At 43.4% G+C, this 288,358-nt stretch overlaps 2 protein-coding genes across 3 annotated transcripts in view; one reads left to right on the plus strand and one right to left on the minus strand.

Annotated features, from left to right (window-relative positions):
- Positions 1 to 990: 990 nt before the first annotated feature.
- On the plus strand, positions 991 to 161,447 carry LOC141128607 (synaptotagmin-2-like). Of its 2 annotated transcripts, none has more exons than XM_073615993.1 (9): positions 991 to 1,147; positions 42,633 to 42,821; positions 75,435 to 75,607; positions 92,587 to 92,712; positions 93,416 to 93,583; positions 96,641 to 96,808; positions 142,505 to 142,622; positions 154,814 to 154,947; positions 158,758 to 161,447. In XM_073615993.1, the coding sequence occupies exons 2-9, from the start codon at positions 42,638 to 42,640 to the stop codon at positions 158,962 to 158,964; spliced, it is 1,278 nt and encodes a 425-aa protein (XP_073472094.1). In that variant the 5' UTR covers positions 991 to 1,147; positions 42,633 to 42,637; the 3' UTR covers positions 158,965 to 161,447. The 2 variants fall into 2 exon arrangements, with proteins under 2 accessions (XP_073472094.1, XP_073472096.1); XM_073615995.1 differs by having other exon boundaries at positions 1,127 to 1,262.
- A 61,967-nt stretch (positions 161,448 to 223,414) lies between these two features.
- LOC141128608 (protein phosphatase 1 regulatory subunit 12B-like) overlaps positions 223,415 to 288,358 on the minus strand; it is a 103,066-nt gene continuing 38,122 nt past the window's right edge. The window contains exons 3-8 of the mRNA XM_073615996.1: positions 258,982 to 258,998; positions 243,309 to 243,459; positions 235,624 to 235,728; positions 231,466 to 231,516; positions 231,341 to 231,391; positions 223,415 to 224,986 (exon numbers count right to left, since the gene is read on the minus strand). Coding sequence (XP_073472097.1) covers positions 224,900 to 224,986; positions 231,341 to 231,391; positions 231,466 to 231,516; positions 235,624 to 235,728; positions 243,309 to 243,459; positions 258,982 to 258,998 — 462 coding nt within the window. The 3' untranslated portion in view covers positions 223,415 to 224,899. The remainder of the gene's footprint in view (positions 224,987 to 231,340; positions 231,392 to 231,465; positions 231,517 to 235,623; positions 235,729 to 243,308; positions 243,460 to 258,981; positions 258,999 to 288,358) is intronic.

Raw genomic sequence — 288,358 nt, forward strand, 5'->3', positions numbered from 1 at the left:
ACTACGGAAAGGTGAGTGTGGGGACCGTGGAGAGGTTAGTGTGGGGACCACGGAGAGGCGAGTGTGGGGAATGTGCTGTGGAGAGGCGAGTGTGGGGAATGTGCCGTGGAGAGGCGAGTGTGGGGACCGTGGAGAGGCGAGTGTGGGGAATGTGCCGCGGAGAGGCGAGTGTGGGGACCGTGGAGAGACGAGTGTGGGGACCGTTGAGAGACAAGTGTGGGAACCATGGAGAGGCAAGTGTGGGGACCGTGCTGTGGAGAGGCGAGTGTGGGGACCGTGTCGTGGAGAGGCGAGTGTGGGGACCGTGTTGTGGAGAGGCGAGTGTGGGGACCGTGTCGCGGAGAGGCGAGTGTGGGGACCGTGTCGCGGAGAGGCGAGTGTGGGGACCGTGTCGCGGAGAGGCGAGTGTGGGGACCGTGTCGCGGAGAGGCGAGTGTGCGGACCGTGCCGTGGAGAGGCGAGTGCCGACCTGGGGGGGGGGGGGGGGCATATTTGTTTGCTGTTCCCCACAAATAGTTTAGCACCAGCCGCCACTGGTCCTGTGCATCTTTGGTTCCGATTCAGGAGCAAATTCAGGCAAAAATTTGGACCCAATTTCCACCTGAATGCTGTGAGCCGCGGCATGTATGACCCCAGCCTAAAACAGGAATTGGCTGTTGCAGGAAGCACACTAAACCATATGAAAATGGAATACAGACTCGATTTTTCGTTGGATTTTCTATTCATGTATGGCCAGCTTTAGAGGATGTGTCATTTTTCTGTCCATCACTTAGTATGTATTACCTGCATGACCTCATAAGCAGCACTGGCAGTGTATCATTGATAGAAGAGACACCGAGAACTGGCAGCTTTGTAGCATCCACTTGTAGTCAGTAGAAGACAATAATAATTGGTAAAGGTGAATGATTTCCTTGTGTACCATCTGGGTCAGTGCTGATCCCAGGGGAACTAGTTTAGCATATTAGGATCCCTGGACTGACCAATAGGAAGCGGGATGCAGGGAGACGTGGGAGGAATAGGAATTAGGAGAAGGGGAGAGAGGGAGGGGAGAGGAAGGAGCACGCGTGTCTCTGTACTACTGCAGACAGAGTTGCAGATAACCGGGAGAGAGGAGAGACACGGGCAGGACAGGAAACTCCACACACAGGTAAAGGCGGCCATGAGACGGATGGCGGAGCGCTGTGCTAGGGACATGTATGTATGATGACAGCCCGGTCTACCTGAGCACCGTGTGCCCGGCTCTATCTTCCCTCCATGTCTGGGTAGGCTTTGAAGGTGTTCATGTCGGGCGGTGGGGGGGCCGTACTGCAGATCTTTGGCGCTGACACGGTTAATCAGACTGGGCGTGTCCTGGCTCTGCGGTTTGCCCTCCCTTTTAACATCTCCGGTAGTTTTTTTTTGCTCTCCACGAATTCTGCAGCATCAGCATCGCCCTGTACTTCCCCTTCCCCCATCCATTGTCAGCACAGCACTCCATGTCCTAAAACTTGGGGGATTCCACCTCCCTAATACTTGGATTAGTGTGATATCATAGAGAATGGGATCTGGTCTGATCTGCACACTGCAGGCTCTGCATTCCCCATCCTCATCCTCCTTCTCATCCTCATCCTCCTTCTCATCCTCATCCTCCTTCTCATCCTCATCCTTCTTCTCATCCTCCTTCTCCTCCTCATCCTCCTTCTCCTCCTCATCCTCCTTCTCCTCCTCATCCTCCTCCTCCTCCTCATCCTCCTTCTCCTCCTCATCCTCATCCTCCTTCTCATCCTCCTTCTCATCCTCATCCTCCTTCTCATCCTCATCCTCCTCATCCTCCTTCTCATCCTCATCCTCCTTCTCATCCTCATCCTCCTTCTCATCCTCATCCTCCTTCTCATCCACATCCTCCCTTCTCATCCCCCCTTCTCATCCTCATCCTATTTCTCATCCTCCTTCTCATCCTCCTTCTCACCCCCCTTCTCATCCTCCTTCTCATCCCCCCCCTTCTCATCCTCTTCCTCCCTTCTCATCCTCCTTCTCACCCCCCCCCTTCTCATCCTCATCCTCCCTTCTCATCCTCATCCTTCCTTCTCATCCTCATCCTTCCTTCTCATCCTCATCCTCCTTCACATCCTCATCCTCCTTCACATCCTCATCCTCCTTCACATCCTCATCCTCCTTCACATCCTCATCCTCCTTCACATCCTCCTTCTCATCCCCCCCTTCTCATCCTCCTTCTCATCCTCATCCCCCCCTTCTCATCCTCATCCCCCCCTTCTCATCCTCATCCCCCCCTTCTCATCCTCATCCCCCCCTTCTCATCCTCATCCCCCCCTTCTCATCCCCCCCTTCTCATCCTCATCCCCCCCTTCTCATCCTCATCCCCCCCTTCTCATCCTCATCCCCCCCTTCTCATCCCCCCCTTCTCATCCCCCCCTTCTCATCCTCATCCCCCCCTTCTCATCCTCATCCCCCCCTTCTCATCCTCATCCCCCCCTTCTCATCCTCATCCCCCCCTTCTCATCCTCATCCCCCTTCTCATCCTCATCCCCCTTCTCATCCCCTTTCTCATCCTCATCCCCCTTCTCATCCCCTTTCTCATCCTCATCCCCCTTCTCATCCTCATCCCCCTTCTCATCCCCCTTCTCATCCTCATCCCCCTTCTCATCCTCATCCCCCTTCCCATCACCCTTCTCATCCTCCTTCTCATCCTCCTTCTCATCCTCCTTCTCATCCTCCTTCTCATCCTCCTTCTCATCCTCCTTCTCATCCTCATCCTTCTTCTCATCCTCACCCCCCTTCTCATCCCCCTTCTCATCCTCATTCTCATCCCCCCTTCTCATCCTCATCCCCCCTTCTCGTCCTCATCCCCCTTCTCGTCCTCATCCCCCTTCTCGTCCCCATCCCCCCTTCTCGTCCCCATCCCCCCTTCTCATCCCCATCCCCCCTTCTCATCCCCATCCCCCCTTCTCATCCCCATCCCCCCTTCTCATCCTCATCCCCCCTTCTCATCCTCATCCCCCTTCTCATCCTCATCCCCCCTTCTCATCCTCATCCCCCCTTCTCATCCTCATCCCCCCTTCTCATCCTCATCCCCCCTTCTCATCCTCATCCCCCCTTCTCATCCCCCCTTCTCATCCTCATCCCCCCTTCTCATCCTCATCCCCCCTTCTCATCCTCATCCCCATCCCCATCCCCCCTTCTCATCCTCATCCCCCCTTCTCATCCTCATCCCCCCTTCTCATCCTCATCCCCCCTTCTCATCCTCATCCCCCCTTCTCATCCTCATCCCCATCCCCCCTTCTCATCCCCATCCCCCCTTCTCATCCTCATCCCCCCTTCTCATCCTCATCCCCCCTTCTCATCCTCATCCCCCCTTCTCATCCTCATCCCCCCTTCTCATCCTCATCCCCCCTTCTCATCCTCATCCCCATCCCCCCTTCTCATCCTCATCCCCATCCCCCCTTCTCATCCTCATCCCCATCCCCATCCCCCCTTCTCATCCTCATCCCCATCCCCATCCCCCCTTCTCATCCTCATCCCCATCTCCCCTTCTCATCCTCATCCCCATCTCCCCTTCTCATCCTCATCCCCATCTCCCCTTCTCATCCTCATCCCCCCTTCTCATCCTCATCCCCCCTTCTCATCCTCCTGAGGATGGATATCTCTCAGCAATCTGACTATTCCTCCAGGCAGGACAGCCCACACCTGTCTCCATGGAGGGGATCACACTCTGCCGCAGTGTTCTGCTCAGGCTCCACTTCTCTCTATACATCCCTATGGGCTGTGAACCACACATTCCTCCTTTTGACTTTGAAAAGTCCAGTTTGATTAGTGACTCCACTGCTCTCCCCCCTCCTGTGACAGGCAGACAGTGCCGCATAGACTGAAGTTTAGAGGTGCACTGCCAACGTTTGTGTATCTCACACAACGAGATTATCGGACAAATGATCGTTCGCGTTATTGTTATTGTTTTTTTTGTTTTTTTGTTTTTTGCATGCTAGTCTCCTATCGAAAATTAAAAGTTGCAAAAATTCTTGTTGGACAGAAAAAAAAAATCGGAAGTGATGTAACGTGTTGTAGTGTATCTGGATTGTATTTTCAGACGGCAACTGTACTGATTAAATGAGAAATTTTCATGCTTGTCCCATTGGATAATATCAGATGAACTGACATGATTGGCTCTCGAAAGCTGTGTACTAACGATCAGATTATCGTACAATCACTGCGAAGTCTGTATTTTTAATCTGATATTCTGATCGTGTGTGCGGGCCATGGGTATAATGTGGAAGTAACGCATAGAAGCACACTGGGGTGTATACTCAGTGCTTCAATTAAACATTAATGCACAAAGCATTAGCACTACATTATTGCACAATTTCCACATAGAGGATGAAAGCCTGTTTATCTACTGTATATAACATGGCTCATTTCCTTCATAGATTACTTTAGGGAAATCCCTTAACATTTTATCTACTACTGTTATTGGTACACCTTTTCTAAGATGCTTTACAGATATTCTGTTTGTTTTATTATGATTACAGGCTGTTCTACTGGCTTGGTTTGGTACCCTGAACATTTCAATGAGTATGGGGGACCCTTTGTCCACTTTTTGCTGTGCATTAGATTACACTAGGTCACGCTGGGGCTCATTTAATAACCTGGAGTGTGCAAAATCTAGTGCAACTATGCATAAAAACCAGTCAGCTCCCAGGTTTTTCTGTCAAAGCTAAATTGAACAAGCTGATACTAAAAATGGATTGGCTACCATGTAGAGCCGCATCAGATTTTGCACTTCCCAGCATTAGTACCGGTAAATCAAGCCCACATTGTCTTCTTACACTGGTTTGTGGACCCGGTTGGGCTGCTTTGTTTCAGCTCTTCAAAAGGTATACTCATATCATTTATACTCCACTGGATTTCTAATAGCTTTTTGTTATTTAGCCATATGTTTATAAACACATTTTTATTTATGTTTTGAGTATGATTACACACAGATTTTTATTTATGTTTTAGTGTGATTATATATTTTTATTTATCTTTTAAGTGGGATTACACTTAAAGGGGCAGCTTCATTATTTTTATATCTGTTATTAGTTATATGTTTAATTTTTGTTCACATTTTTAATTTACACATTTGCAAGTAATCCTAGGTCCGACACAAAGTAGGCACCTGCTATATTTTTTTTTTTTTTTTTTAACCATGTGTTTATGTAATTAAAAAAAAAAAGAATGTCATTGCTGTGCAGGTTTTTTTTTTTTGCTACTTCATAGTATTCTATTTTAAGACACAAGGGGGGTTATTTAGTAAAGGCAAATCCACTTTGCACTGCAAGTGCACTTGGAAGTAAAGTCGCTGTAGATCTGAGGGGGACATGCAAGGAAAATAAAAAAACAACATTTTAGCTTGCACACGATTGGGTGATAAAATCAGCAGAGCTTCCACTCATTTCAGATCTACCCCTTAGATTTAGAGCAACTGCACTTCAAAGTGCACTTGCAGTGCAATGTGGATTTGCCTTTCGTAAATAACCCCCAAGGATGCAGTTGATCATTTTTGAGGAAGGGCTTTAAAGGGATATTAGAGTCTTGTCTTTTTTTTTTTTTTCTTTAAAATAACAAACATGTTATAATTACCTGCTCTGTGCAATGGTTTTGCACAGAGCAGCCCGGATCCTCCTCTTTTAGGGTCCCACCCTCCTGATGGGTGCCCCCACAGCAAGTAGCTTGCTGTGGGGGCACCCAAGCAGGCACGCTCCAGAGCTGCTACTCAGCCCTGCCCCTTCTGTCTCCTGATTGGCTCGCTGGCTGTGATTGACAACAGTGAGAGCCAATGACTCCTGCTTCCAAAAGCCAATCATGAGTGCGAATCCCTGGAGAGACAAGGCTCTTGTGGACATCGCTGGGTCAAGAGGGGACTTGGGAAAGTATTAGAGGGTCAGGGGAGGTTGCTGCACACAGAAACCTTGTGCCTTTACAACCACTTTAAAGTCTGCAGCACACACAATTTGGTTAGTCATTTTGTCTGAAATTAGTTAGACCTCTTTCACACTGGGGTGGTTTTCAGGCACTTTAGCACTAGAAATGGCTTCTGCTTAGCGCCTGAAAACCGCCTCCCGTTCACTGCAGTGTGACTTTTCACACTTGGCCGGTGCGTTTGCAGGACGTTACCAAAAGTCCTGTAAGCAGCATCTTTGGGGCAGGTTGGGAGCGCTGTATTAATCGCTCCCAAAACGCTCTGCCCATTGCAATGAACCAAAGCACCTTTTAAAAGCAATTTGAAAGCACTGCAAAACGGGGGTTTTTCTAACACTTTTTGGAGGGTTAAAACTGCCCCGTTAGCAGCCGAAAAGCGCCACTAAAGCGCCGCTAAAATGAGCAGATCTTTTGCGCTATTGGCAGGCGCTGTCAGTGTGAAAGGGGTCTTAGTTGTACTGAGTTCGATTTGTTTTAAAATATGCAGGAGTGGGTGTTTTACTTCATAAGCTGTCTACACACTATACGATTTCTATACAAGTGTCTTGTACAATTTTCCTTTGGATTTACCAAAACCATATAATATGAGGTCAAACCTAAACACTTTACAACTGTATGCAATCAGGCAGGCCCTTGCACTACATAGTTGAAGGTAAATCTAAAGGAAATTTAACAACAAACATTGTATAATGTGTAGCCAGCTACAGAACAAGCAAAATGACATTCTGTAACAAAATGTAAAAAATGTAAACATAATGCAATTTCTCTTCTACCTGAATGAATTGCCTGTATAATAGTATAACTTTCCTGAAGAAAACCCTTTTTTGCCAGCCTGACCCTGTATGTGCATCAATTTTTGCTGTAAAGAATCTGTCCCTGGCCACCACTAGAGGTTGCTGCTTGGAGATGGGAAACCTGCTCTGCATCATGCTACATGATCAATGTCTCCCCTCCCAGGAACAGATTTTTCTTGGTATAGCAGGAAGTACTGACCAGGGGTTTGCAGGCTGTATTGCCATTAGCAGGACTAATGTTCAAAAATAGACAAATCCATGATATTGGCATTTTTCTGAGGCTGCTGGAGCAAGGACAAATGTATAATATTCAATTAAAGTGCAGCTGTAAAAGAGACCATCACAACACAGGTCTTTTTGAAATGCCACAATGACAGCTCACATATGAGTTGCCAAGGTGCTAAATCACCGGAACTAGTATTCTGCTCAGAATTCAGAAATAAATGATGGTTGCTGCTATAGGAGATTTCAGAGATAATTGTTTAGCTTTTGCACATGCTTCCTTTTAAAGGAGGGCTGTACTTGTGGAACAATGTGATTTGCTTTTGCTGAGCTCCTCTTCTGAAAATGCTAGCTGCCTGTTAGTGTAAATGCGAGCGACAAACACTATTGACAGATTGTTTGTACAGTAGGTAATGAAAAGAATTACCCCCTTTGAAATAAGACAAATGAAATGAAGACACACATTTTTTTTATTTTATCCAGCTTATACCATCCACCAACATGTCAGAAAAAATAAAAAAAATTCAAAATCAGAATCGCTGAGTTGGAAAAAGGATCACCCCCCTCCTAAAAATACCTGGTGAACTCAATCAGGTATAGCCAGTGGTGTATTTAGGTTTTGTGCTGCCCTAGGCCTGACTAAACTCCTGCACCCCTAATTTAAATACGACCCACCCTTCCTGTCAAGGCCACACCCCTTCCTATTTAAGACACGTCCTGTCATCTGTAAACCACACCCCTTCCTCTTTAGGCTCCACCCTTTCTTTTTAGAGCTCCACCTCTTCCTCTCTGTATTAGCACAAAAAAAAATCACACACCATTCACTCCATACTTGCATCAATCCTACACCGCATCGGTGTGAACCGGGACTTAAATTCACAATAGAAGCACTAAAATTGCAGTTCTGGCCAGCCTTCTAATGTAAACAGCTGTTAGAATCAACTGAAACCCAGCTTCAGTGTCTGTTGTGATCCTGAGCTCAGGTTCACACTGAGCTGCGGGAATGAAGCCATGTGAGTTCAGCTGAACTCGCACGATTTCACTCCAACATGTCAGTCCCGATTTCGGCAGCGATTTCACTGACATCTGTGCGGGTTTCTGCACAGATGTCAAGGGAAATCGCACCCCGAAATCGCAAAAAGTAGCACAGAAACTACTCTTTGAAATTGGTGCAGCGCCGCACTGATTAGGACGGTGCAAGTGCTGCCAATTTGACATGTCAAATCGCACCAGTTTCAACCAGGGCTCAAGCTGCTCCTCTTCACAGGCTGTGCGGCTGTCCTTCTCACCAATGTCATCATTTACAACGCAGGACCAGCATTCCTGAGCTGTACTTGAGGAAGCTGAAAACCCACCCACATTCCAGAACTGGATTGGAGGAGAGCATCAGCTGTAAGTCAGTATTCCACTCTGCTAACCCCCCTAACAGGCTATTAGAGATTTACTATGTGCCAACTCGAGTTCTTACTTGCCTGTTAAGACAATGTAAAAACAGAAATGTGCTGCTTAGTCCCTAGGGTAATCAAGGGCATCAGTGGCGGTGTGTCCATAAGGGTGCACGGGGGCCGCCCCCTCTCTCCTGCCACCCCCTCTAGCACCAATAGATAGATTCAAGCATTGCATGAATGGCCGCCACTGCCACCCCCTATTTAGGTGCCCGGCCCCTTTTCGGAGTGCCTGAATTACAGCGGGGGTGGGGGTGTTTTTGTAGCATCTGATTAGAGCCCTAGGCTCTAATAGGCGTCTAAAAAGTGACCTGCGAGCGCCATGCTGGGCGCTTGCAGGTCACTCAGCTGTGTTAGAAAAGCGAATGAATATTCGCTTTCCTAACACTAAACCACCTCTCCACCAATCAGGTGCTCGGATTTGTTACCCATCACCATCCAATCATAGCAGAGAACGGGAAGAGAGGACAGGAGAAGACATCAAGAAGCTGTCCCACCGAGACAGGTAAGTGCAGACGGCGGGGTGGCGGGGGGCACACTGGCAGCATTTGATATGGCATAGTGGCTGCGTTTAATGGGGCAAAGTGGGAGCATTTGATGGGGCACAGTGGCAGCATTTGATGGCACAGTGGCTGTGTTTGATGGCACAATGGCTGTGTTTTATGGGCATTTGATGGCACAGTGGTGGCAATTGATGGGCACAATGGGGGAAAATGATGGCACAGCGGCAGCAATTGATGGACACAGTGGCACCAATTGATGGGCACAGTGGCGGCGTTTGATGGCACAGTTGTAGCTATGGATGGTCACAGTGGCTGCGTTTGATGGGCACAATGGCAACAATTGATGGACACAGTGGCACCAATTGATGAGCACAGTGGGTGCGTTTGATGGCACAATTGTTGCAATTGATGGGCACAGTGGCTGCATTACTGAAAGGTGACTGGGTATACAAGATTTTAATCTGGACTGCTGACTCAATTCATTTATATATATATCAAGGACCTGGGGACCATTCACTGTCTCTCATCTTTACCTGAGCCGTTCCCGCCGCCGTCCTCCTCTCTCTCGCTCGCTCCTCCTCCTCTGGGCTCTGGCAGTGGTTACAGAGACCCATCCGTGTCCCTGAGAATGTGCAATGATGCCGTGGGTAGGCGGAGCATTAGCCTCCGCCTCGCCCTCTATCAGGCCAGTAGTAAGTGCAGGTTACCAGATATGGCCAGTGACTGAGTGACTGACGGTCACCCATAGTCCGTTGTATGGGGGGCGGCAGTCGCCCCCCCCCCCCCCCCCCCGCCAAGTACGCGCTGGCAAGTGCTGAGTTCAGTACAGTGCACATGACTTAGCAAGGCAAGCTGCGGGACGCTGTATCTGTCAGGGAGCCGGCCGCGGCGGTAGGCTGTATATGTGCGGGAGTCAGGACTGAGGAGTACGGGTCGGGGGGAGGTTTCGTGCAGGGGGGGCGGCAAGAAGCCGCCGCCCCCCCGCAAAGTGCCGCCCTAGGCCTAGGCCTTGTCGGCCTAGGCCAAGACACAGCTCTGGGTATAGCTGATCACCTTGACTTTCATTTGACTTTCAACTGTAATAATTTTGTTTAGCTCAGCTTGAAAAGAGCTTTCCTGGAGAATTTCAGTCCCTGGTAGTGCAACTGAAGCAAACAATTGACTATGGGTGGCAAGGCACTGTCAAACAATCTCTGGGATAAAGTTGTGGACAGGCACAAGTCAGGATATGGATACAAAAAAAAAATCAAAGGCTTTATCAATGCTTAGAAGCACAGTGAAGCCAATTTTTTTAGGAAGTAGAAGGAATTTGGTACAACACTGACCCTCCCTGGATCAGAACATCGCTCCAAACTGGATGAAAGAGCCAGGAGGAAACTGGTCTGAGAGGCTACCAAGAGGCCTACAGCAACTCTGAAGCAGTTGCAGAAATTTATGACAAAGAGTGGTCATTGTGTGCATGTGACAACAATATCACAAATTCTGCACAAATGTGGCATGTATGGGAGGGTTGGAAGAAAAAACCCACTCCTCGAGAAAGGCCACATACAGTCACAACTAAGCTTTGCCAAAACGCACCTTGAAGATTCTGAGGCCACATAGAAAAAGGTGTTATGGTCAGATGAGACTAAAATTGGATTATTTGGCCTCAACGCCAAACAAAATGCCTGGTGGAAATCCAATACAGCTCACCATCCAAATAACACCATGTCTAAAGTAAAACATGGAGGTGGTAATATCCTGTTATGGGGTGTTCTTTGCAGCAGGGACTGGAGCAATTGTCAGGATAGAAGAAAAATGGATGGGGGAAAATATCATCAATTGAGGAAAATCTGCTGCTCTCTGTCAGAAAGTTGTTGATGGAAAGAAGGTTTATCTTCCAACATGACAATGACTCAAAGCACACATCAAAAATGACCAGAAAGTGGTTGAAGGAGAAAAAGGTGATTGGCCTAGTCGGAGCCCAGACTTAAACCCCATTGAAAATATGTGGGATGACTTGAAGACTGCAGTCCACAAATGTCACCATCAAATTTAACTGAACTTGAGCAGTTCTGCAAAGAAGAGTGGGCAAATATTGCAAAGTTAGTAGAGACATATCCCAAAAAACTAAAGGCTGTAATTTAAAGCAAAAGGAGGTTCAACAAAATACTGACACAAGGGGGTGATACTTTTTCCAACTCAGTGATTTCTATTTTTGAATTTTTAGATTTTTTTTTTCTGACATTTTGGTGTTTATAGCTTTCACTTGGATGTTATAAAGTTGCCCTAGTAAATGCAGCTGGAAAAAAACAAAAACCGTGTCTGTCTTCATTTCAGGCTGCAAAGCAACATTATGTGATTATTTTTAAAGGGGTGATTCTTTTCTATACCCACTGTATGTATGTAAATAAATGCTTTGTGAGGGACATACTGTATGCGGAACCTTCTGATTTTTTTTATTTTGTTTTTTACCGCAAATTTTGAGTACGCAGACCACTAACATGCAAGCAGTCAAAGTTCCATTCATTGAAGTACATTTTACCCATCGTCTGAAGTAGGCCTAACCCATTAAATAAGAGCTTGAGTTGCTATTTTTGCTTGGGACACGTGAATGAAAGTGCACACACTCTATCATAATAATGTAAAGGCAGCCTGTGGCTTGCTCATGCTGGTTAAAGCAGTATGTTCACTGTAAAGTGGTTCTAAAGCTAAAACGTCTTTACCTCTATGTATTCCCTGCTAGTAGTAATGTAATGTTTAAGTAGTAATATCGCTCCTCTTACCATCACCTCCCCCTATTATACATAACTGAGCCCTCACTCCATCCAAAGCTGTGCCCATCTGTAGTGGCTCTCCCAGTTCTCACAGGCTTTACTGCTATCAGTCCTGTGACAAAGAAGTAGGCAGCGGGGCCATGCAACATGGTCTGTGTCATTGGACACTGGCAGGGCGACTCGGGATCAAGCATGCAGGTGTGCCATAATGGGAAGCGGAATCCTATGGTAGTACACCGAGAAGCCAGAAGCGCCGGTGGGGGACCCCAGAAGAGGAGGATCAGGGCCGCTCTGTGCAATGCTATTGCACAGAGCTAGTAAGTTTGTTATTTAAAAATAAATTACACTTTATAGTCACTTCAACCACCTCAATACTGGGCACTTTCACCTCCTTCTTGCCCAGACCAATTTTCAGCTTTCAGTGCTGTCACACTTGACAGTGACAATTGCGCGGTCATGTAATGCTGCACCCATTTTTAAAATCATTTTCTTCCCACAAATAGGGCTTTCAATTGGTGGTATTTTATTTTTTGCTAAAAAGACCAAAAATTCTGAAGAAAAATGTTTTTTTCTTAGTTTGTGAGATGTCATTTTTCTCCTTCACTGATGGGCACTGATGAGGAGGCACTAATATGCACCACTTATGGGCAATGATAGGTGGCACTGAAAGGCAGCACTGATTGGCCTCACTGATTGCCACAAACTGGCATCACTGATGGATACAGGTTGGCCTCACTGATGTGCACTGTCGGGGTTGCACTGTAATCGGGGCACTGATGATCAGTGCCCTGATTACCTATACATGTCTCCCCTGTGAGGAGATGCCGCCGATCAGCTCTCCTCACACTCTGTCAGTGTGACAAGAGGAGAGCAGATAAATGACATCTCCTTGTTTACATGTGATTGGCTGTGATTGGACACAGCTGATCACATGGATAAAGAGCTGCAGCCAGGGACACAGCGCCCCCGTGGCAAAACTGGGCGATGCAGTATGACGTCGGCCTAGAACGAGAGCCGCCCTGCTCCGCTGTCATTTTACTATACGGCAGGCGGGAGGCAGTTAGGGTAAAAAACCTTTTTTACAACTTGCTTACCTCAGTGGTCCAGCGCTTGCCCAGATGGCATCTTTTCTCTCCTCTCACCCTCTCTACTCACAGAGACTGAGGCAGCAGCAGGGGACATTGATTCCTGCAACTGTCAATCAAATGCTGTGAGGTGGGGGGCAAGGCCAAGCCAAGCTGTGTGTGTGTGTGTGACATACAGCCTGGCTCAGGATCAAACCCACGAGTCTGCCCCCATAGCAGGCGGTTTGCTATGGGGGCAGACACCGAAAACGAGGAGCATAAAGCGCCGGTGGGGGACCCCAGAAGAGGAGGTTCGTGGTAGCTTTGTGCAGTACCTTTGCAAAAGCAGGTAATTATAAGATATTTAAAAACATGCCTTTAGAAATGCTTTAATTCTGTCCCAGTGTTTGCTTATATTTACTTTTCCTTTGCTTTCTCGCTGCTCTGTTCCCCCACCCAGAAGCAAAGTAATGTATTCAGTACTTGCAGTTCTCCTACTGTGTGAAGGGGAGTGTGTACCTTTCCTCCAGTCAGCTCTCACAAGGTGACTGCAGTCTCTCCGCCCCCTTCTCTGTGATACTAACAGATGAAGAATGATTTCAACACTTTTTAGCCCTTTTGAAGTGGTGTAGGGAAGAGAAGACTGCAGATAAACAAGTAAAACCTAATGTGAGGATTTGTTCCATCTGTGTATCATCTGAGGTTGTTCACTTCACTGGGTATGTGTGAGGGTTTACATCCACTTTTAAGGACCAGTTCACACCACATGCAGTCCAGTGTGCTTTTTTACTGCATCAACAATGCATGGATAGTAGGTTATTAGATTTTTAATGGCATAGTTCACACCAATGCACTCTGTTTCAGTGCATTCCAGTTCCAGAAAAAAAGTAGAACATGCTGCATTTTTTTCTGCATTGAACTGTTCTGAAACGCAGTAAAATGCACCTAAACACACCAAAAATGCACTGAAACACATGTCCTTATTTAAGGGGGGAAATGCACCAAAAATGCTTAAAAACGCACCGGAACGCATCTAAAATGCGCATGTTGAAAAGCATCCGGAACGCATATGGACTGCGTTTCTGTGGTGTGAACTGGCTCTAAGGTAAAAAGTTTTAGAGTTTTCTTTTCTTCCCCCACCTCCCTAAACACTAATAGGGCATACACACGGTCGGACTTTGTTCAGACATTCCGACAACAAAATCCATGGATTTTTTCCGACGGATGTTGGCTCAAACATGTCTTGCATACACACGGTCACACAAAGTTGTCTGAAAATCCGATCGTTCTGAACGCGGTGACGTAAAACACATACTTCGGGACTATAAACGGGGCAGTGGCCAATAGCTTTCATCTCTTTATTTATTCTGAGCATGCGTGAAACTTTGTCCGTCGGATTTGTGTACACACGATCGGAATTTCCGACAACGGATTTTGTTGTCGGAAAATTTTATCTCCTGCTCTCCAACTTTGTGTGTCGGAAAATCCGATGGAAAATGTCCGATGGAGCCCACACACGGTCGGAATTTCCGACAACACGCGTCCGATCGGACATTTTCCATCGGAAAATCCGACCGTGTGTACGGGGCATTAGACCCCTTTCAGACTGTGCCACGGGCAATGTTAAAGCGGTAAAGCGCCGCTACTTTATCGCTGTTTTAGTGGCGCTAATCAGCTGCTAGTGGGGCACTTTTAACCCCCACTAGCAGGTTAAATGTACCCGTGTAGTGCCGCTGCTGAAGTGCTTTGCATTGATTTCCATGGGCAGGGGCGGTGTATATACTGCTCCTCCACCGCGCCTAAGATGCTGCTTGCAGGACTTTTTTAAGACCCCATTCACACTGGAGGTGTGTGAAAGCCGGAGTACTTGTACACTGGGGCACTGCGCTGGCAGGACATAAAAAAAAAAAAAAAATCAAAAAAAAAAAATCCTGCAAGCAGCTTCTTTGAGACGCTTTAGGAGCAGTGTATACACCGCTCCTAAAGCACCCCTGCCCATTGAAATCAATGGGCAGCGCCGCCAAAGTACCTTGGCAGCGGCAATTTGCACCCTTTAATCGGCTGCTAGCGGGGGCTAAAAGTGCCAAAAACTACGGTAAAGCACCGCTAAAACTAGCAGCGCTTTACCGCCAATGCCCCTGCGCTGGCAGTGTGAAAGGGCTCTTAACGTCCTGCCAGCACAGCGCCCCAGTGTGAAAGCACTCTGGCTTTCACATTGGGGTGGTAGGGGAGGTGTTTTCAGGCGCTTAATAGGCGCTATTTTTAGCCCTTTAGCGCCTGAAAAACGCTTCCAGTGTGAAAGGGGTCTTACCCAAGTCCTCAATCAATTCAGCGCTGTGCACGGTTAGATTCTTCTCTTCTCGCTGAATCCTATCTCTTCTCTCCTCTCCATCTTCACATAGAGATGGGGCAGCATTGACTACTGCTGCTGTCAATCAAATGCTGTGAGATAGAATCATGGGAGGGGCCAAGGTGTGCTGTGCGTGTCTATGGAGTGTGGCTGCATAGACACACAACACAGGAGTGAGCACGCACATGTGCCTTCATAGCAAGAAGCTTGCTATGGGGGCACACAGAGAAGAGGAGGAGCCAAGATGGCCTGCGGGGAACTCCAGAAGAGGACTGAGCAGGTGAGTATAACATGTTTATTATTTTAATTACATTTTTAAAATGACCTTTTTAGTAATACTTTAATATAAAAGTGAACCAGGTGGCTGTATAGCTGCCTGATCATTTTTACGGTACTCGTGGTGTACTCACATTAGCTGCATTAAAAAATACACTTCAATATGTTTTAATGAACACATATCCGCATTATTACAATGTTTTTATATCTGAAGTTCCGCTTTACCTCCTAAAATGAAAGCTTTTTTTAATGTCAAAATGTTGTGCCGCATCACATCACATCCCAAGCCAAAAGCAAAGAGACCATAACTTGAGTATTACTGCAAAAGATCCTTGCATCACTGAGCATGAATCATAGTGCACTCCTGACTAAATGCAATCTATTGATAGGAAAAACAATAAATATTGATGTGACACTGGAGCTGCCCTCAAAATGTAATCAATATAGCCACTCCTTTTGCATATGTGTATAGTATTCTCAGTTCAATGTGTCATGTAATGATAAACTGCGACTGCACTGCAAACAATTTTTCTACCTCTCCGTGTATTTATCTTACTTGGTACACTTAAAAATTAGTTCCTAAACAAGAAATAAAAATATAACATTGTAAAGAAAAGAATACTTAAACTAAATATTTTGTTGCAAATGTTCTGTACCGTAAACAGGTGTTTTTTTATGTATTTATTTTTTTAACCACCTCCTGCCCAGTCCTCCTGGTTGTGCGCCACATGTGCAACCTAGGGGCAGCGTGGCGGCACTATCTTTGACCCACTATGACCAGTGCAAACAGGGGAACAAAGATCATTGTACTGGGTACCATGTGATAGCTGTAGCCCATCACAGCTATCACAATAGTACACAATGGCACACGAATAGATGCCATTCACAAAATGAAATATAATTGCTTACACAGGGATCATCCTAAGCAATCATTGTGTGAAAAAAAAAAAAAAAAAGAAAAGATCCTGATCACCTCCTCAGAGCAGTACCGTGTCACTATGGTGACACGGTACTGCTCTGGTGAAAGTATGTAAAACAAAAAAAAAGTGGGGGGGAAAAAAAGCAAAATGTATTTAATTTCTTAATTTTCAAAAAAATTGTGACCAAAAATTACAGCTTTAAAAAACTTGCCATGCATATTACTAAATGGTTGTCTACTTTCCAAAAAAAGTTTTTTTTGGTGGGTATTTGTACTGTCCTGGCATTTTAGGGGCTCAAGAAATTAGATAGGCAATACAGCAGGATTGATTAATTTTCAAATATACAAGTGTGTGTGTGTAATAAAATAAATATATATATATATATATATATATATATATATATATATATATATATATATATATATATATATATATATATATATATATATATTATAGACAAAAGAATGCTACATCGTTTGATGGAGATGAAAATTATCAACGTAGCGAGGGTTGAATGTCTGAATTCAAAGACATCCCAAAAATCAAAGTGAAAAAAGGATGCAGCAGGCTAATCCATTTTGCTAAAATTTCATTGCAGCAACTCAGATTGGTACTCAGTAGTTTGTATGGCCCCCACGTGGTTGTATGCATGCCTGACAATGTCGGGACATGCTCCTAATGAGACGATGGATGATGTCCTGGGGTATTTCCTCCCAGATCTGGACCAGAGCATCACTGAGGTGCAACCTGGCGGCGTCGGATGTCCCAGAAGTGTTCTATTGGATTTAGGTCAGGCGAGCGTGAGGGCCATTCAATGGTATAAATTCCTTTATCCTACAGGAACTGGCTGCATTCTCTCGCCACATGATACAGGGCATTGTCGTGCACCAGGAGGAACCCAGGACCCACTGCACCAGCGTAGGGTCTGACAATGGGTCCACGGATTTCATCCCAATACCCAGTGGCAGTCAGGGTGGCATTCTCTAGCCTGAGTCTCCCCAGACTATCACTGACCCAGCACCGAACTGGTCATGCTGAACAATGTTACAGGCAGCATAACATTCCCCATGGCTTCTCCAGACCCTTTCATGTCTGTTACATGTGCTCAGGGTGAATCTGCTCTCATCTGTGAAAAGCAAAGGGCGCCAGTGGCGGACCCGCCAATTCTGCTGTTCAATGGCCAATGCCAATCAAGCTCCGCGGTACCGGGCAGTGTGCACAGGGCCCACTAGAGGACGTCGGGCCTTTAGGCCACCCTCATGAAGTCTGATTCTGATTGTTTGGTCCGAGACATTCACACCAGTGGCCTGTTGGAGGTCATTTTGTAGGGCTCTGGCAGTGCTCATCCCGTTCCTCCTTGCACAAAGGAGCAGATAGCAGTCCTGCTGATGGATTAAGCACCTTCTACAGAGCCCTGTCCAGCTCTCCCAGAGTAACTGCCTGTCTCCTGGAATCTCCTCCATGGTCTTGAGACTGTGCTGGAAGACACAGCAAACCTTCCGGCAATGGCATGTATTGATGTGCCATCTAGGAGGAATTGCACTGCCTGTGCAACCTCTATAGGATCCAGGTATCCCCTCATGCTACCAGTAGTGACACTGACCCTAGCCAAATGCAAAACTAGTAAAAAATAATCAGAAAAGATGAGTAGGGAAAAGTCGGTGGGCTCCACCTGTAAAACCATTCTTGTTTTGGAGGTCGTCTCATCGTTGCCCATCTAGTGCACCTGTTGTTAATTTCATTAACACCAAAGCAGCTGAAACTGGTTAACAACCCCCTCTGCTACTTAACTGACCAGATCAATATCCCAGGAGTTTAATTGATTTGATAACCTCTGATTAACATATGACCCGTTTTTTTTTTTTTTGAGCAGTGTGTGTGTGTGTGTATATATATATATATATATATATATATATATATATATATATATATATATATATTATATATACACACACATTATATATCTCGCTATCTCTCTATCTATATCTCTATCTATCTCAATATGTGTTATAGACTCTATAACGTTCATAGACTAGAACATTTACACTAATTTGGGATTTTTTTTTTTTTCTATACCAAAGAAATGTAGCAGAATACATTTTGGCCGTACGTTTTATGAAGAAACGTGTTTTTTTTTTTTTTGTTTTGTTTTAGTTTTTATGTTTGGTATTTTTTAATTTCTATAGCCAAAAATCAAACACTCGATGGTGATTAAATACAACCAAAAAAAAACTCTGTCTCAAACGTGCTAAAAATGTAATTTGATGACCCTGGGTGTGCGGTATGGTGGAGACATGTAGGCTGAGGCTGCTCCATATCGTTTATTCACCTGGGTTGGTTGAGAGTGGCAATCCTTTCCTCTTTATACTGGTATAAATTCACCCACTTAATCCAAAACTTAAAAGTTTTGGATAAACATACACCTGAACCTAACTTGAAACAGAAGAAAACGTACACAAAGATTAAGGTGAACCTATCTTATCTCTTTATGGGACTCCCATTTCTACCATATTTGGTCAGGATTTGAATTACTTTGATGTTGTTATATATTAGCTGGGTGTTTGCATGATGGCACCCACATGTATGATTTTACTAATGCAACAATTAATCAATTTTTATCAAACTGTCTGAAAAGTGAAGTACTGTATTTATTGTTCCCATCAACCATGCTTATTGTTTCTTTGTAATATATAGTAGAAGGAAGTATCTAATTGACTGCTATTGCCATCCGACAGTTCAGTAGACCTTTGCTGAAATAGGTCTTGTGCGAAAACACTAGTTTTGATGCAAATAGTTAATTTTGCTATAAATATTTGTAGCAGACATTTAACATAACTTTAACATACAGTCTGCATAATCTGTTTAGATATCAAAAAGGGAAACCATTGTTTCAAAGAAGGATTTTTTTTTTTTTTTAAGTGCTTGAAAATATGGACATTTAAAGTGTTACTGAACCCACAATTGTAAAATCAGTCTATATGCAGTAAAGCTTGTTATACTCCTTGTGGAACCTAAGGGGTTAACCCCCTGCATTTTGTAGAATGGCTGTTTGATCCTGTCTTCTCTGATCCTCCCCTGCTTTTACTGCTCTCAATCCATCTACTGATAGTATAGAGCCCTAGGAGGCATTCTGCAAATGCTCAATTTGGTGTGTATTGCTAGAGTTTTTTTTCTGGGAGAAAGCATGTGGTCAGTGCAGGGCCCATCAGCACTGTCCAGACAGAGGGTCAGGGGTCCTGCAGCCTCATAGGACAGTCAGAGGAGAATGAAAGCTTTAACCCGTGCTCGGCCAGACACTGATAGAAGTCACAAGACTGCTATATGCTACTGATGAGAAAAGGTATTTGGAAGTTTATACTTACTAAAATAATTGCATTTCCATGTTCTGTGTACTGCGAGAGACCAGATATAGTGAATGCAGGGTACTGGGTTTAGTAACACTTTAAAAGACCAAATACAAATAAAAAGCCATCCTTTTTATGCGTAGTCTTAACCACCTACGGACCGCCCGCCATAGTTTTACGTCGCTATTACGAAGAGGAATATCGTTGTTATGGCAGCAGCTAACTGCCATAATCCCGGTATCCTCTTCTTCAGCTGGCGGTCCATTTTCAGATGGTCTCTGCAGCGGATTCGCAGCAAGATCCCTTTTATCGGCGGCGGGAGAGGACAAAATGTCACTTTTGCCCATAGCTCTTAAAGGGACATTTATTTTTATTTTTTTCAAATTACATTTAATTTTTTTTTTTCATTTTTTATATTTTTTTCATTGCATTTTAGTGTAAAGATCTGAGGTCTTTTTGACCCCAGATCTCATATTTAAGAGGTCCTGTCATGCTTTTTTTCTATTAGGGGATGTTTACATTTTTTTTTATAAGAACAATGTAAAAATAAAAAGTAAAATAAATAATAAAAAACCCAATTTTTTTAAATGCGCCCCATCCCGCCAAGCTCGTGCGCAGAAGTGAACGCATACTTGAGTAGCGCCCGCATATGAAAACGGTGTTCAAATCACATGTGAGGTATTGCTGTGATCAGTAGAGTGAGAGCAGTAATTCTAGCCCTAGACCTCCTCTGTAACTCTACACAAGCAACCTGGAGAATTTTAAGGGTAAAAATGAAGGGTAAAAATTTTTCTTGGCTCGTCGTACGTGTTGTACGTCACCGCGTTCTTGACGTTCGGAATTTCCGACAACATTTGTGCAACCGTGTGTATGCAAGACAAGTTTGAGCCAACATCGTCGGAAAATAAATCCCAGGATTTTGTTGTCAGAATGTCTGATCGTGTGTATGCGGCATTACAGTAAAGAACCCTCTACATAGTTTAAGATTAAACCTCTTTTCTTCTAATTTTAATGAGTGGCCACGTTTCTTGTTAAACTCCCTTCCGCAAAAAAGTTTTTTCCCTATTGTGGGGTCAATAGTACGGTATTTGTAAATTGAAATCATATCCCCTCTCAAGCGTCTCTTCTCCAGAGAGAATAAGTTCAGTGCTCGCAACTTTTCCTCATAACTAATATCCTCCAGACCCTTTATTAGCTTTGTTGCCCCTCTTTGTGCTCCATTTCCAGTACATCCTTCCTGAGGACTGGTGCCCAGAACTGAACAGCATACTCTAGGTGCGGCCGGACCAGAGTCTGGTAGAGCGGGAGAATTATTGTTTTATCTCTGGAATTAATCCCCTTTTTAATGCATGCCAATATTCTGTTTGCTTTGTTAGCAGGGCCAGATAAATAAAGAGGGATGATTGGTAAATATTTCCTATGTATTCAATAATGTTTTATTGTCTATCTTTTTCTGTTTCAATAGTTTTTATTTGGTTTTAACCAATGGTGAACATGCAAAAGTTACACCCATGCAGTGGCTAGCATTGAAGTGGTAACTAGAGTTGGCTCACATTGAAGGCAAAAAAAAATAGGTGATACATGAACAGAATAAACCAGAGCTAACATAACAGCAATGAATAGGAGGTGTTCATGGGACCTTGAGGACCAAAGGATCCCGGAGAGGCTCCCCACAACTATGGGGTGTCCCCTGGGCCCTCCATAATCCAAAAGGTGGTGCATTATATAGCCTAGACAGATCTAAAAGGGAACGGAAATCAGAAGAAAGTTGGGCAGAAAGGTAAGGCTAGAGGGAAGGAGCTCACGCACCAACCGAATAGGGAGCTAGAAAAGAGAAGGCAGAATCTAGGAGGGGAGGGAAGCTAGAAGATTAGAGACCGGGAGAATTGTCTATCTTTTTAAACTTTTCTTAGGATTATTAATAAAATGGTGGAATTTTGTTCCTTTTTTAGTCTTTTTAAATGCTTGTATGTTTCCAAGCACCTTAGCCCTCATGCACACATCCGTACAGGGGCCATACAGCACGCAGGGCCTGATTAAACACTTTCCATGGACCCACAGCTGCTGCATACAGCCTCCCACTGAGACCAAATTGGAAGATGTGGCTGTATGCAATTATTTCCTGGGGGTTGCGTAAAGCACCCTCACAAATCTTTACTCCAAAGGCACTCTACCTGCGTTTGGTGCATAGGTCTATGTGAATGCTTTACACAACTTTTAAAGTGTAATGAACTGCTGCATCTTCTAATTCATCTCAGTGGGAGGCTGTACTCAGGATCTGTGGGTCCAGCGAAAGTGATTACTCATGCCCTGTATGCTTTAAATCAGTTGTAAACCGTGGATGCTCCAAAAAAACAAAAACAAACCTGCAAGGCAATGGTAACACTCACCTGTAATGTCACCGTTGAGAGGGGTGTCTTTCCCCCTGTCTTTCTTCTGGGTTTGCATGCTCCAGCTATGTGATTGGCCGGAGCCGCGATGACGTCACTCCCACGCATGCATGCAGGAGCCCTCGGTTCCTGCACAAAGCTCTAAAGTTCCGGCAAGGTATGCCAGACCTTCAGAGGGCATGCGCCAGTGATGTCACTGGCTGCCTGCAGGGTAAATATCTCCTAAACGGTGCACGTTTAGGAGCTATTCATTTTACCTACAGGTAAGCCTTATTGTAGGCTTACCTGTAGGTAAAAATGACCAAGCAGGCAATACAACCGCTTTAAAAATCCATTTTTAAAACAATTTATATATATTTTTTTCTTGACGTTTTGATTATTGAGATATAGTTCTGAGACTCATCCATCATCCCAACCCATGTTTGATATAATCTGACTAGATGCTATTCTGTTGAACTCAAGGAAAAACAAATCAATGCACTTGCGCAATAATTAAAAAGCATTAAAGTGAACATGGCTATAAAAAAAAAATTAGTCTACTGATGTGGCACTGTTTCCATGCTAGTTTTACTTTTTTGTAAGGTGCTTCAGGAACCCTGAAACTGAAAACCCTTTCATGTGATCCATATTTTTCACCCTTTCTGCCTCCTTTGCTACTGGTTGCCCTCTATGGTGATAGGGGCTCACTAATCAATAGTGAGGTGGTAGTTGGGGGGGGGGGGTATTGTACTGGTAACCAGAAAGTTTGTTTCATCTCATTGTGTTTTAATTTTCTCAGCTTTCAGATGCATTTTCTTGAAACCTGGGAGAACTCCTTAATTACTAGGGTTGTTATGCCAGAGTCTCCTGTGATGAAACACAATTATTTAGATTGCAGTAGCATTTTAGCTGCTGGCCTCAGATGTTCCAGTTCCTTGCACTAATAGATTGTGTATGCAATAATTTACATCCCAAAGCCTGTTCAGCCTGATGTCGTCTAGCATGCAGTCCAGGTCACCAAGAGCATTCTAACTTGAATTTGTAGCAGGGTGAATTTGATTTAAATCACAATTCAAATCACTTGATTTAAATCATTATTTTTAAAGCGCAACTGTCATTTCTGTCCCGCAGCAAATTCTCCTCTGACCCGCTGTTGACTCACCGACAGTCCAATTCCCTCCCATTCACTTTAATGGGGCGGCTGGTGATGTGGCAGTGACACAACAAGGTAAGGGACACAATGGCAGCAGGCGAGTGGATGTCCGCTAACAGGCACTGCCATGATGGATCTGAAATGACAGGTGCTCTTTAAATGTAAGGTCTTCTTATTGCTGGTAGTTAGGAAACCTTCATTTTGTTTGCAAATATTAAAGATTCTATTTAGAATAATAAGCTGTCAGGTTAGTAAAACGGCGATATCAGAACCGATTCAGTCATACAGTTTGTAGTGTACATAGATTTGCAAAACAATGGGATAAAGGAATAGTCCCCGAACTTTGGTTAATCTCATGGTTACTGTGAAAATTTGTGAATGCATTAATGCAGTGCATGTTATCTCAGCTGAGCTTGGATTCATTGAATGAGTTTACCAAAAATGTAAATATTGCAGAATATACAGCCTCATGCTACATAACGAAGCTCCATTTCTGAATAAAATAAACTAAATTATTTATCTTAATTAGAAAACTATATTTAGATTTTTACTCCAAAAGCATTTTATTAAAATAAATTTGATTAAAAATAAAAAAAAATCAGATTTATTTAAAAAAAAAAATTTTTTTTGATTTATATCCACCCTGATTTGCAGGCCTAATTTGGTTGATGGCGTAGACAGGACATGGTGCAATAATGTTCGCTCTGGTTGCTATCTACATATTATAGAGTCCTATGTTTTGGGGCAGCTTTGAAATATTCTGTAGATATCTGCAGCCAGTGGCCACTTTACCATTTTAGCTTAGCCCCACAAGTGACTAAGGACCCATGCTATCCTGTAACTCATCATATACAACCAAAAAAGAGCCTAAACCCTCTTTTAAATCTTTTAGCTGGAGCAGATATACTGCAGGTCTTGGGGGTAGGGGTTTGGAGCTTATGCCACCTGTGGGTACAGAAGGAGAAAACTGGTCTTAAGGTGGACCTGAAATCAAAAAGCGACATTTGTTACCTTTTTTTTAAATTCCTCCTGAAAACAGCAGTGCACTTCCTGGTATATGATTGTGCCTAGGCACTCCGTGTCCACAGCTTCATAGCTGTAGGAATCTGCAGTGTGATATCTAGGGCACTGTGTCTGACTGTTCTTCATGCTGGAGATTCTGACATGAGGAAGCAAAACCTTGCCTTTACCAAGATGGCTACCCCCACAAAGAGACACAGTGCAGAACAAGGAAGTAAGTCAGTAATTGAATTTTCGTGGGAACAGCTTCCAGAGTTCGATCCCTCTTTAAGACTCTATGAACTGTAAAGAACATTTTTATAACGAGGCAAGGGTTACTTTTTACTGGGCAATTTGAGAAATGTGTTATTATTGGAACACTTTTTTTTTTTTTTTTTAGGCGGAGACGTCTTTTAAAGTGCACTAATCTATTTATTGGGAAAACTCATCAATTACTAGGGTTGTTATGGCAGAGTCCCCTGTGATAAAACACAATTATTTAGAATGCAGTAGCATTTTAGCTGCTGGCCCCAGATGTTCCAGTTCATTGCACTAGTAGATTGTGTATGCAATAATTTACATCCCAAAGCCTGTTCAGCCTGATCTCATCTAGCATGCAGTTCACCAAGAGCATTCTAACGGCTACAGAATGCAACTCTTGTAGTGGCGTGACAGAGTCACTTGAATAGACAAGTTTTGGGAGATATGCCTCATGCACACTGGATGTTTTTAAACCTTGATGTTAGGGGCATCTCTAGTGGTGTTTTTTTTTTTTCCTCTAAATGCCCGCATCTGTCCATGCATACATAGGTGTTTAGAGCCAGAAAAAAACCCCACTATCGGCACATCCAGAAGCAGCAGTGTTTGGCAGAAAAATGCTTGACACGTGTAAATGCTAGGCGCATCTAGTGCTTAAACGTTTTCTTTTCAGTGGCCAGAATAAAATGTTATTCTGAAATGAATTAACACACAAATGTTTCATTGCGTCTAGACGCATTTATAAACATTTTTTCTGCCAAAATGCTGTTGTGAGGATGAAAGGTATCTAGGAGAGATGGACAAGTACCCTGTGTGCATGAGGCATTAATGTTGTTAGTTATAATTTAGAATGCTATATGCCAGAGACTATTTTCTGCAGTTTCTACTGAATGTAGTTTGATTTGCTGTCTACATTTTAATTCTGCCCATCTAGACAGATTGTGTTAAGCCCCATACACACAATAGGACTTTGTACAAACTTTCCCTAGGATTTTTGTAAAAAGGGCGTTGCCCAAAAGTTTGTATTGCATACAGACGACAGGACTTTTCCAGCCAACTTTCACCATATCACGTGGTTTTTCAGCTCTTTACCACCACCCTTTGGTCAACTTCTGTATTGTTGTCTGATATTGTGTGAATCTCGCCACTTTTATTGGCGAGATTGACACCTTGCGAGCCGGGTTCACACTGGTGCAGGGATCCTAGTTGGATCCTCGCCAATGCCAGGCACTGTGATTGGTATGAATCCTGAGGGGGAACCCCGCGCCAAATTTTAAATAAAAAAAACGGTATGGGTTCCCCTCCAGGGGCATACCAGGCCCTTAGGTCTGGTATGGATATTAAGGGGAACCCCCTACGCCGAAAAAACCGGCATGGGGGTCCCCCCAAATCCATACCAGACCCTTATCCGAGCACGCAGCCTGGCCAGTCAGGAAAGGGGGTGGGGACGAGCGAGCACCCCCCCTCCTGACCCATACCAGGCCGCATGCCCTCAACATGGGGGGTGGGTGCTTTGAGGGAGGGGGGGCGCCCTGCGGCCCCCCCACCCCAAAGCACCTTGTCCCCATGTTGATGAGGACAAGGGCCTCTTCCCGACAACCCTGGCCGTTGGTTATCGGAATTTAATAAACTCAGCGTACCTCTACCCATTCACCTAGGGTAAAAAAGTGTCCATAAATAAAACACACTACACAGGTTTTAAAATTAATTTATTAGGCAGCTCCGGGGTCGTCTTCTGACTTCGGGGGTCTTCTTCTGACTTTGGGGTTCTTCTCCCGATTTCGGGGGTCTCTCCGGCGTCTTCTCCCTTTCTCCGGTGTCGTCTCCGCGCTCTGGTGCCTTCTTCCTTCTGCCAGGCTCCTCCACTATCTTCTGCTCTTTTGCCGCTCTTTTGCCAGCAGAGGAGCCCGGACATCTGGATCGTCTTCTTCCCTCTTCTCTTCCAGAGATGTTGACACGACGCTCTCTCCGGCTGTAATGACATGACCATGCCCCCTTATGAGATCACAGTCCCAGCATGCCCCGGGACTCTGACCTCATAGGGGGCGGGGTCACCGCCTATATAAGTCCATCGCGGAGCGCTCAGAGACCATTCCAGCCGGAGAGTGCGTCGTGTCAACATCGGAAGAAGAGAAGAGGGGAGAAGATGATCCAGAGGTCCGGGCCACCGCTAGCAAAAGAGCGGGAGAAGATAGTGGTGGAGCTGGCAGAAGACGCCAGAGAGACCCCCAGAGTCGGAAGAAGACCCCGGAGCTGCCTAATAAATTTAATGTGTAGTGTGTTTTATTATTGACACTTTTTTCTCTAGGTGAATGGGTAGGGGTACGATGTACCCCATACTCATTCACAAAGGGTGGGGGGGCCGGGCTCTGGGGGCCCCCTTATTAAAGGGGGTTCCCGGATTCCAATAAGCCCCTCGCCGGCAGACCCCGACAACGGCTCAGGAGGGGGGGTGCCGATCGCTCGTCCCCACCCCCTTTCCTGACCGGCCAGGCTACGTGCTCGGATAAGGGTCTGGTATGGATTGGGGGGATCCCCACACCGTTTTTTTTTGGCGTAGGGGGTTCCCCTTAAAACCATACCAGACCAAAGGGCCTGGTATTCCCCCAGAGGGGAATTCCCTCTCGCGCTCGCCGCAGTAGGAAAATGTGTTTTTCTTATTGCAGCCATCGCGAGATGTACGGTACCCTGTCGCCGAGAACCAGCGATCGCCGAGAAGTCTGATCGTGTGTACGGCCCTTAAGACATCAACTTAAACAACTGTCGTGTTAAAGTACAACTAAAAGCAAAACCTTTTTATTTTTAGTTTTGGATAGAGTGGAAAGGGATTAGAACACCTGTCAGTCTCTCTATCATCTCTCTCTCTCTCTCTCTCTCTCTATCATCTCTATCTCTCATGAGCTGGGGGTCCCCAAGGGATTTGAAGAGATTTCCTATTTTGGCTGTGGGAGAGAAATCTCCTCTATGGAATACAGATGGCACAAAATACAACTTACAGGGGTTATAACCCTCCCTTACTCTATCAAAATTTAAAAAACGTTTTGCCTATAGCTCTTCTTTAAGAAATGGTGTTGATGGAAGGAAAGAGGTTCTGGCGTGTGTGTGTGTGTGTGTGTCTATTCTAATCCATCTCAATTTTTTTTTATTTAACAACTTAGTACAACAAAGCCTGCAGAAACAAAAATAAATCTTTCACTTTCCACTCTTAACATTAATCATTATTATTTTTTTTTTTTTTTACCCTCCTTTTCACTTTTATACTGCTTAGTTATGATTTTTTTCAGGAATCGGTATTATAGGGCTAGAGGAGCATATTAAGTGCCTTATTGATTTCTGTCCTATCAGATGTATGTGGGTAAACTGCTCCACTATTTAAATAATTAACCAAGTAGTGTATAGTTGTAACCTCCATTCCAAGATATCACACTCTGGACACCAGTTGGAAGCTAATTGGAAGCGTGTTTTCCCAACTCCATGTGCCCACACCCGCCACGAAGCTGACACACCAGGGGCTAATCACAGGCAGTGAGACATTTCCCGATCTACGGCTGCACAGATCGGGAAATATCTCACTACCTGTGATTAGCACTGCGGAGTGTCATCTTCCTGGCGGGCACAGGCACGTAGAGTTGCAAACGCACCTGAGCTCTTCCTTGGTGCTCAGAACAGTAAGGGTTCATTTACATTTGCAGTTTGGGGGGTGGTAAAACCCCATAGTTAAGACATGGTTTTATCACCCCCACCCTAACCGCACTCCCTTTAACTGCAGTGGTCAGGGGAGTACAAATGTCGCAGCCGTAGCAGGAGTTATACGCCCTGTCATGGTTGGTGGGTGTAGCACCTGCCAAGCATGACCTATTCAAGTGAATGTGGCCACTCTGCAAGTGCCCTGCAAGCTTGTTCAGTATAGCAAACACAGGGTTAAAGCAGGCAGCATTGTGTTGTTTTCTCACCACCTGCTTTAAACCCCTTGGACCAAGCTAAACCATGCAGTTGTGGGGCATTTTCAGAGTGGCCCCATTTGCTTGAATGAGTCTGGATTGGCAGGTGGAAGCACCCACCAAAAGCAACAGGCGGTTTAATTCCTGCTGTGGCATGTGTGCTCCTTTTGGCTGCTGCCTCAGCAGCTAAAGGGGGTAGAGATTGGGGGTTGGGAACTCAACTACAGGGTTTTACCACCCCTTAACTTTACGTGTGAACGAGCCCTAAGGGTGCTGCTGCTGAATGCAAATAAGGGCTCATTCACAAGTGCAGCAGGCACTGCTGCTCCTCTAAAAGCGATCTCACAGGTGATGAGGAGGTGATATGTTGCCTCCTCACTACCTGATTTAAACCCATGATTGCCTTGCAATGCACGCAATTGCGACGTGCTGGTACGGTAATTAGACTTTTAAATCAGGTGTGAGGAGGCGACACTGTGCCCGGTGATCTTTGACTTCTCCCATGTTGTTCAGGTAGATCTCCATCTCTATAGGGTTGCCTACCCTTGGTTTAATGTTTTTGTTTTTCTATATTTTAGGTATGGTGTCAGCTTTCTTTTCACATTTGTGAAGTCAATCTCAACAGATCTGAATTGATTAGGGGGTGTTTTGCGTACAGTATTTATTACCTTGTTTGTACAGTACAATGATCATGTAGTGTGAGGAGTTTGTGGACTGGATTTGTTTTAGGCCCCTTTCACACGATCCGACCGTTCAGGTCCACCTGTCAGTTTTGAGGGCGGACCTTAACGGGAGCTCCATGTTAGTCTATGGAGCGTCAGATCCGACCCCGTCCGATCCACTAAAAGCAGACGGGTGCCTCTACGTCCAGGTCCATCGCTATCGGATCGGGTGAGATCTGATGAAAACGGACATGCTGTCCGTTTTCATCCGATCCCTCCATAGGCGGCAGCGGCGGCGCCTGACAAGCCCCTCCCCGCTCAGTGAGCAGAGAGGGACCTGTCATCCGCCGGCTCAGCGGAGATCAACGGACAGATCTCCCGCTGAGCTGGCGGACAGAGGTGGGCTCCGTAGAAACGGAGTCCGCCTCGTGTGAAAGGAGCCTTATACATTATCACCACTTGTCCGTATTTTACTATACGACGAGGTAAGATACTTCTTTCTGATATACATCATTGCATATTAGTAGTCTCTTCACAACCTGCATCTCACATATAAATCAACCATGTTTACTATGGTAGAGTAGCCCGATTGATCAATGCATCAATCATGCCTTTTGCTTCTGATCGAGGCATGTTGCCATGAAACAGCTGAAATATCTTTGGTTTTTATTGTTAAAAAAAAAAGAAAAGAAAAGGAAACTATGGAGAATTGTATAATGGAGTCTAATTTTTACCAAATGATGGGGATTCTTGTATTTCATGAAACAAAGAAGAACCGGCCTGTTTTAATTCACTAATTGAGGACTTCTATGCATGAACATTTTTATGTAATTACCACTGACAATACAGCATGGTAAAATAAAATCAGTTGGTTTTATGCAGCACAGCTGTAGTCACAACTATTTTATTTTGTTTTTAATGTCCAGTGTTCTTTTTCCTTAAAGCAGAGTTCCAGGCTTTTTTTCGTTTAATAAAAGTCAGCAGCTACAAAAAATGTAGCTGCTGACTTTTAATAAACAGACACTCACCTGTCCTACGGTCCAGCGATGCGGCCGCACAGAGCCTCGCTCCTCTCCCCCTCCTCTCTGCGGCACCTCCATTGAAACTGTGGGCACCCGGCTGTGACAGCTTGCGGCTTCATGGTCGGGCGCGCACTGTGCATGCCTGAGTCGTGCTGTGCTCTCCGAGTGGACAGGCAATCTTCTGGGACCTGTGACGTGTCCCAGAAGATTGCCCTGACGGAGGGGCCGCCTAGGGGGAGAGGAGGAGTTGCCTAGGCGGCCCGTAGTCGGAAGCAGGAAGTGGGACAGGAAGTGGGACAGGAAGTCCCACTCAAAACTAGGCACACCCCCTCCCCAAAAAAATGACATGCCAAATGTGGCATGCAAGGGGGCGAGAAGTGCTTAAAGTGGAAGTTCCACTTTCGGGTGGAACTCTGCTAAGGAACTCCATACTGAAGTAGCTTCAGTGTTTATTGAATATGTACACCATTTTTTCTGTAGAGTGTAGTCACTAATGTTTAACAGAATGCTCAGATGGCCTTTTAAGATACTTTCAAAGCAGTGACAAGGGCAAAGTTGGTCCCGGAGCCAGGTGGCTAGCATCTCACTGGCAGAAACCTATCCAATCAACAAAGGCTATATACTGCAGCTGATGTCTCATGCCAGTTCATATCCATAGGTTTGTAACAGCTACTACAGATTTACCTACAGACATTGTTTGCATTTTTTCTGTAATGATAAGTGGGAGACACATTTGTTGACACTCTTTGCATGTCTATCTTGGGGTAGAAGACGAGAGCTGACAGTTGGTAAAAATCTGTCCTGGCTGTCTGGCCTTTTTGTCCAGTAAGGCTCGGACAGTGGTGTTCAAGAAGGCTTGCAAACATCCAAACATTCCTGATATGACTATAAAGAGCCAGGTGAACATTCTCTAACATGTACCTTTTTTGTTTTACAATGGAAAACAAGGGGATTGTAGAACATTTTCAGATAGATTTTCAGATTTCGATATATGCTGTGATCAGTAGTACCACATTCACAGCTCATTTTTAATTAAAAAAAAAAAAAATCTTCTCTGCTACATGAAGTGCATTTATTAATTTAGAGACCCATGCAGGAATTTAGAAACCTGGAGCTGCCATTGCTTGGAGCATATTTGTAAAATGCAGTTTGGGTCATTAATGTAAGAGGTTGCTTTGGGATCTTCTAGATTATAGGCATGCTGTGTTTTAATTAGATCTTGCTAATGAGATACCGCAAACATTGTAGTAGATGCAATTTTTTCATGTAGGTCTTGTTGGTAGTATAATAGTTAACATAGACATGTTCTAATTTGGTGTGGTCCAGGTTCACAGTAGATGGCGTGCAGGAGAGACACACTCTGAAAGAGGAAATTCTTGTTCTCTTAATGATTGAAAATAAAAAGATGACCCATTGACACGGAGAGGAGGAGCAGGCTGGAATGAGCTTTGGAAAGCAGACGACTCTGGGAAGGTGCATATGATGCACTAATATTGCTTGTAAATAAAGAAAATAGTGTTCGGTACTATGTTGTGGAAACAAAATCATTGAGAGTGTTACAAGATTTTCAGTTTTATATAGAAAGTACAACACTTATTGTGTATGAGATCAGCTTTGGTACAGGGATGAGTTATTCTGGAGGATTCTATGTGGATTTAAAAATTTAAAGTTATTCTCCAAAAAAAATAATAAATACATTTACTTGTAAGGTTGCTTTTAATGCTGTTCACATTGAGATCATACTTTACACCTTATACTACAAAGTAATGAAATACAGTGAACCGATTGAGTAAATACAAATTATCTATCTGCCATTTTACACAGGAGCGACTGCATATTGACTGCTGTTCTGCTGTGGAATACAAAGCATATACCGGCTGTCAAAAGAAATTTCCGGTAATATTGGCGACAGTGGAAAAGTTGCTGGGCATTAGAGACTAGCTCTAAAAACTTACTAGTAGTAATGTTACATTTTCGGTGTCACGATAGAAGTTTTTTTTTTTTTTTTTGCATATCTATACTCTTTTATTTTTATGCTTTTTCATACATATAAATACACCGCCTCTCAAGAGACTCTTAAAATTCAGAAACATTTTGTCAACCATATTTACATCACCTCATCAATTCTCAAAATTGGTTACCTATCTATACCTTATTGTAAGCCATTACTATTTGCTCAACCTCTTTCAAAAGATGGAGGGAGCGATTTATTATACAGCATATCAGGAAATGGTCCCCTAGAAAGGGATAATGAAGAATTTATGTGCTACCCTAATCATAATTCCATTCCCTCTGTTAGTACCGTTTCCCCTTTTTTTTCCCCTTTTTTTTTACCCCTCCCCCCATTATCTCCCCCCCCCCCCCCCACCCCCCAGTGCATTATAAGCCTTCCTCTCTATACACATTATTCATTATTTGTGATCATTAAGTATAGTGTGTTTTATTCCTTTCTTTCTCCCTCTCCTTTCCCCCCACCCCAGTTATTTTACTACATTTACATTGGACATTTTGTCCTGGCATGTTCCTTTCCTTTGGTGTGATTTATTTATTTTTTTTAACTCGGGCCAGTGCTTCTGAAACACCCAATGTTTTTTCACTAACCCCTGAAATAATTTTCAGGTCTTGGGGAACCGCTGCTAAAACCAATTAATTACAAGACAGTGGGGTTTATTTACTAAAGGCAAATCCACTTTGCACTGCAAGTGCACTTGGAAGTAAAGTCGCTGTAGATCCGAGGGGGATATGCAAGGAAAATAAAAAACAGCATTTTAGCTTGCACATGATTGGATGATAAAATCAGCAGAGCTTCCCCTCATTTCAGATCTACCCCTTAGATTTAGAGCGACTGCACTTCCAAGTGCACTTTCAGTGCAAAGTGGATTTACCTTTCGTAAATAACCCCCATTGGGAAGAATGCCCCCTGATATTGTAGTCAGAATGCTCCTTTGAAGATGGCTAAGAAGATCATTGGTGTCAAGCTGCTGATGTTACCACCTGTTGTTGTTCCTAGAACTATACTGGCACCATCAAATAGGAGGTCAGACAGCCACAGCTCAAGGATTCCCTATCAATCTCTAGATGAACTTTAGGTTTCCACAAAACTCTGCTTGAGAATGGCTGCATTAGAAAATTCTGAATTACAGTAATAAGGGGATTTTTATGCTCCCTTTCATACACACAAGCAACCGTAAAGGTAGCATTTCCACATTAAAATGGCTTTCCTTGGTCTTTTCCGTAGTCCCAATCTACTATGTTCCAGTCTTCCCTGCCCAGTATGAAACCCACCTGGTCCAAGGCTATAATTTAGGGGATGATTGGCAACAAGCAAGTGGCTAGGATTTAGGCATGGATTTCAAGAATTAGGGCATTTTCTTACTTTTGGAACACAGGGTGGTGGCGGGTGAGGGGGTCCAAAGAGTTTAGGACATGTGGTATAAGGCTCCATTCACACTAGCGCGTTTTGTGATGCATTTTGCATTTTGCAGAAATGCATGGGAATTTTTTAACATGGGTTCCTATGGAACATGTTCACATCAATGCTTTTTTGTATCTCTGCGTTTTTGGAAAGGGTCGGGGACTTTTTTTCATGCAAAAAGCAGCGTTTTGCATGTAATGGATTTCAATGGACAAGCATCAAAAACGCAAGTGCACCGTTTTTGCAGCGTTTTTGGTGCGTTTTTGCCGTTTTTTTTATTTTTATTTTTTTATTTTTTTTTTTTGTAATTTTTTTTTAAGACTGTAAAAAAAAATGAAAAAAAAAAAAAAAAAACGCAAAACACAAATCGCGGCAAAAACGCCGCAAAAATGCTGCTCAAAAACGTGCCAAGCATGAAAAAAAAACCTCCAAAAACGCTCAAAAGCAACATGCATAGGTGTGAATCGAGCCTAAGAGCCTGTTGAAAGGTTTTATAGTAATGAAAAGTAAGGGCCATCTGGGCCTGGACTTTTTCAAGGTTTCATTTGGACGATTGCCTTGTGTATTTTCTCTGGTTGAATGGGAAATTCTAGTTTATTCACAAAATCATTGGGACAATCATTTGAGACTGTACTGTGGCAAGAATGTCTCAATCTTGGTTGTACTGTGGGTTGAGGCTGAGGGACTAAGTGGGGTGTTGGACAAGTTGTGTAAAGATTCATAGTATTTTGCTAAATTGTATGTCTTTTGACTGTCAATTTTCAAGTAAACCACGTCCTTCGCATCACGGAGATTATCGATGTTGTGCGTTTCTGTCTTTCATTTCAAGTGCTCTAACAAGCAACTTATCACTTTTTTGTTCCTATGTTTGTAGAAGACTCAATCATCAAGGCATAGGTTCACAGTATTTTCACATTGATGAGTTCTAGAATTTCCTTAAGTGTTTTTGTGAGTTCGAGTAGATGTTTTTAGGAGGAATTTTTTATGTAGTGCCTCAAGAGTTGCTATTCTGTAAGTGAGACTGACCACTTGTTTTTGGGCTTCTACCTTCATTTGTGCTTGTAACTTCAGGATCTCCCATGTGATCAAGTTCTTGTGAGTTGTGAGTTGTCATGCAATATTTTCTCAGCAGTTTATCAAACTCCTATTTTCAGGAAAAAATAAACACAAGTGAAGTTTAATGCATACAAACACAATATAATACCAATTTTTTGGTAAAATATAAAGGATGTGGTTGCATCAAGTAAATAGATACCAAACAAGGTGAAAAACTACAGTGCCTAAACATTTTTCATAGGTGATGCTTTAAAAGGCTTCACAAGTTATCAATTTAGAGTTACTGTGAATTAAACCACCCACCCAAAATGCTGGGATTGCATTTACTGAATAGCCGATCTCCAGCTGTAAAAAAAAAAAAAAAAAAAAAAAAAAAAGACACTAAGCTTATGGCTGTCATTGGCTTGTTTTACCCATATGAAATCCAGGAAATTTTAAAAGCAGCCTACGTACATCAAGAGGTTAATAAGCAATCACAGTCTGAGTAGACACGCCTGTGTCCTGCTCAGTCTGCTGTAGAGAAGGACCCTTGCTCTGCGTAGAAACCATGAACTCTTCTGCAGAGCGAGAGTAAGGCTCGATTCACACCTATGCATGTTGCTTTTGAGCATTTTTGGAGGTTTTTTTTTCATGCTTGCCACGTTTTTGAGCAGCTTTATTGCGGCGTTTTTGCCGCAATTTGCGTTTTGCGTTTTTTTTTACTGTTTTTTTTTTTACAGTCTTAAAAAAAAGAAAAAAAAAAAAAAGAAGCAAAAACGCACCAAAAACGCTGCAAAAACGGTGCACTTGCGTTTTTGATGCTTGTCCATTGAATTCTATTACATGCAAAACGCTGCATTTTGCATGAAAAAAAGTCCCTGACCCTTTCCAAAAATGCAGAGAAACAAAAAGGCATTGATGTGAACATGTTCCATAGGAACCCATGTTAAAAAATTCCCGTGCATTTCTGCAAAATGCAAAATGCATCAAAAAACGCGCTAGTGTGAATGGAGCCTAAGGCTCGGTTCACACTAGGACGACCTAGGTCGCCTGACAAGTCGCCTCCCGTTCTGTACAATGGAACCGTTCTAAGGGGAGCGACGCAAGTCGCTCCGACTTAGAAAAAGGTTCCTGTACGACTTTGGGGGCGACTTGGGGGACTTGCATAGACTTCTATACAGAAGTCGTTTTGCAAGTCGCCCGGGCAGTCGTGTGCAGGTCGCCTCGGTGAGGCGACCTGCAAGTCGTGCCGCCTCTGCTGTGAACCGAGGCTTAGTGTTCTACGATCAGCAGGGATCGTGTCCTTTGCAGATTTAGTAAAGCTCTGATTAAGCATTGGGGTGTGTCAGACCTCTGCAGAGAAATTGCTGCTTCTACCCAGAGAGCAAGGATTCTTTTTCATAGCATTCTGGCAGGGGAGAGGCTTTTTTACGCTTTTTTACGCTTTTTTTACGCAGGTTCTGCATTTTTAAAGAAAACTCTCACAGATGTTTTAGTGCACATGGAATTTATTTGTCTGACTTGCAAGCTAAGACCCCTTGCACACGGGCACAGTCAGTTTAGCCAGGCTGAAAACATATCAGTTCTTATCCGTTGCTTCATATGTCATAACTTTCATTAATCTCCGTTTACATCTGTCTTCTGTTCCGTTAACATCCGTTTACATTCGTTTTTACATCCGTTTACAGCATTTTCTGTGGCTTTGATGACATTACTCAGAAAGCATTGCTTCATCCATGCTGCATTGCAGTTTTCAGTGAGTGACTTGTCCTTGCTTTGTCCTTGTCCTTGTGTGTGCTATCTGCGCTGTGCAATGGATTTCAACAGTTTTTGGGACAGCATGACATTGTCATATTTGCCTGTATGTGGAGAATGAGCAAGAAAAAGCAGATTGTGGCTAGGAGACGTCATCGATTTTGGACCCATCCCATGCTACTGAAGCGGCCTGAGGTTGAGTTCACATATAAACAAAAAAACTTAATTTATTCCAAACAGATCTTAACTGAGCGGATGTCGATGGACATTGTCTGTTAACATCAGTTAATATCCGTTTTCGCGGATCTCGACGTACCCTTGTACGTCCAAAAAAAACAGATACCATCGGTTCATCTCCGCTTCCGATCTTAACGGATGGTCACCCATTTGTCCATAGGAATGCATTGTCTGTTGACGGATGGATAAAAAACGGATAGACGATTCGATCGCGTGAAAGGGGCATAAAAGTTCAGTTGGGCTTTAGGAACAAACAGTTAATTTCTACTAATGAAGGTGCTGAAAAACATTTATTAAGCAAATTGGCAACAATTTTAGATGCAAATCAGGGTGTATGTCAATTAGAAAAGTCTATACTTTAGAGCCGCCTGATCGCTTTTAAAGGGCTCCAAAGGTGCCGCCCTCCAATGCAGCTAATCTCTGCTTGGGGAAGCCTGGTTTAAAAAAAAAAATAAACATTAAAAGCAGCCCCCTCCCATACACCGCAATGTAAACATGCAGTGTGGGGCGTGCACATGAATACAAGCATACATTGTGCGACACGTCTGCGGTACTCTAGACTGTCAGAGGGAGAGCATTATATCTAGGTTTATAATTCAAGGTCAACTCTAAACTGATGACCTGAAAAGACTTTTTAAAATGTCATCGTTTTTCATGGACGCACAAAATTTTAAGGCTTGACATGTTTGGTTTCTATTTACTTGACGCAACCCCATCTTTTATATTTTACCAAAACAATTGCAATGAGCAATTATGTGTTAATAGACAGGCTGAAGTATGTACTTTGATTTGCTGAAGTCACTGCTCAGGACTGCTCATGTGATCAAGCGCCACAGCATTAGTGATATTGAAGCGGTTTGTAAACCTCCACAAAAAAAAAAAAGACCCTGCAAGACAAAGGCATAATGAGCTAGTATGCGTACTAGCTCATTATGAAATACTTACCTTAGAATGAAGCTGTTGCAGAGGTACCAGCACACCGCTGTCACGGCCGACATCTTTCCCAGAGCTTCTTCTGGGTTTGCGGGCTCCGGAGAGCTTCCTAGCTGTGTCTAAATGTCTTCCTGTAAGGCTACATTCACACAGGCAATTAAGACTGGTCATACACTATACAATTTTCTTATTCAATTTTCTTTAGATCTACCTTCAACTATGTAGTGCAAGGGCCTGCCTGACTGCATACATATTGAAAGTGTTTAGGCTTGACCTAATATTTATATGGTTTGGTAAAATTGAATAAGAACATTGTATAATGTATGGCCAGCCTAAGGGAATATGTGTCTGTGGCAAGAATCAGCAGATTCTTTCTTTCAGCTGGGATCACAAATGTAAGCTAACGGCTGTGACTGGAAAGTATGTACAAAGCAATGACAGGCTGACAGGAGCCGCCGCTGTTTGCATGTATCCACACATTTAGCATTTTACCTGCGGTTAGGGACAGATGTCTGACTCTTTCTTCATACAGGGTTGCTCATCCGTGGGCAAAGCACACAGGCACAAAGCATTTTTCAGAGGGACAGACATCAATTGGACATGCATGGATAAGCTGAAACTCGAAGGTTTTTTTTTTTTTAATACATGCAGGTTCTGGTTGTTGGTTATGTATGGCTGCTAAATTTGGTGTGGGCACCAAGTTATTTCAGGTAAAGAATTGACTGGATTATGTTTTTTTTAGACTTGACTGATTTCATCTTTTTATATGTGGGACTTTTTCATGAAGGATACAACGCCACATGCATTTATTTATAACACGTAGATTTCTGGTATGAACCCAGCCTAAATACAATCCGCTGCCAGTGCCTGCTTTGCTTGTAGACATTTGTCCTGATCTTTTCAGCTTTGACCTTATGTCTGTTGCCAAGTTTTAACATGTATTCCTACTTTTGCAGTCAAATTTGAGAAAACCCTTCTGTTTGTTATGCCAATTATTTTTATTATTATTATTATTTTTTGTTTTAATATCTTACCTTTTAGGCGTTTCTCAGTAGAAGCTGTCATGGCTGACTGCAAGGTATTTTTGAACAATAAGTGCCGGTTCACACAGGGGCGGCACGACTTGCAGGTCGCCTCAGCGAGGCGACCTGCAAACGACTTCTGAGGCGACTTGCAAAACGACTTCTGTATAGAAGTCTATGCAAGTCGCCCCAAGTCGCCCCCAAAGTAGTACAGGAACCTTTTTCTAAGTCGGAGCGACTTGCGTCGCTCCTATTAGAACGGTTCCGTAGCACAGAACGGGAGGCGACTTGTCAGGCGACTAGGTCGCCTGACAAGTCGCCCCTATGTGAACCGAGCCTAAGGGTGAGTCTGTCTTAAAGCAGTCCATAAATCACTCGACTTTCTGCACTTCCAGCACGGGTGGAAGGAAAGAAAATTGCTCTACTCCCCCATCGACACAGCCAGTGTTGATTGGGGAATGTCTCCGGCAGCAATACTTTGTTCTGCTAGTGGGGGGCGGCACGGGGAGCCTTCCCGCTGGTAGCCCACGATGATTACTACTAGAGGCTATAGCTGCTGGCGGTACTCTCATATAAAAAGAATCCATCAGGCTGGTTGCACCCAAGTCAATTGATTGATCGACTTTGGTACAATCAGCCTGCCCATAGATGGATGGAATTTCGGCTGGTCCCTGCTGAACTGGCAAAATTTCAATCTATGTATGGCCGGTGTCTTGCCGAATAAGTTCCCTCGGCGGATAAGTTCCCCCCTGTACTGCGCAGGCGCAGTGCCTGCTCAGTACGAACTCCTGACAGCCGCCCGAGATAGCCGAAGCTCAAGATCGACAATCAGCTGTACACGGCGCCTGCGCTCTGGGTCCAGGTTCCTTCCCTACCATCCAAGTGGACCTAGAGGGGGAATCTAAAAGAGCCGAGCGAAGCGAGGCCGTGCCCGAAGCGTGGCGAGCGAAGCGAGCCCGCGAGGGGCCCTCTTACAGCCGCCGTGTACAGCTGATTTTCAGCTATTCCACTTCGGCTATTTCCGCCGGATCCTACTGCGCAGGCGCAGCGCCTGCGCAGTAGAGGGGGGAACTTATCAGCCGAGCTGAACTTTCTCGGCAGAACACCGGCTTATGTCCTGGTTAACATACAATGCAAGAAGCCTAGCCTCTAAACATTTAACCCCTTGTTAGGACAAACGGTGATCAAACCTAGTTACAGTAGAAAATGATCTGCTTGCACAGCACAGACAGGGTTAATTATGTCAAACAAAGCTGCCCAGTCTTCATAAACAGAGAACTATGTAGGAATTTTTTCTTACTAGAGGGACCAGAATAGAGCGTCTAAAAAAAGTAAGCTAAAATGTTTACCTTTTTTTTTAGTTGTGCAATGGGGACATGTAACAAATATATAAAGTAGATGTTATCGCAGTTTGGCTACAAAAGTGGAAATGTGGTTTAAGGCTGCATGTTGCTGGACCACTCGTAGTGCAGAGCATACAGTTATAGGAAAGGTTCTTGCATTTTATGTTGATTGCAAAGTAAACAATTACGTAGAGTTTCTTGTGCTGTTTCCCCTCATGTCCTCCCCCCCTTTCCTCTTGTTTACTTAGTCAATATTCTGGCTTGATAGGATTTCACGCTCTAAAAAAATCAATATGCTCTCATTAAAGAAGAGCATGACTCTGTATTATGAAATAGATGGAGACAGTGGGTTGTGCCTTTTCAAATGTTTTTGAACTTCCTTTTAAATCTCCCCTTGGGTTGATTTTATTGCAGAAGTTAAAGTGGAACTATAGTTTCACTGTCACAAAAGGTGAGCAGGCAGGCTCTTTATTGATGGAGACCTCCAGTAAGATGCACCTACTGCATGCGCAGTAGTGATGTCATTCCTTGCTGGCCAATGAACATGGCTAAAGACTGGCAACCAGCAGAAGATGCCTGTGAGGGTCGGGACCGCTGAAGGGAAGGTATGTTTCGTTCCACTTTTAACCATCCTTGTTTTAAAAAAGAAAAAAAGTCAGCAAAAGGTACGGTACTTGACATTCAATGCAAAGTGTCCTTCGTGCTGCTGGCTGGTCCTCTGCCCCCCCCCCCCCCCCAGACCCTTGCATCTGTTATTTTCCAGTGTTGAGGGGATTAATACAATCAGCATTCGCCAAGAGTGCCAACTATGTCTGTCCTTTTCCTCCTATTCCATTAATAGAAGCTGCAATAAAGTTCCCATCAATAAAAAGCGATATATGAATGTCAGACCTACGCAATTCACGCATCTCTTTTAACTGATGGATGCTATAGCACAGCTTCTGTGATTGGAGGAAGGGGCGGAAAGGGTGGTTATAGCGGGTACTCTTGACAAGTGCCTGTGACAGGTCCAGCAACTGTGTTTTTCCCCACAGCACCAGAAAATTACAGTGGGGGTGGGGGGGAGGAGATAGACTAGCCAACAGCACAATGGAGACTTTGTATTGACTGGAAGAACCTTCTCTTTTGCTGATGATTTTACTTTATTTAATTTTTTTAACTAAACTTAACCTTAGGCTTTAGGGCTTGATAATCTAAATAGTACCATTCTCCATTTTTATGAGAGTCCTGATAGTGATACACCACTGAACAGATGTAGGAACGAAATATGTCATCTTAATTTTCAGCTGACTATGGAGGGAACTGCACACAATGCAGTTCTGGGAAATAAAATGCATTTGATGTATTCAACTTGGCAGCATACCTAAGAAAAGATTAGAAGTAATTTTAGTTTGAAGCTGCCAGATATACAGTTTGTGTGTATTTTGCGCACGGCTCAAGTCCAGCTGCTACTGATGATTGCTATGGCCCTCCTGCAGCTTGTGCTTTGTGAATAGAAGTATTGGGTGCAGGAAAACTGGAAAGTCATTGCCTTTTCTGGTGATTTCTTATCCCTGCTGTTTCATTCTGATGAGAAGGCTGCATTATGAAGCCTATCTGTCAAGTCGTGTGGCATGTCTATTTCAGGGTTGACATCATTTTTACTTTTTAATCAAGGCTTATTCTGGGGGAAGCTATTTGATGAAAATCTTTAAGAAATCTGAAATATGTATGTAACAATTAATACTATCTGTTTTAGAAATGCTATATAAACTCTACAGCTGATTTTGTTATCTTGAAGTATTGAGAGAACATGAAATTTAATGAAAACATGGAAACCATTGCAGTGATGAGACAACCTCAACAAAAAAGCATGTACTTGCTCCCAGGATGTAACTTTAATAGGTGTACAATGGAGACTTTGCACTAATGATAGGAATCCTTAATAGGGTTGCATGGTGTATTATGATTGTATCTGTTTATATGAGAGAGATAAAGTGCTTATTATGATCCCAATTGTTGTGTTTATGCATTCAAAAAAGGCACAAGTATAGACGTAAATGTACATTGATAAATACTTTCAGCCGTCATCCACAATATTGAACTGATACTGAGGCTAGAAATAATTCTATATCTCCAGTGATTAAAAAATGTTTAGGATAAAGCCAAACATCTTGTCCATGCTTATCGGAAATGAAGATGGCACATTATTTTATTTTCTTTACTATCATTTTCCATTATGTCTATTCTGCCTTTTACAGTATTTTTTTCATTTAGGAAAGTCATTAATGCATTGCTTATTACACCCACAAATAATAGTGTGCGTGTGTTCGTAGTGTCCTTTTAAACACATAGACACTTTGTTCTGGTTGAGAGGATTTGTGTATTAGTGACCTAAAGGAATCCATGGTTTTGTTATCATCAAGCTTTAATTTCATTAGAGGGTAATCTCAGGGCTAAAACCTCTTATGGAAGCAGCAGGCAAGAAATCTAGTTTAGTATAGGTCAAGCTTATCAATTGTTTGTGTCACAGCAGCCTATGAAGAGGTGCTTGATATTTTTTTTCTATTAAGAGGTGCTTGATATCTTTTTCTATGAACATCTACAGTGTTCATTTCTTGTAATCCTGTTGGTAAAAAGGGGTTGCCATGTACCGTAAATATAATTTATTTACAATGTTTGACATTGCTAAAGCCTTTGTAGATGCAGTAAGAACATTTTGGGTAGATCTTCATTTTAATGTAGGAATGTTGTGTTCCACAGGAAAAAGACTTTGATGGCAAGTATGCTTTTTATAGATTCTTATGAACCAATTAAAGTTACCCTAAGGGAAAAGCTAAAATGTGTATTGGTAACATGTAGCATTTGCTTTCTTTCTTGCAGCCACCATGCATTTCAGTCTGTTTAAGAAGAAGACAGAGCCTCCTGAAACCCACACGATGCAGCCTAGCACAGAGCCACCGATGGTCTCTCAGGAGAACTCAACCGCTGTGGCTGGCTCTGGAGACAAGAGTGCAGATACTTTTAGGAAGATTGAACAGGAACTTATGAACCAGTTCAAAAAGATTCCATGTGAGTACATACGATGTAAAAGCTGTTATGGATTGTTATAAAAAAATGATCCCTTATCCAGGGCCTAAGAAGGACACTGAACATCAATATCCAGTATTAAAAAAAATATTAAAATAAGACTGGCTTTTGGTTACATCTCAGTACACTAAATAATCCAATAGGCCTTATAAGAAGCATTGCTGTAGATATAGTGCCTACTATGGTGGTAGTTTACAAAGCAGACAATGACTGGCAAACACCGCAGCCACATCCAAAGGCACTGCAAACATTTGCAATTCTATTAATAATAGTTATAACGGAAGGTAAACACTAAACTAGGTGGACTTAAGGCCCATCTCCAGGTTCTTTGAGTTTGTATCTCTAAGTTACCTTTTCTAGATGTAGTCAGACCAGTAACTTGATGCGCAGGGTCCTCACTCTGTTTGAATCTTTTGCAGGTGTTGGGCTGCCCTTGATGAGAGAGAATGATAATATAGCTACTGTACAGGAGCAGACTGACCATTCGGCCACTCTGACACTGCCCTAGGGCCCAGGGCCAGTAGGAGGCCCGTGAGCTGGTACAGTCACACTTTCTAGGAAGGTGTCCCACTACAGCTCAATCCCAGGGTTTGTCAACAGCCGTGTCACTGTTTCTAAATATATACACCGCCCAGCGGTTTATTTCACCTTACACCCTTCACGGAATTCATCTCAATACACACCCAGAAAACCAAAAACTTTCTGGTACTTGGGGACTTCAAACTTTGGGCAAATTCAACCCTAGACCCTATCGCCACCACCTGCATTAGCCAACTGGAAGAACTAGGTCTCCAGCAACTGATAAATGCTCCTACACTTGGTTCAGGACATATTTTGGACCTCATCTTCAAACAAAATATGGACATCAACATATTCAACAACGTACCGCTACCCTGGACGGACCACCACACTATCAAATTTAAAATCGCCACCAACACCACCCTCCAAAAACGGAATCACGCAATAACAACACACTGGTCTAGACCTCAGAAGAAACTACACTCCGAACTCTTCAAAACCACATTATCATACAAAATAGCAACGCTAAATTTAAACCACTCAACTGAATAAACACTCAACTCCTTAAACAAGGGATTACTACAAACAGCAGACTCAGTGGCTCCAAAACATAGAACACTCATCCGCAAAAAAAACTCGGGATGGTTTACTGGCATCCTTACTCTACTGAAGCGTGAACGCAGAAGAGCTGAAAGAGCCTGGAGAAGAAATTCTACTAAGGAAAACTACAAAGTACTCACAGAGAAATATCACAAAGCAATCTTCAAAGCAAAAAAAGAACATTTCTCGAACACCATCTCAACAGCCTTAAACCGCCCTAGGGAACTTTTCAAAATAGTCGCCCAGACTATGAACCCAACCTGCCTAGAGCACCCAGCAAATGAAACTCAAAATTCTGCAATGAGTTATTGGACTTTTTCATCGACAAAATCGGCAACATCCGGAAAACAATTCAACAGAAAAAACAACCAACCTCATTCAACCAAAGCAAAAAGAGGAAATCGATACGAAAATCACACAAGCACCGAATTTTTCGCTAATCCCAATCACCACTGACATCACCAAAAACATCAGAAGCCTCAGAGACAGCACTTCACCAAACGACATCATTCCCACAAAACTCCTGAAAGAATGTTCTGACATCCTGGCTCCTACTATAACACATCTCATAAATCAGTCATTCAAAGAAGGGACTGTCCCAATCGCCCTCAAACAAGGCATCGTCAAACCCCTTCTAAAGAAACCCAACCTCGACCCTAAAGACCCCAACTACCGCAGACCGATAACAAGTCTTAACACCATCTCCAAGGTCATGGAGAAAGCAGTCGTACAACAGCTACAACTCCACCTGGACACACACAAACTCTTGGACCCTCTGCAATCAGGCTTCCGCCCAGGCCACAGCACAGAAACGGCACTTCTCAAAGTATGGGACGATGCCCTCGAAGCAGCAGATGATGGAGAATCAAGTCTCCTGGTACTGTTGGACCTCAGTGCAGCGTTCGATACAGTGGACCACAACACCCTACTCATCTGCTTCACAGAAGTAGCAGGAGTCACAGATTCGGAGCTACAATGGTTCGCATCCTTCTTAGAAAATCGCTCTCAGACATTGAAACTAGTAGCCTTCACCTCTGAAACCCACGCAATCTTGTATGGAGTCCCTCAAGGTTCACCTTTATCACCAGTGCTCTTCAACATTTACATCCTTCCTCTCCTCAAATTCATCAGAAAATCAGACTTCTGCTACCACTCGTACGCTGACGACACTCAACTCTACTTTTGCATCACCAGACAAAAAGACCATTATTAGCAACTGGAAAAATGCCTCACATTGATAGACGACTGGATGACCACTAGCTACCTCAAACTCAACGGATCCAAAACAGAGCTTCTTCTACTACACGCAAACCAAAATACAAAAAACAAGAACCCTTGGACACCGCCCGCTGTCTTTGGACAGACCATTGCCCCAAGCACCAGAGCCAAAAGTCTTGGAGTCATTTTTGACTCAGAAATGTATGAATCAGTAGTCAGCGGATCTCACCATGTTCTTTGCCTGCTACGCAGACTCATCCCCTTCATTCCAAAAGAGGACAAAGCAGCAGTAGTTGGAACTATCGTAAACTCCCGACTCGACTACGCAAACTCCCTCTACACCGGACTACCTAAATACCAGATTGCACGCCTACAACTCGTCCAAAACACCGCAGCAAGACTGATAACAGGAAAAAAACCCTGGGAATCCATTTCCCCATCCCTGAGGAGCCTACATTGGCTAACCGTAAAGGATCAGATCAAAATCAAACCCTCTGCCTCACCCACAAATGCCTACAAGGAAACGCTCCTCAATACCTATGCAAGAAAATAAAACGCTACATACCTAATCGCAGTCTTCGATCAACCGACCAAAACCTCCCCCACGTTCCCAAATCCCGCTACAAATCAAAGGGAGAGCGAAGATTTGCAGTCCAAGGACCACGGTTATGGAACACTCTACTGACCAACATCCGTATGGAAGAAAACCATCAGGCCTTCAGGAAAAAAATCAAGACCTACCTCTTCTAACAAGCTGGACCACACAGGACGGACCAAGCGCTTAGAAGCGATTCAGTTCGCATTTGCATCATTCATTCATTCATTCATGTCAAGAGGGAAGTGTTTATGGTATTATGTGAAGAGTTAAGGTGACTAGAAGTCAGCAGAGTTTACAGTCCCCCCCCCCCCCCCCCCCCAGCTGACAGAACTCTCCTAAGCAGGCATACATTGCATCACCATATACATAAACAATCCCCAGGCACTATGTATGTCCAGATAATCTGCAGTTAATTTATGACCTTTAAATTTAACCCTGTGTTATCCACATTCTGTACAATAAAAAGTGTAAACCCACCACATAAACTATGCACACTATATATAAAATAATAATCCCCAGTAAACATATCAGCACGATGTTCAAGGCTATATGCATGGTAGCCCAATTGTATGAACACTGATCATTTAGAGAATTATTTATGTTTATTGAGGATTGTTTTTTTGTAACTATGTACTCATAGTTAGGCTTGGTTCACACCTACAGGTGCGACCCCAAGCATGGGCATGTTTTTCACACACACACGCAACATGGAAAAGTCATGAAAAAGTTCAGTTTGGTGCACACATTTGCAGATGCATGGTGGTGCCCTTAACAATTAATAGAACTGCTATGCATCTGCTAAAGGACAGCACGTTTTTGTGCGTGTTGGGAAAGCATACAGTTATGCCTTCATTCCCCACATGCATACAGTGCATCTGGAAAATATTCAGAGATTCATTTCTTCCACATTTTGTTATGTTACAGCTTTATTCTAAAATGGATTAAATTCATTATTTTCCCTAATATTCTACAATATATATATATATATATATATATATATATATATATATATATATAATTCTACAATACAAAACAATACCCCATAATGACAATGTGAAAGAAGTTTGTTTGAAATCTTTGCAAATTTAATAAAAATGAAAAATGTGCATAAGTATTTACACTTAGGTGCATCCCTTTTCCACTGATCATCCTTGAGATGTTTCTACAACTTGATTGGCGTCCACCTGTGGTAAATTCAGTTGATTGAACATGATTTGGAAAGGCACACACCTGTCTATATAAGGTCCCACAGTTAACAGTGCATGTCAGAACATAACCCAAGCCATGAAGTCCAAGGAATTGTCTGTAGACCTCCGAGACAGGATTGTGTCCAGGTACAGATCTGTTGAAGGTGTCAGGGCTGGGCTTAGCCCTTCCTTCTCTGAGCTGGCCACTCAACTGTCAGCTAATTGGCAGCTCCTATCTCTCCACAGTTACTCAGCTGTTGATAATATCCTGCTCGTCAGTCCTGCCTACTTAAGCCGTCCAGTCCAGAGGATCTCTGCCTTCACCTTGGTCAACATCACAGAAACTATCTCCTGCGATCCTGGCAATTTTCCAGGAATTTAACGATGTCCTCCAAGATTTGTTGCAGTTATGTGTGGTGGTTTATCTCGATGACATCCTCTGTAGCGGTGTCCCTCTGGGTGGGACAGACTCCCAAGTCCGTGGACTGCAGTTTAATGTTTTCCTTACAGGTCTTGATTAGGACAGCTGGTCCTAGCTCTTGGAGTGTGTCTCCATGTGAGGAGGCAACTAGGAGCATGGCTGCTTGTTTTCCCTAAATTTGGATACAAAGTGTTTGCATTTGGAAGGACATTTACTACATAACCAAGGACTGGTCTGACTACGGACACGGTAAGGCTCGGTAGAGCAGAAATTTATTTTTGTTTGACGGCAAGATGCCTTTTTTCTTCTGTTTGGAAATCTCCTGTGCATTAAACATGGTGTTTTCCTAAAGGGACTGTGAGTTTGTCCCTGCCTTGAGTCTGATCCCCTACACCTCATATTTTCCAAGTCCCTGGAGAACCACCACACAGATGTCTGTCGTGTGCTTCAGAAACTAAGAGAGAACAATCTCTATCGTAAACTGGAGAAGTGCGAGTTCCATCGTGAACAGGTTAAATTCCTGGGCTATGTCATTTCCACTGCTGGTTTTTGGATGGACCCAGAGAAACTTTCGGTAGTCCTACAGTGGCCCCGACCCGTGAGTTTACATCCTCTGCAGCATTTCCTGGGCTTTGCCAACTATAATCGGAAGTGTATTCGTAACTTCTCATCTCTGGTCAAGCCCCTGACTGATATGACCAGAAAGGACGGTAACCCACAGAGTTGGTCTCCGGAGTCCATTAAGGCCTTCGAGAGTCTCAAGTCTGCCTTTTGTTTCTGCTCCTGTGCTGGCACATTCTGCTCCTACGTTGCCTTTTATCCTAGAAGTTGATGCTTCTGAGACTGGCGTTGACACCCTTCTGTCTCAACGTCCTAACTCTGAGAGCGCTATGCATCCGTGAGGCTACTTTTCCAAGAAATTGTCACCTGCAGATTGCAATTACGAGTTTGGTGACAGAGAACTGTTGGCGATCATTTTAGCCCTGAAAGAATGGAGAAATCTCCTTGAAGGTACCACTGTACTGACCATAAGAATCTCACATTCTTGTCTGAGGCTTAGCGCCTCTCTCCCAGAAGGGCACGATGGGCCCTTTTCTTGTCGAGTTTTAATTACATTGTCTCATTCTTACCCGGTACTAAGAATGTAAGGGCTGACACCTTGTCACGACAATTTTCCTCCACTTCCAAGTTGGAGTGGGTTCCGGTTCCTGTGATTCCTCCTGATTGTATTCTGGCTACGGTTCGCACCAATCTTACTTCTCCTTTTGGGTGACAAAATTCTTGCTGCTCATGTCCATGCTCCTCCTGAGAACCCTTGTGACCGTTGCTTTGTCCCAGAGAGTCTCCGTACTTCCATGCTCCAGACTTACCATTCTCCCAAGGCAGCTGGCCACCCTGGGAATAATCAACTCGTTTGGGCCATTTCCCAACAATTCTGGTGGCCTAGTCTACGGGCTGATGTAACTGCCTTCGTAGCTGCCTGTTCCGTGTGTGCCCAGAGTAAGACTCCACGACACCTTCCAGTGGGCCTAATACAACCCATACCCAATGGAGAGAGGCCCTGGACCCACCTGTCTATGGATTTCATTGTGGAGTTGCCCAACTCCCAAGTTGCCCACTTCTAAGGAACTGGCTTCCATTTTTGCTCGGGAGATCTTTCGCTTACATGGGCTACCCAAGGTGATTGTCTCGGACAGGGGTAGTCAGTTTGTGTCCCGGTTCTGGTGAGCCTTTTGTGCACAGTTGGGAATTCACCTTGCTTTCTCCTCTGGGTATCACCCACAGTCTAATGGGGCCGCAGAATGAGCCAATCAGTCCTTGGAGCAATTCCTACATTGCTATATTTCTGACCATCATAACAACTGGTCAGGCCTATCGCAGTGGGCAGAGTTTGCTCACAACAGTGCCTTGAATTTTGCTTTTCGATTGTCCCCGTTTATCGCGAATTATGGTTTCCAACCTTCCATGTTGCCTGACTCGTTTGTTCCACAGAGTATTCCTGCATTAGAGGAGCATCTCCCTGGTCTTCGTTCCACTTGGGCACAAGTCCAGGAGGCTTTGCGACATGCTAATGATGGGTACAGACTCCATGCTGACCGCAGACGCCTGCCTGCGCCTTCCTACCAGGTTGGGGACCGGGTCTGGCTGTCATCTTGCAACCTCTGACTTCGTGTTCCCTCACTGAAGTTTGCACCTCTTTCCGTATTCTTTGCAGGATTAACCCAGTTGCTTATGCATTAGACCTTCCTTCTGATATGCGTATTTTGAATGTATTTAATGTCTCCTTATTAAAACCTTTTGGTTTGCAACCGCTTTACCATCTCGGTGCCACGTCCTCACCCTGTACAGGTTGAGAACCATGAGGAGTATGAAGTACAGTCCATTGTTGGCTCCCATAGGTTCCATGGGCGCATACAGTACCTGGTGCATCGGAAAGGGTACGGTCCAGAGGAACACTCTTGGGTCTCGTCCTCGGATGTACATGCCCCTGTCGTCATCCTCCGTGATTTCCATAAACGTTTTCCCCTCAAGCCTGGTGGTCCTCCGAGGGGGAGGGGTCGTTGAGGAGGGGGTACTGTCAGGGCTGGGCTCAGCCCTTCCTTCTCTGAGCTGGTCGCTCAGCTGTCAGCTAATTGCCAGCTCCTATCTCTCCACAGTTACTCAGCTGTGGATGATATTCTGCTCGTCAGTCCTGCCTACTTAAAGTGGTGTTCCAGCAGTAATTTTATTTTTTTTTTTTTAAAGTCAATAGCTGCAAACACTGTAGCTGCTGACTTTTAATAAGGACACTTACCTGTCCAGGGAGCCCGCAATGTGGCCCCCCCCCCCAGGTCCATCCGTCCATTGGATCGGGTGCAGGCGCCGCTATTCCAACTAAGGGAAACTGGCAGTGGAGCCTTGCGGCTTCACTGCCGGTTTCCGACTGCGCATGCTTTGTGAATGGCCGGCTTGTCTTCTGGAACACACACATGTCCCATAAGACAATGGTGGCTCGCCGCAGAAGAGGATGTGACTTCCTCCCCACAGACCGGCTGGATCGGAAGTGATCTTAGTACTTCCAAAGTAAGTTAGAAAGTAAAAAATTCTTTTTTGAAATATCCAAAAATGAGGGATGGAGAGGTGGTCTTTCATTTTAAGACCACCTCTCAAAATTGGGTGGAACGCCGCTTTAAGCTGTCCTGTCCAGTGGATCTCTGCCTTTGCCTTGGCCAACATCACAGAAATTATCTCCTGCGATCCTGTTCAAGACTTGCTTTGCTGACATCCCTTCGGGCTCCAGATCCTGCTTGCTGTTCCACTACATTGATCCCTGACTTCTGGCTTGGCTGACTATCCTTTCCGGTTACTGAACTTTGGCTATGTTTTGACTACGTTTGTTCTTTTTACTTTTATTATTAAACAAGTGTGATTTAACTGTACTTCTGTCTCGGGCTGATTTCATAGTTTCTTACAGAAGGGTACAGAAAAATTTCTGCAGGATTGAAGGTCCCAGTGAGCACAGTGGCCAAACAGAGATCAGGGGAGAAGGGCCTTAGTCAGTGAGGTGACCAAAAACCCCATTGTCACTGTGACAGAGCTCCAGTGTTTCTCTGTGAAGAGAGCATAACCTTCCAGAAGAATAACCATCTCTGCAGCACTCCACAATCAGGCCTGTATGGTAGAGTGGCCAGATAGAAGCCACTCCTCCAGTAAAAGGCGCATGGCAGCCCGCCTGGTGTTTGCCAAAAGGCACCTGAAGAACTCTCATACCACGAGAAACAAAATTCTTTGGTCTGATGAAACAAAGATTGAACTTGGGTCTGAATGGCAAAAGCGTCATGTCTGGAGGAAACAGGCACCGCTCATCACCTGGCTAATACCATCCCTACAGTGATGCATGGTGGTGGCAGCATGCAGTGGGGTTGTTTTTCAGCAGCAGGAGCTGGGAGACTAGTCAGGATCGAAGGAAAAGATGAATGCAGCAATGTACAGAGACATCCCTGATGAAAGCCTGCTCCAGAGCTCTCTGGACCTCAGACTGGGTCAAAGGTTCATCTTCAAACAGGACAACAACCCTAAGCACACAGCCAAGATAACAAAGGAATGGCTATGGGACAACTCTGTGAAAGTCCTTGAGTGGCCCGACCAGAGCCCAGACTTGAACCCGATTTGAACACCTCTGTCGAGATCTGAAAATGGCTGTGCACCCACGCTCCCCATCCAACCTGATGGAGCTTGAGAGGTCCTGCAAAGAATGAGAGAACCTGCCCAAAAATAGGTGTGCCAAGCTTGTAGCATCATACTCCAAAAAGACTTGAGGCTGTAATAGGTGCTTCAACAAAGTATTGCGCATAGGTTGTGGATACTTATATATATTTTGTTTTTTATTTTAAAGGAGAAGTATGGGAATGCAAAAATAGGTAGTACATGCTAGCCTCATTCCTACATTGCATTTCTTTCTTTTCCCAGTCCCACAGTTTTTGCAGAATAGTCTTTTGAAGATCCCAGAATCGGCCTCTAACAGTTCATTCTCAGTTCAAAAGTTTCCAGGGGTGGAAACATCTCCACAATCCAGCCACGCCTTCTTTCCCTCCCTCTGGAGGACATGTGGGTGTGTTTGGTGAAGAGATGCACACCCAGGCTGCTATCTATAACGAGCACGTTCCTCACATGCCTCTGTTTCCATGGCAGCATGTCCCCAGCTAAAACCCAGAAATAGAGACAGTGTGATACAAACAGTGAAGTCCTCACCTTTCTCTGGCTGTTGTCTGCAAGCTCTCCTCTGAAAGACTCCAACACCTCTCCCCTGGGCTTTGATGTTCCTTCCTGTGTCCTCCGAATTCCCTCCCCTCACTCATTCAAAGTCTGTATCAGCGTCTCCTCCAGCCAATGGGGAGAGGAGATAGTCACTTCTCATGTCCAGAAATGAACACAGGTAATCTCCCTACACACAACATTGTGTTATATCAGAAGAGGACACCTGGTGAGGAGCATAGTGACCTGTGTCTGTTCTCTGAAATGTACACAGTGCTATGTGTAGAGAGAATACCTGTGTACAGTACATAGGAGAGGAGACTGACAACTCCGCCCACATCTAAAGTGATCACAGATTATGTCCACAGAGTCTCCTTTATTGTACATACAAATCATCCCTCTGTCACTGTACTCCTATACAATATGTAATGACACTGTATGGCATGCAATGACTGTAAGGCATGTGATGGCTCTGTACGGCATGTGATGGCTCTGTACAACATGTAATGATTCTGTACGTCATTTGATGGCACTGTACAACATGTGATGACACTGTACGGCATGTGTGGGTCTGTATGGCATGTGATCCTGTAATACTCCATTTACAATGAAGGGAACATTATTGCTATAGGGGTACTAGGTAATACACCAATTATGGGGGAGCAAAGCTCTATCCATGTCTGGGGAGCTCTGGGCTTCAGTATGAAAATGCAAGTAGATGTGAATGGAAAGTTTCATTGTCTCATATAAAAATCCAGATAGTCCATAAGAGGATTCATTCACAATGTTAGCTCTGATTTTATTTCATTTTACTATACCAGTAATGCATGGAATGTCTTTGTGCTGTCACATCCATATTTGTATTCTGCTTTACAAGTATATTGTTTTCACTCTGGTAGATAATGCTGTGTATGTAAATCTCCTCTACATATTACTATCAGTCAGTGGCGGCTGGTGCTCAAAATTTTTTTTGGGGGTGCAAACTGAAAAAAAAAAAAAACCCATCAATTGCAGACTCACTGTACCATCAAACTCAGCCACTGTGCCCATCAATTGCCGCCACTGTGCCCATAAAACGCAGCCATTGTGCTCATCGATTGCTCCCACTGTGCCCATCGAATGTTCCCACTGTGCCCATCGAATGCTCCCACTGTGCCCATGGAATGCTCCCACTATGCCCATCGAATGCTGCCCCCCCCCGCGTTCGCCCTCTGCCTGGCTCTTACCCAGTCTCGGTGGGGTAGCGGGTGACGGCAGTAAGCGGTTTCCTCCGTGTCCTTCTCCCGTCCACTCCTATGATTGGACGCCTGATAGGCATCCAATCACAGCGCCTGTAGTTTCAACCAATCAGGTGACAGGTAACAGACCCGAGCACCTGATTGGCGGAGAGGCGGTTCAGTGTTAGGAAAGCAAATGTTCATTCGCTTTTCTAACACAGCTATGTAAATCTCCTCTACATATTACTATCAGTCAGTGGCGGCTGGTGCTTAAAATTTTTTTTGGGGTGCAAACAAACTGAAAAAAAAAACCCATCAATTGCAGCCTCACTGTACCATCAAACTCAGCCACTGTGCCCATCAATTGCCGCCACTGTGCCCATCAAACGCAGCCATTGTGCTCATCAATTGCTCCCACTGTGCCCATCGAATGTTCCCACTGTGCCCATCGAATGCTCCCATTGTGCCCATGGAATGCTGCCCCCCGCGCCCGCCGTCTGCCTGGCTCTTACCCTGTCTCGGTGGAGTAGCGGGTGACGGCAGCAAGCGGTTTCCTCCATGTCCTTGATGTCTTCTCCCGTCCACTCCTATGATTGGACGCCTGATAGGCATCCAATCACAGCGCCTGTCGTTTCAGCCAATCAGGTGACAGGTAACAGACCTGAGCACCTGATTGGCAGAGAGGCGGTTCCGTGTTAGGAAAGCAAATGTTCATTCGCTTTTCTAACACAGCTGAGTGAATTGCGAGCGCCAAGTATGGCGCTCGCTGTTTACCTTTTTTGACACCTATTATATATAGCCTATGGCTCTAATCAGGTGCTTCAAAAAAATACCCCACTGCTGTAATTCAGGTGCCCGAAGAGGGGCCGGGTGCCTGAATAGGGGGTGGCAGCGGCGGCCATAGATCTATTGGTGATAGAGGGGTGGCTGGAGAGAGGGGGTTGCGCCCTTATGGACGCACCGCCACTGCTATCAGTGACTTATCTTACCTTAGTCACTGAATGAAGTGCTCTTATCTCTGCCGACTCTTCTGACCATTGAAAAATGCTGCGGGGGAGAAGGGAGAAGGGGGGGAGAGAGGGAGGAGAGAGAGAAGGGAGGGGGGGCAGACCATTGTCGGTATTACACTGTACGAAAGTCTGTAGCCCCTCCCACGGGTATTTATTTTTAACAGAATGGGGGCACTTCTGAGAGGGCTGGAAAGATTTTTAGATATCGGCAGCTCAAATAGAATAGATGTAAGAAAAAAAAGAAAAAAATAAGAAGACTTCTCTTTTAACTAAATTTGCAAAGATTTCAAACCAACTTCTTTCATGTTGTCATTATGGGGTATTGTTTGTAGAATTTTGAGGAAAATAATGAATTAAATCCATTTTGCCATAAGGCTGTAACATGAGAAAATGTGGAAAAAGTGATGTGTTGTGAATTCTTTTCGGTTGCACTGTAGATGTAAACTTAGCCATAGAGTGTTTTGGTTTATGTGCTGAGTTTACACTTTTGATTGTACAGAATATGGATAACACAGGGTTGTATTTATTGTTTCATCTATTAGTAGATGAGCCAGTAGTTTTTTTGATAATTTTGTAGACTTTGCTATCTGAGTACTTCTCAGCCCTTGACTCCCCCCAGCTGGCATCACCCCCAAGCCCCTTCATATGTACAATTGACAAATATCACTTTGAGCTACTTCCTACCCCCCAGCTGAGAGATCGAATTCAATGGTCACTTTTGTCACTTTCCATTCTCTATTTTTCCCAACATCGCCACAGACACTGCCAATGAAAGAAATCTGTCCCTGACTCATCCCCACAAACTGCCATCCCCCCACAACTGCCTCACACCCCCATCCCACTGGTGTATGGGGGGGCCCCTGCAGTTATGGCCCCCCTTCAACAGGGGGATGATACGTGGATAGAGCAAGTGATCACTGCGGAAGGTGGGGTAAATAACTGGAAGCAATCTTTTGTGGCTCTCGCTGCAGCAACCGAAAGCCAACATCTCCTGCTCCAGCTGCTGCAGTGAGATTCACAAAAGATTGGTTCCAGTTTTTTCCCCCACCTGCTGCACTGATCTAGATTTCTCTCACTGCCTAGACCCCCACCCTCTGCAGCACTGCCTGCTTCCCTCCTTTCCTCTCCCACCGGCAGCAGTTGCAGGCACACAGGGGAATCCTCAGGATGGAGAGTGGGAAAGTAGCCGGTAAATATATCATTTACCAGCTTCTTCCTTTTCTAAGGGAGCACAGTGAGTTATCAATGCCAATCGCTCACTGGTATTAATTTGCAACTGCACATAGTTAACTGTGTTTACTATGCTTCAGTTTATGAATGGACAGGAGCCTCTGTCTCCTGTTCATTCATCTGCAGTGCAGCTGAGGGTACAGGGAAAGGGACTGGGGAATCTGGGGACTGTCCTCAGTCCCTTTTTCTGTGTTAAAAATGAGACTGATATCCCACCAAAGCCTGTCAACAGTGTTGTGAAAAAAATTTAAAAAATTAAAAAAAAAAAATCATTTGAATTTCTAATCAGACTAAGAAGCCACACCCAATATGGGGCATTTAGCCACACCTGTGTGCCGCAGTGCTATGCGCGCCATAGGTCACCTTCTTCCTGGTAGGGGCTCCCAGTGCATTACTATGCCCATGGCCCTATGATGCTGTAAGGGAGCACTGCCCATGAGAGGCTCCTGGTACCTTTACTGGATCACCAGGTTTGAGTCTCATGCCACTGTGCATGTCGCAGAGCTAGGTGCCCCTCCACGCAGGCCTGCTGCATTAATTTTGCATCAGAAAGATGTCTGCTGGCCCTTTTAAGGGGTTTATTATGCCGGGAGGTGGGGCTTACGTTCACATGACCAGAAAGCTCTCACTTGCAAGCCACGAACGGGAGGTTTCAGTTAGCCACCAGTAACCATGCCAGGAGCATGCAGGGGATGTGTCCTGGGCACAGCTCGGCAGACGCTTTTGCACACAAATATGCTGCCGCTCGTTGCCCAGGCCTGGCTGCCATGAGGCCGCATATTTGCGTGTGCTTGGCGTCAAGGAGTTAAACCTGGAGGCCCCATGAACCCCTAGTGCCCAGGGACCCCATGAGTTGTCAGTCCGCTCCCTGCTACTGTATCAACGCTATAATACTGAAACAGTCAGGCCCTAGCAACAATGGATTATTTAATCTTTTCTGGCTAATAAAGGAAATTGGAATGGAGTTGGAATCCCTCCTGCCGAGCCATTGTCTTCTCCCGGCGGGGGAAGCTGTGCCCGCTTGGAGAAGACAGTGATTATTGCTAGCAGCTGCTAGCGATAATTGCAGGTAAAACCCGGCCTGCTGGTTGTACTCAAGTTGATCGATCAGTCAACTTGGTACATTCAGCATGCCCATACTTTTTTTTTTTAATTCTTTTTTTATTAGGTTTTTGCACACAATACAAAACAAAACCTAAAACAATCACTAACCTGGCAGGTAAAGTGCCACCTGGGTTGGCCACACAGGGCCATCAACAAGGAACTAGCATAGTTCAATCTATTCCTTTCCCATTCCCCCACCACCCCCTCACCCAACCAACCAATGACCATATTAAATATACACACACACATATGTGCACCTTAACACTATTACATAATAATACCATGCCTCCTTTTGGATAGATAGCTACTCAATCATGTAAGTGAGTATTTTGTCTGTCTCATGAGGGGAATCCTACCAGTTAGGATTCGCCTATTTTATTCAGATATCATAAGTTTCTAATGCAAACAAAATTTCACATTAAGCCTACTGTATTTGAGGAGTCCAGCCAAGCCTGCCATGTTTTTTTTAATTTCTTTTCACAGCCTCTGGATCTGTACGTTGCTTTGTATAGTGGTATTACAGAGTTAATCAGACCCTTCCAATACAATATAGAAGGTGCAGCTGTTTTTTCCATTTTAATGGGATGGCCTTTCTACCATAAAACAACGCAATATTTAACAAAGTGCGGTGTGCTCTGGATGAAACCACCTCTTCCACCAACCCTATTAGACAGCAGCCTGCCCATTCTTGATTTGAACCCTGTATGGCCTGCCTAAGGCCTTGTTTTTACTTGCAGGCCCTGCCCTGCAACCTGTCCATTGTGACCATATCTGACAGACTTTAGCTGTCTGGTCCAAGGACGTGTCTTGGGGTCCTGATTCTGTCCTCCCAACAACTGGAGCTCTTGGATATGCCCCTGTTCTGTTGACAGGCTAGGGAATATAATTCTTCAAATGTCCAGAATGGGCCTACTTTGAGTAGTCCTACAGAGGACCCTCTGGCTTAAATATTGATCTGTGGCCATTCAGTGCAAGAAGTGCACTTTTTGATTGGGGAAGCGCCTTTTTAATGAATTCCTGGACAAGCTTATCAAGGTTGCCATCGGGGGAGTACCTTTTTGCTCCAGAACAGAAAGGAAAACTTCCTTCTGGGAAACCCCTCTCCTTCCAAAAGAGCATTCCTTTTGTCTGTCCCAGGGCTCCAGGGCAAATCTTGGAACTCAGTTCTACTGTAAGGCCTGGACCCCCAAATCCTCCAGGTTTTTAAACAAGCACTCCTTTCAGTAAGATGACAATCCCGCTTTTCAAAGGGGGATGTCTGCTGGCTTTTAAAGCTGTCCGATCCCAGGGTCTTGGGGCCAGAGCATGGTATCCAGAAGCTACAAGCTTGAAATTCCATTATTTACCTCCACCCAATTTCATGTTGTTAAGCTTGCTAAAGTGGGGGTGTGTCCAAGATGGCGGAGTGACCGGACGTCTTTCCCAGAGCTCTGATGAAGTGATCCCCTGCATGTATCCTTCCCTGAGTTACTGCAGACTCCTATACTGGTGTACTGGCCGCGGGTGCCTTCTACATCCCCCAGCCGTGGGAAAGGGGGTAAGAAAATTTTGTTTTCCTCGGGACATAGTAGCTGCAGAAAGCCCAAAACGGCTGATACATGCCAATATGGCGCCTCAAACCGATTGCTCGGATGAGCCCCCCCAGGGATCCTGGTGGTCATGGCTGCAATAGCTTCATGTCAAGCTGCCCTTACCAGCAAAATTGAGGCAGTACAGATGGACATTGGCCTTATTTGTCAGGACATAGATAAGGTCCACTTCCGACTGTCTACTGCTGAGGTACGAGTGGGCTATGTGGAGGACACAGTTGCAGATCATGGTATGGTGCTCCACTCTCTGCAGTCTAAGGTGAAGGTGCTGGAATACCGAGCTGAAGACGCTGAAAACAGATGTAGAAGGAATAACATCTGTATCATCGGCTTAGCAGAGTGGACTGAAGGCAAATATCCCACTACTTTTGTTGAGGAGTTGCTTCGTTCCCTCTTGCCTGCTGCACAGCTATCTCCCTACTTCACTGTAGAGAGGGCCCATCGCATGCTGCCGCAACCCTGGCCACAAGGGACCCCCCCACTCACCTTTTGGCTCCTTAATTTAAGGGACCGAGATGAGATACCGAGGGCCGCTAGAGCTGCGGGTGAGCTTACATACCACAACAACAGTCTGATGATGTTCCCCAGATTATCCAGTGGAGACACAGAAACTTTGCCAGTCCTTTGATTCGGTCAAAGCTAGGGGGATAAATGACAGCATCCTTTTCCCAGCCAAGCTGCGGGTCGTGGATGAAGAAACAGTCCGTTTTTTTTTTTTACCTTTCCGAAGCATGTGGCAGACATGGTTGGAATCCTTACCTCCACAGGGTTGAAGAATTCGATGCATTGCATTTACCTAGCTGCTGCCTTAAGGATGTGACTCTCCCCTCATTACTGTAAATTCTCCCTGCTCTAATTTAGTCAGAAGATGGAACACCATCGGGCCTGTGACATGTGAGAGGGATTAGATCTCACCAGATTTTGTTTTGTTCCTTGTTTACCCTTTTCTTTCTTGTTGAATGTTTTCTGTTTTTTATGGTTCATTTTACCTTATTGCTGGTATGTTTCTTTTATGACATTGTCAGTTTGTGTATTTAAAAAATAGTCTCTGTAGAGCAGGCATGTGTTAAGAGCAAGAGTGTTTTTTTTTTTTTGTTTTTTTTTTTTTTACTGTGAAATGTTCCTCGTGGCTGATGCTCCCGGGAGGGCTTGAGTATGTGCCCCTTCATTCTACCCCTGTTTTAGTCATCTGCCTTTAGTAACATGGCTAAGGTTTCCATAGTCTCTTGGAATGTGCAAGGGCTTAATTCTGCAGTCAAGAGATCCCTAGGGTTTAATTGCCCTAAACGATTCACTCCTCGGATCTGTATACGGCAAGAAACTCGTCTTCTAGATTCCCAAGTTCTGGGCCTCAACCGGGCTTGGGTTGGTTCCTACTATCATGCAACCTACTCCAGTTATTCAACGGGAGTCAGTGTTCTGGTGCATAGATTGCTTCCTTTTCAGCTTCTGAGCATTAGGACAAACCCTGATGGGCGTTACATTGTTATGCATGTTTAATAGCAGATTACCCATTAATCCAAGTGGGCCTGCATCTACCGCCTCTGGTGGATGTTTCTTTACTTGCCACTGTTCTGCAAATTGTGCTTGATTATGATGTTAAAGCGGGGGTTCACCCACACCGCCAAAAAAAAAAACATATTAAAAGCCAGCACCTACAAATACTGCAGCTGCTGACTTTTAATACATGGCCACTTACCTGTCCCAGGGTCCAGCGATGTCGGCAGGGGACGCCGAGAACCCGCTCAGTTCTCGGCAGCTGCTGCCGCCATCCTAGGTGAGGGAATCAGGAAGTGAAGCATTGCTGCTTCACTTCCCGGTTCCCTACTGCGCATGCGCGAGTCGCGCTCTCTCCTGGGAGCTGTGTGTTCCCAGCAGACAGCGCGGTGGGGACGGGAAGAGGCATAGACTCTCATGGGAGTCTATGCCGGAAGTGGGTGCAAATACCTGTCTTAGACAGGTATCTGCACCCCCCTCCCCCCTGAAAGGTGCCAAATGTGACACCGGAGGGGGGGAGGGTTCCGAAAAGCGGAAGTTCCATTTTTGTGTGGAACTCCGCTTTAAGGATTTACTTCTCATGGGAGATTTCAATTTGACCCTCTCCGGATCTGGACAGACTGCATTCCTCCTGGTCTACAAGTTTTGTAGAGTTTTTACAAGTTTGACCTTGTAGACATTTGGCAACATTTTCACCCCACCCTCACAGTACACATGTCACTCAGTCTCCTATAAGACACTCTCGCGTATAGATCTGGCTTATACTGCCCGAGCCACACTGCAAAGGGTGTCGGTTTCTATCCTTCCCAGGGGTATCTCTGATCATGCCCCGCTGATGGTAACGTTATGGTTGGGTCCCCCTGGGGAGCGGCTGTGGAGGCTGTCTAGATACTAGATAGAGGATCATGCTGTCCAATAGGCCATACAGAAGGGGGTTTGTCATTATTGGTTAACTAATGCTGACTCCACTATTCCCCCTGTAGTGTGGGATGCTTTCAAGGCATGGGCCCATGGAGAATACATATCCCGTATTGCTGTCTCTGCTCAATCTCTCGACAAGTTGGAAAAGACGGTCTCCCTGAAGGAGGCGACCTATGTAGACAATCCAGACCCTAACACCTACGGGGCTTGGCAGTACGTTCTTGGAGAGGTATCCCTGCTCCAGGTGGAAATAACTCAGAAGTCCCTATTGAACACTGCGCAGAGTCTCTTTTTGAGCTTGGCAACAAAAACAGCAGGCTGTTGGCATGGTTGGCCAAAGGTCAGTTTGCGGTTACGCATATCAGTGGCATTAGAGACTCTGTAGGGGAATTATTAAGATCACCCAGAGACATTAACAACAGATTTCTTCAATATTCTAGACATTTATACTCCTCCTGTGTAACCTACACCGCTCCAGAATTGAATGCTTACCTAGATAGGTTTGACTTTCCTGCCCTTGACTGTCTGTTAATGTCGGAAGCGGTGGTGGTGTTGGTGCTCAAACCGGGCAATTTCCCTGATTTAATGTGGACGCCAAGATCTTGGCGAAGGTTTTGGCGAATCGTTTATCTAGGGTCTTTGAGGAGTTAATCCACATAGATCAAACTGGCTTTATGTCTGGGAAGGGTACCGACATCAACTTCTGACATCTCTTCCTAAATTTATCAATTTCCCATGCAAATAGTGGGCGACGGGTCATTGCCTTCCTTGATGCCGAGGAGGCGTTTGACTCAGAGTGGGTTTTTCTGTGGCAGGTAGATTTGGATTTATGCCGCGTACACACGGTCGGACTTTCCGGCATACTTGGTCCGGCGGACCAGAGTGTGCCGGACAATCCGCCCGTGTGTAGGCACCGGCGGACTTTTCCGGCGGACTTTTTCCCAAAAGCCCGCCGGACCTAGATTTGAAGAAAGTTCTAAATCTTTCCGCCGGACTCAGTTTCGGGCGGAAAGTCCGCTCGTGTGTGTGCTGGTCCGACGGAAAGCCCGCTCGTGTGTAGGCTGGTCCGACGGACCAGATACAACACGAGGGCAGGGTATTGCATCTCACGCTCGCTGCAATAGGAAAAACACATTTTCCTATTGCGGCGAGCGCGGGGCATACCAGGCCCTTAGGTCTGGTATGGATTATAAAGGGAAGCCCCTACGCCGAAAAAAACGGCGTGGGGTCCCCCCTAAAATCCATACCAGACCCCGATCCGAGCACGCAGCCTGGCCGGTCAGGAAAGGGGGTGGGGACGAGCGAGCGCCCCCCCCCCTCCTGAACCGTACCAGGCCGCATGCCCTCAACATGGGGGTGGGTGCTTTGGGGGAGGGGGGCGCCCTGCGCCCCCCCCCCCCAAAGCACCTTGTCCCCATGTTGATGAGGACAAGGGCCTCTTCCCGACAACCCTGGCCGTTGGTTGTCGGGGTCTGCGGGCGGGGGCTTATCGGAATCTGGGAGCCCCCTTTAATAAGGGGGCCCCCAGATCCCGGCCCCCCACCCTATGTAAATGAGTATGGGGTACATGGTACCCCTACCCATTTACCTAGGAAAAAAGTGTAAGTAATAAAACACACTACACAGGTTTTTAAAATATTTTATTAAACAGCTCCGGGGGGGGGATCTTCCTCCGGCTTCGGGGGTCTTCTTCCGGCTTCGGGGGTCCCTCCGCTTCATCTTCTCCCGGCGTCCGGTTGGTTCTTCTCCCGGTGTTCCAGTTCTTCGGCCGGCTCCTCTGCTGTCTTCAGGTAGCTCTCTTGCCAGCAGAGGTCCGGACTTCTGGGCTTCTGGGCTTCTGGGCTTCTGGGCTTCTTCTCTTCTCTTCTCCAGATGTTGACACGACGCTCTCTCCGGCTGGACTGCTCTCCGAGGGCTGCGTTGTGACTTATATAGGCGGAGACCCCGCCCCCTTTTGATGTCACAGTCCCTGGGCATGCTGGGACTGTGACGTTTTAGGGGGCGTGGTCAACATCACCCAGTGACCACGCCCCCTAAAACGTCACAGTCCCAGCATGCCCAGGGACTGTGACATCAAAAGGGGGCGGGGTCTCCGCCTATATAAGTCACAACGCAGCCCTCGGAGAGCAGTCCAGCCGGAGAGAGCGTCGTGTCAACATCTGGAGAAGAGAAGAGAAGAAGCCCAGAAGCCCAGAAGCCCAGAAGTCCGGACCTCTGCTGGCAAGAGAGCTACCTGAAGACAGCAGAGGAGCCGGCCGAAGAACTGGAACACCGGGAGAAGAACCAACCGGACGCCGGGAGAAGATGAAGCGGAGGGACCCCCGAAGCCGGAAGAAGACCCCCGAAGCCGGAGGAAGATCCCCCCCCCCCCCCCCGGAGCTGTTTAATAAAATATTTTAAAAACCTGTGTAGTGTGTTTTATTACTTACACTTTTTTCCTAGGTAAATGGGTAGGGGTACCATGTACCCCATACTCATTTACATAGGGTGGGGGGCCGGGATCTGGGGGCCCCCTTATTAAAGGGGGCTCCCAGATTCCGATAAGCCCCCGCCCGCAGACCCCGACAACCAACGGCCAGGGTTGTCGGGAAGAGGCCCTTGTCCTCATCAACATGGGGACAAGGTGCTTTGGGGGGGGGGGCGCAGGGCGCCCCCCTCCCCCAAAGCACCCACCCCCATGTTGAGGGCATGCGGCCTGGTACGGTTCAGGAGGGGGGGGGGCGCTCGCTCGTCCCCACCCCCTTTCCTGACCGGCCAGGCTGCGTGCTCGGATCGGGGTCTGGTATGGATTTTAGGGGGGACCCCACGCCGTTTTTTTCGGCGTAGGGGCTTCCCTTTATAATCCATACCAGACCTAAGGGCCTGGTATGCCCCGCGACGGGGCTAGTAAGGTGTCAATCTCGCCGATAAAAGCGGCAAGATTGACATCCTTTTCTAGTCCCGTCGCACCTGAGTCACGTTCAAAATGAACGGACTTGTCCGTGTGTGGGCAAGTCCGTTCATTCTGAAAGTCCGCCGGAACTCCGGCGAAAGTCCGTCGGAAAGACGGGCGGACTTAGCCCGCCGGAAAGTCCCGGCGTGTGTGGGCAAGTCCGTCCGTTTTAAAGTCCGGCGCACCTGGCGGACAAAGTCCGTCGGAAAGTGTGCCGGACCAAGTAGGATAGAAAGTCCGCTCGTGTGTACGCGGCATTAGGCCTATATTTCTTTAGTGGCTGGGAATGTTGTACAGTGCCCCTAGGGCATGGATCCGTACCAATGATAGGTTATCTTAGTTCTTTCCACTACAGAGAGGCACGCGTCCGGGCTGTCCCTTGTTCCCTTTGCCTTCGCGATGGAACCGCTGGTCGTTCTCATTCAGGATCCCGATCGTTTGCAGGGCTGAGGGTGGGTTCCCTAGTTGAAAAACTTTCGCTATAGGCCGATGATGCCCTCTAATATGTGCAGGATGAGGACTCCTCGCTTCGGGCAGCCCTTGCTATATTTAACGAATTTGGGCAATTCTCTGGAGTTCATATTAACTGGACCAAGTCCACTTTATTCCCTTTAGACCCCCAGGCAAAGGTGTATGTGGCAGGTTCCCAGTTATTGTGGGTAGACCAGTTCATGTACTTGGGTATCCAGATCTGGCGAGACTCTCAGTTTTTCTGATCTGAATTTAACCCCCTCACTATCCCAACTGCATGCAAAATGTGCATCTTGGGCATCATTGCCCTTGAACCTTCTGGGCCATATCGGCCTCCTTTAAAATTATATTTCTCCCCAAATTCCTCTATGTATTTTGTGATTGCCCTACCTGGATACCCAACTCCCTTTTTAGGGAAGTAGAACAATGCATGGGATCTTTCATTTGGGGGGAGCCACTCCCAGCCTGGCTAGATCGACCCTAGTTCTGCCTGCGCCGTGCAGAGGCCTGGCACTACCAGATCTCCTAGTATACTCCTGGGGGGCTGTTCTATTCCCTGCTCGATGATGGTTCATGCAATCTCGTGCTAATGCTGCAGTATGCCTTGAGGCTGCTACTTTGGGCTCCCTCCAGGAGTTGATATATCGGGGTATTCGGGCGTATCCTGTTTTGTCGCTTTCTTCAACTACACTCAGGGTTTGGGCTGTAGCAAGGAGGAGGTTCCTTAAGGTGAATACATGATCCCCCCCTATAGCCCACTGTGGGGTAATCCTCCTCTTCCCACATTTTTGCTCTTTTCCCAACCCCCAACTCTGTGCTAAATATGGATCAGAATTCTGAGAGAGATATTTTCACGGTGGGTACGCTGCTCTCCTTCTCTGACCTTTTAAAGCCAAATTTAACTTGCCGGGTTGGATGCACTTCCGGTATTTCAAATTGCGCCATGCCACTCGGGCCCAATTTCCTACTACCCTTACTCCGACCCTATTGAACTATTGGCTGAAGAATCCCTAGCCAAACCTTTTATCTGCCCTTTTATTTGAACTTTCTCCCTGTTAACTTTCCCAAGATGGACAAATTGTGGGACTTGTGGAAAACGGATTTACCTGACCTTGACAGAGAAGACTGGGAGGTTTGTCTTGAGGACAGTGTTAAAATATTAATCTCCTCGGGAGCTAAGTTAATTTTTTTTTTTTTTCTCTATATGTTAATATAGATAACATTTTTACATAGGGTTTATTACATGCCCCAGAGACCACATAGAATATTCCCCTTGGGGTCACCAGAATATACCCGCTCTGGAGAAGCAACAGGTACATATTTAAATATGTTCTGCGGAGAGGTGGTGGAACTTAAATCACTGCCTTCAGTTAACCCCCCGATCACTCCTGAGCTGTTGTTGCTGGGTATCCAGGATGACGAGCAGAGGCCTAGATGCACTAAGATATTTGTTTCTTATATATTTTATTATGCAAAAAGAGAAATTGGACTTAAGTGGAATATCTATTAACACTGCTTTTCCCGTGTATAAATTAACCTACATCAGCAGGAACTGTCGTAAAAAGTTTGAGAGGGTGTGGCAGCCATGGACTGCATAGGCGAGCAATGCTCCCTTTTATATATTTGTACACTTGGCTGGATGGCTGAGTCGAACTCCTCAATCCTTACATGGTTTTGCTGACGAACATTGTTGTGGACTTATTATTCTTTTGTGTCTGCGGGTACTCTGTTATGGGGAACATGCTTACTTCATTTTGCATTGTCAATGCGTATTACACTACTTTGCCTAATTCCATTGTATCACATGTATACCATGCCTTTGTTTCAATAAAGGAACATTCTGTTTTGTAAAAAAAAAAACTTGCCAAAGTGTCTACAGAGATTGGCTGACCTCCATGCTGCTTTGAAGCAAGTCCTCTCTCTATTTTGTCCCAGGGAAAATCGGATTCCAAGTTTTCACTTCCTACCTGTTCGATGTTCCCAAGGCAAAATAGGGTATCCGTCTTGTACTGGATCTGAAAGTTCTCAACACCTTCCTCCTGGATACAAAAGTTCTGCATGAAATCCCCCAGGTCAGTCATTGCTCCCTTCCATCCTGGAAACCTCCTGGCCTTTGTAGGTGCCTACCTGCATGTCCTCACCTTCCCAGTGTCGGCTCGCAACATTACCAATCTGTTGCCCTTCCCTTTTGGCCTGTCCACTACACCTTGGGTTTTCAACAAGGTGCTAGCCTCCGTCCTTGCCTTCTTTTGTCTTCATGGCACCCCTGTGGGGGCATAATTGGACAATCTTCTGCAGAGAGAACAGCCAGCCCAGACTCTGTCAGCCAACGTCCAGTGCCTGCAGATATTCTGGTGGATTCTGAATCTCCAAGAGCCAACTCTGGAACCATCTCATCGCCTAGAGTATCTGGACCTGATCCTGGATACCTGTCCAAGTTTTTTTCCTTCTTCAGGACAAATTCCAGGTCCTCCTTGCTCAACTCTGCAATCCAGGAGCCAAATAACCCTTCACATTTGCATGAGGGTTTCTTGCCTAATAGTGGCTTCTTTTGAGGCTGTTAAGTATGCCAAATTCCACTCCAGGCTGTTGCAACTCAGCATTTTGGCAGTGGGACAAGAAAGCTTAGTTTCTAGGCTGTCATTTGCTTGACTCGTAGGCTTGCTCTGGCATGGTGGGTCGCAAGTCCCAATGTAGAGTCAGGAAAGTCCTTTTGTTAACCTTTATATAAGATTTGTAGAAAAAAATAAGTAGTTGAATCCAAAAAAAACCTCCTACCTTGTGCGTGCACCGTCACTACAGGCAATATTGACTCTTACCACTTACTCTAGAGCCTGGACCCTTTATTATGAAGGGTCAAACAGGCATGATGTAACAATCTTTGCAGGGGTCATCATCTGGAGATGTGTTCTCAGATCAAACAGGGCATAAGCAGGATATTCAAACCAAGCTCCATCCACCCCACGATCAGAATGATCATAAATGAAAGACGCCAGATAGTGTAAAATCCCAAAAGGTTATTTTAATATAAAGTATTGCATCTACATTAATACAGGTAGAACCAACGTTGTGTACAATATAGGTGGCCGCCTTAAGATATCCAGGCACTGTGTAAACAAACGCGATAGCAGGAAACCTCTCCTAACCCGACCAGTTTCATCATAAAAGGACTTCTTCCGGGACACGAAGTCCTTTTGTGATGAGACCGGTCGGGTTAAGAGCTGTTTCCTGCTATCGCGTTTGTTTGCACAGTGCCTGGATATCTTAAAGGGGCTGTAAACCCTTGTGCTTTTTCACCTAATGCATCCTATGCATTAAGGTGAAAAAACTTCTGACACTGACCAGCCCCCCGTTTTACTCATCTGAGCCCATTCGTTCCCATGGTGGAGACACGCTCTACCTCTGCTTGTTGTCTCAGCTCTTGATTGGATAGATTGTTAGCAGCGCAGCCATTGGCTCCCGCTTCTGTCAATGAAATCCAATGACGCGGGCGCTGGGGGGCAGGGCCGAGACCCTCTTTCTGTGTGAATACATGCAGAAGCAGACTGCTTGAGTTTTACTCATTAGTGAAAACCTTTGTACAAGGAGCCACTCAAATGTTTCCTCCTGTGCATTTCCCTGTTGCTCGTGGAATCTCAGCCTGGTTCTGACATTACTTCAGACATTACTTCAGACACTGTCTCTGAACCAATTGGGATATTCCTTTTGTCTAGCCTTCCTTGCAAGGTTACACAAAGACCAGGTTTTTCTGAGGCTACAGACCTCATTTATTACCTTTTTATTATTATTTGTTTCTTCTTCCATCCTAATCCAGACATTGTCTTTTGTCTTGCTCTAAAGTATACTAATGAGATTTTCTTCCATTGTATGGATGTGGTATATGCTGTTCCAGTTTACTTCTCAGTTAGTTTCCTTAGGACAGTCTGTTATTCCTGAAAGTTGTAGTAGCAGACAATCTGCTTTCTATGAGTGCAAGGTGGATTCAACACTTTATCATTCAGACCTATTCTCTCGGGTACAGGGTTCCACTTTTTCCCGTTAGGGCACACTCCACTTGGTGCCTCTTGGACGTTCTAGTTTGCAAGCCTGCGACCTGGTCTTCTGTCTGTATCTTCAAGTTTTACTAGGTGGATGTCTAGGACTCGGGTAATGCTGACAATGGTTTTAAGGTTATACAGACAGTTTAATAATCTGTTTTTTTTTTTTTTTTTAAATCCCCTCTGTTAATCTTTTGGTTTTCATGGATTCCATCTCCATGTCTGAATGCTGCTGTAAGATTGCAAGAATTTGATATGTTTATGCTCCAAAAAAGTTTGATTTTTGAAATGTTGTTGATCAGCTGTTTTATATAACCATTTAACTGGGCATTAGGCTGACCATGGATCTCCCAATTTTTGTGTTAGACTAGTGTTGAGCATAGATGCTAGTTGTTAGATATAAGCACACTTGCCACTGAGCTGATCACCCCCCCCACCACCACCACCACCACCACCACCACCACCCACTTGCTGGTAAAATAAAATTTAAAAAACTGCATGAAGCCGCTCAGGAGGTCAGACGTAGTCAGCGTAAAAAGCATCCAAAACTAATCGCAAGGAGGCAGACTTTTCATCTGCCCATCCTCAATTCACAGAGTGCTTTTAATTCAATTCAGTACAGACTCTATGAATGGAAGAGGTAAGGGCTAGAAGGGCAGGTATAGTTGGGAGGGTCACAACTTTCCTTCTGCTGATTGACCTCTGTATTGTAGCTCTGATACTAAGTATAATAATGCAGATTCCTATGGTCTGTATGTTTTAACAATATACTGTAATTATGCCTGCTTTCCAAACCCATATTAAAAGGCCTGTGTAGGATGTAGCTACTTAGGGATGGGGAAAGGCACAGACCACTGCAGAGACCACTGTAAGCCAAATATGCTGTCCTTAGAGTCAAAGCAGACTGTTTTCTCAGGTGTCCTGTGAAAGGTAATTACTATATTTTTGTCAACCCATATTCATAACAGATTATAGAGGGGACATTTGTACTCCTCAAATGATCTTATCTAAACAACCTAAATCAATTAAACGCGACATTCTTTGCCATTTTCTGATGGCTGCTATAGCCATCATTCCCTGCCACTGGAGTTCCCTGCATGTATCTACTCTGGCCGAATGAGTGCTGGAAATGGACTCGCCTATGGACCTGGAGCACTTGCTGGTGTTGGAGCACAGCAGGTTGGATTAGCTAACCCAGATATGGGCAGCCTGGACCATATTCTGTAATTTTCAAGCCATGCTTTCCTCAGGTAGAGCATCTCAGGCCTGGCCCCAAGGAGTAGGGTGGAGAGCATTTCCCCCTGTCCCTTTCCCCCTATTTTCCCTCAGCCACTCCACCCCTTCTTCCTTTTTTTTACTTATTTATTCATATGAGACTTTTTGTCTTTGTTTTTTGTTACCACAAAGTGTTTGAGCTTCCTATTCCTTTGCCATACTTTACATTCCCATTTTGTCAGATATGCACTCCGTATGTGTGCATTATGAAACCCACACCATGAGCAGTATCTGTCTAATCAGCAGATACTCTAAATGCTTACTTACTGACTCACAGTAACGTTTTCATGGATCAGCTTATTTTATTGCATATGTTATGATGCCAATCTTTGGAACTCCCAAGTGCTGTAACCATATGATCATATCTCTGTTGTGTAGTGATGTAATCCTTTGTTGCAAGTTTCTTTTTTCTATGTTTGAAATCTAAAACCCAATAAAATAAGATTGAACTATAATAGATTAAAGGCTTGTTCACACCATGTCTGTTGAGCTGCGTTTTTCTTTATCATACATCATGGGACACAGAGCCTAAGTATTAACTTAATGGTTTATGGGCCCCCTTCAGGTGTTGACACTGGTATACCCATTCAAGGAAGTTCACTCCCTATATAACCCCTCCTCCTTCCAGAAGCACATCAGCACATCCACGCCACTGTGGCCCCAGGATGGTACCTGGGCCTCGCATAGAAGAACGAGATTTTGCCTGTAATGCTTCTCTTTTGAGGGCTAGACCCTAGGAACCAGGACTCTTTTTGGTCTTGCTACATTACCTAAAGTTGTCCTGAGGGGTGCTATACATGTCCAAAGGAGTGGAACCCCTTTTATAGGGACCCGGTCTTTGAAGGTTTAGTAACGCTGCCCGCCGTGATGGGTGAAGTTTGGATCTGTCTGTTTTCAGCAGTATCCTGCAGCGAGGATAAGGTAGGAGAAAAGCTTAGGATCTGCAAAGTCCACCTATGCCTTTTCTTCCATATGTAACATTGTAATGTCTTAAAGTCTCCTCTAGAGGGAGCAAGGATACACATACCCCTTTCAGCAGCTCTGTGTCCAGCTATAACAGCGTGGTGTGTAGCAGGAGGGGGTTCTTTATTATTCCTCTCCTCACAATTGGGGAAACTGAGGGGCTTGGGGGTACTTGTACAGTGTATTACATCCTATCTGTTGACTCAGTGAAAAACCCTATGCCTGCCCCCTCCCTTGAGGGGTGCGGGGCGGCTTTCTTCGATAAACATGTTTGTGTTTACTTGCCTTTTTAGGCTAATGCAAGGAAGCCAGCTCTTCTCATGTATGAGAAAAAGATCCCAAACGCTGCATGGCGGCTGCATTTGGGTCTGTGTCTCAGAACCGAATGCCGTGCCGTCCGCGCGCCGCCTGTGATTTTCTTTTTGAAAAAAGGAGGAGGGCGGGTTGATGGAGGGGGCGTGGCTAAGGCAATCGCGCCGTGTGCGGACTCAGCGTCCTTTGTAGAAGCACACAGTGCACAGGCAATCAGGCTTACACCTGAGCTTTTAAAAGGCTGACGCTCTTTTCACTAAATGCTACAGAGCAGCTGATTGAAAAGTCTGCCACAGGAGCGCTGGAGCACGTGAGGGGTGTATACAGGCATTTCCAGTACAGGAAAATACATTGTTGTTTAGCATCAGATTAATCTTTATGCTGCCATTGTTATTTCTTACTATTGCTCAGCAAATAGTACATTTTTGAGAGTGCCTCTGCTTTTGTGCTTAGCACTATGGCTTTCAAAGATACCACAAAGGCACCAAAAGTTCCACCCCCAGGTGCTGGGAACTCCAGTCATGCCTCCACACTGTCATCCTCTCTGGAGATACCAGATTTGGCAAACCAGGGTGAGTCTTTGGAACCGATTGGTGGTGCAACTGCTTCTCACACTTCAGCCCCTGTATACGTGACTGAAGATGTATTTTCCTCCGCCCTGCAGGGCTTGGAAGGAAGATTAGCGGCTTTAATCGCATCCTCCATCCAAGGGGATAGGAAGCATGCTAGATCCCCCTTCCCCCCCTCAAACCCTTTACCAAGGGAACCGTTGGCACAGAATGAGGTATTACCCTCAGGCGATCATGTAGAAAAACAAGCCGATTTTTCCTCCACTGAAGAAACAACAGTTGATGAACCTTATGCAACCTCGCAATCTGAGGGATTGATGGTACAAACTCTTACGGAGATGGTTCGTTCCACTTTCATGCTACCCCTAACAAGAGTCAGCTGAAAGTTCAGTCCCTTCCTTGGGTTCTTTAAAACCTTTTACAGCCTTTTCATGCGTTTCCGGTCCATGCATTACTATAAAAGCTTATTTATGCTGAATGGGATCATCCAAATAAGCATTTTTCTCCCTCCAAAGAGTTTGTCAGTTCTCTATCCCATGAAGAAGAAATTCACAAAAGATGTAAAGTACCAGCAGTAGACACTGCGATTTCCAGCATCAATAAAAATTTAATAGACAATGCACAAATGCTTAAGGATCCAACAGATAAAAAGTTGGAATTTTTATTAAAATCCACTTTTTCCTTGGCAGGTGCCTTTTCTCAGCCTACAGTCGCTGCAATAGGCATCTGTCAGTCCCTAAAGGACGAGTTCAAAGAGGCCCTTAGGGAGGTCCCTGCACAACAGGCCCGTGAGTTATCCGAACTACCAAAGCGCTATGTTTTGCCATACATGCCATGAAAGACTCTATGCACCAAGCGTCCCACCTTTCGCTTGTGCTAAAACACATACGAAGGACCCTGTGGTTAAAAAGTTGGTCAGCCGCATCTTGCAAAAAAAAGCTTCTAACTAGTTTTCCTTTTCATGGGGATTGACTATTTGGGGAGGATTTGGTCAAATACTTCCAAATGATTTTTAGTGGGAAAGGTACTCTTTTGCCCAAAAGAAGGTATAAAAGTCCTTTTATTTAAACAGACTCCTTCCCCTGTGCCAGGGACAGCTGTCTCTAGGCAGTAGCGACGGCCCCCACCGTCAGACTCTAGAGGAGAAAACATTCAGCCCCTGTACACATGATTGAAAATGCATTTTTCCTCCGCCCTGCAGGGCCTAGAAGGAAAATTAGCGACTTTAATCGCATCTGCTATCCGAAAGGATAGGAAGTGTGTTAGATATCCCTCCCCCCCACCTTAGACCCCTTATCTAGGGAACAGTGGGTAGAGGATGAGGGGTTACCCTCAGGTGATCAGGAAGAAAGGCAAACCGATTACTCCTCTGCGGAGGAGACAACTGGAGTTGAACCTTTTTTCAGCCTTGCAATCTGAGAGATTGCTGGCACAAATCTCTTACAGAGATGGTTCGTGCTTCTTTCAAGCTACCTCTAGTAGAGTCAGCTGATCTGTTTCTTCTAATGGCGCGTACACACGACCGCACTTTCCGGCAGAAAAGGTCCGTCGGAATAATTCCGTCGGACATTCCGATAGTGTGTGGGCTTCATCTGACTTTTTCTTTCTAAAATTCTGATGGACCTAGAAATAGAACATGTTTCAAATCTTTCCGACGGACTCCATCCCTATCGGGAAAACTGTTCGTCTCTATGCTAGTTCGACGGACCACAAATGACGCAAGGGCAGCTATTGGCTACTGGCTATTGAACTTCCTTTTTCTAGTCCCGTCATACGTCATAGCATTCTAAACGAACGGACTTTGGTGTGATCGTGTGTAGGCAAGTCCGTTTCAGCGGAACTCTGTCGGAACTCCATCAGAAAGACCGTCAGAGTCTACTCTGACGGAAAGTCTGGTCATGTGTACGCGGCATTAGGTTCCTTAAAACCTTCACTGCTTTTTTTCATGCGTTTCCTGTACATGTACAGATCCATGCAGAAATAGATCCATTCTAGATCTAAAAGAATCTAAATAATTTCCTGAAGATGCGCTCCTTTCTATGGAGTCGATCAGGTCAGTAGTTTCTATCCTCCAAGATGGAAAACTTCTGGCGTCTATTGGCATCAGGGATGCATATCTGCATGTCCATATATTTCCCGCTCACCAAAGGTTTCCTCGGTTCGAAGTAGAACAGCATTTCAGTTTGTAGCCTTGCCCTTCGGGCCAGCTACAGCACCCCGAGTCATAAAGGTGCTAGCACCACCTGTAACCAGGTTAAGGGCACAGGGCATAAACAGTCTTGGCATACCTAGACAATCTATTGCTAATAGACCTATTGGTGTTCGGAGTAAAGTGTACGCATTACAACCAGTTATCTGGAAAAGTTTGGGTTGCGTTCTCAACCTAGAGAAATCTCCCTTAAAACCGCTAAAAAATCTGGAGTATTTGGGTCTGATCATAGATACAGTCCAGAAAAAGGTGTTCTTGCCCAGGCAAAAAAACAACTCCATAAGAGAGTTGGTGCGGAGGCTTAGGTCAAAAGGAGATCCCTCCATTCACCTTTGCATGAGGTTGTTAGGAAAGATGGTGGCTTCATTCGAAGCAGTTCCCTATGCCCAGTTCCATTTGAAACTGTTTCAAAACAGTATTCTATCTGCTTGGAACAAAACGATCCAAGCTTTGGACTTGCCAATGTGGCTGTCACCAAGGGTGTCCCAAAACCTCAATTGGTGGTTACTAAAGAATCTGCTAAAAGGAAAATCCTTCAGACCAGTTATCTGGAAAGTGGTAATGACAGACATCAGCCTTTCAGGCTGAGGAGCAGTACTAGAGAAGACCACTGTCCAAGGACAGTGTTCAAGAATGAAAGAGCCTTGCCCATCAACATCCTAGAGATTTGGGCAGTGCGTCTGGCTCTGAGAGCCTGGACTTCCAGGTTAAGGGATTGTCCTGTCAGGATCCAATCCATCAATTTCCACGGCTGTGGCCTATATCAATCACCAAGGGGGCACCAGGAGTCTCTCAGTGCAGAGAGAGGTGAACCATATTCTAACTTGGGCAGAAAGAAATATTCCGTGCCTATCGGCAGTCTTCATTCCGGGAATAGAGAATTGGCAGGCGGACTGCTTGTGCCGCCAGCAGAACATTCCCAGGAGAATGGTTTCTTCATCCCGACATATTTTCAGGCTGTTTGGCAAAGATGGGGGACTCCGGACGTAGATCTCCTAGTGTCCAGTTCAACATAAAGTTAGTCAACTTTGTGTCCAGAACAAAGGATCCATTCGCATGTAGAACAGATCCGTTGGTGATACTGTGGGATCAGTTCTCACTGATCTATGCATTTTCCCCTATTCAATTGCTGCCTCGACTTCTTTGCAGGATCAAGCTGGAAAGAAAACTGGTAATTCTGGCAGCACCAGCATGGCCCAGAAGGTCATGGTTTCTTTGGCCGACCACTGCATCTACGGTCCTCAATGTTTCCCTTTCTTTGTGCTTCTTCAAAAGAGCTTGAACAGCACGTCTTGAAACCCCAGTATGCTTAGAAATCTTTGCCTGGGAGAGACCCTACTGATGCAGTATAACTACCTTTGTGTCTTGTTGCTGTGCTCACTCTTGCCATGGTGTATGATCTGTGACATGAAAAGGTTTTCCACAAGACCTTTAGTAGCAGAGTTTGGCTTTTCCTCACCCAGTTTTAAGCCTCCTACACTGCTGTTTCTGTTTCAGGTAATGACTGCGTTTCAAGCTACATATGAAATTGATGATCATTAGTACCTGCTTGGTACAATTTAATCCTACATCTGACTCTAATCCTACGAAATCCCTGACTTTTTTTTAAGTGTACAAAGTGTGCAAGAGTAAGAAATGATGCTGGTTTGAAGCAAAATGGTAGTCACATCAAATATTGGTTTGATTTCGATTTTTCTTCTGTTTGTTGACTTTGCATTTTGTAAATTGCTAAAAATAAAGTTAAAAAATATATTTTTGGAAGCATTCTTCACACCTGCCAAAAACTTTTGCACGGTACTGTATGTTGTGAACAAGGCGCAATTGTTTTCACTCCATACCTGTGCCGTGTTGTGTAGGAAAACACAACGGACGTGGTGTGAACATGTCCTAAAAGGGTACAATTTAAAGAAAATAGTGGAAAGTGAGCACAGGATGTATGATAATGTATTATTTGTATATAATTTCTTTGCCTCTTCTTGTAGTGCCTCCTTGGGCGATCATAGCCATTGCAGTGGTAGCAGGCTTGCTGATCATCACATGCTGCTTCTGTATTTGTAAGAAATGTTGCTGCAAAAAGAAGAAAGGAAAGAAAGAGAAAGGAAAGGGAATGAAAAATGCTCTCAACATGAAGGACATGAAAGGATCTGGAGGGCAGGTAAAAACACAATATACAAATGGGATAACCATGCAGAATATCAAGCACTCTTCCTAAACATACATTTTGCACAAACAGACTTGGATTAAAGCTCTCTTTTATGTGTATATACTCTGCTATTGTAAAACCACAGTATGCAATAGTTATTAGATTATTCGTTTTTTGTAAAAGGGTGGATTAAGCTCCTCTCTTTTATCTTCATGTGGATTGTTGGCAGAGCTTTGAAAAGGGCACTGTGTGTCCTACATGACCACAAATGATCGGCTGCTGTTCACTTAAACAGTTTACTTTTTTTTTCAGACAATAAATTACACTGCTTTTCTCAAACTCTTGCAATTCTGACATGCCAAATAAAAAAATCTTAGGCTATGCCTTATTAAATGGCTATAACATCTACAGAATCATAACAAACGACTCAAAGAACACTAATTGCACCTCCTTTTCCTCTCTTTTTCTTGCTTCCCTGTCTTTTTCTACTATCCTCAACTGATGTCTATATGTTCTTCTTGCTGCATCTTGATAACTGTCTGTGTTGGTAAGTGCATATGCATGACTGGAGTGTCAAAGGCAACCAATTTATTTTAATTTTTGGTTAATGAAAAGGATGAAAGCAATAATGTGGGTGTTTAAAGGGATGCAAAAGACAGTACTTTACTGTGCTTTAAACATCAACCGCACCCTGCTAGTAGATGTGATATTGTAAGGCAGGGAAAAGGGATTGTTACATTTTGTAAATGGCCTACACACCTTGTTTCCTAATGTTGGTGCAAGCTTTTGAAGAGACCACTACTTGTTATGCAGTTTTCCATTGTAGAAAAATGTAAATCTGTATGTATGACACTTGTTTAGTTTGCAGATAACTGTAAATGCCTGGAACTAGAGGTCACTTATGGCAAAAATAACATGCGATTGATGCCCTAAAAGCTTGCAAAAGCATACATTCATAAGCCTCATGGTCTACAAAGGTTATAATCTCCGTGCCCTGCCTTGAATATGACATTTGGACAATTATGGAGGGGGAGTTGCACTTTTATAGCATGCCTTTTTTTACATTTTCTTCATAGCATTTGTGCATAGCTTATTTAGCTTAATTTGCATATTCCAGCAGTGCATTAGTACCTTTTACTTAACACAACAATAATATATTTTCTGATCAAAGGTAAAGTGTGGTCAGAAATAGAGATTTGAGCTTTTTCTGGCAATCTATGACTGCACGTGCATGTAACTGTTTAAGGCAAATTGGTTTGAAGACCACCTGAACTGACATTTAGTAAACAACAAATATGTTGTTCCTGCAGAATATATGCATGCAGATCTCTCCAATCTGTGTAGAAATAAACCGTTTATGATTTGCAATTTAGGAGCCCAGTAAGATCTTTCACAGATCACAGATGCAAGCTAGATATTAAAGGGAATGAAAAACTGATAAATTTGTGATTCTTCCGATGTGGTTATCCCTGTTTACTTTTAACTTTTCAAGCTGTGGTAGCTATCAGAGGTTTGTATTGCTTTTGGGAACTTGGATATAGAGAGGAATACTTAAATACAGTATACAATTTACTTTATTGCTGTGATTAACTAATTTTTTTTTCATTAATTGTAACTAAATATAAAAATAAAATGAAGATGAAGGAACTTAGCCCAAAAAATGGGTAGTGGGGATAGCAAAGGTGCCTGAGAAGGAGGATATGTTTGATGTTTTCCTGTGTAAAGTTCTGGATCTTTATTGATCATATAACGCTGTCAATGCATTTTGTGGTTTATGCTGGACTCTATCAGGAAGTTGTTTGGAGACACTTTAGGTGCTGCTTAAAAGGGTGTGGATTTCTTATAAACCATATGTGTAGAAAAACTTTTTTTCGCATGACCACTTTTTCGTCCCAAACTCCTTCATCTACATATACACTGAGACCCTACCATCCTCAGTGCAGGATACTGTGGAAGAAGCCCAACAAACGTTGCATTCCAACTCCTGCTCGGTGACAGTAGTATTCTCTGCACGCTAAAATTACAGGTTGCCCGATCCCCCTGTTTTAGATGTAAATATTGACTTATCAATTAATATTCCGAACTAACCTGTCACAAAGATTGTTGTTGTACAGCACATCGTGGTTCGGATGGACAGATTGTTGGGTGGGCCTGGGGAGGACTCAGCAGTCATGGTGCACATTGGTACTAATAACAAAGTTAGAGGAAGATGTAACATCCTAAAAAATGATTTCAGGAACTTAGGGGTTATATTGAAGAAAAAGACCTCCAAGATGGTATTCTCAGAAATACCGCCTGCACCTCAAGCCACACCAGAGAGGCAGCAGGAGATTAGAGAACTTAACAAGTGGCTAAGGAACTGGTGTATGAAGGGGAGGGTTTTGGTTTCCTGGAGAACTGGGCTGACTTTTTGATTGTTTACCGGCTCTATAGCAGGGACGGAGTGCAGCTTTGTTGGGAGAAAGGGTGGTCAAAAGGTTAGAGGGACTTTTAAACTAGGTGGGGGGATCAGAGAAGGAGAGAGACATCAGTGATCAAAGTTCAGAGAGTGCTACTGAGGGAATTAAAGGATTCAGTTCAGTTTTTAGGGTAAAACATGTAATATGTTCCTACTGTTTCCCCCACTGAACCAGGGATCTTCTCCCTAAACTCGCTGTCACAATTAAGAAAATAAAAAAAAATGTGGCCATGTGGAGTCCTGTGAATGGGGGAACTACAAGTACCGACAGCCTTTGCTGCTGTCAGCTTGTAGTTCTCATTGAACTACCAGGGAGCTTTTGAGTGCTCTAGGTAGTTCATTGTTTCTTCCTGTCATTGTGTAACTGCCTGCTCATACGAGGTGCGAGCAGACAGCTTACACAGACAGTCTGCCGGAGTCCTGCATTGTACCTGCCGATCGTGGGGACAATGCCTAGCAGGCTCCTAGTAAAATAAAATAACTGCAAAAAGGTTCTATTATTATTTATCATGTATATATATAGTGTGTGTGTGTGTGTGTGTGTGTGTGTGTGTGTATGTATGTGTATATATATATATATATATATATATATATATATATATATATATATATATATATATAGTATCTCACTTTTCAAATTTGCTGTCCCCTCAAAATAACTCAACACACAGCCATTAATGACTAAACCGCTGGCAGCAGAAGTGAGTACACCCCAAAGTGCAAAAAGGTCCAAATTGGGCCCAATTAGCCATTTTCCCTCCCCAGTGTGTCCTGTGACTCGTTGGTGTTTCAAGGTCTCAGGTGTGAATGGGGAGCAGGTGTGTTACATTTGGTGTTATCGCTCTCACTCTCTCATACTGGTCACTGGAAGTTCAACATGGCACCTCATGGCAAAGAACTCTCTTAGGATCTGAAAAAAAAGAGTTGTTGCTCTATATAAAGAGGCTATAAAAAGATTGCCAAGACCCTGAAACTGAGCTCCAGCATATTGGCCAAGACCATACAGTGATTTAACAGGACAGGTTCCACTCAGAACAGGCCTCGTTATGGTCGACCAAAGAAGTTGAGTGCACATGCTCACTGTCATATCCAGAGGTTGTCTTTGGAAAATAGACATATGAGTGCTGCCAGCATTGCTGCAGAGTTTGAAGGGGTGGGGCTCAGCCTGTCAGTGCTCAGACCATAACCCGCACACTGCATAAAATTGGTCTGCATGGCTGTCGTCCCAGAAGGAAGCCTCTTCTAAGGATAATGCACAAGAAAGCCCTCAAACAGTTTGCTGAAGACAAGCAGACTAAAGACATGGATTACTGGAACCATTTCCTGTGGTCTGATGAGACCAAGATAAGCTTATTTGGTTCAGATGGTGTCAAGTGTGTGTGACGGCAACCAGGTGAGGAGTACAAAGACAAGTGTGTCTTGCCTACAGTTAAGCATGGTGGTGGAAGTGTCATGGTCTGGGGCTGCATGAGTGCTGCCGGCACTGGGGAGCTACAGTTCATTGAGGGAATCATGAATGCCAACATGTACTGTGACATACTGAAGCAGAGCATGATCCCCTCCCTTCAGAGACTGGGCCACAGGGCAGTATTCTAACATGATAACGACTCCAAACACACCTCCAAGATGACCACTGCCTTGCTAAAGAAGCTGAGGGTAAAGGTGCTGGACTGGCCAAGCATGTCTCCAGACCTAAACCCTATTGAGCATCTGTGGGGCATCCTCAAACGGGGTGGAGGAGCGCAAGGTCTCTAACATTCACCAGCTTTGTGATATCATCATGGAGGAGTGGAAGAGGACTCTAGTGGCAACCTGTGAAGCTCTTGTGAACTCCATGCCCAAGAGGGTTAAGGCAGCGCTGGAAAATAATGTTGGCCACACAAAATATTGACACTTTGGGCCCAATTTTAATATTTTCACTTAGGGGGTGTACTCATTTAGTTGCCAGTAGTTTAGACATTAATGGCTGTGTGTTGAGTTATTTTAAGGGGACAGCAAATTTACACTGTTATACAAGCTGTACACTCACTACTTTACATTGTAACAAAGTGTAATTTCTTCAGTGTTGTCACACGAAAAGGTATGATAAAACGTGAGGGGTGTACTCACTTTTATGAGATACAGTGTGTGTGTGTGTGTGTGTGTCTCTCTCTCTCTATTATATTATATTTTTTTTACAAAGGTGAACTTATCCTTTCATGGTAGGGTGACTATAATACCTAAACCAAAAGTAGGCTGGCAGAATTGCATCCTCAGAATGACTATTGAAGAAATAATACGTGCCTGTACAAAATCAAGAGGTGTGTACATAAATACCAGAAACCTAGCTAATAAAATGGAAGAACTGGAGCTGCTGATACACAAGGAGGAATATCTAAAACTTGGTTTGACAGCTCAAATGATTGGCTGGCAACTGTTTAGGGGTATTCCCTTGTATCAGATGGACAGGGCAGGTAGAAGAGGGGGAGGGGTTTGCCTGTATATCAAGAATGATCTACTAGTGAACATGAGGGATGACCTTTTTATAGGGGCAAGGGAAGAGGTGGAATTCCTGTGGCTGGAGCTCCAAAGGAAAGAAACAAATGGGAAATTAATAGTGGGTGTATGCTACAGGGCCCCCTAACCTGAAGGATGAGGAGTATGATCTCCTATCACAGTTAGGAATGGTGGCGAGGCAGGGCAATGTTATTTTATTGGGGTCTATAATTATCCAGATATTGACTGGGCAGAAGGAACTGCTTACTCCTCAAAAGCACGTCAGTTCTTTAGCGTCTTACAGGACAATTTTTCAATTTCTGGTTGGGGAATCCCCAACCAGAGATAATGCATTACTAGATCTCCTGATTATAATAATACAGACCTGATCGCAGATGTGGAAAAATGGGACAACTTGTGAAACAGGGACTATGAGGTAATAACATTCAGTATAAATCACAGAAGAAGGAAGGGTAGTACAAAAATAATTTTAAAAGAGCCATCTTCTCTAAACTGGTCTCTATACTGCAAGATATTAAATCAGATACAATCCTTGAAACAATGAACATTGTGGAAAAATGGGAATGGTTCAAGAACATATTAAATAAAGGTATTAGCTAGTGCATTCAAATGGACAACAAATATAAGAGTGAAGGTTAAACCTGGGTGGCTAGCCCAAATCTTCTGGGAGTGTCCTCAGATTTGTAGCTACTGGCAAGATGTGACCCAATTTATTTCTACATTCACTACTATGCATAGCCCTGTAAGGGTTGGTGTTTGTCTTCTGGGATTGGTTGAACCTTTGGCCGTTTCATAGGGCGATGTGCACTTTATTGGGACTCCTATTTATTTTATGCTAGGAAGGCAATAGTGCTTACATGGAAGATGGCTATGGCTCCCAACCTGCCCTTTTGGAAGAGTTTAATCAATAGGGTTGTACCTCTATACAAAGCTATTTGTCTCGAGGTTGCCCTAAAAAATGTGAGAAGTTCTGGCACCTGTGGATGGAATCAGACTACACTGCTGACGATCAAGAGCCCATAGTCTGAATCCACTTTCTCCTGATACGGCTTAACCTACGGTATATGTGGATTACTCCTCCTGCAGTGACTCATGCTACAGTTGCTTAGCTATGAATCCAATTGCGAGTTCCTGTTTTCCTGCCATATCATCCTGAAGGTTGAGAGGGAACAGGAATCTCCTTGTATTCCACTACTCCTGGTATTAAATTTATACAAGAATAACTGAGCGACGTGTATGGATTGTTGTGGTTTGTTTACTAGCTAAGATGATAGTACTGTTATGTTTTATGTGCTTGCAAGCCGGGGAATGCCCAAAGGCTTTGTTTTATACCTATATACTTTAAACTATATACCTATATACTTTAATAAAAATACATTTTTGAAAAAAAAAACCTGGGTGGCTAAACATTAACGTAAAAAAACATATAAAAGAGAAAAAAATTTAAATCCTTTAAAAAAATTAAGGCAGAGAGGTCCTTCTCTGCATTCCAGCACTACAAGAACTGCAACAAGAAGTGTATTGGGGCAGCTAAAATAGACTACGAGAGGCACATAGTGAAAGGAGAATAAAACAAACCCTTACATTAAAAAAAATCTATTAACCATAAGAAAGCAAGGTCAGAGCATATAGGCTCCATAAAAGGATGACCAGGGTAAGTTGGTTACAAACAACAACACATCACAGAATGTTCCCTTGTGGCTAACTGAAGCCAGGGTCAGAAAAAGACTTGGAAAACTTAACCCAAAACACCAGGACCTGATGGCTTGCACTTGAGAGTCCTTAAAAACGTAACCAGGTTATAGCCAGACCATTGTTCCTATTTTTTATGGAGAGCTTAATGACTGGAAGGTACCAGCTGTTTGGTAAAAAGCCAATGTGGTACCAATATTTTAAAAAGGGCAGGGATTTATATCTGGACACTACAGACCAGTCAGTCTAACATTGATAATATGTAAACTATTACAGGGGATGATAAAGGACTATATCCAAAAATTTGATGATGAAAACAGTATCGTTAGTATTAATCGGCATGGATTTATGAAAGATTGTACCTGCCAGACCAATCTGTTAGTATTCTATGAGAAAGTGAGCTGCCACCTAGCTGAGGGAAGGCCTGTGGATGTGGTGTACCTGGATTTTTCAAAGGATTTCAATACAGTTCCCCATTAAATGCTTAATTTATAAATTGGCATAGACCATAGGGTGTGTACCTGGATAGAAAACTGGTTACAGAGGCACATCCAAAGGGTGATGAGTAATGAGCATAGTCTGGAGTGGTAAGTGGGGTACCCCAAGGCTCTGTCTTGGGTCTAATTTTGTTTAGTTTATGTAAATGATGTTGAGGTTGGCATAAATAGTTCACTCTCAGTGTTTGCTGATGATACAAAATTAAGCAGGGTAATAACTTTACAGCAAGCTATAGAAACCTTACAAGAAGACCTTGATGAAATAAAGGGAGGGGCAACTACAATGCAAATTAAGTTTATTGTTGCAAAATGTAAAGTAATACATTTGGGGGCCAAAAATATGAACACAAGTTACTCGCTAGGGGGAAAACCACTGGGTGAATCCAGGATGGGAAAAGATCTGGGGGTCCTAGTAGATCACAGGCTCAGCAATGCTAAGCTGCAATTCTAGTACGCATTAAAAAGTGTACGAGAAAAAGGAAAGAAAAGGGCGCACCAGCCATGTGCATTATCCTTTAGATGTAAATTTATTAAAACCAATAGTAAAAAGGAACTACTCACAGTCTGCTGAGCTCTGAGGAAGAGGGGATGTTCCCTTTGAAACATGTCCGCTAGCAGTGATCCCTATGAGTTCCTCTGTGACCTCTGGAGGGCTCTGCTCATCCTAGACTGCATGCTGCTAGTCGATGACTATTTACGCTGTGAGATCTTCTACAACTGTTTGTGAGTAGTTCCTGTTTACTATTGGTTTTAATAAATTTACATCTAAAAGATAATGCACATAACTGGTGCGCCCTTTTCTTTCTTTTTTCTCGTTGACTATTAGCATTCCCCATCCTTGAGGGCAGCAGGGCCTGTAGCTTTACACTACTTGTCTGATTATCCACTTGTGCGCAGGAGCGTTTTTTTCCCTGCTAGCATTAAAAAGTGTATCTGCTCAAGAGATAAAACTATAATTCTACCACTTTACAAGACACTGGTTCAGCCACGTCTTGAGTATGCGTCCAGGTCTGTTCACCAGTCCTCCAGGAAGGATGTGTTTAAACTGAAGAGAGTCCAGAGAAGGGCACTGAAGCTAATAAGGGGATGATGGACGACTACAAGTATTAAACTTATTCTCCCTAGAGAAGAGACCTTTTAGAGAGTATGCGATGGCGATATATAAATACCTCAGTGGTGAATCTAGCATAAGGAAAAAACTATTCCATTTTGGGAGATTAAAAAAACACAATCGGCCACTCATTGAAATTAGAGGAGAAGCGGATTAACCTTAAACTGCATAGAGGGTTCTTTACTGTAATGCCCTGTACACACGGTCTGATTTTCTGATGGAAAATGTGTGATAGGACCTTGTTGTCGGAAATTCCGACCGTGTGTGGGCTCCATCACACATTTTCCATCGGATTTTCCGACACACAAAGTTTGAGAGCAGGCTATAAAATTTTCCGGCAACAAAATCCGTTGTCGGAAGTTCCAATCGTGTGTACACAAATCCGACGCACAAAGTGTTCAGAATAAATAAAGAGATGAAAGCTACTGGCTACTGCCCCGTTTATAGTCCCGACGTACGTGTTTTACGTCACCGCGTTCAGAATGATCGGATATTCCGACAACTTTGTGTGACCGTGTGTATGCAAGACAAGCTTGAGCCAACATCCGTCAGAAAAAATCCTAGGATTTTGTTGTCGGAATGTCGGATCAATGTCCGACTGTGTGTATGGGGCATAAGAGTGGTAAGGATGTGGAACTTCCTTCCACAATCGGTGGTGTCAGTGGGGAGTGTCGATAGTTTAAAAAAAAAGTTTAGATGGGCAACTTAGCGAACGCAATATACCGAGATATGGGAGTTATTGCTGGACAAAACACATGCATATACCCACACCCTCACAGGTTGAATTGGATGGACTGGTGTTTTTTAATTCATGATACACACAAAGTCAATAACACAAGAAAAAAGTGCAGTGCAAACCAGACACATATATGAGTAAAATGCACATAAAGTCCTCAGAAGCACTGTTTACAGTGCTTCTGAAACGCCCTGCTCATTGAAATGAATAGGCGGCACTTCCGAAGCTCCTGAAAGGGCTTCTAAACACAGGCATGATTAAAGACTTATGTAAACACTGACTTTTTCCTGCAAGAAGCTGGTAGAAAGAAGCAGCACGTACTAGTTCATAAAGTACTCCCATTTATTTGGATACAGCGTGCACAAGTAACATTTATTCTGGTGGCTAGAATAACCATTAATTCCAGCATACGCATGTGCGTGTATGTGCACACATTTGCGTGTGTGTTAGCATAAATTACACCAACCCTCCTGTGGTTTTTTTGTTTGCTTTTTTTTTTTTTTGCTTTTTTTATTATTCCCTTTCTCCCTGAACCTAAATGCCACCATGTGCATGAACACGACTGAATTAGAGCTATGTTCAAATGTGAAAAAAGGCATAGTCCTCTCCAAAGCGGCAGTTTTTTTTTGCACCAGTGTGTATGAGCTATTATAGGGAACAAGTAGAATCGTTAAAGTGCCTAAGCAGTACCCCCAATTTCTTTTTATTTTTTTCTCGAATTCCTCCTTGAAAATAGTAGTGTACCTCCTGTGCCTAGGTACTTTTGTGCCTACAGCCTCATATACATTATCTCACAAAAGTGAGTACACCCCTCACATTTTTGTAAATATTTTATTTTATCTTTTCATGTGACAACACAATTACACTTTGCTACAATGTACGGTAGTGAGTGTACAGCTTGTATAACAGTGTCAATTTGCTTTCCATTTAAAATAGCTCAACACACAGCCATTAATGTCTAAACTGCTGACAACAAAAGTAATTACACCCCAAAGTGTCAATATTTTGTGTGGCCACCATTATTTTCCAGCACTGCCTTAACCCTGGATGCCGCCACACACGCTTGACATCATCTGAACCAAATAAGTTTATCTTGGTCTCATGACCACAGGACATAATTCCAGTAATCAATGTCCTTATTCTGCTTGTCTTCAAACTGTTTGCAGACTTTCTTGTGCATCATCTTTAGAAGAGGCTTCCTCATGGGACGACAGCCATGCAGACCAATTTGATGCAGTGTGCAGCATATGGTCTAGGCACTGACAAGCTGACCCCCCACCCCTTCAACCTTTGCATCAATGCTGGCAGCAGTCATACGTCTATTTACCAAAGACAACCTCTGGGTATGACGCTGAGCGTGTGCACTCAACTTCTTTGGTTGACCATGGCAATGCCTGTTCTGTGTGGAACCTGTCCTGTTAAACCGCTGTATGGTCTTGGCCACCCTGCTGCAGCTCAGTTTCAGGGTCTTGGCAATCTTCTTATAGCCTAGGCCATCTTTATGTAGAGCAACAATTCTTTTTTTTCAGATCCTCAGAGCTCTTTGCCATAAGGTGCCATGTTGAAATTCCAGTGACCAGTATGAGAGAGTAAGAGCGATAACACCAAATTTACACTATTATACAAGCTGTACACTCACTACTTTACAATGTAGCAAAGTGTAATTTCTTCAGTGTTGTCACATGAAAAGATATAATAACTTATGTACAAAAATGTGAGGGGTGTACTCACTTTTGTGAGATACTGTATGTCTGTAATAGGAGATCAAATAAGGCACCGTTGTTTGTCACTGCTAATCTCACAAGATTGGTAGCAGGATTTTACTAATGTGCTGCTCACCGCCTGTTGCCAGAGAAGAGGTAAAATGATACCTGTGGTATATCTGCCGACAAGCATCTTCCTGCTTCTGCTTCATTTTGTAGATTGACTGCTCATTGATAATTTCCTGCACCAGCAGTCTTCAGACCACCATTCATAAGGGGGCACCTTTGACATGAGGAAACAGTGACCTATTCCAATACCAAGATGGCTACTTCCATACAGAGACACCGTGCAGAATAAGGCATGGTTAGTCAGTATCGGGGAAAAAGATAAGCTGCAGGGAACCCACAGGCAAAAGAGTTGATCAGTTTTTTGCCCACTGCATCATCTTGTGCACAGCTTTCATAGTTCAGGTTTAAAATTTTTTTTTTAAGATTGTAACAGACCAGTGAAAATGTACAAGATAACAAAGACAGCTAATCAGCTATCACCTTTTATCAATTCCAAAATTAGTTTTTTTTTTTTTTTTTTAATTGAAACTCGCACTTCTGTTGTAATGGATAGGAGTAAACATAATACCAATTGCCATACGCATGGCTAGCAGTTTAGAGGTTATCTATATACATAGAGGAGTGTATTGTTTAGAGCATGGCTTGTTTTCATTTAATCATAAAAGAAAATCATGTCATTAGTTTATGTCTCCAATGTTCATTTTGCTGATAATTATTACTGTATTGAGGCTGCCCCTAGCATGCATAAACCATGTCAATAAAATTGCTATAAGTACAAATCATTCCTAAAATAAATTGATTTTCAAGTCTAACTGAAAAAAAAGTATTAAGCTTAATTTCTGCCTGAAAATCCTTTAAAAGCTCTCATGTGAGATGCGGTCAGCGTCATTCTGAGTAAAATGACTGCCCCAGAATAAGTATGAAGATTGTAATTAGGAATTGAGGCTTACATCAGAGGCTTCACGTACAAGGTGTTAAGCTTTGATAACAGGTTTGCTTTAGGTTCTTCTTGCCTTTAGAGTTCAATAGTTGTCAGTTATCTTTGGCTGAGGTGAAATCTGATGCAATACCTGCAGTGCCGGTTAGTGCCTTTTAGTGGCAACCTCTAAAACCCATTTAGCACAGACCTCATCGAAATAATTAATGACCTGGTATTACAGGAACTTGACTATAAAGAGAAATGGTGATATCCCACTCTGTACTACCAATTAAAGGTCATCGAGTTTGGTCAAGAAGTTAACGGTCTGCCCATGTTTAGAAGAACTGGGTAAGTTGCCTCTAAGCTACAGGTTAGTGTACAGTTCAACAACAAAATAGTAATCCTTGTCAAGTTGCCATAAAATGGTTTATTATATAGGTTAGTTGTATATAGGACTTAGTACGTAAAACTAGGATGTTATCATCACAGGGTTCAGAACTGTGGGGAGGGTTTTAGTCAGACGCGATAATGTTTCTACTATATTTCCATTTGAGAAAAAAGACTGTTTCACAAAAATCCTCAATGTTTTGTGACACCCATGGGACATAATATATCTTTCAGATTCCTAATGCTGGGAACTATGTAAAAGCATTTCATTTTTCACTAGGTTAGGGATTGCTTTATCTGCAAAATCTATGCATTATTTCTATAGGTCAGTTTTTCTTGAATCCACAATATAATTTCAGACCCGTTTAAAAAAATATTTTTATTAAATTTAAGGCTGGCCATACATTATACAATTTTCTTGTATACATTTCCTTTAGATTGACCAAAACTATATAATATGAGGTCATACCTAAGCACTTTCAATTTGTATGCAACCAGGCAGGCCTCTGCACCTACATAGTTAAAGGTAAAGCTAAAGGAAATTCAACAAGAACATTGTATAATCTGTATGGCCAGACTAAGACAGCCTATATCCTCTGAAATCAAACAGTTCTTCGGGTGCCTTACTGTGAGAATCCTCAAGATGGTGTCCTAACATTGGAAATGAAAAAAAGCTTTATGTGCCAGCAGACAAGGTAGCTTGGTACTTCCCGATTAACAAACAATGGTAAATTCTTCATTAGAAGCAGATGGCACAAACAGCATAAAATTTGAGAATAGGAAATATGGAATCATTCATGAAAACTAAGCGGATGTATTTTATCACCTTTTGGCTAAGAATTATTTAGCTACAGTCCCTGCTATAATATTTGGCACATTTATGAGCAGAGATTCTATTTTGCCTGCTGTTTTGATCTTTACATCTTGCATGTAATGTACTCTGTAACGTTGGCTCCTTTTTACTAGTCATCTATTTAAAGCAGAACTCCGGGATTTGCAAAAAATCCTCCATTAATACACCCCCTACACAAAACACTAACACTTATTACATTTGTGAAAATCCTTACCATTGAAGAGAGAAGTCTGAATTTTCAGGACGTCAGATCTCTAATTCAAAAAATGCAACATGTATTCTGCCAAGGGGGAGCGGTTAGACAAGTGGTTACATCATATCCTCTCCCCTCTCTTACACTGTGATAAAACTATATTTCCCTTCATGCTTTACAAATTGCAATTAATGTGGGAGGGACATTAGGCCTGTACATGTAAATGTGAACAATCCCACTTCAACATAAATCACACCCCTCATTGTGCAGGCAGCCAGCCATACTACTCAGTGACACAGCAGGATAGGTAGGTTACAGCCTCATAAATGCAAAGCATGTTTGCCCTCCAACCACAACAGGATATTACATAAAGCAAGTAAGGGCAATATGTTTATCATTACTGAACTGTAGACACGTGCCCATAATATATTATACACACTGTACTCTGCTGTAATTCAGTATAAGAAATATTCCTCCTCCTGCTGTAGCTTTGAGATCTTTCTAACAGCAATCAGTGCTGGTATGGTATATATGAGAACATCCCTAGCCGCACCACAGAAAGAAAGAGCCGGGCCATGCTGCTTTACATCAGCCTGTAGCACAAGTAAATGGCGGCATGAAAAAAAAAACTCATCTGTGCCCACCAGTGCGGTCTCATCTGTGCCCACCAGTGCGGTCTCATCTGTGCCCACCAGTACGGTCTCATCTGTGCCCACCAGTGCGGTCTCATCTGTGCCCACCAGTGCGGTCTCATCTGTGCCCACCAGTGCGGTCTCATCTGTGCCCACCAGTGCTGTCTCATCTGTGCCCACCAGTACGGTCTCATCTGTGCCCACCAGTACGGTCTCATCTGTTACCACCAGTGCGGTCTCATCTGTGCCCACCAGTGCGGTCTCATCTGTGCCCACCAGTACGGTCTCATCTGTGCCCACCAGTGCTGTCTCATCTGTGCCCACAAGTGGGGTCTCATCTGTGCCCACCAGTACGGTATCATCTGTGCCCACCAGTGCAGTCTCATCTGTGTCCATAAGTGCAGCTTATTAGTGCCCACCAGTGCGGTCTCATCTGTGCCCACCAGTGCGGTCTCATCTATGCTCATCAGTGCGGTCGCACCTGTGCCCACCAGTGCAGCTTATCTGTGCCCATCAGTGCGGTCACACCAGTGCAGCTTATCAGTGTCCATTAGTGCAGAGCAGGGATCGCAGTAACGTCCCACCTCCCATACCAGCATTGTGATAGAGAGCGCACTGTTTCAATTGTATGGGAGGTGGGACATTACTGCAATTGGAGTTTTCACATACAGCACCTGTCTGCTTGATCTCCGCTCTGTCATGCGGGATGATCTCTGGTAACTCTCCCCGCTCTCTGCACTGAGAGAGATGGCGAGCTGTGGGGGGGACAGGGGTGGAGTGGGGGCGGTGCTGGCAGGAAACAGAAGAGGAGGGAGGAGGACACCACCTCTATAGGCGGCACAGACCGGGGGGCTGTGAGAGCCCCCCTTCACCCACTACAGCGAGCAGGGACTTGTAACTACTTGTGGGAAATGACAAGACCGCTGGCTGGGAGTACAGGAGGAATAGCAGCCAGCGGTCTTACAAACCACTGGAAATCACTGGAGATTAATGGCTTTTCTGCAATATCATCAAGCTGCTACAGAGGAACTATAGAGCTCAGAAAAAGATGGATGGTATAGTTGGTTATGTAGGAGATAGGCAACTCCGGGAAAAAAAAAATTTTCCCGGAGTTCTGCTTTAACTACGTTGCCAAGATAAAGTATATGTTTCAAGCAGATATATTATCTGGCTGCCTTTGCTGATAGGGCACCTGTATATGTTGTGTTTATCCTATGCAAGCGTGTGACGAGCACTTGGTTGTTGCTATAGAAAATGTCTTGGTACCTTTAATCATATATAATATATTGTTTATAAAAATATATTGTACTTGGACATCCTGTAATGGTGAATCATTTGGATAGTCTTTCTGATTTGTTACATTGGCCATTCTCTGATTGCTAACCTATATCATTTAATGGAATATAATATAACGTGTGAACTTCCCTAGATGGCTGTATGGTGTATAAATTGGCAGCATCTGCAGGTGTAACTAAACCCAGGCATAGGAGGGAGATTGACTTCTAGGATATCACCTGGTCTTCACCATAATATTGAATCTTATTATCTGGGATGGTGGGGTCTGCTTCTTTTGAAAATGGCATAACAGTAATTCTGAAATAGAAAGAAATATCCCAAGTGTAGGGCAAAAGCATAGGATGTCACAACCCTCTAATGTATTGGTATATTTAAATAAATTGGCTGAAATTTAGTCAGTCAGCATTTGGAAACCCCAACATACAGAAACCTGAATGAAAATTTCTGCTGCACATTTGAAAATAAAAAAAGGGAAAAGATTAAGTTCTTGGGATTTTCAAAGTGCCAATTATCAAAAGTCCATGATCTGTTAAAAATTAAAAATTTTAGTCAGTACTTTCATAAAAGCATTACAAATGAGTAAAAGAATGAACCACATGTCATCATTAAAGTGATGCATGAATTGTACATAAATGTTATCAGAAGTATGTTAAAAAGAGTATCTTGACATGTTTTGCCTTTTTGTGTGGCTTCTTCGGGAGTGTGTATAACAACATACAAGTTGCATCAAATTAATATCAAATAGTTGGTTGTAGTCACACAACAAATTAATAGAAATGGCAAATTGGTCCATACAGTTTATGTTGGACATATCCATTCCTAGAGGCGACCACAGAGGAAGCTTCAGAAAGGGCTCCAATTCCATAGATTTAAAAAAAATCTAATAAATGGGTAGATAAAAATAGTCTCCTCGACCTGCAGATAACTATTGTATTGTATTAATGCAGGTACTCTTGAATGGCTCACCCAACCATAGGAGGTTGTGTGCTTGGCAAGCAAATCCAGACTGCATGCTCCAACAGGGCATTTTTAACAGATCATGGACTTTTGAAAATTGTCACCTTAAAAATCCCAAGAACTTTATCTTTCCCTCTGTACATTACCGAGGGATGTGGTTCCTCTGGCTTCCTCTCTTGCCCAAATGCATTCATATGAAAATATTAATTAACCATCTTGCAATGTTTCTGCTTCCTTTGCAGTTATAAAGCCAACTGTTCTGAATGATTTATAAGATACAGTGCAGCTTCACTCTAAGTGATCTTGCTGCTTTAAAACTAGTACGCAGCTCATAACTCCAAACAATAGAAAATGTCATTTGCAGCTTTGCTGTTATTTTGCTTTGTGACAGATTCTAATGAAATACGGTATGTCTGTTTAAAGAAAGCACAGCAATTTGAAAGGATTAAGATTTTACTTCAACAAAGAATATTGCAAAGTTGGTTATTACTCTAAACACAAAAGGTTAATTCTGATAAATGATTTCATAAATGTGCACTTTTCTACATCCTGAATGTGCTTGTTTAAAGATCATATTGAGGGAACAAACTCATAAGAAAATTAATTGCGACCAATACATCATTTGATCACTCAAACTGGGCTGTCCTGACGTGAGCTGTAACCACCGATTGCAATAAAGTTCAGCAAATTGAGAACTGTTAAACAAATTGCAGGAATGGGAAAGCAGAGCAACAAAGCTCAAGTCTGAAAAGTGCTGTTTTACCTATGTAAAGGCCATGGTACAGAAAACAATACATTAAATTGGGTTTAGTTATGTTATGGCATTGGTATTGTGCTCTATAAATAATGTTAAGACCTTTTGGGATAGGATGTTAGTTTTGCATCTTCCTTTTATTTGTTGCAATTAAAATACAGTTTGACAACCATTTTTTTAGTGTCCATGAACTAAAAGGCAGAAAAGTAAGGTCTGTTTCTCTTGGCAGATTCTGTAGGATGACGATGATGATGATGCAGAAACTGGCCTAACAGAGGGAGAAGACAAAGAGGAGGAGGAAAAAGAAGAAGAGCAGCTTGGAAAGCTCCAGTTCTCCCTGGATTATGACTTTCAAAATAATCAGGTACCAAGGCATCTTCTGTTATCTAAAATGCTGTCCAACTGGCAGCTTTTAGGCAGCCCTCAGGATGACCACTTGCGACCTTTGTTTCAGGTTAGGCAGATATAAACATCCTTGCAAATGACATTTAAAAATACAACCTTTTTTAACAAGCTGATTGCACGGGAGACTTGAGTACTTAAAGGCTGCCTTTATTGCATCTAGTAGTACTGTGAATCATTTTTATTACATTATGTTTAAAGTACATCCACTGTTCAGTTACCTGCATTGGTGGTGTTTGGATGATCCTCACTTTTTGATGCAGTTAGACTGCAGTCTGCAATATCGATGTTCATATCCACAACGTTGCATCCCACATCTAACCCTAACCCGAATTCTGCCTGAAAACTTGTGAATGTTTTTAAATCATTGACCTTCATCCACTGGAATTGCTAATCATTTTTTTATTGTGGAAATTTATCAAGGGGTCCCTGATTAGCTACATAATGTCTTTGAATTGCCTCTCTTTTTCTCCTATTTGCTTTAACTTGTATTTTATGGAGTTAGATCCTGATTTAAAAGAAGATTAACAGTTCTGAAAATTACCACATAATCTAGGGTAATTTGTATAGCAGTCCTGTTGATAGTTCCTAAACCTATTTTGTCACTTGGAAATGAACACGCAAATTCAAAATGTTTATAATTTCTAGCCTTGTCTTACTTGCAGATGCAAGTTGGTGTTATACAAGCAACAGAATTACCTGCGTTGGACATGGGAGGAACATCAGATCCCTATGTGAAAATTTTCTTTTTACCAGACAAGAAAAAGAAGCATGAGACTAAAGTTCATCGGAAGACACTGAATCCCATCTTCAATGAGACATTTACTTTTAAGGTTTGGTAAACTTTTAGCTACTCTTAATGCAGGGGCAGATTGGATGTCCAGGGTGCCATTGCCACTGAGGGGATAGTATGAATCAGAACCTTTCAATTGTCCTGAATCCTGCAGAACTGTCCCACGGGATCCTGGAAAGCCTGCATAGTGGCACCTGGTGCCCTGTATGTGTCCGTGTCAGTATGGTAATGATTATGTTTTGGTTAAAAGGATAAGTTCACCTTTCATAACATGTTACTGTTGCACCAGGCCCTGCATCCCCCCCATCCCCCACAGTGACACAGCAAGCAGGGGATCTTTTCAAAACACTGGCCCACCCGACCGTGTCATTTGTTCTATGATTGTGAGTACTACAACTACCAACAGCCTTTGCGGCTGCCGGCTTGTAGTTCTAAATGAACTACCTAGGGCACTGTTTAACTCTCTAGGTGGTTCATTGATGCATCCTGTCAGTGTGTAACTGCCTATTTGTACAAGCAGAGAGCTTACACAATCTGCAGGAGTCCTGCATTGCAACCCATGATCTGCTGATATTTTTACCTGCAAAAAGATGTGCATTTATTTATTTTTTTACAAAGGTGAACTTATCCTTTAAACTTGTGTATGTTTAAGTATGAATTTGCTAATATAGTATTGTAAGACTTGGTATATTTAGTTATGTGCTCTTTGTGTGTGTGTGTGTGTGTGTGTGTGTAGGGGGGAGGCAACAAAAGGTAGCTGGCCTAGGAGATGGGGGGGGGGGGGGGGGGGGGAGGGTATTAACATGGCCATCAATATATGAAAAATACTTTTATGATTAACTGTTATATTTGGATGCTATCCATGTCTGTCAGGGGAACGTATGATCCCTAGTTGTCTGTACACCAGTGGCGGCTGGTGATCAAAAATGTTTTTTTTTTTGGGGGGGGGGGGGGGGGGGGCGCAAACTAACTGAAAAATTCTGAACAAAACTGAAACAAAAACATCAAATGCAGCCTCACTGTGCCAACATATGCAGCCATTGTGCCCATCATATGCAGCCAACTGTGCCCATCATATGCAGCCAACTGTGCCCATCATATGCAGCCACCTGTGCCCATTTATATGCAGCCACTGTGCCCATTTATATGCAGCCACTGTGCCCATTTATATGCAGCCACTGTGCCCATTTATATGCAGCCAACTGTGCCCAGCAAATGCAGCCCACTGTGCCCAGCAAATGCAGCCAACTGTGCCCAGCAAATGCAGCCAACTGTGCCCAGCAAATGCAGCCAACTGTGCCCAGCAAATGCAGCCAACTGTGCCCATCATATGCAGCCAACTGTGCCCATTATATGCAGCCAACTGTGCCCATTATATGCAGCCAACTGTGCCCATTATATGCAGCCAACTGTGCCCATTATATGCAGCCAACTGTGCCCATTATATGCAGCCAACTGTGCCCATTATATGCAGCCAACTGTGCCCATTATATGCAGCCAACTGTGCCCATCATATGCAGCCAACTGTGCCCATCATATATAGCCACTGTGCCCATCATATGCAGCCAACTAGTCATAGTGTTTAGTTTATGTGTTCAGTTTACACTTTTCATTGTACAGAGCTTGGACAACACATCGTTAAAAGGCATGGCCATAAATTAACTTCAGATTATCTGGATACACTGCATGCCTTGGGGATGCCTATGTGTGATGTGATGCCTTGAGAGATATCTGTAATCTGTGGGGGACTTGGCCAATTCCCCTATACACTCACTGTTTCTTACAAGATCAGCTCCACTCACCTCTATCCCTGCATGTTGGTGTCAACAGCGGCTGGCAGTGGTCCTGCTCTTATCTCTTTCAGCATTCCACTTGTGATCGGGAGGGGGGGAGGGTCAGAATGAAGAGGGCACAAAAAGAGCAGGCAGGGAGAAGGGAGACCTAAGACATAAGACATCCGGAGCTTATGCAGTACACATACATACAATACACAGGGATTACCAAGATAATATTCACTTCACTTCTGGTTTCTCACTGGCACAGAGAAACTGAAAGTGAGGCGCCGCTCCGAGGGAAAGCTCCGCCCATCTCTCACGTCAGTGCCAATCAAAAAAAGATAAGAATGAAGGAGTGTAGAGGCACACTGCATTGCGCCACAATGCAGCCAAAATCCCTGCAAATGGAGCGTCTCGTCTGCAATCAGGTGATTGCATTGACTTCACGCTTCCCAAAGTGCACTGTGTCTGGCGCCCAAACACAGTGCACTTAAAAGAACCTTTTTTTTTGCGACTAGCTTGGGGGGGGCGGTGCCTCTGCGCCCCCTATGGATGGGCTGCCACAGCTGTACACGCTAAACAGCATGAATGGAGGGATTTCACCTTCCAGCTTCTTGTATTCTGAAAGCCAATACCCATAAGAATATCCAAATACTACCTGCATCTCATTGTAATCCATGTTAACTTTTGTTGCAGAGTGAATTATGGCCAGATCAACAGGAATCAGACAAAGTTTGATCTGTGTATGGCCAGTTTTTGTCTTGAGCAAGCAGAAATCATTGGTGTCACATTTTCTCTTCCTGTAAATGCATGTCTCCAGAGGGCTGAGGCAGTAGTATAGCCATCCGGAGACATGCATTTACAGCAAGATATCTACTAAAACTAGTGCACACAGAATCTGGTGCAGCTGTGCATAGTAACCAATCAGCTTCTAGTTTTTATTGGCAAAGCTTAATTGTACGAGCTGAAGTTAGAAGCTTATTGGTTACTATGCAAAGCTGCACCAGATTCTGTGTGCACCAGTTTTAGTAACTCTCCCCCAGAGTATCAGTCCTACAAAGTTCTGCCACAAATGAAGTTGCACTTTAGGGGTATAGAAAAATTAAGTTGTATTTTTGCTTTATTGAAGGAATAAACTTTGTAACTTCAGTGCATGCATTAAAACTTAATTTTTAATGTGCTTCTGACATTTTCAAAGATCGATCAAACCATACACGAGTAAAACAATTAAATCATGCACTGTGTATTAGGAAGAAGTATCAGCATTCATTTCTAATCCTAGTAAAAATAAAGTTTCCCTAACATTTTGTATATTGTTATAGATTCCATATCAGGAGCTTGGTGGAAAAACCCTGGTTATGACCATATATGACTTTGATCGCTTCTCTAAACATGACATCATTGGAGAGGTGAAAGTCCCCATGAATACAGTAGACCTTGGTCAGCCAATTGAAGAATGGAGAGACCTGCAGAGTGCAGAAAAGGAAGAGGTGAGTTAAAGCAAATGGATCCCAAACTTTTTGGGGGAAATGTGTCTCTCATCAGCCTTTATGATATAAATTTTGTTTGGGTACAGTGTTGCCTGACTGTGCAATTGCCAGTTAAAATAGCACAGTTAATGTATATAAATAAACTGCACTGCTGAACTAAGTGATAATATATGTGTGCCTGTGATTAATTACACCATTAATATATTTCAAAACCATACATATAAATGATATAAACATTGTGGCTAATTTGTGAAGCCATGGGATATATCAAATAAGTAAAAGTGAAATAGTCCAGTAAGCAAAGTGACCATGCTGCTTGTGATCAAACAGCCATAAAGAAGTGCCCATGCTCCTATGGGCAAAAACATGTGCCAAGCTTCAATATCCAGATGTGCTCAAGGTGTCCCCACAGAGACTTGCACTCACCACAATGTTTTGACCTCCAAATGTTAGGTCAAACTGTGCCTTTTGTCTCAAATCCTGTTAGATTTGCACCAGCTGCACAGCCTGGAATTCAGTAATTCAAATCTTCCTAATCTCATATACACTGCCATGGAGAGAGTTTAATTGCACAAAGCAGCTGACTTTTATTGAACTACACATGGCATATGTTTTTTTTTGCACTCGCTTGTACAGCATTTGTACCTTAAACCAGCTCTAGGTGTAATCAATGCTGCTTGTGGAAGATGGCCACCACCGCTCCGTGAACCATAACGGCGCGCATTCCCACGACAGGATGTAGCGTCACCAGAAGTGACATAGCACTTGGGGATGCACCACCTCAATGTGTTTCATCCTGACTGGACATCCTTCAGGAAGCTTCCTACTGTATATTTTTACATTTTCTTTTTACGATTTGTTAACATTATTCTGTCCGTTGGTTCAGGGTAATTTATTATATTATACAGTAGCGTGGTGCTGGATAGCAAAAAATGCTCTCGTTATGAAGGGGGTTAAACTTTCCCGGAGGTTAAGTGGTTAAACTTCACTAAAACCTGGAGATCCCCTTTAAATCTTGTGAATAAAAAGTAACTGGTGGCCTTAAATTATAAAACGGGTATACCCTTAGCTGAGCAGTCCATTGAAGCAAGTGTTGGCAACAAATGCCACTGAAGACTTATAACACAGCTTATACCTTTAAGCGGAGTTCCACCCAAAAGTGAAACTTCCGCTCATTTGTCTCCTGTTCCCACTACCGTAATTCCTCGGCGCAGCCCATGACGTCACTGTGGGGCTCCCTCCTCCTCCCCCTGTCGCCGGGCCAGTAAGAGAGAGGAGTGGGGCCTCACGCATGAGCAGCAGGGTTCCCGGCGTGGGTTTCCTTAGCCGCAATGGCGGCGGCAACACCCGACAGCTGATGGAAACATCAGCTGCAGTGCCGACATCGCTGGACTTCAGGACAGGTAAGTGTCCTATTATTAAAAGCCAGCAGCTGCAGTAGCTACTGGCTTTTAATAATTTTTTTGGGCAGACCTCCGCTTTAAGGCTGGATTGCAGATTCATATTATTGTGTGCTGTGATGTGCTGCATTGGTAAAAATTTAGCATGCCCCCATTTCTCTTTCGTTCATCGACGGACACAGCGCCTCCTTAATCTTGAATCTTGTTTTATTGCCTCCGCAGGAGTAGGACTAGGCAGAACAAAAAACACTTGGCTACGCCCATGGGCTGTCCCCAGTCAGTATATAACCCCCTCCCTGCTCTAGGTATTCAGTTTATTTCTGTCTAGTCAGGACCTAGCTCCTTGCTGTGATCTTTTGGTCCTAGCAAATTTTACTTTTTCGCTTTGTCTTCCATGCATTTTCTCCTGGAAGATCTGCAATCAACTGCCGGGCTGGGCAATGGGCTGGATAATCTAGATCCACTGGTCTCCCCAGTCCAGTCAGCGAGCGTGTGCAGACCGCAGCTATGTGCTAGGTCAGCCGCGACATAGCCTCAACAGACAGAGCAGGTTAAACGTCTCGCAGGGTCGCATACGAACAGGCTCTGGTCCGAGTCGCAGCAGTCCCTTGGCTGACAGCCCCCCACTTCGGTGGTGAGAAGTTCTGTCTGGAGGGTCACCCACACCATGGATCGGTAAGTACAGTCCCCTCTTTTCCCCTTTGAGTGGTTTGGGGTGGACGCGGGTACCCTCCAAGGATGGTCGGACCTGCATGCTTGATCCCTCCTCCTATCCTAAAGTCCCTTGGTTAAACTGGATTCCCCCCCCCCCACGGATTGGTGGGCGTTCCAGGGCAGGCAGCAGAGACCCCTGTGGGTCTCCCCAGCCATTCCCCATCTGGGTGGTGTGTGTCCTGCCCTGGTGGTATGGGGGGTTCCAGTGCAGAGGGTAAAGCAAAGACCCCTAGGGGCATGCCCTGCTGTGTGTGAGGTAGTGTGCAGTTTGGGGGTCCAAGTGCAGAGAGCACAGCGGTGCAGAGTGCACAGTGGTGTCCTCTTAAATGATCACCCTGCCTGGTGGAGTACAGTACTTTTTTGGAAAGGGGTCCCCTTGCAGAGGATGCAGCGATGTTGAAGGCACAGAGAGGTTCCAGGCAGCATGCTTCAGCATGTCAAACGGCTGGCGGCTATGTTTGGGTGGTCCGAAGACATCACGGCGGCCATTTTCCCCTGGTCTGGCTGGTCTCTGGCCAGCGGCCATGTTTGTGTAGCTGATGATGGCACGGTGCCCATTTTTCGTTAGTCTAGTTAGACGCTAGAGATGGCCGGAACCTCATGGAGATGCCAGAGCTCCTCCTCTTCCTCCTCTATGCTTCTCTACCTGTCCCAGAATATATGAAATGGACGCCGACATTGGTGTTGCTGGGTCCCAATTGCGGCTCTCCTCCGTTTGGTAGGGTGAGTCTTTGGGGGTCCTTGTGTATCTCCCTCTCTGCTGATAGGTATCCTGGTCATTGGGGTGTCCCTTAGTGGTGTCAAAGTTCCTTTGTACTACAGGGTCCTCTTCCCTATGGAGCCTCAGGGTCACATCTCACCCACTGATCCCCTCATGGAGGTGGCAGGTCCCTCGGAACCCCAGTTTCTCATGGTTGCGCTGACGGCGGTTCTTGAGTCATTGGTATGCCAGGTGGAAGTAGCATGTGGGCAAAGACCCAGGAAGAAGCGTCCCCCGCCTTCCCCTGCTCAGTCTGTCTCATCTGATTCTGAGCCTGATGCCGCCGGAGATGTGGCCCGTCCAGGGGGGTTTAATATCTTGCCCTCTGGACTATCCGATAGTGAGGATGAGTCCTCTGCGGTCTCAGCAGCGAGTGAAAAAGCAATGGTGGATGCACTTGTTACTTTCTGTTTCAGCGGTGGTGTTTAGACGTGTGCTGTGGCTTAAGAATTGGTCGGCAGACCAAGTCTCTAAAAAAGCTCTCATTGAACTGCACTTTCAAGGCGACTGCCTGTTTGGGGCTACCCTGGATGACATCATTGAGGGTGTAACAGGGGGAAGGAGTACCTTCCTGCCTCAATCTAGGAAAGGGAAGGAGCCTCGTCGCAGACAGGTGGCCTTCCTTCTCAGCCCATAAGAAATTCGTCCAGGCTCCCAGGACTGCAGATAAAGGAAACAGATCCCTCAAGTCTTCCCCAGGAAGTTCCAAGCAATCTTGGTTTGGTAAGCCTAGAGCAGGCTTCTCCGTATCCACTAACCAGACTCCTTCAGCGTGAAGGTCTGCCCTCACCCATTGCTGGGGTGGGGGGACATCTTCACTGGTTTCCAGATTCATGGATCTCCTTTGTGAGCGTCAAGGGGGTCCACGAATTGAACCTTTCGGGGGTACCAAAGAAGGGGGATAGTATTTGTCCACTTGGGGGAGGGGGGGGGGCCCTGTGTCTCCTTGTGTGGGTATAATTCCTGTAAAGGTTTGGGTGATGTCCAAGCTACTCAAGGTCCCCTCTAGCCCTGTCCAGGAAATTAGGCTACCTGGGTCTAACTCTGGAGTGAATGCTGACCAGGTTAGTAGTTTTTGAGCACCATCAAGGGCCAGGTGTCTGCCTTAGCAGTCTTCTTTCAGCGACCCCTAGCCACTCATTCTTAAGTTTATCCCTTCATTCAAGGAGTCCGGCATGTGGCTTCATTTGAATGAGGACATTGTGTTGCCGTCCTTGTGTCCCAAGCTGGCTCATCCCAAGGAATTTGCTTTGCATACCTTGGATGTGGTTCGTGCGATTTGGGCGATTGGGGTGTATTTGGCAGCCACTGAGTCCTTCCGGAGGTCAGATGGATCAGACAGACTGTGACTCAGGCCTATTCCATTCTCTGTCATGGCGCATTCTACTCGGGCGCTTAGTACTTCTTGGGCCTTCCGTCATCAAGCGTCAATATCACAGGTTTTGTAAGGCAGCCACTTGGTTGTCAGTGCATACCTTCAACTAAAAAAGGTAGATATTTTTGCATCTGCGGATGCTTCTTTTGGCCGCAAGGTTTTGCAGGCTGCTGTTTAAGAGGGGGGTTCCCTCTTGAGGGGTGTTTTATTCTTTAAAAATGTTTTATTTCAGATGGGGCTCCTGTGACCCGGTTAAGGCTCTTGTGTCCTGGTTAGGGCTCTTGTGGTTAGCCTTGGGTTATTTTGTCAACCCCCTCATTTTTCTTTGGCACTGCCTTTGGACGTCCCAATGGTCAAGATTAAGGAGGCGCTGTGTCCGTCGATGAACTAAAGAGAACATTTTTGTACTCACCGTAAAATCCATTTCTCTGAGTTCATCGACGGACCTCACCCACACCTCTGTGGAGTTTTTGATACTTCTATTACTGCTTGCTACTAAACTGAATACCTAGACCAGGGAGGGGGTCTTACTGACTGGGCGTAGCCAGACGTTTTTAGCCAGACGCCTAATCCTACTCCTGCGGAGGCGATATAACCCAATGTTCAAGATTAAGGAGGCGCTGTGTCAGTCAAACTCAGAAAAATGGATTTTACAGCGAGTACAAAAATCACATTTTTTCGTGCTGGGCTGCCTTAATGCAACACACAGATATAAATGCACCCTCAAGGACATGGTAAGTTGGTTGAAAACATGCAGATGCGCAGTGGCTTTTTACCCTGATGTGACCCTGAGGTAGATCATTGAAGGAATTATTCTTTTGTCTATTAACATAATGAAATGTAATTTTTAATGTACACAGAATTTGGAAAAGGCTTCCCAAACAATACATTTTCTGAAAGCACATGCCCTAGAATGAGGGCTGCTGATTTTTTAGGCCCCGCAATAGTTCATCATGAACACAACATAAAAACCGTTCCTGCTAAATTACACATTTAGTACACATGGGGCATACTAAAGTGTGTGCCTGTTTTAACCCACACAGGATTGCCGTAGCTGTACGTCAGCCCCTTTTAATAGCTAAAGCAGGCGTGCGCGCGCCGTGTCGCCGGAGCGGATGCACGCGGCCGGCAGCCGTGATGTCCGCCAGACATCCGCGATCGCTCCACACAGAGCCAGAATGGGGATCTGTCAATGTAAACAAACAGATCCCTGTTCTGACAGCGGAGTAGAGAGAGATAATCTGTTCCTAGTGATCAGGAACAGCGATCTCTCTCCTCCTCCAGTCAGTACACCCCCCCCACCCCTCGTTAGAAACACCTCCCTAGGGAACACTTAACCCCTTGATCTCCCCCTAGTATTAACCCCTTCCCTGCCAGTGTCATTTATACAGTGTTCAGTGGCTATTTTTAGCTCTGATCAAAGTAATAATCTCACTGGTCCCAAAAAACTATCCAAAGGTGTCCGATTTGTCCACCGCAATGTCGCCATCCCACTGAAAGTCACTGATCACTAGTAAAAAAAATGTTATAATAAAAATGTCATATATTCCCTATTTTGTAGACGCTATAACTTTTGCGCAAACCGAACAATATAAGCTTATTGTGATTTTTTTTTTTTTACCAAAAATATGTAGAAGAATACATATTGGCCTAAAAATGTAAAAAGATGACACGCTATCTTGTATCACACATATACTGTAAGCTCTAACAAGCAGGGCCCTCTGATTCCTCCTGTTGTGAATTGTATTGTAAGTGTACTGTCTGCCCTCATGTTGTAAAGCGCTGCGCAAACTGTTGGCGCTATATAAATCCTGTATAATGATGATAATAATAATTACCTAGCAATATGAACAATTAGTGTACAACAGTGACCCCTAGTGGGAGTAGTAAATATGACACTTAGAACTTTATATAAAAACAGAACAAAGTCCATATGATAAGTGCAATCTTCTTATGATCAGGTGCAACTTGCAAGGTATCCAAACGTGAATAGATGGCAAGTAAGTGACAGATGGAAAAAAGTGACAAACACCAAGTGGACCCTCCACCACTCACACTATGCGCTTTTCTCCCAGAATGGCCCCCAATTAGGCCTGGTAGCACCTTCCCCTCTCGGGGTCACAATCCGAGATGTCTTTTTAAGCTCCCATCAATGGGCTCCTACAAGCGTGGTCTCTCATGGGTGATGGCAACATATGGGTAAAGAAGAAACTAACATAGTGTAGTACTGTAAATGTAGTTTAATAAAAAAACATACAATTGTTCCACACATTTAAAAATGCACTAGCCTTGGTACATACAGGTGATGAACTTAGACATATACAGATCAATCCCTGGGGTTACGGAAGCATCCGCAAGTCCTCGGCCCTGCTGCCCTCCTGGGTGATCGTATACTTCTTAGGACAATGCAATAACGTCACAAGCCCTGCCCTGACACTTTTCATCACCGCACATGTGACTTTATCAAAGTTCTAAGTGTCATATTTACTACACCCACTAGCGGTCACTGTTCTCTTATTGTTCCTATTGCTAGGTAATCATTAGTAAATGTGTGATATTATTTTTTCACTTTTCCTGCTAATAACAGTTGGTGTCTAGCAGCAACCGTAAATATTTTTTCATACATTTATTCATTATTAGTAGCGCAGAAGTTCATTCTATTTACATATTGGCCTAAACTGATGAAGAAATTTGTTTTTTACAATTTTTTTGGAAGGAGGAGGAGGGAATTCCGACCATTTTAGGTGAATAGCTCTGATCAGCAGATTGACATCCACTGATCAGAGCTATTGGTTTGTTCAGCAGAGTCTGCTGAACAGTTCTGTAAAAAGTTAATGGTCACGGAAGTGACCATGAGCTTATAGCAGAAGTAGGAATGCAGGTCTGTATACTGTACGGACCTGGCCAGCTTGAAGCAGTGCTGTAGGTCCATACGCTGTACAGACCTTGCAGCGAAAGATTTAAAGAATATGTTCCCACTGCTGCAGCGTCTTCCTGATTCATTGACTGTAGGGACAGTGAGCCGCATCATTCAAAGTTCTGTGAATGGAGAATTACAAGTACTGACAGCCTTTGCGGGTGTCGGCTTGTAGTTCTCATTGAACTTCCAGGTCGCTGTTGAGTGCTCTAGATAGTAAGTCCTCATGCACACGGACGTTTTTACAGCTGCTTTTTTGAGCTTTTTTTGCAGCTTAAAAAGGCCTGTCTATGTTAGTCTATGGCTTCATGCCCACCTAGGCGTTTTTGAGCTGCAAGTAGCATAGGCGTTTTTAAGCTGTAAAAAAAACCCAGGACCAGTGGGTTCTGAGAGACGTTTTTCAGCTGTAAAAACGCTCTAACGCTGAAAAACGCTCAAAAACGTCATTCACCAACGTTTTTTAGCGTTTTTGATCCATTGAAAAAAAAAAAAAAATATTTGAAAAAAAAAAAACGCTCAAAAACGCTAATGCGGAAAAATGCTCAAAAACGCTATTACAAAAACGCTGAAAAAAGTCACTGCTAAAATACTGGCGTTTTCATAACGTTTTTTTAACAGCCTGTGTGCATGAGGGCTTAATTGTTTCTTCCTGTCAGTATGTAACTGCCTGCTTGTACTAGGTACACAGACGTTCTACAAGAGTCCTGCATTGCAGGCTCCTAGTAAAGACAATTAATAAATGCACATTTTGTTACCTTTCAAAAATGCATTTATTTATTGAAAAAAAGGGTGAACTTCTCTTTTAAGGTCTTAGTTATTCCTTGCCATAGATTAACATTAAATCAAAGGGCCAAATGATTATTATAGGTAAACATCTTGAAGGGTAACTTTCAGGCTTAGAATGGTGGCAAGCATTCAGATTCAGATGGCTAACTGTTTTTAAAATGGAACTCTAGAGAATTGTGTGTGTGTGTGTGTGTGTGTGTGTGTGTGTGTGTGTGTGTGTGTATATATATATATATATATATATATATATATATATATATATATATATATATATATATACACACACACACATACAGTGGGGATGGAAAGTATTCAGACCCCCTTAAATTTTTCACTCTGTTATATTGCAGCTATTTGCTAAAATCATTCCTTTTTTTCCTCATTAATGTACACACAGCACCCCATATTGACAGAAAAACTCAGAATTGTTGACATTTTTTCAGATTTATTAAAAAAGAAAAACTGAAATATCACATGGTCCTAAGTATTCAGACCCTTTGCTCAGTATTTAGTAGAAGCACCCTTTTGATCTAATACAGCCATGAGTCTTTTTGGGAAAGATGCAACACGTTTTTCTCACCTGGATTTGGGGATCCTCTGCCATTCCTCCTTGCAGATCCTCTCCAGTTCTGTCAGGTTGGATGGTAAACGTTGGTGGACAGCCATTTTTAGGTCTCTCCAGAGATGCTCAATTGGGTTTAAGTCAGGGCTCTGGCTGGGCGATTCAAGAACAGTCACAACGTTGTTGTGAAGCCACTCCTTTGTTATTTTAGCTGTGTGCTTAGGGTTATTGTCTTGTTGGAAGGTAAACCTTTGGCCCAGTCCGAGGTCCTGAGCACTCTGGAGAAGGTTTTCGTCCAGGATATTCCTGTACTTGGCCCCATTCATCTTTCCCTCGATTGCAACCAGTCGTCCTGGCCCCCACAGCATGATGTTGCCACCACCATGCTTCACTGTTGGGACTGTATTGGACAGGTGATGAGCAGTGCCTGGTTTTCTCCACACATACCGCTTAGAATTAAGGCCAGAAAGTTCTATCTTGGTCTCGTATCACCATCTTGGAGTCCTTCAGATGTTTTTTTAGCAAACTCCATGCGGGCTTTCATGTGTCTTGCACTGAGGAGAGTCTTCCACTCTGCCATAAAGCCCCAACTGGTGGAGGGCTGCAGTGATGGTTGACTTTCTATAACTTTCTCCCATCTCCCGACTGCATCTCTGGAGCTCAGTCACAGTGATCTTTGGGTTCTTCTTTACCTCTCTCACCAAGGCTCTTCTCCCCCGATAGCTCAGTTTGGCCGGACGGCCAGCTCTAGGAAGGGTTCTGGTTGTCCCAAATGTCTTCCATTTAAGGATTATGGAAGCCACTGTGCTCTCAGGAACCTTAAGAGCAGCAGAAATTTTTTGCAACCTTGGCCAGATCTGTGCTTTGCCACAATTCTGTCTCTGAGCTCTTCAGGCAGACCTCATGATTCTCATTTGCTCTGACATGCACTGTGAGCTGTAAGGTCTTATATAGACAGGTGTGTGGCTTTCCTAATCAAGTTCAATTAGAATAATCAAACACAGCTGGACTCAAATGAAGGTGTAGAACCATCTCAAGGATGATCAGAAGAAATGGAAAGCACATGAGTTAAATATATGCGTGTCACAGCAAAGGGTATGAATACTTAGAACCATGTGATATTTCAGTTTTTCTTTTTTAATAAATCTGCAAAAATGTCAACAATTCTGTGTTTTTCTGTCAATATGTTGTGCTGTGTGTACATTAATAAGGAAAGAAAATGAACTTAAATGATTTTTAATGACTGCAATATAGCAGAGTGAAAAATGTAAGGGGGTCTGAATACTTTCTGTCCCCACTGTATATACATACATTATAGATAGATAGATATATATATATATATATCTATCTAATATTATACACACAGAAGTGAGTACACCCCTCATGTTTTTGTAAATATTTTATTATATCTTTTAATGTGACAACACTGAAGAAATTACACTTTGCCACAAATTTATTGTCCCCTCAAAATAACTCAACACACAGCCATTAATGTCTAAACCGCTGGCAACAAAAGTGAGTAGACCCCTAAGTGAAAATGTCCTACTTGGGCCCAAAGTGTTAATAATTTGTGTGGCCACCATTATTTTCCAGCACTGCCTTAACCCTCTCGGGCATGGAGTTCACCAGAGCTTCACAGGTTGCCACTGATGCTCAATAGTGTTTAGGTCTGGAGACATGCTTGGCCAGTCCATCACCTTTTACCCTCAACTTCTTTAGCAAGGCAATGGTCGTCTTGGAGGTGTGTTTTGGGGTCGTTATGTTGGAATATTGCCCTGTGGCCCAGTCTGTGAAGGGAGGGGGATCATGCTCTGCTTCAGTATGTCACAGTACATGTTGGCATTCGTGGTTCCCTCAATGAACTGTAGCTCCCCAGGGCCAGCAGCACTCATGCAACTCCAGACCATGACACTCCCACCACCATGCTTGGCTGTAGGCAAGACACACTTGTCTTTGTACTTCTCACCTGGTTGCCGCCACACATGCTTGACACCATCTGAACCAAATAAGTTTTATCTTGGTCTCATCAGACCACAGGACAGTTCCAGTAATCCATGTCCTTAGTCTACTTGTCTTCAGCAAACTGTGGGCATTCTTGTGCATCATCTTTAGAAGAGGCTTCCTTCTGGGACGACAGCCATGCAGATCAATTTGATGCAGTGTGCGGCGTATGGTCTGAGCACTGACAGGCTGACCCCCCACCCCTTCAACCTCTGCAGCAATGCTGGCAGCACTCATACGTCTATTTCCCAAAGACAACCTCTGGATATGACGCTGAGCATGTGCACTCAACTTCTTTGGTCAACCATGGCGAGGCCTGTTCTGAGTGAAACCTGTCCTATTAAACCACTGTATGGTCTTGGCCACCATGCTGCAGCTAGGTTTCAGGGTCTTGGCAATATTCATATAGCCTAGGCCATCTTTATGTAGAGCAACAGTTCTTTTTTTTTTTTAGATCCTCAGAGTTTTTTGCCATGAGGTGCCTGAGACCTTGTAACACTGAGTCGCATGACACCGGGGAGGGAAATGGCTAATTGGGCCCAATTGGGAGGGAAAATGACTAATTGGTCCCAATTTAGACATTTTTACTTAGCGGTGTACTCACTTTTGTTGCCAACGGTTTAGACATTAATGGCTGTGTGTTGAGTTATTTTGAGGGGACAGCACATTTACACTGTTATACAAGCTGTACACTCACTACTTTACATGTAGTGTAGTGTAATTTCTTCAGTGTTGTCACATGATAAGATAGAATAAAATATTTACAAAAATGTGAGTGGTGTACCCACGTGTGTTTATGTATGTGTATGTATATATATATATATATATATATATATATATATATATATATATATATATATATATATATATATATATATATATATATATATATATATATATATATATATATATATATATAATTTTGTGTATGTATGTGTGTGGAAAGAGATTGGTTACATTGCTGTACTTCCTGAAGCTTGTGGTATAACATTATATTTCTCTGCTTCCTGTAACACCAATTTTATTCATGCTTCCAAGGCAGGTTTAAATCTGGTGACTGTGTGAAACATCTTGGTACTGATTGACCTTTAATTATTACAGCTAGGTTTTATGTAGCTACCTCCAAGTGGTTGGACACTGGCAAAAACGGAAGACTGCAGGGACATGCCCTTAACCCCTCTCTCTCTCTCTCTGTCTGTCTGTCTCTCTCTCTCTCTCTCTGTCTCTCCCCCCTCTCTTCCTGTCCTGCATGGGTATTGGCCTCATCCAGAGAGGATTTTCACTCTTCCTAGTCACTTTGCTCAGCAGTATCCTAATGATGAAAGTTTCCTATGTAAATGGGCATTTCCTGTGGTAGATCCAGCCATTTCTTGTTTGAACAGACCCCCACATCCCCGTGGAGGATAATCCCATATTTACCACCCTACTAGACAAGAGTTTAGAGGCCCTCTTTGAAGCTATTTTCCTTGGTGCACCCCACCATGTAGCCTGCGCCTGCTTTTACAGTGGTTTACTAAACCATTATTGTCTTGAATAAATGCATGAGAGCCTAGTTCCATCCAAACAGAAGCCTCAGTCCATGCCCAGTTAGAACTTTCATCTACGACCTTAAGTTCCTGTTCTCCAGGATGAGTTCCCACTCAGGATTCTTTGGCTTAAATGCTGGCCGACTGAGATCCCTTGTAAGAAGGACCTTGAGTGGTTGAGATGCCTGGGACTACAAAGTTTTGCACTCTGCTTCTCCCTGCCTTATGTTTTCAAAACCTGTCTCATTCTGTCACAGTGGGTGGATCTGCTTGCTGTTCTCCAACTTTAAAGGTTTCTACTCTTAACCTTTTTACGGTTCCAAAAATGAATGAAGGAGTCCAGCCCATGGTGGATCTGAAGACTCTCAACTTGTTTCTATGAGTTCAAACGTTTTGAATGAAAACTGCCAGGTCACTCATTGCCTCCGTTCTTTCCAGGGCATTTCTGACTTCAATAGACATTCAGGATGCTTACTTGCACATTCTTATCTTTCTGCCTCATCAGCACTACCTGTGTTTTGCAGTGGACGATCAGTATTACTAGTTTGTTGCCCTTTCCAGTGGCCTGTCATCGGCCTCCTGGGTCTTGACCATGGTACTTCCCAAGGCACTACTCCACACTCAGATAATTAATTAATGTTGTGGGATACTTGGACAATCCCCTGTTAAAGAACTAGTCCTCTCTGCCTCTGTTAGCCACCATCCAACAGACACTGCAGAGCTTTGGTTGAATACTCAGTATGAGGAAGTCTTCTTTGGACCCATCTAACAGATTGGAGTACCTGGATTGGAGTGCCTCTCCAGAATCTTTCTGTATTATGGCCAATTTCTTTTCCTTTGCTCTCCTTCCCAGACACTTTGGGTCCAGTTGAAGCCTTTACTTTGTGCCTTTGCATGAGTATCTTAGGCCCAATTGTTACCTCCTTCAAGGCTGTGCCATACGGCTCCAGACCATTGTAACTCAACATTTTGGAAGCGTGGGACAAATTGCCCGATGCATCTGACCCTCAAGTCCAGACTGTCCAGAGTGTGGTGGATTTTCATCCCCTGCACTGGAATAAGAGAACCCCTTCAAAAATGTGAAAGGCTCTCTTAGCTAATGCCATCTTATCGGGCTACAAAGCAGTCCTGGATGCCCTCTCAGTGAAGGGTGCTTGGTCGTTGTAGGAAGCCTGTTTTACCATCAGCCTTTTCGAGCTGAGAGCCATTTTGTGTGGATATGCAAAGAGAATCAAATACATCAATCATTAAAAAGACACCAGAAATCCTATTACTCAAAGGCAAGCAGAGTTGATCTGCCGTTAGGCAGAACTGCACTTTCTGGTCCTGTCTGTCATCCACATAGCAGGTGAAAAATTGTCAAGCGGACTTTCTCCGTCATCAGCATCTGGGTATTGGACTTTACTAGAAGGTAATTCAGGCTCGTTGCCACAGAAAGGGGATGCCTGACATAGCTTTGTAGATTTTAAAACAAACTGGACAGGTTTGTCCCTTAGTCCAAGAACCCGTGTGCACTTGCAGTGGATCCTCTGGTGACGCCATGGAACCAGTTCAACATGATCTACTCCTTTCCATCCTTCCACATAAAAAAATAGTATGAACCTTACCTAATAAATAATATAAAGTGCAACCATATAATAAAGTGTCTTAATATGAAGCATTGAACCAATGATATAAACGTATCCAATAGTATGAAGTGCAACTGTGTCCTATGATGTGTTGTATAAAGCATAAACCTTATTCAATTGTTTATACAGTGCTAGCAACAAAGTATATAAGAAAAGCAAACATGACTCAGAATGCAAAACAAGAACACCCTTCCTGGCTCCCTTTGTATATAATAGCAGCACCATAACAAAGGCACATAAGCAATGGACAATTAAAACTGAGAAGACACTATGGTTATAGGGTACTTTTAGTAGTATTACCTGGAAATATGACACATCACACCGTGGGCATATCAGAAGCTGTAGAGGGCTCGGCCAGCCATTTTGACCATATCCTGTAATATTTTTTTGGGGTAGCCTCTGTTGACATAGATATCCTTGTAGAGTGGTAGACTGTTATTAACCAGTTGCTTCCAGAAGGGGAGAGATAAGGGGGTAGGTTTCTTCCGGAATAGGGCAATAGCTTTCCCAGCATAAAATAAGAGCAGGTTAATCCAGGTATGCCTGGCCACTGTAGGCAATAGATGATCAACCAGACACGACACACAGGTGGACATCTAGGGTTGCAAAGAGGTGGAACTAACCAGATTTATGACAGTACTTCTTCCCAAAACTTAGCAATCCCTGCGCAGGTCCAAAAAATGTGTAAAATCTCCAGGGACTCCCCCACATCTCCAACACTCGGGGGGGGGGGGGGGGGGGGAGCTGGTTTACTTTTTTATGCAATCTGTAAGGGGTGAAATATATATAAGGGGGGCCATTTTAAAATGATTTAAGCGATCACTTATAGACACTAGGATCAAAAGGGGAAGTCCCATATATCATCCCAATCATTATCGAGATCCAATTCCTCCCATAGCCATCTGGCCCTGAGGCCCTCCAGGGCTGGTAAAGATGTCATAACAAGGTGGGAGTAGAACCGGGAGGTGGGTTTGTCTGTGCACTCTGATAGTACACACTCTAGGGCAGATTATGAGAACTGACTGCGGAAGGCATGGGGGATTTGGAGATAACGGAAATGATAGGATGCTGGGATATTATAATTAGAGGAGAGTAGAGATAGGGGGAGGGGGGTCAGGGGTTGGTTTGTAACTACTTGTGATATTGTCTTGATATTAAATTTAGTCCAGGCGTGTGGTTCCAGTAACTGGTAAATACGATGCGAAGTAGGGTTTAGCCATAAGGGAGCCTTAGGGGAGACTGCCAACTTGGGGTAGCTCTCGCACTTAAGTCCAGCCCCCAAAGCGCGAAGGTTAGTAAGCATAGAAGGGATCAACGTGTATGGAGCGTGAGGGCCTCCTAAATAGGAGGAATTTTAGGGCCTACAAGGAGTTCACTACTGCAGCCTCTACTAAACTGGAGGGGTTGGTAGGCTCCAGTTTTCAACCACCAAGCAGCTGTGACCAGCTGGGTTGCTCTGTGGGCTCGTTCCACGACGAAGGTGGGCGGCATGCTGTCTAAAACGAATAAGTTGGTCAGGAGTTGTTCAGTGCCTTCAGCCCATTCTGGTAGACCCAGAATGTGGATGTTATTCCTCCAGAGATGGTTTTCTGTGTCTATGGCCCACTCCTGCAGTATCTTGATTCTCTGGAATCTGACCGGACAGTGTCCTCCACTGTGGAAACTTGATCCTCCATCTCAGAGACTTGGGACTGGAACTTGTCTAGGTCATGGCGGATTAGGCTGATGTCTGTTGCCAAGAAGTCAATCTTGGCAGTTAAAGTCTCCTAGCAGTTATAGCTGCCAGGATGTCCGTGCCAGGGGGTAAGTCCGCGGCTGCATGCTCTGTGGAGGTCTGTGTGCTAACAGACATGGCCACTGATGGAGAACGCCTGGTCAAGATGGCCACCGCGGGGAGCACCCAAGGTGAGAAGCACCCAGGTCGGACCGTGTGGACTTAGACGGAGCCATCAGAACGGGGAAAAGTGGTGGTGGAGGCTCCGGTGAGCTTGGGCACTGGCTAGCAGTCACAGCAGGAAACTGAAGGCTGGAAGAGGGGTTAAGGACAGATGCAGGATCGGAGCTCTAGTGCCACACGTTCTCTCCGTCTCGCATTCTGGTCAGGCCCCAAAACAGCAAATCCGCATATATCCAATATGTGTGGTGCCATCTCCTGGTGTTTTATCTCTCCCTGTGATAAAGATTATCATTTTCGTTAACTGACTCACTAATGAGATAAGATCTTCACTATCTTTGAGATGGAATGGATTTGTGATGACCACTGGCTGTACATATATAGCCAAGTATTCCCCTAAACCTGGTACACATTATGAGTTGTTTTTTTCATTTTTCGTTCGTATACTCCCAGTATATAGGAGTACCACTAGAAGGTTAGCATTTTGGTGAGCATATCAACAACACAAAAAAAAAGGTTTCGGAAACAGGGGGGTTGATTTGCTAAAGCTTGAGTTCAAAATCTGGTGCAGCTGTGAATGGTAGCCAATCGGCTTCTAACTTCAGCTTGTTCAATTAAGCTTTAAAAACTCTGACTCTGAAGTTGGCATGTAAGACTCATGTTGTATTTAGTGAGTGGAGGATGTAGCAACCAACAATACAGCTCTTTGATGACATCCTGGATTGACCCAGTAGGGCTGGGCTTTAGCTATTCACGTAACGTTCATTCAGTGGAACGCACGCTCACACCCTGTGTACAGCAGGTGGAGTTGTGTTTATAACAAATGTAAGACTGATCATTCTGGGTGCAGAGTAGGCACTTTTAAATGTGAGTGCAATGCTGTTTCATGCTTGTATGTATACCTTTAATAAACGATGAGCATTCTTCCTGCCTGTGTTTTCCCTTATGGAGAAAGTAGAAGAGTACCTCTAGAGAATTTTTTTGGAACTTATCAGCAAAATCACAAAGTGGACCCACTGATAATATACTTGGTTTCTGTAGGTGTGGAGAGGAGCAAGCAGATTGATACTGGGAATTGTGGAGGTTATCTCCCAAGCTCATATTAACCTACTTCTTTTTTATAAAAGATCATCTAAATCCAGTGTGTGTGCATTTGAATGGGGACAGGCACAAACCATCACTAGCTTAACAGAATAGTTTGCAACTTAGTATGCGGTGTATTTGTGGAACACGCTGGCACTTAATATACATGTAAATATTGATTTTGTGGACTAATATACACTAAGGACTGTTTTATTTTGGCAAAAAATGTTTATGGATACTTATTTTATTATTTTCATTATTCTGTATTAAAGTGATTGTAAGGCCTTGTTTTTTTCCCCTTTTTTAAATAACAAACATGTTACAGTCACCAATGGTTTTGCACAGAGCGGTCTAGATCCTCCTCTTCTGGGGTCCCTCACTGGCTCTCCTGGCTCCACCCCCTCTGCCGAGTGCCCCATAGCGAATGGCTTGCAATGGGGGTACTCGGCTCTGAAGCACACTCTGAACATCCATAGAACACACTGAGCAGGGCTTGGCTGCATCCCCCACTTGCTCTTCTCTGGTTTTGATTGACAGTAGTGGGAGCCAGTGGCTCCTGCTGCTGTATTTAAGCAAGGAGCAAGATACCCGGAAGAGCGGCGACTCTCATGCATATCGCTGGATCGAGATTGTGCTCTGGTGTGTATTTAGGGGGGCTGTGTGGGGAGCAGCAGGCAGAAGGTTTTTTACCTCCAAAGACATGCTGGCAGGTTAATTTGCTTCTGTCCAAAATTGGCCCTATTATATGAATGTGAGTTGGGGACCTTGGATTGTGGGCTCCTTGAGGGTAGGGACCAATGTGAGTGTGCGATGTATGTGTCGAGCGCTTCGTAAATTGACGGCACTATATTGGTACCTTAAATAAATAGGGATAATTGTAGACACGCACCCACACTCACTCAGGTTGAACTGGATGGACTGGTGTCTTTATTCAACCTTACTACCTATGTAACTATGTAACCTTACTGCATAGAATGCATTAAAGTAAAATGCCTTTTTGCCTTTACAAACACTTTAAGCACTCTGAGCTACGTTTACACTTTATAAATACTTTGTGGCTAGCACTTTATTTACAATTGGATGTGGTTTATGCTTTATACATGGTATTCATACTATTGAATAAGCTTATCAAATTGGTTCATGGTTCATATTAAGGCACTTTATTATATGGTTGCAGATTATACTAGAAAATTAATTTCCTGGATAAAATGAGTGGGAATGCTGATTAGCTGAATTGCTAAAGCTAACTGGATGAATAGCTTAAATCTGTAAGTAAAAGTTGAAGAAGTGAGAATAGTTGGAAAAGTAGTCAATGGTTTTAAAATAAACATGAATTTCATTAAAAAAGTTTTACACCACCACTAATGTATGAAAGATGTGGAATATTTAAAGGTTTTTTTGAAAAGCTTTTTGATCATTAATCCCCACACCTAATGAGTGAGAGACAGTGTGAGAGAACCCTTCAAACAAGCCTTAATAAATCCACAACAGTACATGCTATGGAAACAGCAACTTCACCGTTGGAGACACACGGCCTTTGTGAACGTATCAGTATAAAATTTATGTTGATAAACTTAAAAATGTGGGCATGTCAGCAATTTAAAAAAGAAGTTGGCTGTGCATTTCGCTGGGAAATGTGAAGAATTTTATACAGGACAGTCAATGGAAGAATGAATAAGGAGAATTATTCCCGCGCTATCTGTTATGGAAGAGGCTAGGGGTGGAAAAGCCGCATACACCGATAAGGTAAACACCTGACCTTTTAGATAAATGTATATGAGTGGGTGGTGCTGCGCTGATCCTTGGTGTGGAGACAGGTGAACATAAAATAATAAATGCGCTTGGTGAAAAAATGGTGAAATAACATAAAAGTGAAGGATATTGTGTATGACAAAGGTTAAAAAATTATAAATGTTCAATATCTTCAATAATGCATAGAGAATGGCATAAGTATATTAAAATAAAATATCACTTCAATCACCTAAAATAGAATCCACATAATTACAATACAAAAACGTGGTGGTAGGGCTGCCAAAGCACCAGTGACTAGCTCTGAGTTTAAGAAAGAATAAGGTGCATAATAAACGTACATCTATAATTAGACCAGCAAAGTGTATAGTGCGGACAAAAGGTGCTATGTGCAACTCAAGATTGGAGGAGTGGTAGCTTACTATTTCTATATAAGATGCATATTGTGCATGCTGACATCAAATAATGGAAGAAGGTAAAAAGTTTTTTAAAAATGAGAAAAAAATATTATTTTGCATAAAAAGCATAAGAAGAAAGTCCTTTTAATAAAATGTGACAGCAACGTGCTAACATGCACACGTTGCAATTAAAGTGCTGGAAAACGCATCCATATGATGCACAGGAACAGTCCTTGTGTATGGTTGTGACAGCAACGTCCTGGCATGCACACGTTGCAGTTAAAGTGCTGGGGTGAATCACATCAAGTGTTTTCTTCGTGTGCTAGACCACTTTGGTGGGTAATGGCCCCTTACCTTCAGGTAATAGGGCAAAAGCATGTAACAAGAGAGCTGTTTAGGACGTCCGCCTATGGGTTCCAGCGCGTCCCTCTCTATCCTGGATCCTGGGTTGGAGTTCCCTCAGGTGTGGTGCAGGGGGGTTGTATTCATAGGGGGTAATCGGCAGAAGAGAAGCCAATAGTGTAATCCAGTTTTGATTAAAAGTAACACTCTTTATTGTAAAATTACAGGTACTCACATAAAAATTGGGAAGCAGTGGTATCAATCCAACGAGCAGCGAGCTCGTGTGCCTCTGTTTGTGTTTGCAGCCTGTCTCGTCCCTACGCGTGACGTCACACCACGTGACTTCATCAGGGGATAGATACAGGCTAGAATCTCGTCCTTAAATAGTCTAATATGGATCACTATGGGGCGGCCATTTTCCCGGAGTCTAATTGGGCTGTATGCGGCGGCCATTTTCCAAGAGGTATTTCACCGCTAGTTCCGCTTGGTGTATCTGTACAGAGAAGTCGGCTGACTCGTGGAGCCAATCAGCACCTTCTAGCTTGATTAGCTTATGCGGTGCTGTCAGCAAAGGTGGTTGCCCTGTTTTTTAGTGTGCGGAAGCTAGCGGAGTAAAAAGCAACTAGATGGAGATATCACAGAATTCCTGAATAGAGCTGGTTAAACCATAATGTTAATGGGTTATAGCTGCATGCTGTAGCTCTAGACGGAGCATGTGTAGATATGGGCATTAAAGTGATCTACACTTAACCCGGGAGGGGGAGGGGAGGGGGGGGGGGAGGGAGAATACGAACGGGAAGAGAGAGGCAGCAGACACTAACAGTGCTCATACTAAACATAGTATAACTGATCCATCCAAATAAACCGATGGATCGACAGAGAATACATATACAAGTGCTCAAAAAACTAGTGTTGGACCTGTTGAAAAATAAATTGGTCCATAGCCGTATACATAATACTATAAATATTAATATTCTTATATTGAATAAAATCAATCATAAAATCAATCATAAAAATAAAGTAAAGTATATTAAAATTGACATTGTAAAAAAACAAAAAGGATCTGAAGACAATACGTAAAAATGTATGGTGGGAGCATGAGAGGACACCAAACTAACGTGTTATGTATGTTATTAAATATGAAAATATATATATCTAAAATTGTGTATTGCAGAGATAGCCAGAATATTCAGTTGGGGTGTCCTACTAGAGGGTATAGGCTGGTTATTCCGCTACTTGGTGACATATTGAGGGTTTGGTCACAGACCATAGTGTGTTTATAGCATAAGGTAGGACAGTGATGGTGCATATTCCCTAGGGGGTATATGTGGGAGTTTCAAGAATGGGGGGTAAAAATCCGTTACAATTAATGAAAGTTAAAAGTCGCTCAGGAAGCAGTTTAGGTCAAACTCGATATTTAGGCCTCGGGGCCAGAAGGTGTCCAAGGTGTAAATCCACTTGGATTCTAGTTTGCTTAGGGTTCTCACCTTGTGGCCCCCCCGCCAGTGTTTAATGTATGGGGTAATGCCCCAAAAGCTCAGGTGTGTAGGGTCTTTATTGTGGCAGGTTAAAAAATGTTTGGACACGCAGTGTTTGTCATAACCGCGGAGAATATTTTGGACATGCTCCTTAATGCGGACTCTCAGGGGTCTCTTTGTTCGGCCTACATATTGGAGGCCGCAACTGCATTCCAATGCGTAGACTGCCCCTTCGGTGTTGCAGCAAATAAAATCTTTAATCGCATATTTCTCCCCTGTACTGGTTGAGCTAAAATTAAATACTTTTTTGTTTGGGCGTTTCGTCCTAAGACAAGCGTAACACCTTTTGCAAGGGTAAAAGCCATTGCCAGTGAAAAAGGAAAACTGTTTTTTGGGGGGGATCTACTATATTTTTAACCACTATGTCCCTAATAGTGGGTGCATGCTTGTATATGAATTTTGTTTTTTTGGGAAGGGTATCTTTTAGTTGCTTGTCTGCCAATAGAATATGCCAATGGTCTTTGATTATTTTCTCAATTTGTTTATATTGTACATTGAAGTCCAGGATGAGGGGTGTTCCCTCAACTGTGTTTTTTCGTTGTATAGTTGTTTCTTTAATCAATTGGTTGCGATCAAGTGTGGAGACTTCTGCAATTTTGGCCTCGATGGATTTATGATCATAGCCTTTAGATTTGAATCTTTCGCCTAATTTTCCTGCTTGTTCGAAATATGTTTCGATTTTGGTACAGTTTCTTTTTATCCGCATTAGTTGTCCCTTTGGGATATTGAAAATCCAATTTTGGTGGTGACAGCTTGTGGTGGGGAGGTAGCTGTTCCTGTCAACTCCTTTAAAGTGCGTTTTAGTGCTGAATACTGATTCATCTAGTGAGATCTCCAAGTCTAGGAAGTTGATTTTTTTCTTGCTGATGTCCCAGGTGAGTGAGATGTTTCTATCATTACTATTGAGTTTTTCAAGGAATTTGGTTAGATCTTTTTCGTCTCCATCCCACAAAATAAAAATGTCATCTATATATCTTTTGTATATGATGAGCTGGCTGGGGCGGTCAACAAAAACAAAATATTCTTCCCATTGTGCCATAAATAAACCAGCTATGGTTGCGGCGAATTTTGCGCCCATGGCTACCCCGGTTTGCTGGTGGTAGTAGGATCTATCGTACCAAAAATAATTATTTCTGAGGCTAAATTCTAAGCATTTGATCAGGAATTTTCTTTGTGAGCATGGGAGTTTGGTGTATTTTCTTAAGCCCCATTTTGCTGCTTCACACGCCTTGTGGTGGGGGATGATTGTGTACAAGGCTGATACATCGGCTGTGGCCATGATCCATGTTTTATCTTCTCCTTGGATATTCTTAATCACTCGTAGCATCTCTTTACTGTCTTTTAGGTATGCTTCGGTTTTTTGAACTGCCGGCTGTAGGAAGACGTCTATGTACTGGCCCATCCTTGATGTTATCGACTCAATGCCATTGACAATTGGCCTAGGGGGTGGGTCAGTTCTATTTTTGTGTATTTTTGGTACTGAATAAATGATTGGCGTTCGGCAGGAGTCTGGTATAAGGTATCTGACTTCCTTCTTGTTCAAGATTCCCTTCTTTGCTCCCAAATGTACTACTTGTTCAAGCGCTTTTCGGCATCCAAAGACCGGATTCTTCAATAGTTTGGTGTAGGTATTGTTATCATTTAGCATAAGGGTCATTGTGTTATGATACTGTTCTTTAGAAAGGATTACAATCCCTCCTCCCTTATCAGCTGGTCGAATGACAATGTCCTGCCTCTTAATGAGCTGCACCTTCGAAACCTATCTTAAAGAAAACATTGTCCCCAGAAGATTAAGGTGGGATGTCCCCCCAAATGATGGCCTCTTAGATCAGGAATCAAACGACGAGTGGTACAAGTTCTTCAATGATAAAGGCCTAGAACTTATAGGCTTCCTGTTGGACAGGAAAAGGAGGAAAAACAAAAATAATAGACCAGAACATTGCGGATCTTAAAGAAGAATTAGAACAATACAAAGATACGACCGAATATAAAACTCTAATGACACAACTAAACAAGGATCTGGCCAAGAAAGATAAAGAGGTACAACAAAGAAAAAGCAAAAAACACACAAGAGACACCAACGATTATCACAATGATCACGTTTTTAAATGGCAAAGCCAATTAGGAAAAGCGGAACCCCCATCTACCTACTCCACACCTGAAAAGACAGTGAGAATGCACCCCCAGCCTCGTAATGAATCACCTAGGCCACCTATAGAGAATAGACGCCAACAGGATACTAGAGACGAAATTAGATACATGACTCCAAGAGAAAGAAAATGATGGAAGGTACTACGAATATCAAAACCACACCCCCTACCGGAACGAACGGAGACCCCAACAAAACAATCGTACACCACGAAACGGAGGAAGAAAACCCTACTATGGAAAGAACAACAGAAGACCCTACAACCGAAACAATTGGCACAGACCCCCATACGGTGAACGAGAATCAAGAGGCCCACCATACGGATATAGAGGCCAAAGGAGACCCGCACAAGAACACAGAGACAACAGAGACCCAGATTATTAGACATAGAGATAGAAGCCCTATACATGATTATAGACATGAAGACAGAAGAGGCCAACCAGAGAGGAACTATGAGCCAGATGAACGTAGCCCAATCCCGACCTATAATTATTATGCCCCCTTGGAAAACAGAGAAGGGGAAGAAAGAACAATCAGACCATACCCTCCACCGTATGGAGAACAGGAATCAGATAGACCTTTTTTAAACAGGAGCAGAGAGAACCATCCGGTGAGATACCAAGAGGACACACAAGATCCCAGAGGCAGTCCCGAAAGAAGAGAGGACGAAGATCCGGTAAGAGACAACAAAAGAAGAAGAGTATAAAGGGGGAGGGGATCTTCAACCTCAGTGGGAAAACACTCACACATGAAGAAATTGGAGTACTTGATAGAGGTCTGAAATACGCACCCACAAAAAATCTGATCAAATTTGAGACGTACATTGGGATTCAAAAATTTGTACGTAAGTTAAACATACAAAAATATATGGTAGGCAATCCCCCACTACCTAAAACAGTACAGCCATCAGATAATGGGATCCTACATAGCTCACTCAGGAACAAAACCGTTTTTAACCCACCAGCAAAAGACAATAAATACATTGATGTTTTTAAAAAAATTGTTTTAGAAGAAATAAAAGATGTACCAATCAAGAAAAAAGAAGAACCAAAGCATATTAAAAGCGGATTTGAAAGCTCACTAAGAGGCAGGACATTGTCATTCGACCAGCTGATAAGGGAGGAGGGATTGTAATCCTTTCTAAAGAACAGTATCATAACACAATGACCCTTATTCTAAATGATAACAATACCTACACCAAACTATTGAAGAATCCGGTCTTTGGATGCCGAAAAGCGCTTGAACAAGTAGTACATTTGGGAGCAAAGAAGGGAATCTTGAACAAGAAGGAAGTCAGATACCTTATACCAGACTCCTGCCGAACGCCAATCATTTATTCAGTACCAAAAATACACAAAAATAGAACTGACCCACCCCCTAGGCCAATTGTCAATGGCATTGAGTCGATAACATCAAGGATGGGCCAGTACATAGACGTCTTCCTACAGCCGGCAGTTCAAAAAACCGAAGCATACCTAAAAGACAGTAAAGAGATGCTACGAGTGATTAAGAATATCCAAGGAGAAGATAAAACATGGATCATGGCCACAGCCGATGTATCAGCCTTGTACACAATCATCCCCCACCACAAGGCGTGTGAAGCAGCAAAATGGGGCTTAAGAAAATACACCAAACTCCCATGCTCACAAAGAAAATTCCTGATCAAATGCTTAGAATTTAGCCTCAGAAATAATTATTTTTGGTACGATAGATCCTACTACCACCAGCAAACCGGGGTAGCCATGGGCGCAAAATTCGCCCCAAGCATAGCTGGTTTATTTATGGCACAATGGGAAGAATATTTTGTTTTTGGTGACTGCCCCAGCCAGCTCATCATATACAAAAGATATATAGATGACATTTTTATTTTGTGGGATGGAGACGAAAAAGATCTAACCAAATTCCTTGAAAAACTCAATAGTAATGATAGAAACATCTCACTCACCTGGGACATCAGCAAGAAAAAAATCAACTTCCTAGACTTGGAGATCTCACTAGATGAATCAGTATTCAGCACTAAAACGCACTTTAAAGGAGATGACAGGAACAGCTACCTCCCCACCACAAGCTGTCACCACCAAAATTGGATTTTCAATATCCCAAAGGGACAACTAATGCGGATAAAAAGAAACTGTACCAAAATCGAAACATATTTCGAACAAGCAGGAAAATTAGGTGAAAGATTCAAATCTAAAGGCTATGATCATAAATCCATCGAGGCCAAAATTGCAGAAGTCTCCACACTTGATCGCAACCAATTGATTAAAGAAACAACTATACAACGAAAAAACACAGTTGAGGGAACACCCCTCATCCTGGACTTCAATGTACAATATAAACAAATTGAGAAAATAATCAAAGACCATTGGCATATTCTATTGGCAGACAAGCAACTAAAAGATACCCTTCCCAAAAAACCAAAATTCATATACAAGCGAGCACCCACTATTAGGGACATAGTGGTTAAAAATATAGTAGATCCCCCCAAAAAACAGTTTTCCTTTTTCACTGGCAATGGCTTTTACCCTTGCAAAAGGTGTTACGCTTGTCTTAGGACGAAACGCCCAAACAAAAAAGTATTTAATTTTAGCTCAACCAGTACAGGGGAGAAATATGCGATTAAAGATTTTATTTGCTGCAACACCGAAGGGGCAGTCTACGCATTGGAATGCAGTTGCGGCCTCCAATATGTAGGCCGAACAAAGAGACCCCTGAGAGTCCGCATTAAGGAGCATGTCCAAAATATTCTCCGCGGTTATGACAAACACTGCGTGTCCAAACATTTTTTAACCTGCCACAATAAAGACCCTACACACCTGAGCTTTTGGGGCATTACCCCATACATTAAACACTGGCGGGGGGGCCACAAGGTGAGAACCCTAAGCAAACTAGAATCCAAGTGGATTTACACCTTGGACACCTTCTGGCCCCGAGGCCTAAATATCGAGTTTGACCTAAACTGCTTCCTGAGCGACTTTTAACTTTCATTAATTGTAACGGATTTTTACCCCCCATTCTTGAAACTCCCACATATACCCCCTAGGGAATATGCACCATCACTGTCCTACCTCATGCTATAAACACACTATGGTCTGTGACCAAACCCTCAATATGTCACCAAGTAGCGGAATAACCAGCCTATACCCTCTAGTAGGACACCCCAACTGAATATTCTGGCTATCTCTGCAATACACAATTTTAGATATATATATTTTCATATTTAATAACATACATAACACGTTAGTTTGGTGTCCTCTCATGCTCCCACCATACATTTTTACGTATTGTCTTCAGATCCTTTTTGTTTTTTTACAATGTCAATTTTAATATACTTTACTTTTATGATTGATTTTATGATTGATTTTATTCAATATAAGAATATTAATATTTATAGTATTATGTATACGGCTATGGACCAATTTATTTTTCAACAGGTCCAACACTAGTTTTTTGAGCACTTGTATATGTATTCTCTGTCGATCCATCGGTTTATTTGGATGGATCAGTTATACTATGTTTAGTATGAGCACTGTTAGTGTCTGCTGCCTCTCTCTTCCCGTTCGTATTCTCCCTCCCCCCCCCCTCCCCTCCCCCTCCCGGGTTAAGTGTAGATCACTTTAATGCCCATATCTACACATGCTCCGTCTAGAGCTACAGCATGCAGCTATAACCCATTAACATTATGGTTTAACCAGCTCTATTCAGGAATTCTGTGATATCTCCATCTAGTTGCTTTTTACTCCGCTAGCTTCCGCACACTAAAAAACAGGGCAACCACCTTTGCTGACAGCACCGCATAAGCTAATCAAGCTAGAAGGTGCTGATTGGCTCCACGAGTCAGCCGACTTCTCTGTACAGACAGATACACCAAGCGGAACTAGCGGTGAAATACCTCTTGGAAAATGGCCGCCGCATACAGCCCAATTAGACTCCGGGAAAATGGCCGCCCCATAGTGATCCATATTAGACTATTTAAGGACGAGATTCTAGCCTGTATCTATCCCCTGATGAAGTCACGTGGTGTGACGTCACGCGTAGGGACGAGACAGGCTGCAAACACAAACAGAGGCACACGAGCTCGCTGCTCGTTGGATTGATACCACTGCTTCCCAATTTTTATGTGAGTACCTGTAATTTTACAATAAAGAGTGTTACTTTTAATCAAAACTGGATTACACTATTGGCTTCTCTTCTGCCGATTACCCCCTATGAATACAACCCCCCTGCACCACACCTGAGGGAACTCCAACCCAGGATCCAGGATAGAGAGGGACGCGCTGGAACCCATAGGCGGACGTCCTAAACAGCTCTCTTGTTACATGCTTTTGCCCTATTACCTGAAGGTAAGGGGCCATTACCCACCAAAGTGGTCTAGCACACGAAGAAAACACTTGATGTGATTCACCCCAGCACTTTAACTGCAACGTGTGCATGCCAGGACGTTGCTGTCACAACCATACACAAGGACTGTTCCTGTGCATCATATGGATGCGTTTTCCAGCACTTTAATTGCAACGTGTGCATGTTAGCACGTTGCTGTCACATTTTATTAAAAGGACTTTCTTCTTATGCTTTTTATGCAAAATAATATTTTTTTCTCATTTTTAAAAAACTTTTTACCTTCTTCCATTATTTGATGTCAGCATGCACAATATGCACCTTATATAGAAATAGTAAGCTACCACTCCTCCAATCTTGAGTTGCACATAGCACCTTTTGTCCGCACTATACACTTTGCTGGTCTAATTATAGATGTAAGTCAATGGAAGAAAGTGTAGAACTCTTGTCATTTGGAAGCTCAACCGGCCAAAAGTAAAAGTCGTATCACAAAACTGAGCACATTGCCTAAAACTAGATAAAAATACCTACGTTTTGATGTATAAATTGTGTATGACAAGTAGATCTTGTGGGCGAGAGAGTAATTCATAGAGAAGGAACTAAGATAATTTTTGTAAGGCTCTGTGCTCTAGCTATGACATCATCTACTCTAAGCAGCCCAATACACACTGTTTAATCGATAAAATTTCCTGAAATGATCACTAAACTTAAACAGCTTTTTCACGAAAACTGTAAAAGATATCAAACTGAAAAGATATAGCCAGATAGCTAAATATTTTGTGAATATTTTCAAGTTTTTTTGGCATCTGTAGGTGAAAGTATGAAGGAGCTGAAGTGTTAAAAAGCTTAATATTTTAAAAAGTATAAATAGTAGAAAAAAAGTTGAAGTCCCATCATTAGCTGAAAGAGCTGAACATTTTAAAAGTTGAATGGTTTTAATAGCTGAAAGTATGCAGAAGTAACGCAGAGCCAAAAAATGTACAGAATAATAAAATTCAAATTAAAAATAAATAAAAATGAATAACAATAGTGGGATTGCTGAAGCATTTCCACTAATTATTTATTAGGTTCATGCTATTTGTTATAAGGCAGTAGGAGGTGGCACTAATTAACATTCATAATTTAATTCTCTTTAGAGAGCGCTGCACTATTTATATTGGAAATCTCACAGATGTATTGGGTGTACATCTGTAGGTATCAGCTCGGTATTAGTTGTTTACCATAGAGCGCAGATGCCTATACTATATGTATTACATTGTTTTATCCTGTTTCTTGGTTGCTGGCTTTAAGAGCGTGGCTGTTGAAGACCTGGCCATTAGCGATAGGGACCTATCAGACTGGGTTATGCCTTCCTTATTGATGGCTAGGAAATTGAATTCTCTAAAAATCTACTATCACACCTGAAAGGCCTATTTTGCTGGGTGATGGTCAAGGCACTTTCATCCTCAAAGTAGTTAATGGGAGATAAATGCTGTTGTTCTTCGTGTCTGGTCCAAATAAGCATTTGGCTGAGTGGTCTTAGTAGTTCTGTTCCATGAACCATTGGCCTCTTCCTCCTAATCGAAGGCCTTTGTTCTGGGTGTTTCACATATCTTTCCCCCTGTTCGTTTTCCTGCATCTCCTTGGGACCTTAATCTGGTTCTCTTGGGTCTTCAGATGCTGCCTTTCAAACCTATTTGGGATATTTTCTGTCTGACCTCAGTGCCACGGTGGCCTTTCTTCTATGCACAGAGGGTTTCTGAGTTAGCAGCCTTATCCTGTAAGGAGCCATTCTTAGTGTTGCACAAGGACAGGGTTGTCTTGAGGCCTAAAGCGGTATTCTTTCAACTTTAATTGAGACATAGTCTATCCTTCCTTCCATATGTCTGGCTCCCAAACATCAAAAGAAAATTTCTCTCCACTGTCTTGATGTGGTTTGCACTGTTGGGATTTACCTCTCAGCTATTCAATTCCCTTAATATACTACCTAACATTTCACACAGGGGTCTCCCTGCTTCTTGCTCCACAATTGCTAGATGGATCAGGCAGGTTATCATTGGCACCTGTGATTTGAAGGCTAAGGCTTCTCCCTTTCCTGTTAAGGCACACTCTTCTGAATCTGTTTGTCATGGGCTTTTCAGGCATCTGTTTCTCAAATGTGCAGGGCTACCACTTCTGTTAACACTTTTGTTAAAGCAAAACTAAACTCCCAGAAATAGTTACCTCTATTTTCCAGCGATGCAGCGGTTACATCCCTCACCGGCTTGTGGGGGAATAATATCATCTCACGCATGCGCAGGGGAGTCTGTCTTTATGACACAGCTGGGGTGGGGCGGGATTGCACGCTGAGCTGCGCATGTGCAGCTCAGTGTAGACTTTAATAGAAGACTGCAAGCAGGCATGTGAGAAAAGACATTAATAAATCATATCAATATTATTAATCCATGCCCACTTCTCACAGTTTTTTTTTTTTTTTTTTTTTTTGGGGTAGGTCAGCAATGAAACACACAACACACACTGTAGATGAAAAAGATTATAGTGTACAAAGAATTAAAGAGGAACTGCAGTCTGCTCAAATAATTTGTAATAAAAACAGCTTTGGCATTCTAAAGCTTCCCTCCAACCAATTTGCATATTATTTTATATATACTGTGATTCTGTACTTGCCAAATATGCTGCAGAAATCTCCCTCTACTAAGTCTGTCTGCAGCCATTTTAACTGTGTACAGCTGAAGCTGCTGCCTGTTAACTTTCTTGGATCTACACAGAAACGTAGAGACACACCCCTAGCTCTGCAGCCCTGCAGCTCTCATTGGCCCTCTTATGACATCCCCCCCCTCCATTCCTCTCAAACGCTCACAAGAGTGAGAGAGAGAGCTGTGTATGATGTCATAAGCCTAAGCTAATGACCAGATAAGAAACAGGAATTGGGCTGTATAAGGTATTTACGGGCAGAAAAAAGGTTTTACTATCTAAAGTTAAAACAACAAGGGCAGAAGATTTAATAGATGGAAAATTGAAAAAATTACTCGAGGTCTGCTTTAACTTGAACAGCATTGTCACAGACAAGGCAATCTTACTTAAAACAATATGTTGGAGGCATAAACATTACAGACACATTAACAGTAACACCTGATGCTAGCAAATAATACAACCTCTGCAAAGACCATATACTCCAGAAATAAAACCAAAGACCATATACTCCAGCAATAATAAACTGGAAAGATATCTGGCTAGCAGGCACCTCCAATATTACTACTCTCCATAATACGTCTCCAAGTCTCTCTCCCAATCTGGCTATTCAATCAGGGTCTCGCTAGGTACTCCTCAGTCAAGCTATCCCCATCCAGCTCCTTCCCAAGCTTCCGTTGGGGTCTCCCCCTGTTATCTCTGGTCTTCAATCAGGGTTTACCAGCTACTCCTCCAGCAAGCTCCCCCCAATGTCAGATCTTTTTTCTATTCTTATACTAGTTCTCTCCATTCGCTATAATTTCTTACAAGCAGGCAAATATTTATTATTGCAGAAGAGAAATAGTCTGTCGCTTCTGTATTATAAAGAGCTGCTTACTGTGACTAAAGTTGAGTTCCATGTGAAGTTCTACAGGTGGATGTTCTGGCCTCCTCTGATGCCATTCATGGCCATAAGGTGTTACAAGCTGCTTTTCGAATTTGTTGAGCTTTTCTTGGCCCCTTTGTTATGAGCCTGATGACATTGTTTGCTGTGTTGCCCATGCTTCAATTGAACTGCTTTGGGATGTCTTAGTCGAAATGATCAAAGACCCAGTGTCCCATACTGTATGACTAAATAAATATGGTTGTTTGCAGTACGGGACACAAGTCCCTCCCCTCTGTTATAATTTTCCTATTGCTTGCAACCAAACTGGGGTTAGCTGGGAGTGCGAATGGGAATACAGCCTTCTTTTTTGCCATCATCCAGCCACCTGAAGGAGCTGCAAATAGCCCAATCATAATGATTAGAGAGCCTGTGTCCCATGCCGTACTCCAAGAAACGAATTTTGCGATCATTCACCAATTCTGTTTTCTTAATTGTACATTACAAGACACAGGGGCAGTAATCAGGAACATAAGGACATCCAAACGCAGCGTGAGAGGGTAGGCAACACAGCAAACAAAGGATAACAGGCCCACAAAAAGCAACAGGTTAACAGAGGTGCTCAACAGAACCTCATAAAAGTATAAAAGTGAAGTACTAATGCGCTACTAGAAGTATAAACGATATGAGTAATTAAGTGCTTGATGCAAGAGGTAAATATAAAGCTGCTGAACTTCTATAGTTTTGCCAGCACCAATGAGTAAATGTAAAATGTAGTGAAGCAGCGCTAAATAACTCTAAAACAATCCTTAAATATAAAGTGCTAATAATGTTGCTCACTTCCCAATGTGCAAAATAGTGCAATATAATGACATCAAAAAAATTAAAGCCAACAAATCCAATACAAGAATAAGTGATCCAAAGTGTATCTAAAGGTACTATACAATAGTCTCTTTGGGAAGTGTATCCAAAGTATCTAAAAGGTACTATACAATAGTTTATTTGGGAATAAAAATATGTGCAAAAAAGTCAAACAAAAGGGAGAGGGAAAGGAAACAGTCCAATTGAAGGTAAAATGATAACTTGTAGATATCCTTCTCCAATCAACACCCTGTGTGTGCTAGCCTCTCACCTTAAAGATAGACCCCAAATGGGTCTAGTCGTGCATCAACAGACGTATATCACCAATGTTTTATTTTCCTCCTCCGTGGGTATATCATGGACTTATGATCACTGCATTATCAAGGCTTTTTCACCATATAATACAATTTCCCTGACCAGCTCCTTTAAAACATTATCAAACCAGCATGGCGGCAGCAAGCCATATGCTCACATCTTTGGCTTACAGATGTGAGCATATGGCTTGCTGCCGCCATGCTGGTTTGATAATGTTTTAAAGGAGCTGGTCGTGGAACTGCAATGATCATCTATCCAGGATATCTACAAGATATCATTTTACCTTCAATTGGACTCTGTTTCCTTTCCCTCTCCCTTTTTGTTTCACTTTTTTGCACATATTTTTATTCCCGAAGAGACTATTGTATAGTACCTTTAGATACTTTGGATACACTTTGGATCGCTTATCCTTGTATTGATTTGTTGTCTTGAATTTTTTTGATGTCATCATATTGCACTGTTTTGCACACTGGGAAGTGAGCAACATTATTAGCACTTTATTATTAGCACTTTATATTTAAGGATTGTTTTAGAGTTATTTAGCGCTGCTTCACTAAATTTTTACATTTACTCAACAGAACCTCACAACCAAGGTTGGCAGCAGCTGAAGCCTAGACATCCACCTGGTAAAACTTAAAATCTGTAGGCTTGCAAGTCAAAAATTTATTTTACAGGGTGCACACATGCCCAGCAGCTCAGCATGGATGCCTTCTGAAGCGCCTCAGCACATCCTGGACATACAAGCCTCCTCATTAGGCTTTCCGGCAGCGCATCTAATCGGGCAACTCTCGCACATGCTGGCAGCGAGACTGCATACACCGACACTCCCAAGGCTTGCAGAAAGCCGACAACTCCTTCAGCTCTATGCGCCCATCTAGACTTTGACAAGATAGCTCCCGGCACCTTGAGGCATGGCGCTTCTCCTAAAATTTCGGGAGACCCTGAGGACCGTCAGAATCGGTTTGTGAAGGAAACCACTGCTATCATCACCTCGGAATTCAAGCGGGAACTCTGGAAGATGGGCTACTGTACGGCGTTCCCTGGAGTGCAGGATAGACACCACCATGAGCAGGGCTTGGAGGAGGCACAGAAAGATTTGTCAATCCTCCAAGACATCAAAAAAAGGGCCTACAAGAGCAATATCCATATACGAGGCCTTCCTAAGACACTGGAGAACCCGACACTGGAGAACCTCTGGGGTGCTCTGGTGGCCCTGTGCCAAAAACTGGCCCTGGAGCTCCCCGTTGACCACCTTGAGATGGACAGGGTACATCGGGCCTTTAGGACCTCATCGCGACATCATGAAGCTGCACTTCTTCTGGACGAAAGAACAACTCCTGCAGGTAGCCCAGAATTCTTCTGCGCTCCATTTCCAAGGCCACAAGTATAGCCTGTACACAGATTTCTCTCGGCAGCCTTACCTACAGGCTCTTCATGCAGTGGGTATCTGCAACAAATGGGGCTACCCATTTTGGCTCGTCTTTACCCATGAGGGCAAGGAACAACAAGGCCTCCAGCTGCTACAGGAATTGCCTCCTCAGCACCTCCCCCCCCCCCCCCTTTTGATTAGAATAACCCTGAACTATGTGGGAGCCACGTGGGTCCTTAACGGACACTGGGACTATTTTGCAGTATTCTTATATTTTAAGTTTAAAGTTTTTTATTTTTTTGTGTTGCTCATATGTTGCTTTCTGATGACCCCAGGTGGGGGTCTCCTATGGCGCCTTGGAGGCACTTATCACTTTTTTCTGTTTCCTGGTTTCTGAAGGTTTCCGCCTGTGTGGGCCTTGCAAGCTGTGTCCTCCTTCCTCCTGTGGCTGACTAGGGCGAATTTTCACCCTTTCTAATGGTGCTTGGCTAAGGGGCTCCTGCTCTGCGCTTTTCTCTGCATTTAGATTACTCGCAAGCAGAGTGATCCCCTTCTCTCCCCTACGGCTGGGAAGCTGGGTCCATGGATGCCTATTTGGCTGGTTTGGTTGGGGTACACTTGCTTGAGTATCCAGTTTATTATACCCGTTTATGCCTCCAAGGTGGTTACATTTCTCCTCCGCAGGACACGCCACTCTGGTGGCCTAGTACACAATGTCACCTATTTTCCCTTCCCTTCCTCCTTTTTTCTTTTTCTCTTTCCCTCCCCATTTTTTCTTTTCCCCCTTCTTTCCCCCTTTACTCTTTTTCCCCTTCCCCTTCCCTTTTTTCTCTTTTTCTGCTTCCCTCCCCCTCCCCTTTTTTCTTTTTCCTCTTCCCTCCCCCTCACTTTTCTCCTTCTCCCTAGCTTTGCCCCCTATGCCTCTTCCCCTCTCCCTTCACCTCTTCCCCTCTCCCTTCGCCCCTCTCCCCCCCCTCCCTTCTCCTCTTCTCTCCTCCCTTCCTCCATTTCTCCCCTTCCCCACTCCCTTTCCTATTTCCCCCTCTCTTCCCCGGCCCCCCACGCTAAACTTGGAAATTCCTGGCCCCCATATAGACAGCTTCCTATCCAAACCACACCATGGCTCTCAAACTCTTGACTTTAAAGGTACAAGGCCTCAGTTCTCCAACTAAGCAGAGGATGGCCTTAAACTACCTGCAATTTCAAAAGATAGACGTAGCCTGCCTGAAGGAGACACACTTTTCTGCCAGCCTCATACCCAGGTACTTTCACACCTCCTTAACTTTGGTTTATACATCCTCAGCACCCACTAAGCACAGAGGAGTCTTGATAGCCTTCCACAGAAACCTTGCCTGCGCCAAGTAATTCTCCAACCCACAAGATGGGTATCTTCCTCTATAGGGCATCCTTCAGGGAGTGGAGGTGATCATTTTGAGGTCCTGCGCTTCTAACACTAACGGGGTTCCCTTTCTTACCCATATCATCGAGCTATTTAACATCCATGCCAAAGGCGCCATTTTTTTCTGTGGCGATTCAAATTTAACTACATACCCTCCCCTTGACAGAACATCCGACTCATCCCATCCACAGAACCAAGACCCTTAGCGCTTTCTTACTCTTTTCACAGGCCAGCTTTGTGGATGCCTGGAGGGAAATGCACCTTCTGATGAGGAATTTTACTTATTGTTCCTTTACCCATAATCTCTACACCGTGCCTTTCATCCAGAGCACACCAAGGCCACTATTCCGACGGTGTCCAGGTTGGTTCATGATCCAGTAGTGATTTCTTGCCATTCTATGTTACTGAAACTGAAACCGTCGTCCTGGATCTTAAATTACTTTTTACTCAACCTTTTCCTGGTCTTAGAAAAGTTACGCTCCATCACTGCTGAATTATTTCAGCAGAGCAAACAATCGGTCTCGTCCCCCCGCTATGCTGTGGGAAGCCTACAAGGCTGTTGCACAGGGGTCACTTGATACAAATCGCTTTGCAAAGACACTGTGAACGAGAGCAACGAGAATGATAACTGGAACAGGAATACACTCAGGCTTCTGAAACACATAAGCTTAACTACTCACCTGCCACAAAGTCCCATCTAAACAAAGCTAGAATGGAACTGTATTTGTCTAGTGGACTCCTCTAAGAAAAAGAAATGCGCTGGACTAATAAAAAATGTTATGCTCAAAGCAACAAGCCAGGAATGCTGTTAAGGAAGGGCTGCATCACTTTACTCCCCCCCCCCCCCCCCTGTAGTCCCTATTTCTTATGTATGCGACGATATCAGAGGTTTTGGATGACTTCCGGTATCACTTATCCCCAGGATCGGCTCCAGACAATTTTTTTTCAGGGTGCTGGTGTTGAAAGTATCAGGGGTGGTGCTAATGCGGCGCACTTAACACACCACCCTCTTCTGGTCTAAAAGTGGGTGTGGCCACGTGTGGGCATGACCACAAAGCGGGTGTTTTTTCATGGTCTCTCCCATTGTATAGACAAAATAGGGCCTTTGGGCACACAGAATTGATTGTAAAAAAAACCCAAATGGAGCCAGCGATGATAAACCCCAGCAAGTATAAAGGCCAGAAATGATAATCCATGGTATATGTTAGGGCCAGCCATAACACCCAGCACAGCATAACAGTGAGGGGACAGTGAGCAGCATACAGTGAGGAGACAGTGAGCAGTATGAAGTAGAGGTCAGTGAGCAGTACACAGTGGAGAGCAGTATACAGTGCATAAGTGACCCCTTAGAGTGCCCAGAGAAAGAGTTACCCCATAGAGTGCCCATTTTAGCGAGTCCTGAGCAGGAGAGTGAGAGTGCCCTATTTAGAGTGCTCCAAGCAGAAGACTGCTCCCTTTACAGTGCCCAGAGCGGGAGACTGCTCCCTTTACAGTGCCCAGAGCAGGAGACTGCTCCCTTTACAGTGCCCAGAGCAGGAGACTGCTCCCTTTACAGTGCCCAGAGCAGGAGACTGCGCCCTTTACAGTGCCCAGAGCAGGAGACTGCGCCCTTTACAGTGCCCAGAGCAGGAGACTGTGAACATATAAGTAGGCAATAAAACAAATAATCGAGTTAGTCCATAAGTCCAAAAAAGGTCAATACTCTTAACCACTTTAGCCCCGAAAGATTTTACCCCCTTCCTGACCAGAGCACTTTTTGCAATTCGGCACTGCAACGCTTTAACCACTTCAGCCCCGGAAGGATTTACCCCCTTCCTGACCAGAGCACTTTTTACAATTTGGCACTGCGTCGCTTTAACTGCTAATTGCGCGGTCATGCAATGCTGTACCCAAACGAAATTTGCGTCCTTTTCTTACCACAAATAGAGCTTTCTTTTGATGGTATTTGATCACCTCTGCCGTTTTTATTTTTTGCGCTATAAACGGAAAAAGACTGAAAATTTTGAAAAGAAAATGATATTTTCTACTTTTTGTTATAAAAAAAATCCAATAAACTCAATTTTAGTCATACATTTAGGCCAAAATGTATTCGGCCACATGTCTTTGGTAAAAAAAAATTCAATAAGTGTATATTTATTGGTTTGCGCAAAAGTTATAGCGTCTACAAGCTAGGGTACATTTTCTTGAATTTACACAGCTTTTAGTTTATGACTGCCTATGTAATTTCTTGAGGTGCTAAAATGGCAGGGCAGTACAAAACCCCCCCCCCCAAATGACCCCATTTTGGAAAGTAGACACCCCAAGGAAATTGCTGAGAGGCATGTTGAGCCCATTGAATATTAATTTTTTTGTCCCAAGTGATTGAATAATGACAAAAAAAAAAAAAAAATTACAAAAAGTTGTCACTAAATGATATATTGCTCACACAGGCCATGGGCATATGTGGAATTGCACCCCAAAATACATTCAGCTGCTTCTCCTGCCTGAGTATGGGGATACCACATGTGTGGGACTTTTTGGGAGCCTAGCCGCGTACGGGACCAATCACCGCCTTCAGGATTTCTAAGGGTGTAAATTTTTGATTTCACTCCTCACTACCTATCACAGTTTTGAAGGCCATAAAATGCCCAGATGGCACAACCCCCCCCCCCCCCCAAATCACCCCATTTTGGAAAGTATACACCCCAAGCTATTTGCTGTGAGGCATGTGGAGTCCATGGAATATTTTATATTTTGACACAAGTTGCGGGAAAGTGACAATTTTTTTTTTTTTTTTTTGCACAAAATTGTCACTAAATGATATATTGCTCACACAGGCCATGGGCATATGTGGAATTGCACCCCAAAGTATATTTAGCTACTTCTCCTGAGTATGGGGATACCACATGTGTGGGACTTTTTGGGAGCCTAGCCGCGTACGGGGCCCCGAAAACCAATCTCTGCCTTCAGGATTTCTAAGGGTGTAAATTTTTGATTTCACTCTACACTGCCTATCACAGTTTCGGAGGCTATGGAATGCCCAGGTGGCACAACCCTCCCCACCCCAAATAACCCCATTTTGGAAAGTAGACACCCCAAGCTATTTGCTGAGAGGCATGGTGAGTATTTTGCAGCTCTCATTTGTTTTTGAAAATGAGGAAAGGCAAGAAAAAACATTTTTTTTTTCTTTTTTCAAAACTTTGTGACAAAAAGTGAGGTTTGCAAAATACTCACTATACCTCTCAGCAAATAGCTTGGGGTGTCTACTTTCCAAAATAGGGTCATTTGGGGGGGGGGGGTGGGGGTTGTGCCACCTGGGCATTCCATTGCCTCCAAAACTGTGATAGGCAGTGAAGAGTGAAATAAAAAATTTACGCCCTTAGAAAGGCGGTGCTTGGTTTTCGGGGTCCTGTACGCGGCTAGGCTCCCGAAAAGTCTCACACATGTGGTATCCCCGTACTCAGGAGAAGCAACAGAATGTATTTTGGGGTGTAAATTCACATATTCCCATGGCATGTTTGAGAAATATATAATATATATAATTTAGTGACAACTTTGTGCAAAAAAAAAAAAAAAATTTGTCTCATTCCCGCAACTTGTGTCACAATATAAAATATTCCATGGACTCGACATGCCTCTCAGCAAATAGCTTGGGGTGTCTACTTTCCAAAATGGGGTCATTTGGAGGGGTTTTGAACTGTCCTGGCATTTTATGCACAACATTTAGAAGCTTATGTCACACATCACCCACTCTTCTAACCACTTGAAGACAAAGCCCTTTCTGACACTTTTTGCTTACATGAAAAAATTATTTTTTTTGCAAGAAAATTACTTTGAACCCCCAAACATTATATATATATTTTTTAAAGCAAATACCCTACAGATTAAAATGGTGGGTGTTTCATTTTTTTTTTTCCACACAGTATTTGCGCAGCGATTTTTCAAACGCATTTCTTGGGGAAAAAACACACTTTTTTAAATTTTAATGCACTAAAACACAACTATATTGCCCAAATGTTTGATGAAATAAAAAAGATGATCTTAGGCCGAGTACATAGATCCCAAACACATGCTTTAAAATTGCGCACAAACGTGCAGTGGAAACAAAATAAATACATTTTTAAAAGCTTTTAAAAGCCTTTACAGGTTACCACTTTAGATTTACAGAGGAGGTCTACTGCTAAAATTACTGCCCTCGATCTGACCTTGGCGGTGATACCTCTCATGCATGGTGCAATTGCTGTTTACATTTGACGCCAAACCAACACTTGCGTTCGCCTTAGCGCGAGAGCAGGGGGGGACAGGGTTGCTTTTTTTTTTTTTCTTTATTTTTTTTTGCTTTTTTATCTTATTTTTAAACAGTTCCTTCCTTTTTTTTTTTTTTTTTTTTTTTTTTTTTTTTTTTTTATCATTTTTATTGTTATCTCAGGGAATGTAAATATCCCCTATGATAGCAATAGGTAGTGACAGGTACTCTTTTTTGAAAAAATTGGGGTCTGTTAGACCTTAGAGCTCTCCTCTGCCCTCAAAGCATCTGACCACACCAAGATCGGTGTGATAAAATGCTTTCCCAATTTCCCAATGGCGCTGTTTACATCCGGCGAAATCTAAGTCATGAAATGCTCATAGCTTCCAGTTTCTTAGGCCATAGAGATGTTTGGAGCCTCTATGGTCAGCTGGCTGAATCACCGGCTGCATTATCAGGTTCCCTGTTGAGACAGGAGAGCCAGAGAAAAATACGGAAGACGGTTGGGAGGGGGGGCATTCCCTCCCACTGCTTGTAAAAGCAGTCTAGAGGCTAATTAGCCGCTAGGATTGCTTTTACATGAAAGCCGACCGCTGGCTGAAAAGAATGATACCAAGATGATACCTAAACCTGCAGGCATCATTCTGGTATAACCACTCAAAGTCGTGAATGGCGTACCTGAAGACAAAAAAATGGTTAACAATAAAACACAGTAAACGGTAAAGTATAAAAAATTGCATACCTGAAAAGCAAACATGATAAAACATAATAACAATAAAACATTGCAGAATAGAATACAGTAAAAAAAGAGCAGAACAATAGAAAGAGAATAGAGAGAGAGAGAACAATAAAACGACAACTATTTTTTTTTATTATATATATATATATATATATATATATATATATATATATATATATATATATATATATATATATATATATATATTTTTACACTTTTTTTTTGTAACTAACTTTTATAACTGTAACCGGTTCCAGGTTCGGGTCTCTCAAAATGCGATGGCATCTTGGGAGACCCTGTGAAAGTGTGCCTAGTTTGTGCAATGCTGTACCCTACGCTAATACTCAACTAATGAATGGTAGCGTTGAAAACATTCACCAATGCAAAGACCAGGATTGTCAGGACAGGAGGGACAATAATAGCGGGTGTCACGCCTATATCCGCGCTTGCTGCAGACACGACATTTTTTTGGGGGGGGGTTCGTTGGGTAGGGGTACCCAGGAGGACATAAAGAAAATGCCTCTCATGCAGCCGACTGTATTTGGTTGGGGGTGTGAATGGGGGAAGTACGGGCGCTGCAGAAGTGGTGGGTTCCCAATTATTAGGATTGGCGAATGCAGCAGGAAGGGCATTATGGGCACAACGGGCCTGTGTTTGTCTTCTTGGTGACAGCGGGACACTACTTGTGCTTGCCACCTCACCAGCTTGAACTGCACTTATGGGACTTGCCACGTCACCAAGTGTTACTGCAGTGCTGGTTTGACTACGACCGGGGTGTACTAGGCCGCTGGTGCTTACCAGTTCACCAAAACGCTACCAAAAAAACTGTTAGCGATCGCAGGGATCAGGCCTGACTCTGCGAACGCTGCAGTTATGTGTTTAGTGTTTTGTAAGTGACAGTGATCGATCGATACTGCACTTGGGTGGGCTGGGCCGGGCCGGGCGGAGGGGCAAAACGCAGGTGCTAGCAGGTATCTGGGCTGATCCCGCTAACACTGCGTTTTTGGGAACCCTAAACTGCTGGGGATGCTAGTATAGATCTGATTGGATCAGATATTGATCCGATCAGATACTATACCACTAAGGTAGGTGTACGGTGCGTGTGTGGGTGTTAGCGGTACTGGCGCTAACCTGGGGCTGGTGCTTGCCAGTTCACCAAACGCTACCAGAAAAACTGTTAGCGATCGCAGGGATCAGGCCTGACTCTGCGAACGCTGCAGTTATGCGTTTAATGTTTTGTAAGTGACAGTGATCGATCGATACTGCACTTGGGTGGGCTGGACTGGGCGGAGGGGCAAAACGCAGGTGCTAGCAGGTATCTGGGCTGATCCCCCTAACACTGCGTTTTTGGGAACCCTAAACTGCTGGGGACGCTAGTATAGATCTGATCGGATCAGATATTGATCCGTTCAGATACTATACCACTAAGGGAGGCGTATGCTGCGTGCATGGGTGTTAGCGGTACTGGCGCTAATCTGACCCTGCCTGGGGCGACGCATATCACCGCCGGGCGATCAGGGGGTTAAACCTTTATTTGGTAATAAACGGCAGGTTCCCTGACACTATAAGAAATAAACGAACTAACCAGCGTCACCCGTAACAGTTATACGGTGATCAGTGGTGAAAGGGTTAACTAGGGGGCAATCAAGGGGTTAAAACCTTTATTAGGTAGTATATGGGGGTCCCTGACGCTATAAAACGCTGACGGTGAACCTAAATATTTACCTCCCTAACTAGCGTCACCAGTGACACTAATACAGCAATCAGAAAAATGATCGCTTAGCGACACTGGTGACGGGGGGTGATCAAGGGGTTAATACTTTATTAGGGGGGGGTTAGGGGGTACCCTAGACCTAAAGGGGGCTAACCCTAACTGCCCTACCACACTAACTGTCACAAACTGACACCATGCATTAATTAGAAAAAAAAAAAAAAACTGCTTGGTGTCAGTGTGACGGGGGGGGGGGGGGGTGATTGGGGGGGATCGGGGGTGTAATGTGTGCTTGGCATGTTCTACTGTGATGTGTGTGTGTTGTGCACTCACATTACAGTCTTCTCTCCTCGGCGCTGGAACGGAAAATGCCGAGCTGAGGAGAGATGACATCATTTCCTCTGCCTCTGTGTACAATACAGAGGCAGGGAAATGATCCCATTGGCTGGGAGCGATCGCGAGGGGGGGGCCACGAATGGATGGCCTCCCCCTCACCTCCGATCGCCGGGGAAGATTTGCCGACCGCCGCAGGCACCGGGGGGGTCCAATAGGGCCCCCCCCCACCCGCGGGCAGGTAAGGACGTACCTGTAAGTCCTTTTGCCTGCCCGTGCCATTCTGCCGACGTACATCGTCGTGCGGCGGTCCGCAACTGGTTAACTGACAATTGCGTGGCCGTGCGATGTTACACCAAAACAAATTTTGGTGTCCCTTTTTTCCCACAAATAGAGCTTTCTTTTGACGGTATTTGATCACCTCCTGTGGTTTTTATTTTTTGCGCTATAAACAAAAAAAGAGCGACAATTTTGAAAAAAAACAATATTTTTTACTTTTTGCTATAATAAATATGCCCAAAAAATTTAAAAAAACATTTTTTTCCTCAGTTTGTCCGATATGTATTCTTCTACATATTTGTGGTAAAAAAAAAAAAAAAATCACAATAAGCGTATATTGATTGGTTTGGGCAAAAGTTATAGCGTCTACAAAATAGGGGATAGATTTGTCATTTTTATTATTAATTTTTTTTATTAGTAATGGCGGCGATCTGCAGTTTCTATTCTGACTGCGACATTATGGCGGACACTTTTGACACTATTTTGGGACCATTGTCATTTATACAGCGATTAGTGCTATAAAAATGTACTGATTACTGTGTAAATGACACTGGCAGGGAAGGGGTTAAACGCTAGGGGGCGATCAAGGGGTTAAGTGTGTCCTAGGGAGTGATTCTAACTGTGGGGGGATGGGCTACCACTGACATGTCACCGGGAGCAGTGATTGCTGTCGGGGAGCAGTAGATCCCTGTCATGTCACTAGGCAGAACAGGGAAATGCCTTGTTTACATAGGCATCTCCCCGTTCTGCCGCTCCGTGACATGATCACGGGACTCCGGCGGACATCGAGTCCGCCGGCCCAGCAGGCATGGTCACGCTGTGCGCGGCGGGCGCGCATGTCGCCGGCAGGGAGCATGCATGCCCACTAGCCCCGCAAATTAAAGAGTACATACAGGTAAGCCCATTTGCCCACCGCTGCCTTTGCACCGTCGTATATCGGCAAGTGGTTAAATGATCCCAACATTTATGATTTCTGTACAATACAGCCTGCAATATCCATCTCCAATCAGCCGTACCCCGTGGTACCAGTTCTCCAAATGCAGGAGATGATGGCAAAATATATACTGGCTGTACACTCCATAAATCCTAGTATTTCTTTAAGCACGTCTGTCACAAAATACACCACATCATTTTTCCCTTTTATGCGTGGTGGGCAAGATTTCTGCTGTGTATTTACGCCCATTCGGCCCTTCAGACACAAGAGGGATAATCTCTGCAACCGCCAACACCCCTTGGCTTATAGGTTGTTCAGCAGAGGCCTCTCCTGGCACAGCAGCCATAGTGTCCACTACACCTTTAGCCACAGAACTTTCTTCCAGCATTGCTATTAGTCTCTTGGCCAAATCATCCCAATAAGTTTTGCTCTGTTGCACTACTTCTGCCCAATGAGACCTAGACAGACCAAGAGGCTCAACAGCATCTGAAACACTGCTCTGGTCAGTAATACACTTCTCAACAACATTATCATGAACATTAGCAGTGTTGTCAGAAATGCATTTCTCATTATCATTCCTGACTTCCACAGTTGCTAGGGGAAATGGCACACTTCCCTTAGTGGTTCAACTGTCTTAGCTGACTGCAATGCCACACTTTCACCACTGTGCACTGACAATGCTTCATTAGCTCTATATGACCCTGCTGTTTCAGCAGGTCGCATTAACCCCTTATTTAACACAGTATTTTTACTCTAATCATTAAGCAACAGGTTATCAGCTTTAGATTTAACACTTGCCTAACCACTGAACAGGGCACTGCAGCAAGGCAAGTCCTTTTTAGCACAAACAGGGATCTCCCATTTGGGGTCACTTCCATAGTCTTTCTCACCCAGTCTGCAGACTTAACATCACAGCTGTTGCTATGGGCAACCGCTCTCCTCTTGAACTTCCGGTCAGCCAGTTTCTCTCTCCTGCTGTATTTCCCAATGCGGTCACAGTATGAAATGAAAGACTCTCGGGCTTCCCAGCCTGCTTTGTGGGAATAGTGAGCTACCTCTTCATAGCAGCCCCACCACCCAGACGATACTTCACTGGTTGCTATGGGAGACCGCACTCTCCCTGCAGAACTTCTCCAGCACTCTCCAACCGGCTATAATGGTTCCTCTTGAGCCCACCAGGCAAGACTCTAATCAGGATCATTCCACCATAGGTCTCACGATTGACCTTGGCTTTGTTGCTATGGGCAACAACATTAATTTTTGTAGTAAAAGAAACCGTTCCTTCAGATTTTTTTTTTTTTTGGCATACAGTCTCCTTAAGGCTGAGACACAGCACACATCACTCTGATTCACACAGCAACACACAGTCTCTTGACACTCACGATTTCCAGCATGCAAAGATTTGGACTAGCGCCATCAGCGCCCAATGCCAATTTCTCCACCAATTGTCAGGGGTTCACTCCAACTGTAGAGCTTTAAGGACACCGCCACTCCCTTTTCCTTTAAGGGCTGGTTTTGCCCATTTTTATTCAAAAGAAACAAAAAAGTTCAAACAAACCATAATCTTCCCTCGCAGGTGGTTGCACCATCACTGTATAAACACAAACTTCAGCCACCTGGCTTACTCACCCACTGTCAGCTTTGCACTGTTTGGTCGCGGGCCATGTCTGCCTGCTAAAGACGTACACACACAGGCTGCCACCTGCAGCCTTAGACTCCGAGACCTCCTGTCTCTTTCTCCTGGAGCCGTCTCCTACTGGGACCCTCCCGACTTCCTAGGCCAGACTTCCTGTCTCCAAGTCTGAGCCCTGTGTTCTCTTCCTGGGAGGATTATGAAGCCAGCCCACAGGTGTGCAATTAGCATGCCTGCCAAAATCAGGCATACAATTCTCATATGCACCTGTGACACGGGGTCGCATCTCCACAAGGTCTATATTATGCTCCATTTGGTACTTCATGCTAGTCTCACTCAAGATCCTTGGGAGAATCTCCGGCATAAACCCATCCCACATCCAGATAAATTTCAACAGGGTACGCATTCCTAGCGGCCAGGCAGACCTTGCCTAGGGCTGTGAGATGGCTGTCAATACCCTTTGCTGAAGTTAAACAACGTCTTCTTGGGACCATGATACATGAGAGACTAACTTCTATCCTCACCAATACCCATGCTTAGTACCTTAGGATTTGGGGCCCATGGCTGTACCATGTCGATCACCTGAGCATTGATGCTCCCTTCTCTCCCTATAACCACTTGCTATGGCTGGACAGGCGGCTGCCATCAATGGTCTTTCCTCTTACCCCTACCCTGAATTGTCCACCTCTTTCTTTCTCTTCTTTTTTTCTTTTTCTCTTTCAGCTAAACAAACCAATATTTTGTTCACACAACTTAACCTATTGAATACTCAGGTTGCCAAGTATCACCAATTGGACGGAGGACTCCTCATGGGCTTATCAATTCTGTGTCTTTATACCCAAAAGTGTAGTATGTGTCCTTTCCTGCAATGTTTACACAACGTTTGTACCCACCTCCTCTTTATTTTTTTGACTGTGCAGAGCTTTGCTTCTTTTGGTGTTATACGCTCTGATGTTCTTAGCCTGCATTGTATTCCATTTTGTATTTATGAAAAATCTATAAAACTTTTTGTAAAATAAAAATTTATACTCTCTCACAGCCGACCAAAAACAACTTTGTAAGCAACATAAAGGGTCAGCTTTCTAAATTGCCAGTATATTTTAAAATGCAACCATAATAAATATTGGTCCTGAGAATTTGGAGGGCAAAACAAGAAAACAACTGCAAATTAAAAATGTTTACCCTTGTTTCCACTTTTTCTTTCAGCCTGAGAAACTGGGTGATATCTGCATTTCCCTACGATATGTTCCAACAGCTGGGAAACTGACAGTCTGCATCTTGGAAGCCAAGAATCTCAAGAAGATGGATGTGGGTGGCCTGTCAGGTAAGCATTAGCTCAGAGTTTTCAATCTGATTCAAATCAGTAACTTTGTAGCAGCTACAGATCTCTTGGACTGCTTTCTGTAGAGTTTTGTTGCTTCTTTTAACTGGCTACAGTACTTCTCTATATAGCTACACATGGATTGCATGCAGCTGACAGAGATCCTTCACTGATTGCAATTCAGATTTCTTAGGTCCTTTCACATCTGTCCATTTTTTGATTCATCCATTGACAGATGAAAAATGGACAGCAATGCATTCCTATTGGTAAGTGGATGCAAATTGATGATTATCAGTTTACATCTGCATCCACTCAGGTTTGTTGTTTTAAACGGAACAAGTTTTATTCCGTTTAAAAAAGAAAGTAAACGGAAATTTTTTAATTTATTTTTTCATCCATTTTTGCGTTGGTTGTTAGGAGCCAGCAGCCGCCAGCGTCCTAATAACCAGTGACTCATCCCTGCTGTTAGCATAGCAGGGGGGTTCCATCCCTGCTGACAGCATAATATAAACAAAAGACAGAGAATGAAAGAGAAAAAAAAACGGAGGTCCCCGACCGCCCCCAACTCCCCTTTCCTGACTTGCCAGGCTGCATTCCCAGGTAAGGGTGTGGTATGGATTTTGGTGGGGACCTCATGCCAATTTTATTTTTGCCATACGTCCCCCCCAACCCCCCCCCCCCCCCCCCAAAATCCATACCAGACCCAAAGGCCTGTTGGGACAGGACTACATATTTCTTTTTTAGCATTTTTTAATGTTGTTTTTTTTGTTTACACTCTGCTGTTTGATGTGGATCCCCCACTGACAGCGGGGATGAGTCATGGTTTTTAAGGATGCCAGGCGGATGTAAAAAAACGGATGAAAAATGATGTAAACTGAACCAATTTTTTTCTTTGAAAATCATGACTGAACGGATGACACTCATGTGAAAGGGGCCTTAATTCAACATCACAGGACACAGGAGAATTATTTCTTAGACTATTGAATTATATCCCACCTCAAGGTGATTGGACACTGACAAATAGCCAAGCAATAAGCCCTCCCAGCATTGCCTCAGTTTTTATTGCTAGAATCTGTAGGTGATGGACCTGTCTTTCTCTGCTGAGAGAGGTATTTTGCTTTGATGAATGGAATTTTACTTGAATCCAGCACAGAAGAGCTCCTAGTGTAGTATTAAAATGCAACCATTTATTGAGAAAATGTGTGAAAATGCACTCTCAAAAGGGATGAAGGGGTGGGCGAGTATAGCAGTACAAAGACTGCTGGTGAGTCCAATCTGAGGCTCAGAAGTGTTGGAGAAAGCCAGGCAAGGCCAGACAAATGAGATGCTGCAGCTCTGGAAAGGGACCGCTTTGTCCGGGCATGCACTCCATACCGGTATCTACATCTCCTTGACGTATGACGTCACCTGGGGGGTTTGTTTGAACTGACAGCAGCTGGCTTCTATTCTGCTTCTCTCCTGCATGCCCCGACACAGCGGTGCCTTTCCAGGGTTGCAGCGTCTATTCCTTTCAGCTCGTCTGGGCTTTCCCCAGCACTTCTGAGCCTCAGAGTGGACTTAAGCTGGATACACACTATACAACTTTTGTTGTTTGATTTCCTTTACATTTACCAAAACCATGTAGTGCAAGGGCCTGCCTGATTGCATACAAATTGAAACTGTTAAGGTTTGACCTCCTATTATGTTTTTGGTAAATTTAAAGGAAAAAAATCTAAAGAAAATTGTATAGTGTGTATCCAGCTTTAGGTTTATCGGCGGCCTGTGTTTTGCCACACGTGCCCACCATCTCATCCCTTTTGTGCAATTTCACACATTTCCTTAAGGCCCCTTTCACATGAGGCGGACTCCGTTTCTACGGAGCCCGCCTCGGTCCGCCAGCTCAGTGGGAGATCTGTCCTTTGATCTCTGCTGAGCCGGCGGATGACAGGTCCCTCTCTGCTCACTGAGCGGGGAGGGGCTTGTCAGGTGCCGCTGCCGCCTATGGAGGGATCGGACGAAAACGGACAGCGTGTCCGTTTTCGTCAGATCTCCCCCGATCTGATCCGCCAGCGACGGACCTGGACGTAGTGCCATCCGTCTGCTCTTCAGCGGATCGGACCGGGTCGGATGTCAGCGGACATGTCTCCGCTGACATCCGACGCTCCATAGACTAACATGGAGCGCCCGTTCAGGTCCGCCGTCAAAACTGACAGGCGGACCTGAACGGTCCGATCGTGTGAAAGGGGCCTTAGTGTTCATGCAACAGTACCTGATGGGAAAACTATTTCCACAAAAAGTGAAACTGTCCCTGCTAATGGACCCTGTGGTGTCTTACTTAAATGAGACCTTTTACAGTACCAGTGCACAATATGCAGGTTTTCAAGGACCCTAAAGACAAACATTTTTATGCAGAAACAAACTTTTTTAACATTACCTATTTAAAACCCTCATGCTGCTAGCATTAGTAAGTAGACAGGATGGTATATCATATTTACTTGTACAGTTGCTTCCTGTTTCCTGGACTAGGCCAAAGTTATGTCATTTTTTTTTTTTGTTCTTTCATGTGGAGAAAGGGCTTTCTCAGCTAAACACACCCTCCTGACTGCATGCTTGTGTTAAAGCGGAGTTCCACGCAAAAGTGGAACTTCCGCTCATTTTTCTCCTCTCCCCCTCCGGTGCCACAATTGGCACCTTTCGGGGGAGGGGGGACAGGATACCGGTCTTAGACAGGAATCCTGTTCCCACTTCCGGAAGTCCGGGCCGCGGCCACGTGACATCACCGCGGGGCTCCCTCATCCTCCCTCCTCCTCTCCCTGTCGCTGGGCCAGTAGGAGAGAGAGACCGGGGTCTCACTGAGAGCCCTGGGCCCCGTTCTAACGTTCGGGACCCAGGACATCAGATTCCGGGTCACCTGATCGTTGTGATAGCCTCTGATTGGCTATCACAGTGATCAGTCACTGTGAAGCCACCCCTGTGTTTACTGTCTCTGTGAGTGGATGAGAGAGATACATTGTATCTTTCTCTGTCCTTGCAGAGAAAGGGGGAAAAAGTGTGTATAGAAAAAAAATAAAACAAAAATAATTAAAAAAAAAAAAAAACATAAAATGTTTTAAAAATACCTAGATGAAGGTTTGATCTAGGTTAGTGCCAGGGTTAGTGTGTGGTTCAAAGGTCAGGTTCTGTATTTTTTTGGACAGCATTTTTATTATTTTTATTGTTTAATTGTTTTTTTTTTATTTGTATTATTAGTATCAGTGTCAGTTAGTGTCAGTGTGTTTTAGGTAGGATAAAAAAACAAAAAAAACAAAATGCGCACTATTGTTTCTGGGGTATACTACAGGTACAAACCACAACTAACATACACATATGAGGTATCACTGCAATTGTCATGTGCAGGAGAACTTATTTTGGTTTGTGCTTTGGTGGTAGGTTATGGTAGTAACAAGAAATATACAGCTAAATTTAAAAATAAAAATTATTTTCTTTGATAATAAAATAAAAAAAATCAGGAGATATTCCTTACCAAATGAAAGCCCAATTTGTCTGGAAGTGTGGTATAATCCACCTGGATGCACAAAGTAATTGAGAGGATATGTACAGTTTTACTAACACATGGTAAAATTGGGCTTGAGCATTAATATTTATTTTACCCTTAAGCACAAAGGGGTTAAACATCAATTTAACAGTGTTTTCAGTTTGTGGTACTCAGTCTCAGACACAGTTTAGTTTCACTTTAAGTAACTTTTGAAAGTGTCCTCATTTGCTGGTATGGGCAAAGCGTATGGCAGCAGAAGCTGGAGCCTTTTACATAGTTATATAGTTCGTCAGGTTGAAAAAAGACACATGTCCATCTAGTGCAACCAAAAAAAATAAAAATACAATCCCATATTCACAATCCTTCACCCACAGTTGATCCAGAGGAAGGCAAAAAACCCCAGCAAAGCATGCTCCAATTTGCAGCAGCAGGGGAAAAAAATTCCTTCCTGATCCCCCGAGAGGCAAATGGATTTTCCCTGAATCTACTTTACCTATAAATGTTAGTACCCTATTATATTATGTACATTTAGGAATCCAAGAAAAAGAATCCAGGCCTTTTTTAAGGCAATCTACTGAGCTTGCCAGAACCACCCCTGAAGGGAGTTTGTTCCACATTTTCACAGCTCTTACTGTCAAGAAACCTTCCGTATGTGGAGATTACATCTTTTTTCCTCTAGATGTAAAGAGTGCCCCCTTGTCCTCTGTGATGACCTTTTAAAGTGAATAACTGAACACCAAGTTCACTTTATGGACCACTTATGTATTTGTACATGTTGATCATATCCCCCCTTAATCTCCTCTTCTCAAGAGGGAATAGATTCAGTTCCTCTAATCTTTCCTGATAACTGAGCTCCTCCATGCCTCTTATCAGTTTGGTTGCCCTCCTCTGCACTTTCTCCAGTTCCCCAATATCCTTTTTGAGAACTGGCACCCAAAACCAAACTGCTTATTCCAGATGAGGTCTTACTAATGATTTGTACAGGGACAAAATTATATCTCTCTCTCTGGAGTCCATACCTCTCTTAATACAAGAAAAGACTTTGCTCGCTCTGGAACTGCAGCTTGGCATTGCATGCCATTATTGAGCTTATGATTTACCAAAACCCCCAGATCCTTCTCCACCATTGATTCCCCCAGTTGTACTCCCCCAGTATGTATGATGCATGCATATTCTTAGCCCCCAAGTGCATAACTTTAAATTTATCAAAATTAAACCTCATTTGCCACTTAGTTGCCCAATTAGACAGTGCATTGAGGTTGGCTTGTAAATTGGAAACATCCTGTAAGGACTTTATTCCACTGCATAGCTTAGTGGCATCTGCCAAGACAGAAATGTTACTTTTAATCCCAAACCCTATATCATTTATAAAGATAATAAAAAGTAAGGGTCCTAGCACTGAACATTGGGGTTCACCACTAATAACCTTAGACCATTCAGAGTAAGAATCATTAACAACTACTCTCTGAATTCTGTCTTTAGCCAGTTTTCTATCCATTTACAAATTGATCTTTTAGTCTGGTTCGTCAGCCAAGAAGCACCTGGAGCTCTTCGCTGAAGTATTGACTTCTGCATAGATGAACTGGGAGAGTCTCTCCAGCAAGTCTTCATCTGGAACCAAGAAGGGTTCCCTTTTGTTCTTTTCTGAATTCTGGGGCCTATAGGCATTCTTTTAGCTTCCCTGTTCTCTCATATTTTCCTCTAAAAATTGGAGTATCCGCCTCTGCCATATTTCCTACAGTTACCTCCTTGCTCTTGGAATTAAGATTTTATTTGTGTTTTCTTGATGTCAGCATACCTTGCATTTTCTGTATCTCGCATTATACTACCATGCTTCTTTGGATTGTCTTTATTTTATCTGAGATATTGCACCTATTCTGTATTGTACTGCTCTGCTGGATGCTTTATTCCTTTTATATAAATAAAGACTTTGAAAAAAAAAAGCAGAACCAGAAAGGTTTCCCTATAATAATTCCAACCTGTTCAAGGTGCCCAAGCCAAATGTCAATGTTGTGAACCATTCTGCACCTATAGTGCTTGATCAAGTTTCTTATATGTTTATAAACTCTATATGGAATCTGTACAGTCAGCGGTTGCTTTCCTCCATCTTGGAGATTTCTAGGCCTGGCGTTCAAGCTCCTTGGCCTAGCCATGGCATCGCAGGTTTTCACAAATGTGCTGGCCCCCAGTTTTGTCTCTTTTATGAGCCAGGGGGGTCCCCATTTTGGGGTTTCTGGATGATCTCCTGCAGCAGCAATTAAGAGATGGCCTGAGGACCGATATGCAGCAGATGGTGCAGGTTGTCTTTGGAGCCATCAGATTGACTGGTGTATGTAGGCATTGCCCTGGACACTGCCCTGGCTGAATTTCTTCCCTGTAAAAAGCTTCAGTCCCTTTGCTCCAAGGTGCTAGTGCTGAGTTCCCTGGAACTCCATTTGCTTCTGCATTAGGGTGCTGCTGTTGATATTTGCCTCCTTCAAGGGAGACCCATATGCTCAGATTTATTCAAACTGTTGCAAATCACCATCCTGACAGTTTGGGGCAAAAGATTCTGCCCTTGGATCGTCCCCTGTCTCGGAATACCAAAACCAGGTTTTTCTTGGAATGGTGGCTGTCCAGCCTGGAGCTAAAGTTGGGGTAATTCTTCCTCCCTGTGGTCTTGAAATTTCTGACAATAGACATCAGTCTGTCAGGCTGGGGAGAAATATTGGACTCCCTGTGGGTCCAGGGGTAGTGGTAGTCAAGGGAAGCCCAGATGCCTATAAATGTCCTGGAGCTCAGGGCGATTCAGCTCCAGGGACTGCCAGTTGAGGTACAGTCTGGCATCAAACTGTCGGGAATGTTGCAAAAGTCAGGCCGCAAGCAAAGATCTCTTCTAACTTGGATGGAGCGGTTTCCGTTCTGACTGCAGTACACATCCCCAGCATTGATAATTGTCCAGGAGATTTCCTAAGCCTCCAATGGCTAGATCCCAGGGAGTGGTCTCTCCTGCTGGACGTGTTTTACCACCTTTGTCTTTGGTGGGGGACACCAGGCATATCTCTAATGGCATCCAGGCAGAACCACAAAATGGACAGGTTCATAGCCGAGTCCACGGATCTTTGGGCCTTTGGAGTAGATTAATCAAATACCTAAAATTGTGCAGTTCTAAACAGTGCAAAATAAATGAACTAATCCTGTGAAAAACACATCTCATGTACACTGGTTAGCTGCGTTTTACCACATTTGCATCTAGAAGGGTCTGCAGAGCAGAGAATGACATTTTGCGACCCAACTTTGGGGCCCCATATCTTGGGGCCCCTTGGTGATAGGACCCCAAATTTGGTGTGCTAGCACAGTGGAACTAGCACTACAACATATCCAAAATTTTCCGACCTGACTTTGGGGCCCCATATCTTGGGGCCGCTTGGTGCTAGGAACTCCAAATTTGGTTATGTTATAGTGTTAGTTCCACTGTGTTAGCACACCAAATTTAGATTCGGGTTGCAAAATGTCAAGCACTTTTCTGCAGCAGAGAATGACATTTTGTGACCCAATTTTGGGGCCCCATATCTCAAGGTCACTTGATGCTAGGAACCCCAAATCTAGATATGTTTATAGTGTTAGTCCCACTGTGTTAGCACACCAAATTGGGGGTTCCTAGCACCAAGTGGCCCCGAGATATTGGGCCCCAAAGTCGGGTCGCAAAATGTCAAGCACTTTTCTGCAGCAGAGAATGACATTTTGTGATCCGACTTTGGGGCCCCGTATTTTAGGGCCACTTAGTGCTAGGAACCCCAAATTTGGATATGTTGTAGTGCTAGTTCCACTGTGTTTGCACACCAAATTCAGGTCATAAAATGTTCCTTTAAAAAAACTTCTAAACGCAAACGTGGCTAAATGCGGTACCGGCGTTTGGTGTCTGAAACGTGGAAAACGTTTGCGTCTGAACCCATTTTTTTGCTTCTGGAAAAACAAGGTTAAACGCAACTGCCTAAAAACGCCAAAAAATGAGACTGTGTACATGGACACATAGGATAACATTGTATGGGTTCAGGGGCAGTTGAAAAAAGTGTCCAACTGCCTCTGAACATGCGTTTAACAGTGTCTCGTGTGCATGAGGCCTAAGAGTTTTTATCATTTTGTTTTGCCCAAAGCTCCTAAACTCAACTCCATAAAAGCCTATGTGTCCATGCACACTTTTATGCCCTGTACACACGGTTGGACTTTGTTCGGACATTCCGACAACAAAATCCTAGGATTTTTTCCGACGGATGTTGGCTCAAACTTGTCTTGCATACACACGGTCACACAAAGTTGTCGGAAAATCCAATCGTTCTAAACGCGGTGATGTAAAACACGTACGTCGGGACTATAAACGGGGCAGTGGCCAATAGCTTTCATCTCTTTATTTATTCTGAGCATGCGTGGCACTTTGTCCGTCGGATTTGTGTACACACGATCGGAATTTCCGACAACGGATTTTGTTGTCGGAAAATTTTATATCCTGCTCTCAAACTTTGTGTGTATGGAAAATGTGTGATGGAGCCTACATACGGTCGGAATTTCCGACAACAAGGTCCTATCACACATTTTCAGTCGGAAAATCCGACCGTGTGTACGGGGCATTAGGCTTTTAGCAGAGTTTAGGAGCTGCCGCGTTTTATGAGGTTAAACCTCCCTCTACTGAACCTTGCTGGCTCCATAATTCTCATTTTGCTGAAGGCTAGCAAACCCTCTTCTTGAAGGGTTTACCACCATGTGTGGAAAGCATACTTTGCTGGGTGCAAAAAGGAAAAGCTTAATTCCAGGAAATAGTCTCTGGCACAAGTGTTTTAGGCCTCTTTTACACAGGCGGCTGTACTGCTGCTGTTAATAGCATGTTTTGTTATTTTGAAATTCCAAGACTTCAGGCACAGTGATCACTTGCAGTTGTACATTCCGATTAGCAGCGATTATGTGCGTTTACATGCGGCCGCATTTAGCTGCAGTGGAAAATTCTTGCCATTTCTGATGTGCTTCCTGTTTTTCTTTCCTTGTTGCCGCTGCTATCCACAGGTGAAATATTACACTGCGATTACCTGCAGTTATGTACAAATTACTGAGATAAATCAGTTCTGGAAGCAGTCAAATTAATTTTTTCTAACTGCACAAAACCCCATGTAATGAAACCATCCCCAAATGCAGTGTGAATGGGGCTATAGGAAAGCATTGTTTGAGTTTAGGTGCGGTAGATAACTTCATCTATCCACAGCTAAAAGCTGAATTCTATCTGCCCGTGTGAAAGGTGCCTTATGCTTCCTTCAGTCAGGACTAGAAAAGCCCTGAGGACTATAAAAGGTCAGTTTTCTGCCTTGGCGGTGCTCTTTCAGAGATCAAGATCTTTCCACTGCTTGCTCAGAGCCTTTGTACAAGGGGTGACTCACATTGTTCCAACAGTACTCTCCACGCTAACTCTGTGGGGCCTCAGTCCAGTGTTTTTAGTCCTTCAGAGAGCACTGTTTAAATCCATTTGGGATATTTCTCTCCCTTTCCTATCACACAAGGTTGCATTTCTCATAGCTATTGCTTCTATAAATAGGATATCTAAGCTTGCTGCTTTTTAAAGCGCCTTTTCTTGTGCTTCACAAGGACAAGGTTGTGTTGAGACCACATAATTTCTTCCTGCCTAAAGGTGGTCTCTGTGTTTCATTTCAAATTCAGACGTAGTTTTTGCCTTCCTTTTTCTAACTTTAAAATATTCTAAGGAGATTGCTCTCCACTGCTTGGATGTAGTTAGGGCTGTTTGAGTCTACTCCACAGTCACAGCCTCAATTCATCAATCTGATAACCCTGTTCATGCTATCCAAAGGCTCCGGTAAAGGACTGGCTGTCTCCCAATCCACAGTTGCTAAGTGGAAACTCATTGCTCAGATATATGATCTGCAAGGTTGCTTCCATTTCCTTTGAAATCCAACTGTGCTGGCTTTTCAACATCAGACCTTGGTTTTCCAAGCTAGCAAAGTAGCCACCTCTGTTGATACTTTTGTAAAGTTTTGCCAGGCGGATGTTCAAGCTTCAGCGGACAACTGCCTTGGTCAGAAAATCCACCACGAGGCCGGATGAGAGCCTTGTCAGTTCTTGTTTTGTTAAAGTGGTTAAGTCGCTTATATAAATCACTGGCATCCCCTCTGTTTTAGGCAGATATAAATCACAGTATGTCAATTGTTTAAAAATTATAATCCTAACTACCTTCTTGCACATCTCAGCAGTGTGGTCATGTGTCCTTTCTCAGCTCTCCTTCCCTGATCTTAAGAGAGCAGCAGGAGTGGCTAAGATTTCCCTCTGATGTCAGCTAGCAGAGGGAGGTCACATGACTGCACAGCGGCAATGTACAAGAAGGTATTTAGGATTATTATAATTTTTTTTTTTCCTGCCTAAAACAGAGGGGATGCCTGTAATTTTAATACATTACAGGAATAGTGGCAGGAGGGGAGGGGAGGGGCTGGGAGGAGTGCAGCTCTCACTACACACTACTGAGCTGACAGGAAGGGTGGGGGGGGAGGGAGAGACTGACCACACAGCGGGATGACGGCGGAACATAGGGGAATACAGGAACAGGCAGGATCAACCATGTATTTTACATCATACAATGGGACAAATTACACTGCATAAGCACTAGACTATAGATCATGTTTTAAAGGAACAATAATTTTGTTTTTTGATTTTTTTTGGGTGATTTCAACCACTTTAAGAGGATTGTTACTATTGGGCCTTTTAGCCATTGTTTGCTGTTGCTTGTCCCTCACTGGAATGGTTTTGGATGTCCCAGTGGTCTAAGAATTACCTCCCCTGGGTGCAATGATGTACAATTTTAGGAATACAGAATTTTTAATTTCTCTGTAAAATCCCTTTCTTGGAGTACATCATAGGATGCAGTTCCCTACCCTCTGGTTTCACTCTGATATTGATTGCTCACAAAACTGAGATATTGCTAGGAATGGGATGGATTATGCTGGGCGATTTTAAAGTGGTTGTAAAGTAAACAATCACCTTGTAAAACAACACTCAGTTTGAAATCGAAATCAAAGGCAAAACATTTGTGTGTGTGTGTGTGTATATGTATATGTATATGTATGTATATGTGTATATATATATATATATATATATATATATATATATATACACAATTTTCCCTTTTTTTTAAAAGTGATCTCCTTCCCTCTGTTCCCAGCTGCATAAGAGGGAGGGTGGGAGGGTTAAGCAGCAGCACATTGAGCTTCCCAGTTAAAAGCCGTGCAGGAGGGGCATGTCAAGACAAGTCTGATCATTGGAGGAAAGCACACTGAGTTCTCAGCATACTTAGAGAACTGACAACACTGTGTTCTCCTGCTTAGTGTGGTCAGTTTTTAATAGGAAAGCAAGAGGACTAGCAAGAACACCAGGGATTTCACACAAAGGAATCAATACAAAGAGAACAGGATACTTTCTTGCACAAGTACATAGGCAAATATCAGGAATAAAAAATGTTGGGGTAACCAACGCTTTAAGCTTTGCTGTTTGCCAGCGTCCAATCACCTGGAGGTGGAACATAACCCACTTATCTAATAATTGACTCTACAGCAGGTGGTCAGTGGGTGTCAGTGGGGGTGATTTACTAAGGGCAAATAGACTGTGCACTTTGCAACGTGCACAAGCTCTGCTGACTTCCATCATCCAATCATGTACAAGCAAAAATGCATTTTTTTTTAAATTTTCCTTGCACGTGATTGTATATTTTTTGCAAACTGAAGTTTTACCTCATTTACTAAGCTCTGGAGCAACTGCACTTTGCAAAGTGCACAGTCTATTTTCCTTTAGTAAATCTGAATAATACAGAATAATTCTGTAGTGGTTATGTGAAATTAATCACAGTACATTGGAGCTCAGTTCTGCAAGCTTCTCCTAATCATTGAAATCAGTTCTGTACTGCAATGTGCATTTTCTCTCCCTTTTTTTTTAACTATTATTGTGAGTTTTTGTTTCTGCTCTTTAGAGGCTTTTAGTGGCTTCTAATTTCTGGTAGCTGAAGTTTTGTCCAGCAGCTGGCAGCCCTCAACACTTACTGGCTTCCTTTGGATTAGAAAATACTTAATGTGAGGCCTACAAGGGGGGGGAAGCATCTGCCATCAGTTTTTCCTGAGACGGAAAAATCTGAGGATTTGAACACTATTGGTACTGTAGCGGTTTTTGCTTTTGTGTTTGTATGCCCATATACTAAAGTAACATGAAAGCAATTCATGTGGTAGACTTCAGTAAGGGACATATTTTTCGTATGAAGATTTAGGCCTCAGGCACACTGGATGTTATAATAACATTATAAAAACGCCAGTAGCTTTGTGTTTATTGGCGTTTTTAAGCATTTTTTAACGTTAGAGTGTTTTTAGAGCTGAAAACTGCCTCTCAGAACCTACTAGTTGTGGGGTTTTTTTACAGCCAAAAAATTACCCAGCCATAAACAGTTGATAACAGCCACATAGGATAACATGCTGGAGAGTTTATTGACTGTAGAAAAAAAACATCTGAAGCCAAAAAAAAAGCGTCCAGTGTGCATGAGGCCTTAGCAACGAATGTTTGTTTATGTTGTGCCCCTGTCCTGTGCTTTCTATAAATCAGCCTTGCTATGGCCAATCGTTTTTGTATACAGTATTATTTTTGTTCATTTTTACTTTCTTATTTTTAGATCCCTATGTAAAGATTCATTTGATGCAGAATGGAAAACGTCTCAAAAAGAAGAAAACAACAGTGAAGAAAAAGACATTAAATCCATATTTCAATGAGTCTTTCAGTTTTGAAATTCCTTTTGAGCAGATACAGGTATTGTGTCCAGGCTCTGCAAATCATGAATCACCATTTAGAGTAATGCGTTCTCTGCCTGATGATGTAAAACCTTTTAGGTGCAGCCCCCCCAAAAGCTTACCTGAGCCGATCTTGGTCCAGCGCTGTGCACGATGTGTTTGATGTCAATTAAATCCAATGACAAGGGAGGTGTCAATAGATGTACACAGTGCAGCCCAGGCTCAAACCCGCACGAGTTCCCCCCTCCCCCCACCTGCAAGTGGCTTGCTGGTGGGGTACTCGATGGGGTAGGGGCCAGGAGCACCAGTGTTGGACCCAAGAAGAGGAGGATCAGGGCTGCTTTGTGCAAAACCATTGCACAGAGAAGGTAAGTATGACATGTTTGTTATTTTACAAAAAAAATGAAACTTTTAATATCCTTTGAAAAATGCCAAGATCATAAATTGGATTAAATGGATAATTTCATTTTTAGTAAAATTGCTATTATACAGGACTTCCCTTTATATAGCAGCAACAGTTTGCAAAGCTCTTTACAAAATGGAGGGAGACAGTACAGTTACAATACAAGGAGGATCAGAAAGCCCTGCTCATTAGAGCTTACAGAACAATCTAAAAGTCTCTGTATTTTTGTATTCTATTCCCCTCTCCACCTTGATTACCCCAACTACATTTTCCACTTGATAAACTTTTAGAAGTCCGGTGTTAAACAAACATGTAGCTTTTTGGCATTTATTTTGTAACTCTTGGGGCACCTGCAGACAGTAGTCTGTTTTTTTTTTTTTTTTCTTTTTTTTTTTTTAACCTAGAAATATGCCATAAGTAATTTTTAAAGTCTAACTCCAGGTTTAATTTCACTTTAAATAAATAGTTTGAGCCCACTGTTAGCATTGTATAAACTCTATATAGCACCAGCTACATACAGTATTCAGCGCTATTTTCCAAGAGAGGTACGCGGAATTCCTATCCCATTCCCGGAGCAAAATTGAGTCAGGCTTAGCGTTGCTCAGCCATTCACAAGAAGCTTTGTATTAATGAATACCAGGCTTCCTCTGATTGGCTAAGGTGGAGAGGTGGGCAGATAACGTCACAAGCTCCACCTCAGCTAATGAGAGGAAGTCTTGTATTCATTATTAAAAGGTTTCTGTGAATGGCTAAGCAGCACAAAACTCAATTTTGTTCCAGAAAAGGGAATGGAAGTCCTCGTACCATTGTCCAAACACAGATCTGTATATTATGTGTAGCTGATGCTACATACAGTTTATACAGCATTGACTGAGGATGCATGTATTAGTAAAAAACCTGCAGTTTAACCCCTTTCCACCGAGCATACGCATATGCGTCCTCACTAAAGTGGGTCCTCTTCCCTGGGGCTGCCTATATCCACTACTGTGCGTGCTGTACATTGTGCTCCCAGCATAAAGACTGTGCTGTCACCGGCAGCTCCAGGTCTCGTGCGAACAATTGGGACCAAGGAGGACTGGTCCGCCATCGCATGAACAATGTGACAGCCTGTGATTGGCAATCCATGATCAGTCACTGTACAGCCCGCCCCTGTGTTGTTTCTCATTTTAAATAGAGAAAAAGATACTGTATCTTTTTCTTCTTGTTAGAGGATGAGCTTGTGAGCAGAAAAAAAAAAGTGTAAGTAAAATAAAGACAAAATAGCTAGATCAGGGTTTAGGTAAAGGCTGGGGTCACTGCAATCGCCAGGAAAAGGAGAATCTATTTCCGGTTGATATTTGGTGTTAGGTCATGGTAGTAGCAAAAAATATACAAATAAATTTAAAAAAATATTTTTTTTTATATTTTGGGATAGTTTTTCAGGGGATATCCATTACCATTTACCACCAAAAGAAAACCCTGAAAAAAAAACAAGGTATAATTCAACCGGATACACTAATTAGATGCAATGATTTATACAGTTTTACTAACCCAGGCCAGACTTGCAAAAACTGGGTTCAGGGATAAGACTTGCTTTACCATCCATCATAAAGGAGTTAAGGATGTTATAGGAAGTACAAACGTTGAAGCATTGATTTGCAAAGGGGTTGTAATCGCAGTGATCTCTAGCAGTCTCCAATAATGTGATCTCTAACAGTCTGCTATGTCTTCAGTCTATAGCTCTTTCTCAAAGCATGTCCTTATGCCACGTACACACAACCGGTTTTGCCGTCGGAATAAACTCCAAAGGTTTCTCAGACGGAATTCCGCTCAAGCGGTCTTGCATACACACGGTCACACCAAGGTCCGCAGTCCAGAACGAGGTGACGTACAACACGTACGACGGGACTAGAAAAAGGAAGTTCAATAGCCAGTAGCCAATAGCTTCCGTCTCGTAAAGCATACAGACGAGCAGTTTTCCCGATAGGAATTGGTTCCGTCGAAAATATTTAGAACATGTTCCATTTCTAGGTCGTCAGAATTTTCGGAAAAAAAAAGTCCGATGAGGCATACACACGATCGGAATAGACAGTGAAAAGCTTCTGTCTGACTTTTTCTGTCTGACATTCAGCTCGTGTGTACGCGGCTTTAGTCTCCAACTGTACTCTAGCATGTTTTGAAGTCTCTGACCATCTTCTGCAGTATGTCTGCAGTCTCTAACCATCTCTTGTAGCACGCCTGTAGTCTTTGACCATCTCTTGTTGCATGTCTGCATTCTCTTGAGTATGATTGGTAGCGTATTCAGTTTGACCATCTATTGCATGTATGGCCCTTCAGTGATGTTGGGGAAAACACTCAATGTCCCACATTTTAAGAAGGTTGAACATAACTAATTTATAATACCAATATTAGAATAACTTTTTTTTTGTCCAAAGATGGTAGTCTATTGATATATTTGTTTCTGTAATCTTATATATGCTTTTTCATTTATTCTTGGATGGCTGCTATTCTTAAAAGAGAAGTATGTTTTTTTTCTAGAATCATACTTGCCTAGGTAGATTCAGAATCGCTCAGATGCTGCATCTTTACCCTGGCGCCTCTTAACACTGAGAACCGAGCAATTGAACAAAGCCGATTGCTCCATGAGCAGAGAGCTGCTGACTGTCAGTAACCGGCTCTCTGCACTGCCCCCCATCACTGGAGCACTGGGTTATGGAGGGGGCGGGAGCAGCCAGCTCAGGCTCTCAGCTGCTCTTTGGAAGGCTGAGCTGGGTGCCTGTCCAGGGATCTGGGCAGATCCCAATTCAATGGTCGTGATGACGCCCAAGCCTCTGCTGACACTGTGATGTCAGTAGAGAGTGGACTTCAGCTCGCTCTCTGCTGAAAATGGGTCACAGGAGTGCGAAACAAACTGCACTGCTGTGATCCACAGGAGAAGTACAGCCAAATAAGCTTTGGCTGTACTTCTCTAAGTATCTATTTTTGTTCTTTGGTGTTGTTTTTTGTTTCCCCACATTTTACTTAGTATTTTTTTTCTTCTTTACAGGCATTAAAGAAAATATGTTCTGCAATAAAATACATTGCTTTCCTCCTTCTGAACATGCCAGTACTTAACTGATTTGCTTATCTTAACGCGGGAAGTAAAGGTTGATTGAAATCAGGACTCCTGAGAAAAGGGGGGGGATTGGGAAATTGGGACTTTAATTGAGGCTAGTATGGCTGGGTGTCATGCTTGTTACTGGTCTATCAAAAAAGTACAAAGTCATTAAATCAACTTGACAGCCAGAAAGCTAGCATTTTTAAAAGAATGGGACAGTAATGGCATGGTTTCATGAACAATGTGTTTTGTATAATTTTAATATGGCTTGCTCCCACTATGTTAAGGTTGAATACTTCCTTTTTTTTCTTCTTTTTTTTAGTAACACCTTAATTTTTTCTTTCTCACAGAAAGTACAAGTTGTAATCACAGTTCTGGACTATGACAAACTGGGTAAGAATGAGGCAATTGGGAAGATCTTTGTTGGATGCAGTGCATCAGGAACAGAGCTCCGACATTGGTCAGATATGTTGGCTAATCCTCGTCGTCCTATTGCTCAGTGGCATCCACTCAAACCAGAAGAAGAAGTGGACCTTGCTCTTGGATCAAAGAAGTAAATAACAAACACACATACAACACACATACTTCCCCTTAATATTTTTCCTCCTGCCCTCATACTCTGCTGTGCAGACTTAAATCTACAAGCACCTTCTGCTCACCCATCGGCAGCCCCAAATGCACAGCAGCCAGGACTTATGGAACACATTCAAGGGGTGGTATTACACTACAAGGCATTTTAAACATTCAGCCACCTAATTCAGAAGATTTCTCTCTTTTTTTTCAAGTGATAGGATCCTAAACCAATGATTTCTATCAATGAAGAATGACTTCTGAAGCTGGTGATTGCTAGCAAACAGACATCCACCTCTTTTGTGTGTTCTAGGCAGACTTTATATTATATGCATACATTGGTGGGTAAATAATATCTGTATAATATTCCAGTCTTCCAAAAATTGGTAGTAGACAGCCACTGGGTTATTGACAAAGTATGTTCTCTGACTTGGCTACAAGTCAGTATATCCATTTTAACTGAATAAAATTAGTTGTAGGGACCTTAGGTTTACACTTGTTATTGCAGTAGTATAGAAGATGTTGATTTCAAGATATTTTACTCTACAAATTCCAGTATATTCTGTAAAAGGTAAATATATTTCTTTACAAGGACTTTTAATGTGTTCGAGAAATTGACATACACATCATATTTTTTTTATTATTAGAGTAATTTAATTTTTAAATGTGCTTATCTTATGAACTTCTAGATTCCCCATTGCATAAATGATCTCCATGTCTGTAATATAATTCCTACTTTGTAGCATCAGTGGAAAGAGGTTGTATGAATAGCTTGTCTTTTACCAAGTCTTTAGAATCACATGTCTTCCATTTTTTCTAAAGTAGACATCTACTCTAGGACACATTGCCAAGGAAATGGAATACCTATGTGTGCATTTAGCACAAGCAATTTTATTTCATTTAGGTGAATATTTCTATTTCTTTTGGCACCAAATGCAGGTGTAAGTGTTAAAACAAAGAAATCATAGATGTATCTATGGATGCGTGAAGTAGTGAGATGCACAATTTTTGAAAAGCAGCATAAAGCTTCAGGGAAGCTTGTAGATCTTCTAAGACCAAAGTGATTACCTAAAATATTGAGGGAGGTTTTTTAATAGCATTTATGATTTTGATCATTTATAAAAGTTTTTTGCCAATTTGTGGCTATAACAAATTATGGGTGTTTGAAGTATGTATAAAATATAGGAGGGCATTTAATTTTTTCCTGCATGTCAGAATATACAGTTGGCAGCACCATAGAGAAAACAAGCACTTACTGAATAGCCATGTTTTAAGTGATGTTACTTCAAAATTTGAAAGGCGTTACATGTACATTGTAAGGATCATATTATGGTATCTGTATAATTTGAAATCTAGGGCTTAAACAATCATTAGAAAAAAATGTCCATAGATTGTAGCTATATGTTAAAGAATATTTATGCTTTGTTATTTCAGACGACCAGTGGCAGTAACTGTTTTGTTTAGCCAAAATTGACTCCAATATCTGTAAAAATACATGTTAAGGGCCCCTCATAGCAATCAGGTTCCTAAATAATGTACTTAAAACACAAACAAAAAACAAGACACTGGAAATAATTTATTTATTTCAGGTAACATTCCAGCCTTATTGCCTCCAGTTTTCAAATGTGAGTTTTTATGTAGTAGGGAGTACTGATTTCAAATGCAGCCTGACTTCTAAACTGTTAACATAGTTAACAATAATTGTATCTATCAGAAGAAAAATAAATCAGCCCTGTCATTATCAGTTATCTAAAGCAAATCTAGATTTAGTTTCTTTGTAGGTTGGTGGAAAGGGCACTGTAAATAAAAATACCCAATTTGTGAAAAATAATTTGCAAAAGATGTTAGATTAGTATTAATCTACATTAGGGTTCATTTAGATGTGAGGAAACTTTACAAGGAAGATGCAACATAAGTCGTTAAAATTTGAGAAAATATATTGTTTCTTGGTTCTTTAAGGTTTTTATGGGGAAAAGATTTTTGATAAGGCGAGTTAGCAAGGAATGTGTGTGTTGTACATCCGGATAATGTGAATGCCCAGTGGAAATATACTTTTTTAGTTTATATTGCTTAAAACCACTTTTTCTAAAGAAGAGTTACATTTAAAGCATTTCAACAAATTACAGGAAGTGTCTTGTGGGTTTATGTCCCCTCTTCCCAGCATTTGTGGGATGTCACTCACTTGCGTACTCTTCAAATCAGGGCTTTTTCTGTGCTTTGAGCATCTTTAATCTCTAGAGACGCTCTATAACTAGAGACTGCCATGAAATGAAAGTGTCTCTGTGATCAGATAACTTCAGAGTGGGAAAGCCAGACATAGGGAGGATGTTATAAGGAGAAGGGGAAAATGCAGATGGTTACAGCTTGATTCCATAGTCATTGGGGCCCGGTCATCACAGTTAGTGAATCGCAAATATTTAAAATACATATGCTCTTGCTATTTAGCAGATACTTTTTTTTTTTTTTTTTTTGAATCATAAGAAAAAAGTTTATATTACTAAAGTATACAAACATAAATGGAAGAACACATAATGTATAAAGAAGCTAGATGTGTGTGTATAAAAAAAAGGAATGGAATAAACCATGCTATACAGGGTAGTTCATAGACCAAGACAGATAATGGAGAGCAGCCATATTATGTTTAATGAAAAATTCCAGAAATCATGTTTACTTCATGCTCATTATGATCAGAGGCCTGTTTGTGTGCTCCGATTTGTGTGTGCCTGCTCAGGATGTATGTTAAATATTTTGTAAATAACATGCATGTTACACCGTGTACATACCAGCATGGGGGATAAGATGTATGCTTGTGAGCGTGAGTGAGACCAGTGGAATATTTTTTTTGGCCTCTTTACTGACATGGCAAATCTGTTGTGGCATTACATATTCACTAGTAAAGGTAATAGAACAGATGTTCACCTTTGTTTTGTGATGCTGCAAACTATACTAACTCCAGATCTGCTTTTCCAATGCTTTTTATTTTGCCATGATGTAAATGGGTTAAAAATAATAAGTACATTGGTTAAATAATAATAAATTAGGCTGCCAAATGCTGTTCCAGGCTTTACTGGCAGTTAATCTGAACATTTGGATATATCTTGGAGAGGGTGTTGTCCTACACTTTATATTTTTGAATGTACGCATGCTAAAGAGGAAACTAAGTATATAGATCAAATATATATAAATTAATAAATATAGGTACATATGGAAAGGGGCTGTGTGTTTACTGAACTTATTTTTTCATTTGTGTGTGTCCTGTTGATGTCCTATAACCTGCTAAATGTTGACGGATTTTTATCCATGCAATAGATTATGGCCTTTACCCTGGCATAGGGACAGACCATTCCTGCGTTTCGTGCTGTCTGTATTATAAATCTTTGCCATGCTGAGATATAAAAGCCATAATTTCTGAGAACAGAGTATCCAGGTGGGGTATACTGACTAAATATGCATGTATTCTGTCTTTGTCTCTATGTTTTCAAAAAAATATGAGGTGGTGTTAACGGGAGGTGTTTCTCTGTTCCACCTACCTTAGTGTGTTATTGTTTGTGTGAGATAATTGTTGTCTTTGTTATTTTGTAAGATGTCTCCTTAATAAAGAAACATTGACTCAAGTGTCTTCTTTTGTAATCTTTCAAAGCACTATTTTCAGATTTGCTGTAATTTTTGTATCTGTATTTATTGATTTATTTGGCTATTTTGTGGTAACATGTCTTTTTTTATATTGGATCCTTGTGAGTGGGCTCTTTAAAGTGTTCGGTTGTATTATCATTTTATTTTTATTTTTTTACAGTCAAGTTTGTCAAAGAACAAACCCACTCTTCTTGTGCTTCCATCCAGTGTTATTTAGGTTTGACTTGGTTCTGAATAAACACCCTGGTTTGGAGTGTTTTGAGGCACCTTTGGGTGATAATGATAGACAGGCAAAAGCAGCACTGGTAATAGGTTAGGTTTGGAGTTTTTATCTAGTCTTCCATTCTCCTCTGTGCAGATAAATAACTGTAGAGATCACCCTGCAAAATGTTTTTTTTTCTGCAAGTCTGCTCCTTTACTGAAAATAAGTAAGACTTCTTACATTTTGGTGCCTTTGGCAATTCAGATTTTATATTGTTTGAATAAATAGTTCAAAATATTTTGGAGAAGCAGAGCTTTAATCTATCTAAAACCAGGGGAATTCAAACAGCATTTGATTAAAAAATGTGAAAATAGTGGTTGCCTTCACTGTACAATAAATATTACAATAGACAGACCTAAGAAGCTGAAATATAGTGATGCTAAACTTGGTGACCATTCAGGATCCTCAGTTGGTAGAAGGGGACAGGTCAGACCTTTTTTTTTTTTTTTTACTCAAGTCAAGATTTGCATATAACTTCACTGCCAACCTGGTTGATCAGTTTGATTTGCCAGGGCTTTTTATTGTCTTGAAGGCTAAAACACTTGCAGAAAAATAGACGATTTTTGGAATGGCTCCTGCTTTCCCATACTAGTAAACAAAATATTTTAAATACAGTAGCTCACAAAAGTGAGTACACCCCTCACATTTTTGTAAATATTTTATTATATCTTTTCATGTGATAACACTTAAGAAATGACACTTTGCTACATAGTTACATAGATAGTCAGATTGAAAAAAGACACAAGTCTATCCAGTTCAACCAAAAATAAATAAATAAAACAATCCCATATACACACTCCTTCACCCACAGTTGATCCAGAGGAAAGCGAAAACCCCCAGCAAAGCATGCTCCAATTTGCTACAGCAGAGGAAAAAATTCCTTCCTGATCCCCGAGAGGCAATCGGATTTTCCCTGGATCAACTTTATCTATAAAGGTTAGTACCCAGTTATATTATGGACATTTATGAAAGAATCCAGATTTGCGTCGTATGCGAATACAGCCGCGCCTGTTCGCCGGGACCTCACGGATGCGCAGAACGTCTGACGCACAGCCAGCTTATTTAAGCTGTGTTTGCCAAGCATGCGGTGCTTCCAGAAGGCAGCTGTGGGACACAGAGCAGGCTCTGAACCAGGCATTTGCAGCGGTTCAGTTCTCCTTACCCGGGTCATGTGAGTTACTAGGTGTTGCTTGGCAGGCTAAGGTGCATAGCAGGATTTTTGCATAGGGGCTAGGTAAGCCCTATTAAAGGGTCTCACTTCTGAGGTGTGTTAATACTACACCCAGCTACTCCCTTTTTGTTGCTTGTAAATGTCTTCAAAAAAGGGGAGCGGGACTAACACTACAGGGAAGGGCACACCTATGTCGTCAGTAGCTCCTGATGAACCTAGTCGTATACCTAGTGTTGTATCCCCTGAAAGACCAGAGGCTTCCGGGCAATCTGAGCCGCTGCGCCTATCTGGTATGGTGCCTACATTCAATGCTGCTGCTTCACCCTTTATCACCAAGGATGAACTGTCCTCGGCCCTAGCTGGGTTAGAGCACAGGATTGCTGGCATGATTGCCTCCATCCTGCAGGGTGGCAAGAAGCGTGACAGATCCCCCTCCTATGGGCCTCCTAGTTTGGAGCAGGAATGGGTTGAAGATGGGAAAGAGCTAAAAGATCAGGATTCTGTGGAGAGCCTGGCGGATGAGTCTGCTTCTGAGCAATCTGGACTTCAACTGAAAGATATCCAGTTGGAGTCTACCTCTCGGTTGCAGAGGCTTTTGATCCAGACTCTCTTACCGAGATTGTTCATTCTGCCTTTAAATTGCCTCCTGTAAAGGTTACTGAGCCCCCCTGGTCCTCTTTGGGGTCCCTGAGTCCTCTTCAGGCCTCACATGCTTTCCCCTCACACCCACTGTTGGAACAGACGGCATATGCTGATTGGGAACAGTCTGAAAGGATTTTTGTTCCTTCTAAGAGGTTTTACCGTTTATATCCCATGGATGAAAGGTTCATCAAGAAGTGGAGCATGCCAGCCGTAGATGCAGCAGTCTCTTCCTTAAACAAGAGACTTAACTTGTCCGGTGGATAATGCACAGGGCTTGAAGGACCCTGTTGACAAGAAACTGGAGTCATTATTAAAGGCTTCCTTTTCTTTGGCCAGTTCAGCTATTCAGCCAGCTGTTGCAGCAATTGGTATTTGCCAGTCCATAAGGGATCGAGTAAGACGGCCTAACCAGGAGGATGATCTTGCTCAAAATAAGACAGATGTCACGGATCCTATCCCACACTCCGCTTGAGTGCTTCCGTCATATACCGCTTCCTAAGTTCTGGAACACAAGTCCAATGGATCTGGCTATAGGAACCCCAAGAACTAGACAACACCAGTCTTGGAGTACATCAGAACTGTCTTTTATTTTGAGATTTCACAGACCTTTATACAGCAGGGATGACTGGAAGCTAACCTAATTAACATGAGCTAATTTACTACAAAATGTACCCAGACCAGATGACAGACTTGTAGGCACCGAGCTTCACACATTAATACAATTAACAATACAAACAACAATCTCCCCCCTCCTCAGCCCAGACCATTCGTCTATTAGCCAGTGCTGGTGGCTAATGTGATCAGCTCTCTCAATTAACATAAACAACAATGGGTGAAAAGACTCTTAGAGCCACACTAAACACATTATAGCAGAATTGATGACATTAGCATTTAACAGTACGAGTCCCAATGGTATAAATCAGTCACCATTCTAATATGGCATATAAAGGGTTCCAGAGTCTGTGTGTTTTGGGGGGACATGGAGCTGAATCCATAGTAACATCAACCCCAGGGTCCCCAGGCATACAGCTCACAGAGAGCACCATTCCCCCAAATGCTAGGGCCCATAATCGGTGGGCAACAGGCTTGCATATAGTCCTCTCCAACAGCCTCCGTCCCGGCCAGGTCCGTGACATTTCTCCCCTTTCGGCAGGAGACTAACACAGGAGGAGACCCCAGACGGGTTGACTCCGAAGTTAGTAAACAGCTCCAGTCCTCTACTGCCTGTACCCACACCGTACCCCAAATAAATGATTCCAAACAGAGTATCACTCACCCAGCCAACCTCTCTGTCATGCTGTTGGGGATCGGGGCCCACTGCCCAGCATCCCTGGGGTATACAGGTGGAGACTGAAGTCCCATCCACCTTCACAGGAAATCCATCCTCTGTTAGTTGAGGGCAGAGTCCAGCAGTCCTCGGCCCTGTTGCCAGCCCTTCTGCTGGAAACTCCACACCATCTGTTCCGGCTAACTGTTGGAGAGGGAGGCCGACTGCCCCTCCTCCCTGGAACTCTGTAGTTGTTGCTGGTGCTGGGCAGAGGTTGGTAGCACTCTGCCCTGTTGCCAGCACTTCTGCTGGGGACTCCGCATCCTCTGCTCCAGCTAACTGTTGGGGCAGGCAGCTGGCTTCCTCCCCTCCCAAACTGTGTAGCTGCCATTGGGGAGGTGAGCCGGCTGCTTCCTTTTCCATTCCCTCATCTGGCTGCTGGGACGACATGTCGATGGTACTGTCTCCCAGGTACACGGATCTTTGCTGGGGAGGAAAGCCCACTTCCTCCACCCTGGCCAACTGTTGGGGAGGGACAACACACACCTCCTCTCCCTTCTCCCCCTGTATCTGCTGCTGGGAAGTGATTGCCATCTTCTCACCCTGAGCCTCCACAATTGCTGCAGATGTGGGGCAGAGGTCTTGGACCCTCTGTCCGGTTGCCAGCACTTCTGCTGGGGGTTTGCTAGGTGGTTCCTCCTCTACAGAAATGTCTATTAAATCCCCAGTCTCTGGAAGTGGTAAAAGTGTGGGACAGAGGTCTTGGACCCTCTGTTCAGTTACCAGATCTTCAGCTGGAGAAGTTTGTTTTAACTCCATAGATGCTGCTGGCAGAAAATCACATGTCCCTGTCAGTGTTGTGGGAGAAAGGCCGACTACCTCTTCTCTCAGGAAGGCCGAAGCCACTGTTGGTGCTGGGCAGAACACAGTGAACTTTGGCCCTGATAGCAGCTCTTCTGCTGGAGGCTCATCAGGTTGTTCTTCCTCAGCAGAAAAGTCTATCAAATCCCATGTCTCTGCAACTGATGTCGGGGAATAGGGGTTCACCATCTCCTGTCCATGGAACCCAGAAAATGTTATCATTTCTGGACAGAGGTTAGCAGAGCTCTGCCCTGTTGTCAGCACTTCAGGTTTGGGGACGGCAATCTCCGGATTTTCCACTGCCGATTCTCTGGCATGCTGCTGAACTTGTTCTAGCAGTTTCCTGTATGCCCTTCCCAGATGCTGTTCCTTCCTTAGCAAATGGTCCAGATCAGGTTTGAGCTCTGAGACCCCTGTAAGACCGAGCATAGACTCTCTATAGTCTCTCATGTCCTCAAGGTCAGGTTCCCCTTCATCGCCAAACATAAAAAGATCTGTAAGGTTCTCCCACAGCAATCCAGGGCCGCCAAAGTCATATCCCTCCGGAGAGCATTCTGTTGTCTCCCCTAAATATCCCTCCTCTGCGTGCCATTGCAGAGCCCGATATCGATTGTCCAGCTCTATCTCCTGCTGGACCAACCTGTCCAACTCAGTCACCCATTGCTCCTGGGGCTGCTCTCCCAGGAATGCCATCCGCAATGCCCGTTGGTCACTGGCCCGTTGCTCTTGGGTTGGAAAGCACTTGCCTTGTTTTATACCAGCAAGACGGAGGGCTGCCTCAGACACAGTCCTGGTGTACGTTGAAAGGATGATCCGCAGCAGCCCCGGGAATTCTGATGCCAGGTCCATATCTCCGCTGGGGTGACTGAGGTCTGCTATGCTGATCTTGGATCCAGTTGGAGGTTTGGATGTCCCGGACTTCAGACTTCAGGAAGCTATCCCACTGCTGCCACCAATGTCACGGATCCTATCCCACACTGCGCTTGAGTGCTTCCGTCATATACCGCTTCCTAAGTTCTGGAACACAAGTCCAATGGATCTGGCTATAGGAACCCCAAGAACTAGACAACACCAGTCTTGGAGTACATCAGAACTGTCTTTTATTTTGAGATTTCACAGACCTTTATACAGCAGGGATGACTGGAAGCTAACCTAATTAACATGAGCTAATTTACTACAAAATGTACCCAGACCAGATGACAGACTTGTAGGCACCGAGCTTCACACATTAATACAATTAACAATACAAACAACAATCTCCCCCCTCCTCAGCCCAGACCATTCGTCTATTAGCCAGTGCTGGTGGCTAATGTGATCAGCTCTCTCAATTAACATAAACAACAATGGGTGAAAAGACTCTTAGAGCCACACTAAACACATTATAGCAGAATTGATGACATTAGCATTTAACAGTACGAGTCCCAATGGTATAAATCAGTCACCATTCTAATATGGCATATAAAGGGTTCCAGAGTCTGTGTGTTTTGGGGGGACATGGAGCTGAATCCATAGTAACATCAACCCCAGGGTCCCCAGGCATACAGCTCACAGAGAGCACCATTCCCCCAAATGCTAGGGCCCATAATCGGTGGGCAACAGGCTTGCATATAGTCCTCTCCAACAGCCTCCGTCCCGGCCAGGTCCGTGACAACAGATATTCCTCCAGCGCTGTGTTTTGCTGTTGATGCCTTAAAGGATTCAATACAGCAGATTTCTCATTTGGCTCTCTTGTTTGTACACATGCGCAGAGTTTTGTGTTTTAAAAACTGGTCAGCTGGCGCACATGCGCGGCTTCTGAATATGGCGAACGTGTGAGGCCGGAGCTCCGTCCCCCGCTGCCTCTCCGAGACTCCGGCTGAATGATCTACAGCTTCTTTCTCTGTAGGAGTCATCTCCTCAGCCTCCCATGATGGTGGTACACCCTATGCCGCAGTTTTTAAACCTCGGGCCCACACCACGATGGACCCGCTACTTGCATAGGCCCGCATCAGCGGCCTCGATTAGCCAGGAAGGTGCACAGGGCGCACCGGAGCAATCTGAGCCAGAGACAGGTACTCTTTTTGATCCTTCCCCACTCCCAGACAGGGATCACCCCCCCCCCTCGATGGCAGAAGTCCTAGATGCCAAAGTACAATCCCTGCTCCAGGCCCTCACCCACAACATTTCACAAGAAGTGGGGAAGCTTGCCAAAGAACAGAGGGAAAATGGGCCAATTGGGGGAGTGCACAGACACCCTGGAGTCCAAGTTTGATGAACTAGTGCAGTATGTGCAAGTGCTTGAGGAGGATAATGCTACCATAAAGCAAACAGTCTCCCAGCTCCAAGCCCAACTGGAAGATCTGGAAAAAAGGGAACGCAGACAAAACCTGAGGATCAGAGGCATCCCTGAAGGAGTGGATGATAAAGGCCTCCGGCCCTACCTCCTAAGCCTGTTCAATACAGCAGCCCCTAATATTCCTGATATAGACTGGCAATTGGAGAGGGCCCACAGATCACTTGCTCCTAAACCCCCAGCTGGAGCAAACCCCAGAGACGTGATTGTCAGATTTCATTACTATGACAGTAAAGGAGCTCTCACTATCGCCACCCGCAACCAATCCAGGGTTGAGTTCAAAGGGTCCAGGATCCAGATCTTTAGTGATCTCTCACCCATTACCCTGGCAAGAAGGAGAAATCTTCGCCTGCTGACGCTACATCTCCAGTCCCACAAAATCCTATATCGGTGGGGATTTCCCTTTCGCCTCTCTGCATTCTGAGAAGGTATACAATACTCTGAGACCTCCAGGAAAGTGATGCCTTTCTGCGCAACCTGGGCCTACCACCTCCCCCAGATGAAGACCTTGTGCCACTTCCTGCTACTCCTAAACCGCCGACAGCCCCGTGTCGCATCTAGACCCCAGTGCGGCAGAAGTCGTCCAAGTCCAACTTCACACCCCAGAGGCGCCCTGCTTCTAGATTCCCGACCTGAGGAACTTTCAACATGGCTACGGCCTTGATCTCTATTTTTACTTGGCCCCTCTACTGTTACTGTTCTTGTTTTACAGATGGCCAGCATCCCCTGAGAGTGTTTACTCACCCCCCTGGCCCGTGGGGTGCGCAACCTGATGGTTCTCAAGTTACTCTGGTTCATGGGTTTGTTTTCTTCTATGGTTCCTGATTTGTAACCCGGGTCCCCTATCCATCGGAGGGCGTCAGGGGACCTCTCGTCCCAGTTTTTGGATGTCCTCATGCTCCCCTTCCTAGCCCAAGGCTCAGGCCTGGGTTTCCTGGAGGCATTCACCCTTCCAGGTTTCTATCTAGATGACGTCCAGACTTTTTTTTTTCCTTTTCCGTTTTTTTCACTTCATGTTTTTTCTTTTTGTTTGTTTTTTTTTTCTCGGGTCTCCTTTTTTTGACCTGAGGTTGGTACTCCTCATAGACTTAATGTTTTTGTTACAGTGCTGCTACTGTCTTAAATGCTGTTATGCTACCTTATAACCACTTTGTGACCTTTGCACCATGGAATCCCCCCCCCCCCCCCCCAATGTCTACTATGCAATATATCAAATGCTTTTTCAACAGGTTAAGTTGTCATGGCATTAAAGTTCCTTACATGTAATGTAAAAGGTTTAAACTCTATTCAAAAGAGATGGCTTGCTTTGAAAGAGTTTAAAGCTTCCAGAGCAGATGTAATTTTAGTCCAGGAGACCCACTTCCGCCCCGGGGGATCCCTTAAATTCGCCAGCAGAAATTTCCAAATCCTTCCGTAAACTTATCAGAACTAAGAATCTTCTAGATATTTGGAGGATCAAACACCCTACGCACAAACAATACACTTTTTATTAACACCCTCATAAGCTTTACTCCAGATTGGACCATTTCTTTATCTCTTCACCTCTCCTGACATCCACGGTTTCTTCTGAAATTAACCATAACCTGGTCAGACCACTCCTCTGTAGCTCATGACATTGCCCTCTCCTCTGCCTCCCCCAAAACTTGTCACTGGCGACTCAATGAGACCTTTCTCTATATCCCAGAAACTAAAACCCATCTCTCTAATGGCCTGAGTACTTCCAACTTAACATAAACACGGTCTCTGAGCCCTCCACCTTGTGGGAAGCACACAAGGCTGTCTTCCGGGGACATTGCATTGCTACAGGTTCATGTTTAAAGAAAGATGCAGCATTTCAACACTCATCTTTACTGTCTAAACTCCACAGGGCTAAGAGGTTCTTGTTGTCTTCCCCCACGGTGGCCAGGCTCCGAGCTGTTGTTTCTTTGTGAAACCAGCTTGGATCACTAAAAAAGATCGATGAATCCCTTTTATGGTCCAAACAAAAATTTTATGAATACTGAAACAAACCCCACAGGATACTGGTGAATAAGTTGAAACCTCGCCCCTTCCATTCCTCCCCAGATTTTCTCAGGCAAGCAGATGGGACTGCTCATGAGATTTGATACATTTTTTGATTCTCTACAACTACCCAAACTCTCTTCTGAACACCTCTCATCCCCCCTTCTTTTTTTTTTTTTTTTTTAGCTTTATTCTTTATTCAGTTTTTAAAACTTTGACCATACAATTACTAAAAAACAGTTAGGGCTTGCCATAACTACAAGATAATAGTAATTTTACAAGAGCAGGAATCCAACATACTTAAAAAAAAAAAAAAAAAAAAAACAGAAAAAAGTAGAAAACAGGAAAACCGATAACCATGAGGGTAGGGAGTCCCCAACCCCCCCTTCTACCCCTATTTCCGATATTACACAATTACCCCTTGATAACTTCCTTATATCTCTCTCCCTTTTCTCCCCCCCCCCCCCTCTACCTCTTCCCTTTCCCTTTGTTACCAACCCTCCCCCCACCTATATCATTCATCTCGTGTTTAAATCTCTACAATGGGTTTATCAATCAATTCTTATATTACCTATGACTTATCTTACTGAAATTAGCTATCCCATAGCTCCCATTTTGGTCTAGCTTTACCTTTCCCTAACAGTTTGACTATTCTATTTGTTTTTCCAGTTCTATTATACTCTTTTCTCTTTATTCAGGGTGACCCATTTTTTCCAACCACAGCTTCCACATCCTACCAAATTCCTTAAGGTTACCTCTCTTTATGTACACTGCTCTTTCTCTGCAAAGGGTTTCATTTATTGTGTTAGTCCAGTCCCTTACTGTGGGGGGTGTCTTTGATTGCCATCTTAATGCGATCATTTTCCTGGCTTGGAACAGGCATCTCTGAATTGCCACTGTGATGTTCTTCTTCTCCCCCCATTCCAACCTATACCCCAGTATACAAACTATGGCCTCCCTCTCCAATGTAATTCCAAATATAGCTCTCATGCTATTGATCACCCCCTTCCAGTAACGGAACAACTTGGGACATCTCCACAACATGTGAATGAGATCCCCAGTCCCCCAACATCTGGGGCATCTATCATTAGATCTACTGCCAAACTTGAAGAGCCGCTTAGGTGTATAGTTGTATAGTAGGCTCTAACAGCATCAGATGTGATATCTTCTGTGGGGGAGAGACCGATACCAACGGTCCCATCTCTAAAATTCTCTTCCACTACTCCTGTGTTATTGCCCCTATGTCCTCTTCCCATCTTACTCTTACAGAGTGGAGATTCCCCCCACTCTTGACTTCTTTACTTATTTGCCCATATATTTCAGAGATTAGACAATTAGGGCCCACCTGCAATATACTTTGAAAGAGGGGTGTTTCTTTCCATTCTAGGGGGTGGTTCCTAAATTGGGCTTCAAGGGCATGTCTTAACTGTAAATAAGTGTAAAACGTGCTCTGCAGTAAATTAAAATCTTGCTTCAACTCTGGAAATTTTTTAAGTTTTGCCCATATAAAGTTGTCTTAGCCTTTGGATACCTTGTTTTTCCCACTCTCTGACTTTTCCTATCCTAAGAATTTCCTGCAGATTACTATTGTTCCAAATGGGGGTATATATATATATATATATATATATAGTGAACCCATTGTATCTCATCTGTTTTTTAACTGTTTTCCATATTTTAATTAACATTTGAATTATTGAATATTTATATTGTAAAGAGTCCTCCTCTAGGGCTTCAATTATAGTGTTATGTAAAGCCCCTGTTAATAATATTTTTCCATTGGGGGTGCCTCCATACGGGACACCACATCCCAATAGCTGCTGCAGTTGTGAAGCTAAATAATAGCTTCCCGAGTGGGGCAGTGCGATACCGCCCTCCCCCACCTAGAGCTGAAGTGTACGGAGTCTGATCCTGGCTTGTCTCCCCTTCCATATAAGCTCCCTATAAAGACTCTCGATTTTATTGAACCGATTCTTGCATATCCACACTGGAGAATTGTGCAAAATATACAATTGTGGCATCCAGATCATTTTCATTAAGCTGCATCTTCCTGCCACTGATAAAGGGAGCCTTTTCCAAATGCCAATTTTTTGTTTAAATTTGGACAACAGTGGGACAAGGTTTTTACTTATATATTGATTAGGGTCTATCGTCTTGGCAATCCCCAGATATTTCAATGTATCCACTACTGCCAACTGGGGCAATCCTGGTATTACTGAGTCACTAATGAGGTCTAATGGTAAAAGCTCTGATTTCTCCCAGTTTATCTCCAACCCTGTAAAGCTACCAAATTCCTCCACTATACTCATTACCCTTGTCAAGGCCTGGCTCAAATCTCCCAAGAAGAGCAGGATATCATCCACGTACAGCGCAATTCTTTCTTCACCCGCTTTTCTCTGAAAACCTGTTATCTCCAAGCTCATTCTTATAGAGATAGCCAAGGGTTCCATTGCCAATGCAAAGAGCAAGGGGAACAATGGGCACCCCTGTCTTGTCCCCCTTTCTAGTTCAAACCTGTCCGAGAGTTCGTTATTAATTTTTAATCTTGCACTTGGCCTGTCATAAAGCATTTTAATCCAGCCGGTGAAGGAGGGACCAAAACCAAATTTCCCCAACACCCGTCAAATATACCCCCACTCCACACTATCAAACGCTTTAGTCACGTCCAGTGACAATACGGCTCTTGATCCCTCATTCTCCATTGGGGTTTGTAAATTTAAGAAAGCCCTTCTTATATTTGTACCTGTAGATCTATTGGCTATAAATCCCGCCTGATCTGAGTGAATCAATTTAGGGATAAATCTATTTAACCTAGCTGCCAGGACCTTGGCCAAAATTTTTGCGTCGGAGCATAGAAGAGAGATTGGCCTATATGCAGTCACAGGGGCGTTGCTAGGTAGCAAAAAGACCAGGGGCTTCAGCCCGGAGCCCAGCACCGTGGGGGGGGGGGATGATGGTGCGGCAGATGGGTTGTATGGAGGGGGGTGTTACCTACCTGACATACACTGACCTACCTGACACACACTGACCTACCTGGCTGACATACACTGACCTACATGACATACCTGACACATACTAACCTACCTGGCTGACATACACTGACCTACATGACATACCTAAAACGTACTAACCTATCTGACATGCACTGACCTACCTGACACACACTAACCTACCTAGCTGACATACACTGACCTACATGACCTACCTGACACGTACTGACCTACCTGACACGTACTGACCTACCTGACATGCACTGACCTACCTGAGATGCACTGACCTACCTGACATACACTGACCTACCTATCTGACATACACTGACCTACTTGACACACACTGACCTACCTATCTGACATACACTGACCTACCTGGCTGACACACGCTGACCTACATGACATGCACTGACCTACCTGACACACACTGACCTACCTGGCTGACATACACTGACCTACATGACATACCTGACACACACTAATCTACCTGATAAGCACTAATCTACCTGATATGCACTGACCTACCTGACATACATTGACCTACCTGACACACACTGACCTACCTATCTGACATACACTGACCTACCTATCTGACATACACTGATCTACCTGACATGCACTGACCTACCTGTCCTTGCCCCCTTAAAGCCTAAGTTTATTTATTTAAAATTCGCCAAGGGGCAGTCAAATCATCAATTGCAGCCACTGTGCCCATCAAATGCAGCCACTGTGCCCCGTCAAATGCAGCCACTGTGCCCATCAATTGCAACCACTGTGCCCCGTGAAATGAAGCCACTGTGCCCATCAAAAGAGAGAAGAGAGAGAATAGAGACAGAGAAGAAGAGAGAGAGAAGGGGAGAAAAAGAGAAAGCGAGAGAGAGGAGAGAGAGAGAAACACAGAGACAGAGAGAGTGACACCTTTTTTTTTCTTTTTTAATCTTCCTTCTGTCCCACTCCCAGTCACAGCCACCATGGCCGTTATTCAGCGTGACTCTGGAGGTTGAGGGAGAAGGCATTCTCTTGATCTCCTTCTGCTTTCCTCAGGCCAGGCAGCATATCACTCTGCCTGTCAGTCAGTGCAGTAGGCGGTGCCGCAACGGCCGAATCACACAGGTAAACTGCGGCTGCCACCGCTGCTGTCTGACCTGTTTTATCTCCCTTTCTCTTCACTGCAGGATAGGGTTGCCACCTTTTCTTTAAGCCAAACCTGTACACTTTAGAGGTGCATGGCAAAAAAAATTGGAAAAAAAGCTGCATGGCAAATATTAGCACAACACATTTTGGAATGGATTTACACCTCTATTCATACATTATTATATGTGTATGGCGACTGCACAGTATATGTTTAAATAAGCTTGGAGTGTATTAATACTTTATCCTTTGAGGTTTCCACCATCATTCACAATTCTTTTTTCACATTTAAATTAATATACACTATAGGATTGTAAAGACCTGGGACACCTTTGGGTGGACTAAGGAGAGCAATAATGTCAGACGCTTTATTGGTCAGTGTTACCCCCCATAATACAGGGGTCAGTGTTACCCCTCTATAATTTAGGGGCCCCTCATAGAGGACCTCCATTAGATCAGAGTCCCCTTATATCAGTGCTCCTCTTAGAAACCCAAAAAAATTAAAATGGAAAAAATGCAGCACAACTTCCCCCTATAATTATATTCATATATGAAAAAATAGTTGTAAATGATGGTGGAAACCCCCAAGGATAATCCAAGTATTAATACACTCCAATCTTATTTAAACATATACTGTGCAATCTCCATACACATATAATAATGTATGAATAGAGGTGTAAACTTCCAATTCATTCCAAAATGTGCTAATATCCAATTTACTTTTTCGGATATTAGCACAACACATTTTGGAATGGATTTACACCTCTATTCATACATTATTATATGTGTGTAGCGATTGCACAGTATATGTTTAAATAAGATTGGAGTGTATTAATACTTGGATTACCCTTGGGGGTTTCCACCATCATTCACAATTATTTGTTCACATTTAAATTAATATAATTATAGGGGGAGGTTGCACTGCATTTTAATTTATTTTTGCATCGTTTTTTTCGAGGCGTTTTTAGGTGTTTTTTTTAGATCAGAGTCCCTTATTTCTGATCCTCTTTAGAGACAAACCGTTACCAGGGGTGCTGATATAAGGGGACTGTAATATAATGGGTTTCTCTGAGGAGAGGGAGGAGGAGGTAATATAAGGACAAACTGATCTAATGTGGGTGCTGATATAAGGAGAGTTTCCCTTATTTAGTGGAGGTCTCTATTTTGGGGGGTGGGGGTACTGATCTAATGGCGGGTGCTGACTGCTGATCTAATGGGTCACCAGCAGTCAGCACCTCCTCTACATTAGCTCAGAGTCCCCTTATATCAGCACCCCCCCTTAGATATCTCTAATAGATCAGTGACCCCCCCCCCCCATCAGTGTCCCCTGCCCCTAAAGACCCCCATTAGACTGCCTTACCGAGAGCCGTTTAGAGTCAGGAAGTGTGGGAGCCAGAGTTTGGGGGCGGAGCAAAGCTGCTCTTCTGTAGTGCCATCTTCCTTCCTTCCATTGTGTGGGGGGCTTGGGGAGAAGGCAACGAAGAGGCAGATGCTGCATCGCTGTGCCCACAGTGTCGGCAACACACATTTGAACTGGTACACTCACACACAGGGCTGCTGTTAGGAATCATGGGGCCTCCACCCCCTGAGGGGGGGAAAAGAGGTGAGAAAGGGGAGGTGAGAGAGGAGAAGGAGGCAGGAGAGAGAGGGGGTGCTGACAGAGAGGGGGGGCACTGACAGAGGGGGAGGGCTGACAGAGAGGGGGGTGCTGACGGGGGGTGGGCTGACAGAGAGGGGGGTGCTGACGGGGGGTGGACTGACAGAGAGGGCGGTGCTGACAGGGGGGGTGGGCTGACAGAGAGGGGGGTGCTAAAAGGGGGGTGGGCTGACAGAGAGGGGGGTGCTGACAGGGGGGTGGGCTGACAGAGAGGGGGGTGCTGACAGGGGGGTGGGCTGACAGACAGGGGGTGGGCTGACGGGGGTGCTGACAGAGGGGGGTGGGGGGGTGGGCTGACAGAGAGGGGGGTGCTGACGGGGGTGGGCTGACAGAGAGGGGGGTGCTGACAGGGGGGGTGCTAAAAGGGGGGTGGGCTGACAGAGAGGGGGTGCTGACAAGGGGGGTAGGCTGACAGAGAAGGGGGTAGGCTGACAGAGAGGGAGGGAGGTGCTGACAAGGGGGGTGGGCTGACAGAGAGGGGGTGCTGACAGGGGGGTGGGCTGACAGAGAGGGGGGTGCTGACAGGGGGTGGGCTGACAGAGAGGGGGTGCTGACAGGATGGGTGGGCTGACAGAGAGGGGGGTGCTGACGGGGGGTGGGCTGACAGAGGGGGGGTGCTGACGGGGGGGTGGGCTGACAGGGGGTGGGCTGACAGAGAGGGGGTGCTGACGGGGGGGTGGGCTGACAGAGAGGGGGTGCTGACTGGGGGGGTGGGCTGACGGAGAGGGGGGTGCTGACGGGGGGGGTGGGCTGACGGAGAGGGGGGTGCTGACAGGGGGGGTGAGCAGACAGAGAGGGGGGTCCTGACAGGGGGGGTGGGCTGACAGAGAGGGGGGTGCTGACAGGGGGGTGGGCTGACAAAGAGGAGGTGCTGACAGGGGGGTGGGCTGACAGAGAGGGGGGTGCTGACAGGGGGGTGGGCTGACAAAGAGGAGGTGCTGACAGGGGGGTGGGCTGACAGAGAGGGGGGTGCTGACAAGGAGGGTGGGCTGACAGAGAGGGGTGTGCTGACAGGGGGGTGGGCTGACAGAGAGGGGGGTGTGCTGACAGGGGATGGGCTGACAGAGGGGGGTGGGCTGACAGAGGGGGGGTGGGCTGACAGAGAGGGGCTTGGGCTAACAGAGAGGGAGGTGCTGACAGAAAGGGGTGGCTTACAGAGAGGGGCAAGCTGACAGGCTGGTGGAAGGGCAGATAACAGACCTCAGTCAAGAGGAGATACATCGCGCGCCAGGCAGGGAGGCGGGACTCCGGGCGGCCGCGATCACCCACAGTCCAGCCCATCCCCGCCTAAACATGTGATCAGTCACCACCTCCACCGGGCCAATCACAGACCCTTATGTCCGTCGCCTGCACAGCCAATCACAGAGCGCCCGCTGCCCAGCCCTCGTATGTGACAGTGAGTGTAACACTGATGTCAGTGGGCACGGGAATCGGGATGCACCGGGGCCACTGGTCACAGGACAGCTGAGGATCATGCCTGTATGCAGCTGCGCTGCATAACTAAGCAGGGAGCGCTGCGGGGGGGGGGGGGGGGTGGCGTTTGATGGCTCAGTGCCTGTACATGCCTGCTTGTCTTTCCTCCACCTCCAATGCCGCCCTCCGCAGCCGCGACCAGCCCGCTTGTCTCTCCTACACATCCGCTGAGACTCGGGCTATGGGCTCCACATTCGGGGCTCCAGCCTCGATAGCCACCCCCTGGCGACGCCTCTGTGCAGCTACATCTAGGGGGTCCTTACCTTCTTTCTGTAACACTATGATAGTTGCCTCTAGCATTTAAGCAGGCAAATGTCCCTCCCTGGCCGCCCCCTCCAATTTTTTTAGCATCTCTGGAATTAATATATCACCATAGTATTTATCCACCTCAGTTGGAAGCCCATCTGGACCAGGGAATTTTTGGTTTGCCATACTAGCTACTGCCTGTTGGAGTTTTGCAAGGGTTATTGGAGTTTCTAATTCGTCCCTTTCCTCTTGCGAAATGGCAGGAATCTCCAGGATCCCCAGGAAATCCTCCATTACGCCCTCCACACCTTTTTTCTGAGCAGTGTAAAGATTTTTATAGTAATCCCTAAATATATGCACTATCTTTGTAGTATTTGAAATTATTTCTCCACCCTTGGACCTAATAGTAAGAATAGTAGATGGAGGGGAGTTGGATTTCACCAGCTGTGCCAGCATTTTTCCTACGCTTTCACCCTCTACAAAAGAGGATTGCCGCTGAAGGAGTCGCCTAGTCTCAACCTTCTGCATAATTGTTAATTTATACTCTTGTTGTTTTTCTAACCATATTGTAGGGGGTAGGGTCTATTATATAATTGTTTTCGCCCTCCAGCATCTCCCTTCGGATTTTTTCCTCCCAAGCCCTACCATCTTTATTATATTTGGCCACTTGTTGTATTAGGACACCCCTAAGAAAAGCCTTTAGGGTGTCCCATAGAATCCCAGCCGACGCCGTACCCTCATTGAATTCTACAAATTCTCTCACTTTAGGGAGGACCCCGTCCATTTTTTGAATTAATTCAAACCAATATGAGTTTATTTTCCACTCTTTCTGGGGCTTTTTCCCTCCTAGATTCAATGTGATCACTATTGGGGAGTGCTCTGATATTCCTCTTGGCCAGTATATCATTTTTTCCGTAATCTGTAACGCTCTATCATTTCTCAAAGCCATGTCTATCCTGGAGAGCGTGGAATATGAGGCTGAGTAGCAAGAATATTGCAGGACTCCTGGGTTCCGCGCTCTCCACAAATCCAATAACCCCATTTCATCAAGAAATTGACACAAACGGCTTTTCTCCATGGATTCTGAAAGAGTCCGAATGGGGAACCTATTCAACTTTATATCTAGGATCTCATTGAAGTCTCCTACTATTATAATCGGCACTCCTTCTTTATCTAACAAAAATTAATTTAGCATGACATCCATTTTAAATGGTGGGGGAATATAAATATTTGCCACAATATACATACTATTATCAATTGCACAGTGCAAAAAGATATATCGGCCCATCTCATCTATACTGGACTGTCTGCAGGAAAAGTTCACCCAGGTTTTCACCATAACACTTACTATAGGCAGAGTAAACAGAGTGGTACTGATATTGATATTTCTTTATCTGAAGTTGCTGAACTGTGTTTAGTTAGGTGGGTTTCCTGCAGGCAGGCCAGTTCTACTCCATATTTCTCCATCATAGAGAATACTGCCATCCTTTTTTTTTTTTTTTTTAAATTCCTTTATTTTGACACTGAGCAAGTGCAGACAGTTACATATTCTGTTGTAAAACAATGTAGGAGACAAGCAAGTGAGATACAGATGAATGGTTGCAAACAGTAATGTCAAAAAACAACAAGGTCGACAGTTCTGGTTATTTAAACAAGCACCATAATCTAGGTTTGTGGGGATGGCTCCCCGGAATATCAATACTGCCAGTGAATGAGACCTGGGAGGTGCTCTGGGATCTGAGTTGTTTGGCTTATTACTGACTTCCTTGTCTATTGGTCATCGTCACTCAGTGAAATGCAATGTTTTCCATACGGTTGGTAAAATGGGGGTCCGAAAGACTGTAAAACCCATACATGGGACACATTAAACAGGTAGTGGATTACAAGATTTTCTTTATATCTGGGCCATGAAGGAACCCAAGTATGAGGATGCATGATATAAAGACTAGTGTCCCCCGGGGTAGGAGAGGGATATGACGGGATAGGAGGGGGCGGAGAGGTACAGAAGAAAGGGGGAACAGGAGGGGAAGCAGAAGCGGTAAGGGTGAAGTAGTATAGAGGAAGGGTAAAGAGAGAATGCAAAGGTACAATATAACAAGGTAAAGGGTGATGTCCTCTGCCTGAGATATGGTGCTAGCCCGTTGAGTTAGCTAGATTGTGCCTTTTCCTGAAGATAGGCTTCCGTGTATATAAAGTGCTGCCAGGGTCTCCAGGTCTCTCGAAAGGTCTCCTCTCTATTGTGCAGGGTAGCAGTAAGATCCTCCATATCCCTTAATTCGTTTACTTTAGCAAACCACAGGGACATCGCCGGTGGTCTCTCCGATCTCCAGCAAAGAGGAATGCAAGCCTTTGCCGCATTCAGAAGTTGGATGGTGAGAGAGGTCTTATATTTCTTAATGGGTCGTTCTGATAGATGGAGCAAGCAGGCTGCAGGGTTCCCTTCCAGGGAAACACCGGTAAGATGTCCGACCGTGCGTGCAACCCCGAGCCAGAATGGGGCAAGCTTGGAACAAGACCAAAAGATGTGTAACATCGTCCCCTCCTCAGAGCCACAGCGCCAACAGAGGCCGGGCACCTGAGGAAAGAAACGATGCAGGATGGCAGGGACTCTGTACCAACGTGTCATAATTTTGTAACAGGTTTCCTGAACCCTAGTGGCAATTGAGGATTTCTGAGCAAAGTAGAGAATTTTTTGTCTCTGTACCTCGGTGAATTGGACTCCAAGTTCCGCCTCCCATTTGGAGAGGAACTGGGGAACGTACCCTTCCTCTGGTTGGGTTAAGGATGAATACATCAGTGAGAGACAATGTCGAATCGGTTCCCCACGATGGCAAATGAGTTCCAGTTCAGTAAGATTACGGGTAATGCCTGATTTCCTCAGACAGCTGCGTAAAAAGTTTCGCAGCTGCAAGCCACTCCAAAAATCTAGGGGGGGGGTCTGTCACCAATGCTCCAGCTTCTAAGGAAAGTTGACCATTGGGTCCCAGAAAATCGTGTAGGCGAAATTTAGTGCCCATTGCCAGTTGCTTAAGTTGTGGACTCTGAACTCCAGATTACCTATAATCGGAACCATGGGGGATGGCTGCGGGGACACTGAAGAGCGCCGGAAAGCATCTCTAACTACTGTTAGGGTGTTGCCCAGGGTAGGGTGTTCTATAAGGTCCTTTGGCAGTGGTGAAGTAATCCAGGGCCAACTCTTGGCTGACCCCCCGGAGTCCTCCTCCTCCATGGCGACCCAGTGCTTCGCCTCTGCGTGACAATGCCAGTCCACCAACCTAGTTAGGTGGACTGCTCTGTAATAGGCCTTAATGTCCGGCAGACCAACCCCACCCCTACTTTTTGCTAGGTAAAGGAGTTGGAGTCTAACTCGAGGTTTGCGGTGGGACCAGACAAAAGCCTGGAACATGGAGTCGATTTGTTTAAAGAACGCTGGAGGTAATCGGATGGGAAGCGCCTGTAGCAGGTATAACACCCTAGGTAGCAGAGTCATCTTGAGGGCACTACATCTGCCGAACCACGTCAGCGTGAAAGAGTGCCAGTGTAAGAGGTCAGTTTTAAGGCGTAGGAGTAATGGGGCAAAATTAGCCGAGTACAATTCAGCTGGATCTGAGGTGATGTCGACTCCTAGATAACGTATATGCTTGGTTGCCCATCTCAATGGAAAGGACGAGCGTAAACGTTGGACATTTCCCTTATCTACCATTATGTTAAGAATGGAGGATTTTGTTAGATTGATCTGAAACGATGAGAGATTGCCATATTCTTGAAGGGATCGAAGCAGGTTAGGGAGAGAGGTAAGAGGTTCTGTTAGAAAGAAAATAAGGTCATCTGCAAAAGCAGCCACCTTGTGGGATCCCGAGGGCTTCGGGTAGCCCAGAATGTCTGTATTCGCCCTTATCGTGCACAAAAGAGGTTCTAGGGACAGGATAAAGATCAGAGGGGAGAAGGGGCATCCCTGACGCGTGCCATTTCGGATGTCGAAAAAGTCCGATCTCGTCTCGTTTACCCTAACCGAAGCGGTGGGGTGCGTGTATAGGGAAAGGATCCACTGTAGCATGGAGGAACGAAGGCCTATGTGCTCTAGAGTTGCCCGGATGAAGGACCAATCGACGCGATCAAAGGCCTTCTCCGCGTCGGTTGACAGCAGGAGAAGGGCCCGTTTGGTGGCCCTTGCCGAATGTATCAGGTTGATGACTCGTATAGTGTTGTCCCTTGGTTCTCATAGCGGTACAAAACCAGCCTGGTCTCTATGAATCAGACTCGGTACATGGGGGAGCAGTCTATTGGCTAAAATTTTTGCAAAAAGCTTGAGATCCAAATTCAGAAGAGCGATTGGGCGATAGCTCCCACAAAGTTGTGGGTCTTTACCCTCTTTCGGGATGAGAGAAATATAGGCCCGAAGGGTGTCTATGGGGAATGAGTTCCCCTCCGTAAGGGTGTTGAGGGCAGAAACTAAGGGCTTCGCCAGTAAGTCAAAAAAGGTTTTGTAGTACACTGGGGTTAGGCCGTCAGGGCCAGGGCCTTTTTTGGTTTTGAAGAGGCCAGAGCGGCTCCCAGTTCTTCAACAGTCAAGGGTTCTTCCAATTCTTCCCTTACCTCGTCAGGTAGTGATGGCATGCCTGAGGCAGCTACGTAAGATTGAGGGGTATGCCTGCCCTCCATAGGGGAGCCCGTGGATTGCGATCTGTCTAGGTTATAGAGGCCTGTATAGAAGGAGCGGAACTCCTCCGCCATGTCCGAGGAGGTGTTTAACTTCTGTCCCGTAGATGATTGTATGTGTGGGATGTATGTTTTCGTACGAGGGCCCTGCAGGGCTCTGGCCAGGAGTGATCCCGGTTTGTTTGAGTACTCAAACATAGTACGACGTGCCCATGCTAGTTTCTGTTTGGTCTTCTGGAAAAGGAGAGTGCAAAGTTCCTCATGGGCCATCTGTAGATCCCGAAAGGTTGTACGGGCAAGGCTAGCCTTATGTACACTTTCTAGCTTACGAATCAGTGCAAGTAGTTCCTCCATGCATTTCAATCTGTCCCGTTTGAGTCGGGCCCCTATTTTGATCAATATCCCTCTCACAACCGTCTTGTGGGCTTCCCAAATCACAAGGGGGTTGGGGACTGATCCCTCGTTGACGGAGAAGTACTCCCATAGCGCTTTCAGCAGCTCCGCACGAGTTTCCTCCGATTGAAGCAATGTTTCATTTAGTCGCCATGATGGAGGAGACCGAATCATTGGCCCCAACTGGAGGGTCAAGTGAATTGGTGCATGGTCGGAGAAAGATATGACATCAATGGACGTAGAGACTACCTTGGCTAGATCTTTATGTGACAGCAGTATGTAGTCTAACCGTGAGTAGGTGTGGTGTGCTTGAGAGTAAAATGTATAATCTCTGTCTTGATTGTGGAGCAACCGCCAAGGGTCAACAAGGTGTAGGGTATGTAGGTCTGCCTTGAGACGCCTCAGGCAAGAGTAGGACAGATGTGAGGCTCCCCGCGAGACGTCCATGGTTGGATCCATGGCGAAGGTAAGGTCTCCGCCAAAAATAAGCATCCCCTCCAAGAACTCCAGGAGCTCAGAAAGAAGCTTACGTAAGAATTGGGGGTGATTTACATTGGGGAAGTAAACATTTGCGAAGGTAACCCGCAGATCGGACACTCTTCCCTTTAGGAGAAGAAAACGACCCTGCTCGTCTGCTCGCTGTGCCTCAAACACCCATGGAACCGACCCGGCCAGAATAATGCTGACCCCCTTCGATTTGGAGATCGGAGAGACACTATGGTATGCCACAGGAAAGGCCCCATTAGTCAACCTGGGTATAGAGTCTGCACAGAAGTGCGTTTCCTGCAGAAAAGCGACATGTGTTTTGCCCCTGCGCAGGTCAGCCAAAAGCTGCAAGCACTTCTCTGGTACATTAAGGCCACGCACGTTTAGAGAGGTGATCTTTAGGTGACCCATTATGCCTTCTGGCAGGGAAATGGAAGTCGATATGCGTGTGGGAGGGTCCCAAAAGCAGAAACCCCTATAGGCAGAGGGCAAGAATATGAAAAAATAGACCAGAGGGGAAAGAATGGTGAGAGGGAGAAAGAGGAGGGGAGGAAGGATGGGGTAAGGGGAGTCATTGGTTTCGGTCGTAGACTAACTATGGGCCCCTGATGCACACTTATAGTGTTCACACAGGAGTCCGCCCTAATGTGGGGGTGAAAAGAGCGTTGAAATCTACTCTATGGTAAGTAGAGTTTAGGCAGTGATTCAAGTAGACAGAATATGTGGAGATTTGGGGGAGTAACGCCTCTGAGAATTATGGAGTGTCTAACATGAGAACTATAACAGCTGAAAATACCCTTTGATGATTGGTACCTGCATCATAGCTGACAAACACCCTCTGTCATGACCATTAGGTGAAGGTGTCCCCAGGAGGCTCATGGACGTCAGAACGATCCCCCCTGCCAATACAGGCGATAGACATTACCAGTGGGGTCCGCCCCGACGCCTCACGGCAAGGCCCACAACACCAGCACCAAGGGTCTTTCACCTTCTCACCAGGGAGTACCAGGGCGAATCATGAAGGGCGAGGTCAATACCAACAGTGCAAATATAAAACAATGAAGTAATAAAATAATGTAGTAAAGCGGTATGAAATTACACAACAAGACATAGCATATAAAGCACGTCACCAACTATTGTCACGTCCCTGGGATTGTTACCCGCTATGGCCCTGCACCTCCCTCCCCTTCCTAATGCATAACAACCTGCACATCTTTCAGAAAGAGGCTAAGGGGAGTGAGGTGTCCTGGAGGTGCCCCGTATGACTAGTAAGGTGTCTAGCAAATAGGGGGGACATAACAAAACAAAAGGGCAAATGAAGGGGAAACAGATAAACAGACCGGGCCCCCAGGACACTTATCTGGGATTGAAGGGGCAATTTTTCCAGATGGTGACAAAGTTCTGCATAACCATCTTGAGGTGTCAGGGCTTAGCTCCAAGTCACTGGTTTCCCTATTGCATCCGTCTCCCCCATCAGCCACTGATGGTGAGCCTGTGCGAGGGAGGCGACGTGCAGGACAAGGCTTAGTACGAATCCGGGACAGTCCGGCCCCTCATTGATTTAGCTGGTGGGTGATAGCTGACATCCCGTAATTCCAGGGTGGGGGTTGTATGTATATCCAAGGGTCATTATTCCTTAGGTTGCACTAGGTAGGGCAATCTAAACAGGCCCAAGAAGTCACCCAGTAACCCAGTTTCACAGGCCTCTTGGGAAGTAGGTTCTAATGTTCTTGGAAGCCCAGTGGGGTAATGTAACATAAGCGTTCATCTGGTCTTACCGGGTCTTGGGAGAAGATGGGAAGTTACGCTTCAGCGGACCTCGGGTGAGGTCTAGCAGTCTCTTGACTAGTGGCTCGTGAGCGCGGTCTACGGGTACCTTGCGGCCTGGGCAGAGGTGGGCCTAGGGCCTCCAGTGACAACAGGTAGTCAAACCAGTTGGGGACACTCACAGGAGGTTTGGCTAGGAAGCTGAATAGGTCTGGAAGTTGGTCTGGAGAGCGTAAGTAGAATTCTGCTCCCTGCCTCCGCACGATTAGGTGGAAGGGGTGACCCCAGCGATACGTCGCCTCTGCCGCCCGGACGACCTCCAACAGTGGTCTCATAAGGCCTCGCATTGCTCTTGTTTGCCTGGAGATATCCGGGTAGATCCGGATCAATGCGCCATCAAAGTCTATGGGGCCGCGCTCCCAGGCCAACCGCATGATTTCCTCCTTTATGGTGAAAAAGTGTACCCTACACAGAACATCTCGTGGGAGGTCTGTGGCATCAGGATCCTGGGATGCTGCGGGGGGAGTCCTGGGTCCTGGGATACGGTGGACCCTGTCCAGCTCTAGCTCCGCTGCCGGTGGTTTTCCAAGGACCTGGTTCAGGATAGCCACCACCGTTGCACGGAGATCTGATCCCATGGTAGCTTCAGGAATGCCGCGGAGGCGAAAGTTATTGCGTCTACTCCTGTTCTCGCCGTCATCCAACTTTAGTTGTATGTCCACAAGGTGGCGGCGAAAGCCACGCTGCTCCTGCTCCATGGCGGCAATCCGGGCATCCGAGGTGGATGCAGAGGACTCTAGTACAGTGACCCTTTCATCCACTGTATCTACCTGCTGGCGCAAGTCATGTAGTTCCCTGGAGAGTGCATTGACAATGGATGCCGCCATTTCCTGCAGATCCTGTCTTGTGGGCAGACCGGACACAATGTCTCTGAGAGATCCCTCCATGTTACCACCTGTCTCCCTTGTATGGCCGCAGCTAGGTTGAGTGTCAGTGATTGGGATCACAGGGGATAGAATAGGAGATGCTGACCTGTCATCTGAAGTTGGACGGTCTCCTCCTGCATTCGTTCCCGGCTGAGTGCTTTTCTTAGCTGAGGCGGCAGCGCTCGTCGGGGGCACTCGAGGCGGCGCCATCTTGGCCGAGGTGGCGGGGGAAGAGGCAGCGTGTTGCCTAAGGAAATAATGGGTTATTTCCGAACCCTTCTGTACCCCCAAGTCCAGCGGGTGTTTGCGGTCCCCTGGCATGAATTCCGGCTCTCTCTGAACAAGATTACTGTCCGTTCTCAGGGCTTCCCCACACAGAGCTCCGAGGTGTACGTCCTCACTCTGCCATCGCTTGGCCACGCCCCCCTACTGCCGTCCTTTTAACCGATATCCCCAAACCCCTGACATTCCAGGAACCTATGTTAAGTGTTTCAGCTTGCATCAGGAATCCAAAAGGTATATACAGAGCTGTGGGGAGTATCTATTTAAAACTAACTTCATATCTAATTCATACTTTAACTTCCCACTGATAGTCAGTCATTATTTTAGGCTGTGATCCCCATATCTCAATCTCTTTTTTCATACCATTAGTGATTTTAATCAACATCACCAACATGACCAACTTACGTGAATGTGTACAGAAAAATAATTTCATGTGAGTTTCAAATATCATTATACTGTAGTTATTACTTGCATCCAACAGCTACACTTTCCTATAATATTCCTTTGTGTTATGACTATATTTAATCCACACTTCCCCAGTGTTAATTCTTGAACAAATCCTATGTTACCTCCCCCATCCCCATCCCCCTCCCCCTTACCCCCCTCCCCCCCATCACCTATCTAGGTAACCCCCAAGGGGCTTATCAGTGACCTTTCCCCACACCACCTTTTCCACACGTTTACTTACATATACAATCCGATCCATCACACCTCATACAACAACTGTAACTACCCCCCCCCCCCCAAAAAAAAAGCACATCAATTAATACATCTTATACATTTTACACCCCTCTCCCTCCTCTCAGAATATCTAAAGTTTCTCCTTGTTTTCTTCCAGCCACTTCTCCACCTCAACCGGAGATTAAAAAAACTGAATTCCCCCCAGTGCATTTACACGTAGTCTTGCTGGGTAGAGAAGGGCATAAGACAACTTAAATTTTTGTAACGTACGCTTGGACTGTATAAACTCTGCTCTACGTCTCTGAAGATCCGGTGAAAAATCCGAGTAAAATGATATTTTAGTACCATTGAAAAAATATTTCCCGCCTCCCTTTTTCCGCAACAGTGAAACTTTGTCCTTATAATTAAGAAACCTTATCAACAATGGCCTAGGAAATCCACCTGCTGTGGGGGCCCTGAAGGGCACTCTATGCACTCTTACAATCAAGAACATTGTTGAGAAAGATTCCTTTCCAAAAAGTTCAACCAGCCACTTTTCTAGGAACTCTATAGGGTTGGGGCCTTCACACTTTTCAGGGAGGCCCAACAGCCTCACATTGTCCCTTCGGCTCCTATTCTCCATCTCCTCCATTTTGAACGCATGCTTGAATATCTGTTCCTTCGTACTTTTCATTTCTTTTATTAATGGTGAAATGTCATCTTATAACTGGCTAAGTCTTCCTTCCAGGACTGTTGTTCTCTCTGCTGTTTTTTGCAAATCCTGTCTGACCAAAGTCAGATCCTCTTTTACTCCCTTCATTTGCTCACAGAGATCCTAAAGTGAACCATTACATGCACTCACTGCCAAAAATACATCCGTTAGAGTTGGCTCCTTCTCTGCGGGTAAACCAGGCTCGGCTGATACATCTGTATTTACATTTTGTTGACTGAGCCTGCGGTACTGTAGCTGTTAATTGGCACTGGCCCAGGCCCAGACTTTTTCTGTCCAGTGAGCTCCCTTGTTGCGCCTTAGACTGCGTCTGTGACCCCTTCTTAGGTGGGGCCTGACCGGAGGTATGTGCATATTGCTCCAATTTTGCAGCAGCTGCTGCCGTTTGCTGGGGGTTTTTATCCTTAGAGGAGCGTAGATGCTGCATTCTATTTCTGTTACTTATTCTTCCTTCTACCTTCCTTCTCCTTCCCTCCTTAGATAGCAGAAAACCCTCCCGACCCTAAGCCAATATACCAGTGTAGTATATAGGACAACGATGCAGTTGCGATTTTTCCAGCACTAAGGTGCACACAAATCCCTATGCTGCTTGCATATTTGCACAATATACCCAGATTCAAGGTCATTAGTTAGCGTTCTGAGGTTATATACACAGTCTCTAGCGTGGGCGTCTTTGTAGCTTCATCAAACAGTAGAGCCTGATCACAGAGCGTCTCTTATATATACTTGTACTAGGTCAGCGCTTAGAAATATAACTTTGTCCATACACAATTTACTTGGCTACTAGGTTAGCATTAGGCAGCAAACGACATGCGTTTAAGACATTACAGCTCTCCTTTACTAATGTGTCCTCCTTATCTGTTAGAGGAAATCAGGATGTCAGGAGATTCTGTAACTAGATTCTTGCCAGCTATTTGCACACCTGCTCCTACACAAGGAAGGTTCCACTACTCCGCTTACTCGCCCGGTAGCTCAGTGTCCACACCATATGCTGAGAGTATCATACGCTCACTGTCCTTTTGGGAACCCTCCAGTGTCTTTACTCATGCCAAACAAGCGGCCAATATCCTCCGCGCACGGGATGACACACAGGCGGCGTGTGACGTCACTCTCAGCTGCAGTCGGCGCCGCTCAGGAGGGTCGGGAAGGCTCGGGGTGGCTCAGAATCTTGGAGCTTCTCGTGTGTCTCCAGGTGTCTCCGGGATATCACTAGTGCGGATAATTGTCCCTCCTCTCCCACTGCTCCGCTACTCCGCACTGCAAAGGAAAGTGCACAAAGTGCAAAGGAAAGTGCACAAACACCGTCAGCCATGAGCTTGCCTTATAGGGAGGGTGGAGGGAGATCACACAGTATCCTCTCACTCCATACTGCTGCACATCTCAACTCACCTCACACACCTCTCACATCCACATCCGGTCACGCCCCCCATAGAGCGAGGTGGCCCCTCTCATCCCTGAATGCTGTTGTCACCCCTGAAAAATTAGCTGACATTGTTAAACATCTCCCTACCCAAAAATCCCCCAGCCCAGGCGGCTTGCCATATTTCTATCATAAGACCTTCCTACCAATTTTAAGCCCACACTTGATCTCACTACACGCCTCCCTATTTAAAGGTACCACACCCCATCCACAATTCCTCCATGCCCATATTTCTGTGATCCCAAAACCCGGCAAGGATCCCTCCATCCCTGACAATTACAGGCCCATCATATTGCTTAACTCGGACTACAAGATATTTACAAAGATTCTAGCTAACCGACTATCCCTCTTAATGCCCAGACTCATACATAAAGACCAAGTAGGTTTTGTGACAGCCAGACATGCCGATGACAACACGAGACGTAACCATAGACCTCATAGAGTTATTGAATAAAACATCCCGCCCAGCCCTGATACTAAGCCTTGATGCTCAAAAAGCCTTTGATCGGCTTAGCTGGCCTTTTATGTTTGTTACACTCTCCAATTATGGTTTTGGAGGCCCCTTCATATCAGCACTGCATGCCCTATACTACGACCTTCCTCCCAAGTCCAGTTATCCTCCTTATCGCCGTCCTTCTCCTTGAGTAACAGTACCAGGCAAGGGTGTCTGCTATCTCCTTTACTCTTCATTCTCTGTCTGGAAGCCCTAGCTGCAGCCATACGTGCCCATCCTAACATCCAAGGGGTTTCTTTGTACCAGAAGGAATATAAACTATCACTATTTGCGGATGATGTCCTGCTGACCCTGACCAGACCCCATACATCCCTCCCGAACCTTATAGCTTTGTTAAGAGACTTTAGCTTTATTTCAGGATATAAAATTAATACAAGTAAAACGGAAGTGCTACCAATACATATTCCACCCTCAGATCTTGCCATTCTCAAACAAATCTACTCCTACCACTGGTGCCCGAACTCCCTTAAATACCTGGGGATAAATCTAACCTCTTCCTACTCTACTCTATATCAGGTTAACTACTCCCCACTCTTCCGCGACATTGACTGGCTCTTGCGACAGTGGGACGCTTATCCCATCTCTCTCTTGGGTCGTATCAATATCCTGGGGATTTCTATTTTACCAAGACTTCTCTACCTATTTGAAACCCTACCAATTCCCATCCCTATGTCCCAACTCAAAATCACTCAGAGAACATTTCTCAACTTCATTTGGCATTATAAAGCTCACCGGATAGCCAACTTGGTAATGTTAGCTCCCAGAGACAGGGGAGGGATGGGAGCCCCCGATCTTATTAAATACTATTTTACCACCCACCTTAAACCGGTCATTACTTGGCATCCAGCATTTGGTCGGAGATTGAAATGAGTGTCACTAGACCGGTCCATCCCGGCTCTATGATTTGGGCAGACCTCCATGAGCCAACTTAGGAGTTTATGTCTACACCCGATGTTGTTCACCCTCTGAATATGGAAAAAGTGCTCCCATCAGTTCTCTCTTTCCTCTCCATGCCCACCACTACTAAATGTGTTGTTTAACCCTGACATCCCAGACAGCCTCTCTTATACCCGAATGCTCCCATGGACACAGGCCGGAATTTTTCAGCTTTGACATCTAGTACACCCACTCACATATACACTCTTGCCCTTTGATGAATTACAAAGGAAACATCAGATCCCTAAGCACTTATTTTACTCCTACCTCTAGTTCAAACACTATTTTGCCTCTAAATCCCCCACCCTAACCTTGAATAAACCTACTTCATTTGAGCTCTTATGTGCTCAAGGACCTTATTAGACCCATCTTATCTCAGACATCTATAAGTTTCTACATGACACTACCTTACTTACAGACACATGCCACCCTTACATGCTGAAATGGTCCCAAATTGTTAAACGACCCATTCTGCTCTCTCAATGGCAGAAGATATAGGAGGCTGTTTCCAAATGGTTCCGATGTGTGGAGCAAAGGGAGACAGCTTATAAAATATTGTTCTTTTGGTATTGAACCCTAGAAATCATACATAGATATGACCCCAGGGCTCCCCGGGTGTGTTGGAGATGCCGAGGCAACATTGGATCTCATTTCCACATTTTCTGGGAATGCCCCCTGATTCAACCATTTTGGCTCTCTATCCAGGCCCACCTACAAAACTTGCTTGACACTGCTCTCCCTCTGGACCCAATACATTATCTTCTAGGCCTGCCATTCTCTGGCATCCCCAGACACACCCAAAAATTAGCTGCCTTTATCCTACTTGCAGCAAAAAGGGCCATACCCTCAAGATAGTTGTCTCCCTCTCCACCCACTCTCCCACAGGTGCTCCAAATATTGGAGCAGATTTGCAGAATCAAACACCTTACTGCGGTAGTAAATGACTCACTTCCTCAATTTTCAAAAATTTGGGCACTATGCGATCGCTCAGAACTTAACCGGAATGCCACTCCCCTACCCTCCTAGGGGCACAACCCCCTTGACCATATATGTTAAAATTCTGTCTTCCTATCCCCATCAGCTGGTTCTCTTGATTCCATGGTGCCCCCTTTTATCCCCATCCCCCCTTCCTCCACCAGTAAGACGCTTATACATATAAAAGAGAACTATGCTTCAAATATTTCCATGTGTATCATTTTTTAAAATTTTTTTTTTCCTTTTTTTTTTTTTTTTTTTTTATTTTATTTTATATATATTTTTTATATATACATATATTATTATTTTTTTTAAATATATAATATTTTTGAATTTTTTGTCAATCCGAGACTGTTAGCCCCTGCTTCATCTTACCCCTTGCTATAATTTATTGTTTACGGATTGGTCGGCTGGAATTTCCAGTTCCACGGCCACACCCACATGCTTTCCATTGTTTATATATAGCTGGCCTCCTCTAGAGGGCAGCAGGCCAATAGAAGGAGCAGTCAGCTCCGAGCGTGTAGCCTTTCATCACTGCAGCCCTGATTGACAAGATTCCAGCCCTGCCTAGGTCCAATCAGATGCTGGTGACATCACTTCCTGTTCCATAGTCCATGCTGGTCTGTGTGGAGCTGCTTGGTTCCTTTGCTCTGGAGAAACACCGTGATCCATTCCAGCCAGCTGCTCAATTCTTTTCCACCTATCCAGAACAGGGGTGGGACCCACAGAGCCATGTGGAATGCCAGGACTGCACTTTACTTTGACGAGCATCCATCTTCTATCATCCTGTAAGTGTTTTTAATCTTATCCTATTAAAGTCATCATTTTAATACTACACTGAGGTCGGCGCCTCCCCCTCCCTGTTTTTTCCTTACATGTGTTGCAGAGTTCTGGACACACTCTGAAGGATGGCTGCCTTCCTTTTTAACCCTTAAAATCCCTTTCTATAGATACATCACCATCCAGCTATTGCAGCCACATTACTCCATCTGGAGCGCGAGATAAACACTGACTATACTGCTAGGGGAAACGGGGACACAAGGCTCTAAGATCCCTGAACCAGTATCTACTAATCCAGTAGTTTCGGATTGAGTCTGTCTGCTCCGTTTGTACCCTGACTCCAGATGGGAGACTTTCTAGCCTCCATCGATATAAAGGACGCGTATTTACACGTACCTATCTTTCAGCCTCATCAGAGGTTCCTACGATTTGCAGTAGAGGAACATCATTTTCATTTTGTGGCTTTACCCTTCGGGCTTGCCACAGCTCCCCGGGTGTTCACAAAGGTCCTAGCACAAGTAATGGGTCTTTTTAAGGGCCCAAGGGATCTTGGTGCCCAGGTATCTGGATGACCTCCTGCCAGTGCGGTATTTGGAAAGCTTAGGCTGGGTCATAAATACCAAAAAGTCAGCCTTGAGACCAGTTCAAAGTCTGAAGTATTTAGGTCTGATCCTATATACGGTCCAAGCAAGGGTATTTTTGCCACCCGTAAGGATCTGGGCCCTGAAGGATTAGGTGCGTCAGATAATAGGCACCAGACAACCCTCCATTCAGCTCTGTATGAGTCTTATAGGAAGGATGGTGTCCTCCTTCGAGGCAGTGCCCTATACCCAGTTCTATTCCAGGCCTATACAACAAAACATCTTGTTGGCTTGGAACAGGAGAGGACAAGCCCTGGATTATCCAATGTTCTTATCTCCCCGGGCACGCTTAAGCCTAAACTGGTGGTTGCAGGATCAGAACCTGCAAAAGGGAAGATCCTTCCTCCCGGTAACTTGGAGAGTACTGACTACAGATGCCAGTCTCTCAGGCTGGGGAGCAACCCTAGAGGGGCTCACAACTATGGGGAAAGGTCAAAGACAGAACAGATCTTGCCCATCAGCATCCTGGAGTTGCAGGCAGTACGTTTGGCCCTATGGCCATCCTGGACGGTGGAGCTTCAGGACTGCCCTATCAGGGTTCAGTCCGACAATGCCACTGCAGTTGCCTATATAAACCACCAAGGCTGTACCAGGAGTCGTTCAGCTCTGAAGGAGGTAAACCACATACTAGCCTGGGCAGAGGGACATGTCTCGACTCTATCAGCAGTCCATATCCCGGGAGTAGAGAACTGGAAGGCAGATTAGCTCAGCCACCAGTAGATCTGCCCGGGGGAATGGTCCCTACACCCAGGGGTGTTCCAGGAAATTTGCCAGCATTGGGGATGGCCAGAGGTTGACCTATTGGCATCCAGGTTCAACAACAAGCTGCAGCAGTGTTCTGAACAAGGGATCCTCTGGCAATTGGAACAGATGCGCTCTGATAGTTCCATGGAGCCAGTACCCCCTGGTTTATGCTTTCCCCCCGGTCCCTCTCCTTCCACATTTGTTGCGCAGGATTCGGAGAGAAGGGGTTCCAGTCATTTTGGTGGCACCAGGCTGGCCCAGAAGGCCCTGGTTCCCAGAGATTGTGAGACTGAAAATAGACCAGCCATGGACATTTCCACGTCGCCCCGATCTACCGTCTCAAGGTCCTATATTCCACTGCAATTTACAGTTTCTAAATTTGACGGCATGGCTATTGAAGCCAGGGTGTTGAAGGACCATAGCATTTTGGAACCAGTGATGTCCACCTTAGTGAATGCTAGAAAAGCTGTCCCGAGGAAGATCTATCATAAGGTCTGGAAGACTTGTATTGCTTGGTGTGAAGCCAGAAAATGGCATCCTTGGAAATATGTGATTAAGAGAATTCTCTCTTTTCTACAGTCAGCTGTGGAAATCAGATTGGCTTTGAGTACAATCAGAGGTCAGATTTTGGCCCTGTCAGTATTCTTTCAAAGGCCTTTATGTCGCGTACACACAAGCGAACTTTCCGGCATACTTGGTCCGGCGGACCAGAGTCTGCCGGACAATCCGACCGTGTGTAGGCTCCGGCGGACTTTTCCAGCGGACTTTTTCCCAAAAGCCCGCCGGACCTAGATTTGAAACATGTTTTAAATCTTTCCGTCGGACTCTGAAGACAGCGGAGGAGCCGGCCGAAGAACTGGAACACCGGGAGAAGAGGCTGGAGAGAGCGGAGAAGAACCAACCGGACGCCGGGAGAAGAGGAACCAGAGGGACCCCCCGAAGCCAGAAGAAGACCCCCGAAGCCGGAAGAAGACCCCCCGAAGCCGGAGGAAGACCCCCCTGGAGCTGTTTAATAAATTATTTTAAAAACCTGTGTAGTGTGTTTTATTATTGACACTTTTTCCCTAGGTGAATGGGTAGGGGTACCATGTACCTCTACCCTCGCGCATGCTCTGAAACGCGTCGTGTGTTCCTCTCCATCCCGGTGACGTCACACGCCTACGAGCGCATGCGGAGCTTCCATCCAGCCCAGCTGCCTGTCTCTCCGTGTGGAGGTCCGCGGCCATCCCCTCAGAGCCACATCGCAGCTCCCTGCCATGGACGCTGGACTGATCTAGGATGATTCCTTTCCAGAGCTGTACTTATTTTACTTCACTGTAAGTGTGAATACTTGCTTATTGTTTCCATTAAATACCTGCACTCAGAGGCACTTTCTTTCTCTTGTTTTTTTCACGTTTGCCTAGAGAGCTGACTTCGCTCATTACGAAAGCTTGCCCTCAGCGCTGGTGTCAACAAAAAGACTTTGTTCTCCATCACAACCCCTAATCACATTTACTATGGACTCTTTATAGACTTTTTATAATCTTTATATTATTCTCAGTAACTATAGTTTCACTTATTATTATTATTATGTTATTTACTGAAACATTCACTGTGATCATTGGTCCTGAGCGCTGGCACATATATGTGTATTAAATTGGGCCCAATTAGCCATTTTCCCTCCCTGGTGTCATGTGACTTGTTAGTGTTACAAGGTCTCAGGTGTGAATGGGGAGCAGGTGTGTTAAATTTAGTGTTATCGCTCTCACTGTCTCATACTGGTCACTGGAAGTTCTATATTTCACCTCATGGCAAATAACTTTCTGAGGATCTGAAAAAAATAATTTTTGCTCTACATAAAGATGGCCTAGGCTATAAGAAGATCGCCAAGACCCTGAAACTGAACTGCAGCACGGTGGCCAAGAACATACAGCAGTTTAACAGGACCGGCTCCACTCAGAACAGGCCTCGCCATGGTCAACCAAAGAGGTTGAGTGCACATGCTCAGCATCAGATCCAGAGGTTGTCTTTGGGAAATAGACGTATGAGTGCTACCAGCATTGTTGCAGAGGTTGAAGGGGTGGTGGGTCAGCCTGTCAGTGCTCAGACCATACGCCACACACTGTCATCCCTGACATGCAGATCCAACTTCTAAAAATGATGCACAAGAAAGCCCACAAACATTTTGCTGAAGACAAGCAGACTGAGGACAGGGATTACTGAATCATGTCTTGTGGTCTGATGAGACCAAGATAAACTTATTTGGTTCAGATGGTGTCAAGCGTGTGTGGCAGAAACCAGGTGAGGAGTACAAAGACAAGTGCCTCTTGTCTACAGTCAAAGCATGGTGGTGGGGGTGTCATGGTCTGGGGCTGCATGAGTGTTGCCGGCACTGGGGAGCTACAGTTCATTGAGGGAACTATGAATGCCAACATGTACTGTGACATACAGGAGCAGAGCATAATCCCCTCCCTTCGAAGACTGGGCCGCAGGGCAGTATTCCAACATAACGACCCCAAGCACAACCCCAAGAAGACCACTGCCTTGCTAAAGAAACTGAGGGTAAAGGTGATGGACTGGCCAAGCATGTCTCCAGACCTAAACCATATTGAGCATCTGTGAGTCATCCTCAAACGGAAGGTGGAGGAGTGCAAGGTCCCTAACATCCACCAGCTCCATGATGTCATCATGGAGGAGTGGAAAAGGACTCCAGTGGCAACCTGTAAAGCTCTGGTGAACTCCATGCCCAAGAGGTTAAAGCGGAGTTCCACACAAAAATGGAACTTCTGCTTTTCTGAACCCTCCCCCCCTCCGGTGTCACATTTGGCACCTTTCAGGGGGGAGGGGGGTGCAGATACCTGTCTAAGACAGGTATTTGCATCCACTTCCGGCATAGACTCCCACAGGAGTCTATGCCTCTTCCTGTCCCTCCGCGCTGTCTCCTGGGAAACACACAGGTCCCAGGAGATAGCGGGGACCAGTTACGATGCGCAACGCGACTCGCGCATGCGCAGTAGGGAACCGGGAAGTAAAGCCGCAACGCTTCACTTCCTGATTCCCTCACTTAGGATGGCGACGGCAGCTGCCGAGAATCGAGCGGACCCTGGGACAGGTAAGTGGCCATGTATTAAAAGTCAGTAGCTGCAGTATTTGTAGCTGCTGGCTTTTAGTATTTTTTTTTTAGTTGATGTAGGTGGACTCCCTCTTTAAGGCAGTGCTGAAAAATTATGGTAGCCACACAAAATATGGACACTTTGGGCCTAATTTGGACATTTTTACTTAGGGGTGTACTCACTTTTGTTGCCAGCGGTTTAGACATTAATGGCTGTGTGTTGAGTTTTTTGAGGGGACAGCAAATTTACACTGTTATACAAGATGTACACTCACTACTTTACATTGTAGCAAAGTGTATTTTTTTCAGTGTTGCCACATGAAAAGATATAATAAATTATTTACAAAAATGTGAGGGGTGTATTCACTTTTGTGAGATACTGTGTGTATGTGTGTGTGTGTGTGTGTGTATATATGTATATAAATAATATACAGAGTAAGAAATCATCCACCACTTTAGGAATGTTCAGTAGTTGGGAGAATCAATATAATAGGCAACTTCTTATTTTTGTAATCATATAAGCTTTATTAAAAGAACCAACACTTTTCCAAATCGGCAAGATACTTCCCTAAAACAGTTCATTCTTTAGTCCTATCTAAATGCAATCATTGTAGTTCTGCTACTTAAAATGACACAGAAACATATGCATAAACATCAAGCAAAATACAATAAAATATGGAAAAAAGATAAAAAATAAGAAAAAAAGAAAGGGGAGCATCAACTCCCCTAAACCCACACAATATCTAGAAGTAATAACTCCATGGCGAGCAGATATACACTGAAAAGAACACCTAGTCAATTACATCCAATGTAAATAAAGACACATTAGGCTTTAATATATGATGGATTAAACTGTTTGTTAAGGCATTATTATTAGTCTATACTAGCCCCTCTATTAGAGGATGGCATAGCACAATGTGTAAGTTGTATTTAAAAATGAGCACTGTAAATACTGAATATCAGCTGTCTACAGGCCGGTCACATCACTCGCTTTCCAGCTCTGATAGATGTCTTTTGCGGGAGGGGCCCTGATCTCCCTCTGACTTTAGAGGGAGATCACGTGGCCGCTCGTCTCCTCCGCAGAAGCCACCCATCGGAGCTGATAAGTGGCCGCGAGTCACGTGACCGACCTGAAGACAGCTGATATTTAGTATTTACAGCGCTTGTTTTTAAATACAATTTACACATTGTGCTATGCCAGCCTCCTAATAGAGAGGCTGGCAGTGGCAAATTTAATATTAAAATAATAGGGGAGGGGCTGAGCCGGAGACAAACAGAGAGGGCACTGACAGGGAGGAAGGAGGAGGGTGGGGGGGGGAGAGAGGAGAGCCACTTAGACCACAGTGATCAGGGTGGAGCTGCCCAGGTTATCGTGGTCTGTTTAGAGAAGGCATACAGGAAGTGGTAGGTTTAGGGGTTTTTTTTACACTTTAGAGGGGGGCAGATTACATAGCACAAGCACTGTACTGTGTAATCTGCTTTAAGGGACCAGAATCTAATTTTTTTGAGTTAACAAGCACTTTAAGCTTTTCTGATTTATTTGAGAAATTAGAGCCATGAAACAAACCCAAGGATCTAAAGGTGCAGCTCAACCTAAAATCTTAGATACTACACTTGCTACTATGAAATTCTGTTTGAATAACAAGACAAAACTACTACATATGTGCAATGGTCCCTTCTTTGGTGGATAGGCGCTATGGCGCGAAATAAGAACCAGCGTGCAGCCAATTTAAAATTTAGGCTAACAATCAAAACGTATTAAATATCTTTGTATCATCCTCAGCCTCAATATTTTTTTTAAAGTGTTATCTTATGCATTTTACGATGTGTGTATATGGTTTCCAGCATTTACAGGTCAGTTGTGTCAGGCTTTATGGTCATTGTTTTGGTTAACTTACCGTAATTCGACACACGAACAAGCGCATTTTGAGTGTACATTGTGATTTTAGAAGTATATTGGCTGAATATCTGACTGGGTTGTATTAATATGGAAAGTATACTGATTGTGGATTTTTAAAGAATTGTTTCAATCAAAAGGAGAATTCCACTTCAGTAATATCTTTTACCAATGGAAGGTGATGAGTTTCTGTCAGTTTTGGTGGGTTTGTTTTAACTTTATTTTATCTAGAGTGTTTTTTTTTCAAGTTTCCCTAAATATTGAGAAAAATCTTTAAATGCCTTTGCTTTATCCTTTTAGAAATGTGCAGTACTGAGCCTTTTTTGAGTTTTGATCATAGATTTAATAGAAGCTGATTGTTTTTATTAGGGCCGAGCTGCACTGTCTGTGTCAAAGATGCAGAAAGGACGGCATAGCTCACACGAGTGGGGTGTCTTTTAAAAAAGGATACTTTTCTTTTGCATTTCTGGGATTATGGGGTTTTGTGTGATAGAAAGAGCTATCACAGAAGAATTAACCAACAACATTGTTGTAAGACTTTTTGCTTGCTGAAGTAAGTCCAAATGAAAATTATCTATATATTTAAGTCCATCCCAGAATAGGTACTGTGTGATCAAAATGAAGAATTCCTTTTCCTTAGGCTGGATTATTCTGCACACATCCATTAACCATAAATGATATAAACTTTTTCTGAATAAGCCTATCGATATGAAACTGCTGTTCAGCCCCTTTAAGGAATCCAATAGTGCTTCCAGGGCTAAAGTCACTGATCACATAAAAAAACTCCTCCCTTAAAATCATTTAACTTAAATAGCCCCCGTTGAAGAAATTGGGTAGATTTGAAGTCCTGTCTATGAGCTTAAAAGAAAAGTTCACCATTAGTAAACAAATAAATAAAATTAATGCACATGATTTTGTAAGTAAATAGAGTGCATTTTTTTTTACACCGGAGCCATGATCTACTCAGGCTCCTGTAGACACTGCCAACAGCTCCCTGCCTGTACCTCCATACAGGCAGACTTCTACTGAGCTGCAGGAAGTGTCAATGAACTATGAGGGTGCTCATCAGTGCCCTCGTTCATTGAGAACTACAAGCCGCCTGCCGCAGTGGTTCATTCATTCACAAATCTCTGAATGAATGATGCGGCTGTGCGGGCAGAAAAGGGAAGGGGAGGCTCTCCTTTCGATTCTAGAACTATATATTTTAGAATTACAAAGTCACACAATGATCATATTGGTTGCAAAACAGAAAAGAAAATAAATAAAAAAAAAACAGGACAGAGCTGACAGCCACTCCCCCTGTGCCAAACAGCCAGTGGTTGGGAGTTTGAGGGCCCCATGACCTCATTGAGTTTTGCACTCATAGCTCTGCCTTAATCATTCACTCCGGGGCAGTATACCCACTGGTGAGGAGGTTATTTTATGTAAAATGGAAAAGAACAAAAACCATTATACATTTGGATGCCAGGAGAGGAGGTGGGGATGCAGATCCAACTAAACACTATAAATGTGCTATAAGGTATCCCATATAATTCATTATTTTCTAGAGGTTCACTAGAGACCATGTACCTGTGTTCAGACACAATCTAGACCCTTTTTACTTTGACAGTCTCATTCCCTTCTTCACCTCTATTGCCAGGACCGCATTTCCCCATCTCCCCTACAGCAGCATTACATCATTGAGATATTGAAAGGGTCATTGTTCCCTCCACAACACACTGTAAAATACACAGCTGAAATATTAGCTACAGGAAAAAAAAGAAACTACCAGTATAAGTTAATTTCAATGTGGAAGAATAGATGGAAATGCAGGACAAATGCTGTCAAATGGGCGATTCACTTTTCTATTATCATGCTTAACTATGTTATTAATTGTAATACCTAGATATGCATTATAGGTGCCCCATATCCAGAAACGGCCTGGGCTCCCTCATGTCTTTTTAAGAACAACCTCACATTTCTTCACTTCTTAACTTCTGTATTCAGGAAATCTGGACACAAGTTGAGTCATCTTTTCCCCACCTCATCTGCATCATAAAAAACACAAAAAAACACTTCTCTGGTAATAGGATAAAAATAAAAATGTCACCCATTACATACACCATTAATTTCATTCTGTTTTCCTACTTTTTTTCATTCCATTAGGCATGTTGGGAACAGGTGATACTCGAAAAATTAGAATATCGTGCAAAAGTTAATTTATTTCACTAACGCAACTTAAAAGGTGAAACTAATATATGAGATAGACTCATTACATGCAAAGCAAGATAGTTCAAGCCGTGATTTGTCATAATTGTGATGATTATGGCTTACAGCTCATGAAAACCCCAAATCCACAATCTCAGAAAATTAGAATATTGCGAAAAGGTGCAATATTCTAGGCTCAAAGTGTCGCACTCTAATCAGCTAATTAAGCCAAACACCTGCAAAGGGTTCCTGAGCCTTTAAATGGTCTCTCAGTCTGGTTCAGTAGGAATCACAATCATGAGAAAGACTGCTGACCTGACAGTTGTGCAGAAAACCATCATTGACACCCTTCATAAGGAGGGAAAGCCTCAAAAGGTAATTGCAAAAGAAGTTGGATGTTCCCAAAGTACTGTATCAAAGCACATTAATAGAAAGTTATGTGGCAGGGAAAAGTGTGGAAGAAAAAGGTGCACAAGCAGCAGGAAAGACACAGCCTGGAGAGGATTGTCAGGAAAAGGCCATTCAAAAGTTTTGGAGACTTTCACAAGGAGTGGACTGAGGCTGGAGTCAGTGCATCAAGTGCCACTACACACAGACGGATCCTGGGCATGGGCTTCAAATGTCGTATTCCTCTTGTCAAGCCACTCCTGAACAAGAAACTACGTCAGAAGCGTCTTACCTGGGCTAAAGAAAAACAGACCTGATCTGTTGCTCAGTGGTCTAAAGTCCTTTTCTGATGAGAGCAAATTTTGCATCTCATTTGGAAACCAAGGACCCAGAGTATGGAGGGAAAATGGAGAGGCACACACTGCAAGATGCTTTAAGTCCAGTGTGAAGTTTCCACAGTGTGTGTTGATTTGGGGAGCCATGTCATCTGCTGGTGTTGGTCCACTGTGCTTCATTAAGTCCAGGGTCAACGCAGCCGTCGACCAGGAGATTTTGGAGTACTTCATGCTTCCTTCCGCAGACGAGCTCTATGGGGATGCTGACTTCATTTTCCAGCAGGACTTGGCACCTGCCACACTGCCAAAAGCACCAAAACCTGGTTCAATGACCGTGGGATTACTGTGCTTGATTGGCCAGAAAACTCGCCTGACTTGAACCCCATAGAGAATCTATGGGCCATTGCCAAGAGAAAGATGAGAGACATAAGACCGAACAATGCAGAAGAGCTGAAGGCCTCTATTGAAGCATCCTGGTCTTCCACAACACCTCAGCAGTGCCACAGCTTCCATGCCACGCCGCATTGAGGCAGTAATTGCTGCAAAAGGGGCCCAAACCAAGTACTGAGTACATATGCATGCTTATACTTTTCAGAGGTCCGATATTGTTCTATGTACAATCCTTGTTTTATTGATTGCATGTAATATGAAATTTTCTGAGATTGTGGATTTGGGCATTAAGCCATAGTCATCACAATTATGACAAATCACAGTTTTGTGATCAGTTTCTCCTATCCTGGCATCTTGCTTTGCATGTAATGAGTCTATCTCATATATTAGTTTCACCTTTTAAGTTGCATTTGTGAAATAAATGAACTTTTGCACGGTATTCTAATTTTTCGAGTATCACCTGTATGTTGCACTAGCAGCTCATAAAACTTACAGAAGTGGGCATAAAGCTCTTCATCTATCCATTTTTTTTTAAACTAAATCCAAGAAAAGTTTAATAGAAGCACTATCAAATTGAAAGCCTTCCGATTCTCTGCTTTTTCGCAATACTGCTTCCTTATCAGTGTAGTAATTAAAAGATAGCTTCACCTTTTTTGGGCAGAATTTCACTTTTCATAATAACTAGAAGCATTTTCCAATGCCATTTCTGGCCCAGCAATCCCAAAGTGCTTTTCTCTCCCTTACCTTATCCACAGGAGGTTTAAAATCTTGTCAGTTTATTTGAATTTTTAAAATGATTTTCAGATTTCATCACTTCCTGTAGATCATCTCTCAACATTCATTTCCTGTAAGTCATCTCCCAGAAGACTTCACTTCCTTGTTACCAACCTCCCTCATTACAATACCGCCTTCCAACCACTTTCTATACAATCTGATTGTACATCCCCTTTAGATCTTCCATCATCTATGTAGTACAAGGGCCTGCCTGATTTGATGCAAATTGAATGGATTGGTCAGGTGGTCTTATTCCATAGTTCTGTTAAATCTAAAGGAAATTGTAAAGAGATTTTACCAGGAGATTAAATAGTGTATGGTCATCTTTATACAAGTACATAGGAGGGAGTGGACAGAGACACTCAGTTGTCAGGCCTCGTTCACATCTTCACGTAGTGAATACTCACATTACCCCAGTTGAAGTCTTTGTGGACGAAACGTATCGGCTTCGGATGAGTCTGCTCCATGTCATTGCGCCCTTTCTTTCAACATTTACTGTATGTGATCACATGAAGGAGAGGTTTTTATTGATGCTTGATATTCTGAAATCTATGTAAGTTTTCAACTTTTTAATAAAATCCATCGCTAAGCAGATTTGCACTGTAGAGGTCTCTTGTTTTTTATGGATGTCGGCGTCTATGATTTGACAAGTGGCCCTGCTGCGGTGTAGCTGTGGCGCTGTTCTTGAATCCTCTGATTTGAGTGCTCCAAAATCACTCTCTAACCAGTGACATATATCTAAACAGACTTAAGTGCATTAACTATAAAGTCACTGATGCTAAAATATAATTCATATACGTATTGTGCAAACAGTGCGATCATGAGAAAAGTGACAAGTGCTAAAAAATCAATTGATGTGCACAATCCTAATATAAAATGTCCAACGTGACAGGTGCTCTTCAATCGTATGTGTCCTTTATGCTAAAATAAACCAGTTAGTAAATACTGCTTGGATATAAAAGTCACTGGTTAGAGAGTGATTTTGGAGCACTCAAATCCCAGAATTCAAGAACCGCGCCACACCTACCTTTTAACCCTTAATTTCCATACTCCACCTAGGTGGTTGTATCTGTAGGGGCAGCAGTTCTCATATACTAATTTAATCTAGTCATTTGCGCGGAACCACCCATTACCTTAATCTCTGCTATGGCGGAGAACCTTGCTGCTCTGCTCTTGGATACCATCTCTGTGACTACCATCCTGACCAGTACTATTACATGCTTGGTTGATGCTGCCTTTTTGTAAGCGTATTTAGTCTTCATTCCTGGGTGGTGGATGCACTTGCCATGGTGACTCTTTAAGTACATTTTTGGAATTTTTTTTTTATGATCACCATTAAAATGAACTTTGTTTCCTATTCACTATTTGGACTATTTAAAAAGATGATGGTTATGCTATTTAAAAGAGAAGTAAAGGATTTTTTTTTCATTTCAGTTTTATACTTGCCTAGGTGGATGCAGCATCTGTCCACTGTAGCCTCTACACTGAGAACCGAACCATCGAACGTCGCAGACGGATCGGTTCTCACAGTTCCGCGAGCAGAGTGCTGTAGACAGTCAGTAACAGCTCTCCGCTTTGCTTCCTCCTCGCTCATTGGAGCGCTGAGCTGTGGAGGGGCGGGGTGTCAGTCTGGCGGATCCAGACTCCCATTGTCATGATGACATGGTGCCTGAACTGAAATCCATGACGTCAGCAGAGAGTGGACTTCAGCCTGCTCTCTGCTGAAAACAGTTCACAGGAGTGCAAAACAAATTGCACTCCTGTGATCTATAGAAGTGTAGCCAAACGAGCTTTGGCTATACTTCTCCTTTTAAGTCTTAGGGCTCTTTCACACGGGGCGGATCAGTGATGATCCACCCCGTGAACACCCGCTTGCTCAGCGGGGATCGCTCCGCCGATCCCCGCTGAGCAGGAAAATGACAGGTCTGTCGCTGCACACTGTGCAGCGACAGACCTGTCAGAGCGCCGCTCTCCCCTATGGGGGATCTGATGTTGACGGACCATAGAGTCCGTTGTCATCCGATCCGAAAACGGATGGAAAAGTAGGGTTTTCCTCCGTTACACTTTTCGGATCGGAGCAGGTCGGATGTCAGCGGACATGTCACCGCTGACATCCAACGCTCCATAGGGATAGATGTATGTCCGTTTTTCATCCAAAAACGGAAGGATGAAAAACGGACATACAGATCCCCCGTGTGAAAGAGCCCTTACTATTTCCATATACGAAAATATTATTGCACATTGCACTCCATTTTATTATGTTGATATGCTAAGGTCATTGATTGCTTTGGTTAAACAATGCTTTTCTGTTGGATTGTAGTGCTGGCTGCTACTGTCTTAAAATTATAGCGCAGTCATTTTTTATAACTTTTCATTACTTTTCAATACTCACATTCCTGCATGCATTTTTTTGGGGATGTGTTGTGGAGCATTTTGACTTGTCATGTGTAGGGCAGCCCATTCACTTGAATGGGCTGTCCTATGCAGGACAATCGCTCCGGAAAGTTTTTTGGAGCAGAGCATGGTGCAACACAAACCCGATGCACATTTGCAGCATTTCTGAACTGCATGGCAAAGCGCACATTTTCTGTGCGGTTTGCTATGCATTTGGAAACACGCAGAAGTGAATGGAGCCTCATTGTCCTCGTATAAACGCACCAATTTCACCTTCAGGCCCCAATCACACCTAGAGTGGTGGGAGCACATGTTTTTTGATTCGTTTTTCCAGTGACACACATAGGGCAGCCTGTTTATTTTAATGCGCTGCACTTCACGTGGCAAAGTAGCTCATGGGACATTTGGTGAGTTGTGCGTTTTTCACCTCTTTTTTTCATGTGGCAAAATGTGTGTTTACTTCTGTGTTTGGTGTGCTATTAACAATTAAACAATTAAACAATTAATGACACAAAGAGGTAATCTTAGGTATAAACACATACGTGGAGATGTGAATGAGGCCTGACAACGGAGTGTCTCTGTCCACTCCCTCTTATGTACTTGTATAAAGATAGCCATACACTATGCAATCCGATTGTACAATCTCTGTACAATTTCCCTCAGATTTGCCAGATCTATGGAATAGGATGATGCACCTGACCAATACATTCAATTTGTATCAAATCAAGAACGCCCTTGTACTACATAGCTGATGGGAGATCTAAGGCACCTTTCACACTGCCGTGACTTGAAAGTTGTGTAATTTTGCCACGATTTCAGGGAATGCTTGTGTAAACTTGGTCTATGGACCTCAACTCGTATCAAGACTGTCCCTTCTCGTTTCCTAGGTGATAGACACAATCTAAAACAGCTGCTATCAGTGGTGTCAACCTTCAGGATGTAGGACGCCCTTTGTGTTCTGTTCTGTGTTGCGTACCTATGCGGATTCCTCGGTGACAGCATTGGCTCACAGGCCCAATCCCTGTTGGCAAACCATTCTGCCCATTTTTTTCTCTTGAAGTTGGATGCCTTCTAATGTTGGTCTAAGAGTAACATGGTGAGAATATTCTTTAAATATACTAAGGCATTTTTGATTCTTATGCTTTATGATTACATGTGAATATTATATTATGTCTGTTTCTTAAGATGTTCTGCTTTTTCTTTGTAAAATTTTTAGATAACCATTCACCTCACCATCAGCCCCTGAAGAAGAGGTTTCAACCTTTATAACCTCAAAACATGTCGGACTTCTGTTTGTGCAGCCCTTAGCTGAAACAGTTTATGTGGGTTTTCTGTGTTATCACTGTATACTGATATGTATATCGCTTTTGTTACCACCATTTGAGTTGTCGGCATCCTCCTCTTTTATTCAAAGTATTCAATTTCTTGTCATGTTTTAACTTTTGATAATAAAATTATATATATATATATTTTCATATATTGTTTGAAGATTCTTGCCTTATAAAGTCCCGCTAGAGGAAAACAACGTTCTATTGTATAGTCTTATAGGTATGTGGGCAAGTTGTCTTCTTCCACAAGGCTCTCGTCACTACCTTTACTCAACTCGTATCAAAGTCATACCAAAGTAGTACTTTGAAGTACTTGAAGTCGCACAGATATGAATTGTTATCATTAGGAATCATGGGGTAGGGCTTGTCATGCGACTCTGATGTCCAAAGTCGCAGGAAAAGTCACACAAGTGTGAAAGGGCCCTATAGAATGTTGTACAATCAGATTGTATAGAAAGCGGGGGAGGTGTGATCCAGATTGGTGAACACCCCCTATCACGCCCTCTAATGTTATGCAACAAGGAAGTGAAGGCTTTTGGGAGGTGACCTACAGGAAATGAATGCTGAGAGACAATCTACAGGAAGGGATGGAGTCTGAAAATCATTTTAAAAATTCAGATAAACTGACAAGATTTTAAACCTCCTGTGGATAAGGTAAGTGAGAGAAAAGCACATTGGGATGGCTGGGTCAGAAATGGCATTGAAAAACACTTCTATTTATTATGAAAAGTGAAATTCTGCCCGAAAAGATGTACTTATCCTTTTGGTTACTGGTGCATCTGGACCATGCTTTAAATTAGCATTTTGATTTTATCTCCCTATTTCTGTAAAGCGGCTGCCAAACCACTAGGATTCTATGGGTAGCAATCAGAGCAAGGGTCTACTGTTTACTACAGGCACAAATGGGGGGGGTCAGAAGAAACCAAGTAAGCATGCCCTAAGACAGTGATGGTGAACCTCGGCACCCCAGATGTTTTGGAACTACATTTCCCATGATGCTCATGCACTCTGCAGTGTAGTTGAGCATCATGGTAAATGTAGTTTCAAAACATCTGGGGTGCTAAGGTTCGCCATCACTGACCTAAGAGAATGGAATTTAGTTCATTCAATATACTTCAGAAAGCAGTTAACAAATGTCTGTCAGTTAATTTATTCAGCTAAGCTTCCCAGTGTGGCAGCACCAATAAACGTCCACGGAGCTAGGCAGCCTAGACAGTCTAGCAGAGATTCCAGATCCCAACAAATTTATTTAGCAACATCGGCATCAGGTGCTTGATAGCTGCTGCTAATCCAGGACTGATTCATTTTGAGAAATGTCAGCCGGTCAGCGGAGTCTGTGGACTCTTTTATTTATCACATCTCTTTTATCTTTTGGCACTGAATGCCTGTCCGGAAAGCACGCTGGATGCAGGGCAGCCCAGCAGCTTAGTTGCATACTGGGCAAGTTCTGGCCAGTGGTCTATTCTTTTGACCCAGTCACCTAGTGGATCTTCTACTGGAAATCGCTCCATGTCTGTTTTCGTCCATAGATAATCTTCAACCATGTGATGCAGATGCTGCCGATGGGATTTTGAAGCTGACAGCCCAGAGCGCTGAGGACTAAAAAAAAAATTAAATGCATCACTTAGGCGGCCCCCTTCTCCACCACTCCTCCTTTGACCAACAGAAGCCTCAAAAATATCTTTTCCATTAGACTGTAAGCTACCAGAGTCTGGAAAGGTGTTACATAAACGCTTCTTTAAAATATTTCATCCTGTGCTCCCTCTGCGAGGACAGGATGCGTTCCAAGAATTTTCCCTTGTAACGGCGGTCAACCGTTATTAGATCATAGGAAATGAGTGATTGGATGCACTTTATATAATGGAATGTGGTGTTTGATGCATTGTAAACTGTGTACAATTGAGGACTGCCTGTGACATAATTTGAGAAACTGAAAAAAAAAAAAAAATAATAATAATAATAAAAAAGGGGGAACACTAGTGTTGCAGTTAGACAAACTGTGTCTAACAATAAAAAAAGGGGGCAGGGAAACAACAACAACAACAATAATAAAAAAAGACACGGCGAAAAAAAAAAAAAAATGAAATGTGGGACTGCCACTGACACAAATTGAAAAAATAAGGGGGGGAACACCAGTGTCACAGTAAGACAAACTGAGGCTGACAATATTAAAAAAAGCACCTTGGAACTACAGTATTGGTCATCCAGAAAGATAAGAGGAATTAGCAATGTTTTTTCCCAAAAAACACTGGCTTATGCATTGATGAGGCAGCGACCTTGACTGGGGTAGGAGGGGATGAGAGGGAGTTCACTTTGAGCAAATAAGGCCGTTTGTGATGCGCATTTCACAGTCTGCACTACCTCTGGCCAGACTCCACTCCAATCTTGCTGGCTGATCATACACAGGCAGATACAAATCTTACATACAATATGGTGCCCTCTAAGGGTTCGGGAGCAGTCTCGCTATTGTCACACACTTCTAGGTTTCCTTAAAGCGATTGTAAACCCTCAAATATACCCAGTGAAGTGAATAGCCTCAGATGATGCACAGAGATTAAACAAATTCTCCTACATAGGTTTTACTTGTTTATCTGCAGTCTCCCCTTCTCTACACCATTTCAAAAGTGCAGATCGTGTTAAAAACCTTTCTTCATCTTCCAGCAGCACTGTGAAGAAGGCAGAGAGACTGCAGTTAGTGTGTGAGAGCTGATTGGAAGAAAGGAACACACCCCCCTCCAAACAGCAGAAGAACTGTGTTGTGACTAAACAAGCTCTGTTTTGAGCTCTCCCTCCCTACACAAATGTATCTCATGGGTCAGGAAAACGTCTCAGAAGCAACTCCTGCTGATAACAGAGGATTAAAGCACCAGAGAGAAACAACACTTAGAGCTTTGAAGAGAGATAAGTAAACACTGCAGATATATGTGCTTTGCTCAAATTCTGTGACTCAGGTTTACAACCACTTTAAGCTATCGTACGAGCCAGTGAGCGGGTCTTTTGTTCAGCTGAGCGCAGCAGGGACATTGGCGCCTCCCCTGCTGCTAGGGTTTTTTCGCCATCCATGGATGCTGTCACCCCCGTGTTGCTCTGAGGACCTCCAGTGACACCATAAGCTTTTCACTTTAATTTTAATTTCTCCCCACTTCCTCTTGCATTGACAACTGGATTATTTTATATGTTTACGATTGAATAAACTGTTCATATTTATGTTCTGCTGCCAATTGTGAGACTGTTCTCCCTAATAACCCATCGAGCGCTGGGTCATTTTTTTTGTGCATTGTCTTATCCATATCCTCCAGCTATGGTTGTTGTCCAGCTGCACTGGGTCCAGGCCCCACTATACCAACTGTGATCCCTTTCTATCCATACATGGCCATGTTTTATCGCTGGTGACATTTGCTACCCCTCACTTTTCACATGATCATCCTTACCTCATGAGGCAAAATCTTTGATGGAGCTCAAGACCGAGGGCGATTTGATGGTTATTTTGTATTTCTTCCATTTGCGAATAATCGCTCCAACAGTTGTCTCCTTCTTACCAAACTTCTCGCTGATGGTCTTGTAGCCTATTCCAGCTTTATACAGGTCTACAGTCGTGTCCCTGATGTCCTTTGACAGTTCTTTTGGTCTTGCCCATGATCGTGAGGTTTCAGCCTTCGTTTACACTGAACACTGCTTTGAAATCGTGCAAGTTCATCTGAACTCGCACGATTTCAAAGCCGCATTTCAGTCAGACTTCAGGAGAGACTTGAAAGACATCTGTGCGGGTTCATACACTGATGTCTATTGAAATCGCCCCTGAAGTTGCCAAAAGTAGCGCAGGTACTACTTTTGGAAATCATTGCAGCGTTGCACCGATTGGGACGCTCCTATTGCTGGCAATAGACTCCAATTTGACATGGGATTTGACCTAAATGGCATAAATCGCGTCGATGTGAACGGGAGCTAGATGGAAGAAAGATTCCGTGGACAGATACATTTTATTCATATAAGGAGTTGTTAGGAGCACCTTCTTAAATTGACGGGACTAATCTGTGTACTACATGAGCACATACTGTAGCCAGTCTATGGGAGCCAGAATTATTATTGGTTGGTAGGGGATCAAATACTTATTTTACTCACTGAACTACAACTTAATTAAATGTGCTTTCTCTGGAGGATTTGTTTTTGTATTTTATTTGGAGAACTTGGATAGGAGAAGAGATTTAGTAGGATACGCCAAATTAACTATTCACAGGTACATGATGTTTACACCCGCATAGACCACGTCTATGTGGACCGCCCAACACTAGAGCTCGTGCAGTCCGCGTTCATTGGGAACATCACTCAATCTGATCACGCACCAGTGGGGGTGATCCTAGCACTCCCTTCAGGCTCCAGTGGGGCCTGGACGTGGAGGCTGAATGAAAATCTGTTGGACGATACAGTAGCAGTAGCCAAGGTATCTGAGACCATCTCAAATTATTTTAATGAAAATGTGACGGACGATATCAGCATGGGCGTAGTGTGGGAGGGCCACAAGGCAGTGATCAGAGGAGAGATAATATCACAAGGGGCTAGACTTAAAAAGATACTTCAGGCAGACTTTGAAAGAGTATTGGCTGCCCTACAAGACGCGGAACTCAAACATAAACGAAATGGAGGCCCTGAGGCATTGCAGAGGCTAACTGAGTTAAGAGATTTGTTTTTGCGCCTGCTTGATCGGCAGACTCGTAGGCAAGCCAGACGAATATCACACAAATATTACGAACACGGCAACAAATGTGGTCGTATGCTTGCTAGAGCCATTCGTAAGAAGCACGCGCAGACTTACATACAAAAATTATGTTCCCCTTCTGGGGAGGTATCAGCTCGGTCCTCCAAAATTGCCTCAGGGTTTCAAGATTACTACACACACCTATACAATTTACATCCTGACAACCCCCCAGAAACACAGCAATCCAAGTCCACAGCCATACGAGACTACTTGGCTGCTGCTGGCGCTCCAACTTTGAGTGCAGACCAGTGTGCTGACCTTGAACTCCCGATCTCCCCTGGGGAGATTGAACTGATAGTGAAGTCCCTCCCCACAGGAAAGAGCCCGGGACCGGATGGATACTCGGGATTGTACTACAAAACCTTCCTACCCCTCCTTAAACCCCACATGTGCGCCTACTTTAATTCCATAGCGGAAGGGGCCCCCATGCCTTCTGAGGCACTCCTGGCTCACATCACAGTGTTGCCAAAAGACGGTAAAGACCCGACGCTCCCCCAAAGCTACCGCCCGATCTCCCTCCTTAACGTGGACGTTAAGATATTAGCCAAGATTTTAGCGAATAGGATCGGGAATCTCCTGCCCAATATCATCCACCCCGACCAAACTGGGTTTATTAGGGGGCGGGAGGCGAGGGACAACTCCATTAGGGCCATACAACTTATCCACTGGGCCCGATCAAACCCTGACTCCAAACCTTACATCATTCTCTCCACGGACGCTGAAAAGGCCTTCGACCGGGTCAACTGGTCGTACCTCAAAGCGGTGTTGGAGACACTAGGGCTTAAAACACGCATGTTGACCTCTATCCTGTCGAGTAGGAAACACTGAACACAAGCTATCCGCCTACGCTGATGATGTGTTATTCCACCTCTCAGAACCCTTGTTATCATTGCCAGTCCTGATGAAGGAAGTGAAAATATTCGGATCACTCTCAAATTTCAAAATTAATTACTCCAAATCTGAAATTTTACCTATTCTCTTGACCCCTGCAATGATGAGTAACCTACAAGCCTCCTTTCCCTTCACCTGGGCTAAATCCTCCATCCGATACCTAGGGATTCAATTGACAGACAGCTTTGATTCCTTGTATGATGCAAATTTCCCCCCCCTACTTCATTCAATTAAAAAAGATCTCTCCCTCTGGACCAAGACTGCGTTCACTTGGATAGGCCGTATTAACATCATAAAAATGAATGTTCTACCCCGTGTACTCTTCTTTCTTCAAATGATACCAATCCCACTGCCTACCAAATTCTTTTCCCAGATTAATAGCATCATAACGGGATTTGTGTGGAATGCACGTAGCCCCAGAATAGCCATGAGGACATTAAAACGCCCAAAGCTAGCAGGTGGCCTTGGGATCCCAGACATATTGAAATATCACAAAGCAATTGCTCTTCAGAGGATCCTCAACTGGCGCTTCCACACCCAATCTAAAATTTGGGTCTCTCTTGAGAAATGGCTAGCTGGCAGGAATCTGGCCTTCGCTCCCTGGCTACCAAATGAATACCGAGGGCTCTCAAACTCAACTTCCCCACTGACAAGACACACTCTCTCCACTTGGAACAAACTAAACTCGATCTTAAACCTATCTCCGCCCATGTCCCCACTAGCCCCGTTAGGGGGATTTCTTTGGTTCTTGCCAGGAGAGCAAATGGCCTTTTTCGCCCCTTGGGTGGATGATGGTAATGCCAGCTGTGGGAAACTGATGAGCAACGGTAAGCTGATGAGTTTCGAATCTCTACAAAATAGACACAGGGGACCCAAAATAAACTTTTGGCGCTACAGACAGCTCCACCACTTTTTCGAAACTCATGGACAATCCATAAGAGATATTTCCACTCTTACTCCTTTTGAGCAACTTTTTGTAGAAGAAGATCCGACCCCACATTTAATATCTGAAATGTATCGCTTATTAAACAGTGCTACTGACAATCTCAGACCAACCTATATACGGACATGGGAGAGAGACTTACAACTAGACTTCTCCACATCCCAACTAACACATCTATATCAGCTCACCCACTCAAGCTCTATTGAATCCAGAACCCAAGAAACAAATTACAAGCTCCTGTCGCGCTGGTACAGAGTACCAACTGATTTAGCTCGTATCTACCCCTCGGTATCAGACCAGTGCTGGAGGGGATGTGGACAGAGAGGCACGCTCCTCCACATTTGGTGGGAATGTCCTCTGATACAGCCATACTGGGCAGATGTCAAATCCCTAATAAAAGAAATTCTAGACTTGGATCTTCCTTTGAACCCAGTCTACTTTCTCCTGCATGTCCCTCAGATGCCGATTAGTAGATACAGAAAATGCATACTACCACATCTGTTAAATGCAGCTCGACGCCTCCTTCCAATTTATTGGAAACAATCCAGGGTACCTTCTAGAGATGACTGGATTAAAAAAGTCAACGATATTAGAGAAGCTGAACACTGGATAGCATCCTGTAAAGGAAAATTGGAACGCTTTGAGGCCATATGGGGACCTTGGAGAGACTTTATGTTCGACCCGAATCTCATACCCTCAAGCCTAGATCTGGCCCTGCTGGAATTGGCACAACCAACCCTGAGATCCCGCCTGGGCAACAGTAACAGGGCCCACTGATAGACATTTTTCATAGACTCCCTCCAGGATGATAACCAACGGATGGCGGAACTCGCCCGGCGCAGATCTATAGGACCTTCTCAGACTCTGAGGTATGCTCCACACCACTCCCCCCCCCCTTCTTACCCTTTCCCCACCTCCCCATCCTTTCATACTTGTTCCCCCTCTGACTCTAACTATTTCTTATTCTTCTCTACCTTCTAATTTTACTTCAGACTGCATACCAGTTGCCAATTATCAGGCTGCGGTCATAAGATACAGATGTTGCACTACCTGGACATGGGCGGCGGCTGACAACAAAGGGGAGCACAGACCCCCCACTGGGAGGTGGACCTTTTTTCGTTGCCCGCCTCTGGTGGATGGGGGGAAGGGAAGGGTGTGCCCTTCCTGGACACGGCGAGACGGATGAGGTTGTTGGAGGTATTTACCCCCCTCGGTTCGAGCCGTTGACAGGGAGGGCTCGCCCACTGGCTCTCCTGATCATTGAGCATATTGAATGCGGCCAAGGTTGGTTCAACCAACACGACGCCGCATGATCATCCTGATTCAGGATGTGTACTGTAGATTACAGATAGGGCCGCCGCCGTAGGTCCGAAATCCTTATTTGCACTAGCAGATGTATGGACAAATTACATGTGTGTTCTATCCTGCATTTCTAAAATGTGTGTATTTTTCTACTAAAATGTTGATAAATAAAGATTATATAAAAAAAAAAAAACTATTCACAGGTGAGGACAACTCTCTCAAAAGACCTGTGTAGCAGATTATCAGTAGGACCATACAGCAGCAGTATGGTATGAACAAGTCTCTTTTGTAACAAAATTAACTCGGTAAACTTTGCCTCTTCAAGACACTAGCCAGTGTCCCCTTTAGCTTGCACCCAGCAGCTTACTTCTAGTACCCAGGGTGGGGGGGGGGGAGACTAACTGCACAAGTTCCAAGGATCATCTGTGGGGGTCTGTACTTACAAGGCTCCTGAAGCACGCACGGCAGCCTTCCTCAGCAGTACCAGACAGGATCTGCTGACATCCTCCCTCCTCTTCAGCTCTCACAAGAACCATGGGTTGCAGCATCAGTGTTTAGCGTCAGCCTGCGCTTTAGAGAGGCAACAGCCTCCCCACCTGGACACCCAGAGCCCATGTGCTCTTCCAATATAAATACAGTCACTCAGCATGCATTGAAGCACTTCCCCTTCTAATTGGCCAGGGCTGTATAGACATCCATGCTCTCATCTGCAAGGTTTCCTCCCACTGTCCAGTACATTCCATATCTACCAGACCAGTATGAAACCTTCAAGACAGCATGAGTAGCACCAGAACACACTGAGCAGATAACAGATGGCACTAATACGTGTCACTGATGACAGATGGCACTAATACGTGACACTAATGACAGATGACACTAATATGTGGCACTGATGACAGATGACACTGATAATAGATGGCACGTGACACTGACAGGTGGCACTGATAGGTGACACTGGGGACAGATGGCACTGTGTTGTGTTATTGAGTGATTTTTTTCACTCACCGCTGCAACTGTTTGCTCTCCCTCCTCACACACTGTCTCTGTGTTAGGAGGGAGAGCTGGCGATGAGAGATGATCTCATATGTTTACATATGAAATCGTCTCTCATTGGATACTCCGATTGAGTGCTAAATGGCCGCTGTGATTGGCCATTTAGCATGATCTGTGATTGGCTGTGTCCAAGGGACATGGCCAACACAGATTTCCCGCCCGCGGCGGCGCGCACAGGGAATGTAAACAGGGGGATGTCCAGGGACGCCCTCACGGCAATTGAGCGCCGCGCTGTAGCCGTCTTTCGGCTATAGCGCAGGCGTAAAGAGGTTAAACACATAGCAATTTTGGATTGGATACTTTTTGTTTACCTCTTTAACCACTTAAGGACTGAACCTCTTTCTGAGATTTGGTGTTTGCAAGTTAAAAAACAGTTTTTTTTGCTAGAAAATTTGTTAGAAAAAAATAATATATAATATTTGGGGGTTCTAACACCCTAGAGAATAAAATGGCAGTTGTTGCAATACTTTTTGTCACACCGTATTTGTGCAGCGGTCTTACAAGCGCACTTTTTGGAAAAAATTCACTTTTTTGAATAAAAAAAATAAGACAACAGTAAAGTTAGCCCAATTTTTTTATATTGTGAAAGATAATGTTATGCTGAGTAAATTGATAAACAACATGTCACGCTTCAAAGTCGGGCCCGCTTGTGGAATGGCAACAAACTTTTATCCTTAAAAATCTCCATAAGCGACATTTAAAAAAAAATTCTACAGGTTGCCTGTTTTGAGTTGCAGAGGAAGCCTAGGGCTAGAATTATAGCTCCCACTCTAACGATTGCGGCGATACCTCACATGTGTGGTTTGAACACCGTTTTCATATGTGGGCGCTGCTCACGTATGCGTTCGCTTCTGCACACGAGCTGGACGGGATGCGTATAAATTTTTTTTTTATTATTATTATACCTTTTATTTTTGATTTTTACACCGTTCTTTAAAAAAAAAATTGTCACTTTTATTCCTATTACAAGGAATGTAAACATCCCTTGTAATAGAAAAAAAGCATGACGGGACCTCTTAAATATGAGATCTGAGGTCAAAAAGACCTCATATTTACACTAAAATGCAATTAAAAAAAAAAAAAAAAATAAACCCTTTAAGAGCATTGGGTGGAAGTGACATTTTGACGTTGCTTCCACCCTGCAATGATATGGAGACAGGTGGGGGACATCTTCCCCTTACTCATCTCCATGTCAGGCTAGGGAGAGGATCCGATTGCCTCTGCCGCTACCGACGGCTCCAGTAAGTGGCAGAGGGCAACGGAGAGTGGCAGGAGGGGGGGACCCTCTCCCGCCGCCGATAAAAGTGATCTCGCGGTGAATCCGCCACAGAGACCACTTTTATCTTGAAGCGGACCACCCGCTGAAGTAGAGGATACCTGCTAGCTGCTACCATAACAATGGTATTCCTCTTCAAAATAGTGGCGTAAAACGATGGCGGGCGGTCCGTAATTGGTTAAAGGGGCGCTGTTTTATCTATGTAAGATCACTCAGAGGGAGAGTGTTCTTTTGTTTGTGTAGTAGCCTAAAGCCTAGTATTCATGGGCTGAATGTCGGGTGGCATCGTCCGGTTCAATAGAAACCAACCGACATTCAACCCATGTGTACTGCAGCCGGTCAGACAGAAGCCGGTCTTTTGGCCTCCTTCAGTCAACGGGACATGACCAAAAAGTTCTGCCGATTGGCTCCGGTTAGTGCTCTTAGCCAATGGCTGAGAGCGCTGACCTGAGTGTTCTGGGGGGCGACCACCTGTCAGAACACAATAGCGCCGCAGGAGAGATCAATGTACAAACATCTGATTGTTAGTACAGTGGCTCCTCCTAAAGTGTCAGTTTTTTTTTCGTTCAGCCCTGCTGGGTTGAACAAAAAAAACAAATAGTATGTACTAGGCTTAACATTTAGCACTGTTGGGTAGGAATACTGGTGTAGAGGTTTTGATACTTCAGAATCAGTTGAGCAACATAGGACAGGTATAAATTAATAATAGTTTCCATTCTAAATGGATATTAGTTTACATATACAATCACACAATTTAAGAGTTGTGCTTTATTCATAAATAACAATGTGTACAGACATCCCTTAAATTTTCACAATCATTGCATTAACATTTCTGAGTAAGACAGATTTGGAAAATGTTATTCCTTTTTTAACGTGGCCTAAATATGCAACAACTGTATGCAGCAACCAGATGACTACCATATTTGTATTTTGTACATGCATTAAACATACAGATCAAAATATGTCACATGTAATGTGTTAGACAACAACATGTTTTTACATAAAACTCAGTCACACAAACCAATATATTAATGCCTTGGTGATTTTTGTGAGGACAGAGTGCTTTTAAAACCTGGAAGGAAAAAAACTTCTGTTTTAAGTGCCAGTTTGCTTTTCTTAGACAATATTATTGTGCAAAATTATTTGTTTCAGTCTTTAGGTATCAAACAGTTTAGTACATCAACAATATTTAGTAATTGTCTTGAGGCCTCATGCACACATACATGCAATTATATACAGAGGTTGGACAAAAATATGGAAACACTACATGATTTGCAGGTGTGAAAGTGACGTTATGTTTTGCGTTGGAAGTGAGGTAACATTTTTATGGCTTCCGCTGTGTGATGAGACACCTAGTTAATAGGTGGGAAGCCTCACTTTCGTCATTCACTGCGTGCTCTGCTGGTAATACAGACGTAGTCATGTCAGCTTTACGGAGTTTCAAAAAGGGCAAATTGTTGTTGCCCGCTTAGCTGGTGTCTCTGTAACTGAAGTTGACAATTTTCTGCGGTGTCGCGAGGTACAGTATCAAAGGTTATGAAGGCATATACAGTTTCTGGGAAACGTCGTCTGATAAACATAAGCATGGTTGACCTAGTCAACTGACCAAAAGAGACAAAAGGATATTGCGCAGGATTGTGACCCACATTTTTGCATGAAGAGTGGTATCGGGTTCCATTATCCACCATCCTAGACTTCCCAGCAGAATTCGGGCCATCTTGGATGCCAAAGACTGCCCAACACCATATTACTGTAGGTAACGATTTTGTTCTTTTACATACATGTTTCCATAAATTTGTCCAACCCCTGTACATTTTGTAGGCATTTATAGGACATGTATAAATAATGATTTTAAAAGGTATAATGACCACTGCCTGCTTGCATTCAGGTGCTTTCGGTTTAACTAGGTTTAGAAATAAAAATTAAAAAAGATCTGTGCATCTGGAGGCAGACTAGATACCCTGAGCTTGTCTAAACATACATTTAAACACAGGAAAATTGATCTGGGAGGTAAAAATAAAAATATAATATAAACCATTTTATATTTTATTTTATATTTCTCAGATCAAATTCTCCCACATAGGAGGCCTGTGTAAATGAGGGCTTAAGCTTGCCACATTAGTCTAATTATATAATATATTTTCGTACTTGCCAACTGTGCAGTGCAAGGTGCTGGACACATATTACAGTGAATTATTCAAACAGACTTGTATACTAATGTCCTGTACACACAAGCGGAATGTCCGACAGAAAAAGTCTGACGGAAGCTTTTCATCGTCTATTCCGATCGTGTGTAGGCCTCATCTGACTTTTTTTCGAAAATTCTGACGGACCTAGAAATGGAACATGTTCTAAATATTTCCGACGGAACCAATTCCTGTCGGGAAAACCAATTGTCTGTAAGCTGTTCTGACAGACCAAAAACCATGCATGCTGTGAAGTAAGTACGAGATGGAAGCAATTGGCTACTGAACTTCATTTTTCTAGTCCCGACGTAAGTTTGGGTTGACCGTGTGTAGGCAAGACCGCTTGAATGGAATTCTGTCGGAGTTCCGTCGGAGAAACCTTCGGAGTTTATTCCAACGGCAAAACCGGTCGTGTGTACACGGCATTAGCCAGTCTAAATGCCAAGGTAGACAGAATTATAAAAGATCTTAGAAGTGTCTCGAACTGATGTCAAAAGCTTGCTTATTAAAGCCCATCAACACTGGCCTATAAGATTGTAATGTGTGGCGAACTTTACATACCACTGATTTTATTAGAGATTCATAAATAAAGAAAATGAATGCAAAAAAAATTGTGCTGAGCGGTTTTCCTGGGTGCTATAGGACATGCCATATGTAAAGAATGCCACCTTGTGTATTTATCTATGCCAGGGGTCTCCAAACTGTGGCCCTTTGCTAGCCTTTATCCGGCCCTCGGGGCACTATTCCTCTCACTGATATGAGGCACGATTCCTTCCACTGACACCCACAAGGAAGCACTATTTCTTCCACCAATACCAATGATGGGATACTATTCCTCCTACTAATAGGGGCACTACTCCTCCTACTGACCACCAACCCTAAGGCCATATTTATTCTCGCTGATGCCGGGCCCAGGACATTTTCTGCCCCCGCTGGCCACATTCTGGCCCTCCTAAAGTCTGAAGGGCAATAAACTGGTCCTTTGTTTGAAAACTTTTGAGACCCCTAATCTATGCTATACTACACGTTACCTGTTTGCCTACCGATTGTCACACTTAAGGTGCAACAAACTTTAAATATTCTTAAAAATGTTCCATCCCCCTCTTCATGCCTAAGCTGTTTAAAAAAAATTGTATGCACTTACCAATATTTAATGAGAGGTGAACATTATATTTATGCTCCGGTTACGTGATCCCGAAGCTCCGGTAGAGAAGAGAGCACTGGCAACAGCTGGGCCATGGGAGCCTATGGATGATATCACAGCTCCTAGATATCACAGCTGGTGTCGAGCAATCCCGTAAACAGAGCTACAGGATGATGCGACTGGTGTGGAATGAAAATGGAGAAGTACACAGCTCTTTTCTTATACAAGTTAGGTTGGATGACAAGGGAGGGAACATTTTTAAGAATAGTTTATGGATTTTCTTCCACTTTATAGAGCTTGTAGTAAGGAAGTATGTATGCTGTCATAACTAAATTCTGCTTCTGAAAATACTAGTTCATTATTATGCTGATCCAAGGACCGCTGTATTTTTAAGCCCTCGTTCACATCAGCAGGTGTCAAAGCAGTGTGATTTCACGTGCAGCTTTCTGATATCTGTGCAACTTCATTTGACAGATGCATGGCCGTCTTTAATATTGATTGGACCCTGGGCAAAAATTTTCTTGGGGCCCCCACCATGCATAAAATAAATAGCAGCTAGACTTAAAATCAGTTTACTGTATCAGATTAGGCAGCGATTGCGAGCCAGAGGTTACGGCATATCATTACCGCTTACTGACTGGTTGCTAGAGGTTACAGCACATGATTTCTGCTTGTTGATTGGTTGCTAGAGATTACTGTACAGTAATACTGCTCACTAATAGGGCAGAGCTGGGCAGCATTAATAGCAGCACTTCACACTGAGATATCGGAAAAACGGCACAGGACTAAAACTTCAAGGAACAAGGGAATTTAAACTGGGATAGTTGGCAAGTATGAGGCAGCTGCTTTGGGCCCCACAACAATGACAGGTCCCAGGGCAGCTGCCCCTTTTGCCCTGCCTTAAAGACGGCCCTGGACAGATGTCAATGCAAGTGGCACTGGAATAGTGCAGGAACCCCGTTCAAGGTCACTGCGACTTGAGTCACAGCAATTTGAACAATTCCATTGCCACAAATGGGGTGCGACTTGTTATGCAACTTTGACATGTCAAGTCGCATGACAAGTTGCACTGGTGTGAACCAGGGCTAAGTTAATGAGTCAAAATAAGTATGGTGATCAGGAGTTCTGACTTTCCAGATAAGCATGCTTGTTCTAGGGCAGTGTTATAAAATATTGAATCCCAAGCCAGATGGGCAATTAGGATTTCCAAAAAGTCATTTGTATTAATTAAGTATAGGTTCCCTTTAAAACCACTCAATGGGCCACCTATCTAAAAGTTTATAAAATATGCAGCTGGGTTCAAATTGGACTTCTACACAAAAACAACATATTTACTGTCATACATGGAAGGTTCTTCATGAGTTGTTGGCAGTGCACTTCCTGACATGTGCCTAAGAATACTTATGTTTTTAGAGGTGGCATATTGTTCTACCCACTCTTAGGACTGCTATAACAGTTGGGGATATCACTACTGTGCTGCTCATTATTTTGAGTGCTTGCTGGAGGGAAAAATGTTTAAGAACCTGCAGTCTAGGTATGCCCTTAATTTTGTAGACCTGTGTTTCCTCCACTTCTCATGCTGCCTATTAATCACTCTATCCCCCTATACCTGGCAGTGGTTTGACATGAGGAAGCAAAGCCCTGCTCCTTCTAATATGACCACCTGTTGTGAAGAAATAACATGGTAAGAGCATTGGTAGGTTGGGGCTGGAGAAAATATTAGCTGCTGGGAGCTACAGGCAATACTAGTGTCCAGTGCTTGGCTGTGCACTAGACTAGTTTAAAATCTGGCCAGTAACATGATAGCTGGAAAAAGCAGAACTAAAACCTCCTATCTTTTACAACCAAGGAAGGTGCCATCTTAGCTTCTGTTTGGCCTGCAGTGGTTATGATGCTACATATGTTATCAGTTATGACACCAGACATTTGATGATTTGACACTTCAGTTGAGAACACAAATAACTGTTGGTATGCCCTGAATGTAACTATTGCGGGCAACAGAACTAATTATATAGTCCCACGCTTACTGTTAACCAATGTGAATTACCCAAATCACTGGCTGCTGCTCTATTAAGGTACTGTACCTTTAAAATTACATACATAGGTGTTTTGATCGCTACCTGGTTAGATAAAAACAAATCCCCACTTGTGTACTCGTGTTAAATACTTTTGCAATGAGCAATTAAACCAATTTTGTAATAAACAATTGAAAAAACAAATGATGTGAAATAAAGTATGGAGAAATACATAAATGTGTCATTCATAAATTAGTCCATACCCATGTATCGTCATACATGCAGAATGTGATTATTAAATCGTGTTTTTTGAAAGTGCCACTTGGCACTTTAAAAATTGCACGATTGATCATCACATTCTGCATGTATGACGATACAAGAATATGGACTAATTTATGAGCGACACATGTTTATGTATTTATCCATTCTTTATTTTTACATAATTTCACATAATTTGGATTTTTAATTGTTTATTGCAAAATTGGTTTAATTGCTTATTGCAAATGTATTTATCACGTGTACACAAGTGAGAATTTCTTTTTATGTAATCAGGTAGCGCTCAAAACACCTATGAATTTTCTGGGAAACCGTTACATCGATGAGGTTTTATTCTGCTTTAAAGTTTGAAAGTAGCTGGTGCAATATTAAGCAGTTGAGACTTTGCAAAACAAGACTCAATGTTCAATTTACTCCATCAAATCTAAGTGAAGCTTGGGGTCTTAGAGGACTAGCAGTTGCAAAATGCTGTTAGCGTGTCACAGTTCAGTGCTTGCCATTTATATATGACAGTTACCACTCCACAGAGGCTGTGCCAAAGTTAATAAGCTTTAAACAGATCTATATTTAAATAAATGTATTTTTCTCATGTTAAATGCAGTTTAAAGTGCATTAGTGAAGAGCATTCCAACAGTACTGACCAAATTTGTTTTCTGAAAAGAAAAAGGAAACTGGCTCATAGCAAGAATATACCATGTGGAAGAGCAAAACAAAGTGCAAAACTTTATAAAAGTGGCATAAACATTTTAGGATCAAAATGGGTCACAAATACAAAACATGAAGTGATAAATTGCCTTAATCTATGTATATATTTATTTGCACATACATTAACCTCTTCCCTTGTATTTAAAGTGGTTCTAAAGTAAAAAAGTTTTTACCTTAATGCTCTGCATTAAAGTAGAACTTTACCTACAAAAAAAAAAAAAGGGGTACTGGCAGGATTTTTAGTGAAGAAGAGACATGCTATGTGAATTTTAAAAATGCTGAGATGACTGGGCTCTCATGCATGTGCAGGAGTGATGCCATTGCGGCCCAGCCAATAGAAGCGGCCTGGAATTGATATCTGGAAGCCGCTGGGCTAAAGTTATCAGCGGCAGGTGGACATTGCAGCATTGGAAAGAAGGTGAATATAGTGTTGCCAGCTATAACTGGTGGCATTGATCAGAAAAAAATCTGACAGGCTGATTATACACGTCAATTAAAAGATTTACTTGTGTAAAACCAACCTGCCCATACAGGTGTCAAATTCAGCCAGTTCAGCAGGGACGGTTTTAAGAGTGATTGTAAGAGCAGCTTTAAGTGTAATTATAGTTTAAAAATGTAGTAGCCTACAACACTGAGATTTTAATTTTCTGAGGTCAGTTTAGTAACAGATGACTTAATTGGCTGTGAGATTTTTACATTCCTCTTTGCCTTCTGGTGCATCTTTTTTACAACCTTACAGCATTGTGAGCTGTTAGTTTGCATTAACTTATACTTATATACAGACTTATGAATTCAGTGTATTAAGTCATCCACTTTAACATTTAAGGCATATGAATATTTCATAAATTTGCTTGCTTTAATAAATCTATTTCTCCCAAAATATACACAATAATATGCACCCAAAATATGAAGAGTTTTCTTGGAAGTGGCATCTCCAAAGGTGTGCATAGATTTTACAGAATGGATGCATTATATGGATTAAGTTATTTCTCTTTTTCAATAAGTACTATACAAGGTCACTTGGAAAGTTTGCTTATTACTCGAATCAAGGCCCCGTTTTCATCCTTCAGACGCTGGTTATCAGATTTTAGGTCTGTGAGAACCTGAAACAGAAGTATAAAAATCAGGTGGCATAATAGAGCACAGTAGTAAACAATTATTGCAGAAAGGTTTTGAGGTCACATAAGTATATACTTGGTCTAATCCATAAGTGTCCGAGGGAAGAATTCTCCCCACAGCAACAGAGGGGTTTTCCAGTCCAAAATAAAATTGTATCATGCTTCTGACGCTTTGCATACATTTCTTTTGAGGGCACAACAATATCCTTTCGTTACATTACTTTAAACCTTGTATGGTTTTTTTGAGATTTTCTAAAACATGGTTGAACATGGTGCTATGCACATATGGCCTGCCACAGATTATAGACAGTGGTTCATATTGGCCAGGACCAGAAGGCAATCTTTTATTCTCTGAAAAGAATAGACAGTCACGCTTTTGTACTATGACAATACATGTGAATGTGCTCAACACACTTCTTAAGAGCCTATTTCCCAAAAAATAATCTAAACCAGCCATTACATTTTCCCCTGGGGCCACTCCTCTGTTTTAACCTAGGAGTATTTCCTGGGATGAAAGTTTTTCTTCTAGTCACACCAAAGTATGCATTTTATAGTAGACCTTGCAGTCTGAAGTGGCCAAACTCCAGCCAGGAGCCCCATTGTACTGCAAATCCTGGACCTCTAAATCCCCCAAACCTGTAGACAAGTCAGGGGGTGTTTCCTGGCCTGTTCCCAGCCTCCAGTGCATTTCTTACAACTTTCATGCGTCTCGGCACAGAGGGTTCATCTGGTGGAAAGGTTTCAGGAATTTTAATTTTATCCTTTTCACTGTTCCAAAACCAAAAACCCCATATTGGATCTCGAGCCCTGAATGTTTTAATTCACTCTACATTATTCCACATAGAAGGTGTCACGTTGCTAAACACCTTGTTGGTTAAGGGGACTTGGACACCGAAGGTATCCGGTCTCCTGATCAACATTTTGGAGCTTCGGAACCTTTGGCTGTCCCTAGAACTCTGGCCATCTCAACTGAAGGGCATCTGATTAGAATTTGAACAGACAATACCATGACAGTGGCATACATCAACCATCAGGGAGGAACCAGAAGCCTTGCTGTGACAAGAGAATAAAAATAAGTCCTGGTAACTTTACATTACATCCTTGTACACCACTTATATCCCACATAAGGACAATTGTCACACAGACTACCTCAGTCCTTAGTATCTTGACCCAGGGGAATGGTCCCTATACCTGACGGTCCTCAAGGACCTGTGTGACAGGTGGGGGGTGCCAGGCCCCCCCGGTTCCCAGGTTCAACAACAAACTGGACAAGTTTCAGTTCCAGGGATCCTTTGGTGAAAGTAGTGGATGCTCTGGAGCTCCATGTGATCAGCGAAACCCAGTCTAAATTTTTCCTCTCCTAAACTATATATTCTCCTGCATTGTCTGCTCTGCAGGGTGAACATGATAGCATTCCAGTGATCTTAATAGTTCTGAATTAGCCCAGGTGAATGTGGTACTCTGACCGGATCAGACTCATGGCAGACTCCGTGGGCTCCTCAGACAGTCAAAATCTTCTGTGCCAAGTACCAGTTTACTATGTTGTCAGCTTTAACAGTATGGCTGTCGAAGCCCCGATCCTAAGGACCTTTTACAAATCAGCAATTTTCATGATGTGAAAAACTAGACCATTTCCTGCAAGGTCTACTATGAAATGCATATTTCATTTGGCGTGAGGAATGAAAACCTTTATCCCAGGAAATATTCTGTGGGATGATTCTGGCCTTTTTTTCAATTAAGAATGGATCAGAATTTGGCCCTGAGTAATATCAAGTAACAAATCCTAGCAATTATTTGAAACACAACCAGCCTTCTGTTCTTTCAATAAGACCACTGGTGTCATACATTTGGTGCTCCCTAAGCATTCACTTGTCACTTTGAGATTTGAATTTGGTTCTTATGGTTATAAACAAAGACAAGTTGATATTAAAGCTTAGAGCATCCTTCCTCCTGTCTATCCCCAGTACCTCAGAAGGAGATTTGCTATCATCGTCTAATTTTGAGCTGTGTATGTCTAGCTTGTAACCATTTCTTCCATTAGAAAATCTGTATGTACTGAAGTGAATTGATTGACTTCAGTGCAACCAGCCTGTCTATAGATAGATAGATTGAAATTTACCAAATTTCAATCTATCTATTGCTGGCTTTAGAAGCACCCTCTTCTTTTTATTTTTCATTCTTGCCGCCTATAATTTTAGAGGGGCTCTTGGGACCCTAATGTAAGGAGGAGGGTCTCTGATGTAAGAGGGCGTGCCTTTCCGGGACCCTGGCATAGGGAGTGACTCTAGGGACCCTGATGTTAGTGGGGTGACTCTGGTGGGTGGTTTTGGAGACCCTAATGTAAGGGCGGGTGATATAATGATATCACGTGCTGGGCACACGAAAAGCTGCGTCTGGTGGCCACGTTGTTCAGGAATCATAGGTTAGCGTTGAAGGTTTTGTAGAGCAGTACACATTGCAGCAGCTAAGAGTGCGCCTCCATAGCCTTTTAACTTAGATAATTTCAGCTCTGGTAAAGGCCTGTGTACTGGTGTCTGCTGTCCCCAAGTTAAGATTTAAGGCTGTTGAAATGTGACTAATTGAGGTTCTGGCAGGATGTCTGTTTATGTCTGCTAACCATAAACATCTACAGATTATAACTTCCCTCTGACCCATAAAACAGTCACAAAATCCTTCAGTTCTGTCGCCCATGGTTTGTAGGGCAATTAAACCGATTAGGAATACACAGCATGCTGTAAAATGTCTACCCAGGACTAATGGGTATCGTCAAAGCCATTCAGGGCCGGAGACCTCTGCCTAATTCACTATTTCAAAGAATCTACACAGAATTCATAAATTCAAACAGGACAAAGACACATTAATATTAAGTATATATTTGAAATGGGAATATCATACCGAACAAATCGAGGTCATACCAGACTGCGCTATAGTTTACAGAAGGTGAGATAGCTGACTTCTACTTCCTGGGTGACAGGCTTATCCGAAAGACACTGTTTAGTATCCCTGGACACACAATTAAATGCTGTACAATAATCTACCGGTTTCCAGAATGCAACCTGTACATATTGGAAGATATTAAAATTTGGTATAAAACTGTGTGTAAGGGAAGGCTATGATACAGTCATAAACACAGCGACATTCCATGGCCACTCCTCCGCCGCTTAATGGGTCAGATGGTCTCTGACAATACCCCCTGGATATCAGAGAAAAAGAGACTGCTCCTGAAGTTGACAGCTCTCCTGTACCATCAAGCAACTGAAGACCTGTCAAGTTATGAGGGCCAATATACCATCTTGCTCATGGACTGAAATCTTCTGAAACAGGAATTGCAAGTATCCTTCATTTTTCACCCCTTTAGCTTTCTGTTGCTTGTTGTCGCTTTGTTACTTTGTAATATATTTATTTTTTTTTGTAATTTATTTGCACCATTTTTGCCCTTTTCATTAAACTATGTTTTGGAAAGTGTTAAAACGGTCCCTAAGAATTTAATGCAAACTAAAAGAATACCTGTCTCTTGAAGAGCGCTACTGTATATGATACATCTGTGAATTTACCTGTCTGTGGTGACAGCGTGTGTACAGACATTTATTTTAAAATCATAATTAGTATTGCTAATCTTGTGAAATATTCCTGCTTTTTGGTGGTGGTAGGTGGTGGCAGATTAAAGAGTTAATAGCTTAGTTAACTAAACACAGTGACAATTGTTCTCCGCCTGTTGGCACCTAGATTGTGGTCCCACAAGCTGAAAAATCTTTGTGCAGGGTGTGTCAGAGTGGCATTGCTGCATAAGTGACAGCATGGAGTGAGGTTTACCAGTCTTTTTTCATAAATTTGTGAAGACGGCAGGGGTCTGACACCCGTGCTTCATCATAGGTGACGCTGGGGCCCTGATGTAAGAGAGGAGGCTCTAGGGACCCTGAGTTAATGCTGAGGAACCATGGGGACCCTGACCTGAGGGTGGGGGGCGCTAAGGACCCTGATGTTGGGGAGGACTTTGGGGACCCTGCTGTATACAGTGTCTAGGCACAGATTCTGGTCTCTGCTCCCAATTCTAGCTCTCTTTCACACACTTCAAGAGGTGTACACTATCTGACCATGGCAGATTTTCCTGCAACTATGTCAGAATTGCTGAGACAATGAATGGCCTTCATTCATTACTCTCCAGGGCCCAAAAGTGCCAGGCTTCTTCTCCACTTCCAACTTTACTACCCGAGTCAGAAGTGGAACTATCTCCCTTAGAAGGGGTAGACATGAAAAACTTTGAAGATACAGAGGCCATGTTAGAGGAAACCACAGCAAATTACTCACCCCAGCCTTCCAATCAACCTGGTGCTATGGCTTCATGCAACATGCTTGCCAATATAGATATACTCACTTCTGCTATTCTTAATGCCGCGTACACATGGTCAGAATTTCCGACAACAAATGTTCGATGTGAGCTTGTTGTCGGAAAAGCCGACCGTGTGTAGGCTCCAACGGACATTTGCTGTCGGAATTTCCGACAACAAATGTTTGAGAGCTGGTTCTCAAATATTCCGACAACAAAACTTGTTGTTTTAAAGCGTGACATGTTAGGTATCTATTTACTCGGTGTCACATCATCTTTCACATTATACAAAAAAATGGGCTAACTTTACTGTTTTGTTATTTTTTAATTCATGAAACTTTTTTTTTCCAAAAAAAAAAGGCATTTGAAAAATTATTGCGCAAATACCGTGCGAGATAAAAAGTTGCAATGACCGGCATTTTATTCCCTAGGGTGTCTGCTAAAAAACATATATAATGTTTGAGGGTTCTGAGTAATTTTCTAGCAAAAAAAAGATTTTTGCATGTAGGAGAGAAGTGCCAGAATAGGCCCGGTATTGAAGTGGTTAAAAATAGTTAAAGTGTTACTAAAGGCCAATGGCTCTTGCCGCTGCCCAAGTCCCTGTGTGAAGAGGAAGAGAGAAGAGATCCAGCACAGCTATGGATTGATTGAGTACATAGGTAAGTATTTAGGAAGGTGGGGTAGGACCGCAATGCGTTGAGATAAAGTTTTTTCCTTTAAAACCATGTTAAGTAAACAGATCTTTTTTATACTGGTTAAGCAGGATATATTGTACAAAAATGATGCATTTGTTTTTAACGGTTTTATCTCACGGGTATTTATTTCAGTTATATGTACAATAGTATGTATGGACCATGTAACATCAAATAGTAATTCCAAAACTAACCTATCATACACTTTACCATTTGATACTTATTTTTATTTCTGTTACCTTTGTTTATTTCTGTTGCTTGTATGTATGTGCAGTGTAGTGTGTGTGTGTGTGTGTGTGTGTGTGTGTGTGTGTGTATAACACTATATATATATATATATATATATATATATATATATATATATATATATATATATATATATATATATATATATATATATATATATATATATATATATATATATATATATATTTCTCGTTTACACCATTAATTTGGATTCTTATCATTTGGTCTGGTGCTTCCTGCTTTAGTGCATGTTTTTCTGGTAACTAGCAGGGTACCCATAGAAGGTTAGCCGTGTTGTGAGCAGCCTAATCTGAGCCAGTGAGCTCTCTGAATATTTTGTTCTTTTGTATTTACTCATATCAATGTCCCAGCTCCTCTTGGATGCTTTTTTTCTTCATCATTTTCTTCTATCTGAAAGCCACAGCCTCTAACAGACTCTGTCTTGTCAACATGGTCTTGAAAAGGACACCCTGCTTCTAAGTCCAATATTGTCAGATAAGACAACTCATTGCAAGAGCTTATACCTTTATATGCTCAATCCACCAGATTGATGAGGGTTTCCTGGGCATTCCCACATCAAAGCTCTGTTGTATTCAGTTGATACGTTTTCCAAGTTCAACCAGGTTGATGTTCAGGCCTCTGCCAACGCAGCTTATGGCCACAAGGTTCTTCTGCGACACTCCGAGTTGGGTCTGTGAGCCTTTTCTGTTTTGTTAAGTCACTGATACATTTGTGTTTGCCTTGCTGTTGGCCACCCTTTTGATGCCTTGCCTGGGGACGTCCCAGGGTCTATAAATATTCAGTCTGTGTTCTGTGCTGTAGGATTAAGGTCTGCAAATTTAATATCTTGGGGTACAGTGCAAGACACAGGACACCTCTCTGTTCCTGTGCTACTCTGCATGGCTTGCTAAAAAACAAAAACTCAGTTCTCCAGAAGTGGGGTAGGGTTTTAGGGGTTTTTGCCGGTGCCCAATCGCCCATCATCTATGAATATCCAGCCTGTGTCCTTTATACTTTGTACTTCAAGATATGGAATTTACAGATAAGTCAATTCAAATTATTTTAATTTGTTACCTTAAGATCATCTTCCATGTCTGTCATCCTGCGTTCCAAAACCCTCTTCTCCTGTAAAAGAAAAACAAGTTAGCTCTATTTATCTGTAAACCAGTAATTAGGAAGGAAGAACATTGACCACTTACTCTCTTTTCAGCCTCTAGCAGTCCAGCCTGACTTGACGATTGGTCCTGTTTCTGAAATTCATATAATGTGAACAAATGTGTGAACAAAACGTGAAAGAAAGTGTGATATGGATTACTTACAAACGAAATATGCATTTCATGGCAGCCTTATACAATAAAGAGTTAATATATTTAACCACTTCAGCCCCGGAAGGATTTACACACCTTAATGACCAGGCCTTTTTTTTTGCGATACGGCACTGCGTCGCTTTTAGGCTCCATTCACACTAGCGCGTTTTTTGATGCATTTTGCAGAAATGTACGGGAATTTTTTAACATGGGTTCCTATGGAACATGTTCACATCAATGCCTATTTGTTTCTCTGCATTTTTGGAAAGGGTCAGGGACTTTTTTTCATGCAAAATGCAGCGTTTTGCATGTAATAGAATTCAATGGACAAGCATCAAAAACGCAAGTGCACCGTTTTTGCAGCGTTTTTGATGCATTTTTGATGTGTTTTTGCCGTTTTTTTTTTTTTTTTTTTTTTAATTTTTTTTAGACTGTAAAAAAAAAAAAAAAAAAAAAAAACGCAAAACGCAAATCGCGGCAAAAACGCTGCTCAAAAACGTGGCAAGCATGAAAAAAAAGCCTCCAAAAACGCTCAAAAGCAACATGCATAGGTGTGAATCGAGCCTAACTGACAATTGTGCAGGCATGCAATGCTGTACACAAACAAAATGTATGTTTTTTTTCCCCCACAAATAGAGCTTTCTTTTGGTGGTATTTGATCACATCTGCGGTTTTTATTTTTTGCGCTATAAACAAAAAAGACAATTTTGAAAAAAGATCAATATTTTTTTACTTTTTGCCATAATAAATATCCCCCCAAAAAATGTAAAATGTCTTCATCAGTTTTAGCCAATATGTATTCTTCTACATATTTTTGGTAGAAAAAAAAAAATCGCAATAAGCGTATATGGATTGGTTTGCGTAAAAGTTATAGCATCTACAAAATAGGGGATACTCTCATTGCATTTTTAATTATAATTTTTTTTTTACTAGTAATGGTCGTGATCAGTGATTTTTAGCGGGACTGCAACATTCTGACGAACAGATCGGACACTTTTGATACTTTTTTGGGACCAGTGACATTTATACAGCGATCAGTGCTAAAAATAGCCACTGATTACTGTATGACACTGGCAGGGAAGGGGTTAACACTAGGGGGCGATCAAGGGGTTAATTGTTCCCTAGGGAGGTGTTTCTAATTGTGGGGGAGTAGACTGACTGTTTCTAGTGATCAGAAACAGTGATCTCTCTACTCCTAGACGATCTCTCTCTACTTCCTGTCAGAATGAGCATCTGTTTACATTGACAGATCCCCATTCTGGCTCTCTGTGGAGCGATCGTGGGTGGCCAGCGGACATCGCAGCCGTCGCGCTTGCTGTTGCTCCTACGGCGATTCGTGCAGCCGTGCCAACCTGCCGCAGTATAATGATGGCGGCTGGTCAGCAAGTGGTTAAATGTAGATTCTTCAGTACAGTAACCTGTAGCAACTAAAAATAATTTATTTTGTAACAGTCTAACTTCTGTACAAAAAAACTCTGTAAAGATTTTTGATTAAATAAGACAGCGTCTTCAGTTGTGCACGTAGGAAATGTTGACCATAAAATTGTAATCTAAAGATGATCAAGTCATATATTTAAATGTTTATATCCCTTTCGTAAACTTTCAGAGATTATCTATAAACCATAAGGCTCCGTCCACACTGCTCCTAGAAGCTGCTGTTAGCATTTGTTTCTGTCCCTAGAAGCTAAATATTGGTATCCTATGTGTCCATGCACACTACTAGCGTTTTTTTGAGCTTCAGCATCTGGGAGCAGAAAAAAGTTTCTTGGAGCATTTTTCCAGCAGAAACGCACCTAGATGCTACTAATAGTGTTTTTTTTTTAGCTTTGTCCCCCCCCCCCCCCCTTTTACTGTAAGAATTCTAATAAAATATGAACACTCCAAAATGTTTGCTAAAGTGCTGCTACAAAAATCTATTACCAATGTTTTTTATCCATAATTTTTTCTGTGCAATTTTTTTTTGTGCGTGGGGCCTAAATGATTAAGACAATGTTTGTTTTTTTTTTTTTTACTAAAGCTGGAGAGTGCAAAATCAGTCTCACTTCTGCGGGGAAACCAATTGGCTTCTAACCTCAGCTTGTTCAATTAAGCTTTGGCAATAAAACCTGAAAGCTGATTGGTTTCAAAGCAAAAGTGAGACTGATTTTGCACTCTCCAGCTTTAGCAAATAAACCCCATTGTGTCAAACAGCAGACTTTTGAATGTAAACAAAGAAATAGTTACACTGGCTTAGGACTGTGGTGGCAACACTCAGAGCACAAAAAAGCAAAAGGCATAGATGAGGTTTATTTGAAAAGCTGCTTGGTGTCCTTCGATCTGAGTCATTAGGTGTGGGAGTTATGCCCCGTACACACGGTCGGATTTTCCGATGGAAAATGTCCGATCGGAGCGTGTTGTCGGAAATTCCAACCGTGTGTGGGCTCCATCGGACATTTTCCATCGGATTTTCCGACACACAAAGTTTGAGAGCAGGCTATAAAATTTTCCGACAACAAAATCCGTTGTCGGAAATTCCGATCGTGTGTACACAAATCCGACGGACAAAGTGCCACGCATGCTCAGAATAAATAAAGAGATGAAAGCTATTGGCCACTGCCCCATTTATAGTCCCGACATACGTGTTTTACGTCACCGCGTTCAGAACGATCGGATTTTCCGACAACTTTGTGTGACCGTGTGTATGCAAGACAAGTTTGAGCCAACATCCGTCAGAAAAAATCCTAGGATTTTGTTGTCGGAATGTCCGAACAAAGTCTGACCGTGTGTACGGGGCATTATTGCGTTTTGCAGATTTGCACTACATTCCATTTAACATGGTTTCCTATGGAACACGTTCTGTAGTACAAATCTGTACAATGCAAAAAGCACTAAAAATGCATAGGTGTGAATCCAGCCTTAAGCCTAGTTTCACACATGTGCGGTGCGAATCAAAGCTCAGGTTTCACTGGGGAGATAACAATCTCCTGTTCAACGGATTCATTGCGTTTTTGCTCAGGATTAGAAAGCAGGGAGAGGGGGAGGGAGGGGGGGGGGGGGGGGGGGGAGAGGGGGAGGTGTAGTGAGGAGAAAGAGAAAATCCTTGTTCAGAACGCAATGCATCTGCGAATCAGATGCGTTCCCATAGGAGATAATAGGCTTGTAGTTCGCACCGCAATGCCCAAAAAACGCACACGTTTTTTGTGCAATGCGCAGTGCGAATGCAACGCACATATGTGAACCAGATACATTCATATGAATGTATTTTAAAATGTCCTGCGAATTAGATGCGGTGTAAGCCGCATCTAATTCGCATAGGTGTGAACCCGGGCTCAAGGTTTCCCTTACAGATGGCTATGTATTTTAATTACATTCTACCCACCATAGCCTATTGAAGCAATGTGCTGATTTATTATAATAAAGCCTTAAAGCTTTTCAGTGTTTACTGCTGTTGTGATCACTTTTATAAAATGTTTGGATGTTCTCTTGAAGATTCATGGTGTGCTGGCTTTGAGTCACAGCATTTTAAAATTGGGTTCATAGATGGCAATAGAAACCTACAGAAGTTCTAACTCCTCCCCACTATCTATAACAAATTTTTGGGGGCTTATACTGGGCTTTTAGTTGTCAAGACGTAACAGAGGTTTACCTCCAGTTAAAACTTAGAAGCATACTGCCAGGTATACAGTATGCCCAGGTCTTATGTGTTCTTCAGTCTAAAAAGGAATGCAATGTCCAGATTAGCAGAAGCCTAGGATGGTGGGATACCGTTGTTGGGAATAGTGTGGCCACAAAAATTGGAACTGGCATAGTCATAAAGAAGGGTACAATACCGTAATCTGGCCCTAGTGTTCTTTCCAAATTTTTGTATTTAATTCAGTGTTAACTAAATAAATCCAGTTGAATTTATATATTAATAATCAAGTGCTAATGCTTTTCAACTAGTAACAATGTCTCACAAGGAAGGCACCTGGTAAGTGTATGGAATATTCATATTCCGTCTTGTGTTGGAAGTCTTGTTGCAAGGGGTTACTACACAAGTTGTTAATCAATTGTAAATTGGTATTACTTAACCTTCGCAACTCTTTCCAGCTTGGCTTTAATATCTGCAAGCTCCAACTGGGCTTCACGGAGGTTGCTTTTAAGCTTCTCGTTTTCATTGTAGGCACTCTCGTATAGCTAAATAAAAAAAAAGACCTTAAATCAGATATTTGTAAAAGGAGAGTGATCAAAAGTAGTAGTTTAAACAACATTGCATAATGCCAAGCTTTCCTCCTTTAGTAACGGATCATTTTTTTAGAGAGTCCAATTGAAGTGCGGCTTACTGTCATGTTTTGGCAAGGAATAAAGGTGTGGCTGGGCATGGTTTTAAATTTAGTTTGGTTAGGTATGTACCATGATCTGCAATTTAGCTAATTTGTAGCTTTGTGAACAGGTGCATACAATGTTTATATTAAGTGATATTCTTTAAATGCATAAATAATAAAGAATAAGTTCACTTTTGGAACATGTTACATGTTCCACCCATTTTAGGGTGGAATATGTAAGGGCTCTTTCACACGGACGATCCGTATGTCCGTTTTTCATCCTTCCGTTTTCGGATGAAAAACGGACATACATGTATCCCTATGGAATAGCAGATGTCAGCGCATGAACGTCCGCTGACATTCGACCCGCTCCGATCCGAAAAAGTGTAACGAGGAAAACCCTACTTTTCCATCTGTTTTTGGATCGGATCGGGTGACGACAGACTCTACGGTCCGTCATCACCCGATCCCCCCATAGGGGAGAGCGGCGCTCTGACAGGTCCATCGCTGCACAGTGTGCAGCGACGGACCTGTCATCCTCCTGCTCAGCGGGGATCGGCGGAGCGATCACCACTGATCCGCCCCATGTGAAAGAGCCCTTACATGTTCCTGCATTTGCACCTTTTCCCCTTGATCCCCCTCTCCCTGTGACAGTGGGCGGGGACCTTCTCCTCGCATCTGCTGTCACAATTTGAAAAGAGCGCAGCTGTGCACGGCTCTACCCTGCAGTTTCCTGCATGATTAAAGAATATGTTACCCCCATCATTTTATATTCCTGACATGGTTTGTGTTACCATGTACTTGTGTTATAAAGTATCATGTTCTTGTTGTATTGCTTCTTTGTGTTAACTGGTGATCCTGCTAGTCCCCCTGCTTTCCTATTTCAGACTGACCATACTAGACATGAGAGCACTTCCATCCCAGTGTGGTCAGTTTTCTGATTGTGATGTAAGAACAGCCTGCCTGTCCCCCAGTAGTCTTCAACTTGTGCAGACATGTCCCCCTGCCCAGCCATTCACTGGGAAGTTCAGTGCGCTGCTGTTTCTCCACCCCCACCTCTCAAGGCCCGCATTCAGCCAAGAACAGAGATTGTGATCACTTACAAAAAAATTAAAAGGGTATTTATATTTTTTTATATAAATACTGTATGTAGCACTACCACCACAGGGGCTGCAGATGACTGGCTTCCCCACTCCTGCACAGCCAGGCAACAAGCATTTCCCACTTTAATCCAGACACAAGGAACAGTCTTTGAGTTTGGTTTTTGTTGTTTATTAGGGGTAATAACTTGAATGTGGAAAAGGAATTATGGGATGCCCAGCTTGATTGCAACAATAAACAGGGACACTCTTCCTCCCTATGTACACAATCCTGAAGCTGTCCTCCTTCCTGGACACTGACAGTCTGATGATCGAAAATGCAAAAACCTCTTAAGAAGGAGCTCTCCGTCCCTTAGAAAGTAGCACAATGTATTGTGGGCTGCATACCAGAGTATCTCCAACTCCACTGTAGGCACTGATCCCAGATCTACTGCCAGCCCACCTGGCTGCTTCTTCACCAGCCTACCCGACTGCTCCGAAGATCTCCCAGGGCAAGGGAAAGGTTAAGCACAGCGTGGTCTTCCTGAAAGGTTTGCTACATGTGGCAGTTTCCCTTTCCAAGCCTGCCCGAGCTCCAGCCTGAGGCAAAGGCCCCCCCCCCAAAAAAACTAGGGCCCCCCTCCAAGGCCACCGACAGTCTCCTCAGCACTCCATCTTCCACCCGACTCCCCCGCTGGCCTGACTCATCCATGGGCTGGCTCAGCCACCCTACCAGGCTGGGGACTGCCTGGGGATTGGCAAAGTTTCCCCAAGTATGCAGATCAACCCTCCTGGCCAACACCCACTAACTTCTCGAAATTTCTCCAAACTTCTAGAACCAGGGAGAGGTACCAGAGACCTGCCTGTATGAGTCGTAGTAAACCCTGACCCAATTTAGACTCACAAGTTAACTATGAGGCTGAATCTATATATATCCATATATATCTATATATATATATATATCATATATATATATATATATATATATATATATATATATATATATATATATATATATATATATCTCTCTATCTATATATATATTTGCCTACACTGACACTAGTAGCACAGTTGTTTTACAAGGTAAGAGTTCACATATACTTTAAGATAAAGGAATTTTAACTTGCCTATAAATTCCTCACCTTAGAGTACAGTAGAGGACAAATACCACACTTCCTTCTGTTCCTGTTTATTTTGCATTGTTTGCTTAAAAACTAAAGTCTTATTGGGTGAAGTAGGGTTCTAGTAGTATGCTCAGGGGGTGTGTCCAGCAAAGCTTTGTTCATTTTCAATCACCTGAAGGTAGCAGACTAGAATCCAGGGTCTAATGTCCAGCCTGTGTCCTGTAGTGTACTGAAAAATATGGAGTTTACAGGCAAGTCAAAGATCTTTTTTTTCCTTGTGAGTTATTTAAATGGTGACCGGTCTGAGGGATAAAACATATCAAGAGCGACTTCAGGAACTTAATATGTATAGTCTGAAGGAAAGAAGGAAAAGGGGAGACATGATTGAAACCTTCAAATACATCAAGAGGGGTAAATAAGGTTCAAGAGAGCAATATTTTCAATATGAAAGATCAAGAACACAGGGACATGACCTCAAACTAACTGGAGGAAAGTTCAAAACTAATCTTAGAAAGTATTATTATACTGAAAGGGTAGTCAGTGCCTTGAATAGACTTCCAGCATAGGTAGTGAGTCAGTCAACAGTAACGCCCCATACACACTGTCGATTTTCCAATGGAAAATGTTTGATGGGAGCTTGTTGGAAATTCCGACCGCGTGTAGGCTCCATCGGACATTTTCCATCGCAAAAAAATTTTTCAACCACAGTGGCAGGTTCCCAGTCGTTACTACTTTTCACGCAAGGCCGTTCCATTTCTCTACCATCACGTGGAAGGGAATATTCTGGCATCGTTGGGCAAGGCAGTCAGCCGTAAAATCCACCTTACTGCTGACACGTGGTCCAGCAAGCATGGGCAGGGACGATATATTTTGTTCACAGCACACTGGGTAACACTGCTTGCAACTCGAAAGGATGCAGGACAGGGCTCGGTGCTGCAGCTTGTTATGCCCCCACGTCTCCATACAGCCGGTGGTGATAATGCCAGACCTGTGAGCTCTACCCCCCTCCTCCTCCGCCACCTCCATGCCCTCTGCAGAATTGTCCTATGAACATCAGGAACCCCCTAAGCGTTCAAAGGGCTATTCCCAGAGTCAGGCTAAAAGGTGCCATGCAGTGCTTCAGCTGGTGTGTTTAGGGGACAGGAACCACACTGGAACAGAGATTCTTGCAGCTCTGCAGGGACAGGCTCAGAGGTGGTTCACCCCACACACCACGCAAGCTGGAGCCAGGAATGGTGTGCAATAATGACTCAAACCTTTTGTCCGTCCTTAGACAGGGAAAATTGACACGTATCATGCCTGGCACATGTCCTCAGTTTGGTGGTGCAGAGTTTCCTAAATACATACCCAGGTTTGCAAGATGTGCTAAAGCTGGTCAGAAGAGCCTGTAGCCATTTCAGGCGGGCATACACAGCCAGTGCTCGGTTGGCTGAAATTCAGCATGAAATCCACCTGCCCGTAAACCGCCTGATTTGTGACATGCCCACCAGGTGGAACTCAACTTTGTCAATGCTGCAGCGGCTATACATGCAGCAGAGGGCCGTCAACGAGTACCTGTGCGAATACGGCACGACGACAGGCTCAGGCCAACTCAGCTTTTTTTCCCCCACGCCATTGGCTGATCATTAAGGATGCATGCACTGTGTTGTCACCAACTGAGGAGGCCACAAGGATGGTGAGCTGTGACAGTGCATGCATCAGTGACACAATTCCTGTTGCGTTCCTGCTGGGGCAGACTCTGCGTGGCATTATGGACAGGGCACTGGAGGAAAAGGAGGACTTCCTTTCCTCTCAAGGCCCACTTTATCCAGACACCATCATTCCTATGTCACAGAACACACAGGAGGAGAGAGGGGAGAGGGATGAGGAGGAGGATTGTGGCACTTTCATAGGCTTCGAGGAAGAGGAAGACATGCGTTAATCTGTAAGCGATGGCTTTCAAACCCCTGGACCCTTAGGAGTAGTACGTGGCTGGGAGGGGGAAGTTCCAGATGCTGTCGTCCTGAGTGACCCCGAGGAGTCTGCTTCTCAAGCCTCTGCAAATTTGAGGCGCATGGGCAACCTCATAATTCAAAAATACACAAATAGACAGAGCTACAATGGGGCCAGAAAATAAGAGGACTGATAAAAAACTGAAATAGGTTTAATAAAATGCACGCCAAAATGAATAAAAAGTCACAACAATCAAATGGAAAGAATGAATGTGAAAGATAAATGAGAAGACATCAATTCCATTGCTGAAATATGCTGAAAAACAGATATGATACTGCCAGCAGCCAAATGGTTAATATCGGCAAATGTATCCCATGTGTGGACCTGAAGGAAGCTTCAATGTTCCAGCTGTGCAGGGGGGTGATGGAATGTCAAATGATCACTCGCAGTGCTGCAAACAATGAAGGAACTGTAAGCTGCGTCCCCATAGGGGGGGATGTGGAGAGCAGATGCAGTGTGGCTAGCAGCGGTCCCTTAAATGCAAAGGCTGGAACCAGTGCCACCGTGTCTTGTGCTCCGTGCCAGGGGGAAGGGGGGTTGATGACCTGTGGAGCGAGCAGCGGAAACAGAGCCGACAAGCCTGCTGGACAAGTGTGTGACTGACGTCACAGGGAACCCTTCGGATGTGCGGACTCTGGATCTGGAAGCCGGGGAACAATGTCACAGCTGAAAACCGGAAGCATCCAGGGGCTGGACGGAACGAGAGCTCAATGTTGCCGTGGCAACTGTGACTAACATGTTTCACGCGCCTGCGCTTTGTCAAAGTCCTGTCCTCATACTTCAAAGCCTGCGAAAGGACCCAAGAATACGTGGCATAAAGGAGAAGGATGATTACTGGTTGGCAACCCTCCTTGACCACCATTATAAGGGGAAGGTCTCAGAACTCATCCCGTCCCCACAGAGAGTGCAGAAGATAAAATCTCTTAAGGACACGTTAAAGAGAATTTTATTGAACGTTTTTCCAGACTCCAGTAGGTTACAGTGTTGTGGAAAACGTATTTTTGAGTCTTCTGTTGGTCAAGAGAGGAGCGTTGGAAAAGGTGTCCGCCTAAGTGAGGCATTTCGTAATTTTTTAGTCCTCGCTGCCCAGGGCTGTCAGCTTCCACATCCCATTAGCAGCGTCTGCATCACATGGTGGACAATTACCTCAGGGCCAAAACAGAGATGGAGCTTTCTTTCCAGCTGACGATCCACTGACTTACTGGGTCCTGAGAATAGACCACTGACCAGAACTTGCCCCGTATGCTATTGAGTTGTTGGGCTGCCCTGCATCCAGCGTGCTTTCACAATGGGCATTCAGTGCTGCAGGAGGTTTTGTTACTGATCATAGAACTCGTCTGTCCACAGACTCCGTGGATCGTTTGACTTTTATAAAAATTAATCAGTCCTGCATTACCAGCTATGAAGCCCCTGATGGTGATGTCACTGATTAAATCTTTTTGAGATGTGGAATCTCTACAAGACTTTGTGGCTGCCTAGCTTTGAGGGTATTCAATCATTTCATCTGGAAGAATGTTTTTGGTATAGGTTTCATGGGCACAATGAACACCCAAAGACCAATTTTTCAGCACCTGTTTGACAGGTGCATATCATTGCAATTTTTTTTTTTTTGCCTTCATCAAGAGTACCTCTATAGGGTTACAGTGGGAAGGCACCCCCGACACTCAAAGAGTAATTTTTCGGCACCTGTTTGACAGGTGCAAATCATTGTAATTTTTTTACAGCAAGCCCAATTCTTGCTTTCATCAAGATTACCTCTATAGGGTTACGCTGGGAAGGCGCCACCAACACCCAAAGACCAATTTTTATGCACCCGTTACTTCTATACATAGACAAAGTGACACCAGAATGTATCCAAAAAAATCTCTAATCTTGTTCCCAGTGCACTACATTGTGGTCTCATCATACAAACTGGCTCCCCAGCTGTTGCTGAGCAAAATAAAAGGCAGCTTGCAGGGAAATGTCATTGTTTTGGGCTTTATAAATGCAATTATTGCTGCAGCAGATTCTAGACATGGTACAGATCTGCCACTTTACAGGTAGATTAAGGGGACCCCCCCCCCCCCCCAGGCACTATATTGGAAGGATTTTTTTTTTCATTTTTTTGCTTTCACTTTAAAAATCAAAAAAATAAATCACTGCTCATTTAAAAATGAAGTTTTTCACAAACTTTTTTTTATTGATACATGTCCCCCAGGGCAGGACCCCTATAACTATTGTATGCCCAATTACTTGCATATAAGCCTTCAAAATGGGCACTTTTGATTTTTGACGTTCGGGTCCTATTGACTTTAATGGGGTTCGTTATTCAGGTCCAAACTTTCACGGTGTTTGAAAGTTCTGGTGCGAAACAAACAGCGTTCCAGTCGGCCCATCCCTAATTCTCACTAAAAGCTAGCCAATCAATCAGGCATCCTTGTTTTCAATTACAATACCACCAATTCGTTTTATTAGTTTCTGGGATTTTTTTTTATTGTTCTCCAATCCCTTGGTTTCACCCAGTCACAGAACAAAAAAAACAAAAACACACAACATTAAAATCCACATTGTCACCTGCTCAAGACTGCTGTCTGTGTTGATGCTTTTGGATGATTCAGTCTGTGCCTGCATAGATCCATCCGCTTGTGAGGCTGTTATCCCACTGCTGAAGCTTCTGGTGTCTGAGCAGACCCTGTTGCTGGACAGTGAATGTAAAGTGCCGATGTCACACGGACACCAAGATGAACATCCCACTGTACTGTGACATGACATTAGGTATGGCATGTCATATTTTTTTTGGGGGGGGGGGGGTTACCTAGTTTTGACAAGTACCCAGCTCCCACTTTTGCTCGGGCCACCTAGGCGACTCGAGCAGAAGTTTTCCTCTCCCTTTCCCTCTCTACAATCTTCTAGGACACGTCACAGGTCCTAGAAGATTGCCCGGCCATTGAGAAGGCGCAGCGCGACTCGTGCATGTGCAGTGCACACCCGACTGTGAAGCCGCAAGCTGTCACAGCTGGGTGCCCACACTTGTGATCCCGTAGAGAACCAAGGGTCCAGGTGGCCGTATCGCTGGATCGTCGGACAAGTGAGTGTGTGTTTATTAAAAGTTAGCACCTACACTTTTTGTAGCTGCTGACTTTTAATTAACACAAAACCAAGTGGAACTCAGCTTTAAATGTCCCAATTGGTTAATTACTCAGTCAAGCTAAATAATGCCTTTTATGTCAGATTCAGCTTACATTAAGTCAAAATTGTAAAATTCAGTTATATCAAACCTTTTTGAAATCTTTTCGTGATTCTTCGTCAGGTTTACTACTAAGTGATGCCAAGCGATTCTCTCGTTGCTGTGTGTATGCGTTCACTCGAGCAGCTGCACGGTCACTGGCACTTTCTGATGTCGTTAGGCCTAGGCCACCAGAATCCATCCTATAATAGGATAATGCAATTGTAAAACTAGAACAAAACAAGTTATCCAACAAGACAAGGGCAGCAGCAAATGTGTTAAAACAGCAACCAAATTACTGTTTAGAGCAGCCAAAAATATTATTGCCCTTTCAGACTTATGTACTGAAGTAGCACATGGTATAATATGGTAACACCCAGCACTTTGCATTGCATTAGTTTAGAAATGCATCCAATGATATCAGAGAAAAGTAACTCAAAATATTTACAAAGTTTTTTTTCTTTTACAGAGGCTCAAAATATATCTAAAGTGATAAAAAAAAGTGATAACTTCTCTCTAGAGTCACAAGCTCTCTTTAGAGTTAGTTATATCTAGTTCATGTAGCCCTGGGACACTGAGTCTGCTGATGCAGGCTACTGGTGATGGGGCAGAGCCGAATGTAAAAAAGTATATTACATTTTTTAACAAATCCTTAGCTGGATTACATGGTGTGTTTTTAAAATCTGCCTGAAAGTCGGCTTAAAAAAAAAAAAAAAAAAAAAAATCCCTTCTACTGTTTCACTTTGTCATGTATTTCATACTCATTTTAAAACAATGTTGTTTATTTACTAAAGCTAGAGAGGGCAAAATTTGTCACAATACTGCAGAGAAACCAATCAGATTCTAACCTCAGCTTGTTTAATTAAGCTTTAGCAATAAAACCTGGAAGCTGATTGGTTTCTCTGCAGAAATTGTGACCAATTTTGCCCTCTAGCTTTAGTAAATAAACCCCAATGTATTTTAGACGTGCACTACCAACAAAAATTTGTTTAGCCACTTGCCGTCCATCCGCCGCAGTTGTACTGCGGCAGAATGGCACGGCTGGGCGAAACGACGTTATATAACGTCACTTTGGCCTGTGGGTGTGCCCAACGCGAGTGCCCGGCGGTCTCGATCACCGCCGGGCTCCCGCGATCACCGCTGAGACACGGAGAACCCGGAACTGTGTGTGTAAACACAGTTTCCAGTTCTCTGAGGGGAGAAGTGAGAGATCAGATTGTCTGTTCATACAGAGTTAAAAAAAATGAATAATAAAAATGCTATAAATCTATCCCCTATTTTGTAGATGCTATAACTTTTGCGCAAACCAATCAATATGCGCTTATTGCGATTTTTTTTTTTTTTTTTAACCAAAAATATGTAGAAGAATACATATCGGCCTAAACTGAGGAAAAAAATTTTTTTTTATATATTTTTGGGGGATATTTATTATAGTAAAATGTAAAAAATATTGCGTTTTTTTGTTTATAGCGCAAAAAATAAAAACCACAGGTGATCAAATACCACCAAAAGAAAGCTCCATTTGTGGGAAAAAAAGGACGTCAATTTTGTTTGGGTGCAACATCACACAACCGCGCAATTGTCAGTTAAAACGTCGCAGTTCCGAATCGCAAAAAGTGCTCTGGTCAGGAAGGGGGTAAAATCTTCCGGGGCTGCAGCGATTAATTTCATTTTCACTTAATTCTTTTTTTTGTTTTTTTTTTTAAATCGGATCATTCGTTACGATCGGCATTCGTAACTTCAGATGCTATTCGTATTCGTTTAGATGCGGCATTCGTTACTTTGGATAATTCGTAACTTCGGATGCATTCATATTCCTTCCGTTCCATTCATTTAGATGCGGCACTTCGGATAATTCGTTACAGTTAGTTTAGCAAAATTTGAAAGGCAATTCCAATAAAAATTTGAATCCAATCTATCCCAAATTAGCTGCTATGGCGCAGAGACCTGAATAGAAGAATTGCTGACTTTGGCTATTTTTACCTATAATTTAATAGTTTACAATAATAAAAAAAATGATAGGTTGAATCTTTTTTTCGTTCTTTTGGATTTTCTTTCGATCTGACAATTAGTTTTTGTATGCATTCATCAAAAGAGTCTTTTGTTCGGATGCTTCCGAATGAATGAATATGCCAAATTTTGTCTGACAACGAATTCATAACGAAACAAATTGCACATGTCTAGTGTATTTACAAAGCATTTCATAAGCACTATGGGGGTTATTTACTAAAGGAAAATCCACTTTGCACTGCAAGTGCACTTGGAAGTAAAGTCGATGTAGATCCGAGGGGGACATGCAAGGAAAATAAACAGCGTTTTAACTTGCACATGATTGGATGATAAAATCAGCAGAGCTTCCACTCATTTCGGATCTACCCCTTAGATTGAGAGCGAGTGCACTTCCAAGTGCACTTCCAAGTGCACTTTCAAGTGCACTTGCAGTGCAAAGTGGATTTGCCTTTCATAAATAACCCCCAATGCATTATCTGAAGAGACAGTTTGCAGGAAGAGCAGTGTCCTCAAGTCACAACTTGGATGGCTCTGAACTCTGTGTGTGTATATTATACACACACACACACATCAATTCTGTATAATGGTGTGTATCTCATTATCTGCTGGTGGCTGACATAGCTTACTGTACTTTTAACATACCTACATCACTTGGCAACTTAATAAGCATGTAACAGTGCCTGAGATATTGGCTAAAATGAACTGGCTGTAATTTTCACCCTTCAAGTAAACAAAATACACTTGTAGGCTTATTGCTTGCACTGTTCTTCTCTTGGTTACACTGCATTTCTTTTGTACATCACGAGACACAGAGCAGGCTTAATAATCAAGACTACCCAGGTTATGCAATTGTGAAAAACATAGCTAAAGTGCATAGATATAGATCAGTATAACTTAAATATCCAAAAAAATGTATTTAATGAAACTAACCATCTCTGAGTAAAAATAAGACCTGTGCATATACTACTTATATATTTATGCAATTTTCACTTTTTTTGTCTATCAAAAAAAGTGGTGCCACTGCTTTCACACTCCTTTCATCAGGGAGCTCCCTGATGATGTCTCTTTCAGATGAAACATATTGAGGCGGGGTTATTGGATACTATACATCACATCCTATCACTGGAACGCGCGCCGGTTCTGGGATTGGAGTGGGTGCGAGCTGCGATTATGTTACCTACCACTGTATAGTTGGAGTGCCTGTTTGCACCATAAAGGTTTACATTGTTTTTTTTTTTTTTTTAAGCAGTTCAATAAATTTTGTTGTGCAATGATTCTTCTTCTCCGGGTCTCCTTTATCTTGAAGCTGTTTGGAACATTTAATACCATAGAGAATTCTGTGCTTTGGAGATCCCTGGTGGCTGGAGCAGGGAACGTCAGAGTTGCCTACAATGCACACTTTGTCAGACCCTTTATTAGGTTTTAGGGTCATAGGGCTCTGGTGAGTGCATTGATTTCTTGGGAGAGGCACAGAAGAACACTTTCAGAGCGATTTTCATCACCATTCTTACTAGGCACCTTCACTACTACTGTTATGCACATTGATTCTCTTTGGACTTGTGAAAGCACTGGCACTTTATTTTTGGATACAGACTTTTTTATATTTATGTATTTTTCACTTATTTATTAGTTAATACACAGTCTTATTTTCACATGGAGTTTTATTTCGTTTCATTGAATTAATTTTGCAGTTTTTGACTATTTTAATATGTTATATTGATCTATATCTATGCACTTTAACGCTGTTTTTCACAATTATATATGCAACCAAGAGGTAGTCCATTTCAGCAGTTGTTTGCATTTTAATATTGCTACAACGCATAGCACAGGCATATATTTGTTGTTTGCATCTGGGTTATGCGCCACCTACAGGTCAATGGACACTGGCAACAAAGACAGGAAGTCCTTCCCTATATAAACCCCCCCCCCAGAGAATATCAGTTTCTGCACAAATTGACAGACTCTCAAGAGTTCCCAGTTGGGATCAAGAGTGGGATGAAACAATTAGTTGGTCAGCCGATTAGTTGTCCTGCATACAGAATGCATTATTTGTTTACATATCAGAAAACACAGTGCAGCACATACACAGTATACCATCCATAAATGTCAATAAGTGAATTTGTAAATGTGTGGGGAGCAATGCCCATGGAACATGTAGTCCTGGGCAGGAAAAGGACGTGATTTAAAGTGACTCTAAAGGCAGAAGGTTTTTTACTGTAATGCATTCTATGCATTACGGTAAAAAACCTTCTGTGACCAGCGCCTTCCTTTATAATTACCCGGATCGGGGCTGCTCTTTGCAAAACCACTGCACAGAGCAGGTGAGTATGACATATTTGGTTTTAAGGAAAAAAAAAAAAAAGAAAATCCAATGTTTACAGTCACTACAAAGGGCTCTGTGCAGGGAAGATCAGCACCTGAACCCAGAGAGGGTGGTGGCTGATAGACTGGAGGTAATATAAAGCATTACATTCTATCCATGCAAAAAAGTCTCAGCCTTAGTACTACTTAAAGATTCATATCCCCCCCCCCCCTTCATGTCTGACTCCAAGTTTGAATACCCTGTATATCCTATTTCTGGGGATATTTTTTGTATAAGATATATAGTGTATGTATATATATATATATATATATATATATATATATATATATATATATATATAAATATATATAATATTTATTACGTATATATTAACCCCTTATTGTAGTGATTTGATGTTTTTGTACTATAAAAAAAGGGCTAATTTTTGTTTTCTAACCCCATCATGACAGGTAATACAGAAAGCTACTATTAAATGGTCTTTGTGACAGCAAACGCAGGTAGCTTGCATCGAGAGAGTCCATTATGCATAATACTATACTACAGTCCTGTCTGAAAATCTGCAAAACAGTGTTTTGGACCGTCAACATTTTTATTTAACCACTTGCCAACCAGCTCACGTACATTTACTGCGGCAGGTTGGCTCTCCTGCACAAACCGACGTACCTGTACATCGGTCCGTGTAAAGGAGGATAGCGGGCGCGAGTGCCCGTGGGTCCCACGGACTCGATGTCCGCCGGCGGCCCGCAATCACTGTGTTCAGATGCAGAACGGGGAACTGCCTAGGTAAACAAGGCGATTCCCTGTTCTGCCTAATGACATGTCAGAGATATTCTGTTCCCAGTGATCAGGAACAGTGAGCCCATCCCCCCTACAGTTAGAAGACACTTAACCCCCTTGATCGCCCCATTAACCCCTTCCATGCCAGTGTCATTTTTATATTGATCAGTGCATTTTTATAGCACTGATCAATGTAATAATGTCACCGGTCCCCAAAAAGTGTCATTTGGGGTCAGATTTGTCGCAGTCCCCGCTAAAAATCGCAGATCGCCGCCATTGCTAGTAAAAATAAATAAATAAAAGTCCCTAAATCTATCCCGTAGTTTGTAGACACAATAACTTTTGCGCAAACCTATCAATTTACACCTATTTCGATTTTTTTTTTTTTTTTACCAAAAATATGTAGAAGAATATATATAATCAGCCTAAACTGATGAATAAATTCGTTTTTTTATATTTTTTTTGGGGTATGTATTATAGCAGAAAGTAAAAAAAAAATACTGTATTTATCGGCGTATAACACGCACTTTTTTTCCCCTTAAAATCAGGGGAAAATCGTGGGTGCGTGTTATACGCCGATCCACGCTGACTGAGGGTGAGAGGAGCGAGTGCCGCCGAGATACAACATAGCCGAGTGTACTGTGTATTCGGCTCCGCTCGCAGTCCCGCCCAGTCCCGCCATTGGACCTCTGTTATGTCCATCATAGGAGCCGGGCCAAGGGGCAGGACTGCGAGCGGAGCCGAATGGATCCGAGATACACAGGACATCCGGCTCTGTGCATCTCGGTGGCGCTAATTTTAAGAACAAGCAAGGCTGCAAGGCTGAAATGACACTGAGAAAGGCTGCAATCAGACTGGGCAAGGCTGCAGTGACACTGATCATTCTGCAATAATGGACAAGGCTGCAGATGAACACTGATAAGGCTGCATTGATGGGCATTTAAATGCAAGTTTTTCCTTAAACTTCCTACCTAAAAGTTTTTTTTCCTTAAAATTCCCTCCTAAACTTGGGGTGCGTGTTATACGCCGGCGCGTGTTATACGCCGATAAATACCGTAGTTTTCAAAATTGTCGGGGTTTTTTGTTTATAGCACAAAAAATAAAAACCGCAGAGGTGATCAAATACCACCAAAAGAAAGCTTTATTTCTGGGAAAAAGACGTCAATTTTGTTTGGGTACAGCATCGCACAATGGCGCAAATGTCAGTTAAAGCGACATAGTGCCGTATCGCAAAAAATGGCCTGGTCATTAAGGGGGCAAATCCTTCTGGGGCTGAAGTGGTTAATGAAAAAAAAAATCTCTGAGTCTGATTTATATGTATCCAGATTCAACCTCTAATAGAATATACTTTATCTCTCTTCTGTTATTTTCAGAGTGGATTAGATATTTTATTCCATAACCATATACAGATATAAAAAGTCTATACACCCCTGTTAAAATGTCAGGTTTCTGTGATGTAAAAAAAAAAAAAAATGAGACAAAGATAAATCATTGCAGATCTTTTTCCACCTTTAATGTGACTTATAAACTGTACAACTCAATTGAACAACAAACTGAAATCTTTTAGGTGGAGGGAAGTAAAAAAAAATATATATAAAATATGGTTGCAGAAGTGTGCATACCCTTAAACTAATAATTTATTGAAGCACCATTTGATTTTATTACAGCACTCAGTCTTTTTGGGTACGAGTCTGTCAGCATGGCACATCTTGACTTGGCAATATTTGCCCACTCATCTTTGCAAAAACACTCCAAATCTGTCAGATTGCGAGGGCATCTCCTGTGCACAGCCCTTTTTCAGATCACCCCACAGATTTTCAATGGGATTCAAGTCTGGGCTCTGGCTGGGCCATTCCAAAACTTTAATCTTCTTCTGGTGAAGACATTTCTTAGTTGATTTGGATGTATGCTTTGGGTCATTGTCATGCTGAAAGATAAAGTTCCTCTTCATGTTCAGCTTTCTAGCAGAAGCCTAAAGGTTTTGTGCAAATATTGACTGGTATTTGGAACTGTTCATAATTCCCACTACCTTGACTAAGGACCCTGTTCCAGCTGAACAAAAACAGCCTCAAAACATCATGCTGCCACCACTATTCTTCACTGTGGGTATGGTGTACTTTTGGTGATGTGCAGTGTTTTTGCGCCAAAAATATCTTTTGGAATTGTGGCCAAAAAGTTCAGATGTGTATTTGCAAAATTTAGCTGGGTTTTCTTTGTAAAAAAAAAGGCTTCCGTCTTGCCAATCTACCCATAGCCCAGACATATGAATGTAGCAAGGTCTCTGGCCTTGTCCAGTCTAATGAGAACTTTCCAGATCAAAGACAGCTGACATCCTTCAAAATGTAGTGGGTTGTGAGGTATAGTGGGTGCAAAGATGGTGAAAGTCATTGGGTGCCAGACACTTCTTGGATGCAAAAGAGGTTTTATTTCTTTTAACAGTCTTTTTTATATTTTAAAAGGGAAAGAGGGTTTGGGTCAGGACAGCCTTAAGTAGTTGCAATTTCAATTAGCAGACCGAGACTTCAACATGAGGACAGCCGTACAAGGAAATGCCCCAGCAAGGCGCCACTTCTGCACGTGCAGGATTGCTGTCTCCCACGGCAACAGTACTTAACAGTTCCTAAAACAAATTTTCAACAGTTCACTCAGTTTCACTACAACTTCTACTTGTAGTTCTTCAGCCCCTTGAACTCCTAGTTTCTTACTGGACTCTGAATCCCGTGAGCTCCTCAAGGCTTTTGCGGTGGCATCTCCTCAAGCTCCAGAAAATTTTCAAACTTCACCCTGTCATGGCCGGGATACATAAAAATGTTCATAATTCATGAAACACTCAGCCAAGGAGTCATACCAGGCACATACGTGCCATTGCTTCAGTTTGTGTCAGTGCGCATGTGCCAAGGACGTCGGCACATGCAAATACAGGGGATATCTCCTAAATCGTGCAGGTTTAGGAGTTATTCTGGGTAGCTACAGGTAAGCCTTATTATAGGCTTACCTGTAGCACAAAGTGGACTGTAATGCCCTGTACACAAGATCGGACATTGATCGGACATTCCGACAACAAAATCCATCGGATTTTGGGCCAAACTTGCATACACGCGGTCTCACAAAGTTGTCGGAAAATCAGATCGTTCTGAACGCGGTGACATAAAACACGTACGTCGGGACTTTAAAACGGGGCAGTAGTCAATAGCTTTTCTCTCTTAATTTATTCTGAGCATGCGTGGCACTTTGTGCATCGAATTTGTGTACACACAATCGGAATTTGAACAATCGGATTTTGTTGGCGGAAAATTTTATATCCTGCTCTCAAACTTTGTATGTCGGAAATTCCGAAGGAAAAAGTCCGATGGAGCCCACACACGATCGGAATTTCCGACAACACAATCCAATCGCACTTTTTCCATCGGAAAATCCAACCCTGTGTACAGGGCATAAGGGTTTACAACCACTTTAAACAGTGGTGAGATACTGACCATATAAATATTGATCAACTTATTCTTCCCAAAATTATAGGAATCGTATTTTACTGTTTATATTATAATCTTATCAAGTACTGTGTGAATGGTAGTTTAGTTTTTAATAATTGTCCCAAATTATTGGTCTGGTCATGTGAAGCAGTGTGTGGGTGAAATTAAGATATACCTGTATTGCAACTAAGTTGGCTATTGTGCTCCCAGGGAATTTATTGTCCAACCTAATCTGGTAGCTCTGTTAAATTAAGACTTCTTTCAAATTGATAATATCTATCTGTTGGCTCTTCAAGACATATTTCGGCCTTTCTTCCGGCCAGAGAAAGTCAGAAAATTGTCTTCCGCGCGGCAAGAGATATTGTGTTTTTGAATTTAAGGCGCAGTTAACCACACCCTTTTTAACATAGTCGATTGGGGCTACCCTAGGGTTATTTGTCAAATATTAGGGAAAATAGTTTTATTGTTGCGTTGATGTCTTTGGTAATGTGTATGAAAATATTACTCACCAGAAATTCTGGTTTTGTATGAAGTTGTATAAATTATACTTACGTATATTAATAAAATGGATTTACTTATTAAATTTGGGAGATATTTATACATTGGTAAGAATTCCCCATAGATTAACCATAGATCAGGAAATTATTGTGGTATATTACTGATTGAACAAAGTTCACTTTTCTTTTTTTTTTTTTTTTTAATGAATTGCCATAAGTGTCTGCAGGCACTGCGATTCATTATACATCGATTCAGACAATAACCTTTTATTCATCACGTACAGTTCGTCAAAACACTTAACTTACTTAAATTAAAAATCCCCATACTTATTAAAATTACATACTACATTTACAAAAACCCCTGCTGACCGGCTCGGGCCCTGGCTGGACACACAAGGCTGCTCTGCAAGTGTCACCTTCGCTGGTTGGGTTCCTGACTTGATCACCACCTGAAGTTTCCCTGATTCTCCACTGTACCCGTTCGGTGAGAATGTGGTTCCGGTATTTGCTTCAGTTACTCACTGTGGTCCCTGGTAAAGGTGGTTGGTCTTTTAGTGGCGACAGCTTTCCTTCTACCTCCGACCTCGACGGTTTTCTGGTCAGCAGAACCATCACTTTTGGTTGGACTGCAAGCTGCAGTCCCAACCCTGCGCTACCCTCTTACTTTTGGATAGGCCCTCACACAGCCTGGCAGCCAGATGCCTCCGGGATAGGCCCAATCTCTGGCCTAGCAGCCCGGGGTGTACGACACACGTCCACCCAGACATCAGTTTGGGTGGCACAGAACATAGATCACCTGACCTCCCCCGAATATATAAGTTCTCTCAGCAGGCCAAGGCATTCAAGAAAACCCCTGCCCATTGGCTGAGATACCCCATATACAGTCAGGACCATAAATATTGGGACATCGACACAATTCTAATCTTTTTGCCTCTATACACCACCACAATGGAGTTGAAATGAAACGAACAAGATGTGCTTTAACTGCAGACTTTCAGCTTTAATTTGAGGGTATTTACATCCAAATCAGGTGAACGGTGTATATGTGCCTCCCACTTTTTAAGGGAACAAAAGTAATGGGACAGATTAACAATCATCCATCAAACTTTCACTTAATACTTTGTTGCAAATCCTTTGCAGTCAATTACAGCCTGAAGTCTGGAACACATAGACATCACCAGACACTGGGTTTCATCCCTGGTGATGCTCTGCCAGGCCTCTACTGCAACTGTCTTCAGTTCCTTTGTTCTTGGGGCATTTCCCCTTCAGTTTTGTCTTCAGCAAGTGAAATGCATGATCAATCGGATTCAGGTCAGGTGATTGACTTGGCCATTGCACAACATTCCACTTCTTTCTCTTAAAAAAACTCTTTGGTTGCTTTCGCAGTATGCTTCGGGTCATTGTCCATCTGCACTGTGAAGCGCGGTCCAATGAGTTCTGAAGCATTTTGCTGATTATGAGCAGATAATATTGCCAGAAACACTTCAGAATTCATCCTGTTGCTTTTGTCAGCAGTCACATCATCAATAAATACAAGAGAACCAGTTCCATTGGCAGCCATACATGCTCACGCCATGACACTGCCACCACCATGCTTCACTGATGAGGTGGTATGCTTTGGATCATGAGCAGTTCCTTTCCTTCTCCATACTCTTCTCTTCCCATCACTCTGGTACAAGTTGATCTTGGTCTAATCTGTCCGTAGGATGTTGTTCCAGTACTGTGAAGGCTTTTTTAGATGTTGTTTGGCAAACTCTAATCTGGCCTTCCTGTTTTTGAGGCTGTCCAATGGTTTACATCTTGTGGTGAACCCTCTGTATTCACTCTGGTGAAGTTTTCTCTTGATGGTTGACTTTGACACACATACACCTACCTCCTGAAGAGCGTTCTTGATCTGGCCAACTGTTGTGAAGGGTGTTTTCTTCACCAGGGAAAGAATGCTTCGGTCATCCACCACAGTTTTTTTCCGTGGTCTTCTGGGTCTTTTGGTGTTGCTGAGCTCACTGGTGCGTTCTTTCTTTTTAAGGATGTTCCAAACAGTTGATTTGGCCACATCTAATGTTTTTGCTATCTCTGTGATGGGTTTGTTTTGTTTTTTCAGCCTAATGATTTATTTATTTATTTATTGTACTTATATAGCGCTGTCAATTTACGTAGTGCTTTACATATACATTGTACATTCACATCAGTCCCTACCCTCAAGGAGCTTACAATCTAAGGTTCCCTAACTAACATTCATACATACTAGGGATAATTTAGACAGGATCCAATTAACCTACCAGCATGTCTTTGGAGTGTGGGAGGAAACCGGAGTACCCGGAGGAAACTCACGCAGGCACAGGGAGAACATGCAAACTCCAGGCAGGTAGTGTCGTGGTTGGGATGGCTTGTTTCACTGGTGACGGCTCTTTGGATCTCATATTGAGAGTTGGCAGCAACAGATTCCAAATGCAAATAACACACTTGAAATGAACTCTGGACCTTTTATCTGCTCCTTGTCAATGGGATAATGAGGGAATAACACACACCTTGCCATGGAACAGCTGAGCAGCCAATTGTCCCATTACTTTTGGTCCCTTAAAAAGTGGGAGGCACATATACAAACTGTTGTAATTCCTACACCGTTCACCGGATTTGGATGTAAATACCCTAAAATTAAAGCTGAAAGTCTGCAGTTAAAGCACATCTTGTTTGTTTCATTTCAAATCCATTGTGGTGGTGTATAGAGCCAAAAAGATTAGAATTGTGTCAATGTCCCAATTATGGACCTGACTGTACCCATAACCTGACCTTGGGTTGCCCTTCTCATATCTAGTACCACCAAGTTCCCGGCCACCTAGTGGTAGAAGAGAAAAGTGCAACAAGGCCAAACTTAGAGATCTAATGATTTCTCCCTATCAATTAACTGCAGTAGATACTCCTGACAAGGAATTTGGTGAGGAGCTCCCTGACTAAACCCCAGGGTGCTACATCACAAATATGGGAGATTGTCGTCACATGTACCACACAGCCAGTACTTGCGAGATATTCCTGTAGCTCCTTGGTAATGTCACTGTTGTGCCATATTTTCTCCACTTGATGACGACTGTCTTTACTATGTTCTATGGTATATCTAATGCCTTGGAAATTTTTTTGTACCCTTCTCCTGACAGGGATCTCATTGTTAAGATATCACTGATGCTTTGGAAGCACTCTGTGGACCATGGCTTTTGCTGTAGGATACGACTAAGTAAATGTCAGGAAAGACCTACTAGAACAGCTGAACTTTATTTGGGGTTAATCAGAGGCATTTTAACTGATGACACGTTTGTACTGACTCCTAATTAACATGAGTTTTAATGTGATTCTGAACACAGCTGCATCCCCATTTATAAGAGGGTGTGCACACTTATGCAACCACATTATTTTTTTTACACCCCCCACCCCCCTTAAAAGATTTCGGTTTGTTTTTCAATTGAATTTTACAGTTTATACGTCACATTAAGGTGGAAAAAGTTATAAAAAATTTCAGCTTTGTCTCATTTTTTTACATCATAGAAACCTGACATTTTAACAGGGGTGTGTAAACTTTTTATATCCACTGTAGCTGGTTATATTTACCACTTCATATAGATATTCAAAATTAAGGTGTCTTTTTTGTTAAAAACTTTACATGCCAACTAAAATTTTATCAAAATAAGTCAAATTGATTATGAAAATAATCGTCAGCTGCAGTCCTAATCAAAGGATGGGTGTTCCGGATCCATTACTGCAGCCATGGGCTAAAATGGTTGGTACCCGGGCCCTGCTACGGCATATATAGGACTTGTGGAGATTTGCTTGTAATGCAACCTTTTTGGCGCTGGACCCTGTGTATTCAGAACCCTGTGCAGTAGTTACTGACCAAGGCGTTTTTCCAGCAGGGTTCTGCCCACCGTAATGGATGAAGATTGGGTCCTGATATTTCATGGGTTAGGACTCTACGGCGAGAATGGCAAAGTTTGTAAGAGCCTGGGTTTCAGGGATTCACTCCTTTGCTGTGTCATTATATTTTGTCCACACTAGAGGGCGCTGGTGCAACAAGGGCTGGAAGCTGCTGCAGGCAGGAGCTTGTCAGTTATTTCCTTTGCCTCCGGAGTCTAGTCTCTGTTTCCTCTCCTCAGGGAAATGCAAGAGATTGCCACGAGGGAATACTGGACAGAGGTTGCTCATGCAGGTGCTCTGGAATGCATGCACATGGCAGACTGGGCAGGGAGGAGCTGCATCTGATTTCTTAAATGAGGGAACTGGCGGCAGGAACTGGCAGGTAAGCCAGGCTTAAAATGTCAATAGTGCAGGGTGTGTTTTCAGCCGGTGGGTGAAGTTGCCTGTGTGGGGAACGGATACTGGCAGCTGGGATGCAGTTTTCTCCCTGTGATACCTCATTTTGTCTGTTCCTAGTCATCCCTGCTGATGTGAGGCTTCCCGAAAAAAGCAGAGGACGGAGCAAGACTGGTCTGTTGAGCTCTGAGGAAGAGGGGCTGTTCCCCTCGAAACGCATCAGCTAGCAATGATCCCTGTGAGTTCATTTTTGACCTCTGGAGGGCTCCGCTCATCCTAGACTGCATGCTGTTAATCAAAGACTTTTTACGCTGTGAGATCTTCCACAACTATTTGTGAGTAGTTTCTTTTTATTATTGGTTTAATAAATTTACATCCAAAGGATAAGGCACATGGCTGGTGCGCCCTTTCTTTTCTTTTGGGAGCAAGGCTGGGAGAGTCGTACGGCCACCGTTGTTAGGTTTAGAGGGCACTGGATGGAGTCCTGCCGGTGTGGTTTCCCCTGAGGACCCAGATATTGCGGGAGGTTCAGAGCCTCTGTTTATCTGGTATAGTGGCTACTAAAGGGATGTCATGACTATGGGAGGATTTGGTATCAGCATTGAAAGGTTTAGAAAATAAAAAAGGTTTGCCTCCTTTATACAGGGGAAGAAACAAATGGTCCCCTTCTCCCGATGCCCCTCTGGTGTTAGAGTCAGAATGGTTGGAGGTAGAGGAACAGGGGGAGAAAGTAGGGCCCCTAGAGGGTCAAGTGGAGGACTCCACTTCTGAGAAATCGGAGCCTTAGGAAATTCTGGGCCAGACTGTCGCAGGCCCAGAGGACCCTTGTGGGTACCTTGGCAGATATGGTGCATTTTGATTTAGAGTTGCCTCGAGTCTACAGCTCAAAAATCTCTTCTGCTGGTGTCCAGGTGGTCACCGCAAGGTGCCCAATCTTTTCGGTTACAGCTCCACTTAGGGGAGATATTTTTTCCAGAATGGGATCATCCTGACAGGGTGTTTGTTCCTCCCAAAAGATATGAGCAACTTTATCCTATGGAGGAAAAAAGTTTGCTAAGAGATGGGGTACACCCACTTTAGACGCTGCAGTATTTTGTCTTAAAAACTTGACATGTCCAGTAGAAAAGGCTCATACACAGACACTAAACCCTCAATTTTGGGACTCTAAAGGCAATCAAAAAGGAAATACCATGAACAAGGTTACAAAAAGCTTATACAAGTGGATTTTCTCAACCGTCAGAGGTTGGCTCCAGGGGTCCAGAGGTTTTCAAGGCACTTTGTCAGTGGTTGGGAATGCCAAACGTGAATGTGCTGGCATCCTGATTCAATGTAAAGTTAAGGAGATTTGTTTCCAGGACCAAAGATCTGCAGGCATTTGCAACGGCCACCCTGGCGGTCAGTTCTCGGTTATACGCTCTTCCTCCAATTTAGCTTCTACCACATCTGTTGTGCAGAGTCCAGGTGGAGAACACGTCGGTAATTCTGGTCACTCTAGCTTAACCAAGGAGCACTTGGTATACCACCCGGACCTTCTTCAGGGTCCAATCTGCCATCATTCTTTACAGTCGCTGGCTGACTTTACCGGCTTGGAAGGGTCAGGTGGCTACTAAGTTGACTTGCATTGGATTAATCAGCTGATTACTCATGCCTATGGCTAGAAAGGTAAGGGTAAGGTACATTTAGTGTGACTGCTCACGCCACCAGGAGTGTAGGGGCTTCTTGGACTATCCGTCATCAGGCCTTAGTGGAAGAGGTATGAAAGACTGTTACCTTGTCATCTATGCACACATTTACAAGTTTTCATAAGGTGGGTGTAAATGCTGCAGAAGCTGCTGCATTCAATCAGTGTTTTGGGGGCTGTGGTGTAGCTTTTGGCCAGGAGGCAGTGGCTGTGTTCCCTCCCTGTGGGAGCAATGCTTTGGGACATCCCAGGTGTGTCATGATTATTAAGCCTGCTCTGTGTCCCTTGATGTATGAAAAAGAAGACTGGATTTTAGTACTTGCCTGTAAAACCAATTTCTTGGAGTACATTACGGGACACAGAGGTCCTTCTCTTTTAGGGGTTCACTGCTTGCTCCAAAACTGATACTCTCCCTGGGGGATGGGGTTATATAGGGAGGATTTCCTGTTTTTGTTTTTAGTATCCATTCACCTGTAGGTGGCCCATAGCCCAGGTGGTCATGATTAAGTCTGCTCTTGTTCCTTAATGTACTCCAAGAAATGGATTTTACAGGAAAGTACAAAAATCCAGTTCTAGTATAGTTATACACTGACAATTGCTGTCATATTACATACACAGTAATGACATGATTCAACTGATGTAATGAACATAGATCAAAATGATCTTACCTTGCTATTCTTTCATGCTGTGAAAAAGACAAACAGTTTAGTACTGGCAAGATGAATAATTTGAAAACACAACAGTTACATTTTACTTACTGGACTACCACTCACTTTACAGCAATGGTGTATATATATATATATATATATATATATATATATACACACAAGACAGATCCAATATATTAACCAAAACACAATTTTCACAAAAACATTTGCCAATAAATAAAATTCAACCCATTTAAAAAGTACTGTTTATGACTGACTATTTGCCCAAAACTGTATTATTCCAGCATCTGGCTTTTCTAAAAAAGTACCACTAAAGGCAAAAACCCAGTGTTTTGTGGAATTCAGTCATTTCTTTTGGAGATATAACGGCCCTTCTTATCCCAACTAAAAAACTGCACTTAGAAAACTGTGAACAGTGAAAAATATAATTAATGCATAAAAAAAATGAAATATGAAAAGCAGTGGCTGTGCTGAGAGATTCTCACAGATAAACAATAAATCAAGTAAAAAAAAAAAAAAAAAAAAAAAAAAAAAAAAAAGAGCCACGCTATAATCAAGTGATTATAAATCCCAGTATCGACATGAATAGTTTGTGAACAATTATGTAACACCTGTGTGCATCAAAATTCAAGTTCAAAAACACTGATATGCTATTGAAGTTCTCAAAAGAAAGTTCATAAAAAGTTGAAACAAATCCTCCTCATAAGTATTCAGATGATGAAAGAGTGCATCAAATCACCAATAGGGTCTCCAAATCGTGACACCACCACCTTAATCAAGATGCGGCTTACCAGATCCTTTAATTAAAGAGTGGCCAGAAAACCCTGGCCAAGGTATTCCTAGGACTCTCCCACAGGATCCCCTCAAAGGTTACGGATATGCACTGAAATTCTCATTTCGGTAGTATCCAGGTGTGGCCGCAATCAACATAAAAGAAGCTCTATATAGTGTAAAACCTTACTATTAACTTTTCTTGTAAAGATAGCAATCTATCTTTACAATAAAGTAAAATTTTACACTATGTGGAGCTTCTTCTTTTATGTTGATTGCGGCTGCACCTGGATACTACAGAGATCACAAATTCAGTGCATATCCGTAACCTTTGAGGGGATCCTGTTGGAGAGTCCTAGGAATACCTTAGCCAGGGTTTTCTGGCCACACGCTCATCTGTCCACTCTTTAATTAAAGGTGTTGGTGTCACGATTTGGTGACCCTATTGGTGATTTGATGCACTCTATCTTCATCTGAATACTTAAGAGGAGGATTTGTTTCAACTTTTTATGAACTTTCTTTTGAGAACTTCAACAGCATATCAGTGTATTTGCACTTTGATGCACACGGGTGTTACATAATGGTTCACAAACTATTTTTTATGTCGATACTGGGATTTCTAGTGTTTTGATTTATATGTCTAATAACAGGTCTTCTGCCACTTTCAAAACACGAATACATATAGGATTCTATGTATTTCTTGAAGTAGAACTACACTGCATCTGAGCACCACAAACCAAAAATGCTACTTAAAGGGGTACGCCACATTAGTTCACAATATCTGCTCTCTAAATGTAGATGATCTAACTAGCGCCCCCTTCTTTCACGTTTTTTGTACTTAAAGGGGTTGTAAAGGTTCGTGTTTTTTCACCTTAATGCATCCTATGCATTAGGGTGAAAAAACACCTGGCAGTCAACAGCCCCCTAGCCCCCCCATTTTACTTACCCGAACCCCTCCATTCTCTTCGCGGGGACACCCTGTCTCTCTCTCCATGGGCTCCTGGCTCTAGATTGAATAGATTGATAGCAGCGCAGCCATTGGCACCCGCTGCTGTCAATCAAACCCAATGACTCGGGGGCGGGGCAGAGTCTGGCATTCTGTGTCTATAGACGCAAATGCTGGACTCGGGAGCGCGCCCGCAAGGTAACCCCCTCGGGGAAGCAATTCCCGAGGGGGTTATCAGATGTGGGGAGGAGCCGTGAGAGCCGCCGGGGGATCCCAGAAGAGCAGGTTCGGGGCCACTCTGTGCAAAAAGAGCTGCACAGTGGAAATAAATATATGTTTGTTAAAAAAAAAAAAAAACACAAGTGTGCTCAAGATATTTACAAGATTGGCAATTACCTTAAGGAAAGAGGTGTTAAATTGATATATGTCATAAAGGAATATTGTTTTATTACTAGTTGCATTCTTATTGTAATATGCAGTATACCTTTCAATAAACTTATTGAACAAAAAAAAAAAAAAAAAAGAAATTACCCTTACAATCACTTTAATTCAGTTTAATATTCAAAGCAAACCCACCCATTAATTCATGTCTCCATGCATTATTTTGCTGAGAAATCACTTTGAAAAACACCCCTAGCATTTCTGGCTGTGGCCATCCCAAGAATGCACAGATAATTCATACTTACATTCTACAGCCTTACCACTCTTACAGTAAAGAACCCTATATGCAGTTTAAGGTTAAACTGCTTTTCTTCTAATTGTTTTATCCCTATTGTGGGGTATAAACTACGTGGCATGTTCACCAATGCCAGGAGCCTGGCGGACAAGATGGGTGAACTAGAGATGCTGTTGTACAAAAGGAGGATTTGGATTTGTGGGAATTTCAGAGACCTGGTTCAACAGCTCTCATGATTGGCTGGCAACCATTCAAGGGTATACCCTTTATCGCAGTGATAGAGAGGGTAAAAAGGGGGGAGGGATATACCTATCAAGAATAATGTACAAGTTAATTAATGTGTGAGATGACATCACTAAGGGAGCTAGGGAGGAGGTGGAATCCTTATGGGTAGAGCTCCAAAGGGATGAAGCTAAGGAGAAAATATTACTGGGGTATGCTATAGGCCCCCTAACCTGAGGGAGGAGGGAGAGACAGATCTCCTATCACAAGTTGGATAAACAAGGATGGGAAGTGTCATCATAATGGGGGATGTTAATTATCCAGACATAGACAGGATGGAGGGAACCATGCATTCGTCTAAGGCTCGCCAGTTCCTAAATGTCTTGCAGGACAATTTCCTGGTTCAGATGGTAAACACACCAACTAGAAATAAAGCGTTACTGGATCTACTGATTACCAACAATACAGACCTGATCACGGATGTGGAAATATGGGGCAATTTAGGAAAAAGCGATCACAGATCAATTGGCTTCAGTATAAATCACACAAATAGGAAACATAAGGGGAATACAAAGACACTGAATTTCAAAAGAGCCAACTTCTCTAAACTACGAACCTTGTTAGAAGGCATGAATTGGGATAAAATCTTAGGAACAAAGAACACGGAGGAGAGATGGGTTTGCTTTAAGAATATATTAAATAAGGGCATTAGCCAATGCATCCCATTGGGTAATAAATTTAAAAGCGCAAACAAAAGTCCTAGATGGTTTAACTCCAATGTAAAAATGCATATAAAAGCAAAGGAGAAGGCCTTTAAAAAACACAAGGTTGAGGGATCATCATCAGCATTCAGACTTTATAAAGAGTGCAACAAGAAATGTAAGGGTGCAATTAGGGCAACTAAGATAGAACTGAAAGACACATAGCGGAGAAGAGCAAAAAAAGTCCCAAGAAATTCTTTAAGTATGTAAACAATAAAAAAAGAGAGGACAGACCATATTGGCCCCATAAAGAATGAGGAAGGACATCTGGTTACAAAGGATGGGGAGATGGCGAAGGTATTGAATTTATTCTTCTCCTCAGTCTTCACAAGGGAATCGGGGGGGGGCTTCAGTAACCAAAACTGCAGTGTTTATCCTTATGACACATCACAGAAAGCAATGTGCAAAATACACGATGTACAAAAGCGCTGATATGGATTAATGTGAAACTAGATTGTTTACAAGATTATAAAAAATCCAATTAGTGACTGGGAGAAGCCCAAATAATAAAAGCTGCAAACTAAAAAGTGTTCAGACACCGAAATGAAGTGACAAATACATTCAATATTGTGTTGCGCTAATATTAACCTTCCAGTCAATCTAACAACCAGTGCACAGTAATAAATAAATCAATTTGTTTTTGTTGAGAAAATAAAAATAAATAAAATATAAAAAATATATAACAAATAAAAAAATAAACGTGATCAGGTCAGCAAAAACGAATAGCCACTAAATTATAATATGCTCCACAGAATGAATCAACCACAGGTTATCCCCTATATTTATGGGTAAATGTAATTGCTATATGTGTTGTCCAATGTTCTTACTATTCCCTCTTATATTTGGATTTTCACTTGGCGTTGTGTGTTGATAGCCGTTCTCAATTGTGGGAAGTATGCATTGCACTGATGTATACTCTTGAGCAAAGTCCCATATGTGCGCCAAAGTAGATCTGTTCACAAATTTCCCTACAGTCGCCGTATATTGTGAGTGGCTTCCCGCTGAGTATTTCTCAAATACCACGTATATATAAAATAAAGATACAGAGAAGAGACATCATTGCGCAATGAACGATTGCTACAAAATAAAAGCACCTCACTAGGTACACTCACATAAGCCTTGAAAGTTACTGCCTGGATGAAAAAAACAAATCAGCCGCTTGGGGCGCGGTGAGTCCTCACACCGCTTGCAACGATGCTGCTGACCAGCCTTAATGCTTGACGTCACTGACTCCTCCTACGCGTTGCATCACCCGACACCTTGAAAAAGGTTTTAAATTAGACTTGGGAAACGTAACATTAATAAATTACCGGGACCAGATTGCTTGCACCCGAGGGTACTTAGGGAACTCAGTCAAGTAATTGCCAGACCATTGTCCCTAATTTTTACTGACAGTCAACTGACTGGAATGGTACCAGGTGACCAGTTAGCCTAAAATCAATAGTATGCAAGCTCTTGGAGGGGATGATAAGGGACTATATACAAGATTTTAGTAATGAGAATGATATCATTAGCATTAATCAGCATGGATTCATGACAAATCGTTCTTGCCAAACCAATCTATTAACCACCTATGAAAAGGTGAGCTGCCATCTAGATATCTAGATAAAGGAAGGCCCGTAGACGTGGTGTATCTGGATTTTGCAAAAGCATTTGACACAGTTCCCCATAAACATTTACTGTACAAAATAAGGTCCTATTTATTTTGTTCATAAACGACCTGGAGGATAAGGTAAAAAGTACAATCTCTGTATTTGCGGATGATACTAAGCTAAGCAAACAAATTAATGGAGTGGGCAACTACATGAAAAATGAGGTTTAATGTAGAAAAACGTAAAATAATGCATTTGGGTGGCAAAAATATGAATGCAATCTATACACTGGTGGGGGGGGGGGAACCTCTGGGGAATCTAGGATGGAAAAGGACCTGGGGGTCCGAGTAGATAATAGGCTCAGCAATGGCATGCAATGCCAAGCTGCTGCTAACAAAGCAAACTGAATATTGGCATGCATTAAAAAAGGGATCAACTCCAGAGATAAAACAATAATTCTCCCGCTCTACAAGACTCTGGTCCAGCCGCACCTAGAGTATGCTGTCCAGTTCTGGGCACCAGTCCTCAGGAAGGATTTACTGGAAATTGAGCGAGTACAAAGAAGGGCAACTAAGCCAATAAAGGGTCTGAAGGATATTCGTTATGAGGAAAGGTTGCAAGCACTGAACTTATTCTCTCTGGAGAAGAGACGCTTGAGAGGGGATAGGATTTCAATTTATAAATAACATACTGGAGACCCCACAATAGGGTTAAAACTTTTTGTTTCCTAAATTGCTCCGTATTTCCATATCCGTGATCAGGTCTGTATTGTTGGTAATCAGTAGGTCTAGTAATGCATTTACCATCTGACCCATTATATTGTCCTGCAAGACATTTAGGAACTGGCGAGCCTTAGATGAATGCACAGTTCCTTCCACCCAGTCTATGTCTGGATAATTAAAATACCCCATTATAAATGACACTTCCCATCCTTGCCGCTAATCCAAATTCATGTAGCATTTGCTTCCTGGGATCCATCTGCCCTTAACTCAGGCATGCAGGCAGTAGGGTGTGCATAGCTGAGAACCCCCTCCCCACCTTGGATGTAGGACATGATTTGCCAAGGCCTGGAAACCAGGAAGTAACTGAAGAAATAAAAAAATAACAGCACAACCACACTACACAGTTTAAGGCTGGGTTTATACTTATGCGAACTTCCCCGCATCCAATTCGCATGACAGGAGACTGACCGGCTCTCAATGGCCGCAGTCTGCACTGGAAAAGGGTCCTGTGTGTTTTTGGCTCAGTTTCAGGTCCAAATTTGGGCAAAAATTCAGACCCAAATCACCGCTGAAACAGAAAACAGGGACGCACCGGACCCCTTGCTGCGAGCTGCGGCTAGTGTAAACCCAGTTTACCACAAGTAAATATATACTTTCATTTATTCACGATTAAAAATAGTCAATGTTGCTTTAGAGAGATGCACCACTTTAATTTGCATCCATTCTGCAACATTCACTAAATATAAATAAAAAGCAGAACCTGTTTGATTGCACTCAACGTTTATAAAACAGACCCCCTTAGAGTGGTGATTATACTGGACAAAACAGATGAAAAGCAATGTATCCAGGATACAGCATTAGAAACGAACAAGAAGATAATACACAAATATCAAAGTGTGAAATGAAAGAAAGTCAATTAAGTTTATACATTCATTGTTAACAATTAAATTAGCAATAAGTGACTTAGTACATATAAGTGAAAAGTGTAAACCAATTTACAAAGCAGGGAGGAAATTGGTTCTGTGATCTGTATTAAGCAGCCATGTACACAAATGTTATTCACTATATATCAATCTCAACTGTCATTTTTCTGCATATCTGTGACACAATTATTAATTGCTACAGAAGGCAGACTGAAAAAACAAACTGCAAACAACATCTAGAACAATATAGCAAGTCATTTGGCAATCAAAACTATGTCCAGGTTATCATACGCATTTTGACTGTGTACGCTTCGACATTTCAAAGCACCAAATAAGCTGTGTTGGCCACCAGTACAGCACGCAGGGTCATGAAAATGGATTGCTCATTAGTTGCTTTGTCAAAGTGTATCGCTCTAGTCTTTATTTAAAGCAGAAATTCACCCAAAAAAGTGTTCCGCTTTTCCACCTCCTCGCCCACAGTGCTGGATCCTGGGACAGGTGAATGTCTAATTATTAAAAAGTCAGCAGCTACAGTTTTTGACTGAATAGCCACTTTGGGTTAAATTATCTTTTTATTCAGTATTCCAATGCAAAAGGCATGAAAGAACAATTGAAATTATGTGAATTCATGTGCAACAAATGACATGCCATTAGGCCATGTTGCATTGAAGTTGGGTTTGCACATTAATGCACGCCAGTAGTGAGTTTCTTTTGATTATATTGTGATTGCGCTACACTTTTTCAAGAAATTTTATTACCATTGGTGTTGGAACACATGTCACTGCTGGCTACAGTAAGTTTTGTGTTAATCATTTGCACGATCACCGAGTAGTGTGGAGAAAACAATACTTTATTTCATATTTTAAAAAATGTAAAACTGAGCAAAAACATATCATGGGTGACAACTCAAGCAAATAACAGCGGCATAACAAAAAAAAAAAAAGGAAGATGTAAGGAGCAGAATAGGTTGCCAACTTTACTGTGTATATGATATACAATGGTAAGCCAATAGTGGCAGCAAGGTATAAGATGGTAAGGGAGAGGAAAGAAATGGAGGAGGAAAAAAAAGGGGGTGAAGGAGAAGGGGAAAGAGAAATATAGGATAACTGAGCAATCTGAGAAACACTTGAAAAATTGCTAGAAGTATAAAAAAATAAGGCCAATCTCTGGGAGATAAAGGATTGAAAAGCATCTGAATTGCTGTAGGCCCACCCAATTTAGGTGATGCTGACCTGTTTGGGATCGGTGCAGTCCTCTGCAACCAATGTCTCCTTGACCATTATCTCGTTAAGTATCTGGTCCAATTCCAATAGGGGGGAGGGGGAGAGACATAGCCAGTGTCTTGAGATAGCGGTGCGAGCTGCCAGTAGGCAGTGCCGCAGAATGCCCCATCAGATATGTAACGGGGAACCAACCTCCTCAAACCTCCAACACTCACTGGAAGAGGAAGGGTACATCCGATGGAGATCCATCGGGGTCCGGTACCATAGGGACAATATCTATTAGCTCTTCTCTTGGAAATAGGACATAACTTATGAGTAAAATTAGACACTTTTTCCAGTCCTCTGGGGAAAAAGGAGGTTGAAGAACCACAATTTTCCTCCAAGGCAATGTACAGTGTGTTAAAAGCCTTAATTTATGCTGTAAAAAAAAAAAAAAAAAAAAAAAAAAAAAAGGAGACGCAACAAAAACACATTCAAACAGATGAACTTTTTGCCCAAAAATAGTCACTGGCACATCAACTTTCTGCTATTGCCACCCAACCCCCTTATAAATCAGCTAGTGTTTACCCAATGATGATAGGTGCCCACTAGAAGAAAGAAGAAACACAGAACTAGTAGATGAACTCGAAATATCTAACAGCAGTCATAAATAAACAAACATAGTATTGATAGTATTGACCTCGGTATATAGGAGGGATAATGTGAACAAAGGTTTTTTTTTTTTTTTTGTTTTTTCGAACGTTTTTCACCCCACACTTAAATATTTTAATGATTTGCATGGTCCCATGTCTGCCAAGATCTACCAATCAATATCTCTGTGGAAATTTACTTCACACAGGAATGGTAAAGTCATAATGTATTCTTTTTTGGTGTGTGGAGATCATGAAATATTTCAGTTAATGTAGACTAACCCCCCCCCCTCCTTGCAATACACACCATAAACAAAACACTAGAGTGCTGCTGAACTACCTCTGGAGGAGGAGTAGAGACAAAATGCCGAAGACTAAGACTGAGGATACATAGGGTTATGTTTATGAATGTGTCTGCAGAAAGTATCACTCATTGTACATAACAACCAGATCAGCTTTTGTTCTCCCTTATTGCATTGGGTAAACGAAAAGCAGATTTTGATTGTATGGTGCAGTGAGAACATTTATTTCTTTAAACACCCCATAATTAAGGTCACTCATTACTACCTTTTTTCTGCCTACATTGTTTAGTGTCATCCAAACAATATGGAGCAAGGTAAATGTGCCACCTCAGAGATGTTGTGCATGTATCAATGCCCTGCATGTGTTCTGTTAAGGAATGCATGTAAGAGTTAAAAGCAGTGCCAGTTTAGGGACACTAAAATAAAAATGAAAACACTATCATTGTTCAAACGTTACAAACACTATAACAGAATATGTTAAAAGGAAATAAAGGGTACAAAAATTCAGAATGTTGTCAGTGGGGGGCGGGGTCACTCATTTACGTAACTGGGTGACCCCGCCCCCTTCTGACAACACGGGGAAAGCCACAGGAAAGCCCCTGTGCATCAGAGGAGGGCGTGGTGACCGGGTGGCCCCGCCCTCCGTTATATAAGAAGTGTCAGAAGAACGGAAGCGTCATACGGTGGAAGACTCCCACTGAGGCGGATCGTGCGGACGGAGCGGAGAAGAAGCCGGAGGAAGATGCGGGATGAGAAGAGTGAAGGAAGAAGAAGATGGAGGAAGAAGAAGAACACTGAAGTAAGACCAGAAGAAAGAAGATGGAAGAAGAAGAAATTATTAAAGGACTTGTCAAAAACCGTCTCTTGTGTTTTTTAAACTTTTTGACACTTTTTTGTGAAATGGTACCCCATTACCAATTCACACAGGGGGGTGGGATCTTGGGGTCCCCTTGTTAGAGGGGGCTTCCAGATTCTGATAAGCCCCCCCACCCGCAGACCCCCACAACCACCGGGCAAGGGTTGTGGGGATGAGGCCCTTCACCCCATCAATATGGGGACAAGGTGCTTTGGGGGACTACCCCAAAGCACCTTCCCATTGTTGAGGGCATGTGGCCTGGTACGGTTCAGGAGGGGGGGCTCTCTCACCCCCCCTCATTTCCTGCAGCCTGCCAGGTTGTGTGTTTGGATAAGGGTCTGGTATGGATTTTTGGGGGGATCCCATGCCATTTTTTTTTTTTATTTTAGCGCGGGATTCCCCTTAATATACATACCAGACATGAAGGGCCTGGTCTGGAATTTAGGGGGACCCCCACACCATTTTTTTTTTAAATTTTGGTTCGGGGTTCCCCTGTGGGGGAATCCCATGCAGTTTTTATTAATTAACTTTTATGTGTATTGCCGGACCGACAATTCATTATAGCCGGCGCTAGCGATAGTAGTTTTACAGCAGTTAGTAGTGATAGTAGCGATAGTAGTTTTACATGACTTTTTTTCCCTTAGAAATGTCATTTTGCTGTCAGACTGTTCTAAACACGGGAAACATGCACCCCTTTACAGGGATACTATAGACACCCCCCAGGTACGAAATTTAAAGGAATATTACACTTTTTTGTTTCACTTTAAGTATTATGTAAATCACTGCTCCCGAAAAAACGTCCCTTTTTAAAACTTTTTTTTGCATTGATACATGTCCCCTGGGGCAGGACCCAGGTCCCCAAACACTTTTTATGACAATACCATGCATATAAGCCTTAAAAATTAGCACTTTTGATTTCTCCCATAGACTTTTAAAAGTTTTTACGCGGCTTTCGAATTTGTTTGCTGTTCGGCGAACGGGCGAACAGCCAATGTTCGAGTCAAACTCATGTTCAACCCGAACATAAAGCTCATCCCTAGTGGGGAACCATTGGGTGACTCCTTAGACTGTAAAGCATTTGGGTTAAAGGCTAAATCTAAATCAGTTCCACCCACATCATATGCCCCGGTTGAAACCTTTGTTAAAGAGGTAACATGGGATGTTAAATAGCTGATTTCTCAAATTGATTATCGGGACCATATACCCAACAATTTGTCATCTAAAGAAAGAATGGCCAAGCCCATCCAGAATTGACAACACTGATGCGTACAGCAGTCACGGTTTGGCATAGGGCTAGGGTGGTTTATCGTTCCCCTGACACCCTCTCCCCCCACACACCTCTATGGGGCAATCCTAATCTCCCTCATATGCGCAGTGTGCCTGACCCGCAGGTATGGTCAGCTAGGGGTATAGTGGGACTGACGCACCTAGTGACAGGACGCAGGTTACATACATTCCCAGAACACAAGGCAGCACATAACCTCCCTAACTGGATGTTTTTTAGGTTTGGTGTCACCCTCGGGTCGGACCCGGTGGAAAGTCTGTTGTCCTCTAAGGTCCTGATAGGCCCCCTGCCCGCGTTGTACTTCCGTTTCTCATCATCCTCATCCACCAAGTTAACTAAAGCCTTTACAAAATGGAAGCAGGACATCCCATCCCTCACGGAGGAGGCCTGGGAGGACTGTGTCTCCTTATATGTGTTCAATATGATTTCTGCTAGAGATCGTTTTATACAACTAAAATTCTTGCATCGGGCATATTATACACCACGCAGGCTGGCTGCCGTTTACCCAGAGAGGTCCCCTTCCTGCCCTAGATGTGGGGACCCAAAGGCCTCTTTTCTGCACATGACATGGTCCTGCCCCCTCCTGCAGGGTTTCTAGGACCAGGTCCTGGAGGATATTAACCAAGCGGCGGGGACCTCTCTCTCCCAGACCCCAGAAATCATGCTGCTAAATGTATTAGCTGACCCCACGGTGAGAAAGTACACCAAATTGTTTATAGCATATTCTACCTTCTATGCCCGCAGGGAAATTTTGCTGCGCTGGAAGAGTGGGGCACCTGCAACCGATTAGAGGAAAACCCTGAATACTGTATTACCCCTGTACAAAAAAAAACATACATCAACAGGAACTGTCCGAGCAAGTTTGACAAGATCTGGTCCTCCTGGATAGATTCCTGGGAATCCTTACAATTGGACATGGCTCCACCCAATCTTCCCTGGGGCTGGGTGGACCATGACCTGAGAGTCGCCTGTGTACCCCCCCTCCCCCTTGCTGATCTCCTGTCCTTTCCCCCCCCTTCTCCTTTCTTGCCCCCCCCCCCCCCCCAAGTTTATCCAAGATTCACAGGTCCGGGTGAGATCTAGCTAGATCTGTTAACCTTGTCTTCTATTGTGTGGTTTTAAACTATATAGGATATGATTGAATACTGTACAGATGTATGTATGCAATGTACACTAATATTTGTACATTGTGGTTTGTTATGCAATAAGTTGTGAACTGACATGTGACCACTGACTTTGAATAAAGTTTATTTTGTGAAAAAAAAGAACGGCCTTGAGAAGTCTCAGCAAACGGGGTGATATTGTGCTGAAACCGGCCAATAAAGGGGGACAGGTGGTAATTACGGATCCACATATGTATTAGGAGAACATTTTTCGGCAGTTAAGTGATCAGTGTATTACAATGTGACCAGTGATCCTGCCTGGGGCGTAAGAAAGTTATTGGAAAATATTTTAAAACCGGCATTGAAAAGAGGGGATTATCTCTTGTGATCTTTTTAAATTCCTGTTACCATCATATACAGTGGGGACAGAAAGTATTCAGACCCCCTTAAATTTTTCACTCTTTGTTATATTGCAACCATTTGCTAAAACCATTTAAGTTCATTTTTTCCCTCATTGATGTACACACAGCATCCCATATTGACAGAATAAAAAAGAATTGTTGGCATTTTTGCAGATTTATTAAAAAAGAAAAACTGAAATATCACATGGTCCTAAGTACTCAGACCCTTTGCTCAGTATTTAGTAGAAGCGCCCTTTTGATCTAATACACCCATGAGTCTTTTTGGGAAAGATGCAACAAGTATTTCACACCTGGATTTGGGGATCCTCTGCCTTTCCTCCTTGCAGATCCTCTCCAGTTCAGTCTGGATGGTAAATGTTGGTGAACAGCCATTTTAGGTCTCTCCAGAGATGCTCAATTGGGTTTAAGTCAGGGCTCTGGCTGGGCCATTCAAGAACAGTCACAGAGTTGTTGTGAAGCCACCCCATTATTTTAGCTGTGTGCTTAGGGTCATTGTCTTGTAGGAAGGTAAACCTTCAGCCCAGTCTGAGGTCCTGAGCACTCTTGAGAAGGTTTTCGTCCAGGATATCCCTGTACTTGGCCGCATTCATCTTTCCCCTCGATTGCAACCAGTCGTCCTGTCCCTGCAGCTGAAAAACACCCCCACAGCATGATGCTGCCACCACCATGCTTCGCTGTTGGGACTGTATTGGACAGGTGATGAGCAGTGCCTGGTTTTCTCCACACATATCGCTTAGAATTAAGGTAAAAAAAAGTTCTCTCTTGGTCTCATCAGACCAGAGAATCTTATTTTTCACCATCTTGGATTCCTTCAGGTGTTTTTTTTAGCAAACTCCATGCGGGCTTTCATGTGTCTTGCACTGAGGAGAGGCTTCTGTCGGGCCACTCTGCCATAAAGTCCCGACTGGTGGAGGGCTGCAGTGATGGTTGGCTTTCTACAACTTTCTCCCCTCTCCCGACTGCATCTCTGGAGCTCAGCCATAGTGATCTTTGGGTTCTTCTTTACATCTTTCACCAAGGCTCTTCTCCCCCGATAGCTCAGTTTGGCCGGACGGCCAGCTCTAGGAAGGGTTCTGATCATCCCAAACGTCTTCCATTTAAGGATTATGGAGGCCACTGTGATCTTAGGAACCTTAAGTGCAGCAGAAATTTTTGTTTAACCTTGGCCAGATCTGTGCCTTGCCACAATTCTGTCTCTGAGCTCTTCAGGCAGTTCCTTTGACCTCATGATTCTCATTTGCTCTGACATGCACTGTGAGCTGTAAGGTCTTACATAGACAGGTGTGTGGCTTTCCTAATCAAATCCAAGCAGTATAATCAAACACAGCTGGACTCAAATGAAGGTATAGAACCATCTTAAGGATGATCAGAAGAAATGGGCAGCACCTGAGTTAAATATATGAGTGTCACAGCAAAGGGTCTGAATACTTAGGACCATGTGATTATTTCAGTTTTTCTTTTTTAATAAATCTGCAAAAATGTCAACAATTCTGTGTTTTTCTGTCATATGGGGTGCTGTGTGTACATTAATGAGGAAAAAAAATGAACTTAAATGATTTTAGCAAATGGCTGCAATATAAGAGTGAAAAATTTAAGGGGGTCTTAATACTTTACGTCCCCACTGTACACGTATTCCAGTCCTGTATACATTGCCCAAAACACACAAGGGCAGTCAATTACCACCAGGACGTCCCATAGTCTCAGGAAGAGATTATTTTTGTCCCCACAGCTCAATTTCTGGACAAGATTCTGTCCCCCCTGGTGAAGAACACGAAGTCATACATTAGGGACACTAACTTTTTTTTTTTTTAAATTCTGGAAAATTCACATTGTCATGGAGATGAGATCCTGGTAACATGGGATGTTGCGAGCCTGTACACATCGATCCCACACCAGAGTGGTATTGATGCTGCAATAGGACTGATCAGGAATAGTAAAAAGTACTCTGAGGTCCAAATTGTGTTTGAGAAACTTTTGCGAGTGGTTCTATTTAACAACTATTTTTTGTTTAAGGATCAATTGTTTGTGCAACTCAATGGGGTTGCGATGGGCTTGAATGTTGCCCCGCCATACGCTTTCATGAGCGAATTCGAACAAAAACACATTTTTCTGAATGAATTCTTTGCGCCACCTGGTGGCGCTACATAGATGACGTGTTTGCGATATGGCGGGGCAACATTGAGTCGTTAAAAGCATTTAATGAAATGTTGAATGCATTCTGTCCCGAGATACAGTTCAAAATCAATATTGGAGGAAAATCAGTTCCTTTCTTGGACACAAGGATTTATATAGATCGGAATCAGATTAACTCTGATCTATATATAAAACCTACTCGTATTGTTTGACAGTTACCATCCACCACACATGTTTAGACCAAGTGTAAGGAGCCAATTACTGAGGGTGAAACGTATAGTCAGTGATGAGAATATTAGAAAAATCAGATTGGAAGAAATGTGCCAGAAGTTTAGGGAACGAAAGTATCCATTGAGGATGATCTCACAGGAGGCTCTAAAATTGCAACGTGAGGGGAGTGAGACCATACTTAGGAAACAGAAACAGGACATACAAAGACTACCCTTTTCATTTCATTTTCATAGTTATAGTGAAAAAATATTCAGAATCATCAAGAAACATTGGCCTCTCCTGAAACGTGCTTACCCCCAGATTGACATTTTTAAACAAGTTCCCATTAAAGCCTATAGGCGTAATAAAACATTGAGGAATTCCCTAGTTAGATCTGAATAGAAGGCTAGGACACAGGAAACAAAAATTACATTTTTGGGGTAAATAAGAAAGGGATGCCATCCCTGTCTCAACTGTATCCAATGTAATCTATTACTTAAAGATGATCATTACATACACCCCCCACCCCTCTAAAACCCTGGGGAAAGGGTTTTATTAAATGTTTTTCACATGTCAATCCTCATATATAATTTACATCCTCACATGCCCTTGCAAATTGATTTATGTCAGGGAGACAACTCAAAAAATTAAAGACAGAATAGCCCAACATAGAATTAAAATTAGACACAAACAACCTGGTTTGCCAGTATCCCGACATTTCCTAGAACAGGGACATCAGGATTCAAACCTTCATTTTATGGTCTTGGAGGAAGTGTTTAGGGACAAAAGAGGGGGGGGGGGGGGGACAAGATACTTAAATTAAAGAAAGGGGAGGTATGGTGGATTAACAAGTTACAGGCTCTGTACCCTAACGGAATGAAAAGGGACTATGACTTGTATCTGTTTCTATGAAAATTGGCTGAATCTATACCTCATGCTTTTCTTTCTTAGACTCAGTGGAACTATACAGGACTGGATACAGGGAATACAATTGAAGACAACCAACTTGAATACAGACCTTTAGTCGTAAATTAAGTAGAATATGGTCAATATTAGTGATCTTTTCTAGATAGTATAAGTGCAATATCTGTGACCATGTTTTTTGTGCACATCATTTTTGGTCTGATTGTACATAATTGGATACATTTAGTGTTTTCCTGATTTATTTCATTTTTGTTTCTTTTTTTTTGTAACTTTCCTGTGGTTGTTTATTATTTAAAACATGTTTATTATTTACAATGGTTTGTTCTCTTTCCCTTGTATTGACCATGTGCACTACTGTTGTATACTGATTGCTAGCCATGTGATTGACTTCCCCATAGGGGGTTAATACACATGAGGTTACCAATTAATGAATTGGATATGACACCTGTGGTGTTACACCCTGGGTTGGGATAAAAGCAGGATGATATCCAACAGAAGGTTACACACAGCCTGACGAAGAACAGTGATGTTCATAACTGTGCAGTAGCATATTGGCACTACAAGTTTGTACTTTTGAATATTTTCAGTAAATGGATTGCAGCATTGGAGCAATTGTCCTGTTTTTTGTCCTTATCTGAATTTGGTGGATAAACTGGGAGCCCGCCCTGAAATGGCTCTAACAGAGAAGCTTGAAGAAGAAAGTAACCCACCTGTTTCAGATATATCATAGCCCCAGATGTAAGCACTTATTTTTTCTTAAATATATATATATATATATATATATATATATATATATATATATATATATATATATATATATCTTTTTTAGATTTTATTAGTAAATTTTCAGCACGTGGGGTAACAATTCAGATTGTCTTTTTATCAAATGTTTTTGTATGTATTGTGTTTTGAAAGTTTGAAGGTGTTAATATATGTAATCTACCATTTATACTTTTTCTATTAAAATAACTGATTTAAACTGCTTTGTTACCAGTGCCTACCTTTGGGACAATGGTCTATCAATTATTTTGTAGACGCTATAACTTTTGCGCAAACCAAACAATATACGCTTATTGTGATTTTTTTTTACCAAACATATGTAGAAGAATACATATCAGCATAAACTCAGGAAAAAATGTTTTTTTATACTTTTTGGGGATATTATAGCAAAAAGTAAAAAATATTGCTTTTTTTCAAAATTGTCGCTCTTTTTGTTTATAGCGCAAAAAATAAAAAAACTGCAGAGGGGATCAAATACCACCACCAAAAGAAAGCTCTATTTGTGGGGGGGGGGGGGGGGGAAAAAAAAAAAGGACGTCAATTTTGTTTGGGTACAACGTCGCACGACCGCGCAATTGTCAGCTAAAACAACGCAGTGCCGAATTGCAAAAAATGGTCTGGTCGGGAAGGGGGTAAATCCTTCCGGGGCTGAAGTGGTTAACTTCTATAGTTTGAAAGATACTGGAGAGTTTAATAAAAGACCACTTAGATGCATTCTTGCTGGAAAAAAATATTCTAAGTAACAGACAGCATGGATTCATGAAAGACAGAAGTTGTCAAAACAAATCTGATTTTTAGCAAAACCTTGGACAGAGGGGTGGCTGTGGACATAGTATATTTAGATTTTGCCAAAGGGTTTGACATGTGGCTAATGTGTAGGGTAAAGTCTACAGGCTTGGAAAAAAAATCAGTTTGTAAATAGATAGAAAACTGGCTAAAAGACAGTATTCAGAGAGTTTTGGCTAATGATTCATACTCTGAATGAGATTAAATTAATGATGTACCCCAAGGTTCAATGTTGGGACATTTACTTTTTAAACATAATAATGAATGATATAGGGTCTGGGATTAAAAAGTACCATTTCAGTCTTTGCAGATGACACCAAGCTATGCAGTGGAATTACATCCTTACCAGATGTGTCCAACTTACAAGCCTACCTCAGTGCACGGTTTCATTGGGCAAATGAGGTTTAATGTACAGTAATTTGTAAAGTTTTATGCACTTGGGGGCTAGAAACATGCACGCATCTTACATACTAGGAGAAGAGCTGGGGGAGTCAATGGTGGAGAAGGATCTGGGTGTTCTGGTAGATCATAAGCCTAATAAAGGCATGCAATGCCAAGCTGCAGTTTCCAAAGTGAGCAAAATCCTTCGTTTTAAGAGAGGCATGGACTGCAAAGAGATATAGTTTTGCCCCTGTACAAGTCATTAGTAAGACCTCATTGGATTATGCAGTTCAGTTTTGTCACCGGTTTACAAAAAGGATATTGGGGAACTGGAGAAAGTGCAGAGAAGAGCAACCAAACGGATAAGCAGCATGGAGGAGATCCGCTATGTGGAAGGATTAGCTGATCTGAATTTATATCCCCCTTAATCTCCTCCTTAAGAGGGAATAATCAACATGTATACAGTATCTCACAAAAATGAGTACACCCCTCACATTTTTGTAAAGATTTTATGCTATCTTTTCATGTGACAACACTGAAGAAATGACACTTTGCTACAATGTAAAGTAGTAAGTGTACAGCTTGTATAACAGTGTAAATTTGCTGTCCCCCCTCAAAATAACTCAACACACAGCCATTAATGTCTAAACTGCTGGCAACAAAAGTGAGTACACCCCTAAGTGAAAATGTCCAAATTGGGACCAATTAGTCATTTTCCCTCCCTGGTGTCATGTGACTCGTTAGTGTTACAAGGTCTCAGGTGTGAATGAGGATCAGGTGTGGTAAATTTGGTGTTATCGCTTTCACTCTCTTACTGGTCACTGGAAGTTCCACATGGCACCTCATGGCAAAGAGCACTCTGAGGATCTGAAAAAAAAAAGAATTGCTGCTCTTCATAAAGATGGTCTAGGCTATAAGAAGATTGCCAAGACCCTGCAACTGAGCTGCAGCATGGTGGTAAAGACCATGCAGCAGTTTAACAGGACAGGTTCCACTCAGAACAGGCCTCGTCATGGTCAACCAAAGAGTTTGAGTGCATGTGCTCAGCATCATATCCAGAGGTTGTCTTTGGGAAATAGGCATATGAGTGCTGCCAGCATTGCTGCAGAGGTTGAAGGGGTGGGGAGGGGGGGTCAGCCTGTCAGTGCTCAGACCATATGCCGAACACTGCATCAAATTGGTCTGCATGGCTGTATTATAACACTAATACTACAACGCCACCTGCTGCATAGATAAGTATAATGCATACAATATTGTCAGTTTATTAGCAACCATGCTGTTCTTTCCAACAGTCACCACAGCAAAAGGTGAGGGTGGGAACACCTGTAACTATGACAAATTCAGAGATGGGAATTTCCTGTTGTGTACCTGTGACAAGTACTGAAAGAAAATTTTGCAAGCAGGACACTGGTACCAACAAAATAATCTGACAGGGGTTTTCATTCTTGCCTGCATTAAGAGTGAACATAAAAAAAAAGTGTTGCCTTTCCAGATACATAACCTACTATTGGGAAATGTACTAAAATTGGTGCAGCTGTGCATGGCAGTCAGTCAGCTTCTAACTTCAGCTTGTTCAATTAAGCTTTGACAATAAAACCTGGAAGCTGATTGGTTAATATGCAGAGGGTCAGGAGTACTCCAGGCTACATAGTGGACTGCAGGGGTCATGATTATGCAAGACACTGAGTGCAGGGACAAGACTGGGTAACACACAGAACACAGGTGTCAGTTGTGATGAGCTTTAGGTTCAGCCACACAAGTTTGAACCGACCCTAAACACTTAAACTGTTTACACATGACAGCTTCCCACTGTCAGTGGTTGTTTATGAGAACCCCCCCCCCAGAAAAAAAACAAACACAACCCACCACACATCACACACAATATGGGTCTGCTATAAATTTTAAGGGGAACTCCATGTGAAAATCTAAAAATAAAAAATCCCTCCTCCAAATTTTATAATAGACCCTTTTATATGCCCCTCTGGGTGGATGCACTGATGTCATTACGCATGCTGGTACTGCCGATTGGGAAGTTTTGTCTTATATACAGATAAGTACTTTGATGTTAACATGTGAGTGTTTGATTCTGATTTTTAATAAATTGTGTTGCTAGATTTACAGTATCGTGGCTTTTTTTTTTTTTTTTTTTGTCTTTTTTTAAAATTATGCTTTCATTATGTCCCGTTACCATTGCAAGTTGGAAAGTTATAGGGGTAAGGCCCATACACACTATTAGATTTCCTGCAGATTTTTGTCTTTAGATTTACCAAAACCATAGAATATAATATAATATGAGGTCAAAACTTAAAGCCTCGTACACACGATCAGATTTTCTGCAGACAAAACCGCTCACTTTTGTCTGAAGGGCGTTGGCCCCTTGTCTTGTATATAAATGGCACACAACTGTCGGCCAACAAACACGAACGTAGTGACGTACTACGCGTTTTTTTCAGCACTTTAGTGCCACCCTTTGGGCTCCTTCTGCTAATTTTATGTTAGTAGAAGTTTGGCGAGTGTTGATTCGTGCTTTTCATTTCGCCCTTTTCATTTCGTTTAACGGCCGTTTGTCAACCAGCCATGTTGCGGAATCGGAGGAGAGAACATGTTATTTATTATTGGCCTTGGAGTTATTGCTTTGACCCAAGACCAGTCCAGGAACAGGAGGAGGAGGAGGATTTCTTGGACCAAAAATTTGTTGCTTTATTAATCGTGACCAATTATGTCATATGCCTTTGCTGCGGTAGCTCCAGGAGAATAATCCAGATGATTTTCAGAATTATCTCCAGATGACTGACCCCTGCTTTCACCAACTCTTGGCATTGTTGACCTCCTATATTAAGAAGCAGGACACATGCATGAGGCTTTTATTTTATTTTTTGGTTGAATAATGATTTGATTTGGTATATTTTCGGATGCATAGAATGCACTTTTTGGTTAAGTTCTATTGGCAGATAGCATGTCTAACTTTTTTCTTTTTTTAATGTACAATAAAACATTGTGGAGAATAATACTTGGCTATGTGTTTTTACTTCAAATGACAGTTTGGGAGTAGGCAGTTAATTTTACATTGCATTTTTTAAAATGTAACAAAGGACACCAACATAGTTGTAACTTTGATCTTAAAAACTATGTTATAATGGTGCTGTGGGGTAACTTGCACAAAAAACAAAACAAAAATAATAAAAAAAAAAAAAAAACAACAAAAAAAAAAAAAAAAAACACAAGCATAATATTATTCTTGATATCACTAGAAAAAAAAAAAGCCTTTGAAAATGTGTTTGCCATAACTTCATCAGTATCTACAGCAAAGCAGCTTCGTTATTATCCCATTAAAGAAGAAGAGAATGTGCGCTGCATTTGGAGATTTCATAATTTGCTACGTCACAAATGGTTATTCTTCATTATGAATGCTAGTTTACAAGAGCGACCAATTCTGGCTCATCCTTGCTTCCAAGCATGCGCGTTTGTACTTTGGAGTTTTGTCCAACGGACTTGTGTACACACGCTCGGAAAATCTGACAACAGACATTTGTCCGCGGAAAATTTTAAAGCCTGCCATCCAACATTTGTCTGCAGAAAATCCGACAATTGTCCGATGGAGCATACACACGGTCGGATTTACCACCAGCCTGTCATCACACATTCAGTGATTTGATTCTGTTTAGTATTTTGAATTATATATCTATATCCACATACAAACTAAATATAAATATATATACATATACACACACACACACACACACACACACACACACACACACACACACAGTGGGGACAGAAAGTATTCAGACCCCCTTAAATTTTTCACTCTTTGTTATATTGCAGTCATTTGCTAAAATCATTTAAGTTCATTTTTTTCCTCATTAATGTACACACAGCACCTTATATTGACAGAAAAACGCAGAATTGTTGACATTTTTGCAGATTTAGTAAAAAAGAAAAACTGAAATATCACATGGTCCTAAGTATTCAGACCCTTTGCTGTGACATTCATATATTTAACTAAGGTGCTGTCCATTTCTTCTGATCATCCTTGAGATGGTTCTACACCTTCATTGAGTCCAGCTGTGTTTGATTATACTGCTTGGACTTGATTAGGAAAGCCACACACCTGTCTATATAAGACCATACAGCTCACAGTGCATGTCAGAGCAAATGAGAGTCATGAGGTCAAAGGAACTGCCTGAAGAGCTCAGAGACAGAATTGTGGCAAGGCACAGATCTGGCCAAGGTTACAAAAAAAAAAATTCTGCAGCACTTAAGGTTCCTAAGAGCACAGTGGCCTCCATAACCCTTAAATGGAAGACATTTGGGACGACCAGAACCCTTCCTAGAGCTGGCCGTCCGGCCAAACTGAGCTATCAGGGGAGAAGAGCCTTGGTGAGAGAGGTAAAGAAGAACCCAAAGATCACTGTGTCTGAGCTCCAGAGATGCAGTCGGGAGATGGGAGAAAATTGTAGAAAGTCAACCATCACTGCAGCCCTCCACCATTCAGGGCTTTATGGCAGAGTGGCCCAACGGAACCCTCTCCTCAGTGCAAGACACATGAAAGCCCGCATGGAGTTTGCTAAAAAAAAAAAAAAACAAACACCTGAAAGACTCCATGATGGTGAGAAATAAGATTCTCTGGTCTGATGAGACCAAGGTAGAACTTTTTGGCCTTAATTCTAAGCGGTATGTGTGGAGAAAAACAGGCACTGCTCATCACCTGTCCAATACAGTCCCAACAGTGAAGCATGGTGGTGACAGCATCATGCTGTAGGGGTGTTTTTCAGCTGCAGGGACAGGACAGTTGCAATTGAGGGAAAGATGAACGCGGCCAAGTACAGGGATATCCTGGACAAAAACCTTCTCCAGAGTACTCAGGACCTCAGGCTAGGCCGAAGGTTTACCTTCCAGCAAGACAATGGCCCTAAGCACACAGCTAAAATAATGAAGTGGTGGCTTCACAACAACTCTGACTGTTCTTGAATGAGCATCTCTGGAGAGACCTAAAAATGTCTGTCCACCAACGTTTACCATCCAACCTGACAGAACTGGAAAGGATCTGCAAGGAGGAATGACAGAGGATCCCCAAATCCAGGTGTGAAAAACTTGTTGCATATTTCCCAAAAAGACTCATGGCTGTATTAGATCAAAATGGTGCTTCTACTAAAAATACTGAGCAAAGAGTCTGAATACTTAGGACCATGTGATATTTGTTTTTCTTTTTTAATAAATCTGCAAACATGTCAACAGTTCTGTGTTTTTCTGTCAATATGGGGTGCGGTGTGTACATTAATGAGGAAAAAAATGAACTTAAATGATTTTAGCAAATGGCTGCAATATAACAAAGAGTGAAAAATTCAAGGGGGTCTGAATACTTTCCGTCCCCACTGTATATCTGTCCATATGGATTAATGTTGAAGCCCCTGTTTCTATGAACTGAAAACAGGTGAAAGGGTGTTTGTTCTACCCTTCTCTCTCTTACTCTCCCCCTTTAATTATCTGGATACTTACGGTGTATCTCCTTCCTCCCCCGGTGAATTATATGAGTTTATATTCATATCTACATATCTTTACGCCATAAGGTATGTCTTTTATATACTATCACCTATTTTAATGTTCAATTTGGCTGCTCTTTGGATAGTAACTTGGATTAACATGCTGATTATTGCAGCCCTATACACGGTCGCTGGTATATATTATATTTTTTTTTAACTTTCTGCTAGAAAACCTATCCAATAAATAATAAAAAAAAAAAAAAAAAAAATTTAAGGCCCAATCGAAACTTGCAATAAAATGTCACCACAGCATCTAATTAGACTATCGCAAAGGCCTGGAAATCTCCATCTCTGCTCTGAAGAGACAAAAAAAAAAAAAAAATAATTTATAGGATCACCCAAGCTATGATCCACAGTAAGATTGAGGCGACCATCTTAGATAAGATCTCACGGCACCTGAAAATTTGGCAACCATGGGTGGATCATTTCTTCCCTCTATACTTTGATCCCAGGGTCCTGGAACCTTACGGTTGTGAAATGAATTTCCTACCCCAGTTAATACTCTGTCCTGATGTAGAGCTGACTGCCTCCCTCCCCCCCCCCCCCCCCCGTCACTGCCTCTTTGCTGTTCACCTTACCCTTTTTCATCATCTGGCAGCCTTTCCTTTAGATCTCAATCATCTTTTCCTTCAGATTTTATCTAAGATATGTGGTCAGGGCCTTACATGGTACTCTGAGGACCTCTCCGCGGTCCATATTCCCCCTTACAACCTATTGCCTTAACTACCTGTGCCACTTGCATCAGGTGGGAGTTTATTCTCCCATACATTCCTTTTACTCATGATAAAATATCATTTAGTTACTATTTACCATTGCAGCCTACGTATTTTTTAGTTATCTGTTCATCTACGATGACAACTGTTAATTGTACTACTTGGTCATTGTTTCTTATGCAAGGTTTGTGGTTTGTTATTACCTACTTCCAATTAAAAAAAAAAAAAACGAATTTCTTAATCAATTTAGGCCAATATGTATTCTGCTACATATTTTTGTTAAAAAAAATCCCAATAAGCGTATACTGATTGATTGGTTAGTGTCTACAAACTATTGAATATTTTTATTTATTTTTACTAGTAATGGTGGCGATCAGTGACCTATAGCAGGACTGCGATATTGCGGCGGACACCGACACTTTTGAGGGACCAGTGAAGCTAATACAGTGACTTGTGCTAAAAATGACACTGGCTGGGAAGGGGTTAAACATACGGGGTGATCAAAGGGTTAACTGTGTTCCTAGCCAGTGTTTTAGTGTACTGTGGGAGGTGCTTTTACTAGGGGAAGACATGGTTTGCAGAGACACAGGATCCATGCCTTCACTCCTGTCAGAATGGCGATCTGCCTTGTTTACATATTCAGACCACCGTTCTGCCTCTGTGCTGGATGATCGGTGGGTGCTAGCGGACAAAGTCTGCGGTACCCGCAGATCAGCTCCTGCTGTGTATAAATCACACGTATGCGTGCCCCCAAACCAGAAGTGTCAGATCACATACTAGGCACAGTACATGATCCAGCGCAGCAGTGCCACTTTGCTGTCGTATATGTAATATGGTAATTTAGGGTCCATTGAATTGACTTCATTGGGGTTTGGATTCAGCACCTAAACTTTGGTCACGTCCACCAAACCCTCATCAAGCCAAAGCAGATGTTTTTGACTCATCAATAGTCAGGAGTATGCAACGTACAGCATGCAGGGGTCACAATTAATTTAACCACCATCCCTTATGCATAGCACAGCAGTACAACCTATAAAAATGGAAGCTTCCTTCCTTATTTGCTATATTATGTTGTAGTACCTTTCTAATGTGCCAAATGGCCTGGTATGTTTTAGAAACCAAATCGGGTTACCAATACAGGTTATCAAACTGCAAAGGAAATAGTTCAGGCCAAGGCAATCATAAAAAACAAAAAAAGCTGGTCTTTATTGAAAAAACATGGCATGTTATAATCCATAATACGAAAGTAATGACAAAGCATAACACAATAGTGGTTGGGGAATATGCATCTAATTTGGTAGTACATTCATACGTTAGAGGATTATGGCGTAAAAAACTAATTTGAAATTAGGCACTTGTATCCCCTGGGGATGGGGGGGCATAGTGCTTGCGACCACATACCCTGGTCAAGATGGACAACCAGGGAGCCAATTAAAAGATCAATCTTGTTCTGTCCATGGCCGCCAAACCCTGTCATATTTCTGAGGACACCCCCTGTTAATATATTGTATGTCAGCTTATACATGGGTAGTACTGCATCAATAGATTATCCAATATTTCACCGTAGGGGGAAGTCCATTTAAGCAGTATCCCTTTTTTAGCATAATAAAATAAATATCAAGAGGTTTGTGTATGGGGGTCGCTGTTCATTGTCCTGAATACCCAGGAAGGCTAGTTCGGCCGACAGCGGGAGGGATAATTGTAAGTGAGTATTAATGCAACCCAGAATTTCAGTCCAGTAATGTACCAACCCAGAGCAGGTCCAAAACATATGGAAATAAGTGCTGTCAGAGGACTGGCACCAAGGACAATTCTGTGAGCACTGTGGATATATCTTATGCAGTCTGAGGCGTGTAATAAATTCTAAGCAGAAATTTTGCCTGTAATAATTTGTCTCTAGAGGAGATCACTAATTTGAAGCCATCTTCAAAACACTCCTCTCAGGTTTCCCTGTCCAGACTCGGAATATCCATCCTCCACTTTTCCGATAGCACCTCCATTTTGGGGGGAGTCCACGCTGAGAAGCGCTAAATACAGTGAGGAGGGAGGTTTGACTAAAGATTTCTGTGCTAGCAATTATTCTATAGAGTCAGCCTTAAGACTAGGTAAAGTGGGAAAAAAAAGAAAAAGGGAAATTGCGCTCTGGCCACATGCCTCAACTGATAGTAGTGGAAAATCATCCACCCAGGGAGTATATATTTAACAGTAAGGTCCCAAAATGATAATAGCTCTCCTGCAGGCATTACATCTTTCAGTACCTTAATCCCAAATCGGGCCCAAATTTGCGGAACTGGTATCATTTTAAACTGAGGGAGGGAAGCATTTCCCTATAACGGGCAGAAGGGAGACCACTGGTTGAGACTAAAACCACTTTCTAGCTACCACCCAAACTTGTAGGGTTACTTTAGTGGGATCAGGGAGGGATAAACTTTTTGACCCCTATACACCAAGTTACCGGGTTACCTAAGGGAGCCCAGGATGGCCGCCTCCAGACAAACAGCAGCATTAGCCCTAGATTGTTTGAATCACCATCTGACTGTAACTAGGACAGTCGTCCAGTAATATACCATCAGGTTGGGTAGTGCCAATCCACCACAGCTCACCGGGAGCTGGAGGGTTGATTTGGCTAAGCGTGGAGGAGATCCTTGCCACAGGAAGGGAGCCAATACAGCCATCCAGATCTTAAAAAGAAAAAAAAAAAAAAAGGAGGAAGGAATCCATACTGGGCAGTTTCTAAAGACATAGTTAAATTTAGGAAGGTAAATCATCTTCAGTATATTTATGCGGCCAAGGAGGTTGAGTGGTAAATTTATCCATCTTGAGCAGTGTTCCTTAGGTCACATAATTATAGGGAGAAGATTAAGGCGGTGGAAGGATTGCAAGTCTTGTGTAATGTTGATCCCCAGGTATTTAAACTCCTCTACTCACAACAGGGGGTCTGAATAGCAGATACCCTAGCCTGAGGGTTGATAGGAAAAAGGACTGACTTAGTCCTGTTGATTCGGACTCCCGAGAAGCGTCCGAATGCATCGAAAGCCTCAAGGGCCACCTGTAAGGAAGAGTTTGCATTATGCAGGTACAATCTGTCATCCGCATAGTGAAATCTTCTCCTCCAGAGAGCCAACCCGTAGTCCCTGAATACACCTGGAACCTCGTACCAAGATTGCCAATGCCAACGCAAATAGGCTAGGTGACAGAAGGCAACCTTGGTGGGTCCCTCTTCAGAAGGAGAAAGAAAATCACAGAAATGTTTATAGGAATCCTTGCTCTAGGGCATTTGTATAGCATAGGCAGCCAATGAAGCAATGATTCTCGTGCCTCAGTTACTGTGGGAAGTGGCTAAGTTAAGAAACGAACAACGTATGTTTATGTCTGTTCCCCAGTCTGGTCTACTCGAATGAGCTCCTCCACCTTGGCAAGGCGATGGGGCCAGTATCTTAGCTAACAATTTGGCATCAGCATTGATCCAAGAGAGTCCATGGATGTAAACTGAGCTAACAGGAAATGACGTTCGGGCCAGGGGCTTTACCCAATTGTAGGTGCCCCAACGCCTCCTGCACATCAAGGGAGATATCCTTATCTAGTTCCCTCTGTCTCTGAGTTGAGCGTGGGAAATTAAATTTGATCCAAGTAATGGGACAGTTTGGTAGTGCTATATGCTACTCTGGAAGAATACAACTCTTGATAAAAATGCAAGAATCTGTCACTAATTTCTGTCGAGGTAGTCAGTAACTGGGCGTTAGTCTTTTACTCTACCATTATGAGCCACCGTGTATTGAACCTTGGCAAGCCAGGCCAGCATTCTGTCATTTTTTTCCCCATATTCAAAAATCCTCTGGGTAGTATCTAACAGACTTTTTGGTCAGTTCAATCCTAAGCAGAGACAATTCACATAGTGTGTGTTGCCATGCGACATAGTTAGCCTGGTCTGGGTGTACAACATAGAGGTGTCCGTCTGACGTGCTTGGTCCTCTAATTGCTTCAGAGACTGCATAGATTTCCTACATATCGTAGCTACCTGAGAGGTGTATTCCCCTCTAAGCCATGCTTTAAAAGCATGCTTTAAAAGCGTCCCAAACCAGTAGGGGGCCAGTCGACTTACAATTGTGCAACCAGAAATTACACAGGGCTTCTGACAGGGAGTCCTGGATTTTGGGATCCATGATCCCAAAACCTGGAAAACCTCTAAATTCTCTGGCCCACCGTAGGGAATAGATGAATTGCAACCGGTAATGGAACATGATCTGAGATACTACAAAAAAGTATTGTGTGGGCGGGACTTTGAGTGAAGCACACGGATGCAGTAAAAAAATGAATTAAAGAATGGTTTGTTTATTGAGTCATTTTTTTAGAACATAGATTAGGAGTTCATTGTGTGTAGCAATACATTGTATTCAAAATAAATCATCACATATAAATACATTATCCAACCAGATTATAAAACAGTATTCTACAGATACACAGGTCACGTAATAACGTGATTAATTGTATTGTAGGAATACTCATAAAAGTAGCTTGCGCATTAAAGCGTCAATGAAAATTTAGTAGAAGTAAGGTAAATTCGCACGGTTGTGTTTTCCCCTCTGCGTAACCACATGCATGTAAGTACCTTGGACAAATGCATGGGTGTGAGGGGGCTTTTCACACTCCCTGCATTTGCCAACCCTTCTTCCAGATTAACACAACGCCCTTATTATATATTTTTCATTTTTTAGATGAACTATTATGGTCTTGCTCCTGACGAGTGACTTAAAGGTCCCGAAACGCGTAGAGTTAACAACTGCCTTTACTACCACCCATTCACGAATCCATCACGGCCGTTCTTTTCCACCAAGTACTTTTTCTTTCTTTTTTCCCAATGTGATGCTTTAATGTATCCTTTTACTGGTTTCAGTATTACCTACACTGCAATTAATCACGCTCTTATGTGACCCGTGCAACTGTAAAATACTGCCTTACATTTTCTATGAGAGTCAAAATGCTTGTTTTTAATATTATTTTTCCTACTTACCTTACTTCTACTAAATTTTCATTGACGCTTTAATGCGCAAGCTACTTTTAGGAGTATTCCTACAATACAATTAATCACATTATTATGTGACCTGTGTATCTGTAAAATACTGTTTTATAATCTGGTTGGATAATGTATTTATATGTGATGATTTATTTTGAATACAATGTATTGCTACACACAATGAACTCCTAATCTATGTTCTAAAAAAATGACTCAATAAACAAACCATTCTTTAATTCATTTCTTTACTGCATCCGTGTGCTTCACTCAAAGTCCCGCCCACACAATACTTTTTTGTTATAACAAACGGGATGGAGGATGGGATCTCTACGGCCCCCCATTCTCATACAAAGTCCCACCCTTTCCACTCCTTTGTTCATGATCTGAGATACCTCTAGAAAGAATGTCAGCAGAGGCCATCCACCGCAAAAGAGCAGGGGAAGCAAATGCCAGATCCAGG

This window comes from Aquarana catesbeiana, linkage group LG02 (assembly GCF_042186555.1).
Source record: "Aquarana catesbeiana isolate 2022-GZ linkage group LG02, ASM4218655v1, whole genome shotgun sequence".
NCBI lineage: Eukaryota > Metazoa > Chordata > Amphibia > Anura > Ranidae > Aquarana > Aquarana catesbeiana.

Excerpts from the sequence above, each read along its gene's own strand:
- LOC141128607 (XM_073615993.1), top strand. The coding sequence starts at position 42,638 with ATGCATTTCAGTCTGTTTAAGAAGAAGACAGAGCCTCCTGAAACCCAC. Across the intron at positions 42,822-75,434 it reads CCAGTTCAAAAAGATTCCAT|TGCCTCCTTGGGCGATCATA; the intron begins GTGAGTACATAC and ends CTCTTCTTGTAG. Across the intron at positions 154,948-158,757 it reads TTCCTTTTGAGCAGATACAG|AAAGTACAAGTTGTAATCAC; the intron begins GTATTGTGTCCA and ends TCTTTCTCACAG.